General features: G+C 44.0%; 1 protein-coding gene and 1 long non-coding RNA gene across 3 annotated transcripts; one reads left to right on the forward strand and one right to left on the reverse strand.

Moving 5' to 3' along the window:
• Positions 1-4,066: 4,066 nt before the first annotated feature.
• On the reverse strand, positions 4,067-11,275 carry LOC109273177 (uncharacterized). Its single transcript, XR_002082885.2, has 2 exons — positions 11,102-11,275; positions 4,067-4,296 (listed from the first exon to the last, which is right to left on the reverse strand). It is a non-coding gene; the product is annotated as an uncharacterized LOC109273177 (long non-coding RNA).
• Positions 11,276-55,318: 44,043 nt separating this feature from the next.
• Positions 55,319-219,807, forward strand: FER1L6 (fer-1 like family member 6). Of its 2 annotated transcripts, none has more exons than XM_019459903.2 (41): positions 55,319-55,422; positions 92,033-92,115; positions 96,157-96,277; positions 98,983-99,037; positions 99,119-99,250; positions 102,782-102,844; positions 106,335-106,413; positions 107,905-108,061; positions 108,652-108,838; positions 110,501-110,693; positions 118,260-118,612; positions 123,860-123,968; positions 124,729-124,912; positions 129,853-129,973; positions 132,468-132,568; positions 136,437-136,527; positions 139,242-139,361; positions 141,066-141,218; positions 148,329-148,506; positions 152,086-152,210; positions 157,161-157,295; positions 160,609-160,758; positions 170,181-170,291; positions 170,554-170,715; positions 171,887-172,067; positions 174,611-174,837; positions 176,502-176,624; positions 177,835-177,874; positions 179,044-179,156; positions 180,597-180,728; positions 181,622-181,747; positions 185,941-186,068; positions 190,135-190,305; positions 192,727-192,887; positions 194,678-194,820; positions 197,661-197,749; positions 198,236-198,334; positions 200,960-201,201; positions 202,634-202,797; positions 215,597-215,697; positions 217,843-219,807. In XM_019459903.2, exons 1-41 carry the CDS (start codon positions 55,400-55,402, stop codon positions 218,024-218,026), a joined length of 5,610 nt encoding a protein of 1,869 aa, XP_019315448.2. In that variant the 5' UTR covers positions 55,319-55,399; the 3' UTR covers positions 218,027-219,807. The 2 variants fall into 2 exon arrangements, with proteins under 2 accessions (XP_019315448.2, XP_053752168.1); XM_053896193.1 differs by lacking the exon at positions 55,319-55,422 and adding an exon at positions 79,565-79,637.
• Positions 219,808-247,835: the final 28,028 nt, after the last annotated feature.

Here is a 247,835-nt window from a genome sequence, read left to right on the forward strand (position 1 = left end):
ATATATATTATTTAGCATTTTTCTTAAAGAAAATTTGTTCCTCTTTCCTCTTCATTTGATACTTTGTATTAATATGTGATTGTGGCAGTTTATTTTCTACTTTAGGTTAAAATCTAATACCGTTGTAATTTACTGGGTGAATTATTTCAGCTTTGGGACTCTTTGAGGTTGGCTCCTAAATTCTTTTGACATGCCCTTATTTTTCTAAGACCATATTTTTACCTTTTAGCACTGCCAAGTATTATCTGAGTGCCATTCCTAGAATTAGCTATTTCTCCAAGAAGCCCTCGTTTCTTTCATTGGAGAACAGTATTTTTTTTTTTTTTTAATGTTTATCTTTGAGAGAGAGAGACAGAGTGCAAGCTGAGGAGGAGCAGAGAGAGAGAGAGAGAAAGACATAGAATCAGAAGCAGGCTCCAGGCTCTGAGCTGTCAGCACAGACCCCGACGCAGGGCTCGAACCCACAAACTGTGAGATTTTGAACTGAGCTGAAGTCGGTCGCTTAACCAACTGAGCCACCCAGGCATCTCTAGAGAATGGTATTTAGAAACAAAGATCTGGATGTTGGATGTGCTCACTGCTACTGCTGCTGTGGTTTTTCAGTGAAACGTGCTAAGAGATGACAAATACGCATACTGACCAATGTACAGTACACGTCTCTGTAATTCTTTCTAGATCTGTCTGTATATATATTAAACATTCAATTATACTGACTCAGCCAGCACTACAAGGTTTTGCCTCCATGTTTATTTGTAACTTTTTTTTCTGAGAGTGAGAACCCTGACTTCTTTATCTACAATTTATTTGCTCGTTGAACCTTAGAATACTTAAAAAGTGGTTTCAGAATAGTTAAGTTGTACCCCTGTGAGAAAAATGGACCAACAAATGGAATTCGGTGTTCAAGTCCTTGTCTTGTCCTTCGCTTTACGGTGTCTGCTCAAAGTACCACTTTCCGTAGTAACTTAGTTCAGCTCCCTTTATTTCCCACTTTCTTCGTGGAGGTTATGTCATACGTTCGTGAAACACGTTACTTGTCACACTGCGCACCCCACTTGAGGTCTCTTGACATCCCTGTTGGGTTTTTCACACCACAAAGTCCACTCTGCATGAGCTTTGACAAGTTTGTGATTATGGACCCACCGTCTCCGTACTACCCAGAGCAGTCCCATCACCCTAAAAATTCCTCTTTGTACTCAGCCCCCACCCCGCCCCACCCCTCACAACCACTTATCTGGTTTCCATTCCTGTAATTTTGCTTTTTCTGGAATGTCAAGTAAATAGGTTGTACAATTCATAGCTTTTTTAATCTGGCCTCTTACAAGAGCAATGCAGAATGCATTTTAAATTCATGGTGTCATGTGAACCAATAAGTAGCTCGTCCCTTCTGTTGCTGAGAACTTTGCTGGGTGGATGAATCAAGATGTGTTTATCTTCTTCATAATAAACATAATTTGGTTTGCCGGGAGTGGGTTTGTTAACTAACTCATTTGGTAAGTGTACGTTTAATCTTATAAGAAAGACACTGCCACCCTGTCTTCCAAAATGATTGCAGTTTTGCACCCCGCCAGCGGTGAATGAGAGTTTCCGTTGCAGTGGTAGCTCTTTGTGGCCGAAATACTCATTTCCCTGACGAAAAATGATGTTGAGCGTCTCTGTCTCCATATGCTTACTTGCCACCCATATGCCTTCTTTGCTGAAGGGTCTGTGCAGATCAGTTGTCCGTATTTTAAAAATTGGGTTTTGCTGAGTTTTAAGAGTTCAGTATATTATTTTGAGTACAATTCCTTTGTCAGATGTGTTTTGCAAATATTTTCTCCCAGTCTGACTTGTCTTTTCATTCTCTTAATAGTATGTGTTCAAGAACAAAAGTTTTTAATTTTCATGAAGTCTAGCTTTTTTTTTTTTTTTTTTTTTTAAAGGGATTGTGCTTTCTGTGCTGTTACCTAAAAACTCCTCATGAACGCTAGGTCATGCAGATGTTTCCTGTTTTCTTTTGAAAGTTTTATAGTCTTATGTGTAGGTCTTTGACCCCTGTTGAGCTCATTTTAATATATGGGGTGAGGTGTATGTCAAGGTTTGTTTTTGCACATGAACATCCAGTTCATAGAACACCATTTCTTGAGAAGACTTCTTTCCTCATTGACTTGCCATTACACCTTTATCAAAAGTCAGTTGATAGGTCTCTAGATTGGTCGTTGCCACAGATAGAAATGGGGAGTGAGTGCAAATGGGCAGACAGCATCTTCCTGGAGTGCTGGAAATGTTACCAAAAAATAATTGCATTGTACACTTGAGACAAGTGAATTTTACTATATGTAAGTCATACTTCAATAAAGCTGTTTTTAAAAAACCAGTTGACGTTTGTGTGGGTGTGCTTCTGGGCTCTCTGTTCTGCTGCACTGATCAATGTCTGTCCTTCCAATGCCACACTGAAATTGGATAGTAGGAGTCTTCCCCAACTTTGTTCTTTTTTTTTTTTTAATTGATTTTGGCTTTTTTAGTTCTTTGCCTTTCCATATAAATTTTAAACTCAGCTTGTGAGTGTCTACACACAAACTTGCAGGGGTTTATTCAAAGTGTTATTGAATCTATAAATCAAGCTGTGGAGAACTGACACCCTAATCAGTATCTGTCCACTTACTTAGAACTTCTTTTTTGGTCACTGTTTTATAGATTTCGGCAGACATGAACTACATCTTCTGTTAGATTTCTTCATAAGTACTTCATTTTTTTGTGCTGTTGGAAGTTTTTTAATATTTCAATTTGAAATTGTTCATTACTCATGTATAGGAATATGACTGACATGTACATTTTGGTCTTGCCAAGCTCACTTAGTGAATTTTTTAGTAGATTCTCGAAGATTCTCTACATAGATGATTATGTTGTCTATGAATAAAGACATTTTATTCTTTCTAACGTGTATGCCTTTTATTTCTTTTTCTTGCATTATTTCACTGGCTTAAGACTACCAGTGTGATACTGAATAGGAATTGTGAGAACAGACATCCTTACCTTGCTCCCCCATCTTAGGGGAAAGCATTCCATCTCTAGCTATTAAGTATGATGTTAGCTACATATTTTTTTATTTTAAAGTTTTTTTCATGTTTATTTTAGAGAGAATGAGCTTGGGAGGGGCAGACAGAGTGGGGGACAGGATCCAAAGTGGGCTCTGTGGGCAGTAGAGAGCCCGATGAAGGGCTCAGAACTCACAAACTGTGAGATCATGACCTGAGCCAAAGCCAAATGCTTTTAACCCACTGAGCCTCCCAGGCTCCCCTTAGCTATAGATTTTTAAATAGATGACCATTAGGTTAAAGAAGTTCCTTTCTAGTTCTACTTAGGTGTTTGGTTTTTTTTTTTTTTTTTAATCATGAGTAGATGTTGGATTTTATATGTTTTCACTATCATATGATTCGTTTTTATTTAGACTCTATATGGTGAATTCCACAGATTAATTTTTGAATCTTTAATCAGCCTTACATTCTTGGTATGAATTCAACTTGGTCACAATGGATTATCCTTTCTCTCTATTGCTGGATTTGATTGGCTAATATTTTTATATCCATATTCCTGAAGAATGTTGTTTTGTGGTTTTGTAATACCTTAGTCTGATTTTGGTAGAATTTGCTAGTGAAACTACCTGGGCCTAAAGTTCTCTTTTTTGGAAGATTTTGAACTATAAGTTAAATTTCTTTAATAGATATACTCAGGTTAGCTGTTTCTTTCTTTCTTGAGTTTTGGAAGTTTGTGTCTTTCAAGGAATTGGTCTATTTCATCTAAATTATTGAACTTATGGGCATTTATTATACATAGTAGAGGCATACCTCATTTTATTGCTCTCCACTTGATTGTGCTTCACAGATGATTGCATTTTTTACAAAAGGAAGGTTTGTGGCAACTGTGTCGGGAAAGTATCGGCACTATTTTTCCAACAGCATTTGCTCGCTTTGTGTCCCTGTGTCATATTCTGGTAATTGTCTCAGTATTTCAACCTTTTTATTATTATTATGTTTGTAATAGTGATCTGTGATCAGTGGTTACAAGTCACTGAAAGCTCAGATGATGGTTAGCAGTTTTTAGCAATAAAGCATTTTTTAATTAAGATATGTACATTCTTTTAGACAATGCTATTACAGAATTATGTATAATGACATACAGTATAATGTAAACATAACTTACATGCACTAAGAAACCAAAAAGTTCATTTGACTTTATTGCATTCTCTTTGTTGCAGTGGTCTGGAAGCAAACCCGCAGTATCTCTGAAGTATCCCTGCATTCCTATTGTCCTTTTAGTCTGTGGGATCAGATAAGAAAATGAAAAGATGAAGTGAGGTAGATTCCAAAGAGAAAATGTTTGAGAATTGTCCAGAGCAGATGAAAGATAAGAATCTGGAGATACAGGAATCCAATGCATATCAATAATGAATTTAGGAAACAATTCAATCACAAAAATACTTGGAAAAAATGCTAGCCTACAATTGTGAGTCCAGCAAAAATTATCTTTCAACAAGGGTGAAAAAGACCTATGTTTTCAAATATGCATTACCGAGTTTATTATTGGACTCAGCTCAAAAAAAAAAAAAAATTCAAATAAAGGAGAATTATTCTAGAAGGAATTCTTGCAATGTGAGGAAGGCTTCTCTGTGTAAGATGGTGATTAAAATGTTGATTAATCTCAATTTTTTCTGAATAAATATAAAAATGTTTAATTTGGGAAAAGAAACAGGACAATAGTCCCCAAAGATAATAGCATGTGAGTCAGGAGAAGTTTTACGTAGAGTTCACTCTATGCTCACTATACTTTTCAAATAGTAAATAATACTCTTCACTTGCACGCCCAACACTTACTGTACACTTACTAAGTGGCAAAATACTAGTTTTTAGGGATGGATCAGTGCATTAATTCCAGATATCATAGAGCTTACATTCTAGTTAGTGGGGATACACACTAAACAAAATAGGACAGCACATTAGTAGGTGGTAATTGCTATAGGAAAAAAGTCATGGTGAGAAGGATGGGAAACACCAAGGAATGGGAATGTATTTCATCAGTAACTGGTCAGAGAAGACCTCAATGAGAGGGAGACATTTAAATGCAGACTCAATGAGAATATGAGCCATGTGGCCGTCTGAGAAAGAGTCTTGAGGGAGAGGAAACTACCGGTGCAAAGGCTCTCAGGTAAGAGCATGTGTATCGTGTCCAAGGAACTTCAGGAAATGTGATAAGACTGGGTAAGGAAACTAGAGTGGTTGTCGGATAAATCTGGTAGCAGGAGAAGAGGCCAGAAGGTTTGGTATCTTAGTGGCCATTGTAAGCACTTGGACTAAAGTGTGAAATCATTAGGTTTTGAGCAAAAAGGCACACAATTTGGCCTTTTATTGGTAACTCTGGCTAGTTGAGAATAAAAGGGGCAAGTACGAAATTTGAGTATATGCAACAATGTATGTGTGATGTATTGATTGCTTCTGTGAAGATGGTTCATGGAAGTAGCTAGAAATGATTTGGATTCTGCATGATAAAATATGAGTAACACTAAGGGAATAGAGTCTATAACTTTGAAATTGGTAGAAGGGAAATATGGAACAGGGAAATAAGGAAAAAGGTTGTGGGGGGGGGTGGGATAGAGAAGGAAAAGCAGGTCAAATAAAAAGCAGAAATATGGTGAAACAGCCTAAATTCATGGAATCACAGTGCACATAAATTGACTAAGTTTGCAAACTTAAAAAGAAAAAAAAAAAAAAAAACAACCAAATTGTTAGGTTGAATTCTATCCCATATCCCCCAAACCTGTCAACTTGATGTTTATGGGAGACACCCTAAAAACACGAAAGGGTTGAAAGTGAAATAATGGAAAAGATAGACAAGGAAACTAGGTACCAAAAGAAACCTGATATTTACATAAGACAAAGTAGACCTTAAGCTAAAAAGCGTTATTGGGGATGGACAGCTTATCAGTCAGGGCCCCAAATGGAGGCAGATGACACATTAAAATCAGGACCATTTAAGGAGAATTCTTTTATAAAAGGATTAACTGCTGATATATTAATGAGTTAGAAAACAAAAAATACAAACAGGAAGCCCACTGCCAAAAGATAAATTAGATTAATCATAAGAAGAAACCAAAGTAGCATTAGGAATTAAAAAGGGGTCATCACCATAGATCTGGTAGAGTTTAAAAAAGTACCAGAATATATTGGTTCAGATCATGATCTCAGGCTCATGGGTTTGAGCCCCGTGTTGGACTCCACTCTAACAGCATGGAGCTTGCTTGGGATTTTTTCTCTTCCCTACCCTCTCCCTCCCCCCCAACTTGCTCTCTCTGTCTCTCTCAAAATAAATAAAACTTAAAAAAAAAAAAGAGTGTGTGACAGTTTATGCTGGTAAATTTGAAAGCATTGACAACATTATAAAAAGTATAACTTAGTAAAATTGTGATTCAGGAAGAAACCAAAAGTCTGAATAGTCCTGTAACTGTTAAATCAGTAATTTAAAATCTTACGAAGAAAACACCTAATCTAAATAATTTTATAGATATGTTCTACCAAACTTTCAAAGAATAGATAATTTCAACTTAGGCAAATTCTTCTGTTAAGTAAAAAGGAGAAAAGACTCATTCTATGAAGCTAGTATAACTTTCAGGGCAAATTCAGAGAAGCGTGGGCCAAGAAAGGCCAACTACAGTCTAATCTCACCCATGAATGTAGTTGCAAAATTGTAAGCAAAATATTTAGCAAATTGTACCCCTGTGAAATTTACAAAATATAGCAAGTTGAGCATATTCCAGGAATGTAGGGCTCATTTAACAAATCTATTAATACAATTCATGTCACTAAAGTTAAAATATATCTATATGATCATCTCAATAGATGCGGAAAATGATTTTGATAAAATGCAACACCCAATTGAAGAAAAAAAGACAATGATATTTTTAACAAATTAAGAGGAGAAAGGAACTTCCTCAATCTGATGTACTACTAGAAACCTACAACAAACAGCATTTTAATGGTGAAGTGTTAGAAGCATTGCCTTTGAATCCAACTAGATTAGGATACCCATAATTCCTACTTTTATTAAATCATATGTGGGAGGTTCTAACAGTGAAGAAAAAAAAAAAAGATTTGCAAAGAACGAAAGAAAAAGCCATTATCCAGAGATAGTATAATTTTATATAGGAAACAAATTAACCTGGTGGATTATTAGAAATAATAAGTACAACATGGGTAGATGTATAATCACAGATCAAAATTAATTGCATCTCTATTCACCAGGAATAAACAAAAATTAAATATCTTAAAAGATACTATATAGCAAAGGCATAAAAGTTCCTAGCAATGAGGTTGTAAGAATTTATGCAGCACTTCTGTGGAGAATTTCATTTGTCTATCAGAGTTTATTTAGAAAATAGAAGCCACATTAATTATTTTATTTTTATTAAAAAAAAGTTTTTTAATGCTTATTTATTTGGGGCGGGGGGAAGGTCAGAGAGAGATGGAGACAGAATCCGAAGCGGGTGCTAGGCTCCATGCTGTCAGCACTGAGCCCATTGCGGGGCTCCCAACCCACGAACTGTGAAATCATGACCTGAGCCAAAGTCAGACACTTAACCGACTGAGCCACCCAGGTGCCTCAAGAAGCTGCACTAATTACTTTAATAGAGATAAGTAAGATAGAAGGAATCAGTGGAACAGTTTTGGGGGAAAAAAGGAAAACTGACATAACACAGTTAATAACTGCAGGAACTCTAGCACCCCCAGGTCTGAAGTAAACCTGGAAAGAGGTTAGCGTTACCAGAACCTAGACGCATGGAGGAGGAGCCCTCCCTCGGGAGTCAGGAAGCTGACCACTAAGGAGAAGGCACCACCCCCCAGGAGCTGGGAGGAGGTCCCTGGTGATACTAAGACTCAGACTCTTAGGATGGGGCACAGCCTGGCCGAGGGAGAGAAGCTGGAAACTGGAACTTATGTTGCCTGTTGTGTGGTAGTGATTCAGTTTACCCTCGGTGGTTAACCAGAGTTACTTGGCCAGTTCAGTGACCAACGCCACCCCCCCCCCCCCCCCCCCCGCAACCCCAAACCTTTGGTTACCTGTTCTTTCAATGACATGAGAAATCCAACGTGGCCAGGTGGCAGCCTCAACTACCAGTTCAGTGGAGGCTTTGTGGTGCTCCCTGGAGGAAGTATTCCTCCTTGGGGAGCCTAAAATCTGCAAATGGCTTATTAGCCTAGTAGTGAAGGAAGCCATGCCTGTCTCTCCTCCTTGACTCCGGAGACCACCTTCTTTGCAGCTGGACAGCTCTACGAAAGGAGATTGGAGGGCTGCATCTCTGTGCCTGCTGCATTTGCTATACAAAAACCTCTTTTAAGAAAAAAAAAAGGCAAGCTAGAGAAGAAAAATGGGAAAAATGTATGAATAGGCAGTTCATAGGAAAAGAAATAGAATAGCTAACAAAAATTAAAACACATCAATTCCTAATTAAACACAAACTAATACTACTGTGAGGTAGCATTTTGCACCCAACCAACACACGGGCAAAAATGAAAAAGATGGTAATCCCCAGTGTTCGTGAAGGTCTAAGGCAGCATGCATAGTATTAGCTGGAAGGTAAATTATTGTAACTTTCTTTGGAGGGAAATTTGAATATATCAAAATACACTATGCTTTTTGATACATTATGACCCCTGGGCATATTATTTTTAGACATACTTGGACATATGTGTAGGAGGATATGCACTGCAGTTTTGGTTATAGTAGCAAAAAAAAAAAAAAAAAAACTAAAAAAAATGGCGGGTGGCTAGGTGGGTTAAGTGTCTGACTTCCGCTCAGGTCATAGTCTCACCGTTTGTGAGTTTGAGCCCCAGGTCGGGTTCTGCGCTGCCATTGAGAAGCCTGCTTGGGATCCTCTTTCTTCCTCTCTCTCTCTGCCCCTCCCTGCCCCTCTGTCTCAAAGAAAAAAAAAAAAAAAACTTAAAATTTTTTAAAAAAGGGAATATCTGCCATTATCTGAAAAGATTATTAAATTCCTTCCTCTCTTTGCCAAATACGTATTTGTTGTGAGGCAAGATGTTCCTCATGTACTTTAACCAAAATAATGTCTCATGACAGGTGAAATCAGAAGCACATGAGAATCCAGCTGCCTTTAGTAACCAGACATTAAAGAGATTTGCAAGGACATACAGCAATGCTAATTTTCTCACTAAAGTACTTTTTCTTTGGAAAACATAGTTATTTTTCGTTCAATATGTTGTTTATGGAAACATGCAATGGATTTATTTTATTTTTAGCTGAATTTAAAAAATGCTCAGACTTTTTCGGTTTTAATTTCTACTGAATATCAATAGATACAAATATAATCCATTCAAGCAAAAGCTCTTTGCAGGCCTCAATAATTTTTAATATTATAAAGGAGCCCTGAGACCAAAATGATTACAACTGCTGACCTAGACTATTCCAACTGTGGCAGCAATTAGGGATATACACGTATTTTAAAATCGCCATCAGCCATGGCCTATACAATCGCTTAAACTTTTATGTTATTTTTATTTAAAAAATTGTTTTTAATGTTTCTTTTTGAGAGAGAGAGAGAAACAGAGTGTGAGTGGGGGAGGAGCAGAGAGAGAGGGAGTCACAGAATCCGAAGCACAGAATCCGAATCTGAGCTGTCAGCACAGAGCCTGAAGTGGGGCTGGAACTCACGAACTGCGAGATCATGACCTGAGCCAAAGTCAGAGGCTTAACCTACTGGGCCACCCAGGAGCCCCTATATTATTTTTAGAAAGCTTTTTAAGTCACAGGTTTTTTTTTCTAATTAGGACACAATTCGGTTTCACTGTGGTAAATTGGAAAATGCAGGAAAAAATGAAGAAGACAATGTCAACCATAATCTCATTGCGCAGAGTTGAACACTGGGAGATTTGGGCGTGTTTCTTTGCAGGACTTTCCCCCCCACACACGGATACACAGACATAGACATAGGTAGACACCTGGAACTATCTGGAACCATCCTCTCCATTAAGCTTGGTCCCTTGCTTTTTCCATTTCACGTTACGCGGTTAGGATTTTTTCATCTTAAATGTTCTCATCTCAAATGTATACTTTTCATGCCTGATGAGGGAGCATAAGACAAGCTGACAGGTCACAAACACCGCCCCCACCCCCCACTCCACCCCCAGGTGGCATATGTGATATTCCTCAGGCACTCCTGGCTGCCCAAGAACAAAGGAAAGGGGAAAAGCAAATGGATAACTGATAGAGCTCATAGTCCTGCAGGACCTAAGTCTCCATCACCCGTCCACAGCGATGTGGGAAACAAAGGCAGAAGGAAATAGAACTAGATTTCCTTATAACCTGCAGCCCATTGGCAAATACTTGAGGCTGGCCGAGTAAAATGTTTCTCTAGGAACTCCCTACTGTATTAATGCTAATGCTTTGCTAGAGGGAAAAACAACCCTTAGCCTGACAATAGCGAGGCCTCTTATTCTGGGAGTCTTCTTTAGCATATGAAAGTCTTACTGGAAACTTCCCCTGGACTTTACCTCCCCCATCTCCACAGTATAAAACCAGTCTCTCTGCTGGGGCAGCTCTTCCTGCCTACGGGTCCTGTCCCCTGCTTCAATAAAATCACCTTTTTGCACCAAAGACATCTTCAGGAATTCTTTCTTGGTCCTTGTCTCTGGACCTCATGAACCCCACTGTCACCCCCCCAAAGCCTTATTAATGCTCAACTTCCCTCATTGATACATGGCATCTTCAGTTATTTGTCAAAAAAACCCCAAGAAGATCAAAAACTTAAGTGGTCCCTTAAGACCAACTGAATAAAAGTGACACTTATTTAAAATAAAGCCCATGAAAAATTAGCTTGTTTTCTCGATTCAAAAATCTCCCAATGAAAGTATGGTGAACTTCTGTCTTTAGTAAATCTTAAGAGGCCCGTTCTTAGGCCCAAATCATCAGGAGTGTGATTTTTCTCTTGGTGCAGGAGAAAAAGGACAGAACTTTGTAAAATGCCAAGTCTGCTTTAAAATGTTTTGTTGTTTCGTATGTTTCGCCCGAGAGAGAAAACAACAAATGCTTTCCACTCTCCAAGCAGGCACCTACTTACTTCTAAAGCAGGATTGTGCAGTAGAAGTTGTCTTCAGACCATTGTTGCCGTTTTTTGGACACTATTGTAAATCCAGAATGCCAAAAGGGGCACAGTTGCCCGATTAAACTTTTAACTTGATCTCTCAGTGATTTTCTTGCTGGTGTTTGAAAAGTCACCGTCCATGCCCCTGGAGTGCTGATGTTTCGGTTTAAAGTCCAGTAGGATGCTGGGGCCTTGAACGGCTGGAGTACTTTGAATTTCCTCTGCAGGCTTTTTCCATCCAGTGGGTGGCAGTGTTTCACTTTTTATTCCTCCTTGCTCTTAGGGAATTCTCAACTTGAAAGAGGAAGGCACATATTTTCTTTTCACAAGAGTAAACAGGATCCTATTGTTGGCCCCCTCCCCGCCCCCCAGTCCTGTTAACTGTTGTTCACCCGGGGAAATGTTCTGAGAACATCAGGACTTACTGTTCTAGGTTGATTATATTTCCGAGGGAAAGCATCTTGTGCTGGAGTACCTGTGTGTAGGATGGCACAGAAACATTTCAAAAAGCCACTTGAATGTGTTTGGGTGATAATGATTGAGGTGGGTGGTCATGGCCCTTTCTTCCTTCCTTTGTTCTAGGAATCACCCCTCCCCAACACAGCCATGCAGGGGCATCTAATCCAGCCCACCATCACAGATGGGGCAGAGAAGGGTGGGTTTGGAACTCAGAGACAATAGTTTATTCTGAGAGAAAGAGAGAGCTGGGGAGGGGCAGAGAGAGAATCCCAAGCAGGCTCTGCATTGTGAGCGCAGAGCCCAATGCAGGGCTCGAACTCACAAACCGTGAGATCATGACCTGAGCCGAAATCAAGAGTCGGATGCTTAACAGCCTGAGCCACCCAGGCGCCCCCAGGGACAATAGTTCAATAGTCAGCCTGGTGTCTGTGGTGGAGGAATGTTACTGAGTCTGAAAAACTGACACTTGATCGGTTTTTATGCATCTAATAAAATGTTCCATGCGTGTTGGATGTCTATTGCTATGTAATAATTACCACAGACTTTGTGACTTAAAACAACATCCAGTTCCGTGGATCTGAAGTCCGTGCGTGGCATAACTGGGTTCTCTTCGCAGAGTCGTCTAAGGCTAACATCAAGGTGTCCTGACAGCTGCTTGTCATCCAGAGCTGAGCATCTTCTGGGCTCGTGTATTTGTGGCAGAATCCAGACCCTTACGGTCCTGGTTTCCTTGCTGACCGTCTTGCCAGGAGCTCTTCTCGTTCCTAAAGGCTGCCTGCATTCCCCGACATGTGTCCCCTCTATCTCCAAAGTCGTGGAGAATCTTCCTTGTGTTGAATCTGCAGTGTGACTCCCCCTGACTTCTCTGTATCTGGTCTCTAGAGTCAGAGTTAAGGGCTCATGTGCTTAGGTCAGGCCACCCTCATATACTCCTCTTATTTTACCTTAATTAAATCTGCAAAATCCCTTCATGGTGGCACCTACATGTAAGTGTTTGATTGCAGAACTGAGAGAATATATGTGACACCAGGGATGGGAATCTTGGGGGCCGTGTTTGAATTCTGCCCATCACAGCAGGTAACAGTTCAGGTGTTAGAAAGAAGCTCTGCAAGCTCCCTGCTCAGAGCTCCAAGGAGGATGCTGGGCTGGGGACACACAACAAAGGAAGAAAGGCAGTGACAAGATCCCTTCCGGTGGCAATAAGTGCTCATGAAGGAAGTTAACCAGGAGGTGCTGGGAACCACTTTACAAGCGCTCTTTAGCCAAGGCCTCTCCGGGAGAGGTGGTACACGAAGCGATGAGTTGAACCAGCGACACAAAGCTGGAGGAAAAGTCTTCCAGGCGGATGGAACAGTAAAAGCAAAGGCGGGATTATGAGGAATAGAAAGGGAGATCAAGGTGGCAGGTGGGTGACTCATTTTCTTGGTAGGTCTGTGCAGGTGGGCAGGGAAGCCTCCTCAGGCAGACCCAGGTGAGCCCCCGTTTCTACTGGCTCAGCTCTGGTCTATACACAACGGAGGGCTGGTCCTGCAGGTGAGGCCAGTTGGTCTCGTGGAGGAAGAAGCAGAGGGTTTCCGGAAGGCCCTGAAGGCAAGTAAGACCCTCGGTTCCACAGGACCAGAGAGCCCGAGAGCCATGACAGTGTGCTCGCCCAGAAGTCAGTAAGTGTTGCGCGTGATGCTCACTGGTTGGACAGTTCATAGTACCTCCCCACCCCCACCCCGACCCCAAAGACAGCCTTAGAGGAGTTTAAAAGGATCTGAGCAAGTCAGGGGCAATGTATGAAAACTCTGGGGAAAAGAGACTTGAACCTGCATTCCGCACCCCTGCACCCTGGGCTCACCCCACCCCTGGGCTCCCCCTGTGGCACACAGTGGCCCTGGGCTCAGTGTCAGGCACTGAAGGCTGCCCTTCCTCTTGTATTTGAACTTGTGTATTTGTGTGAAGTGAAGCGGTAGTGACATCTCTATTTGATGTCTTGGTTTTTTTTGGTATAAATTAAAGGTGTGTTTTGGGCAGGAGTTACGTCAAAATGAGACAGATTTTGGTGCAAATAGCTTATCTGAGAGCTGATCCCTGGAGTCACATTGGGGGTGGGTGGGGAAGGGAGAAAAGTCATTAAGGGGTCAGTCAATGAGAGGGTTAAGGCTGTGGACAATCAGGGCTCCATTCCAAAGGGGACCCTCTGGGAGATCAGGTAAGACACATCTGAGCAATGTCCCCTGTGGGGCGAGGAGCCTGGGGATGGCTTCTCTGACCGGTCTGGGGCCGCTCCTGTGGGGGTTAACTTCCTGGCGCCTTTGACCTGCCCTGCCAGGGGGCTGAGTATATGTCCCGGGTCAGTGTGATGCTTTAAGGCAGAGAGACACCTGTACGTGGGGCAGGAAGGCAGCAACACATAGGAGCTGAAGATGCAGGTGACCTTTGAGTCACAGCGGGGCTCACAACCCTGGGTAGGTAGCTGGGGAAATGTGTGCTGTGGTCTGGAGCCCCTTTGGCCAAGAGCTTCACGAGATGGGGGTATACTGGGCTATGGCTGCAAGCTGGCTCTCTCCTTGGCCTGCCCTTGGAGGGGTCAGCTGACCCCCATCCCCGTAGTCTAGCCCTGGGGAACTGGCAACTTTCAGCAAAAGTGACAGAAATCCAGGGAGGAAAGGAGAGGAGAGAGGGAGATGGTGTATGCTGACATATCAACAGTGATCCTGGCTACAGGCTCCTGTCGCCGGATGTTCACTGGACTTGACTTCCTAGTCCTTGCAGCCCTTTTTTGATTCTCTGAGATATCCTAGCAGCCTTCTAGGGAGACCCATTTTTGGCATAGGCTTTTTTCCTTTATTTATTTATTTATTTATTTATTTAATCCAAGTTAGTTAACACATGGTGCAACAATGATTTCAGGAGTAGATTCCTTAATGCCCCTTCCCCATTTAGCCCATCCCCCCTCCCACAATCCCTCCAGCAACCCTCTGCTTGTTCTCTATATTTAAGAGTCTCTTACGTTTTGTCCCCCTCCCTGTTTTTATATTATTTTTCCCTTCCCTTATGTTCATCTGTTTTGCCTCTTAAAGGCCTCATATGAGAGAAGTCGTATGATTTTTGTCTTTCTCCAACTAATTTCACTTAGCATAATACCCTCCAGTTCCATCCACGTAGTTGAGAATGGCAAGATTTCATTCTTTCTGATTGCCGAGTAATACTCCAATGTATATATATACCACATCGTCTTTATCCATTCATCCGTCGATGGACATTTGGGCTCTTTCCATAATTTGGCTATTGTTGATAGTGCTGCTATAACCATGGGGTGCATATGTCCCTTCGAAACAGCACACCTGTATCCCTTGGATGAATACGTACTAGTGCAATTGCTGGGTCGTAGGGTAGTTCTATTTTAAGTTTTTTGAGGAACCTCCATCCTGTTTTCCAGAGTGGCTGCACCAGCTTGCATTGCCACCAACAATGCGGAAGAGATCCTCTTTCTCCACATCCTCGCCAACATCTGTTTTTGCCTGAGTTAATGTTAGCCATTCTGACAGGTGTTAGGTGGCATCTCATTGTGGTTTTGATTTGTATTTCCCAGATGATGAGTGATGTTGAGCATTTTTTCATGTGTCATTTTGGCCATCTGGATGTCTTCTTTGGAGGAGTGTCTCTTCATATCTTTTGCCCATTTATTCACTGGATTATTTGTTTTTGGGGTGTTGAGTTTGACAAGTTCTTTATAGATTTTGGATACTAACCCTTCATTTGATATGTCGTCTGCAAGTATCTTCTCCCATTCCGTCGGTTGCCTTTTAATTTTGCTGATAGTTTCCTTCACTGTGCAGAAGCTTTTTATTTTGATGAGGTCCCAGTAGTTCAATTTTGCTTTCGTTTCCCATGCCTCCGGAGACGTATTGAGTAAGAAGTTGCTGTGGCCACTTCACCAGGTCAAAGAGGTTTTTGCCTGCTTTCTCCTCGAGGATTTTGATGGCTTCCTGTCTTACGTTTAGGTCTTTCAACCATTTTGAGTTTGTTTTTATGTATGGTGTAAGAAAGTGGTCCAGGTTCATTTTTCTGCATGCCGCTGTCCAGTTTTCCCAGCACCACTTGCTGAAGAGACTGTCTTTATTCCTTTGGATATTCTTTCCTACTTTGTCAAAGATTAGTTGGCCATATGTTTGTGGGTCCCTTTCTGGGTTCTCTATTCTGTTCCATTGATCTGAGTGTCTGTTTTTGTGCCAGTACCATACTGTCTTGATGATTACAGCTTTGTAGTATAGCTTGAAGTCCAGGATTGTGATACCTCCTGCTTTGGTTTTCTTTTTTCAAGATTGCTTTGGCTGTTTGGGGTCTTTTCTGGTTCCATACAAATTTTAGGATTGTTTGTTCTAGCTCTGTGAAGAATCCTGGTATGATTTTGATAGGTATTGCATTGAATATGTAGATTGTTTGAGGTAGTATTGACATTTTAACAATATTTGTTCTTCCTATCCAGGAGCATGGACTTTTTTTCCTTTTTTGTGTGTCTTCTTCAATCTGTTTCATAAGCTTTCTATATTTTTCAGTGTATAGAATTTTCACCTCTTTGGTTAGATTTATTTCTAGGTATTTTGTGGTTTTTGGTGCAATTGTAAAAGGGATAGATTCCTTGATTTCTCTTTCTGTTGCCTCATTATTGGTGTATAGGAATACAACTGATTTTGTGCATTGATTTTATATCCTGCGACTTTGCTGAATTCATGGATCAGTTCTAGCAGTTTTTGGTGGAATCTTTTGGATTTTCCATATAGAGTAACATGTCATCTGAGAAGAGTGAAAGTTTGACTTCCTGATGGCCGATTTGGATGCCTTTTATTCCTTTGTGCTGTATGATTGCTGAGGCTAAGACTTCCAATACTATGTTGATTAACAGTAGTAAGAATGGACATCCCTGTCGTGTTCCTGGCCTTAGGGGGAAAGCTCTCACTTTTTCCTCATTTAGGATGATATCATTGGTGGGTCTTTCATATATAGCTTTTATGATCTTGAGGTATGATCCTTCTATCCCTACTCTCGAGTTTTGTTTTTTTTTTTTTAATCAAGAAAGGATGCTGTATTTTGTTAAATGCTTTCTCTGAATCTATTGAGAAGAACATGTGGTTTTTGTCCTTTCTTTTATTGACATGATGTATCACATTGATTGTTTTGTGGATATTGAACCAGCCCAGCATCTCAGGCATAAATCCCACTTGGTCGTGGTGAATAATTCTTTTAATGTATTGTTGGATCTGGTTGGCTAGTATCTTGTTGAGGATTTTTGCATCCATGTTCATTAGGGGAATTGGTCTGTGGTTCTCCTTTTTAGTGGGGTCTTTGTCTGGTTTTGGAATCAAAGTAATTCTGGCTTCATAGAAAGAGTTTGGAAGTTTTCCTTATTTTTTGGAACAGTTTCAAGAGAATAGGTGTTAACTCTTCCTTAAATGTTTGGTAGAATTCCCCTGGAAAGCCATCTGGCCCTGGGCTCTTGTTTTGGGGGGGATTTTTGATTACTAATTATATTTCCTTACTGGTTATGGGTCTGTTCAAATTTTCTGTTTCTTCCTGTTTCATTTTTGGTAGTTGATATGTTTCTAGGAATTCGTCCATTTCTTCCAGATTGCCCATTTTATTGGCATGTAATTGTTCATAATATTCTCTTACTGTTGTTTGTATTCTGTGTTGGTTGTGATCTCTCTTTCATTCTTGATATTTTTTTATTTGGTCCTTTCCTTTTTCTTTTTGATCAAACTGGCTAGGGGTTTATCAATTTTGTTAATTCTTTCAAAGAAACAGCTTCTGGTTTCATTGATCTGTCTACTGGTTTGTTTGTTTGTTTGTTTTTGGTTTTAATAACATTGATTTCTGCTGTAATCTTTATTATTTCCTATCTTCTGCTGGTTTGGGGTTTTATTTGTGGTTCTTTTTCCAATTCTTTAAGGTATTATAAGGTTAGGTTGTGTATTTGAGACCTTTCTTCCTTCTTTAGGAAGGCCTGAATTGCTATATACTTCCTGCTTATGACTGCCTTTGCTGTGTCGCAGAGGTTTTGGGCAGTGGTGTTATCATTTTCATTGGCTTCCATGTACTTTTTTTTTTAATGTTTTTATTTATTTTTGAGACAGAGAGAGACAGAGCATGAGCAGGGGAGGGGCAGAGAGAGAGGGAGACACAGAATCTGAAGCAGGCTCCAGGCTCTGAACTGTCAGCACAGAGCCTGATGTGGGGCTCAAACTCACGGAGTGTGAGATCATGACCTGATCTGAAGTCAGACGCTTAACCGACTAAGCCACCCAGAGTGCCCCAGCTTCCATGTACTTTTTAATTTCCTCTTTAACTTCTTCGTTAGCCTATTCATTCTTTAGTAGGATGTTCTTTGGTTATCTTTCCAAATTTTTTCTTGTGGTTGATTTCGAGTTTCACAGCATTGTGGTCTGAAAATATGCATGGTATGATCTCAATCTTTTTGTACTTCTTGAGGGCTGATTTGTGTCCCAGTGTGTGATCTATTCTGGAAAATGTTCCATGTACACTGGAGAAGAATGTGTATTCTGCTGCTTGAGGATGAAATGTTCTGTGTATATCTGTTAAGTCCATCTGGTCCAGCGTGTCCTTCAAAGCCATTGTTTCCTTCTTGATTTTCTGTTTAGATGATCTGTCCATTGTTGTAAGTGTGGTATTGAAGTCCCCTACTATTATGATATTATCAATGAGTTTTTTTATGTTTATGATTAACTGATTTACATATTTGGGTGCATATATTTGGAGCATAAATGTTTACAATTGTTGGATCTTCTTGGTGGATAGACCCCTTAATTATGATATAATGTCCTTCTTCATCTCTTGTTACAGTCTTTATTTTAAAATCTAGATTGTCTGATATAAGTATGGCTACTCTGGCTTTCTTTTGTTGACTGTTAGCATGATAGATGGTTCTCCATCCCCTTACTTTCAATCTGAAGGTGACTTTAGGTCTAAAATGGGTCTCTTGTAAACAGCATATGGATGGACCTTGTTTTCTTATCCATTCTGTTACCCTATGTCTTTTGATTGGAGCATTTAGTCCATTGATGTTTAGAGTGAGTACTGACAGATGTGAGTTTATTGCCATTATGTTGCCTATAGAGTTGGAGTTTCTGGTGGTGTTCACTGGTCCTTTCTAGTCTTTGTTGCTTTTGGTCTTTTTGCTTTTTTTTTTTTTTTGTCTTCCTTCCCTTCAGAGAGTCTCCCTCAAAATTTCTTACAGGGCTGGTTTAGTGGCCATGAACTCCTGTAGTTTTTGTTTGTCTGGGAAACTTTTAATCTCTCCTTCTATTTTGAATGACAGCCTTGCTGGGTAAAGAATTCTTGGCTGCATATTTTTCCAATTCAGCATCTTGAATATATCCTGCCACTTCTTTCTAGCCTACTTCTCTCGTTTCTCTGGATATCGTCCTGTCTGAAATGTGGTATCTGGAACAGTGGTAGCCATCTTGGGATCATGAGGGCCACTAGACTGTGGGACAAAGCTGACATTTTGAGGATGATGGAGCAGAGAATTGGGAAGAACTTCGATCTCTAACAATGTCATTAACTCACTGAAGTAATTAGACCTGAAGACACCTGACCATGGAACTTCTTACCTGATGAGATAATAAAATTGTTTTATCATCTGAGGCATTTTGATTTGAGTTTTCTATTACGTGTAACCCAAAGCATCGTAAATGATAAATTATTTATTAGGTCCCCAAACCGAAGTTCAAATAGGTCAGATAAGTTATTGAAGGTCACCAAATGAGGAATTATGGGGTTGAATTTTCACTCAAGGCTGTCTGGCTTCAATGCTCTCTCTGTTATATCAATTCAACCATTTCCTTACAGTGTGGCCTTGGACAAATTCTGCCCTTCTCTGAACTTTGACTTCCTTATCTTGTAAGGTGGGGATATACTCTTTCTTCACCATGATGTATTAAACATTTAAAGAAACAGTATGAATAGAAACGTCAGCATGAAGATGCCTCATAAGCTCTTCCTTTCTTGCCCACTTTGTGCTTTTATTCTTAGGAATACTCATTCACTCCTTACCGTGAGAGGAGATGAATAGTCCTCTCCTTTTACAAAGGGTTGGCAAAATATAAAGACTAAAAAAGATAACAAAGTTTCCTGTTCTATGGAATTACTCAGACTTATGGGTGTCCCACTGTTGGTCTGACTTAATGAAGTTCATCAGTTCTGTAGACTGTGGAGGTCACTCACAGCTACGTCTTTGTGCGGGAGCATTTTCTTCAGTCTTGTGACTATTCTCCAGGTTGGCCATCCCCTATCTCTGGTTTTCACACTGTGCACGACCGTCATGGAGGGGAACTGCCTGCACCAGCAACCTAGGTATGATGGTTCTCAGATCCATGTTCTCTAAAAACAAGGCAGAGACCGGGGCGCCTGGGTGGCTCAGTGGGTTGAGCGACCGACTTTGACTCAGGTCATGATCTCACAGTTTGAGCCCAGCGTCGTGCTCTGTGCTGACAGCTTGGAGCCTGGACTCTGCCTCGGATTCTGTGTCTCCCTCTCTCTCTGCCCCTCCCCCACTCATGCTCTGTCTCTCTCTGTCTCAGCAATAAATAAACATTAAAAAAAACAAAAACAAGGCAGAGACCTCTGTTTTGAGAATACTGGCTAAGTGACCTTGGGCAGGCTGCATTATCATTCTGAACTTCACTTTCCTTAGCAGGAAAATGGGGACAATAAGACTTACTTCACAGACTGACACAAGCATTAAATAAGGTGAAGTAAGGCCTCCTGATGCATGGAGGGTGAACAGAACATCCTCACCTTCCATAAATCCAGACAAATATGCTCAGCTCAACATCCTGTTAATATCACCCCCGCAGTGGCAGAGTCACCTGCCAAGATGTTCCCTTTTATGGAAAAAAAATACACGAAGAAGGGTTTCAGGCTTTCAGTCACACATCATTTCTCTTTAGCAATTGAGCAGTAATCAGATTTCCAGACCTTGTGGTCCTGCAGGGGCATGAATTGTTCACAGCTCCATCAGAATCCCCAGCGGGTTACTGGCACCCAGCCAGCATCTTGAGTTCGGATATAAGCAGGACAGCCTGTGGGGCTCTTGGAAGGCCCGTGCTGGGGTCTGTGTAACTTGAAATTTGGGCAGATAGTTCCATTCCCTCTGATGCTTCCCTGTAAGTTAACTCATGCCAAAGGACATCACTCGATCCATCCCAAAGGTTAAGAAAAACGATGAAATTAATCTTTTCTTGGGATCAAAATAAAATGTGTTTCTCATGAGAAGTTACAGAGGAGATAGACTAGAAGGAGGCAGGTTGGTCACTCTGTCTATATTGTCCACCTTTAAATCACCGTTCCCACAGGACTGTGTTTATGGACACTCGTATATGCCTCTCAACCCTTCCCTTTCTCTGACCTCGGCATGATATTTTAAGATTCAAACACTGTGTGTGTGTGTGTGTGTGTGTGTGTGCTCACAAATATCTGAAATGAACATTTCCAACACCCCAGGAAACTCTTCCTTAGTAACTCATGCCCCCTCCAGAGATAACTGCTGTCTGACCTCTGTCACCTTACTTTTGAACTTCATGTACTGGAATCATACAGTTTACATTCTTTTGAAGCTGGGCTTCTTTTGCTCATCGATATGTCTATTAGACTGCTTGCTGCTTGGAACAGGAAGCGAAAGTTTTGCTAGTGGCTAATAATGACGGGTGCTACTCCCATTTCTGTTCTTTGATTCCTGTTCCCATGGATCTTCACTAGGGGAGAAAGAGTACCATATGTTGGATGCTGACTCAGAGCACATACAGCCCCCTGAAGAAACTTGCTCCAGCCCTGCAAGGGATTGCCAGCTAGCTGACACTGTGATCTAGTCCTCCACCGTTCTGTATAGCCGGCTGCTTCAGGGTGATGGTGAGACCCGTGAATTCCATAATCATGGGTCCACAGCCTGCACTTCATTTGTTGTGTTAGTTAGGGCACTGCTAGCTCCTGTAACAGAACAGACCCACACTGGAATCTCAGTGCCAACATGCCAGATGCTTCTTTCTTGCAGAGTTACAGTTGGGCCCCAAACTGATGGGCCACTGTGCCATCTTCAACACCTGTTGGCAGATGAGGGAAGAGAGAGAGAAAGCACAGGAACCAGAGTGAATTGTGTGAACACAGGAGCTGATGTAGATCACTTCTCTTCATGTGCTTTGGCCACAACTCTGTTACAATACAACCCAAGAAATACAACCCGGTGCATATCCAGGGCGTGGGGGAGGTAGGCTGAGAAACAGAAGATTTGTCTCTGTCACAGGAGATTTCCACAATAGACCTTCAGAGTTCGGACAGCAGAATGCTAGCTCCGGAAGGGATTGAAGAGGTCATGAAGCCCGCTGGTTTTCAACAAGGGCTGTGCCGCCCTCTTAGGGACCACACGATGGGAAATGCGTGGTGCTATCTAAATTGTGACAATCAGTGACAATCACTGTTGGACGTGGCTAGGAGCCGGGAATGGTAAACTTCCTGCAATGTGCCCTGTGGTCCCGTGCAGGGAACAGCTAGCTCAAACCTGTTCATTTTACAGGGGAGTTAAAGCCTAAGGTGGAAAGATGCCTGTCTGTGGTCACAGTGTGACTTGGGACGATTCAGGTGCCCCACTAAGAGTCAGCATCTGCACTTCTCTAACCCAAGATTCAATGGTTAAAAGTGTAGGCTCTGGGGGCACCCAGGTGGCTCAGTTGATTGAACGTCCAATTCTTGGTTTCAGCTCAGGTCACGATCTCATGGTTTGTGAGTTCAAGCACCTCAACGGGCTATGTACTGACAATGTGGAGCCTGCTTGGGATTCTCTCTCTTTCCCTCTCTTTCTGCCCCTCCTCCACTGATGCTGTCTCTCTCTCTCAAAATAAAAAAATAAACTTAAGAAAAAAGTGTAGACTCAGGAGTCAGACAACCTGGGTTCAGATCCTGACTCCAGTATATTCTATCTGTGTGACACTGGGCAAATGACTTATCTAAGCTTCGTTTTCTTCATCTGTAAAATGGAGACAACTTTAGTACTTGCCTCATAGAGTAGTTTTTTGAGAATAAAAATGAGTTAGTTTTTCACTGAGCAAAGAGCTCAGAACAGTGCCTTGTATGTGGGGACTGCTCCTTAAAGCTAATACTTCCCACAATATTTGCATGTAGTTGTTTTCATAAAGACGCATGCTATTTCCCTTTTTAAAAAGAATTTTAACAAGGTACAATGTATTTATAGAAAAGTTTGCATGCCATAAATGCAGATGAACAAATTCTGCCAACTGGAACTGACCTTCATCATCAACATCCAGATCAATATCCGGAACATCCCCAGGACCCCTAGAGTCCCCCTTTGCCCTCTACCAATCACATTCCCTCACAAAGGGTAAACCATTATTCTAAATTCTAACAGCGTAGACTCTTTAATGCTTGCTTTTGTACTGTGTATACATGGAATCATATAGCACGCACTTTTTGTGTGTCTGGCTGATTTCATTTGACATCATATTTATGAGTTCTATACCTCTCCTCTCCTCCCTTCTCCCCCTCTCCTCGTATGTGGGGAGGGAATAAGGTGCTGGTACAGAGGGAAAATACATGGGTGGTAACTTAACAGGAATTTTTAAAAGGAAAATATGCTACTTAGATTAAGATTTGGCTGGGGTGCCTGGGTGGTGCAGGCAGTTAAGCATCTGACTCTTGATTTCAGCTCAGGTCATTATCTCATGGTTTTGTGAGTTTGAAGCCTGAGTCAGGCTCTGCACTGACAGTGCAGAACTTGCTTGGGATTCTCTCTCTCCCTCTCTCTGCCCCTCCCCTGCATGTGCGTGTGCATGCTCTCTCTCTCTCTCTCTCTCTCTCACACACACACACACACACACAAAATAAATAAATAAACAAAAAAAGAGAGAGGAGGATGTGGTGAGCTTTGCTGTCTTATTTAAAATCTGACACTTAAGAATCCCAAGTGTGGTAAGTTTTGAATTAGTGATTTGGGTTTTGAGGAAGGACACAAAGAATGAGAGTCAGGAAAAAAAATACTTAGCATCTTCTCTAGGCTGTTGCTGGATGAGATGCCAGTTTAACAGAGTTGTTTCATCTCTACAATTTTTTCCTGATAATTTTATGCATCCTAACCGAGGTTCATTCCTTTATGTAACAAAAACACATTCTAAGTACAGCATGTTTTCCATTCCCGGAAAAATGATCCCTGCTGCCTGTGCACACTTTGTGAGTTGGCCCTAAGTGACCCCACTGCTTTTTTCCCAAGCCCAGGTCCCTGCAGGCCAGTGGGTACGGTTGTGTGAACAATAAATAAAAGTCTCTTGACTTGAATGGATATTCATCTTTACTTTTATACTCCAGTAGGAGTCATTGTCTGCTTGATTTCAGGACACAGATGTAATAATTTGTCTCTCTTTTGCCATAGCTGCAAAACCAATTCTGAGCTAATGCATCAATAAGGCAGGAAGTCACCAAAGAGTCGGCAGACATTTCAAGAGGGGTATAATATAAAGAAAATAAAGAGTATAACTCTATAGAGGACTTCATGAGTAACTTAATCAACAATTCAACCAGGGAGGGAGAGTTGAGGGTTGTGACTTATAGCTACAACTGCATCCAGTTTGTGGCTGAATTCGGGATTGCTGCCAGGTGAGATAGAATGGTTGTTCGAGGTGATTTAGAGTAATAGGCAGGAACGTTTTTCCTAAGGAAACAGTGAAGGAAGTTGCTGTTGGATAGGGAAGTGAAGTAGGTAAGATCTGAGGGTAGAAAAGACAACGGACTGGACTAGTTTCTTTTCATCTTCACAAGAGTTAACTTTACTGTCACATGTCATTGTAGAGTTGGCCATTTTGTGAGTTCTTAATAATTGCCCATATATGATCTCCCTGTTTCCTTGTACACGCCCATGGCTTCAACCATTACCTTGCACAGGTGACTCCCAAATTCAAATCTTTTTTTTCTAATTTTTAATTTGTTTTAATGTTTATTTATTTTTGAGAGGGAGAGAGACAGAGCACGAGCAGGGGAGGGGCAGAGAGAGAGGGAGACACAGAAGCAGGCTCCAGGCTCTGAGCTGTCAGCACAGAGCCCCATGCAGGGCTCAAACCCACAAACTGTGAGATCATGACCGAGCTTAAGTCAGATGCTCAATCGACTGAACCACCCAGGCATCCCCCTCCAAATCTAAACCTTGAGCACATCCCATCTCCTGTGCTCTGAATCTATAGAACCAAATGCTGGCTGGGCATCTCCATCTGGATGTCCTGTCATCACCTCCATATGCCGAAAGAAGTAAGTCCAGCATTTCTACTCCTTTGCTGTCAAATCCATTTCATATGGTGTTATCTGACTTGGTAAATGGCACTACCCACTTGTTCAAGCTCAAGGTATAGAACTGGAAGCCAACTTACTCTCCTCTCTCTATTTCTTTTCACATATTCCGTTATTTCTGAATCTTGCCAATTCTAACTTCTAAATACTGCTTGAGTCCAACTGTTCATTCTTTCAAATTCTCATCACCTCTAGGGAATTTGATTCCTTTCTACTTCTTAATCAAATTGTTCTAATAGTCTTCCAATGGATCATCTGGTCTCCACTCTGACCAGATGAGTCTCATCAGTCTACCTTGAACACTGATGCCATAATGATCAATATTGAAAGTGTATCTGAGTCTAACAACGTATACAAAAAACTATACTTAACAACCAAGTGGCATTTATTCCAGATATGCAAAACTGGTTCGGGAATCAAACATCAGTCAATATAACCTACCATATCAACAAGCTAAAAGAAGAAAAATCAGGGGCATCTGGGTGGCTCAGTTGGTTAAGCGTCTGGCTTTGGCTCAGGTCATGACCTCATGGTTTGTCGGTTCGAGCCCCATGTCGGGCTCTGTGCTGACCGCTCAGAGCCTGGAGCCTGCTTTGGATTCTGTGTCTCCCTCTCTCTCTGCCCTTCCCCTGCTCATGCTCTGTCTCTCTCTCAAAAAAAAAAAACATTAAATTTTTTAAAGAAAAATCACATGATTATACCAAATTGATGCAGAAAAGGAATTTGACAAAATTCAACACCCAGTCATGACAAAAACTAAGAATAGAGAGTGACACCTTTAACTTGATACAGGACATCTACAAAAACTCTACAGCTAACATCATACTTAATGATGAGAGACTAGATGCTTCCCTCTAAGATCAGCAGATGCAAGGAATGTCCTCTCTCCCCACTCTTATTCAACATCCCAGTGGAACTCATAGTTAGTGGAATACAAGAAAAAGAAATAATAGCATACAGTTTGGAAAACTTTACTTCATATAATATTGCAAAACTTCTAGAAGAAAATATAGAAGAAAATCTATGTGACTTTGGCTTTGGTGATGAGCTTTTCAATACAACAGAAGTGTGATCTATGAAAGAAAAATTAGTAGGTTGAATTTGATTAAAATTAAAAACCTCTGCCTTGGGAAAGATACAGTTAAGAGAATAAAAATACAAGTGACAGACTGGGAAAAAATATTTGCAAAGCACATGCCCGATAAAAGCCTTGCATCCAAATTATACAAAGAAATTTTAAAAGTCAACAATAAGAAAACAAACCACCCAATTTTAAAACTGAGCAAAAGATCTGCACAGCATCTTGTAGAAGGAGATACATGGATTGCAAGTGAGCATATGAAAAGATGCTCAAAGTCATTTTTCATGAATGAAATGCAAAATAAAAGAAAAATGAGATTCTAGTAGTTATCTATTAGAATGGCTAAAATCTGAAAAACTAGCAAAACCAGTTGCTAACAAAGATGTGGGGCAACAGGAACTCTCATTCATTTCTGGTGGGAATGCAAAATGGTATAGTCATTTTGGAAGACACTTGGGCCATTTCTCACAAAGCTAAACATAGTCTTCATAGATAATCCAACGATCGTGCTTCTAGGTATTTACTCAACAGATGTGAAAACTGAGGTGCGCACAAAAACCAGCACCGGAATGTTTACAGCAGTTTTATTAAATTATCAAAAACTGCGAGCATTTAATGTGTCCTTAAATGGGTGAATGGCTAAACAAAGGTGTGCTACATCCATATAATGGAATTTTATTCAGCAATAAAAAAGAATGGGCTATTGAGCCATGCAAACATGGATCAATCTCAAATGCATTTTTCTTTTTCTCTTTCTTTCTTTCTTTCTTTCTTTCTTTCTTTCTTTCTTTCTTCCTTTCTTTTTTAATAAATATTTTTATGATCTCTGAGGAATGACAGCCATTTTATTTTTTAAAGTTTATTTATTTTGACAGAGAGATAGAGAGCAAGTGGGGGAAGGGCAGAGAGAGAGGGAATCCCAAGCAAGCTCCCTGCTGTCAGTGCAGAGCCAGATGTGGGGCTCGAACTCACAAACTGTGAGATCATGACCTGAGCCAAAATCCAGAGTCGGACGCTTAACCAACTGAGTCACTCAGGCGCCCCTCAAATGCATTTTTCTAAGTAGAAGATGACAGTCTGAAAAAAACTACATACCGTATTATTCCATTGGTGTGAATGGGAACAGCAAAACCATAGGAGTGATAAGCCAATCAGGGTCTGGGCGGGGTAGCATTAACTAGATGAAACACGGGGATTGTTTTAGGGTGCTGAGACTATTCTGTATCCTACTTCAGTGGTGAATACATGATACCACATGTTTGTCAAAACCCGTGAAACTTCACAGCAGAAAGAGTGGACCTTCATATATGCAAATATTAAAAAGTTACTTAAGAGGTTAGAGGATCCCAGGTTGGAATGCAGAACTTGACAAAATAATCTAACTGTATTAACATGTGCAGAACAACCTCACCGAAGGGGTGGGGGTAAAGATGTTGGCCTAAGTAACTTTGGACATGAGTGGAGTCTATAAGACTCAAGTCAAAAGAAGCTACATACACAGTGTACTTTAGGTGAGAATGTTGGTTCCCATCAGGTATGTGTTAGTGCTTCTAAAACCCCTATACATGTATATGAGAGTTTAGCAATTAAGTAAATGAACGGTTGATGGTGGGAGCCATTTTCTCACTTAGGGAGTAAACCTTGGCCATTGGGACCTCTTTCACTTAGATCTTTTTTCCCTATTGACATATCCTTGTGGGTATTTGGGGCAGGGGGTGCACTTCCTAACTTTTTTGCACTACAAAGTGTTCCAGGGTCATCTTGTACAGTTTCTGCATCAGTCCTAAAATCTGCCATTTCCCCCAAAGTGTTCCTCTGCCTCCTCTTATTGGTGGAGATGTGCTTGTTACTACCAGGGTGTTATTGTTTCTACGTCCTTTCTGCAGACAGAGTATATTTATGTACACTACCCCATGTATATGCACATATGTTAAAATATTTCTGCATGGATCCATCTGTATCTGCTTTAAGCTAAACATGAGTCCATTCTGACGTGTCCAGCTTTAGCCCATCATCACATAAGCAACTATCACAGCCAAGAGGAACCTAAGGAGACATGACAACTAAATGTAATGTACCCTGAATGGGAACCTGGAACGGAAGAAAGACACTAGGAAAAACCTAAGGAAGTCAGAATGAAGTGTAGAGACTTTAGTTGATAATAACGATCAGTATTGGTTCGGTAATTGTGACAAGCATAACATAGTATAATAAGATGTTAATAATAAGAGATTTGGGGTATGGAAAATATAGGAACTCTCTGTACTTCCTTTGCAATTTTTCTGTAAGTCTAAAACTATTCTAAAATTTAAAAGAAAATTCCATTTCACAAAACATATCTGATAGGGTCATTCCCTGCCGGAAACTTATTTCACCATTCAAGTCACTGCTTCTCTTATAGCCCCATCAGTGACAGCCTTTTATTACCCTTAGTTTCTTCCGTATCACTAGGCTTTGAAACAGGATATTCTCCTTTCTTCTCACCGATGTTCCACATCACTGTTTCCTTCTCCTTCCTGAAATCTTCCAGCTTGAAACTTATGTCATCAGGTTTAAAGTACCTGCTACACTTGTCACTGAAATCATTTACAGATCATATCCCTAACCCCAGGACACTCCTCTTCATTCCTTGAAGATTTAGATCCGGGCTCAGCATCATTCTCTCCGACCCTGCTTCTCATAATGCCTGGTGATTTCAACGTCTGCATGGATGGTTTCTGCAGTATCCTGAGCTCTCAGCCTCTTACCCTGCTCTCCAGTGACCTTGTTCTCTGCTCGCCCTCAGCTTCCCATTCCCAAGGCCATGCCCTAAACTCATCAATATCTGTACTTGCATCCCCTCTGTGTCTCCTTCCACTCAGACCACAGTCTCTGATCTTTATATTTTTGTCCTCAAATACCCCGAATCCAACAATTATTCAAGCCGCTGGCATCCACAATACCTTGACCTGATCATATTTTCCCTGCTGCCTTTTCCCCTCATGTCATCACTTTCCCTCCTGTCAGTTTCAGTTCTGTACTGACCATCTTATACTTGCTACCGTGCACACAGCCTTGGTGCTTTGCTCTGATTTCCTTTTTATTGAGTTCACGTGGCCAAGTTCCAGCCACGGTTAATTACAACTTTCCATCTTTCTTGCATACCATATCCAGTCTATGAGCAAAGCTTGCAGTCCCAAATACATCCAGGAGCTAACCATGCTCACCACCTCTGTCGCTACCCTTCTGGTCTAAACCACTCTTGTCTTTTGTCTGTGTTAATAGGTTTCATGGCTGTCCCCATACTTTCTCCTCTGCAGTCTATTCTCCACTCAGAATCTAGAGTGATCTTTGAAAAATGTAAGTCAAATCATGTCACTCTGCTCAAAACCCTCCGGTGACTCTCTGTGTCCCTCAAGGGTCTAGTCATATTCCTCCCTTGCTCTTTATTGAACAGACCGAATAAGCTCCTACCTCAGGGCCTTTGCACTTGCTGGTTCCTCTTCCTGGGATATCTTCATTCCTATTTCCTGGATAGCTGTATGGTTTGCTTCTTCCCTTCTTCAGGTTTATTCAAATATCATTCTTTTCTTTTTATTTTCTTTTTAATTTTTTTTAACATTTATTTATTTTTGAGACAGAGAGAGACAGAGCATGAACGGGGGAAGGTCAGAGAGAGAGAAGGAGACACAATCTGAAACAGGCTCCAGGCTCTGAGCTGTCAGCACAGAGCTCGATGCGGGGCTTGAACTCACGGACAGTGAAATCATGACCTGAGCCGAAGCTGGCCGCTTAATCGACTGAGCCACCCAGGCACCCCCAAATATCACTCTTTTAGATAGTCTTTCCTCAACCACCTTACAGAAAATAGTGACCTCTTCTCCATTGTCACTCCATCACTTTCTATTCCCTTTACCCTGTTTTCTTTTTTTTTCATATCCTTGTCAGCATCTGACATAGGATATAGCTATGTATTTTTGATATCTTCCCCCAACTAGAATACAGGCTGCATGAGGGCAGGGACTTTGTTTTGTTTTGTTATGTTTCACTTAAAAAAGCCTTAGAATCTAGAAGAGTCCTTGTCAGTATTTGTGTGGGTAAAAGTTCTTTACCCTTCAAGGCTCAGATTCCATGTCACTTCTTAAGGAAAGCCTTACCTGATCCTAGGTCCCTTAGCCCCCCCCCCCCCCAAATAAGTTAGCCATTCCCTCTCTGTTCCCCGTACCCTGCACTTAGAGCTTTGTAATGGCATGTGGGTCCCTCTGTTCCATCCTTAGTCCCTGCTGGTCTGTAAGACTTTCTTAGACCAGGTCTTCCTTCTCCTCCTCATACCCTGGTACCCAAAGCACTTGGCACCTAGAAATGGTTACTGATAGGGTCAGCTGGCTGGCTCAGTCAGTGGAGCATGTGACTCTTGATCTCAGGGTTGTGAGTTCGAGCCCCACATTGGCTGTAGAGGTTACTTAAAAATAGAAAAATCTTTAAAGAAAAACTATATACTCTATGTGAGAACATTTGACAAACATCCAGTGGTGTCATTCTTTTATTTATTCTTCATAATTTATTTGGTAATGTTTCATCGGGCCTGTCTGGTACTACTAGCCTCTTTTTGGTTCATGGCCATGGTTTTATCCAACCCTTGTCTATTTAGCAGATTTTTCCACGTCCAATTTCCTCTCTGCTCCCAAAATAGCAGTATAATTTTCTCCGATTGATGCTGTTTCACTGTACAAAACAGCGAAGTTCTGGGTTCACACACCTGAGTTCTCTGGGCTCAGGCGGGGTTCAGAAGGACACTTGGGAACTCAGCTGCCCGCAGATGAATGTGCTTGGCATCAGAGGAAGTGTGGGGAGCGGTAGAACACTTTGGAAGGGCAGACATGGTAAGGACCACTGTCCCTCTGCTGCTCTGAACGGCAGTTTCTGGACCTGTTCTGTGAGTACCTTGCTGGCAGCCTCATCTCGTTTGAATTTCCCTCTCTCGGGATTTGAATTAGCATTTTCATAAGATTTCTCCAATGATAGGAAACTCGATCACATGTTATGCAAATAATCCTCTAGAATACACGTGTGAAATAAGCCTCCTTTAATTTTGTTTACCTGACGCTGCAAAGAAAATGAAATCATCATCTCCCATTAGATTGGACATGGAGTCAGAGAGCTGACGGGGGCCAGACTGAGCAGGACCTTGCAGACCATTGGACACACCTCCCATAGATCTTTCCTAACAAAGCTTTTACCATTAGGAAGGATTACCAGGCATCGTGGAGGTTGACAAGTTATTTTGGTTCTTTGCATCAGCAGATTTATCTAGGCAAAGATAGTTTTTGCCTTTTTTTTTTTCTTTTGTGGTTGTATCTTATATTCATTCTAGTTGGGGGAGAGGACGATAAAGGAAGGGAGCAAGTAAGAGAGAGGGAGCTCTACAGAAATCTTTGTATTGTGAAGAATCTAATGCTTATTAGAATCTATTTTATTATTGTTATTTTTGGGAAAATGGAGGGAGTCCTTTAAGAAGTCAGGCTTAATACTGTTGAGCCATCTTGTGTCACTGTCCCAGAGGGAGCAAAAGTCTTTGCGACGATCAAAAACAGCTTGCGGGCTGGGGTCACAGCCACACACCAGCCCAGGAAAGAGGAGAGGCGGGAAGGGCCCTGAGAATTACTGCAGGGAACCTGGGGGGCTCACTGGAAGCATTTTGCACCCAAATGTGCTTCTTGACCCTTTAATGGCCCAGGAGAAGCTGGCATTCATAGAGTCAAAGTCCTAAGTTAAAAGGGGGGTAATGATGGAGACCTGGATCTCTTCATGATAACCTCGACCCACCTCCCCTCCACTGCCAGAGAGCCTCTGTCCTCCGACTGCCTGGCACCAGCTCCGTGACCTTGTCTGAGTTTTGTCATCCATCAGGCTTATCCCCAAGATAGACAAGTTAATGTCTGTGAAGCATTTGGTATAGTGCTTGGCACACGGCAAGAGCTATGTGTACATTAAATAAAATGCTTGTTTTTGGGTTTTTTTGCCTTGTCCAAATACTATTTTTTCTATTACTTTTCCATAAACTTTTCCATTTCACTTTATTTATCTTTTTTTTTTAAATTTTTTTTTTAACGTTTATTTATTTTTGAGACAGAGAGAGACAGAGCATGAACGGGGGGGGGGGGGGGGGGTCAGAGAGAGGGAGACACAGAATCCGAAACAGGCTCCAGGCTCTGAACTGTCAGCACAGAGCCCGACGCGGGGCTCAAACTCATGGACCGCGAGATCATGACCTGAGCTGAAGTCGGCCGCTTTACCGACTGAGCCACCCAGGCGCCCCCCACTTTATTTATCTTAAAAGGAAACTTTGTCATTCTTAAAAATGGATAGCCCTGCTATAAAAAGAAAGTACTTAAAAATAAAAACAATGTTATTAAATGATAGCCATATTCTGTGCCCTGCTTCAGGCTCTGAGCCTGAGGCCTCCTTCTCTTTGTGAGATTAGCTATGCTTGGGCATTAAAGATACAGGAGCACCAAAATGAAACTTTCCCTTTGGTGTAATCACAAGGGTCGAGGGAGACAGTTATGATAATTTGATTGTAAGGTTTAATAATATTTCATATCACCTAAAATATATATATTTTAGACATTTATTTATTTTTGAAAGAGAGAGAGAGGGACCGAGGGGGAGAGAGAGAGGGAGACACAGAATCCAAAGCAGGCTCTACGCTCTGAGCTATTAGCACAGAGCCTGATGTGGGGCTCAAACTCACGAACCGTGAGATCATGACCTAAGCCAAAGTCAGACGCTTAATCAACTGAGCCACCCAGGCGCCCTACATCTCACCTATAATAATCTCAGGAACATCAGTATCCTGTGGCCATGTGTCCACTACTATGGGAAACATTCAAATACACACACACACACACACACACACACACACATTAGTGCCCAGAAAGAGGAAATGGAAAGGCAAACACACAGCACTGTCTCTTTCCTTGCGCTGGTTTGTTTAAAAGCAGGAGATGGTTCTGCTCCTGCCATTGAAATGGGAAAACCTAGATTCCCTGCCTGACAAGTCCGAGGATTAAGTATGATACAGTTCGGGAAGTTTTGCCTAATGCATAAGAGGACCAAGTCAAGGGATTAGAATGCCCTGAGCTCCTACTCCGTGCGTGGAAGCTGGGCTCCATTGCCTGTCATCTGGAGTTTGACTCTAAAACCCTTCCCACAGTTCAACTTCCCACACTGATGGAAGATCTCTTGTGAAGTAATCACATCGAAGTAGCAGTGACAAGTCCCAGGAAATGGGGAATGTTCGTCTCCGGAGTCATTTCAGACAGTTATCCTTTGCTTATTTACTTTCTAGATTATTGTATTAGTGTCCACTTTTAAGAAATACAAATACCAGGGGTGTCCGGGTGGCTCAGTCAGTGAAGCGTCCAACTTCGGCTCAGGTCATGATCCCACGGTTCATGAGTTTGAGCCCCGCGTCAGGCTCTGTGCTGACAGCTCAGAGCCTGGAGCCTGCTTCGGATTCTGTGTCTCCCTCTCTCTCTGTTCCTTCCTCTGCTCATGCTCTCTCTCTCTCTTTCTCTCTCTCAAAAATAAATAAAGATTAAAAAAAAGAAATACAAATAAAATCTTTCTTTACCATTAGGATATTAATGTTTTCTCACAAAGTGCATTAAAATTAAAAAAAAAAACTGGGAATAAGAGAAAGAAGAAAATAAAAGACCACTACCTGTAGAGATTTCCACTCTTCCACTGTCTTCCAGCTGAATCTCGGTGAGAGGTAGGGGGGAGGGGGGAGGGAGGTGGTGGGAAAGGGGGGCAGTGGGGGGAGGTAGGGGGGTGTTGAGGGGAAGGTAGAGGTAAGACCGGGGAGTTGGGGATAAAAGGCAGGAATGCAGAATCAGCCTGATTCACTTAGGGCCCAAAACGGGAATGTGTTCTCTGTATTTTGATGTTACAAATCAATTAGTGTGATTTTCCTTTAAGATTCTGAGTATAGATTTACATGATGTCCGTGTAAAGAGTAAGTTCCTATTTCCGAAGATGAAACCGAGAGAAGAATCTTTCCCTCTAAAGAGTGGCCTTTCATCCAGAGAACACACACTTGCCAGAGGTGCCTAAAAGGGAAAGTGAGCTTTAGGACCACCTCCCAGCCACCACCGGGGCCACGAGGCCCGAGGAAAGGGTTACAGCTGTCAGCCTCCCAGACAGACCCAGCATGGTCCTCCTTGATGCTGGGCCTTCACCCCAGAGTGTGAAGGTCCCCGAGGAGCTGGCTCAGCCTCCTTCCGGGAAAAGGTACAATTCCCCCCAAGGGCCCGGCCGACTTGCCAGCAATGACATGGACTGGGTGTCACTATTGCATCAGAAAGAGAGTCGCCATAGGTCTCCTTCTTTGTTGGCCTGTTGGGCACATTGCTGGATGTCATCTGCAGCTGCCTGGCACTTAGGGGCTTTAAGTGTCACTAGCCTGCCATCTGCCTCACATCATCGCTAAAAGCCAATCATGTTCCACACCTTTTCGATCACTGCTTTTGTATCAAAATTCAAAGGCTCCATTATAACCGAATTGCATCGTCCTTCTTGTATTTTTATGGCCTACAGATGACAACTAATTGAGGCAGTCCTTTGGGGATGAAAGTAAGAAAATCTCATGTGAATGTGATGTTTACTTCAAGGGCATTGGATTCCTGGGGCGCTGGGTGGCTTAGTAAGTTGAGTGTCCGAATTCAGCTCAGGTCATGATCTCACCGTCCGTGGGTTCGGGCCCCGCGTCAGGCTCTGTGCTGACAGCTCCGAGCCTGGAGCCTGTTTCAGATTCTGTCTCCCTCTCTCTCTGCCCGTCCCCCACTCACGCTCTGTCTGTCTCTGAAAAATGAATGCACCTTAAAAAAAAATTAAAGGACATTGGATTCCTAAGGGGATTACCTTAAAACCCCACCCAATATAGCCCATACTGCATTTTGTTTTCAAAGCCTCTAATGACCAAGAGTGGTTTTTTTTAAGACTTTTTTTTTTTTTTTTTTAGAGCAGTTCTAGGCTTTTAGGTTCACAGCAAAATTGAGCGGAAGGTACAGAGACTTCCCATAGGCCTCTGGCCCCCACACTCGCACAGCCTTCCCCATTATCAACATCCCCACGCCCCCGGTACAGTTGTTACAACTGATGTACCTACAGAGACACGTCATTATCATCCGAAGTGCAAGGTTTGTGTGTTCAGAGGGTTTGGGCAAACGTATAAAGACATGAATCTCACATCACAGTATCATACAGGGTAGTATCACCTCCCTAAAAATCCTCTGTGCTTTGCCAAGGGCGTTTTGAAATAGATTCTAGTGTAGATTTGTGTAGTCCCGTTTAGAGCAAAGGAATGAGGCGAGACCCCACCTGCGTGAAAACCCCTCGGCTGCCTGTCTCCCTGATGTCTCCCTTCCAAGCCCTTAAAAGGACAAGTTAGTGCAGTTGGTGAAGAGCAGTTAGGGTCGGGACCAGGTGAAGATATGCTTACATGGCTGGGAGCAGAGGTTCTGATCTCTCCTTGAGAACAGGGCCCATGTCTGTTCGACTCGTTCGTTCATTCGTTCACTCAAATATTTATGGAGCACTGACGATGTGCTAGGGGAGCACAGTCATTAAACAGGGTAGACAAAGTGTCTTCACAGAGCCAGTAAGGTGGGGGTGGTGAGGGTGTCAAACAATAGCTACATAAATAACACAATTTCTGACGGTGCTAAGTGTTACAGAGGAAATAAAATAGTCAAGAGTGACGAGGGGAGAAGAGGGCTATCGTAGATAAGGTGATCAAAGAAGGCCTCTCTGAAAAGACTTTGAAGCTGGGACAGGAACAGAGAGGGGTGAGGTGGGAACCCAGGGTAAGTGCTTTCCTGGCAGAGGATGGGCACGCCCAGGAGGAAGGAGGTGGGAGCCGCCAACGACACTTGTGTTCCTGGGGTCTACTCAGGGCCCTCGCTCTCAGGAGCTGCTCTGTGAATGCTGGACTATGTCCAGCTTTGGAGGATGCCCTGAGGAAGGAATCAGGACGAACAGGCATGGTCATGCGGGTGAGACAGGGCCTCCTGGAGAGTCTGCTGGAACAAATCATGACTTTTAAGTGGCCTCTGAGGCATATAGGAGGAGACATATAAACACTCCATGGTATTTGTTAACACCTGGTGGCACAAAATAATGGTGGTTCAGATTCAGGCTAATGTCTTTCCAGGTCCTCTTACACATTAAGTAGCGTTTTGAACGCACCCTTATCCATCCCCTATGAGAAGTGTGCCCGGGGCAAGACCGGTGCGTGCCCTTGGAGCACATGGTGAGTTACTCGAGCTGCAAATCACAACAGCACTGTTTGATGCTCCGATGTCCCCGCCTCGGTGCTCCCGTGTCATTCACAGAGAACACGTGTGTGCACTGTCCTGGAGGTGAGCAGTGCTGTGCCCCTGGGTGGGTGTCTCAGGGAAGGCAGGACATAATATCCCTGTAAATGGTCCTCCAATCTTGGGATGGAGGTATGATTATCCACTGCAGATTAGGAAACTGAGGCAGCAAGTGGCCTGCTCCTGACCACGGAGATAGTCAGGGACAGATCCAGGATCCACACCCAGGCCCTCTGCCCCAAGGCCAGAGCTCTACCCTGGGCCACACAGCGTGGCTGGGTGGGAGCCGGGGATGGACAGAGAGAAGGGAAGGGCAGAGGCGATCGATCAGCTGTCATCCACAGCGTGGTCTCTGCAGAGTGTTCTGGAATTCCTCCACAGCAGTTTGCTTCAGTTTTTCTTGACCAGGGGATCCTTGATGTTGCAACTATCAGTCAGGGTCCCATTCTGAACAGATGGCATGCTCAGAATGAAGAGAAGTTTAGTAAGGGGACTATTTGTAAAGACACAGGCAGGATCTAGGGAAAACCCAAGGGTTAGACATACCCTCTGGTGCTAGTGAGGGCTCTGGAAGGATCTGGGGAGACAGAGAGGGTCTCCTGACAGGAGCTGTGGCCCTTGGACAAAGATAGGGCAGCCTCTGCTGACCTCACGGGGAGGCGGCTGGCCTGGCCTTTCTCTCCTTCTCCCCACATCTTCTGTTCCACTGCCCCAAATGCTGTGCCCACTTCCCCTGAGTCCCAAGTTTCAAAAATGCAGTGGATTGAATAGCACCCTCTAAAACCTGGTGTCCACCTGGAAGCTCAAGATGTGACCTTATTTGAAAATAGTCTTTGCAGATGTAATTGGGTAAGGTTAGGGTGGTCCCCAAATCCTCTGAGAATCTGCGTATAAGAGACAGAAAAGAACAGAGAGACCCAGAGGAGAAGGCTAGGTGCAAACGGAGAAAGAGATCGGAGTGATGCATCTCAAAGCCAAGGATGACCAAGGATTGCCAGAACCACCGGAAGCTAAGAAGAGGCAAGGAAGGATTCTGCCCTTGAGCCCTTTGGAGAGAGCAGGGCCTTGCTGACACTGATTTTAGGCTTCCAGCCTCCAGAACTGTGAGAGAATACATGTCTGTGGTTTTAAGCCATACATTTTGCTATAAGTTGATACGGCAGCCCCAGGAAACAAACACAGGTAGTGAGGTTTTCTCCTTTCGCTGTCTTCTTGATCCTCTGTTTCTTCCCCAGTAATAGGCAACATGTATATAATTTGGATCTAGTGATAGACCCTGTTATAATTCCTCCATATGTGGGTTAGCTCGTTGTTATTCTCACAACAACTCAATGAGGTAAGTCCTACTATTATACCCTTTTACAGACGAGGGAACTAAGGCACAGAGTGGGTAAGGAGCTTGTCCAAGGCCACACAGCAAGCAGGAGGCAGCAATGGGACAAACTGAAATTGTATGCCACCTGGTAAGGTAAAACGAGAAGATTGCATTATCACTTCTGTGATATTTCTGCCAAAGATGCGTGCAAATTGAATCAGAGGAGACGTCAGACAAACCAAAACTGAGGGACATTCTACAACACTGGTGACCTGCTGTCTTCGAGAATCTATTGAAATACTGACAGCCAAGGAAAAATCGAGGAACGGTTCTGACTGAAGGAGAGCTGAGAGACTTAACAACAAAATGCAGAATGTGATGGTGGCCTGGGTCCTTCGGCTACCAAGGGCAACAGTGGTATTGTCAGTGAGACTTGAATGGGGTCTAAGGGCGAGGTCACGGTGATTCCCTTTGGGTATGTCTTACGCACATTTACTCCTTTAATCTTCATATTCACCCCATGAAGTATTGATTTCACCCCATGAAGATGAGACAGATGAGGCCCAGAGAGGTTAAGTAACTTGCCCAAGGTCACACGAGCTAGGGGGTAGTGGAGTTGGGATTGCCCAGACGGAGTCTGGGATCTTATCACCGCACTAAACTGCCTCTCAGTACAGGAACAAACAATAAACACACAAATAAGCTAAACATACCAAGATGCAGAGGGTGACTGATGCTAACGGAGAAGATTAAAGCAGGGAGTGTGAGGGCTGGCTTTTGACTGAAGCAAGGTGTTCAGGGGTAGACCTCACTCAGCAAGAGAGTGCTAGAGCAGAGACCCGAAGGGGCTGAGGGAGGAGCCTTGGAAAACCATTCATCTGCTCATCAAGTCAAGCTTAGCAAAATTACAGGATGTATTAGCTCTGATGTATGAGCCACTGCTGCGTTCAGTGTAATAAGATACTGAGAATCAAGTTACAAAGAATATATTGATGTTCAGTGCTGGGAAATGGAAATGAGAAGATCGGGACAAACAGGATGGAGAATAAGGATGGTTTCTTAGCCTTCTCGTTGCCTGGTTCCAAGTGAAGGCGGGGGAGGTTATGGTGCACACAGCCCAGGCTGCCTGTGGGGACAGGGCTTCCTGGGGCCCAACAGAGGGCTCAATCTGGAGGCAGCACCTCTAAGATGGATGAGTGAGTGCTGTCCTGGGAGGAGGAGGAGGGGCAGGGTGGTCCCGCAGGAGGTGACAGACAATGAAACCCAGCAGAGGAATGGCAAAGGGCCATGGGGGCTGTGGGTGATGGAGGAGAGCGAACTCAGCTCAAAGCCTTCCCTATTTCAGTGCTAACAACACACTCGCCTTTATGTGTTATTCATTCCAAGTCGAACTGTGAGTCCTTCCCAGAGAAAGGGCACCTGGGTGTCGTATTTGTGACTGGTTTGTACATCAGAGGAAGCCTGGCTTCTTCCTCGCTTCTGCTGGGCAGCTCGGCAAAATCAGGTGGGACACATGGAATTTATTCTCATCATGGTGTTTCATTATGTGTTGTCAGGAGAAACCCGAAACCGACCTGACTTGACTCCTTTGCAAGGGCTCTGCCCTTCTGCTTTGAATCTAGAAAGATTTGGGGGAAGGATGTGTCTTGGCAGTGATGTGTTGCTTTTCTTTTTGCCTGAAAGGTCACGAGTCTCTCATTTTCTCTTTCATCTTGACGTCCCCCTGCCACTGCCCCTATTTTGCTTTTTGAGTATTGCCCTGATTTGTTTGTTTTTCCTTCTTAAAGACTCAGAAACCATGTTCGTAGTTCTCACTGTATAAAAGTAGTGTCTGAACTAGGTAGAAAATAGTGGTTTTAAACACCTGCTTATGCTGATGACCCAGTCGCAGCCTCTCCCTGAACTCCATGCTCATATATCCAACTGGCTGCTCTACCAAGGTGTCCACCATCTTGGAGACTGGCATCTCCAGTCAGTCCATTACTCAGACTGAAAATACACCTGAGCATCCTCGACCGAACTCTGTGTCATACGTCTCAGAGATGATCCATTAACAAATTGCAAAGTCTCCTCCATCAGGTGTATCCCCCACCTTCCCACCACCTTCGCTGCCGCCTGTTTTCTCTTCCCTGGAACAACCCAGTAGCCTCCCTCCCAGGCTTATATTCTACCCTTATCCTCTTCAAATACCAATCAGAATGTTCCTTTCAAAATGTGAGTTCAATCACGCCGTCTCCTGATATTCTAAAGCTCCCAGTATTTCTTCTCGGTTCAGACTGTTGAAGTTTTCCCATCTGTAAAATGGGGCCAACCTTGTCTGCCTCATGGGTCTGTTAATGAAGGGAGGCACTTTGGAAAGTACTAGACCTGCCAGTAATACATGCAGGGCTTGGGATCAGTTGACGAGTGGACCTCCCCATCTCACATGTCTCAAGATTTAAGAGTTATAAGTCAAGCCAAAACCTGGCTTTAGTGAAATATGTTCAATGTTTATATCTTGACACATTTGCCTTCATCCTGATCACAGCAAAATATGTAGGTAAGATGACTGTTTTTATAGGACTGAAATTGGCACAATATCAAGGACAGCTGAATTTAATGGACGATTTTGCATGTCCAAATGGTCTGTTGACAGAGGGTGAGCGATCCATGGAAGAGTAGATAACTCACAGCAAGCTACTTATTTATTCAGCAACAGTTGCTTTTCTTAACCTGGTATCAGCAAACTCACTCGCTTTATTGTTATGATCAAGAGTTTCACATAATTTGTGTTCTGTTGACAGTAAAGCAAGAATTGGCAAACTTTCTGTAAAAGATCAAACGAGAAATATTTTAGGTGATACGGGTTATTTGTCCCCGTCCCAATTACTCAACTCTGCTGTTGGAGCAGGAAAAGACCATGGACAAAACATAAATGAATAGGTTGACTCTGATCTAGTGACACCTTATTTACAAAAACAGGCAGTGGGCTGGATTTTTGCCTGTTCTAAAAGACTAAAAGAATAAAATGCAATTTACTCAAAATATAAAAATTTGAATATATTTTAATCAAAATGTTGCTTAAGGTAAGTGAAAAAATAAAAAAAAACCCTGTGTTTTCTACATGTTTTAATAGTAATTTTCTTTTTTTAAATGTCTACTTACTTTTATTTTGACAGAGAAAGAGCACAGCAGGGGGAGGGGCAGAGAGAGATGGAGAGAGAGAGAGAGAGAGAGAGAGAGAGAGAGAGAGAGAGAGAATCCCAAGCAGGCTCTGCACTGTCAGCACAGAGCCCCACGGGGCTTGAAACTCACCAATCATCAGACCATGACCTGAGCCAAAATCAAGAGTCACTCTGGCACCACTTAACAGTAATTTTCTTCTAAAATATTCAAAACTATTAAAATTACAAAGCAGAATACAAGTACGATTAATGACTACCCAAATTGTAAGTCAAAACTATTTACATAGAGCTGAAAATTTTAATTTAGTGTTTTGAGAACGTAATGATTTCTTATTATTAAATGTATGAAAAGGACACCGTTGGCAAGTTTAGCATTCAAAGTCCAGTTAGCTGCCAATGTGAAGAGTTAGCATAATGTCTCAGTGTATGGAGTCTACACTTAGATATGTGCAAGCTTAAGGCATTTGGATTGTTTCACGTTGCAGAATGTTCTCTAGGATCCATGTGCTGCTGTTGGTAATATTGCACTGAATCAGCAAGTACTCCTGGACGGGCAAATTAGAGCGCAGACAGAAGCCAGACAAGGGATGCTGGGCACCACTGGAAAAGGATACTTAGTGATGCAAGAATCTCACGTTCCCCAGGAGCAGAGATTTGACAACTTAATTAACTTACCTTTTCTCCTACCTAAGCACTGCTGCCACTCAAATGCTCCCCACGCTCCAAAGCGGCAGTTGCGGTCACTTTTGGTTTGAAGAACGTAGGGCAGTAGATGTGTGGAAGTGTTGCCCTGAGGCCTGAAGTGATGTGAGTGGCATGAGAAAGGATATGGTATTTGAGAATATGATTCTTGCTGTGCCAGCACTGGGTGCTGCTCTTGAACGACAGAGGCATCCGTGTAATCTTTAATAAACTCTGTGTGTGTGTGTACACGTGTGTGTGCACATGTGTGTGTGTGTGCACGCGTGTGTGTGTGTGTGTTTTGGGGGCGGGAGGGGGACATGTGGGCTAAGTCATGTCCTTTCTTGCTTGAGTCTACAGGCAAGGTTGGAAAGCACTTAGCACGTGTGTGAAAATATAATGGAGTAGATCCAGCCTACGCTGCATACCCGTGAGCTCCCATGCCTGAAGCCCCTTCCAGTAGGGTGCAGGAGAGTGGAACCGGGGCAAGCAACTGCTTCCAAGAGCCATATTCCACAGGAGGTGTGGACGGAGCACTCGTAGGTTGAGAGCGAAAGGCCACCTGGAGGGCAGCATGCTTTGTAAAACTAGGGCTGTTATTTGGAACAATAGTGACTATTTCAACACAGAACAAGGAACCTTGGAAGGTGGTGAGCTCCCGGAGACCAGAGCGTTGAGCAGAAGACCATGGGGATGGCCTGGAGGGGTCTTCTTGTGAGTAGGTGGTGAAGTCTAAACATCCTCTGAGGTCTCACCCCAGTCTGGGATTCCAAGAATATAAGATAAAGTGTTTGCAGCAGCAAACAACACAGAGAAACAAGAAACAAACAGGACATGGGTGTCCTGGGGTGCTGGAGGCAGCTCATCCTGCCTTGCAAGAGTCAACTATTTATTCAGGAAATTTGAGGAGATGGATAAACCACCGGTAGCTTGAAATCAGCCATGGTGGGAGTATGTGCACCATGGAAACTGGCAGACACTATAGTTCGGGACTTCCTTTTTCTCTGGAGAGCTGGCTTACCTCTTAATGTCCAGGGGTGCCTGGGTGGCTCGGTCAGTTAAGCGTCCTACTCTTGATTTAGGCTCAGGTCATGATCTCACGGTTCATAAGTTCGAGCCCTGCATCAGGCTCTGTGTTGACAGGGTGCAGCCTGCTTGGGATTCTCTCTCTCTTCCTATCTCTCTGTCCTTCTCTCCCTAACCCCTCTCAAAATAAATAAATAAATAAATAAGCTTAAAAAAATGCATAGTTGGTCCAGCTATTCAATTTTATTTTAGCTAGCATCTACAAAACTCAGTCAGTAACACTCCCTCTAGCGTAAGAATACAGGAACTTGGAAGAAGAGTAAAGCGTCAAGCCCCCTGGTTTGGGGCACAGACAGACCTAGTACAAACCAGCCGCGTGGCCTTGGATTACTTGGCCTCTCTAAGCCTTAATTTTTTCATCTATAAAAGGGGGATAATAATGGCATTTAATAGGATTGTTGTGAGAACGACATGTGATAATTCATGAATAATGATTAACATGGTTCCTGTCACATGATAATCTCTTAACAGATTAATAAATAGCTGTTATGATTATTCTTCTAAGCTATCCATTGGTAAAAGCTTCAGAGTCTTGGGTTTAAATGGCGCAAACTATTCCTGTTTACATGAAGCAACAGTTGATTGAGAGGATATGGCGGCTGATAGGCCTGATGGAAACGCAGAAGAGGGAGGGTCAGATAATAAGCAGGAACCAAGAGAAGCAAGGGGGCTGGAAATTCAGGCAGAATGGTGCCGCAGGGACGGGCCTGGGTGATTGGCCTTGCTCTTGGCCCCATGGCTACCACTGTTTCTGCCTCTCCCAGGACCAACTGTAGGAATGCAGCATCTGTCCCTGTTTCTTTGCAGTCTTCAGTGATAAGGGAGCATAGGACAAGCTGATGGTCTGCAAACACTCCCCCCCCCCCCACCCAGGTGGGATGTGTGTGATATTCCTCTGGCACCCCTGGCTGCCCAGGAACAAAGGAAAGGGGAAAAACAAATGGTGAACTGATAGAGATCGTAGTCCTGCAGGACCTAAGTCTCCATCACCCGTCCACAGTGATGTGGGAAACAAAGGCAGAAGGAAACAGATAGAACTAGATTTCCTTATAATCTGCAGCCATTGACAAACACTTGAGGCTGACAGATTGAAATGTTTCTCTAGGAACTCCCTACCGTCTTAATGTTAATACTTTGTTAGAGAGAAGAACAACCCTACCTTGACAATAGCTGGGCCTCCAGTATCCTGGGAGTCTTCTTTAACATATGAAAATCTCACTGGCAACTTCCCCTGGAGTTTACCTACCCCCATAGTATATAACCAGTCTCTCCTCTTGGTCCTGGGGCAACTCTTCCTGCCCACAGGTCCTGTCCCTGTGCTTTAATAAAATCACCTTTTTGCACCAAAGTCGTCTTCAAGAATTCTTTCTTGGTCATTGGCTCCAGACCAAGCTGGACCAAGCCCCAAAAACCTCACCATTAAGTATCAGATTCAAGGTCATGGGCAGATTTGTCCAATTGATCAGTCCTAATCTGGTACCAGTGATTATAAGTTTTGGGGTGATGGTGGGGTTCGTGGGGGTCTTGAGACGTCTTTGGTCCAAAAAGGTGATTTTACTCAAGTTAGGGGGACAGGACGCTGTGGGCAGGAAGAGCTGAGCTGGGGTCCTGAAGAATGACTGGTTATATACTATGGGATTGGAGGAGGTAAAGACAAAAGGGAGGCCTCCAGAGGGACTTTGATGTGCTAAAGAGGACTCCTAAGATAACTGAGGCCTTGCTAGTGTCACGCTAAGGTTGTTTTCCCTCCAGTAAGTATTAACATTATGAAAGGAGGGGGTTCCTGGAGAAATGTTGTAGTCTATATTTGTGCCAAGTATTTGCCAATGGGCTGCAGGTTATAAGATTATAATTTTAATTTTACCTGCCATTTCCTTCTTGCCTTTGTTCCCCATATCACTATGGAGGGGTGATGTTGGGGCTTTAGGAAACGGAGTCTATAGGTTTCTGGAGATTAGGCTATTGATAAGACTGCCTTTTCTTGTAATTTATTGAGATATTTGTAAGCTGATGGAGACTCCTGTGTCACTGTGATCTCTATTAGTTAACCATTTGTTTTCTTTCTTCTCCTTTGTCCTTGGGCAGCCAAGAGTGCCTGAGGAATATTACACATATCCCACTGTGGGGAGGGGCAGAGTGTGATGGTGCTAGCTTGTGCTTTGTCCTCAGCTTGCCTTATGGTCCCATATCATCAGCACCTTAATTTCCAGAGGTATTGAATAAAAGTAAGCATCTGATGTTTTCAGGATCTGTTCTAGAAGGTGGGCTCTATCTCCCACCAAAACTCACATCGTGGCTCATTTCCAAACATAGGAAAAATCTGGGCAAGTGACACATGTCCGATACGGTTGTATCCATTTAGGTACCCTGCAGTCTTCCTCCCGTAGTGTTAAAAAATAACACCAGACTGAACACAAATATAAAAACATTCCTCCATTTAGTGTAATTGACCAAGTGTGTATTCCTTGCACATCTGAAAACACTTTAACCCCTTCTCTAAAGAGAGACCAACGAGTCTCCTGAGTTAATGTCCTGTTCCAAGTCCTAGAGGTCTGATTCAGGCAAATTCTTCCTTTAGTTTTTGGGGCTCCCAACCAAGTAGATCAGGGGTTGGCAAACTTTTCTGTAAAGGACCTTAAGATATATTTTTTAGACTTTGCAATTGTGACATTGTGATTTACAATAAATATTTATTTGGTCTTTGTCCCTGACCCAGACACAGAGGCTCTAAAATCCTTGGAGTCTCCTAAGTGATGAGAGGGAAAAAGGTATCTTTTGTTATGTTAACAAGGTGACTTTGAGGAAGCCCTGGTTGCCATGGGAACCAACTATATGAATAGAAGGTTGGAATAGCCAATGATTTAATCAATTGTGTCTAAGTAATGAAGCCTCCATAGAAACCCAAAAGGATGGGGTTCAGAGAGCCTCCAGACTGGTAAACAAGTAGAGATTCAAGGAGATTAGTGTTGCAGGATCTTTTTACCTCAATGTCCAGGGTTCATTGTCTCACCACTTCAAAGAATGAAGAGGTGGGCAAAGAATAAAATGCGCAGCAGGCAAAAGTTTATTCCAGTGTAAGATCAGAAAGTAAGAATAGTGTGAAAACTCTCTTTACAGAGAGGGGGCATTCGAAAGTGAATACCCACGGACGATAGTCAAGGGACTTTGTTTCTTAGGGTTTTGGTGGGTCCCTTCCCTTCCCCCTTGTTCCTTCTCAGGGGGTAAGCTTATTGGCTAGCGTGAGAAGGGAGATGATTCATTTTCAGAAATGCCAAATAAAAGCTGTGCCATCTAATCAACAATAGGTTTACAACCTATTGGAAATATGTACGAACCGTCCCCCCCTTCCACACACACAATGGAGTCTAAACCCCTTAGACACTTCACTTCCTGCTTCTTCTACCCACTCTCCATTTTTGCAGGCTTATTTTCGTGGGCTTTGCAATGAGGATGTGCCAAACAACAAAGGAGGGACTGAAAGTTTCTGTGTCTCCTCAGGAAATGTACATTTCTACCAATCAGACTACTTTTTGCCTTATATGGGCATAGATGATGTTCCGGTGAGGCTGTAACTTCTGTAGTGCTCAGCCAATGAGGAACCAGGGGAGGGACTTGCACGCTAGGAGATAAATTGTCTGCTGTAACTGCCTGAGAGTGCCTGTCCATCAGACACCCTCTCCTGCAAGAATCTTGATTAAAGCCTCCCTTCAGTGTGCTCCGAGTGTCCGCGTCCCTCCTTTGATTGGGTCTATGGGCTTATTTCTAATACTAGGTAACTCTAAATGCCTAGTCTTTCCTTTGTGGTTGGCTTGTTTCCACTGTGTGAGGGGTCATCTATGGCCATACCATTCCTCGTGGGTCATACGATTTATGGTCCACTACTTATTTTTAGTTAGGTCTTTTGTCAAATTCCTGAGGGAAACCTATGGTGGAGTAGGTGGTGTTTGTTACTTTCTTAAGAGGAACCTTAACCCCCAAAGGGGTTTGCTGTGGTCAGACACTCCCAGCATTGTCCCCAAATATGTGTTTTTCCCCACCCAAGGACCTCAGGTCCTATCCTTTCCCTCTCTGCCTACTGAATCCTATCTTTCCCTATCATAATGGGCACCTCTGATTTACATCCAGTTCGTCGGAAAGACAAGGGACAACATGGACCTGCTATTGGCATCTCAAGTGGGGGACAAGGGCCAGTCTTACAGGACTAAGCTCTTAACCTGCGGAATCAGATGCTATTTCCAAGCAGATAGTGTCAGAATTGAGTTGAATCGTAGGACACCTAGCTGCTGTCTGAAAATCGCTCAGTGGGGTAGAAAAAACAGATACATAGGAACTGGTATCAGAATTGTGGGAATCTGTGCAGCAGGAAAGCAGCCATAGCCGATCTGTAAATGAATGGATGTGGCTGTGTTCTAATACGACTTCATTCATGAAAACCTGCTGTAGGCTAGATTTGGCCTGCAGTCTGTCGTTTACCAGTCCCTGGGCTAGATTATAAAGTTTGCTATCGCCAGCACACTCTGAGTGTAATAATCAGGCAACATAAAGGGAGAGGGGGCTGTTATCTGTTGTTGTATACACAAACACACACCTAGCACTAAATGCGGGAAGGAAGGACGTAGAGGCACAGGGAAGGGCTATAGGCCCCACTTCACCGAGAGACCACAAAGTCATAGCTGCTGATATCCTTTCCTCCCCTTAGGGCCCTTGCTGTGTCCCCTTGTCAGTCAGCAGCTCAACCACTTGTGGCTCATTATCTTACAGAGCGGCCCAAGTCTCTGTATCGTGTCCGAACTTTCGTTAATTCTGCCTGGGTGGGGTTGGAGTGGTCAGCCAATGACTTTCTCGCAGGGCATGATTGTGTGAGAGGCAACCAGGGGAGTTCCTGCGTTTCAACCATATTCTTTGCACTCTGGGAGTGGCAGTCTCTATTTCTCCTTGACACTCAAAGCTTAGGAAAGAAGTTCAAATGGTCGCAGGGTGAACTGGGGAGACCCTGGGTCCTGGGAGGAGTCACTGAAGGTTCTCGGTCTTGTCGCGAGAGTAAATTCAAGGACAGACATGCAGCACGGCAGATGAGTGACATGAGCGGGAAACCTTATTAAAGCGGAAAGTACACTCTTGAGATATGAGAGTGGGAGAGCTGGAGAGCAGAGCTGCGCGCCCTGGGGGTTGGATCTCTATCCGTTATGAACAGCTGTTAACTAGGGGGTGGGATGTTTATTACTTAAGGTGGAAAGCAGGTTTTCTCGCTTTTTCTTCCCAAGTCAGGGGGTTTCCTGGCCTGGTGTCCAGCCGCTGGGTCTGTCTGGTTAGACCCGGCTTCTGGTGGTGAAGTGCTTCCAGGATGGGACTCAGACCTTCCCAATAGCTGGAATGTTCCGGTTGCTGGCCTCCAGGTATCCTGTTAGGACCTAACTAATTGCCTCCTCTAACATGACTGCGGGCTGAGAAGTAGGTTATAAGTGCTCACTACATAAGCTGGATGTCAGAGTGGCAGTACATTTGCAAAGACTGCCTCCCACATGCATGTCATTCACGATGGATGGGGTGGTGAGAGTCTGCTCTGTTTATGGGTGGCATTGACAAAATGTCCCTAAATGATTTGTTTCCCCATTAGGCTGTGATCCTCCCAGGACATGAGAACAACAGCACATACTTATTTTTGCCAGAACAAAGAATATCTGTTTTGCCCAGAACCAAGCACAGTGCCTGGTAAACCGTTAGATGTTTGAAAAATAAATGTTATATGAAAGGGTAATATTAGTTAAAATGTTAACATCCAGAAATATGAGGCAGTAGCTCGTAAAAATGTAACTTGCATGAAATAAGAGGACAACGGTTTTTCATGGACAAATACCGTATGTAAGAAACATGTACTATTTGAGGAAACCGTAGTTCGAGAGTAGACCATGATGTGGGGTGATTGCAGTCCTCACGTGAGGGTGGAGATTGGGGATTACTCTTTCTTCTCTTGAGAAGACCTTGCAAAATACTCTGCCTGTGGGGAGTAGTACTGGCTCAGGGCCAAAGCAAATTTCCTGCTTTTGCTTTTCCTTGGAGGATGATTTATTTAAGAGCTTAAACTTTCCAATCAACAGAACTTGGAAAAATAGTTTGTTTCCTCAGTAGATAAGCAGGGGCGAGAAGCAGGTGGTATTGGGACTAATAAAAGCTCAAGTCTGGTTGAGGAATGGGAAAATATGATTACAGAAGAGTTGGCTTCTGTTGGAAAGTTTAAATGCCGATTGGACTAAATTAAACTAAGTTCATGTCAACAGATATTTTTTGAACATGTCCAAAGAATAAGACATGGTATTAGGCAGTATGAGGGTACGCGCTAAATAAGAGTTTTTGCCCTCAAATCCATTGTAATCTAGTGAAGTCCTTTATGTGGTCAAGCACCGATTAACACGTTTAAGGAAGAAGAAGAGATTAATTTGTATTCAGAGAATCAATATAAGCTTCATGGAAGAATTATTTGAGAAATGACTAATATTTTGAAAGAAGTATATGGGGAAGTACATTTCTGGTGGTGAGCACATAAAGCAAAGGTTGCAAACTCAAATGTCTAAGGGGTCAAGCATAGCACAGTCATGAGTAAGCCAGTTGGATGTAACACAATAGGGAGTAGTGGGGATTGTGGCCAATTGGAGAGGGTGTGCCCCATTTAAAGGGATTAGCCACTTGTCAGGTTCAGTTGGTTGTTAACCTTGATCTCTTACTGGAAGATCAAGAGAAGCTGGAAATTTTCCTAATGTTGCCAATGGATTAGATAAAACAAAAACCACTATAACATCATGTGATCCAAATCCATCTAAATCCAGTGTGCAGACGGTAATTTACATAAAGACGCAGAGGGAGAAATTTTCAAGCCATCCTTGGGAGCTGGCACTGCTGAATGTGTGCGAACACGAGTGGTCATGAGCAGCGGCAATAAGGCAAAGAGGTGTAAGAACCGGATCTCCTAAGACACTGAATTCACCTTGAAGGAGTTCAGATCTTCTTCTGGGGGCAGCAAGAAGCCTGTGATCCTAGAGGTGATTTGTTGAAAACTCTGTCTTTCTAAAGACTTCTCTGGCTGCCTCTGGAGGAAGGAATCGAAAAGGTTGATGAGAGCAGGGAGATGGGGTAAGAGGATGCTGAGGCAATCCAGGGTGAGAATTGATGAGAGTCTGAATCTGGACTGAAGGAGACTGGTGAGATATAGTAACTGCCAAAAACTATTCCTGATTGGATAGAAAAATAAAGGTTGCTTTCTCTTTCTTCAGATGTTGATTTAGGAAACTGAAGTCTAAGTCCCAGACAGACCACTAACTAGTTTTGTGGCCTAAGGCCACTCATTGTTCTTAAACTTTAGCTTTTCCTCCATCAAATGGTGACAATAATAACCGTCTTGTCAACACGGGTGGCAATCGAGACAAGCAGAATACCCGAAAGAGCAGCCACCTCTATAAAAGACTGTATCTGTGGAAGTGACTTTTATTGGTGTTGTTATAGTCAGCTCTGGGATTCCACATCAGTTAGGACTTTGTAAACATATGGAGGCATGAAACGTTATCCAAAAGTGACAATTTTTTTTAAAAGATTTATATGAAATGAAAGCATCTGGAGAGGAAAATTTTACTTTCTTGATATTAGCATGATAATCATGGCACATGCTGTGGCTTACAGCCCCTTCTAAGTAAAATGGATCTACCCACTACCTTAACTGAGGGCCCAACCCAAGGCAGCCATGTTTGACACCTCAAGCTACGCCTGACCCAGCAGCAGTAGATTCATCTGCTGACCGGTGGTCCAAGATGTGCCCCGTATCAAAAAACCTCTTCCAAAGGGGAGTAATTGTAATTAGCTGAGCCAGGAAAGTCGTTTCTGCAGGGAATTTCAGTGGGGAACTAAAGAGTAAGGCACCCAGTCTATGGCATAAGGACAAAGGGAAAGATGAGTAATATGGCAGACTGCTCCATGGTACGATGGTTGATGGAAGATGGCAAGATGGAAGGACCGCTAAAGATCCAGTGCCTTCTGTACTGCTGACACTGCTTGAAGTCAGCAACCACCATTTATTCCCAGTTTCCATGACACCATGTCAACTTTTATAATTTTGTTCAATAAAATCCCATTCAGTGGGAATCCTTAAAATAATCTTCACCCTTCACTTGACTTAGTTCTTTTTTGCAACCAAAACACTCTCCTACAATACTGTCCCTATTCCTTGGAAATTAGAATAACCTTTTCTTAGGTGTTTGACTTTAAAAACAGAGGTCATCTAAAATTTGATCGGACGTCTTCTAGTGGGAAAAAGTGGTTGAATTAGATGGCATGTGACTGGGTAGACTCCAGAGTTAATGTTAAACACTTAAGAAATGCTGCACTTCAAATTCCACATATATGGAAAGATGGTTGCTTTAAAAAAAAAAAAAAGAAAGAAAGAAAGATGTTTTATAACTAGTCCAGGCAATGGCTGGGGGGAAAAAACCAAATTAATTCATGAAGTTGATGGAGTGGAATAATCATGAGCTTCAGAGTCAGAAGCCTTAACCAGAAGTCCAAAACCTGTGACTTCCTGGTTGGATGGATGGACACTGAGATCTCAGGTAAGTTGCTCATTCCTGTAGGATCCCAGGTGTTGATGAATGGAGGCATGATGGTCATGGTGGTAATGATGATGATGATGGCAGTGAAGGAATCCATGAGATAACACATGTGAAATTCCTCATGAACTAAGCTATATGGTTTGCTATCATTAAGGAACTATAGTGTTGGCAATGAAACAGTGACCACATTGAAAAGCAAAAGCAGTTATACATGGGAGAAGGAAATTGACTAATTTCAGACAAGTTACCAGTGAAGAGTTGATATTCTTATCTGACCCCACATGACCGTGATATAGTAGGATGTTTTTGGGTCTTCACCTTTTAAAAGAAAGGTAATATTGGGGCACCTGGGGGGATCAGTCGGTTAAGCCTCTGACTCTTGATTTTGGCTCAGGTCGTGATCTCACAGTTAGCGAGTTCGAGTCCTGAGTTGGGCTCCCACATGACAGTAAAGAGCCCTCTTGGAATTCTCATTCTCTTTCTCTGCCCTGCCCCTGTTCTCTCTCTCTCTCTCTCTCTCAAAACTAATTAACTGACTAAAAAAGGTAATATTAATAATGATGACTGTGATAATGATGCTAATAATAATCACAGCAGGCACCACCTACTAACATTTCCAATGGCCTGGTTCTTGATATTCACTGTCTCCAACCCTCCAATAGCCATGTTATTATCCCCATTCTGCCCATGAGAAAACCAAATCTCAGAGAGATTAAGAAGCTTGATCAGGGTCAACCAGCCAAGGATTCGAACCTGGGTCTTTCTTACTCTGCATCCTGTGCCCATCGTGCTGTTGGCCTAATTAGCTCATTCTAGAACGGTGTAACAGAGGGGCTGCATTGATCCTTGGAGAATGTCTAGCGTAGGCCCTTCTTTTGAGAGAACAGGAAGAGGCCCAGAGAAGTGAAATGGCCTGTCCAAGGGCACACAGCCAGTTACTGGTGAGATCAAATTCTCAGACTCATGGCATCTGACTCTCAGAGCAGTAGGCTGATGTCTACCCTGGGCTGCATCTCTGACGTGCAGCTATTTTGAATACCGTGCACCCTTGCAAACAGTCTGTTTGCTTTATTCCAGAGAATTACAGGGCAAATGTATCCTTCCTGAGGGAACAGCTGGCATGCATGCTGTGGTGTCTTATCACAGCACACCCTGGATTTATGGTGGCTTGCCTCTGGCTTCTGTTGGCTTTAGGGAAGCTATCTGTCATGGAGTGAGCAAATAAGGGAGTTCACGGAAAATCAATCCCTAGATTCTTGTTTATTAGCCACCTCTAGCATAAATGTTACGTGGTGCCTTACTAAGGTGGGAGCGAGGATGACACATTAATATACTTAAAATAGGCAGCCTTTATGAATGTTCATTACCTCCCAAGGTCCTCTGATGCTCATGGTTAAGCTCCAAGTTAATGGATTAAACCCATTTAACAGATGAGAAAATTGAGACCCAGAAATATCAAGAATGTTAAAAAAAAACCCCAAAACCTAGTAAGTCCTGGAGCCAGGTTAGAGCCTTCAACCCCGGGCATGTCTGACACCAAAGATGACATTTGTAATCAACACATGTACCTGCACTGCACGTATAAAGCTTTGCAACTATACGGAATGGGGGTGGTTGGGAAATAAAGGCAGTCTTTGCCTTCACAAAGTTTATAGTCTAACATGGGACATGAGCAAGACTAATTATAATACCCTGTCTCAGAGAGAGCATTAACTTACTCTAAGGCACTCTTTGAAGGGATTGATGAGAATCATCTTTACTTTCTCAGAATGGCTATGTAATGAATTTTTATCCCCATTTTACAGGTAAGAAAACTGAGGCTGACAGAGGTGAAGCAAATACCACACTTTCTGTAGTTAATAAGTATTAGAGTCTGGATTCAGTCCAGGGTCATAGTCACCGTGGTCTAGTTTACAATAAATAAATACATAAAATTCTATGAGAATCCAAAGCGAGAAGCCCATAAAGTTGAAGGCTAATTACACTAAATCCTTAGAACTGACTTAAGTAAATTTTCCTGCCAGCCCCAGTGATCTAGAAAAGCAGAGCAGTGCATGATATTGGATGCAGCATGGTGCAATTAAAATAGAAAGAGGGAGGGGTGCCTGGGTGGCTCAGTCGGTTGAGTGTCCGACTTTGGATTTCGACTCAAGTCATGATTTTGTGGTTTGTGGGTTCGAGCCACATATCGGGCTCTGAGCTGACATGTAGAGCCTGCTTAGGATTCTCACCCTCTCCTCTCTCTCTGTCCTACCCCCCTGCTCTCATGCTCGCTCTCTCTCTCTCTAAAAATCAATAAATAAACTTAAAAAAATAACATAGAAAGAGGGGTGCATGGGTGGCTCAGTTGGTTGAGCATCTGACTCTTGACTTCAGCTGAGGTCATGGTCTCACAGTTTGTGGGTTGGAGCCCTACCTTGGGCTCCAAGCTGACAGCACAGGGCCTGCTTAGGATTCTCTGTCCCTCTCTCTCTGCCCCTCCCCCCACCTCTCAAAAATAAATGAATAAATAAATAAACACACACACGCAGACACACACACATACACAATACAGAATGGGAGTCCGAGCTCTGGGTTTAAGACAGTCTCTTCCTCAGGGTGAACTTGGAGGCCATTGTAACCAAAGAAAACGCCTTGGCTCTTTCTTCTGTGTCCTGCTTCCTGTCACTGATAGGAACTCTCAAACCTGGTTTATTTTTAAGAGGCGATTTTTGTTTTATTGCTTGTCTCTGGAAGGATGCCCTCAGATGTTAATGAAGACTGGGGAACCTATAAAAGATTCAGAAAATTCTCGAAGGTATTGAGTTTCACTGAAACACGAAAAGGGCTAGTTCTATTTTCCTCATAGCTCCTTCACAGGTATAATTATGTAATTTTCATCAGTAAATTTATTTTTTACATTGCAAAAATCCTTTCCTTCTATTCTTTGAAGTTCCCAATAGAAGGAAAAGCAGAGAGGTATTTTCAATTCAGCCAGCTGTGTCTCCCTTGGGATTTTCCAGCTCTGCTTCTTCTCTTTGAGCTTTGTGGCAGAGTGAAAAGAGCATTGATCTGTCAGGCCAACTCCACTGTTCCTTAGCTGTGAGATTTGGACAGGTCTTCTCCTTTCCTGGGCTCCATTTTCTCTCTCTCTCAAATCAAAGGGTTGAACTAAGCCATTGGTTTTCACTCTGAGTTGTGCTCTCTTGCAAAAGACAGTCAGGGGCTGTGGATTATTGGACAGGATCTAAGAATCCATATGTTGAAAAAGTCTGAAGGCTAGATAAAATCATACCTCACACACATCCATTCTATATGTATATGGAGATGCTCTTCTAAGTAATAAAATGCAATTTAAAGGGCTATAATTTTTGTCATTATGCTTTTTGTAATTAAAATGCAATTAAAACTTATTGAATCACTAATTTTGATCATCATGATTTTCCTAATTGAAATGTAATTTCAAATGTTAGTGAAGTTTTGCTAATTTTGGTCATTATGATGTTCTTAATCAACAGATACTAAATATTCCGTTAATATGAGGAAGATCTGAATGTATCTTTGCTAGTAAGAGTGGAACTTAAAAATTGCGCGGGTTGAGAATCACAGGTCCAGATGATTTCTTGGGTTCTTTCTAGGTCTGACATTTTGGGATTCTAAACTAAAGTGTCTAAAACAGTAGACGTGTGGTTTAAAAAATCTATTCAGTTGCACTAGCCACATTTCAAATGCTCAGTAGTCACATGGGTTAGTGCCTACCATATTGATCAGTGTAGATAATGGAACAGTTTCATCATCATGGAAAGTTCTATTAGACAGCCAGATGAACTAAATGATTTTACTACTGTGTTTTCCTTGAGGTGAGAGAGTCTTAACATACAATTCTCAGAAGAATATGAGTTTGAAGCTTGAAGTCGTTCAGCCTTTAGTCCTGTCACTGAAGGGAGTGGGAGAGGGGCATGGTTATGAAACCTGACAGATTGATTCACTCTTCCTGGGCCAGTTTGCCTTTGAACCTTTGAGTGTAATAGGTAACATGATGCTCAGAAGAGCCATGCACACCAAGTGTTGATTCAGCCACACCCCCAAATACTCTCACCCACCAGATTATTCTGAAACTCAGAAGCTTGTATCCAGGATCTGGATATAGCCAGACACCAGGAGTTTGCTGGTTCCTAGCCCAGAGGAGCCACTAAGAAGAGGAAGAATGGAGAAGCCATCCAAAGCCAAGTAACATATTTTCTTCTCCTAACAGGAAGGCTTCTGGGTGTGACTGGAGCCAAAGGGCTGGGAGCTGGGGGCAAGGGTCTCCCTTCAAAAATTCTCAAGGGTTGGGGCACCTGGGTGGCTCAGTTTGTTAAGCGTCCAGCTCTTGGTTTCGGCTCAGGTCATGATCTTGTGGTTCATGAGTTAGAGCCCCGAGTCTGGCTTTGTACTGTCAGTGCAGACCCTGCTTGGGATTCTCTCTCTCTCTCTCTCTCTCTCTGCCCCTCCCCTGCTTTCTCTCTCTCTCTCTCTCTAAAAAAAAAATCCTCAAGGGTTGTTAACTAAGACTTAACACTTAGTAGGCAAAGGCCAGGGGCCAGGAGGCATGATGTTTTTAAGAGACACATTTCTCCTTCTGATGAGAAAATACGTATATACTATTCATTGTAGAAAATTTAGCAGATACAGAAGCTATGAGGATTTTAAAAATCCCTCATAATACAACTGGAAATAGCCATTGTTAACATTTAAGGCTATTTCCTTAATTCATTGAGCTGGACTATAAAGGGTTTATATTTAAAAGCTTTCATTTTCTGAAACCAGGACCTTTCCTTATTTAAATGCACTGACCTATAAGCCAACTTAAACCTGGTTTCTTTTCTCTCTCTAGCCATCTTCTTCTGCTTAAAGGGTCTCTTTTCTCCATTTGTAAGTGACAGGTGAGGTTTTTCAGGTCATTTTGCAAGAATGATGTCCACTGGCCTCACTCATAGACTTGCTGAGGGAGCTCCTCTGGGCTCAAACTGTCCCCTTATGACCATAGTGACCTTGGGGGAGTTAGTCATGTGACTTACAGCAGGCCTTGGCTTTTTATTTGCTTTGGGGCTGGATAAAAGGGGTCTGGGCACATTTGTATTTTTCATCTGCAAAGTAATTTGGTAGAATTACACGGGTATGTCGTCAGCTCAGACTGGGAGTAGCTTTGGGTTTGTGGTATAGAATGTCTGCTGAATCATTAAAAACTTCAATCATTTGATAAATATTTCTCTTATGAAGATAGCGCTTTACTAGGCCCTGGGCTCACAAAAATTCATCTAAACAGATTATTCTCCTAGAGTGCTTATGGATAAGTATTGATCAATAACAACATGGGTGATTATGATTTGGGTGTTATAGGTGTTATGATGGGGGTATGCTCTTGGTACTGTGAAAGCCCAGGTGAGGAGAACTCCATTTGGGGAGCTCAAGGAAGGCTCATTAGAAAAAGTACACCTAAGCTCAGAAGTGAAGGATGTGGAAATAGAAATGAAGGTGAGGAAGAATGTTCCAGACAGAAGAGACAGCACCAGTAAAGAGTGGGACATGAGAAAGCATGATGCATTTGGAAATGACATGTTCAGGAAAGTGTGTACGATGTTCATTTTATATATTTTGCTGGCAAATGTCTTGAACAATAATGTTTGCTTCAAGACTGGCCTATGCTGATATCTGATGACACATTTCCCTTCCTGCACAAGTGTAAATACCACTGGTATTCTGAAGAAGACCCAGGTCAAGGCCACCTTCCTCAGGAAGTCTTCCTCAATTTCCTCTGGTGGAAATAAGCTCTCCCTCCTCTGAATTCCCACAGAGCTCTTGTCCTTTCTGACCTTTATTAAACAGTTTATAAAACACTTTATAAAACAGTTACTTACAGATGCCTCTCCTTCTACCTTAACTATGAACGGATCGGGGTCAGGGAAAGTCTCCTTGCCTTCCAGAATCTTACCTGGTGCCGGAGCAAAAATGCACTTAAATAACATGTGTGTAGTCAGAGAATTCTGGGCTCCTGACTAGAGCTGGTCTTTTGTGCTGTGTCTCATGTCTGTTTTTTTTGTGTTTTTTTTTTTTTTGAGATTTTAGCACATTCTCTCTCTCACCGAAATTATTATTATTATTTTTCCAGGCGCCTTCCCTGATACCCTACCATAGTTAGGCTCAGGATAATTTTCAGAAGAAAATAATGGCATTTGATTTCATTTATTCATGAAGAGTGAATTCATTGGGATGAAGGTTTTAAGTGGCATTACGAATAGTGCCTGGAATAAGGGTTCTGCTGTGAGAGGGCAGAGAGCAGAATTTCTCACGTGGGTAGCAACCGTTCTAAGTGTTGTGGAGGGTTTTTAGCAAGGCTTAGAGGCAACCATTATGTACTTGCATGGCTGCCTTTGTTGTTAAAATAATGAAATGGTTTCATACCAGCAGGTGAGTAGCTCTTGTCTTAAGCCCACTGAGTGCCCTTCTGACACCCAGTACCCACTTATATCCAGCAATGAATGGGTTAATGCCTGGCATAGTGGGAGGTCTCCAGGCTCGTGCACTAGTGACACGATTGGTGGCATTTTGGTAGGTCAATTCCCATGCCCTTGACATTTTGACTATAACTCCTGATGATCAAGTATATGTCTGTCAGTGATTTTGAAGTACTTCCTCCTGAATAAAACAGGTTTTGGGTGCATTTTGGATAAAAGAGAGCTGATTAGGAAACCATTAACAGCGATGATTCCAACCATTGACTCTATCATTTACTAACTATATTACTTTAGGCATGTCACTTCCCCTCTGCTTCTGTTTTCTTGTCTGTAAAAGAGGGAAAAGAATGCATTCTTTTATCCACCCACCCATCCATTCATCCATCCATCCACTCATTTATCCATCCAACAAACAACTGTGCCAACCCTAAGCTGGAAATGTTGCCTGACAGTGACCAGACAGAGATTTAGGGAATTCTCTTTGGGGGACCAGTCACACATCTAGTTTTGAAGGTCAGACAAGATTTAAGATTTCTTTTTTAATGTTCATTTATTTTTGAGAGAGAGAGAGAGAGAGAGAGAGCATAAATGGGGGCAGGAGGCAGAGAGAGAGGGAGGCACAGAATCTGAAGCAGATTCTTGGCTCTGAGCTTTATCACAGAACCTGACGTGGGGCTTGAACTCATGAGCTGTGAGATCATGACCTGAGCTAGTTGGACGCTTAACCGACTGAGCCACCCAGGTGTCCCTAGGTCAGATGAGATTTTCAAAGTGAAAGCCTTTAGAATCTGTACAGGACTTCATTGACACGGGTGTTGTCACATTAATAGCAGCATTAATTCCTTTGTACTTACTTAGAGAACAGTCTACGGCCTTTTTTGTGTGCAGTATAACATTTTAGTAAGGCCCTTTGGCACTTATTCATGACATTTGTATAAATCCTGCATACAATTCCAAAAGGACTGTGAATCAGTTTCCATTTAACTAGTATTTGACGAAAACTTCCTTGTTCCCACTGCTATTTTTTTTTTTCCAAATCAAAAAGAGCTTCACACTTTTGGCTGAATGAAAAATACTGCGCGGCCCTTATAAAAATGTGAAACAATACAGAAAAGGATATAAGTGAAAGTAAAATGAATGCCAAATCCCACCTGCCAATCTTTTTGATGAAAAATGGCCTCAGGAATCTTCCCATGCTCTTTTTTTTTTTTTTTTTTTACATAAACATAAATCATATCGTATGTAGCATTCTGCAGCCTACTTCGCTCTGAATGGTGTCAGCACACACCGGAGGTTCTATTACCAGGTAGACGATTGAAAAAGAAGTGTTTAGCATTAAAAAGTGCTGTGATCCCTGTGACTCCCTTCATCACAGCACTCTAGAGTTCTCTGGGTCGAATCCTTTTCTTGCAGTTTTTTTCCCCTGAACGACCAAAGTTTATGTCTGGGTCTTGTACGGAGGTACTTTCTCAATTCAGTAAATACATAGCTGCACCACCCTTGTCAATGAGCACATGGAATTCTGTGGTATGCACAAAATTATTTAATTAGTCCCCCGGGGACGGGTTTTTGAGTTATTTCCCATTTTCAGCTAATGCAATAATTTTGTAACAAGCATCCTTCTGTATTCAACTTTGCCCAGTTGCAAACTTCTGCCATCCAACCTTCAGGGTAAACTCCTAGAAATGAGAAGACTGAGGTCAAAGGTTTCTAGGCTTTAATTAAGGGACTATTCGGGGACATGAGGGGTGTATGTTGTGGAAGCTGGAGATTCAGCTGGGGTGGTGGGACTTAAAACTCACAGCACACCTTGAGAACAGAGCAGAAAGTGTTTAGCAGAGAGGTAAAGAACGAACGCTGTTGACTGAAGTGGTCACTGAATGTGAAGTGACCTTGCTTTTGAGTCCCTGAAAATAGCCTGGGCCCTCATCCATGAGGGTATCTCTTTTAGAGAGAGTCTTCAAAAAAAATTTTTTTAACATTTATTTATTTTTGAGAGAGAGAGAGACAGAGCGTGAGCAGGGGAGGAGCAGAGAGAGAAGGAGACACAGAATCTTAAGCAGGCTTCAGGCTCCAAGCTGTCAGCACAGAGCCTGACATGGGGCTTGAACCCAAGAACTGTGAGATCATGACCTGAGCTCAAGTTGGATGCTTAACGGACTGAGTCACCCAGGCGTCCCTTATATTCTTTTTAAAGTCAGTTATTGGGGAGCCTGGGTGGCTTGGTTAAGTGTCTGACTTCGGCTCAGGTCAGGAGCTCATGGTTCGTGAGTTTGAGCCCCACATCAGGCTCTGTGCTGACAGCTCAGAGCCTGGAGCCTGCTTTGGATTCTGTGTCTCCCTCTCTCTCTGCCCCTCCTCTGCTCACACTCTGTCTCTCCAAAATGAATAAAACCTTAAAAAAAATAAAGTCAGTTATCTAGGCATAATAATGATGGCGGTGGTGATGATGGTGGTGGTGGTGATGATTATGGTAACGATAGCCGATAACTTATGGAGCACTTAACACATGCCGGGTCCTGTGCTAAGCACTGCCCATGCATTATTTCACTTAACCCTCCCAACTATAAGGCACGAACTAGTGTCATCCTCATGTTACAGACGAGGAAGCTTAAATTTAACAATAAGAAAGTGAAAACACTCAGTTAATCAGAATATCCAATTAATCGCGACCCTCAACCAGACTACCACGAGAAGGTGAAGTCCTGGTGCTCAGAGACGGCCATCACATGTAGAGAATTTTCTCTGCCCTGCATCTAGAATGGTACCCCTGGGAGAACTGAGAAAGAAGCACAGATCATTTTCTGTGCCTCGTGGCTCTGATGAACAACATTGGACAAGAAAGGCTGCTAGATAGTGCAGGCACCTGTTCTTTCCTCTCAGTTCTGTGTTTCATTCTCCTGACTATTCTCTCACAGCCCCTGTCAAAACTGAACGGGCTGTGTGATGTGGTGCTTTTTAGGTTGTTTTTTTTGTTTTGTTTCATTTTGTTTTGTTTTGTATGCCTCTTTGTTCATAGAAGGTAAGCTTTTGACTTTGATCTAAAAGTCAGTGGGATGTCTAAAGTTCAGTTCTCTCCAAGTGAAATCTTTAGGTTGTTTTAGTTATATACTCTGTTACTGTTATTTGTTATTCATAAATTCTATTCTTGTTTTAAGGTATTGATACATTAGTTAGGATATTGGTTTGGCTGCATGTGATAGACACTAAAAACTGTGGCTTAAATTGATAGAAATGGACTTCTCTTTCATAGAATAGTCAGGATGGAGGCGGTCCAGGGTTGAAATGGCAGCTCTGATCCACGAGGGTGCCCAGGGATCCTGTTTCTGTCTCCCCTGTGGTTCTGACATGCTGACAGTGTTTCATTCATCTGCACAGTCTGCTGAATTACTCATGTTCCAAGTGGCAGAATGGGGGAAAAGAAAGGGTACAGCATGACCCCTGTCTTTAAGGATGGAGCTGGGTTACAACATCACATTCATGACCCTCCTACTGGCTGATTCAGCTTCAAGGCACCAGGCTGCAAGGGATGCTGAGAAATATAGTTTTGTAATTTCTGTGGCTATAAGCCTAGCTAAAAATTAGTAATTCTATTACTATGAAATAGAAGGAGAAAAGGATAGCAGGGGACAGTATTCAAAAATAAAGCTGAACAGCAATTAGATAAAAATATATAAATAGAAGTTTTAATATTTCTTTTCTGCACTTCAGTGGATGGTCTTGTCCAGACCCCAGAATGTATCGACTCTTCCTTGGAAACCATTGCCCTACAGGGTTTTCTGATTTTCCAACACATTGGAAGGAGGTCTCTGAAAATAATAGAATGCTATCCTTAGAAACATAAGCTCCAGGACCAGGTACACTATTTGTAATGAAAATACAGGATCCCTCGTTCAAAAATGATTAAGAATTTCAAGATGGAAAAACCAGGAAAAAAAAGTCAGCATGCAGCTTGTCTAAGAGCATGGCACCCAGTGCAATGACATAGGTCATATATCCATCATGAAGCTGGCCCAGCTCAGCTGTCACTGGGGAGTGGCAGAAAAGGTGTTAAAGCTCCCACTGACTTCTTACCGTTGTCACATAAGTTATGGCAGTCCACGCTTATAACACAGTGCGGTGTAAATCAACACCCAGAGTGGACCTCAACAGCTAAGTGGTAGAGTGTTGGGGTGACCACTGGTGGAGGCTTTGGGAATATTCTCAGACTTGGGATGCCAGTCATACATTTCTGCAAGTTAGAGACAATCTGTCTTGTGACTTCATTAAATGTTCTTTGCATGACTTCCCCTGAAGGTAGGTTAGTACTATGTTTAGTAACCTGGATGACCTACTTTTCTCTGGGTTCTGGGACAAAGGCTATGCCCATATGCTTTGGAAATAGTCCGTCCATTCACTTTGCCTGCTTCGGTGCACAGTGACCAGAGTGCACACTGTGGGAATGTTGAGCTGGGGCCAGCTCTGGGAGGTCATCACAAGCAGGGCTAGACTGGTGGGATGTCAGTTCAGGTTATGGTTGAGGAGGGGAGTCTTGCCAACTATTAGGTCAAGGTTTTAAGAAGGCAATATAAACATGGATCAGAAATTCGAGTTCTAGGAGATTGCAGGTAACAGAACAGACAGAGTATAAGCTGGCTCACAATCCTGTACTCACAATTCTTAAGTCCATACAGCTCTGAAATCTGAGAGTTTTCTCTAGGTTTGGTACAGACTCTTTTGTTGTAGAACCTGATATGAGGCTACTTATTATCTTTATCCCAGTTAATAGGAACGGTTATATGTTTTGCTATAGAAATATTAATACATTTGATTATGCAATGCTGGGCCAGACTCTAATGGGAAATTATTTAGCACTCTCTCGTTTTCTAAAATCAGAAACATTTTGAATTTGTAATACACTGGGATCCAAAGATTTGGGGTTATAATATATAGCATTTATTGAACATACATTATGTGACAGACATTATTCGGAGCACTTTACATGTCTTAATTTCTTTAATACTCATGGTACGCTATGAGATAGATACCAATATTTTCCCCACGTGACTGGTAAGAAATCTGGAGCTGAGAAGTTTTGTAATTTGCCTATAGTCATGGATAATCAGTAAATGACAGCGACAAAGGTGAATGTCTTGGGGGCCTACTTTTATATCATGGAGGTGAGTCATCTCAAGAGGCATGAACGCCAATCTCATTTTGGGCAAAAAGGCTTGGCTGAAATGACTGGGAAAATTAGTCATAATAGTGAATCTATTTGTTGGGTGAGATATGAGGCTTAATGAAAAAGTGTTCTTTCTACTATTTCTGTAGTGAAACTATTCAGGAACAGTTAAAACTGTACTAATCCTTTGGGAGAATCAAGTGACCTTTGGGTGCTAAGGATTCATTGATAGAAGTCATACTTCTGGGAGCACCTGGGTGGCTCAGTCGGTTAAGCATCCAACTGCAGCTCAGGTCATGAACTCGCAGTTCGTGAGTTCGAGTCCCGCGTCGGGCTCTGTGCGGACGGCTCAGAGCCTGGAGCCTGCTTCGGATTCTGTGTCTCCCTCTGTCTCTCTACCCCTCCCCTGCTTGTGCTTGCTCTCTCTCAAAAATAAATAAACCCTTAAAAAATAAACAAAACTTCCTTATTTAAAAAAAAAAGTCACACTTCTTTATTTAAATACCCAAAGGGCAACCCAATTTTTATGTGTTAAATTGATTTTTGGCTTCTATTGTAACAGACATACTACATTAAAAACATCTTTACATTAGCTTTTGTGAAAGCACCATTTGTCTTAGTAGAAATCTTACTTTAATGCTTCTCTCAAAAATTGTACTTCTGGATAATAGCTGGGTGGGTCGACTGATAGTATCTTGCTTTATTGAAGCCCACATTATTCAAGGCAGATTCCCAATCCCTGACAAAATAAAAATAGATGACATCTATTGCTTCTTCTAGATGTTCCACACTTGTCTTGGTAAGAGAGATGAATTAGATTAGTTTGACAGGATTTGTTCTTTGTGAGACTTTAGTGACTATCTTATACCTCTGTATATCACTGTGTTTCTACCCACACAGTTTTTGTCTGATAATTTCTTTCCACTGATTTTTTTTCTTTTTGGAAATGGATGCAATGTGTGTATCATGAATAATGGATGGTTTTATTTCTATAATTGCTACAAATGATGATAGGGGTTAGACAGGAGTATTAATTTCTCCATCAACACTTGAATATGAATCAAGAATTTTGTTCATTTGTAAATTACCTTGTAATGAAATTTGGAAAAAAAAACTTTTCTCATCATAGTTTCTCGATAGATTCTTAATACATGCTTACTTTTGCATACAAAAGCATGAATATTCCAACATGAATAAAAGCGTATTTAATTTTTTGGTGCAAAAATGATACTTAGATGAACTCTTATCACAGCAGCCTGGTGGAGATTCATTGAAGCTTTCTATTGCTGGTAGAATGGAATTTTTCTTTTCTTTTTTCTTTTTCTTTTTGAGAGAGAGAGAGAGAGAGAGAGAGAGAGAGAGAGAGCTTGCTAGTGGGAGAGGAGCAGAGAGAGAGGTTGCTGGATGATCCAGGGAGGCTCTGGACTGATAGCAGAGAGCCTGATGCAGGGCTCCAACTCAAGATCGATGAGATCATGATCTGAGCTGAAGTTGGATGCTTAACCGACTGAGCCACCCAGGGGCCCCTGGAACTTTGCTTTTCTTTCTGACTGCTCTGCATCTTTAAACATCCTGTCCCATTTGTAAATTCTTTCCAAGTAAAAGATACAAACTTGCCTTCCCAGCTTCTCTTGTAGCCGGGATGCCAGCATGTGACCAGGCTGCATCACTCAGATGCTTGCATTTGAGGTTCTGGCTTGAAAGCCAGTGATACAAATAAGCAGGAGTGACATAGACTTGACAAAGATACAAACTTGCCTTCCCAGCTTCTCTTGTAGCCGGGATGCCGGCATGTGACCAGGCTGCATCACTCAGATGCTTGCATTTGAGGTTCTGGCTTGAAAGCCAGTGATACAAATAAGCATCAGTGACATCCTGATGAGGAAGAGGGCAAATAGACCCGTTTTCTCAGAGAGGGCAGTTGTAGAAGTTCTGGCAATGCCCTCTTGTTTCCGATGTGGCAGATAAGCTGAAGTGTCTGTGTCCAGAATGGGGTCTATCTAGGGGCCGTCTGTGGTGTGAGATGGGCATAGCTCCTTGCTTTTTCATATTCAAATTTGATTCTCTGGGCCTCTTCCCAAATCTGGAAACTGTCATTCCTTTTCTGTTTAATCTAGTCAGGGAGGGTTTCTGTAATTTGCAATTAAATTTCATTGATGCAGCTGAGATATGAGAATAATGACAAGGAAATAGGATTCTTTTGTGTGTATCTCCTTCCAGCTGTTGAAAGATATGGGTAGAACAAGACTCTTTGCCAGGTCATTCTTACTGTCGTCATCATTTACTTAAACTGATTCACTGTTGAGAACAGCAAGCTGTAAAGAGTGATGCATATGCAGGCAGACTGTTTCTAAGGAAAATGGAAGATGACTTCATGCTTGTGCAATGACTGGCTATGAGTCTGGAATTTACCAGTGGCCTTAGTTAAAAGATGAGTCATGAAGAGGTCCTGGATAGAGATCTGGAAGGTTCCAGGGTCTTAGTTTGAGATGTTGGTTGGAACAAAGAATACATTTCACTAGAGGCCCATGATTTAATTCTTCCATTCACTTATTCAGTACATATTTATTAAGTCCCTTCTCTGCACAATGCACATGCAAAGTATTGGGGAAACAGTGAATCAGCTAGGGCCAGGCAGATCTTTGTTTGGTGCTCTGGGGGTTCCAAGTATTTCCATACAGACATGAGGAAAGATAACGGGTTTTTTTTTTTAATTATTTTTTGTAACTGAAGATACTGAACAGTGGAGACCTTACATGATTTATCCACAATCCCGTTCAGTAAGTAGTAGAACTAAGAATTGAACTCAATTCTTCTGGTTCCAGAATCCTGTAATTTTTCCAGGATACCAGCCACTTCTTACCTGCCATATCAACTCTCATATCAACTCGGAGAGTCAGGTATCAAAATCTTGCCATTTCTCAAATTTCTTCCCATTTCTAGAAAGGAAACCTGAGCCAAGAAGGGGTTAGACTGGTAAATAAAAAGGTGGGTCTCCCCTTTCTATGGCTTGTAGTCCCTTTACTATCCTTCATTTCTGCTACCCCAGGCTGCCTCTGTCATTTATATGTTGATTGGGAACATGGTATTGAGAGCTGTCCTTGTTGGATGATATGAAGGGAAAATATCCACATCAATAGTACATCTCGAGATGAGGGTCAGGTGCCATAGAATATAGTCAAGTGTGAGAACTGGGGGGCAAGGGTACGAGAAAAGGAACTCTACCTACTTGAGCATTTGTTTCCTAGGGTTGTGGTGTTACAAAAGACAAGGTCCCCACCCCTACTTAACGCCAGAATCTAGTGGGCAAGATCAGTATGTACACAGCTGAGTCATCCCTATTATTAGGTCTGTGCCTCTTGTGTTATTTATGCTATTAGAGGACATGGGTTTCTTTCTTTTTTAATTGAACATTTTGTTGAGATCATTGTAGGTTATGGAGACATGTAGATAACACACAGCTGTAAGAAATAATACAAAGATCTCCTGTACCTTTTACCTAATTTCCCCCAATGGTAATAGTTTACAAAACTATAGTACAATATCACAACCAGGATATGGACATTGATACAGTCCACTGATCTTATTCAGATTTCTCAAATATTACTTGTACTCCTTGTACTCGTGTGAATGTGTATATGTATGTGTGTGTATTACTTGTGCGAATGTGTATATGTATGTGTGTGTATTTAGTTTTCTACAGTCTTTTTTTTTTAATTTTTTTTTTACATTTATTTATTTTTGAGAGACAGAGACAGCATGAGCAGAGGAGGGGCAGAGAGAGAGGGAGACACAGAATCAGAAGCAGCCTCCAGGCTCCGAGCTGTCAGCACAGAGCCCGATGCGGGGCTCGAACCCACAATCTGTGAGATCATGACCTGAGCTGAAGTCAGATGCTTAACGAACTGAGCCACCCAGGCGCCCCTCTACAGTCTTATCACCAGTGTTGGTTGGTGAACCCAATACCACTGTCAAGACACAGAATAGTTCCACCATCACAAGGATCTCATGTGTTGTCCTTTTGTATATTTTTAACCACACCTCTTCTCTCCCTGGTTTTATTTATTTTTGTCTCATGTGTCCTTGGTATCTATAAAGTTACTTAATAAATTCCTATTATATGACTAAATCAACTTAACAGTGCCATAAGAGATTAACATATGTAAATAATGTCTTCTGGAGGGCAGGGAGCCATGAAGACAGAGAACGAGGAGAGGCAGAACGTAACAGTGAGTGGGCATTTAGGACTTGGGCTGGACAGCACAATGAATAATCTCGAGAGGAACTTCCTGGGTTGGAAGTCCCTCTCTATCACTTACGTCAGAGGTTGCCTTGGGACAAAGGCAATGGCATGTGTACTACCCCGGCCAGGGCTTGCTACATGGTGAGACTTACCTCAACAAACAGATGCTGCTCTGAATAGTCTTGGTTCTCGTTGTTTGAGAGGAGTGTCCAATGACTTAGAATGGAGATCCTGTCTAAATCTGCCTTTGTGAGGAGGTGTGGACTGAATCTTCTCCTCAAGGCTGCTATGGGGGAGGGGGCACTCAGCTGGTGGCCGAGCATGGCTGATACCCAGCCACCACCCCTCTGTGGTTCGGTCATCCTTGCCCCTGTGGCCACTCCCATTGAGTCTCTGGAGACACTGTTTGCATTTTTCACATCTTTTAGAACTTTCTATGGGGGAAATGACATGCCAATGGGCAGTTGTGAATCTGGGGATTAATGAAGGTTCTGGGAGGTTGCTCTCCTGAATAACCAGAGTCTTGTGTACCAAAGGCCCCACCAAAACTTTGCACGGTCAGTAGATGAGTTTTACCCCAGCCTTGACTTCTTCCTAAGAAGGGTGTACACAATAATTTACAAGAATCAGCTCCCCTTCCTGGCAACTTCCTCTTTGTGAGATTGGGGAGGGGTGTTGACTCAGGATCTGATATGCGTTGTGTCTGGACCTCTCTTGGTTCCACTGAAATTCCCTCACTGTGTACACAGCTGTTGTGAGAAAATAAATCCCTGTGGGTTACAAGGCTAGAGCACAATCCAAGTTAAGAAACCCTTACAAATCTCCCTGCCAACTATCAAGCCCACTGCGATAGGCCACCACAGCAAAGGCCTGTCTGGGTTGCTGCAGAGACCATATTCTTTTCTTTTTCAAGATTGGAATCGAACAGAGCCTGGGAAAGTTCCTTCCATCCACAAATTTCTTTTCAAGTGGTGTCATCAACAAAATTTATTGCTTGCTATCCGATATTACTATCTCCATCTTTCTTTGGAGCTTTTTATGAACTCATCAGGTCAGGGATTTAACACATTAAGTATGCACAGTGCACACTTAAGGGTAGGGTGGATAATGAACTGTTTCCCAATTAACAGACACAAGACTTACACTGCTGTTTTCACAAGCCATAGTTTTACGGGGCATGGGGACATTGACACTAAACAATATTGGATCATGAAGAAATCTGTTCTCTTTAAAATTATCTTCCGTTTCTGCTTTTGTCAGAGAAAACATCTTTAACAGCTCTCTAAGATTTGCCAATTCTTTTTTGAATGAGAACAAGCCTCATACTTAGAATCAGTTACAGCTATGGTGTAGCAATAGTGTTTCCCCCACCCAATTTATTTTTAAAGTCACTTTCTGTGAAGGCATGTGTTACTAGTTTACCATTTAAAATAAAACACACAGTATTATTTCATTATACATTTATTTGGTTAATAAATGGTGAGCTAATTTTTTTATTTTTATTTTTTAAATGTTTATTATTTGAGAAAGAGACGGAGAGCAAGCAGGGGGCCAGAGAGAGAGGGAGACACAGAATCGGAAGCAGGCTCCAGGTTCTGAGCTGCCAGCACAGAGCCCGACGTGGGGCTGGAACCCACAGACCACGAGATCATGACCTGAGCTGAAGTCAGACATTTAACCGGCTGAGCCACCCAGGCACCCCCTGGTGAGCTACTTTTAAAAATTAGGGTCAATGATTAAGGAGAGATGTGGTTTTGGCATTTCCTGAAGGTGGCATTTCAAATAGCTGAAGTGGGAAAGCATTGGTGTAATAATGGAAGGAAGTTTGGACTAGGTGAGAGGAGAACTGGCTTTTTTTTTTTTTAATGTTTATTTACTTATTATGAGAGAGAGTGTGTGTGTGAGTGGGAGAGGAACAGAGAGAAAGTCCCAAGCAGGCTCTGCGTTCTCAGTGCAGAACCTGACGCAGGGCTCAATCTCACAAACATTGAGATCATGACCTGAGCCGAAATCAAGAGTCAGACACTCAACCAACTGAGCCACCCAGGTACCCTGAGCACTGACTTTTAGAATTAGATTCTGCAGCAAGTATAATAGGACCCTGAGCAACTTACAGCTTCACTGGGCTTCTGTTCCTTTATCTGAAATTTCAGTGGGTTTGCCCCTATGAAACCTATTCCTCAAACACCCATTGTCTGCAAAATGTTGTACTTATGAGTGTGATGCTACAGTGATGACCATGGGGTGAATCCTTCTCTAGGGGAGTTTACAGACTAAAGCAGAACACAGCCCAAGTTTGATGTGTTAGAGGAGGAGGCAGATAGCCAGCTACCAAGGAAAGCAGAGTATGGCTGAGTTCCGGCTCTGGCTCTGCCAGTTATGACCTGGTTTTCACCAGTCATTCAACTTCTCTGAGCCCCAGGTTCTTCGTTTTGTTTGTTTGTTTGTTTTTGTTTTTTTGCTTTTGTTCTTTTTTACCTCCATTAGCTGAAGTCTTTTTTTTTGAAACTTTATTTTTTATTTTTTAAAATTTACATCCAAATAAGTTAGCATAGAGTGAAACAATGATTTCAGGAGTAGATTCCTTAGGGCCCCTTCCCCATTTAGCCCATCCCCCTTCCCACAACCCCTCCAGCAACCCTCAGTTTGCTCTCCATATTTATGAGTCTCTTCTGTTTTGTCCCCCTCCCTGTTTTTATATTATTTTTGTTTCCCTTCCCTTATGTTCATCTGTTTTGTCTCTTAAAGGCCTCATATGAGTGAAGTCATCTGGTTTTTGTCTTTCTCTGACTGACTAATTTCACTTAGCATAATACCCTCCAGTTCCATGCATGTCGTTGCAAATGGCAAGATTTCATTCTTTTTGATTGCCGAGTAATACTCCATTGTATATTATATATATATATATATATATATATATATATATATATATATATACACACACACCACATTTTCTTTCTGCATTCATCCATTGATGGACATTTGGGCTCTTTCCATACTTTGGCTATTGTTGATAGTGCTGCTATAAACATACGGGTGCATGTGTCCCTTTGAAACAGCACACCTGTATCTTGTGGATAAATGCCTAGTAGTGCAATTGCTGGGCCGTAGGGTAGTTCTATTTTTAGTTTTTTGAGGAACCTCCATACTGTTTTCCAGAGTGGCTGCACCAGCTTGCATTGCCACCAACAATGCAGAAGAGATCCTCTTTCTCCACATCCTCGCCAACATCTGTTGTTGCCTGAGTTGTCAATGTGAGCCATTCTGACAGGCGTGAGGTAGTATCTCATTGTGGTTTTGATTTGTATTTCCCTGATGATGAGTGATGTTGAGCTTTTTTTCATGTGTCGGTTGGCCATCTGGATGTCTTCCTTGGAGAAGTGTCTATTCATGTCTTTTGCCCATTTCTTCACTGGACCCAGGTTCTTGGTTTTTAAACCAATGGCCCTCCTACCCCTGCTCTGTCAGAGGTTTACTTTTCCCTGGGGAGGAGGAGCATCTTTCAGCAAAAGGTGTAGGTCTGGCTGCCCCAAACTGTTGGCTTGGAGGTCTCTGGACACCTCTGAAGCCGATCACCAAAGGTTGTCCCCAGAGCCATTGATGGATCCTGTAAATGCAGTATTCCAAACTGGAGCAGAAGGTACCTTTTCCTTTTGTCGAAATCCTTTAGTCCTTTAAAACAATGTGAATTTCTGGGACCTCGGAGAAGCATGCTTTCTCCTCTGTGTCCTATTCTGACTACTGGATCACTCCCTTGTGACATGTTATGCTGTATTACAACATATTGCATCGTGTGTATATGTGTGTGTGTGTGTGTGTGTGTGTGTGTGTGTGTGTGTGTGTAAGCCTCACACTGGCCTATGAACTTCCAGAACACAGGGACCAGGTCTGCACTCTTTCTGTCTCTCTAGCACATAACTCAGTATCTGGCACATAGTAGGCAATACCCAGCTCTTACGTGAATGTGTGCACATGTGTGCATGTGTGTGTGTGTGTGTGTGTGTATGTGTGCATGTGCATGAATGTGTTGGTGGTAAAAAACAGTCATAAAATTTGGAAGATAGTTGAATAACGAAGCGTTTTTAAATCAACTTTTTATAAACAGCCTAAGGACAAGTACACAAAACCAAAATAACAACTCAACAAATGATCACAAAGTGAAGTCATGTAAATACCCCTCAGATCTAGAGCTAGAACATTGTGTGCTCTGCCGGCCTTCCTTTCTCTCAATCTTGTCCAAGTGTAACTGCTTTCTTCACTCATCTTTCCTGTAGTTTTTTTTCCTGTGAATTTTTATTTGGAAAAACTTGAAATCTACAGATGAGTTTCAACAACAATGTAACAAACACGGACGCTTTTACCTTGAGAGGGTAATTAACACCTTGCCATCTTTGGCATATCTTTCTCCATATCTTTGTTTTTTGATTGTTGTTGTTTTTGCCTTTTTTCCCCTGGAAACATTTGGGAGTTAGTCATAGGCATCATGATACATAACCATCAAGTATTTGATCATCATCATGTCCCAAGATCAAAGGTATTCTCTTAACTACCATACAACCACTACACTCAGGAAATTGATACAGTACTACTGATATTATGGCTATAATACTATTGTCCAACATGGTACCAGTTCAGATTTCTCCAGTTGTCCCAAAAGTGCCCTTTAAAACCCTTGAAAGAATTGTTTGGGGGACCCAGAATCCAGACAGGGAGTCTCACACATTGTACTTAGTCATGTTTCCAGGCTCCTTTAATATAGGGTGGTTTCCTGACCTTTTGGTTTTGTCTTATGAAATCGATGTTCCTAAAGACCCATTATTTTGCATATTTTTCTCAGCTTATACTTGTTTGATTACTTCTTCATGATCAGATGCAGGCTGAACTTTCTTTTTTCAGAGGAGCAAACAGATAATGTGCCCTCAGTGCATTACTAGGGAAGGCACGTGATATCCATTGACTCATTATTGTTGGTAAGTGCGATTATTTGGTTAAGTGGTGTCCACCAGATTCTTCCCAACAGCCTTTCATCCAATGGTTTTAGCTCCATGGAGATTCTTACCTAATTAATGATTGCTGTAGGGATTGCAAAATGGTGATTTACGATCTTTTTTTTCTATTATTACCTTTATGTATAAAAAGAGATTTCTCACCTGCTTTTCTCTTCTAACCCCCTCCCCCTCTTTAGCATCAGTATGAGTTTATGGGTTATTTATTTAATGAATCATAATCCATTCCTGTGTTATTTATTTTGATATTCAAATTGCCCCATATTTTGCCAGAGGGAGCCCCTTCACGTCGGCTCCTGTGTCCTTTTTACACGTCCCCATGAGCTTTTGAGCACTTTCTTCCTTTCTGGCATAGTAATTTGTTCCAGGTTTATCATAAGAGAGAAACTGAGGGGCTCCTGGGTGGCTCATTCGGTTGAGCGTCTGACTTCAGCTCAGGTCATGATCTCACTGTCCGTGGGTTTGAGCCCCGCATAGGGCTCTGTGCTAACAGCTCAGGGCCTGGAACCTGTTTCAGATTCTGTGTCTCCCTCTCTCTCTGCCCCTCCCCCACTCATGCTGTCTCTCTCTCTCTGTAAAAAATAAATAAACATTAAAAAATAATAAAATAATAAAAAAAGAGAGCAATTGAACTGCCTATTTAACCTCTTATGATTAAAATGTTAGAAAAAACAGGAAGGTGAAAATCAATGCCCAGCTTCCTCACTGGCGAATACAGCCCTGAGCTTTGACAAAACACAGCAGGTTCTAGAGTAGTCTTCCTAATCATTGAAGCCCCAGAAATGGGTTGTGGCAAAGTCACTTGTCTGTGAGAGGCTGTTGGGTACAGACCCTGCTGGTGATGGGCAGGCCCATGGGCTCAGCCGAATGTAATCTCATGAATGCCTGGTCAGCACTGCTCAAGTGTTTCCATGGTAATGGATGACCCAAAGCACATGGTAATTAAAACCACAAGTAGTTTTCAGTCTTGCTTCATGAACAATATGAGAGCATCAAACCAGTTGTGAAATTATGTTTGCTTTGCATCCATTTAAATTTCATCTGCCCTCTCATCCGTAGAGACGAGGATGCTCAGAAAAGGGGCCGATACAAGGAAAATGGAGAAGATGATGAGGTTAAAAATCTCCCAAACTGGTTGATGCAAGGAAAAAAAAAAGTCAAATGTGAAAATGATCCTCCCAAGCAGAGACACTTAGGGTCAGGGACTTCTAGATAGTTTGCATTTCACTTGGCAGATGTCTCTCAAACAATTGTGCAATGCCAGATGAGTATGTGAAAAGAAATAAATATACCTGTGATTTAGGATGGGAAAGAAAGTAACCTCTTGGTCAGAGGTGGCCATTGGCCATGTCACCGGAAACCTGATATCGCAATAGGAAAAATGTTATTATGGGATGTCCCCAGTAAACTGTCCACATGCTTTAAAATTGCTCTGCACCTGCCCAGTTGTTGTAAGCACAGAACCCCAGAAAATAGCCCACACTTCTTACAGGGCAAGTTCAATGAGAAGGCCAGATCCTGGGGAAGATATGAACAGCAGCTGATTTCTATCCCACAGTGCGTTGCCCTACTTTTTCACCAGAGATTTTCCAGGTCCTTCAGTATTATTTACTGAGTTAATTAAGATGTTTGCCCTCCGCGTTTGGAAAGAGCATTGACATTTTTAGATAAAAGATGGTTGCAGGCTGACCTTTTAAATAAACAGCAGTGAATTTTCTAAGGCAAAATAAGAGTACTGGGACCTCTCATCCACTTGGACCCAACCACCCAGCATTTTCTGGTCTTCCTATTAATAAAACAGATATGTAGAATTCAAGCTTTAAAAAGTCAACTTCCGGAGGATGTTCAGGAGTTGAGCCATTAAACACACAACACTCTTCTCTACCTTGCCCGTTACAGACATAGGTAATCTGCCACAGCTTTAAAACCTTCTGAACCACTTCTGCAGGGAGCCACTGACAACTGATGGGAGCTTATGTTTATTGTAACCCAGATCAAGTTAGCTCCAGCTCACTCTCTTACCTTTTCTTATATCTGCCTGTTGCTTGTTGAAATAATGGCCCCAGTGCAAGATTCCTAACTACCAAAGAACATTCGATAATGTTCACTCTATCCTAATTGACTGAACCAAGAAATAATCTAGTCCAAATATCATTAAAAAAAAAACACCAAAAAACAACACCACTGTTTCATTCAAGAAGAAAGGCCACATGCTAAGGCAGAAGGAGTGCTAGATGACTGACAGGCAGAGATCTTGGGTTCCACTCTGAGTTTGACCCATGTTTGACCTGTGTGCCGGCGGGGGGGTCTGATCTGGCCCTCAGTTTTCCTCCAGAGGGAAGGTGTTGGGCTGAATCGCTAAGTTTTCTCCCGTGTACATTCTGCATTTAAAATTTTTGTGAGTGCATGTGCGCTGTATATTATTAATTGGATACACACACTGGACGGGATGCTGAGGGCAAGAAAAGTGAACTGTATCCTGTCTCCATCTCCAGGAGCTTTCTGTCACTTGGTCGTGATGATAATTGCTTGGGGGTCCTCCCTCAGTCTATCCACATGGAATCGAAATCACCCACTTCTTACTGTGTGCAGCAATAGTGGCATGAAGATGCCCTGTTTCTCCTGGATATTTCAGAAGATGATAGTACTTTCCAGAAAGAAACCTGTCCCTTAGCCACTTTTGGTGATGATTCCCCTGTGCGTTTTGGTGTTAAGTATGATTTGGGCTCTTTGAGACTGCACAGAACAAAATAACATGCAGGTTACCCCCAGTAAGGGAAGCTTGTTCTACGGATACATTGAATATGGGAGAATAAAACAAGGAAGTGTAGAAGTTAAGGGCAAAGGCGTCAGAGGCTCGTCTTGGCTCCACCACCTGTAGGGTGGGGGATTCTGGGCAAATCCCTTGGCTTCTCTGTATCTGTTTCTGTATCTGTATCTGTAAAATAGGGATAATAGTAGCGACCTTACAGAGTTGTTCTGAGGATGAAATGAAACAAGAACATAAAAGTGCTACAGCTCCTGGCATGCCATTCACGCTTAAGTATTAACTTGAGTATTAACATAATTGCCATTATGATTATGATTATTTGTTGTTACAAGCAGAATGGATTCCAGCAGGCAGCCTCGTGAAGGAGCGGAAAGCTCCGTACAGGCCCCCTCTTAGGGATGGGAGCACCGCTCAGGAACCGGCAGGCCATTCAGGGCTTACATTGGCTGGGGAGGTCTGATTATCCCGAAGTCCCCAACCACCCCCCCCCCCCCCCCCCGCCCCAGGGCACCAGCCTTCCTTTGATTCTTTCTTGCATGATCACATGTAGATTTCGCTACTCTGTCTCTGTTTTGACTGCTGCTATCACCACCAATTAATTTCTTTCTACCCCTTCCCTAAATTGTGACTTCTGTTGACTCATAGCTTTTGAAGCCATGTTGCTCCTCCCTCCTAGTGGCCTCAGCAGGCTGTCTTTCCCCGCGTGAGTTTGGGCTTCTGCCTTCTGGCCCTGCTCCCAGCATCTCAGCTCTGTCTGACTTGAATTTAAATCTTTTCAGCCATCACTTTTATGACAGGTCACCTCCCAGACTGCTGAGTGACCAGTGATTGACGTCACATGGTTCCGGAATGGCCTGGCCCCTGAGATGGGGCCTATGCGGGTCACAGGCAAGCTCAGCCCAGTCTTTCCAATCCTGTGGACACAAGGGTGAACAGAGACCACCTAAGCTCACAGGGCTCTTCACACTCAAGTTGGGAAAAGGATAGGAAGGAGTTACAATCTAGTATAATAATTATAATATTACATATATAGTATTATGTACATATATATAATGTAGCTTTGTTAATGCCTTTCATTTTCCCTTCTAGAATATTAGCAACTTTAGGAAAGGAATTATTTCTGGTCTTTTGTGTATGCTTGTGGCCTAATACGGACAACTGGTCAGTAATACAAGGCTAATATATTTGCCCTTTATTTATTATTATTATTATTATTATTATTATTATTATTTTTGAGAGAGGGCACAAGTGAGCAAGGGGCAGAGGGTGGGGGGAGAGAGAAGTGGGGCTAACCCAAAACAGAGCTCATGTTTTGTTTTTGTTTTTTTTTTTTACCTGAAGCCAGGCATGGGCTCACCTGAAGGGAGGCTTGAGCTCACCTGAGGTGGGACTTGAACTCATGAACTGTGAGATCATGACCTGAGCTGAAGTTGGATGCTTAGTGACTGAGCCACCCAGGCGCCCTTAGCTGCCCTTTCAACAAATGTTTAGTAAATTTGCTTCACTTTTCCTTTTTAGAAAATGTTTTTCTACTATCAAAGTAATTTAAGGGTCTCGTTGAAAAGTTGCAATACACAGAGAAGTACGGGAGAGAGGAAAAGAACCAAGAGATTACAGATGACAGAATCAGACATAATTCTAAGGGGTGTTAAGAAAGGTCACTTGCAATCTCTACCATCTTGTGCCAGTAGCTTTCCTTCTCGAATCCTCTGTTTCTTTTTTTTTGTTTGTTTGTTTTGTTTTTTTTTCGAATCCTCTGTTTCTTCATCTAAAAAGAAATGGGGCTCACGGTCCTACTTACCTCCTAGATTATGAGGGCTGACTGACACATTTGTAAGGTGCCTGCTATGGTATTTGCCTATTACCTAATGGGCGACAAAAAGAGTGATCGGTTCCCCCATTCCATCTTACCAAGAACATCTTTTCAAGACTGGGCTTCTCAAGGAAGGAGAAAAAGGAAAACCTGTGAAGTGTAAGAAGACCGAACCCCACATAGACTCATTTTTAGGCCTCTTGCCCCTGAAATGACCCTAGATTCCTCTTTCAGGTGCATCTCCTCTAACTGTTTACACAAGGAACGCCTCCTTGGTACACAGAAAGGCATTTGATTTTCCCACCAAGCTTCGAACATGCTGAGCTTTTGCACTGCCAGGGATTTTACAGAAAAGCTGTAGAATAATTTGTGTCACGGATTGTTTCCTTTTCATTCAAGTGTTGAATCATGAAGAGGAGTTGAGGTCCAATCACTGGCTTTTGACACTGAGTGGAACCATTTTAATGTTAATTCGCTGAGAAATGCCTACAATAATAATAGGGTTCAATATTCAAACCTGCAGACAATTTAGAATTCATAGCTTATGGTTGAAAGCTTTTCGGTTTACCCATCTCTTGAAGATGAACCTGTTCTAAATCATCAAAATCAAACCATTTTCTAAAAATAGGAATAAAGCTTTAAGGTAAAGGATAATTAAGTTCCTGTTCTTCCAGGGAAGATTACATTGTTGGAGGGTTGCTTGGGTCACTTGCTTTTTCTGCCCATTTTTTTCACCATATTATGGCCCATACATTTGAGCATAGCAAAAGAAGAAAATATCAAATCATCATTTTGAGGCCCTTTGAGCAATGCCAAGGAAAGAATAGGTGTTTCTTTGTTGGAGAGTGAGGCTTAGCAGCATTTCCCAAATTGTGGTCTGTGAAAAACCAATGTTTCAGTCTCCAATTTGGAAGAACTGAATAAAAGTTGTTGTTGTCAAATCAATCTGGGAACTAGATTCTGTGGTACTTTTGTACTTTGGAGGAGTCAATTACACATTAGCATCTTGTTGAATCCAGGAAGTCCTATGAAACTGGGTTTACCCCAGAATTTTCCAAATGTATTTTAAAATGGAATCTCTTTATTGGTGGAATCCATTTGTGAATGACAAGGTCTGGATTAGAGTTCTTTAGGGTGAGTCCTCCAGAAACCAGATTCCAAGATGGCATTGGCCTGCTCAAGATTTATTGGAGAAACAGCTGGGAAGGATCAAAAGGTAGGAGCAGGAGGAGGTGAGGAGAGTCTTTAGACCGTGATACAGTTCTGACATCTGTGACAGAGGGCAGAAAGGAAGGGGAACTTGGGAAGGAAGAATCTTCTAAGAAAGTGTCCTCCAGGTTGATAGGGATTCTTGTGGCCCAAGTCACCCACTGGAGGAGTTCTAGTCTTGCAGGAAGGGCCTGAATTAGTTCACTCACTGTGCTTAGTCATTAGCTGGGAGTAGTCCACGGGCAGCATGGCCTCAGTGTGGCATAGTAGTGGATTAAAAGGTGTGGGAGCTGGGGCCGTCAGTTAACTGAGTTTCCTGCAGCTGGAGATCTGTGTGGTGCTTTTTCATGACTGCCATATTTTCCAGTTGTGCCCCTTGTTAGCCCTGCAACCTTGAGTAAGTCAGTAGAGGCTTCTGGAACCTAAACAGTCAATCTACTAAATGGGGGCGGGGGTGGGGGTCTGTCCTTCCTGTCTCACATAGCTGCTGTGACACATAGCCACATATGAAAGCTGTTTGTATTCTATGAAGCATTCTAGAAATGGAGAAGATTGTTATTATGGTATTATGGGGAGGTGATAGCCTTTTTCAAGTGCATTAGTTGCTAGAATCCCATTGTAATGCCATCACAGTGCTGAATCTCCCAAGCCTTCTACAGTGCTGGGCATCCAGTAGGTACTGAGTAAATGTTTGTTGAATCATGATAATAAGTGTTGTGAGTTCTCCAAGGAAACAGTCCATGACTATGGCTGTACGTGGGACAATGATTGCAGACATTGCAATGTATGTCCTCTGGCAGGAGACCACATGGTGAAGGCAAAGCACGCAGGAGGGTGGGGGGCGATGCCCGTCGATTCGATCTATACTTGTATCTGTAACCAATATAGCAGCTTCATGGGAAGGGCGCTATTCTTCCCAGAGCGGGGAGGGCTGGAGGAGCGTTGCTCAGCCTTCTCACTTGGCAACATATTCTCTCTTTTGCTTTTCTAAAATAATTCTGAAGCTAATTGAATTGCAAAGACAATTCCCAAACTTCATTCTAGATAATTGTATGGCATCGCTCCCCTGAAGTTCATTTTCCAGAGTTGTTGACCAGTTACATTATTGACTGCTTTGAGTTTTTTCAACTCCTCCTTTGGGGATGAGCCAGAGCTAAATGGTTAAGAGGCAAGCACAGGAAAGAGGGTAAGTGAGGCAGCAGAGGTGATTTCTGACCCCGTCATTTCGTAGCTCATCTATTTGACTCTGCTGTCCTGAGGGGTGGTAGCTTTGTCTATTCCTTCAGCAGCTCAGCATTTTGTTCAATAAATGTTTGTGGAATAAACCAATGAATGAATTACATGTGTATGTGCTGGGTGCTGGGGAGACAACGGTGAATCAGCTAGACAGAGTTCCTGCCCTAATGGAACTTTTTGTCTGATCGTGGTGAACACAACTGAAAAGGAGTCATACAAAAATAAAACTTCGAATTAGGATAAGCAATGAAAAGAAACAGCACCTGCTGGACCTGGGGAAAAGGCCTCTGACAAAGGATGTCGTGACCCCTGGAGGCTGGGACAGCGTGACACTGGCAAAGAGGTGTGCGAAGCTGTGTGCCTTCCAGGCACAGAGAGGAGCATGCGCAGAGACCCGGAGGGCGGGGCAGATTCTGGTTACGCCGCCGCCGAAGGAAGTGGGTGTGGCCGGGGCGGACCGCAGGCAGCAGGAGATGCCGCGGAGAAATGAGGCTTCGAGCGAGCCAGCAGGTTTGTTCATCTGGCATTTCCCTGCAGTGAGCAGTCAACAAACATTTGCTGTAGGGGGACTGCTGTACAGCCAAGTGGTGTGTCCGCCGTTACGATGCGGGCTGGTGTCTGAATCGGACGCAGCAGCCACGTCGGCCACGTCGGCGGGGCAGGGTTTCACTCCGCAGACAAAGCGCTAAGTCCAAATTTTAGCAGGAGGGAAGTGAACTTTAGCAGGAGGATGTTTTGGGTTCAGGGCTGCTGAGCTCTAAGGGTCGCCACGACACTCTTCCTTTGAGAAGAACAGATCAGATGCGAGGAGGAGGTTTGGTTCCTTTGCAAGAATTGGGGGTCTGGAGACAGGTTCCCTTCTGACCGTGCGTGATTCTGCTGTGCCACTTGAGCTTTGTGGTCATTGCTTTCCCCGTCTGGGACACGTGAGGCTGGGGCTCCCTGACTTCCGACGATCTTTACTTCTGATTGGGATCAACTATACCATGATACAAAAACGGGAGGAGGATTGCACAGGAGACCCGCCCTCTTGTGTGTGAAGCCCTGGGCCAAGGCCCATTTCTCTGGGGACAATGAGCAGTCGGCTGGGGATTTTGAATGAGGCCTCCTTGTGGATTACTATTCAACCTGCTCAGTCCTCACCTGCAGAACCTGCTTCCCAGCCTCCTGGCCCACGCTGGGGACCGCCTTCCTCCCTTGGTGTCTGTACCTTGGAGGCACTTATGTCACTGCCTGGCCCACAGGAGCTGACCTCGCGGCCTTCTGCATGAGGCACTCAGTGCAGCGAAGCCGACGTTCTCTCCTTTTCCGTGGTGCCAAGAAGTGCAAGACAGCAGGGTACCAGTTTCCTAGGGCTGCCATAACAAATTACCACAGACTTGGGGGCTGAAAACCCCAGAAATTTACCCTCTTACGGTTCTGGAGGCCAGAGGTCTAAAATCAAGGGGTGGGGGGGCACCTGGGTGGCCCAGTCGGTTAAGCCTCCGACTTCAGCTCAGGTCATGACCTTGCGGTTCCTGAGTTCGAGCTCCTGCATTGGGCTCTATGCTGACAGCTCTGAGCCTGGAGCCTGCTTCAGATTCTCTCTCTCTCTCTTTCTCTCCCTCCCTTTTCCCCTCCCCTGCTCATGCTCTCTCTCCCTCTCTCAAAGAATAAACATTTTAAAAAATTAAAAATAAATAAATAAAATCAAGGTGCTGACAGGACCGTGCTCCGTCTGAAGGCTCTAGGGAAGGCTCCTTCCTTGCTTCTCCCAGCTTCTGGTGGCTCCAGTGTTCCTTGACCTGTGTCCATATCGTTCCAATCTCTGCCTCTGTTTCCACATGGCCTCCTCCGGGTGTCTTCTCCTTTTCTGCTTCTCCTAAGGGCACTCATTGAATTTAGGGACCACTCAGATAATCCAAAATGATCTCTTGAGATCTTTAACTTAATTTGCATCTGTAAAGATTCTTTTTTTTTTTTTTTTTCCAAATAAGGGCATAGTCACATTTTCTAGAACATGGATATATCTTTTGGGGTGCCACCATTCTTTTTTTTTTTTTTTAATTTTTTTTTAACGTTTATTTTTTTGAGACAGAGAGAGACAGAGCATGAGCGGGGGAGGGTCAGAGAGAGGGAGACACAGAATCTGAAACAGGCTCCAGGCTCTGAGCTGTCAGCACAGAGCCCGACGCGGGGCTCGAACTCATGGACCGCGAGATCATGACCTGAGCCGAAGTCGGCCGCCCAACCGACTGAGCCACCCAGGCGCCCCTGGGGTGCCACCATTCAACACACTATAGGCAGAGTTTCTGAGGCGTTTGACATGAAAATTTCTTCTTTTTGTTTTCTTCATTTTTATAAACTTGCCCTCTTTGAAGTAGGATCAGGACACAAGTCCCAATGAAATGCCACAGAGCAGAGACCGCAGGCCAGAGGGCCTGAGGACACAGGCTCTGAAGTCAGGTGGCTTCAGTTCAACCGCCAACTCTGTGGCTGAGTTTTGCCATCCACACATTGAACACAATAACAGTTTCTACCTCTGAGAGCTGTTGTGGGACTTGAATAGGTGAAAGCCCTAAGTTAAGTGCTTAATAAATGTTAATTATTATTAAATGAACAATGGGATGTATTATAAATGAGCAGGGGATGGTGTGAAGGATTAGAAGGGCAGGCTGGATGGCTGGATGGTGGCTGGAAAGCATCCAGGGATTCGATATCATCTGGAGCTAGGGTTCTTCTGAGCCCTGATCTACATGGGGCTCCCTGACTTGGAATGAAACACATCGGTAGCCCCTCCTCTCCAGACCTGCTCTGAGCTGCTGTGTTTGCTGATTGATATCTTGGGATCTGGCACTAAGCCACGTGGAGAAGTTCAGAGATAGGGAGCTGCCGGCAGCCACACACACAGGTGGAAAGTCATTTCCTGGGAGGCACCTGCCCCTTGCAATGGGTCAGCCTTGTGCCTGATACCCATTCCCCTGGGCCGCTGCGTTCCAGAGAGAAGCTTCTCTCTTCCCAAGACTGGCTGGTCGCTGTACCTCCTGCCCTGCTGACCTGACGCGGGTCCAAGAAGTTAGTGAGCGCGAGTGCTTCTGGGCACTGTTAGGAGCCCTCGCTGGTCAAGGTGAGCTTCGGGTTCTAATTGCTGAGCCTCACCCGCACCCTGTGCTGCAGTCTGGGCCGCTGGAAGCCCACGGGGATCCGCTGCTGCTCCTCTGCTTGTTCCTAGAGAGCCGGGCCACCACGGTGAGGCTCCAGAGTGCAGAGCCTGGGCTTCGATGACAGATGGCTGTGTGTCTGTAGGCAAGTTAGCAGACCTCTCTGAGCTGTGGTGTGCAGCATCTGGGAAGTGAGGATTGCACAATACTTGGCTCTAGTTAGGTGCTTGCAAAGCTGCCGTTTGGGAGGTAGCAAAGAGTGGAGTCTGCCAGGCCAGAGTGAGCTTGCAGCTTATGGCTGTGGCATCTTAGGCAGGTTATTTGACCTTCCAGGCTTCGATTTCCACATCCGTAAGGGAGATTGAACACGTCTATCAGATGGTTGTTGGGATGCCTAAGTGAAAAAAACGTCTGTAGAACCTTAACCCAATGCCTGGCTTATCCTACATGCCTAAGGGACGGTAGCTATTATGACTGTTCCAGAACACTTGGAATAACGATAATAAAATGAATTGAGTAAATTGTACATTGTACAATGGATAACTAAATATTGGCTCAATCCCAGTGTGGTCTGGGAAGAAAAGCATTCAGCTAGCTGTGAGGAAACAGTCTTGGAATGGCCTGAACTCCTTTCTTCTAATATGTTACATTTTTGAAGGCAGCCAAAGAACTTCCAGTGAATTCTTATGGAGCTTTCTGTATGTGTGCTCTATCTGTCCATCTGTCCATCCATGTGTCCAACAGTCATTGAGCCCTGCTCTGTGCCAAGCGTTGTGCCAGATCCTGAAGGTACAGACATAAACCAGACATGGTGACTGGCTTCGAAAGCTCGGCATGTGGTAAAAGAGAAGGATCTTTTTCAAGTAATTATTATGAGCCATGTGATTAATGCTCTAATAAGGATAAGAGCAAAGTGCTAGGAATTCAGAAGACCGAGTGGCTTGTTCCTCCTTGCCAAACCGGAGAGCCCATTGTATAAGAGGAGGTAGCTAAGCTGGGCCTGGAAAAATGGTGTTGGCAGGTAGACGTGGGAGAAGTAACCTTCAATGGAGGGCCTGGAGGGAGAAGAGTTTCATGGGCAAGAGTGTGATGAATTCAGGAAGAGCTGCCATTTGGGCTAATCACAGACTTTGGGGGGTGTCAGGTGCTGAGTTGGTGAGCTAAGGGACATTCATAGAATGTTGCATTAAATTAAATTTAATTAGCATGTGTAGGGTACAGCACATTAGTGTTTACCAACAGAGTGTTGCATCTTTTACCTCATTTGATCACGGCAGCTGTAAGACAGACATAACTTACTTTATTTATAAGGGACATTTTACAGATGAAGGAAATGAGGGCAGAAAGGTTAAGGATTTGCTCAAGATGACATAATTAGTAAGTGACTGAGTTGATATTCAAAGCCAGGGTTTGGGATCCCCACATCAATGCTTTTTTTTTTTTTTTTTTAAGTTCATTTACTTATTTGGAGAGGCAGAGAGAGACAGAGAGAGTGAGCGAGCACAGGGGAGGGGCAGAGAGAGAGAGGGAGAGAGAGAGAGAGAATCCCAAGCAGGCTCCACATTGTCAGCACGGAGCCTGAAGCAGGGCTCAGTCTCACAAACTGTGAGATCATGACCTGAGCCAAAACCAAGAGTCAGACACTTACCCAACTGAGCCACCCAGGCGCCCCCAAATTGATGCTTTTTAAAAGTTAAACATTTTGTTGGAGCATGACACATCCAGAGAAAAAACACACACAGATCATAAACATGTAATTTGAAAATTTTCACAAAGAGGAGATAATATAAATAATAATCTTCAAATCAAGCTGGAGAAGTTTGACACCTTCCCAGTATTGCATTTTCCAGTCTATGAGCATGGAATATCCCTTATTTTATTTTATTTTATTTTATTTTATTTTATTTTATTTTAGGTAACTTCCAGTGTAGAGGTCAATGTTTATTTTTATGTAATTAAAATTTAAAAAAAAATTTTATTTTAATTTTTTAAAAAACATACACTGTTCTGTTAGTTTCAGGTGTATAGTATAGTGAGTCACCAATTCCACACAGAGGTCAGTTTTTTAGAATGATTCCTACGTTTTAAATTTTTGATCCTATTATAATTTTTATTTACGGTTTTAGCTTATAATTCTTTGTTTTTGGTACAAAGAAGTACACTTGATTTTGCGTATTGACCTTGTTTCTAGATATCCTGCTAAATCCACTTAGCAACTCAAACAATCAAACTTTATTGACTGGGTAAGTGCCTCCAGCACGGTGTTGAATAGAAGGGGTGTTAGTGAGTATCCTTGTCTCATTTTTTTTTTTTAATCTTAGGGGGAAGTCTTTCAATATTTACTATTTTTTTAAAAGTCTTATTTATTTTGAGAGAGAGAGAGAATCCCAAGCACGTTCCGTGCTGTCATTGCAGAGCCTGACTCTGGACTTGATCTCACAAACTGTGAGATCATGACCAGAGCCAAAATCAAGAGTTGGACACTCAACCACTGAGCCACCCAGGCACCCCTCAATATTACTATTGATATGATATGAACTCTAAAGGTTTTTGTAGATATCCTATCTTAGGAAAGCTCTCTGCTCTTCTATTTTGTGAAGGTGGCTATGGAATGGAGACTAGTTTGCAGGAAGGAGAGAGAATGGAAGCAGGAAAACCAGTTAGGTGTTGCTCTAGAATAGGAGCAGTGTAGATGCAGAGAAGGGATGTCCTGGGCTATTTCCTCAGTGGTTGTCAGTTTTTCTAATTTTTATTTAAATTGTAGTTAACATACAGTGTGATATTGGTTTCAGGAGTAGAATTTAGTGACTCATCACTTACATACAACACACAGTGCTCATCCCAACATGTGCCCCCCTTAATGCCCATCACCCCTCAGTGGTTCTTACTTAATCACTGCTCACCTCATAAAGGTTTCAAAAGAGAAAAGAGCACTAAAGATTGCCAGGGCTCTCTTTCTCTGGGCATTCCACGTAGTGTTCTTTAAGATATTATCAGATGTTTTATGATAAAGGTGTGGTCACGTTAATGTAGAAAAATCTGAATGCTGTGTCATCCCCTTGGAGTGTCACCACAAACATCAGCATTACTAAAGGGTTTGAGACCCTACAGCAAAGGTAGTTATTTAGTTAAGAAAAAAGTTTTTAATGTATATTTATTTTTGAGAGAAAGAGAGAGAGAGTGAGTACAAGCGAGAGAGAGAGAGTGAGAAAGTACAAGCAGGGGAGGGGCAGAGAGAGAGGGAGACACCGAATCTGAAACAGGCTCCAGGCTCTGAGCTGTCAGCACAAAGCTCAACGTGGGGCTTGAACTTGGGAATGGTGAGATCATGACCTGAGCTGAAGTCAGACACTTAACTGACTGAGCCACCCAGGTGTCTCCTTTTTAAAAAAAAAAATTTAAGGTAGTTATTTAATTTAATATAGCACCATCCTTCTGTCTTCAATGTCCATGGCACCAAAAAATGAGGTTCAGAAGGCATTTCCTGTGTCCTTTCCTTACCCATCATGGAGTTAATGACTCTCACTTGTACGTCAGTGTAGTGGCATCCCCGAGGTTATAACCAAGCCCTTCTCTCTCACTGTTATGTTCAAAACCTATTGAGACATAGGCCCACGCATCAAATAGGGATCAAAATATCATGTCTGTTGATGGTAAAGCTAGATTGGAGATTGGAGGAAGGTGTATGGATTGGAATCCAGGTTAGTTTTCAAATAGGTTACTGAGAATCAGATGAAGTGGTCCGCCAAGGTACAGAGGGAAGAAGCCCTGCCTCAGAGACTTCCACTTGACGTTAGGGGCAGAAAGTAGAATACAGATGCGACAAGGTGGACCCACAGAAGGGAAAACCACACGGGAATAGGAACCTTGGACCTTAACACAACCCAAGAGAGGAAAATCACATGATGGATGCCATCTTCTTGCCATTCTGCCAAGATGAAATCAAAGAATATATGATGAGAAGAGGAAGGTTCTGGAAGTAAAGGAAAGGAGAAAGCCTGGAAAGGGAGGGAGTTCGAAGACTCCTTTATACGGAGACACAGGGAGAGAGAACTGCTTGTTTCAAGAGGGAAGCTGCCTGTAGTCTATTTTTGAATTAGAGGTTGGTTCTTTTGTCTTTAAGACAACAGAGATCAGGGCTCTAATTAGCCTGGTTGTAAAGAGGATGGAATAAGAAAAATGAATATTTTCATAGGGGCCCAAGCAAGAGAAAGTTTGGGGCTGGAAAGAATTCAGCAGCCCTATTTATACTGCCTGCCAATATTTATTTCTGTGGTTTCCTTGCGTTCTGACCAACCCGGTCATGTGCCAATCTTAGCTATAGAGGAGAAGGAATAGGACATCAGTGGCCACAGGTTGAAAAAGGCTCCCCCAACCCTTGGAAGATGGCATCAATAGTGGGCCCTGTTGGCATCCTGCGGGATGGGCAAGATGCATGTGAGGGAAAAGTCCCCATTTCCCTGAGGCAGTCCTACAGCAGCACCCTTCTACCTTGCCCTTGAACATTTGGCAAAGCTCTCTGAAGGGCTGTCAGAGGCTGGCTTAACCAGGCTGGCTCTACACAAGGTGGCTCTGAATTATTCCTGAGTCATCCTTGGTTCAGAGAAACCACAGGAGGAGGGATTCAGTAGCATCCTTGGAGGTGCATTTCCTAGACTCAGCTGACTCTTGCAGGTGAAATATCAAGGTTCTCGGTGATTGTCTGTGGAGTTGGTGACGTTTGAATCTCCTTATGATGGCCTCTGAGGCTGGAATGTACAAAATGGGGGCCTAACAGAGAAACATTCATTTACCGCAATGAGGTAGGAGATTGCAAATCACGGTAGAGACAACTGGTTCCCATGAGATTGGGAGTCAGGGCCCAATCTCTTTAGGCCATTGTCTGGGACACTTTGGACCCAAATAGAGGACTGATCCTTCTCTGTCTTAAACTGAAGGACTCAGTTCCTCCAAGAATGGGTTGATCCTGTGCAGAGTAGAGAAGGCAACCAAATTGTGGGCCAGTTGCCAGGATGGGGGTTGAGTGGAAGACGAGCTGGGGTAGGATGATAAAGTCCAGCCCACCAAACAGATTCACCAAGTGCTCTGAACTTCCTGAGTTTCACTGCCCCCCTTTGATTAAAAATTTGCCTTTGAACTTCCTTTAAAAAACATGCACTTTCTCTTTGTGAGGAGAGTTCACTGGCACTAATTACTTAAGTACAGGGATTTGCAACCCTACTTCACATTAGAATGACCTTGGGAACCTAAAAACTACCAAGCCATTGGCCTTGCTGCTGACCAGGGAAATCAGATTCTCCGGGATGGGATCTGGCCTCAGTGTGGGAAACAGTTTTAGAAAGCGCCTCATATGAGTCCGATATACAGACAAAGTTGACCATCATTGCCTAAAGAAATAAGATATAGAGCAGGCAAGTTGCTATAGGAAGATTATGGGGAGAGAGGAAGAAACATTTCGGTCTTGGCAAGGCAGGAAGACACATGGATTTATATTTTAACAATCTTCAGTCAAAAGCCAACATAATGGCTATTTCTATATTTGGTGATTTGCCTTTAATGAATATATCCCAGGCTTAAAAGTAAGATGAGTACACAGATCAGATATTCCCAAGAAGGTATTTCTCCGTAGGCAACTGGGTATTTATCCAAGGCTCTCTGGATGACCTCAGAATGGTGGTAAGGCTTGATTTTGCTTTATTTTTAAGGTAGTCCTGATTCCATACAAAGCCATTCTTTTAATAAGGAATTTTAAAGTTTATAAGAGTTTGCCATATAAATCAATTCATAAATCAAAGTTGTTTTTTCCACACTGGATGTTATGACTCTGTGTTTGGAGGGTGAGGTGCACAGATGACCTGTATCCCGTGACCTTAGGTGGAAGGAGAGCAGGAGGGGCTAGTAACGGACACATAGTTGACTTAGCTTCGTGTTTGGTTGTTGGGTCTGAGCTGCTTCTGTTCCACATTGAAGGTAGAAAAGGTGACTCCGGAAGGGGAATTTTGTGATGCAAGTGGAAAACCACATGGAGACCCTCATTGTGAGTCATTTCCTAATCTGTGTCCAGTGAGCCATGGACATGAGATTAAATTAGTTATTTGTAGAGCTCCTAACCATTCAGCATGAGCACTGAATGGGGTCATAATACATAACATCCTACAAGAAAAGTAGAGTTAATAACTTTATTGCCACTTCCTGCAGAAGAAGAGCCTGAAGCTCAGAGAAGTCCCATGGCCAGCCCCACTGGCGTAGTTAGAAAATGGTAGACGTGAGACCCAAACTCTAGTTGTCCAGCCCCTCTTTCTGTGTGCCAGGCCGGCTGCCTCCCCGCGGGGCCGGCCCTGTGGTTCAACATGGAGTGATGCCCACCTGGAACAGATGTGCTGAAGCCAAAGCCTAACACGTGCACTGTTGAACGCTCTTATTGTTTGGATACAGATATCGGAGTCATGGTAGCTTTCACCCCGAGGAGACCAGGTTGGTATGGGGGTTTCTGTGTGTCTTGACTTACCTTGGGGTGGCCCTGGGAGGAGATTCAATAGTTCTGATACCAGAGAGCCGCATCGCTTTTGTAAAGTGGGAGGGTTCCCTTGCTAGAATCCTCAGCAAGCCGAGAAGGAGAAGGGCGGTTTGATGGCCGTTGCCCTGGGGACTTATTTCCTCATTTACTGTCCGATCCCAACATACTGGCTAGAAACCCCTGACAACCTCTTGTTTGTAAAGATGGATAATAATAGCATCCGTCTCGCGGTCTGTTGGGAGAACCCTAGGAGATGGTGTGTGTAAAATGGTGCTCCTGGCACATAGCGTTAATACATGTTTAAAAAATATTGAACTCAGGGGAATAGTGCAGCACATTTCCGTGTCATCAATGTTGTAATGCAGCATTTTGCAGTGGGTTTTACACTTTCCAAGCCTTGTTTCCTATTTTAACGCCACCCTATGAGTTGGGTAAGAAATGTCCTTGGGTCATGTGGGAATGAACCATGCTCATCTGGGTTAAGTGGCTGGTCCTAAATTCAAGAGGTAACAGGCTATTCAAGCAGGCCCGTGGGCCGTCTTCTGTCACTGGTTCACTCTCTGCTGCCCAATCTGCCCATGGCCGATTATTCTGGGCTACTGAGCCATGCCTTCTCTCTACTGCAGATGTCACAGGGCTGAGGAGGAAAAATCAATTTTCATCAAGAAGCCTTTCATGCTGGGAGTCATGCTGGGAGTGCCCTTGATGACTGACTCAGGGTTTCAGGCAAACAACCTTGTGCGTTTGTGAAACAAACATCAAGCCATCCAGGGGAGCTGAGCTGATAGTAAATCCGTTGGGCATTACTGAAAGGCTCTGCGGCTTCCTTGGTGGCTGGGTCTGAGCTGTGCCTAGAAAAGAGCTTCTCAGCATTGGGTCTTCTACAAAGCAATTACAAATTTCTGAAAGTGGCTCCAGACATTGGTATGTTTTAAACTTCCTGAGGTGCCCCTAGTGGTCAGCTGGGCCAAGAGATCTTGGTTTCAGAGGGGGCAGGGGCATCTGTCTTTCTCTCTTTTTCTGCCCTCGCTAGCAACCTCGGGCATGCTTCAGTGCCTCCGTCACAAGCTGCCTGATGGGAGATGCAGAATGCCAAGGCCATCTGTGATGAGGATGTCAGCTTCCTAAAGGAACATCAAGTCTCCCTGTGGTAGATACTGTCATTTATGAGTAGTGACTTCCTGTTTGCTGATGGAAGAAATTCAGCCTTTTCAAATATGCCTCCATGAAATGATCAAGGCATTGAGTCACTGGGGACCACAATGGCAAGTCAGGGTTTGGAAGGTGCTGGCTTGGGCCCTCTGGTAACTCTCTTTTGAAAACAGGAAAGTTATTGGAAGTTGCCTTTAAGAAATTTCAGAAGAGGGAAATCCTCCTTGTGTATGTTCCTCTGAGATTCTTGGGATACTTAGAATGATTTGCATCACAGATGATGGCAAACCAATGAGGGGGAAATGCTACCTGCAAAAAGGGCACATTCTAGCACTTTCTATATACCAGGCACTGCCTTCAGTGCTTTGATGACTTCACCTCATTTTTAGTCTCACAGGTCTGTGAAGCAGGTACGTTATTATTCCTTTCCATAAATTTGTACCCGTGGGGAAACTGAGGCAAAGAGAAGTATGTGACTTGCCCAATCCATCGATGTCTTGCAGGGTTCCAGAGCCTGTTCTTTCCATTCTACTGTATCTCAGGGTCTTAAAGGACCCCCAAGATCCCATAGACCACTCCCCCTCTTCTGATGTTTGTTCTCTCTACAACATCCTTTTCTGGTGGTCACCAGGCCTTTGCTTGCCCACCTCCAGGAACAGGGAACTCACTGCTACCCAATGCAGTCCATTTCACTGTTCAGACAACACCAATGTGGGGGGCTTCTTAATTTCTCAGTTGAATTAAGGCAGAACATAAAAAGAGTAAATAAATAAATAAGTAAATTAATAAATAAATAGAATGAACATCTGTCACCTAGTAGCTTCCATTCATTGGTCTTAATCCTATCCTTTATGAGAAGAACAAGAATACTAACATTTATTGAGCAACCTGTATGTTCCATGTACTGTGCTAAATGCTTTACTTTTCTTATCTTGTCTCACACGTGAGGGCCCTAAAGTGCAGAGAGGGTCAGCCTGCACAGATAGCACTGGGACTAGAACCCTGACAGTCTGATGTGGAATCCCTGCTCTGAGCTCCTCGCGAGTCCTACCCACATGAGCAGCACACTGGACGTCGTTGATGGCCCTCCACTCTCTTCACATGCAGGACTGCAGGATGTTCCCTGGGAGGCTTTGCTGCTCTCCCCTCCCTTCTCCTTTCTGCCCTTTTTCTTCCTTCTCCGTCCTCTGGGGGGCCAGCTCACCAGCCTGCCTGACTCAGGGCCAGGACTTCCCTCTGAACTGGGTCCATCATTGTACTGTCCTGTGTTCGGTCCCCCTCAACTCCAGAAAGGGCTCTCTCAGGAGGAGTGTCCAGAATGCTTCTGTTGTCTGTCAAGATGGAGAAGCAGGGCTCTTTCCTGGGATAGAGGGAGGCCCCAAGTAGCTTCTGCTCACAGCTAATAATGACAGTAATAATAGGAGCTAATATTCCAGGCACACACCATCAGTGTCAGCTGAGCTGTGCACTTGTGGTGGGACCTCACAGGGTCTCGACCTTGGAAATAGTATGGGAGCGTGGCTCTGGAGAATGTGTTCACTCTGCTCAGGGAAACCTGTTCAGGCCGCCCACTGGCTCTAGTCTGGGTTCTGAAATCAGACAGACCTGGGTTCTGGGTAGCTTTGATGCTCAGAGCTGTGTGACCTTAGAAATACTACCTACCCTCTCTGGGCCTTGGCTCTTCATCTGTAAGATGGGTGAGAGGGGGGTTGCTGTGTTGGCTAAGTGATGTCATTCATTTTGAGTGCCTGGTACAGGGAAGTGAGGAGAAATGGTGAAATACCAGCCGGTGGTGTTAGTATTCATATTCTGCGTCATTTAAGTTCTAGGTGGACCTCATGATTTCTGGTGAGGTTTCATGGTTTCTGCAAATGTAGAGCTGTCTGAAGAGCTTGTTGGTTCTTCCTGACTTGTCTTTTGATCCTCATCCACCAGGGTGAAGGAGGAGGCTGGTCAGCTTCCAGGAAAACTCAGTGTGTGTGTGTGTGTGTGTGTGTGTGTGTGTGTGTGTGTGTGTGTGTGTGTTTTCTCCTAATGTGTCTGAATGACTTGAAGTTACTGTTACAATGTGGTTTAGTTTTTCTTCTTCTTTTCAGAAAGGGGATGTTTGGGCTCAAGCTGAAGAAGAAGAAGAAGAAAGCAGAGAAGGGGTTAACACTAGCCAATAAGGCTGCTCAAGGTGAGGCTTTTGGGGGTGGGGGAAAATGCACTACTCTGGCATTGGGAGCCTACAGGTCTCATAGAGTTGACACCTCCTTGGCTGAGAATGGAGCTGTCCCTCCGTGGAAGCGTGGAAGCCAGGTGGGGGGTGTGCTACCTGCTGGGTCTTCAGGCCCTGCTGGTCACAGGTGCAATCCACCCCAGTGCTGCTGGTCACCTGGTCATTGGGCCCAACAGGGGTGGGGCGGACACCTGCTGGGCCATGGAAGGGGACCCCAAGGAGATGCAGTGACAAGGTCCAAGCTCCTGTTTCTCTTCTCATTTGCTCTGTAGCCCAGGATAAGCCACTGCACAGCTCTGATTCTGTTTCTTCCTTTGTCAAGCGGGTACGATATGGGTTGCTGGGCTGACCTCACACACCATGGGGAGGATCCAGTGAGATTTTAAAAATAAGGGTGAGGACAGCAGCTGCTACGGGGGAGGCTCTGCATTTATTGTCTCATTTGACCCTGCCATCATCTTACCAGTGGGTGTTGTTATCCCAGGTTTACAAATGAGGTTGCAGAGATGCAGAGAGAGTAAGTAAAGTATGGGAAGGACAGCGGCAGAATTTGCAGGGCCTAGTGTATGAAAATAAGAACGCAAAGCCCTTGCTAAGAAATTATTAAGAGTTTGTGGGTGGCAATAGCAGAGTGCTGAGCTCAGTGTGACAAGGTCCTTCGGATCACAGGACCCTGCGTGGAGGCACAGACCCCACAAGCCTCTCAGGCTGGGAGCCCAGAACCAGGAAGCAGTGGCGTTGGGATGCACGTCCTGGCTGTCGGACTTGTCGCCCTCAGAATGGGCAGCTTGCTTCTTCGAAAGAACAAATAAATCCCCAAGTTACAGTGTGAACCGTACGTACCGATGGGGCCAGGCCTGGCATCAGGTAGACACACGTTTGTTGAGTCAAATAGGATTAACTGCTTCCGATGGACAGGTCTGCGGTGGTCTTCCAGAGACTTCTGAGTGGCCCTGACAACAACCAGCATGAGGCTAGCTTTCTGGAACATTTACGAGCCCAAATGGTGCAATGGGTCTGCTGTGTCTTCACCCCTCTCGTCTCCTTGGAGGGACCCATTGGGATGGGATGGGAGAGGCATTTTAAGTGGAGACAGGACTTAAAGCTTAAAGAAATACTTGTCTGTTCAGTCAAATTGAAGGTATCAGGGAGTAGGTAGAAAAGGCTTTTAGGTCTTTCCTGGTGTCTTTGAAACTGTGACCCTACAGTAGGTCCTGGGGCACAAGGTTGAATGAGACAGTCCCTTACTTTCACGGTGTTACGAAAAATAATATTTATGACACATTTAACAAGTCCCTGCTGCTTTTTATTTGACATGCATCATTCATGACTCTGAAATGTAGGTTCTTTTGCCCCTATTTTACAATAGAGGTTCAGAGAGGGTGAGTGCTTGCCCAAAGTCACACAGCTAATAAGTGGAGAAGCCAGCTCCTGAGCCTAGGTCAATCTTATACACGGGCCTGGGTTTTCCTATTCCATGGGTCAGCCTCCAGTTAGGAGCCTATAATGACCACGTAGGGAAGGAAAGAACAAGGTGGTGGAGATTTAGGGCAGTCAACCTCAGGCATTTCAGAGAAGCTGGCTCCTATGGCTCATTCTAATTAGAGTTGTCAGCCCAGAAAGCAAACAGGGCAGAGAGGAATCAGACCCTTCCTAGAAAGTAAATAGCATTCATCCTGCTGACTAGGGGCTTGCCCTGTGGGAGACTGACAAAACAAAGTCCATAGAACTGAGTACACTTTGGTCTTTCCTTTTGGGACTATCCTGGAAAGTTAGGCTCTTCTGGATGTAGCATTTGGAGATTCTCAGAGTCAGTGGGTCTCATGTCTGTGTATTTGAGGCATAGTGGCTATATCTTAATTTCATAAAATTCCAGTGATCCTAACCCATCCTTTAACTAGTTATCCAACAGAGTTTTTGAGTACCTCCCATGATCTTCCATTCATGCGTTTACTCAAGAAAGACTAATGGAAGTTCCAATGAGTGTTGGGTCCTGTGCTAGATTCTATTCTATATGATGGTGAACATCGGATAGATTAGAGAGGGGCTAGCCCTGTGTAGGACTCTTCCGTTTGTCTTTCCAAATCAATTCTCCACCTGTCCTCAGCCCCAGGAGGCTGACCTGTATTGATGCACAGCCCAGGTCCCTTTCCCGATGGGGCGCCCCAGCAGGAAGTTTGAGGGACGGAGGAGTGTGAGCTCAGGATTCATGGTTGGATGTGCCCCTCAACGAAGGGGATGGTTACTGCTCTTTATAGGGAAGCCAGCTGGACCTGACTTCCTCTCCTTCCAGGTTCTGGTAACTGCTCTCCTCATTTTGGGGTCTTCCAAACAGATACAGTGTGGCTGCTCTGAGCCTCAGGTAGCTGCACAACCCTTTGTGATTTTCCTGTACCCACACCCGTGTAAATTACCAAGTCCTCAGATCATTCTGTTCTGGGGGCACCCTCTGTTACCTATTGGGACCTGAGGAGGTACCTGAATTACAAGGTGAGAAAAGTGCTATAAAGAAAATAGAAAAAAAAGCATCTCTGTGGGATGGGTAACATTGGCCTTGCCTCGCTTTATAGATGAGGACAACAGGGCTGAGAGAAGATCCTCAAGTTAGGGTGTGGCAGGGCTGGGATTTCCACCCAACCTTTGGGGCCAGGGTTTTGAACTACACCATGCAGAGTCTCTTAGTGCATGAGAGTATTCCACACTGTCTGTTTTTTACCAAAAACCTGGCTGAGAGGTGGTTCCTCAGCTTTGCTACACATTAGAATCACCTGGGGTCCATGTGGGGCGGTGCACCTGGGTGGCTCAGCTCAGGTCATGATCTCGTTTGTGAATTTGAGCCCTGCTTCAGGCTCCGAAGTGGCAGTGTGGAGCCTGCTTGGGATTCTCTGTCTCTCTCTCTCTCTCTCTCTCAAAATAAATAAACAAACTTTAAAAAGAAAAGGAATCACCTGGGGATTTAAAACATCTTGACATCCAGGTGATATCCCAGATAAATTAAATCAGAATCCCACAGTGGGGGGAGAGATCTAAAGAATATGTTTACTATCTATTCATTTAAATTTTCTAGACACTTGTGCATTCCTTTCCTGTGGCTGCTACAACAAATTACCACAAACTGGGTGGGTTAAAATAACCCACAGTAATTTTCTCATAGTAATGGAGGCTGGAAATCAGTATCACTGGGTGGAAATAAAAATATTGGCAGGGCCCCATCCCCTGGGGAGTATCTGATTCCTGCCTCTAGTGTTCTTCTGATGGTTATGATGGGCATCTGTCCCACCTCTGCCTGTGATTACATTGCATTCTTCTGTTCCCTGCCTCCCTCTTGTAAGGATATATATTATTGCAATTAGGACCCACCTGTATAATCTAGGATAATCTCCTCATTTCAAAATCCTTCATTTAATCACATCTGCAAAGACCCTTTTTCCAAGTAACATTTACAGGTTCTGGAGACTAGGACTCGATATCTTTGGGGACTATGATTCAACCTAGGGCACCTTTCTACTCAAAATTGGCCCTCAGACAGCAGGAACAGATCTACATGGGACATTGCTATTGGAAATGCAGACTCTTGGGCTCCACCCCAGACCTACTGAATCAGAATCTGCATTTTAACAGCTTCCCAGGTGATTCTTATGCACATTAAATTTTACTGATGAGGTTCAGAGGGAATAAATTACTTGTCTGAAATTCCACTGTGGCAAGTGGAATGCCTTGAAAGCATGTCTTTGAATTCATAATCCAGTTTTCTTTCCATAATACCATGCATATAAATCTACTCTTTTTTGGAAATAGAAGACGAATTTACTGTTTAGGAAAGTTAAGGTATGTGCCTGTCTTTTCTGCCAATAAAATGTTAAGTTGCACGCTGGCAGGGACTGTCTGGATGTCTTCACGTACCCCTTATGGTGATTAGCATAGCGCTGGACGGTTGAGGCTCAGATCACCACTGTGGATCATATTTGACAGAGTTTTATTCCTTGTTTGCTTCTCTAGATGGCCAGGATGAAGCAGAAGCGTCACAGGAGGGGCCTTCACACCAGGAAGGACCGGGAGGAGATTTAATTTATGGTCCTGCGTCTGTGACCCCTGTCCCTGCAGCTCCTCCAAAGAGAAGGTACAGTGCTGGTGCAGGCAGTCAGCACACATTTACTGGGCACCTCCATGTGCAGGAACCCCTGCAGGCTCTGGGAAACAGAGAATAATAACTGATCACTGGTCACAAGGCGCCAAAGGTCTAAGGCAGGAAGACAAGAGGTCTGTGTGTATTCAGTTTCCTCCATGGCAGTGCTGGCGTCCTGATAGTGGTCAGCCTTCAGCAAGCCAGGGTCCCACCTTGACCAACTTCTGCTCTTAAATCCCCTGAGTTAAGGTCTCATAATTCAGCAATGACAGCAACAACAGCAGGCAGACTCAGGAGCTGTCCCTCACCTGCTCTTTAATTCATCAAGGTGCCAGGTGTCTTAGCTCTGTGTTTGTCCCAAATGTTTGTACTACCCGACAAAAAGTCAGGACAAACTGGCCTTCGTGCCTGTGATTTGCTCTGTCAGTTAGCAATTGATGTGTAACACTCCCAAACTCAGAGGCTTAGTGAAAAATTTGTTGCTCCTTATGAGTCTGTGGGCTCGTTGGTTAGTTTTACTGGTTCTAGACTGATACACATCCACACTTGTGTGTGCGTGTGGTCATTTGGTAGCTCTGCTGATTTTAGTTTGAGTGTTGGCTGGTAATAGGCTGGTCTCAGATTGCTTCACCTGGGACCACCGAGCTCCCCTCGATACGGCATTAGATCCTCCAACAGGCTAGTCTGATCTTGTTCTAATGGTGGTGATGGCAGAGTTCCGGGAGAAGGAGTATGAGTACATAAGGTCTTTTGAGCCCAGGCTTGGAATTAGCATGAGTCATTTCTGCTGCATTCTATTAGCCAGTGCAAGTCTCGAGTCCAGCCCATGTCAGAATGAGGGACAAGTCATAAGGCAAAGAGCATTGTTCCGAGGAAGCTAATACCTGGGGCTATCAATGCCTTCAGTCTACCATATTTGTTTATGTCTATTTCTTACTCATGGTAATTCCTCATGCCATCCCTTCTTTGTCCACTCAGAATTCTTATTGTCAGTAAAGCAAATTAGTGCTTCCCTGTATGGCAGACTGAGTTGTTATTACTGGGCCCTACAGGATGGCACACAGTAGATATGTGGGTAGAGGGGGTTGGGAAACAGCTGGAAATCAGAGATGGTGACAGCTGAGAGGTTGACTCTTTAAAGGAGACATGAAGTTTGTATGCACATACTCACTGCGGTATCTCCTTCCCCCTTTACTGCACCATGACAACCATGGCCCCCTAAGCTCCCTGACTCAGGATTTCAATTACTTTGAAATATCCTTGAAGGGATCCCTTGCCATTTATCTCACCAGAATAACAGCACCGCATGGAGGAGGGCAGGAGAAAAAGAAATAGGGAGTAGACTTTTTCTTTTTCCTTGGTCAGTGCATTCTCCATCAGTTGAAATTCTACCCACCAGATAATGCTCATTGACATCCAACCTCTGCAGTGAAGTCTTCGTTGCTTACCTGGGCTCTCGGGAACTTCTCTCTTCTCTGAACTCCTATCACGTTTTTTTTTTTTTTTTTTCTACAACACATTTTACACTTAAGAGTTTTTTCTTGCCATGCTTTGGTCCTCTCTCCCTTGGATAGATTGCTAGCTCTGTAACGGCCAGGATGATGGCTCATTCATCTGTTTTTTTCTCTGAGACCAGCACAGAGCTTTCCCACAGTAAATGATCAATGCGAATTTGCCATTTTATTAATGAACATATATACCTTTTGCTATGTACTCTTCCCTACATACATTATCTCCTTTCAGCCTCAGAACAACACTACATGGTAGGAATTATTATGTCCATTTTCAGATGAGGAAATTAAGGGTAACGTCACAAAATTGGGAAAAATAAATATTTTAATTCAGATCAGTCTGAGTCTAAAGCTTTGGGATTTTTACTAGCCTTCTTTGTTCTCTACTGGACTCAGTTGTAATCGGCAGAAATGGAATGAAGTCAAATGCAAGATGGTATTGTTGGAAAGCAGGAGAATAAAATCCAATAGGAACTCAAGCTCAGTTCATTTCCCACCCATTGCTGCCTTGGTGACAACAGGGATCCGTCACCTCTTTCTACCGTTATCCAATTTCTAAATGCCCAGGTGTTGTGCATCTGTTTCTAATTCCTTACGACAGTCCAGATAAATGAAATCCCCTGGAATGTGAAATCTCACTGGCTTGGCATCTGGGTTGCTCCTTCCGATTTTCTCTTTTACCAATTCTTTCAAAAGCAATCACAAAACTCAGGATTGTTTTACCTACTATAAATGGCAAAGGCGTCCTGTGGATAGGATTGGACAGGAAATAAGGGAGATCTTTATGCAGACCCAGCTGTGCTAATGACTTGCTGGGGCATCTGAGTTTCTCATTTTGTAAAACCAAAAATAAATGATTCTGGTGATCATACGCACAATAAGAGTTGACACTTATTCTCACCAAGCACTGGGTTAAACCTTTACATGCATTATATCATTTAATTGTAGCCATTATCTCATGCGGTAAGTACTATTATTAGCTTCATTTTTAAGATGGAGAAACTGAGTCATAGAGAGGTTGAGTCACTTGTTCATTTACATTTTATCTCTTCCAGAGATGGAGAGAGAATATGTGATACAGTATAAATAAAAGCACTTAGAAGTACCTGGGAAAATATTATCAAGGCTTATGGATCCCAAGTATGTTCTTATTTAATGAAACAAATACGTTAAACTTTCTTTTAATAGATCAAAGCTGTCGACTAAGATCCATGATGGGGAGATCAGATCCCAAAGCTATCAAGTAAGTGACAGTCTGTCCTGTGTCTTCTTGTGTGAATGAACAGCAAGGTCCAGAGTGCATATCTGCTACTTTGTGTTGTAGATTGCCATCACCATCATTGAGGCCCGCCAGCTGGTGGGTGAGAACATTGATCCAGTTGTGATCATTGAGGTTGGGGATGAGAAGAAGCAGAGCACCGTGAAGGAAGGAACCAACAGCCCATTTTACAATGAAGTAAGTCACGGAGGTCACCAGTATCCTCTCCACCAACACTCCCTGCACTGCCACCTGGGGTGTTCTTTAGCCAAATAGAAAAACTGTGTCCCTCCTCGCTGCTTCCCACCACTCATCTAAGCCCTGGAAAATTCTCTGAGCTCCTTGCAGACAGTCCCATAGAGTTTCACAAAAAGATAATGGAAAGGAGAGATGAGGAATTCCCACTGATTTTAAATTCATTGCTGTGTTTTCGAAATACCCCATTTTCTTGTCTCTTTTTTTGAAATTTATTCTTATATCTTATATGATGATCTTCATTCACTATAAGGTCTGGTTTTATATTCAATAAATGTATTGAGTGTTGGTTGTAAAGAAGATAAACATTCTTTTTCATGAAAGAGACCCTCGAAATTTAATTATTAATTTTGAAATAGACATGTTGCATCGGAAAGTAAAATAGTCATATTTTTCCAAGCAGTGCAGAAATTGTGGACATCAAAGAGAGGAAAGCATCAAAGAGAGACAGGAGGCTTCTAAGTATTATACACACTGAATTATTTTTTTTTAATAAAAAGATTACACAGTAAAAAAAATGGTAAAAGATACAGAGTATAAAATGATATATGATGAAGAATATGCATCCCTCTGATCTTTGATCCCTTAACCCCCTTCCTCTTGCCCTAGAGGCAGCCAACCTCACCAGGCATTTGTGTACCCTTCCAGAGATATCCCAGGCATGTATGTGAGTACAAATAAATATTATAACCAAATGGTAGCATTCTGTCCACACTGTACTGGACCTTGATCTTTTCACAAAACAATGTATTTTAGATGATATTAGAGGTAATATCAAGACATATAGTTCAGTCTCATTTTCCCCTCATTGGTGTAGTTTCCCATTGCATTGATACACCATAATTTTCTAAACCAGTCAATCTCTCATTGATGGATATTAATTTTTTTCATCTTTCGGCTACTACTTATACTCACATTAATATGGCATAACTGGGGCAAAGAATATGCGTATTAAGAATTTTGAGGGGCGCCTGGGTGGCTCAGTCGGTTAAGCGTCCGACTTCTGCTCAGGTCACGATCTCACGGTCCGTGAGTTCGAGCCCCGCGTCGGGCTCTGTGCTGACAGCTCAGAGCCTGGAGCCTGTTTCAGATTCTGTATCTCCCTCTCTCTCTGCCCCTCCCCTATTCATGCTCTGTCTCTCTCTGTCTCAAAAATAAATAAACGTTAAAAAAAAATTAAAAAAAAAAAGAATTTTGATATCACAAAATGCCCTCAAAGAGGTAATAATTTATACTCCAACTAACAGTGCACAAGAGTGCCTATTTCCCCATAGTCACTTTGACACCACGAATTACGAAAAAAAATGCAGCAAACTCTTAATTATTTCCCTAATGGGAGTAGTAATTGAAAAGGGAGACCGTTGGTAATGAAATCAACAGAAAATGGGCGAATCGGATTTGAGCTGTTAACTGCTTTCCTTGTCATCCATCACTCCTGTCTCTAAGCCTTTTACCATGAGTTGTTTCCTTCCTGTTCTACCCCCAACTCCATAACAACTTTTAGCATGGATGGGACATAAAATAATGTGTATGAAAATGCTTTAAAACTGCAAAGCTCTACAGGTTTGTTAAATGCTGTAATTAGTATTTTCTTTATGCATACAAGTCCTGGATCTAAATTACATTAAGTTGGGACCAAGTGCGATCAGTAGACACTCAAGTAAAAATATAGAAGTTGAAGTAAAAACTTTTGGTACAGTTGCACTAAAAACCTTTGTTACAGCGTTTGCCTCTAATTTTCAAGCCAAAGGCCATCAGATGTTGAAGGAACCAGTTAATAGTGGCTAGGGAATATTTTCCAGCTATGAAAATGTGTGTGGCTCAAAGGTCTAGGGAACCTGTGTGAGGCAATTGAGTTTGAAATGTGAAATGCAGCAGAAAGCAATAAACATTAGAACTAATTTATTGGTCCACGGAACCCACAGCATCTCATACATCAAAATAAGAAATTTCATCTGGGTTTTCCACATAAAAGAAATTCTGAACAATAAAACTCTTTAAAAGTTTGATATATATATATATATATATATATATATATATATATCTTTAAAAGTTTCATAACTTCCTGAAATGTCATATGTATTTTCCCATTTTCTTAAACAGAAGACATGGAATGTAATGTGACCTGTCATTGATATCTAAGGACCGCCATTTTGAAGGTCTCTTATTATGGCGTGTGATGGCATCTTTCATTTTCCACATTTTGGTTTTTCTGTTTTGCCCTGTAAAAGCAGGCTGTGAGCAGAGAGCTCTCCCATTCCTACTACTGTCCTGTTCATCTCTAAGGCCCTTGTGTTATTTCTCCACAACGAAGCTCAAAAACATATAAAAAGCAACTTTCTGGCCCTGCCTCCCTCACCCCAACTAGTCCCCCAAAAGACACAACCCACAATGAGACACCATCCCAGTGTTCTAAATCTTAGGAGAATACAACTTCACATTTGGGAGGTACTCAGTAAAGTTCAAACAGTGAAATATCTAGTACTTGAACCCCTTGTGTGATAACTTCTGGAGAAATAAGCCGAGCTCTCAGGTCCATCAATAACCAGCTGTCTGAATCTAGGCATGTCTTTTAAATCCTTTGGGCTTCAGTCTTCCTTTGTCTGTAGAATATGGAGACTGGTCTAATTTCTTCGACTCTGAAATTTAACCACTTTTTTGGGACGCCTGGGTCGCTCAGTCGGTTAAGCGTCTGACTCTCGATTTTGGCTCAGGTCATGGTCTCACAGTTCGTGAGTTCGAGCCCTGCGTCGAGCTCTGAGGGAGACTGATATGTCTGTCTCCCTCTCTTTCTGCCCCTCTCCTGCTCTCTCCCTCTCTCTCAAATAAATAAACATTAGAAAAAATAAAATTCAAACACTTTCTTAAAATTAGAAGTTTTCCTTGTCCATAATTTCTTTTCATACTCTTCCTGGTCAATCTTGGGAATATCACAGCAATGTTTGAAACTGCAAAATCCTGAGGAAATTAGATTTTAATCAAGTTTACCCATATTAAAACCACATTGAGATATGATTTTTTATCCATCCTTATTAATAGGCAAAAAATTTAAGAGAATTGATGATATAAAGGGTTTACAGGGTTCTGGGGAAATGGTATTTTTGTATGCTGGCAGTGAGAATATAAAATGGCTTGGCCCCTTTGGAAAGAAATTTCACACTATCTATTAGAAATTCACATGCACATAAGCTATGACCCAACAATTCCACTTTTCATGTCCATTTTAGAGGAAAAATCACCTATATCCTGGGCAAGTATGGGGTGAGAGCATTTTTTTTTTTTTTTTGCATTTGAAAACAAAAAGAATTTAGGTGACCTTAAATAGGAGATGACCAATCAACTGATGGTATATTCATGCCACTGAGGACCATGCAGCAATTGGTTAGAATGATAGAAATCTACAACTACTCCAGTAATAAGGTTTTTAGATGCAAGTCTGGAATTTATGGTCAAAATGAATTTTATGTTTTATAGTACTTTGTCTTCGACTTCATTGGACCCCAAGTGCATCTTTTTGACAAGATCATCAAAATCTCAGTAAGTGTATCATTGGTGATGGAGGGGCGGGGTGATGGAAAAGATTGTAGGCATTGGGAACTCTCTAGAACAGCTCAGCCTGTGTAGGGGTGAATAGGTTTGGGAGGGGTGAGTGTGGGTTGGTGAGTTCAAAACCAACAGGATAGAACATGAAATAACTAGTGTGGAGGAATTTGGGAAGGAAAACCTCTTCAAGGAGATCTGTGCTTCCTGGAAACAAGCTATAAGCTACTCTCAAGCCACCATGAATTGAATTGTGGAGTTTACTAATGTGGGAATGTGAAATACATGCTTCAACGGCCATCTTTACGATTGCCATTTTGAATTGATTTCTTTCTTTTTATGAAATGAAATGTGAGTGTCTCTCTCCTGGGATGATATCCACACTAATGATAATTAATCACAGCACTCCCCACTTGTAGTTGGTAATAAATAGAGAAGTAGGAAAAAGCATCAGGAAGGAACCACATATATCAGTGATGCTGGATCAGAGAATGTGATTTGGAGCAAGTGGTTGCCATCAGGCTTCTTCATAGCTGCCTGAGAGTAGACTTTAGGACCTGCTCATGTGGGGTCGTGTCTGCTGCATAGACCCTTCCTCAGCCCTGCGGAGTGAATTCCTGCCTCCACAGATCATGTCTAAACAGCAGAGATAGAGAAGATTCTTGGTCTGGCCAATGATGCCTTACGAAGGTGGTCCACCATACGGAGGGCATGAATGGGAAGGGAAGGTGCCCGTGCTGAAGCCGTACTCGCCCAGATGAGAGAGCATGGGGGCCAGACGGAACTCACGCCAACCTCACGCCACTCACTAAAGAGACAGAGAGACCAGAGGGTGACAGACTGCATCTATCTCACCCCTCTGAGAAATCACTGCTTCTCCCAAGAAGAGGGTAGCATGGTTATGCATCCCTGAGAGAGGCGGGGTGGGTGGTACAAGGGTTAGTGCTCTCCTCCTAATGGTTCTAAAAGGACAGACCCTGTACTTTATGTGACAGTGCAAGAAGCGTGGAGAATGGGGAAATGTTTTCCTCCACAGTGACACCAACTCTAATCAGAATTTTAAGATGGCAAAAATTGTCTCAGGGACTTCCTTGCCTGTCCTTGTCACCCACATATTCTATTCTATTCTGTTCTATTCTATTCTATTCTATTCTATTCGTATCACATCATATATTTGATATTATATGTATGCACAGTATTATATGTATAACATATATAAATACTGCATTAAGTCTTAGGTAATAGTGGAATTATTATATTCTCTTTCTCAGGGGCACTTGAAGAATGTGACTCTTGAAGAATGAAAAGTTGTCAAGAGCCAAACATTCTTAATGTGAATTTCAGGCATGAGGACAAGTGTTGCAGAAGATATTTCAGGACCTGGGGCACAGCCTAAGACTTTGTTACATTGCATAGCTCAGGCGACCATCTGTTTGTGACATGGGCAGTGTAGGTGGGTCCTAAGGAACTGTCTAGATTTCAGACAAACAGTGACTAGCTAGATTTTTATACCGTAGCATAGATAAGGGTCATGACTGTCTGTAGGACAGTGGATTTTTTAGACCGAGGACTAAAGCTGGTATTGCCTATCTTTGTTCCTCTAGCTTGGAAGAAGAGAATACTTTGGGCTCCCTAGATGACCCTTAGGGACAGAAACCAAAGATTTTACAGGGAAAAGTCCCTTGGAAGGGAGTGTTTAATACAAGTTTTTGGCTAGTCCATGGACTAAAAGTCGATGTGCCCCAACAACATTGGACACGGGGGACGAAGGAGGGAGTGCAATAAGCAGGGGCTATTGGGATGGCCAGGCTGTGGCAGACCTTGGTGGTGCTAAAGACCATCTTCCCTTGACAATCGGCCCCTGGCATGCAAGGCCCCAGCAGTCTGTGTGTGCCACTCCCTGAAGTCCTGGTAATCTAATGCTTGACCACACCAGGCTTCCCTGGCCCTAAGACTGGGTGGATGGATGATTTGAAGAGGCCTCCTGTGTTATTTAAAGACACTTTAAACAGGCTCTTGCTTCCCATCATCCCATCAAGCCCACAGGGACCCAGATGCCTTTGACCTGAGAAGAGAGCCTGAGTCAGGCTTGTGTTCTTGCTTGGGCCTTTGGGAAGCCACATTAGCAACTGCAAGCATAGGAGGTTTGGAGTGAGCTTTGTATGTGTGGCCTTAAATAACTCTTCCCCTGGAGCCAAGCTGTCTTCGCTTCCCCTCAGTTATCTTAACTCGCTTGTAAAGTTTGGGCAAGGGAGCAAGGGTGGAAAGGGAGATGGGAAGGGCTGTCATTTCTTCATTTCCTGAAGTCCATTGAATTGATTTATTCTTATTGCCTCTGCCAAAGGGAGCTTAGAAACCACAAAAGTCTTCTATTCATATACATCATTCAGTCAGTGAATCATTCATTAATTCACTGAATGTTTATTGAACACGTATGATGAACAAGGCCATGCATGTGGTGGGTAGGAGAAAGTAGGAAACTGTCTTTGATTTAAGGAACTCAGAATGTCATAGAAGGAAGCCCAGAGGCCATCTAGTCTAACTAGTAGGAATCACTCTCACCACCTCCATGACATGGGGTTTTGGTGCACTGCGTGGTTATAGCCAGTGATGGGAGGTCACTATCTCCAGAAAAACCTATTCATTGCCAGAAAGTTCTGTTATACAAACTGTCCTTATAGTGAGCTGAGTCTCTCCTTCTGTGGCTTGGAAACCACATGGGGAACTTACTCCCTATTATAGATGGCAGGATTTCCAAGATTGGAAAACATTTAAGTTACCATTACCCCTTCTCCACACCCCCGGTTTTCTCTTTTCTGGGTTGAAGGTTAAATTGCTCCTGCTTCTTCAGTAGTTTCCCATTCAGCGTGCCTCCTGGACCCGGTACCAGCTCTGCTGCTTTCCTTTAGAACTTCTGCATCTTGATAGCACTGCATTACAGTGTGTTGCTGTAACCAGCCAGGCACCCTGCTGACTTCTGATCCGATAAAATATTGAGGATGACCACTTCCCTTGTTCTCACTATTGTACTTCTCAAAGCAATATGTGATGAGTTCTCCGAGCAAGCTGTGAGCAGAGTGTTACGAACGTTTAGGGGAGAAAGAGGACTTTCAGCTGAGGGGGATCAGGGAGGGCTGCTTGGAGGAGGGAATATTTGCTCTAGACATTGAAGGATGGGTAGAGTTTCAATAGGCAGAGATGGGTTGTACTAGAGCTTACTTTGGCTTAAAAAATACTTTTCAAGACAGTGAGATTTGTTAGATGTCCTTTGCTAGCTGAAAACCTGCCAGGAGGAACAGGTACAGGTGAGATAACTTCCGGATGCCCTTTTGACTTGATGACCAAATGTCATTGTGCTCCAGATGAGTGAAGGCCAGACAAGCGTCAAGGTCTAGAATCCTCGCTGAGGTATCACGAACCCATTTCACAGATTTATCCTCAAAGAGAAATCTAGTGCGGCCGGACTCACTGCTCCATCTCTCCTCAGGTCTTTCACCACAAGCTGATAGGAAGCATACTGATCGGTTCCTTCAAAGTAGACCTGCGGACTGTGTACAACCAACCTGGTAAGAAAGCATCACTTCCCCATCTCTCCCTTACTCATCTCCAGTTTACCACACCTGGAGGTCAACTCATTCATTTGCCCGTCCACTGACCCATTCATTCAACAGTATGACACTGACCCATTCACTCAACAGTATGACACTGACCCATTCATTCAACAGTATCAACACCAATTACACAATCGGAGCAACACCTGGCTCTTTTCCTCAAAGTTCACAGTCTAATTGCACAATTGTCTTTTATGTCCATATTTCTGAACAGTTCTCCCGCCAACAAATTCGATCTCATTTACTGCTGTGAGGCAGACACAGGAAAGGTGACACACGGGAGTTCCACATTTGGACTCTGGAGCCAGATGACATAGCTTCAACTTTTTTTTTTTAACGTTTATTCATTTTTGGGAGACAGAGACGGAGCGTGAGCAGGGGAGGGACAGAGAGAGAGGAAGAGAGGGAGACACAGAATCTGAAGCAGGCTTCAGGCTCTGAGCTGTCAGCACAGAGCCTGATGCGGGGCTCGAACCCACGAACTGCGAGATCACGATCTGAGCCAAAGTCGGACGCTTAAATGACTGAGCCACGTAGGCACCCCTATGGAGCCAGATGGCTTGGCTTCAAATACCACCCTGCTGTTTCTGGTTGTCCAACCTTGGGCAAATGACTTGACTTCTCTGCACCTCAGTTTCCTCATCCGAGAAAATGAAGATAAAAATAGTGCCTCCTTTCTGGGGTTTGCTATGATAATTCTCATCCCTGATTTATAGAAAGTGAAACTCAGAGAAGGCAGGTAATTTGTCCAGGGTCGGGAGTGGATAAGTAACTGGGCCATCAACAAATACAGATCTTTTCTTACAAGGCCCCTTCTCTTCAAAAGTAGTTGCAACTCACATGAGCCCAGGGGGCCAGGCCTTGGGTAGAGTGCAGTGGGTTAATATGTTAAGGGGTGCTTCAGGCTGTGGGGAACAGGAGGGCTCACAACCCACAGTGGCTACTCAGCTCCTTTACCACCTGCTGACATGTGGAAATGTGCATTCTGTATTGGCAGATCTAACAGTTTTTTTCAGATAAGCCAGAAGTCTAGATTTTGTAAGAGATATTAAAGTTTGGATTGACAGTGTAGGCCAAACAAAAAGATCCACGAGTCACATTTACAGCCTGTGAAATAGTACTGACTTCTCTACTCCATTCATGTCCTGTCATAGCCGTTCATAGCCTGTCAGAGCTAGGAACCTGTCCAGGCAATTAGCACTGGGTTGGAGGCTTTCCAAATACCTGTGGCAGGTTGGAGAGAAAGACAGAGAAGAAGGTGGGAACAAAAGGAGAGGAGGGAAGGAGGGGAGGAGCGGAAGGAGGCAGCACGAGGCTGGGGAATACCCTGATGAGCTGCCCCCTCCAGGGAACAGAGCTTGGGAGGCCTTGCGTGTGGGATGGAACTGGCTGCACCTGCTGGGTCCAGCCGTGCAGGGTATCTGAGCTGTCAGGATGCTTTTACAGGTCATCAGTTCTGTGACAAGTGGGCCCTGCTCACAGACCCTGGCGACATCAGGACGGGCATGAAGGGGTACCTGAAGTGTGACATCAGCGTGACTGGGAGAGGCGACATCTTAAAGACCAACCCCAAAACCTCCGATGCCGAGGAGCAAATAGAAAAGTGAGGCGGGTCTATCCAGGGCCACTCAAGACAAATGAATGATATGCCCGAAGTTGATCTGTCTTTCCCCTCCCTCCCTCCCTTTCCTGGTGGGTACATGAGAATTGCCAAATTCGTGCCTTGTCCACCTGGGATTCTACTCTCTCAGAGGCACCAAGATGTGTCTTATCAGCAGTGTCACTAGCCTTTGGGAGATCAGCTTCTAGGACAAGGACAGCCTGTCTCCCCATAGAGATAAACTGTTCTTGAGTTTATCCTATTTATCTGGATTTGGTTGATTTTTCTTTGAAGGAATTATACTTTCAACCACTGGTTTATGAAATGGGAAGACTTAATGCACTTCTTTTAAGGTGTGGTGTGGAAGATGGTGTTTACTCTATAATTTGAGGACGAATGAGTTTGCTTTCACTGTTTTCATATCCTTTGCTGCCACTTACACCACAAAGAAAACTCATTTTAGTGATGAATCCTGATCTTTTCAGTATTTTCTCCTATATCAGGATCCTTCTTTCTACGTCCAGATTGCTTCCACTTTTTCTGTTCTTTCAAGTGAGAGAGCTTTTTATTTTTTGTTTTTGTTCCCCCTCAAGGAACCTCTTGATCCCTCAAGGGTTTCCATCAGAGAGACCCTGGGCCAGATTCTATGTGAGACTCTACAAAGCAGAGGGGTTGCCTAAAATGAACTCCAGCATCATGGCGAACGTCACCAAAGCATTTGTGGGTGACAATAAGGACCTTGTGGACCCCTTTGTGGAGGTCTCCTTTGCTGGGCAGATGGTAAGGAAACATCGTCACCAACAACGGCAAACCCAGGCCAGAACTCCACTCTTTCCCCAGGACATTTCTAGTCAAATGAAATTAAGTTAAAATAAAAATTAGGAAGTGCCCTGCGAGAGAAAGCTTGTCACAAAAGGCATTGAATCATGTGGCAGGTAAGTGGGAGGGTGACCCACTTACTCTCTATTTGAGATCATAGAGAGGAACTATGGGGTATTATGATTTAGGGCCTAGGCAGACAGACCTCCTTCCTCACCTCTGGCTATTCTTCGAGCTGTTACCCAGGCTCTGTAGCATTGCCATCTGCCTCCCAACCTGCTCCCCAGGCTTCACAAGTAGTCCTTGTCCTCTGTAAGCCTGGACATTTCTGTTCTCTGTTGTTCCCTACTCAAGAGCCATTGGAAGTACCAGGGCCTAAGCACATGGTCACAGCTTAATCCTTGTTGGCTGGACATTGAAGCTTCAGCTGGCACATATGGTGTCTCTATCCTTACAATATATGCTACCCTAACCCTCCTCTTGGCAGGGTGAACACTGGAGTATTTTTTACTTGAACCCCTTGACAGTCCTATAGAACATCACCTCCATTTTTATGATGAGGAAACTGAGGTCCAGATGGGGGAAGTGCACAAAGCCCTTATAAAAGCCTTTTTCTAAGACACAAACTCAGGGTCTAACTATATCTGCTGCATTCCTAGAGATGCATGGAACAAGTTATGTTCATAACATGCATGTTGGCTTGATCTTGTAATCTTGTGATTACAAGGACTTCCAGAGGGCAGGACCCATCATTACTCCCTTTGTCCCTGATGCCTGGCATGGTGTCTGGTGCGGGGTAGGACGTCAGCACAGTATTCCTCCCTTATCTGTGGTTTTGCTTTCTGTGGTTTCAGTTACCCATGGTCTACCATGGCCTGAAATTATTAAATGGAAAATTCCAGAAATAAATGATCAATGAGTTTTAAATTGCACACTGTTCCAAATAGCGTGTTGAAATTTCGCGCTATCCTGCCCCATCCTACCCAGATGTGAATCATCCCTTTGTCCGGTGTATCCACACTGTCTATTGTTGGTCACTTAGTAGCTGGCCACGTTATCAGGTCCACTGTGGTGTTATGGCAGTACTTGAGGTCAAATAGCCTTATATTACTTAATAATGGCCCTTGGATGCAGGAACAGTGATCCTGGCAATTCGGATACACCAAAGAGAAGCTATAAAGTGTTTAAGCGAAAGTTGAAAGTTCTTGACTTAATACTAAAAGGAAAGAAATCATATGCTGAAGTTGCTAAGATCTATGTTAACTTTTATTAGGGTATATTGTTTTAATTGTTCTATTTTATTACCAGTTATTGTTGGTAATCCCTTACCGTGCCTTATTTATAAATTAAACTTTATCATAGGTATGTACATAAAGGAAAAAGAGTGCATCTCAGGTTCTGTCTGTGGGTTCAGGCATCCACTGGTGTCTTGGAATCCATTCCCCTGTGGGTAAGGGGAGGCTACTATAATGTTCCTGGGTACAACATATTTCCATGGGTATCGGGTGGAAGCAGGTTCATTATGTCTGGCAACTTGGTTTGCCAGTTGGCTTGAAGTCAGGTCAGGTCAGGGACATCTTTCATTTCCTTCAACAGCTCACATCCTGCTCGCTTTGTTTTTAGGGGCGAACTACAGTGCAGAAGAACTGTGCTGATCCTGTGTGGCACGAACAGGTGGTCTTCAAGGAAATGTTCCCTCCTTTGTGTCGGAGGGTAAAACTCCAGGTGTGGGATGAAGGCAGCATGAATGATGTCGCATTGGCCACCCATTTCATCGACCTGAAGAAAATCTCCAGTGAACAGGACGGAGATAGAGGTAAAGCCTTATCTGTCTGACTTGGAAATGAGGCCACAAAATAATTGGTTTGAAGCCCTCGTCGTTAAAACAAGAGGATTGGAGCAGGCAGTGTGGTAGGCACTTGTAAGCTCTGTGTGGTTTGTGGTGTGGGTTTAGGGCAGTAGGTCGAGCCGGGCTGTGGGAGCCAGGAGGCTTGGTCCTGGTCCCAGGTCTTCCACGAACATTGCTGTGTGGCCTTGAGGAGTCACTCCCTCTCTTTGGGCCTTAGGTATCTTAAATGAAAAATGAAGGGTTTAGATTAGATCAGATGTTAACAGGCTATGGTCCATGGGCCACATCCAGCCTGCCAAATATCTTTGTATGGGTCACAAGCTAAGAATGTTTTTTTTTTCAACATATGAAGTTTATTGTCAAATTGGTTTCCATACAACACCCAGTGCTCATCCCAAAAGGTGCCCTCCTCAATACCCATCACCCACCCTCCCCTCCGTCCCACCCCCCATCAACCCTCAGTTTGTTCTCAGGTTTTAAGAGTCTCTTATGCTTTGGCTCTCTTCCACTCTAACCTCTTTTTTTTTTTTTCCTTCCCCTCCCCCCATGGGTTTCTGTTAAGTTTCTCAGGATCCACATAAGAGTGAAACCATATGGTATCTGTCTTTCTCTGTATGGCTTATTTCACTTAGCATCACACTCTCCAGTTCCATACATGTTGCTACAAAGGGCCATATTTCATTCTTTCTCATTGCCACGTAGTACTCCATTGTGTATATAAACCACAATTTCTTTATCCATTCATCAGTTGATGGACATTTAGGTTCTTTCCATAATTTGGCTATTGTTGAGAGTGCTGCTATAAACATTGGGGTACAAGTGCCCTTATGCATCAGTACTGCTGTATCCCTTGGGTAAATTCCTAGCAGTGCTATTGCTGGGTCATAGGGTAGGTCTATTTTTAATTTTTTGAGGAACCTCCACACTGTTTTCCAGAGTGGCTGCACCAATTTGCATTCCCACCAACAGTGCAAGAGGGTTCCCATTTCTCCACATCCTCGCCAGCATCTATAGTCTCCTGATTTGTTCATTTTGGCCACTCTGACTGGCGTGAGGTGATATCTGAGTGTGGTTTTGATTTGTATTTCCCTGATGAGGAGCAATGTTGAGCATCTTTTCATGTGCCTGTTGGCCATCTGGATGTCTTCTTTAGACAAGTGTCTATTCATGTTTTTTGCCCATTTCTTCACTGGATTATTTGTTTTTCGGGTGTGGAGTTTGGTGAGCTCTTTATAGATTTTGGATCCTAGCCCTTTGTCCGATATGTCATTTGCAAATATCTTTTCCCATTTCGTTGGTTGCCTTTTAGTTTTGTTGGTTGTTTCCTTTGCTATGCAGAAGCTTTTTATCTTCATAAGGTCCCAGTAGTTCATTTTTGCTTTTAATTCCCTTGCCTTTGGGGATGTGTCAAGTAAGAAATTGCTACGGCTGAGGTCAGAGAGGTCTTTTCCTGCTTTCGCCTCTAGGGTTTTGATGGTTTCCTGTCTCACATTCAGGTCCTTTATCCATTTTGAGTTTATTTTTGTGACTGGTGTGAGAAAGTGGTCTAGTTTCAACCTTCTGCATGTTGCTGTCCAGTTCTCCCAGCACCATTTGTTAAAGAGACTGTCTTTTTTCCATTGGATGTTCTTTCCTGCTTTGTCAAAGATTAGTTGGCCATATGTTTGTGGGTCTAGTTCTGGGGTTTCTATTCTATTCCATTGGCCTATGTGTCTGTTTTTTGCCAATACCGTGCTGTCTTGATGATTATAGCTTTGTAGTAGAGGCTAAAGTCTGGGATTGTGATGCCTCCTGCTTTGGTCTTCTTCTTCAAAATTACTTTGGCTATTCGGGGCCTTTTGTGGTTCCATATGAATTTTAGGATTGCTTGTTCTAGTTTCGAGAAGAATGCTGGTGCAATTTTGATTGGGATTGCACTGAATGTGTAGATAGCTTTGGGTAGTATTGACATTTTGACAATATTTATTCTTCCAATCCATGAGCAGGGAATGTCTTACCATTTCTTTGTATCTTCTTCAATTTCCTTCATAAGCTTTCTATAGTTTTCAGCATACAGATCTTTTACATCTTTGGTTAGATTTATTACTAGGTATTTTATGCTTCTTGGTGCAATTGTGAATGGGATCAGTTTCTTTATTTGTCTTTCTGTTGCTTCATTGTTAGTGTATAAGAATGCAACTGATTTCTGTACATTGATTTTGTATCCTGCAACTTTGCTAAATTCATGTATCAGTTCTAGCAGACTTCTGGTGGAGTCTATCGGATTTTCCATGTATAATATCATGTCATCTGCAAAAAGTGAAAGCTTGACTTCATCTTTGCCAATTTTGATGCCTTTGATTTCCTTTTGTTGTCTGATTGCTGATGCTAGAACTTCCAACACTATGTTAAACAACAGCGGTGAGAATGGACATCCCTGTTGTGTTCCTGATCTCAGGGAAAAAGCTCTCAGTTTTTCCCCATTGAGGATGATGTTACCTGTGGGCTTTTCATAAATGGCTTTTATGATCTTTAAGTATGTTCCTTCTATCCCGACTTTATCGAGGGTTTTTATTAAGAAAGATTGCTGAATTTTATCAAAGGCCTTTTCTGCATCAATTGACAGGATCATATGGTTCTTATCTTTTCTTTTATTAATGTGATGTATCACATTGATTGATTTGTGAATGTTGAACCAGCCCTGCATCCCAGGAATGAATCCCACTTGATCATGGTGAATAATTCTTTTCATATGCTGTTGAATTCGATTTGCTAGTATCTTATTGAGAATTTTTGCATCCATATTCATCAGGGATATTGGCCTGTAGTTCTCTTTTATTGGTGGGTCTCTGTCTGGTTTAGGAATGAAAGTAATACTGGCTTCATAGAATGAGTCTGGAAGTTTTCCTTCCCTTTCTATTTTTTGGAATAGCTTGAGAAGGATAGGTATTATCTCTGCTTTAAACGTCTGGTAGAACTCCCCTGGGAAGCCATCTGGTCCTGGACTCTTATTTGTTGGGAGATTTTTGATGACTGATTCAATTTCTTCGCTGGTTATGGGTCTGTTCAAGCTTTCTATTTCTTCCTGATTGAGTTTTGGAAGAGTGTGGGTGTTTAGGAATTTGTCCATTTCTTCCAGGTTGTCCAGTTTGTTGGCATATAATTTTTCATAGTATTCCCTGATAATTGCTTGTATCTCTGAGGGATTGGTTGTAATAATTCCATTTTCATTCATGATTTTATCTATTTGGGTCATCTCCCTTTTCTTTTTGAGAAGCCTGGCAAGAGGTTTATCAATTTTGTTTATTTTTTCAAAAAACCAACTTTTGGTTTTGTTGATCTGCTCTACAGTTTTTTTAGATTCTATATTGTTTATTTCTGCTCTGATCTTTATTATTTCTCTTCTTCTGCTGGATTTAGGCTGTCTTTGCTGTTCTGCTTCTATTTCCTTTAGGTGTGTTGTTAGATTTTGTATTTGGGATTTTTCTTGTTTCTTGAGATAGGCCTGGATTGCAATGTGTTTTCCTCTCAGGACTGCCTTCGCTGCATCCCAAAGCGTTTGGATTGTTGTATTTTCATTTTTGTTTGTTTCCATATATTTTTAAATTTCTTCTCTAATTGCCTGGTTGACCCATTCATTCTTTAGTAGGGTGTTCTTTAACCTCCATGCTTTTGGAGGTTTTCCAGACCTTTTCCTGTGGTTGATTTCAAGCTTCATAGCATTGTGGTCTGAAAGTATGCATGGTATGATTTCAATTCTTGTATACTTATGAAGGGCTGTTTTGTGACCCAGTATGTGATCTATCTTGGAGAATGTTCCAAGTGCACTCGAGAAAAAAGTATATTCTGTTGCTTTGGGATGCAGAGTTCTAAATATATCTGTCAAGTCCATCGGATCCAATGTATCATTCAGGGCCCTTGTTTCTTTATTGACCGTGTGTCTAGATGATCTATCCATTTCTGTAAGTGGAGTGTTAAAGTCCCCTGCAATTACCACATTCTTATCAATAAGGTTGCTTATGTTTGTGAGTACTTGTTTTATATATTTGGGGGCTCCTGTATTCGGTGCATAGACGTTTATAATTGTTAGCTCTTCCTGAATGGATAGACCCTGTGATTATTATATAATGCCCTTCTTCATCTCTTGTTACAGCATTTAATTTAAAGTCTAGTTTGTCTGATATAAGTATGGCTACTCCAGCTTTCTTTTGACTTCCAGTGGCATGATAAATAATTCTCCATCCCTTCACTCTCAATCTGAAGGTGTCCTCAGGTCTAAAATGAGTCTCTTGTAGACAGCAAATAGATGGGTCTTGTTTTTTTATCCATTCTGATACCCTATGTCTTTTGGTTGGCGCATTTAGTCCATTTACATTCAGTGTTATTATAGAAAGATATGGGTTTAGAGTCATTGTGATGTCCGTAGGTTTCATGCTTGTAGCGATGTCTCTGGTACTTTGTCTCACAGGATCCCCCGTAGGATCTCTTGTAGGGCTGGTTTAGTGGTGACAAATTCCTTCAGTTTTTGTTTGGGAAGACCTTTATCTCTCCTTCTATTCTAAATGACAGACTTGCTGGATAAAGGATTCTCGGCTGCATATTTTTTCTGTTCAACACATTGAAGATCTCCTGCCAATCCTTTCTGGCCTGCCAAGTTTCAGTAGAGAGATCAGTCACGAGTCTTATAGGTCTCCCTTTATATGTTAGAGCACGTTTATCTCTAGCTGCTTTCAGAAATTTCTCTTTATCCTTGTATTTTGCCAGTTTCACTATGATATGTCGTGCAGAAGATCGATTCAAGTTACGTCTGAAGGGAGTTCTCTGTGCCTCTTGGATTTCAATGCCTTTTTCCTTCCCCAGATCAGGGAAGTTCTCAGCTATTATTTCTTCAAGTACACCTTCAGCACCTTTCCCTCTCTCTTCCTCCTCTGGAATACCAATTATGCATAGATTATTTCTCTTTAGTGCATCACTTAGTTCTCTAATTTTCCCCTCATACTCCTGGATTTTTTTATCTCTCTTTTTCTCAGCTTCTTCTTTTTCCATAATTTTATCTTCTAGTTCACCTATTCTCTCCTCTACCTCTTCAATCCAAGCTGTAGTTGTCTCCATTTTATTTTGCAACTCGTTGATAGCATTTTTTAGCTCCTCCTGGCTGTTCCTTAGTCCCTTGATCTCTGTAGCAAGAGATTGTCTGCTGTCCTTTATACAGTTTTCAAGCCCAGTGATTAATTTTATGACTATTATTCTAAACTCACTTTCTGTTATATTGTTTAAATCATTTTTGATCAATTCGTTAGCTGTTGTTATTTCCTGGACGTTTTTCTGAGGGGAATTCTTCCATTTCGTCGTTTTGGCTAGTCCCTGGAGTGGTGCGGGACTGCGGGGCACTTCCCCTGTGCTGTGGTGTATAACTGGAGTTGGTGGGCGGGGCCGCAGTCAGACCTGATGTCTGCCCCCAGCCCACCGCTGGGGCCACAGTCAGACTGGCATGTGCCTTCTCTTCCCCTCTCCTAGGGGCGGGATTCACTGTGGGGTGGCGTGGCCCGTCTGGGCTACTTGCACACTGCCAGGCTTGTGGTGCTGGGGATCTGGGATATTAGCTGGGGTGGATCGGCAAGGTGCACGAGGGTGGGAGGGGCAGACTCAGCTCGCTTTTCCTTTGGAGATCCGCTTCGGGAGGGGCTCTGCGGCCGGGAGGGAGTCAGACCCGCCGGAGGGATGGATCCGCAGAAGCACAACTTTGGGTGTTTGCGTGGTGCAAGCAAGTTCCCTGGCAGGAACTGGTTCCCTTTGGGCTTTTGGCTGAGGGATGGGCGAGGGAGGTGGCGCTGGCGAGCGCCTTTGTTCCCCGACAAGCTGAGCTCTGTCGTCCAGGGGCTCAGCAACTCTCCCTCCCGTTGTCCCCCAGCCCTCCCGTTCTCCGAGCAGAGCTGTTAGCTTATAACCTTCCAGATGTCAAGTCCCGCTTGCTGTCGGAACATACTCCGTCCGGCCCCTCCGCTTTTGCAATCCAAACTCGGGGGCTCTGCTTGGCCGCCACCCCTCCGCCCCGGCTCCCTCCCACCAGTCCGTGTAGCGTGCACCCTCTTCCGTGGGCCTCTCGTCTGCGCTTGGCTCCGGAGACTCCGTTCTGCTAGTCTTCTGGCGGTTCTCTGGGTTATTTAGGCAGGTGTAGGTGGAATCTAAGTGATCAGCAGGACACGTGGTGAGCCCAGCGTCCTCCTACGCCGCCATCTTCCCAGGATTCCAACCTTATGATATTTTAAGATTAGTTATTTTGAGAGAGAGAGAGAGAGAGAGAAGCATGCCCAAGTTGGGGAGGGGTGGCGAACAGGTCGGGGAGAGGAAGAGAGAGAATGCCAAGCTAGCTCCGTGTGGTCAGTATGGAACCCTACGCTAAGAATGGTTTTAACATGTTTAAATGGTCCAAAAATACCGTGCCCCCAGCTCAGTGATAGGAGCGCATGGTCAGGAGTATTGCAAGAAGGTGCTGCTGACTGTGCATTCAGAGAGCCAGGGAGGGAATAGAGAGTCCCAGCTCATTCATCAGTCAGGAGAAAGGACTTCTACTCTTTATTTGCAAAACCTAAATTAGCCGGTGATAACTTTCTAAATATCTCCCCAAACCCCTCCATACTTAAAATCCCAAGGCAATCTTTCTCTGCATTACAAATCTGTGTTAATTGATAAATATACTTATGCACATATATGTCTGTGTATGTGTATATATGCACGTATATACTGAAGGCTTAGCTTAAGCAGAAGACAAGATTTACATGTTTTTTTTTTTGCCAGTCACAGTGTGACACCATAGAAGAGCCTCAATAAATACCCATTGTTTAAGTCTCCATATCCTGGAAGGGTTTGCCACGGGATTGTTTTATGCAGAACACACATCCTGCCCACCTTCAGAATTTCTCAACTCGACGTTAACATGTTTTACTCCAACTTTCCAGGAACATCTTGATGGTATTCAAAGACAGGTATAAAAGTGTTTTCAAAATTAGACATCAGGGGCCATAAAATCTTTTTATCCCTTTTAACACAATATCTCTGCTTCTTAAAATTGACCCTTCTTTGGGATAAAATCTCTCTCTCTGCCTGACTCCTCTCCATGCCTCATCAGCCTGTTTTATTTGTTCTTGAAACACAATGTAAATCTCTTTCTTAGCACTTACAAATATTTACCGTTTAATATTCCTTTTTGCTCTCTTCTCCACTGGGCTGTGTGTTTAGCACCCACACAGTGCCCGGCACATGTTAGGAGTCAATAAATATTAGATGAGTGAATGAACCGACAGCGATGCATGTGGGCATTCATAGTATCATTACAGCTGTGAACACGTGTAAAGATGTGCATGCAAGGACTAGAAAGAAATACAGCAAATATAGCAAAATGGCAATTGTGGCTCTTTTGGGGATGGGATATTCTATAAATATTTTCTCTTGTCTTTTCTGTATATTTTACATTCTACACAGGCATGCACAATGTTCATAAAGCACGAAATAATCAACTTGCTTTACCGGGCAACTAAAGCTTGGTTTTTGTAGGCTTTCTACCGACCTTTGGACCTGCCTGGATTAACCTGTATGGCTCACCCAGGAACCACAGTCTGATGGATGACTACCAGGAACTGAATGAAGGCTTTGGAGAAGGTGTGTCGTTCAGGGGCAGAATCTTGGTGGAAATTGCTGTGGAGATCCTCTCAGGAGGGGCACAGGAATCTAAGTTTTCCAAGGCATTCAAGGAGCTCAAGTCGTCTTCTAAGGACAAAGACTCCAAGTCTTCCAAAGGCTCCAGTAAAGACAAGGATGATAAGACCGATGGTGGAAAATCCCAGCAGGCTTCAGACAAGACCAACTCAACAGAGGTCGAGGTGGAAACTTTCGATGCACCCCCTGAGGTAGGTCTGAGCACTGCCCCTGTGAGGTGAGCCCAGAGTGGAAGCATCACCGGCCAGCTGTTCCCATGGGCCCCCAAAGGCATGCGCAGGTCTCCTTCTGCAATCCGCTGCCTCTTCCTGACACGTCCCAGTCATCTGCTCATGATAAGTTCCTCCAGTGTCCCCCCAACACACAGATTCCAAGGGGAACCAAAGGAAAGGGAAATAAAAGTGTTCTAGGAGACCTGGTGGAAGTAGGTGGTGGGGGGATGGACTGAGCTCCACACATGGCCTCATTTTGTTTAGTTTGTTAGAATAGCATATGCTCTGGTTGTGAGGCATTGTGGGATAGGGAATGAAGAAGAGGAAGAGTGGGTGACAAGTTGGGATACAAGAACTTGAGAAACCTATTGCCCTGCCCAAGCCTGATGGGGGGGGGGGGGCGGGAATCACAATTCAAAGGAATGCTTATTTCTGTGTATTACTCAATATTAAGCATGTTAGCATTTTTTCCAGCCTGCTTCTGTATGATGCGAAAGAGATCTGGGTCACCAAGATGAATACTAACTGTGAATATCCCCTCAACTGTTTAGATTAGTAAGAGTAATTTTTGGTTAAGCAAATGAAGGACCTTGTGTTTTGTCAGTAGCAGAAGTGAGTAGATTCCAGCTCTCAACTTGGATGATCTACCTCTGGGGGTGTATCTCTCAGGTCAACCAGACACTCACTTTGGGTGGGGAAGAGAGGCGATGGCTGGTCTGGGTCGGCTTAGCCCTGGTAGAGCCGCTTATTTTTACTGCTGGGATCCAATACATCTTAAGATACAGTGTGGGGGAGAGGTTGGAGCCCAGGGTTGGAAATCTTGGATATTGGTTCTATTCATGGCTCTGATAGTAGCACCTCTCAATGTTTCAGTTTTCTCATCACCACAATGCGGTAGTAATAGTCTCTCTGTGATAGTCATCTCCTGGGGGTAAATGAGGGAGTGCCTGTAAAATGGTCAGCAGGGTTCTTTGCGCATACATGGTAGGCAGGCAATACATTTGCTGTTGCTGTGACCAGTGTTTCTATGGTTTGTTCCCACTACAAGTGGGCAGCTATTTAGAGCTCTCTACCCTGTTGTTTGGACTTACTTTGGGTATTTCGTGGACCTCTCCTGTTCTCCCTTATGAACTTGTATATTGGGAAATATTCTTTGTAAATGTGTACTGTCAGGTTGTTGTGTTTAAGATTGACATTGCCTTGATGTGATTGTATTTATGTGTATTTTTTCAGAGTATATGGAAACTTTGGAAATGACATTTTTTGGACTTGGCCAGAAACTGTGGGTACCTTAAGTAGCCACCCATGCCAATATCCCCTGTATCTGACTCCGTGGCAGTCTTTCCTACTGTTGAGAGACCGGCCATTCTTTTCTAAATAGAAATTGCCAAGTAGGAAGGGCCTAATAGAAGATTTTCTCAACCCAAGTCAATATCTTGAAGATATTTTGCTAATACCACCTGAAAAAAAATTCTAGCTGAAAGCAAGGGCATCTGGGAATTCTCATAGAGTGTACATTTTCTACAAGGCCAAGGGCCCATCTTGGCTGTTGTGTAGAAGGAGGTAGGGAAGAGAAATTCAAGTCTCATTCAAACCCTTACTTTTCCTTCCTTCTCTTTTCATCTTTGCTTCTTGTTTGTGGTCAGTTTCTTGCTGGGTTTATTAGTTACCTTTCACTATATAACAATCACCCCCAAATTTAGCAACTTAAAACAAACATTTATTTTCTCTGAGGATGAGGAGTTTGGGAATACCTTAACTTGGTGGTTCTGGCTCCGAATTTTTCATGAGGTTTCAATCAAGATGTTGGCAGGGGCTGCAGTCATCTGACAGCTTGACTGGAGCTGCAGGATCTACTTCCAAGATGGCGCACTCACGTGGCTGTTGGCAGGGGGACTTGGTTCCTTGTTGGCTGTTGGCAGGAGGCCTCAGTTCCTCACCACATGGACCCTTCATTAAGTGCTTAGTGTCTTCATGGCAGCTGGCTTCCCCTTGAGTGGAGCAGGTGATCCAAGAGACAGCAAGGCAGAAACTTCAATGTCTTTTATGACAAAATCCATAGAAGCCACACACTGATATGTATGACACATTCTAATTGTTAGAAATGAGTCACTTAAGCCCAGCCCACAGGGGAATTAGGGAGGTGAATTGGGCTCCATCTTTTGAGGGGAGGATTTTCCAAGAATTTGTGGACCTATTTTAAAACTACAATATTGGGTTTCTACCTTCCCCAGAGCCTCAATAGCCCAGAGCTCACCTTACCAACATGGTGAGGTCACCTTCTTATATCATCTTCTTGTTTAGCTCACCAGGGTCCTGAGCTCTTCTCTCCCTTGCTGCAGCCACGCTCTCATTGCGTACCTGGACAAATGAGATCCCATGATTCTGGTTTTTCCAACTTACCCTCATCACTATCATCAAAGCTTATCTCCCTATGCCAAGCTTTCACAGAGCATAGCTAATCTAACAGATGATGTGCTCATTTTTCTAAATTGTGTAAACACGTACTGAGTAGCTTCTTGTTTAAACATCATCCTCAATATTGGTAGGAATACATGTAGAGTCTGACTCCATGGAAATTATGATACAGAAGGGGAGGTAAGATATACAAAATAAATGTACAGGAAATAAAAAGTGATGCGTGCAATAATGAGCTACAGGTAAAGTGCTGTTATTTCCTGGAGTGAGTGAAGTATAATAATTAAAATGCTGGGTTCCCAAGCAAGACAGCTGGATTTTAGATGTGGCCCGAGTGGCGCAACCTCTGGAGAAACATCGCCTCTGAATCTTCGGGCAAGTGACTTAAGCTCCTTCTGCTTATTTCCGATAATAACCTCTACTTCCTAGGCTCAGTGAGGATTTAATGATTTAACATATGCAAAGTTCTAAGAACACAGCCTTGCACGTAGTAAGTGCTCAATAAATATTAGGCATATTTGGTAACTTTGAGCAGATATTTTAACCTTTCAGACTGCATTGTCCTCCTATTTACGCAAGTAGAATAAAAGCATCTCCCTCTTAGGGTGGTTATGAGAATTATATGAGATAGTAGGTAAAAGTCTTAATACCACATTTGACACGTACTAAGAGCTCAGTAAACATGACCGTCATCATTTTTTCCAGCTCAGGAATCAAGGTATGCTTCCAAAAGAAAGGACCGTTTGAGTTAGACCTGGAAGGATGGTTGGATTAAGAGATGAATTCTGGGGGCACCTGGGTGGCTCAGTCGGTTGAGCAGCCAACTTCGGCTCAGGTCATGATCTTGCACTCCGTGAGTTTGAGCCCCGCGTCGGGCTCTGTGCTGATAGCTCAGAGCCTGGAGCCTGTTTCCGATTCTGTGTCTCCCTCTCTCTCTGACCCTCCCCCGTTCATGCTCTGTCTCTCTCTGTCTCAAAAATAAAGAAACGTTAAAAAAAAAAATAAAAAAAAAAAAAGATGAATTCTGTCTGTCGACATACCACGAGTACCATTTTTGTGGCGTTTGTGTGTATAGGCTTTATACAAGGTGCTCCATGTGGATGGTCTCATTTCTGCCTCTGTAGGTCCTATGACAAAGTTGGTTTCACAGACAGGGAAAATGACACCCAGGGAGTGGACATGACTTGCCTGAAGTCAACCAGCTAGGAAGTAGCAGGGTTGGGATTTGAAAAAGGGTTTATCTGGCTAAGGAGGCTGCCATCCCTTTTCCAGTCTACATGGCTTACGTTCCCACCAGGTCTCCAAATCCTTTTTAACCTCCTCCCAGCGGGTAAACTTGGCCCCAGGAAGGTGAGATATGTGGCTCTATCGTAGCCAGTGGATACAGTGGCGGCAGGTGGGAGGGGTGTGTGCTTTGTGACTAAGATCCAACATGGGGCCCCCACCCTGTCCAACATTTTCTGGTCAGTAGAAACATTTCCTCCTAAGCCCAACAGCAAGGAGGCTCCTGTGTGAAGGAAGGATCACCCTTTGAGACCTGTTGGCTCTCTGTGGGACAGGGCTCAGGGCTCTTGACTGAATGGGGCTCTTCAGCTCTAAAGCCACAACTGCTTCTTTTCCTTGGATGAACCTTATTGGTTTTTCCATGGAACGTAACAAATCCAGCTGCGAAACCAGGAAGCCCCGACTGTACGGCACTACATCCAGCCTCTTTGCTCAGAAACGTGATGCTGTGTCTTAGCTACATCTGCTCCCTGAACCATCAGCTTGTTCCACATCAACAGGGGTCCTCTCCAGACAGTGTGGTTACCTTGGCATGGCTCCTGTCTTGTGACCTGTCATGGTCCTCTCTTCCACAGTGTAGGCTCCTTGAGGGCAGTCTTGGTGGAGACCAGACCTCAAATCTTGGCTGGCTTTAACTTGCTGTGTGACCTGGGGAAGCCCCTTAGTCTCTCTGAGCTTTAGTTTATTTGGATAGAAAGCAGTTGGATCAGATGAACTCTAAAGCCCTTTTCAGTGTAAAAGCAGCTGTGATCCCGGGACTGAGCACCCTCATGCCAGGAATTGCAGTGCTTATAGCTCGTCCTGGATGCACTGGATTGGCTGATGCTCGCACAAGTACCTAGCCCTCCTGTCTCTTTCGTTTGGGCTTGTGTTGTTTGGGGAGTAAGGTCTGTCTTTGAGCAGCACCAAGGCGTTGGGTTAGCACATGTCGGAGCCCCAAGCGCATTGGGTCTGTGATCGGAATACTTGGGAAAGTCACTAAACCTAACCTTAAGTTTAGTCTCCTCAGTTTCCTTACCTATAAAATGGGAATGATCCAGATTTTGACCTCTCGAGGTTCTGAAGAGGAAAAAACATAATGTATGTTGTCATCCTGTATAATCCATAAAAAGATGCTCCAATGTGAAGGTCTGATCCTGTGACTCTGTTTGTTTTCTAAACGGCTGTTCACCTGAAGGTGATTTCAGACCTGTGTTTTAACAATAGCACCACAGAAAGATGCACATACCAACCTTTGCCTTTAAAATAAAAAAAAAAAAAGATTTTAATCGCAAGGTAGGAGCTCAGAAGGTTGAGATTACATCATTCTAGATAAATGGCTGGATTTGGATGTGTGATTTGTAGGTCCTGGTTCCTGCCTGTCTGATCAGTAGGGAAATGATGTGCCATTTCAGGCTAACATTGACATTCAGAAAATGCCTGAAATGCCTACAAATCACCCTGGACCAGTTAACATCACTAATTCAGCTTATTGGTAATAAAAAAATAGATCCAGGCCTGTATAATATGTTTTTCTTTCTATAGATTATACCAGAAAAATATGAGGAATTTTTACTCTTTGGAGCATTTTTTGAAGCTACCATGATTGACCGGAGGATTGGAGATAAACCCATTAGCTTTGAAGTTTCTATCGGTAAGTACAGATACATGCGGTGCTTGGCACATGGCATTGACTTTATACCTATTTCTTGAATAAATGAGCTAGTGTCTTACATGGAGATGATAGAATTCTGGTGGAAGTTTGCACCTCAGAAAGAAATGAGTAATTCTTCGTTTACTCTAGCGTCAATATGTAAGGGATGGATTTATTTTCATACTTTAATAAAAGGACTAAGAGTATAGTTTGGATTCAGACAGACTTGGATTACTAATCTTGGTTCCATTACGCCTAGGCTCACTTAATTTCTCTGAGTCTCAGTTTCTTCATCTATAAAATGGGAATAATAATTCCTCATAGAGCTATTGCAAGAGTACAGTGGGTTAATACATGCCAAGTCCTGTGCATATCGTAGTTGCTTTTATTGTAACTCCCAAAGATCTTCCTGGGTTGATGCACATCTGGGAAAACCTTTCCAAGAAAGAGCATTCTATTAGAGAATGGCTTGATTCATATTGGGAGCGTCTCCTTTACAGGAGCAGAAGGAAGTGGAGATGGAATCCAGGTAACTTGTGACTTGAGTAGTTTTTGCAAAAGAGAACATAAGATGGATGAAGGTGATGGCCCATCGTCATTGTCAATCTCATTTGTTTGGTCTGACTGTCATTCTTCCCACCTTCATACTGAGATCTTACTTCTCTGCCCTGCAAGGATATGACCGTGGATCCCCTAGGCCAAGTAGCCTGATTCTGCTTGTTGATACCTGGCCTCTCTCCCCTTGCTGCTGCCTCTATAGGTAATTTTGGGAACCTGCTTGATGGAGGGTCCCATCATGGGAGTAAGAAGAAGTCAGCAGAATCAGCTCAAGAAGACATCCTCCCATTGCTGCATGAAGGAGAAGGGGGTGCAGCCCATAATGGTGCCATCCCTGTGGTCTCCACCACTCACCCAGAGAAGCCACTTGTGACAGAAGGGAACAGGTAGGGGACACAGCAGTGCAGAGCATCCAGGGTTCTGACAGTGGGAGTCCGACCTGTTTCTGGGGCTGTTTGATTCAGTTCTTCCCTAAGATCAGAAACATCATTTTTATTTTATGGGAGCAAGGCACAGGCAAGGGCAACATGGTCAGTCTCACTGTACTGAATCTTTCGTGACATGTTGACAACTCTCCAAATGCCACATCCAGGTAATTCATCTAAGGGCAGGACAATGATGATGATGACTGTCCTATCTATAACTGTGAAGCATAACCAGGTAGGAAGGTCAGAATTTAACATTTCAATCCAAATCCTGTTAACAGTTACTATACTCATCTGAACTCTGTGCTATTATGTATATTTATTTTTGACAGAGAGAGAGAGAGAGAGAGACAGAGCATGAACAGGGGAGGGTCAGAGAGAGAGGGAGACACAGAATCTGAAACAGGCTCCAGGCTCTGAGCTGTCAGCACAGAGCCGGACGCGGGGCTTGAACTCACAGACCGCGAGATCATGACCTGAGCCGAAGTCAGACGCTCAACCGACTGAGTCATCCAGGCGCCCCCATGAGCTCTGTGTTATTATGTAAACTCAACTCAGTGGGATTATTGGATACATCATTTCTTATCTTGTTTCTGCCACAGTCAGACTGAAGAACTCAAAAAACAACTGTCAGCCACCAAAAAAAAAAAGACCATTTCAGAAAGCAGCTGGGGCATCTCCATGCACACTCACTGATCTTTAACCCACATAAACTTTCAGCATGCAAAGAGAAGTAAAATTCTAGAATTCTGTTGGAAGAAAGTGGTGTCAAGCACCAACCAAGTGATTTGTGAGAGGAAGGGGAAGTCACACACAGCGAGAGTCTTCTGTGTTCTGAGCCTTGGGCCATGAGGAAGAGCTTTAGGATCTCATCGGGTTCTCCTGAGAGAACATAGTACCCCCCCCCCCTTTGCCCGTGAGGAGATTGGAACATTGCTGGCGTTCATCACTCTCTCTGCTCTTCCCGACCTAGACACGGCTTTCCGAGCACTGTCAGGATCACAAGGACTCCACGTGCATTTCCCCAGATGGCCCTCTTCCCTGAGCATCAGACCCAGACACCCTCCACTTGGGGGTCCCAAAGTTGTTCACCAGGCTCATGGCCTTCCCAGACAACTTGGCTGCTCTTCCTATCTTTCCCATCTCATGGACTGGTCATCCCGCTCTCTGAGTCCTCTGAACCACCAATCAGAAAGTTACCAGCTGTCCTCTTCCCCTTCCTTCCCGCATCTAGTCAGCAATGAAGTCTGGTAAAGTTTGGCTCTCAAGTATTTCTCGTATCGATTGTCATCTCTTTAATTTTGGCCATTGGCATCTTTGACCCGGATTATCCTAAAAATCTCCAACCTGGCTTGGATCTTCAAGAAATTCACCAGACTCTCTGTCAGAGCCAGTTACTCCCTGAACTGACATCATTCATCGGCTGCCTGTGGCTTTCAGGGTTATTTTCAGAGGCCACAGCTTGTTGCCTCAATCCCCATCTACTTCTCTACCACCGTCTCCAGTCACGCCCCAAACTCCGCCTTTCCTCCGGCCACACTATGTCTCTGATGGTTCTCCAAATGTGTCCTGCTGTTTGCTGCTTCTGGGCCTGTGAGGATGGTCTTCCCTCTGCCAGGCAATAAGCCCTCTCCTCAGAACTGTTGGCTCCCGTTACCCTTCAAGGTGAAGCCCACCTTCCCTTCCCTGAATCCCAAGTCTGATTTGGATTTCTAGACTCCTTCCACCAAGCACCAATCACATTGCATTAAGATGTTTTTACTTGTCTGTCTCCCTATTAGACTGTGGACACTCTGAGGGCAGGGACCGTGTCTTATTTACCTGTGTATCTGCTCCTTTCTAAAGCCTGGAACACAGTAAATCTTCATAAATGTTTTGGAATGAGTTAAGGAATTACTATACCTGGGTTTGCTACAAGGTACTATGGAGGCAGAGAGAGGAGGCAGGTAACTTACTTTCCCTGGGGAGGAGGTGAGGAGTTGAAAAAGGGCACAGAAAAGGTGACATCCTAAAAGGTGAGAAGGGGTTTAAGCAGTGAAAAGAGAGTATTTGGGACAAAAGTAAAAATAATCTTAATTATTCATCCCCTCATTTTTAAGTGTGCCCTATATTTTCTAAATCCTGTCCCTCCCATGGACCACCTTCTTTGGGATGTTTTTTTGCTCTCTGGCAGGCATAGTTAGTTGTAAACCCTCCTTTCCATACAGCAACGAGGATCCCAAACTTGAGATGGCCTTTGATGGCTTCTCTGTCTATTCTCAGAACTGAGGAGATCAATGAGTGGGTCCTATAACTGGATCTGCAACTCAGGGAAACGTTTCTGAAATACTCAGAGGCACTCTGCATCCTTTCACTGGAACCAGGCAGTAAAAACCTCCCCACCTTGTTGAACTAGACCATTGGTGACTATGGGTGAGAATGTCAGGAGATCTAATGTGAGAATGGTTTGGGAGGAGATGAGAAGTCTCAAGGCACCCTTGGATGGACTTTATATTAGTGCTGGCCAGCGGGATCAAGGAGACCCAAATGAATCATGCTGATGTTTCCTGGGCTTTCCGTCTCTCAGAAATATTCCTCAGTCACTATATTGAGGCTCTGCCTACCTAGTGGCAAACCAGGGTGGCAGTAGCTAAATTGAAAGATCCTGTGTCTATACCACACCCATATGTGCGTGCACACACACATGCTTGCACATGCACACGGTCACGCAATTGATTTGTGTGTTGCCTTCATTAAAGTAAATTAAACTCCTTGTGTTTGGTCTGGGCTTTCCAGTTTTAGAAAGCACATGCATTCACCTACAATTTATGTATTAGGCTGGAGTTCAGGAATGAGACGAGAGCACAGGACATCCCATGGCAGTTCATCATCTCCTTCTCAGGGCTCTAAGGCTACCCTTGCCCAAAGTCACAAGCCTGGTCTGGTGTCAGAGCAGCCATTCAAACTGGCAGCCTTCTCTTTCCACTGGCAGCACGGTGCCCTCATGGTGCCCTTCCATCTGCTGTGCTCCATCTGTACTGTTTGCCAGAGACCACAGCATCGCAGTCCCAGACCCAGTAAGACTAGGAGGACTCTGGGAATCAAAGAGGAGAAGGCCCTGAACATCATTAGCACAAAATAATCTGAGCCACAGAAACCTTGGAACAAAGGACAAAATCTGGGTGAGAATGTATTTTGTAGGATTCTCGGTGTAGTAATTTTAAAGGAGATGAAAGCATTTTAATTTCTAACTTTTTAATTAATTTATTTTTTGTTCTCCTGCTGTAATAACAACCCCAGTCTCAGCCAAGAACTAATTTGGCTTCTCTTCTAAATGGACACCTGCTGGTTTATCTTCTACAGAAGAGACACCGGACACCTTTGCTACTTTTATGGTCTGCAGAGGAAATTTGGGTTGGAGAGCTAAAAAGAACAACCATCCATTCTTTCAGGCTGGAGTCCTCTTCAGCTTTTTGGGATGGAAACAGCTTTCTCTCCCTTGGTCTCTCCTCTGTCTGCCTCTATGGGTGTGTGACTCCAAACCCTGTCCATGTTTATCAGGCCACATGTCTCACCCTGCCCATTTTGAGAACTTTGCCTTGGCCTTCCTGTCACATTTCTCTTTTTGCGGTCCCAGATGTTTCTGGGAAAATTAGAGGGGCTTGGGGAAAACCTAGTCAAGAATATAGCTGCTGTGGGGCGCCTGGGTGCCTCGGTTGTTAAGGGTCCGACTTCGGCTCAGGTCATGATCTTGCAGACTGTGGGTTTGGGCTCTGCGTCAGGCTCTGTGCTGACAGCTCGGAGCCTGGAACCTGCTTCGGATTCTGTGTGTTCTCTCTCTTCCCCTCCCCCACTAATGCTCTCTCTGTCTCAAAAGTAAATAAACATTAAAAAAATTAAAAAAAAAAAAAAAGAATATAGCTGCCCTTAGGGAACATCAACTTTTTGCCACACTTCTCCCACCTTACCTGCCTTACCCCATCCCTTTCCTCCCTGGGAGCCAAAACCGACAAATTAGTTCCTTGTTTTGTGTCTTCGATCTCCCACTGTTAGCTGTCTTATTCTCATCAGCATTTAAGCATATCCAACTGCCACCCTTAAACACTTCCTTTGGCTCCACATCTCCCCATCTGGCTACTTTGCTATCCCTCTTATCCCTTCTTAGCCAAGTAGGTAACCTGCATTATCAGCACCATGGCCTGGAAATAGTACATATTTGATTCATGGATGGATGGATGGATGACGGGTGGATGGATGCATGAATGCATAGATGCATGCATGGATGGATGGGTGGATGCATGGGTAGATGAATGCATGAATACATGCATGCATGGATGGATGGACAGATGGATGCATGGATGGATGGATGGATGGCCATATGGTTGCTGCAGTTTAGATTCTTCATCCTAATTAATAATATATTATGCTCTTACAGTTTTATAGCAATTTCATTCACGTCTGTTATCTCAATTTATTTTCACACAGTGGATAGCTTACAGACATTAAAATGAAAATGTTGGTTTTTCTCTCTCCTCTCCTCTCCTCTCCTCCCCTCCCCTCCCCTCCCCCCCCTCTCCTCTCCTCCCCCCCCCCCCCCTCCCTTCCTCTCCTCTCCTCTAATCTGGAAAGAGAAGTTCCTCCTTGAAGAAGGCTTGCTTGATAAACCCTGCCCCCTGGTGCTCAGCTCTAGGCTTTGTCCTGCGTCTGATGGCGGTAGCTGTTAGTACCTTTCCATTGTAGCCATATATCTGTTCATTGTTTATTGTTCATGGGTCCCCAATTAGAACACAGTGAATAATTTGATTGTTTTGTCACCACCCTTCCCCACCCCACAAAGACCATACAAAACATGAACATGTGGCTGGAATTGCCTGAAAAATACCAATTGCCAACTAACTTCAAGACCTAACCTGTTTTCACAGGAATTACAACTATTTGCCTTTTGACGCCAAGAAGCCCTGTGTCTACTTTATCAGTTCTTGGGGAGACCAGACGTTTAGGCTGCATTGGTCCAACATGCTGGAGAAAATGGCGGACCTGCTGGTAGGTGACTCTCACAGGTGATGGATTTGAACATTGGGCAGCTGGAGGCAAAAGGGACCTTTTCATTCACACAGTAGAGGGTCTTGACCTTAATTCAAATGCAAATAAATTGTGGCTGCTGCACGAGGGCACATAGTTTCTACCTTCTGGACCTAAGGGAATGAGAATACGTTTTGACTTTAAATAAAACTGTCCGGATTAGAATCTCTGTTCTGCTTCTTAACATTAATGGACCTAAGGATAGACTGTTTTCCTAATCAGGATATTAGGGCAGGAGATAGACAACTTTCTCACAGAACTGATGGAGCCTGGCTTCAACTGATAGAAAATCCTACACCCTTCCCATGGCAGAGAATTGCCTATACGGTGAAGTCCTGCCACTTCTCCAGTCCTGCCTCTCACATACTTTCTCCCTTGTTCCCAGCGCACTGGACTTTTTGTTTCTCGAAGAAACCAAATTCCTTTATGCCTCATAGCCACCTCCATGATGTTCTGTCTGCCTGAGCTACTTTTCCCTCCACGCTTTGCCTATGTAACCCCTTAACCTCCACAGCACAGTTTCAACTACTTCCTCAGAGAGGCCTTCTGACTTCTCCCCCTTACTCTCTCCTGTAATACCCTGTGCTGTACCTTCAGGGCTCTCCGGATTTTACAATTGATTGGTGTGTTTATTTGGTCAATAACCATTTCCTACTGTTCTGTGGCATCTGGCATAGTACCCGGCACCTGAAAGGGGCCAATAGTTATTTGAGGGATTGAAGGGAAGTGTTTATAACAGGGCCAATATACAACGGCTGCCAGATTGTTCCACCCTGCCCTTCGTGGTTTCTTTGTGCCTGCTCTCATATTTCTCTTCTCACACCACACAGCTCATTGGGGCGCCCTCTACTTTCTGTCCTGCCATGCCTCACCAGGTGACCCTCTCATTCCATGAAAGCCTATGCTAAGGAAAGAACAAATTTCTCTCTCTGTTTTGCTTTATAATTCTGTCTCTAGTTGTGTGAAACAAAGCATTGCCTCTGGTCTTGGGGATTCCAGGCATCATGGAGATAAGAGTCTGAGGGCGATTTGGTGTCACATTATGTGGAGGCCACAGACTTGCTTTGTAAGGCTGGTTTTGCTTCTCCTTCAGGCAAAATATCTTAGACAGTGTATTTATAGAATTAATCCAAGCAATACAGCAGCGCTGGCCTGGAGGAGGGGTCCCTCTGGTTCTACAGGGTCTATCCCACTCCAGTAGGTAAACGCAGTTACCCGGCGCGGAGGGGCGTGGTTTGCTGTAGGCTGGTCCCGCCTCTACTGTGGGCCCAGCGGACCAATCCTCGAGGCCCCACCTTGGTGGTGGTGGGGAGAAAAATGGCGTCTCCCCAGTCTCTTCTCCACCACCCGGTGTTCCAAATCACTCCTTTGGAGCCATCCTCATTGTGTCACGGTCGCAGACGAGACTCCTGTGCCCCGGCGCTTGACAAACCAAAGCAGAATGCCTCCCTAGAGGCCATAGCTGCCTTTACCATTCATTTCCAATTCCTTTCTCAGTGCCACATCCCTGCCATGCTTGGTGTATCATGCCTAACATGACTGAATGTTTGTTTACTAAGCACTAGGCACCGTCTGAAGAAGTCCACACCTCTCTATGGTGGTGCTATAGGTGGGCGCTCTTATCAACTGACTTTGCACAAAAATGGGCATGCGGGGGTTAGTTCAGTCATAAGGATAGAGTCTGGATTTGAACAGAGGTTGCTTGACCCTACACCTATATTTTTAACCACTCCACAATTTGCCTGTTCTTATAGTGAAGGGGGAAGAGGGAAACATATGTCCCCAGACATCAGACTTTGATGTGTAATACAATTTTTATAGATTCTGGCAAAGCAGTGATAACATGCCTTTTGAGTGCCGTATCCCTCCATTGAGTGCCACTGAATGGAATACTAGAATTTAGGCCTAAAAAGAAAAGTATGATTATTAAATACGCAAGCATAAAGCCATTGTCATATGCAACCTGTCCTCTTCTCCTATACCACCTCACCCGCTGCCCCAAACTCCTATAATCAGAAGAATTGATGCCCTTTAAATCAGGATTATTCAGTATTACTATATTCCCATATAATCAATTGACTTGAACGTTGCTTTTGAAGTTTTTTATGCCATATCTAATTTGATCTCCTTTGTTAGGTATTTCCTGACATGAGTTTCCCCCCACGGTAGACGCCAAATAAAGGATTCCCTGTTAGGAAATGATCTGGAATAGGAATGATGGGTTTGAGCAAGGCAGGAGAAGACTTGTCTTTGGACTGATTCCAATGAAGAAAAGGAAGTTTCAAAGTTAGAATGCAGCAGCATTTCCCAGTTCAGACACAAGAAAATGAGGGAAACCTTCCTTCATTTCTAAAACACAAAATCAGCAAAATATGTCTGAGATACTTCAATCAGGGTCTCCACTACAGGGTCTCCTTCTGCCCCTCAGCCCTCTACCCGTATGGTTCGTTTCCAGGAAGAAAGTATAGAAGAAGTGAGAGAATTGATCAAGATTTCAGAGAAAGCATCAGAAGATAAAATGAAGATGGTGCTCAGTGACTTCATCAGTCAAAGCAGGTACCGGGAGAACAGCTGGCATGTGGGTTGCTGAGCTTATATGGAATCAGCTTTTAATTACCTTAGAAAATAGTTGATTTCACATGCATTCAGAGAGGCATTTTATAGTGTTCTATCCATCTTTATTTCGTTCAGTAATTTAGCCGGCACTTGTGGGCTCACGGTTGCTTCCTGACACTTAACTAAAGCATAAAACAAAGGAAAAAAAAAAAGAAGAGGGAGAAAAGAAAGACTCACTGCAGAGACTTTTTAATGAAGCAAGAAAAATGCTAGTAATGTTATGCCAAGCACGCGTCTACATCTGGTAGATACTCAGCAACTATTTGACAATTAGATTGGATAATAAATCAAATACTATTTAGTAGAATTTTTTCAGATAACATAGCAAACACCAATTAAGGACTCTGATTCCAGGTGGCAAACAATAATAATAAAAGATTTAAAAATAGAGCATATTAGTTACCTATTATGGAGTAACAACTCCCAAATTTAGTGACTAGACAGTATGTATGATCTCTGTTTCTGTGGGTCAGGAGTCCAGCTGTGGCTTAGCCACAGTTTAGAGCCTCTCAGAGACGCCAATCAAGGCATGGGCTGGGGCTGCAGTTACTGAAGGCCCGGTGGGCAGGCTTCACCGCCAAGCCCACTCACATGGTTTTTTGCGAATTCGGTTCTTCACGGGCTGGTGGATTGAGGACTTCAGTTCCCTGACTGCTTGTTGGCAGTCAGCCTCAGTTCCTCACCACGTGGGCTACTCCAGGCTCCTCACGACATGGCGGCTGACTTCATCAGAATGAACAAGCAAGAAGAGTCAGAGCATGCCAGCAAGATGGAAGTCATGGTCTTTTATAACCTAATCTTGGAAGTGACCCCCCATCACTCTTGACATACTCTACTATGAGCAAGTCACTAGGTCCAGTGCACGTTCAAAGGGAGGGAATTACACAACGGCAAGAAAAGCAGGAGAAGGTCACTGGGGGGGCCATTGTAGGGGCTTGTCTACTACAGAAGGAAACAACCTGGATTAACTCTTGAAATTAATTAGGTGAAGAGTTGGGCAAAAATGAGAATTTATCATAATAACGGGCGCCTGGGTGGCTCAGTCAGTTAGGCATCGCTTGATTTCGGCTCAGGTCATGATCTCAGTGTGGTGAGATTGAGCCCTGTGTTGGGCCCCACACTGGGCATGGAGCCTGCTTAAGATTCTCTCTCTCTCTCTCTCTCTCTCTCTCTCCCTCCCTCCCTCCCTTTCCCCCTCCTCCCTTGCTCATGCTGTCTCTAAATAAAAAAATGAAAGAAAGAAAAGAAAAGAAAAAAGATTAAGTCGTAATGGAAGCAATGAGAAGGGGTGGAGATTCATTTGATGGAAGGCAAAATCTAATAGATAGGGGGTAGCTAAATAGCTAAATTCTGGTGTTTTGCTTTATAAGTTCTGTCTTTGCTAATCTCTCAGTTACCCATCATTTTTGCTTTATAAAAGGAAAGCAAACAAAACCTGCAATTCTCTTTGAGCATCTTTAAAAAGCTTCATGATCTCATATTTCTAGAAACTGCGTGTGGGCAAATTATAGCTCAATAATTTTCTATATTAGGGGGCTACTTGGGGTGATGATCATTCCCCTTTCCCTACAAGTTTACAAGCAGCTGAAAACATATTTATGAGGGTCAGACAGAGATCAAAATGTTAGTTTTGTATTTGGTAAACTTGGATTTGAGAAAGCGGCTTGGACCTGAGGTCAAGGTGGGGTTCCTGTTTCCTCCCCGCTGCGACCCCTTCATGGTGAGGCAGCTGGACTCCTGGGGCTTCTCCCCAGGAAGGGACAGGTCACTTGCCACAAGAAGGTGAGGAGGCCGTCCACAGGTCGCAGCAGGCTGGGTATGAAAGATGAAGGATGAACACAAACAGGTGCCGTGGTCATTTACTCCAATTTGATTGAGGGAATCAATGATTTTTCCCCCTGTGAGAAAGGGAGAGAGAGATCAGAAGTCAGAAGTGTCCACCGTGTCTCATTAAGCTGGTCCGTTCGGGAGTGGAATGGAGTTTCTTGTGTGTCTCAGAAGGTAGACGTGTGGCAACAAGATGCCTTCTTCAAAATATAATTCTTCATATTCTTTTTAAACATTAAGGGAAAATGGGGTGCCTGGGTGGCTCAGTCAGTTAAGCATCCGACTTCGGCTCACGTCATGATGTGGTTCGTGGGCTCGGGCCCCCTGTCGGGTTCTGTGCTAACATCTCAGAGCCTGGAGCCTGCTTCGGATTCTGTGTCTGCCTCTCTCTCTGCCCCGCCCCTGCTTGCACTCTCTCTCTCTCTCTCTCTCTCTCTGTCTCAAAAATAAACATTAAAAATTGTTTTGTTTTAATTAAAAAATAAATAAATAAAAATTAAGAGAAAATGTCACTTGACTAGTATGTCCAAAGAGAATTGCTGGTGAGGTTTCCGACTCTGACGTAGGACCAGGGAGTGTGGTGTTTTCCCCTTTTGTTTCCTTTGTTGTTGATCTTTTTCTTCACAGTATTACATGCTCATCTTACCAAAAGAAAAAAAAAAAAAAAGGTAGGAATGTATGAAGAAAAAGTGTTCTCAATTCTCTCTCCAATCCCATTTTGCAGAGACAAGTTGATTTGTCCTCCTGGATTTTTTTTCCTGTGCATTTGCAGACCCACACATTCATGAAAACACTATATTTTTCCACAAATGTCACACACTTTGTTCAGCAGGTTGCTTTTTCACTCCACCAACTAGCACTGGAATCTTTCTACAGTTGTATGTGATGGTCCCCAGTAGTTAATTGTGTGATATGTGTCACTTACTTAACTGGTCTCTGATATATTAGTTGCTTCTAATTATTTTGCTACTATAAACGATGCTACAGTAAGCATTACTGTGTAAACATATTCTTGCAAAATTTTTCAGTTGTTTTTGAAGGACAGAATTCTAACCTAATTTTTGGATCAAATTATATAGACGTTTAATTTTTGGCAAGTGCTGTCAAATCGTCTCTTAAACAATTGGTGGAGGAGAGTGACTATTTCCCCACCTTAACTATTATCCAATAGGTGAAAATGGTATTGATTTTAATTTGCATTTAACTTTTCACTAATGAGGGCAGTATCTTATTTCCCTATGTTTTAAAGCCTCTTATATTTCTTCTTCAATTACATGCATAACCTCTACCACTTTCTTATTGACCACGTTTTTAACATCATCCCTCCAAGTGTTACTACTCGTCATTGGTAGGGTTTTTAACATGGGAGGACGTACTCCAGTATGGAGTCTAAAATATTTTTTACATACAACTTTTCAGGAAACTCTTGGTGTGTGTTAAATGTGTAAGATGATGGAAAACTGCATTATTTTACGTGTGGTGTTACGACCTTGGATAGCAATCACAATAGATATGTATATGAAACCAAGTAGGAAAACAAACCTCTATTCCCCAAAATTAATGTGGGGTCTGGGGATCATTTCCAATCCTCACTTTGTCTCTTAGAAAAGTTAGTGCACCATTGCTTAATTCTTTGGTTTTTTTTTTTTTAATGTTTATTTGATTTTGAGCTAGAAAGAGAGCGAGTAGGGGAGGGGCAGAGAGAGAGAGAGAGATCTGAAGCACTGACAGCAGAGAGCCAGGCCTGATGCGGGGCTCACACTCACCAACAGTGAGATCATGACCTGAGCCAAAGTCCCACACTTAACTGACTGAGCCACCCAGGTGCCCCCACCACTGCTTAATTCTAAATGAGAAATCTTGGTTCCGTGGCTCCATCAACTTTCCCATTGTATTGCAGGAAGTGTATGTGCAAATCTCTGGAAGTACATAAATGGATTTTCACTAAGTAGGTTTCCAAATTGTTATTCTTCTCTTATAGTGCCTTTATCTCTGAAGCAGAAAAGAAGCCCAAGATGTTGAACCAAACCACTTTAGATAAGAAACGACTTACGCTCTGTTGGCAGGAGCTGGTATGTGAAAATCTATTTATACTTTGAACAGAATTAAAACATGTGCTTTAAAAATAAACCTCATGGATGAGGCATAGGTCATAGACCAGATGAGGATAATGTTCTAAAGGTTCTACATCTGCGTGATGTAGAAGCATGAGTGAGAAGGGGATATATGGGTAAGTTGGAAAGGAATGAGCATTTACTGAATGTTTATAAAATGATCTAGAAGCCCACCAGTCCTATATCCTATTCTGATGGATTTCCTCTTTGACCGTTTTCTCGACATTTATATTTTGTCAAAGGCATAGACTTCTTTGCCTCACAAATGGAGAGACCAAACAATAACTGTTGTTCCCCTGCTCAGTTTTCTTCCATTAAAAATTGTGAAGAGGTGTAAGCTTTCTTGACATCAGGGCAGGAGCTGATACCTCTCTGTGCCCTGGAGAACCCGCACAGCTCTGCATGCCTCACAGATCCTCAGTCCCTGTCGAATGAGTGATGGTTGAGAAATGCCAGACCAGGTTAGACCCTGGCTTATCTCACCTCGAAAATTCAGCTCCAGCAGTGGCACCAAGGGACATTTTGTAGGAGGCCGTGATAATTCTGCAAAGAAAAATGACTCGATGTTTGACTGGTCAGGGGCATTTTGAAGATGCAAGTGGGGCTCAGCGAGATTAAAGGATTTTTTTTAAAGGTCACAGTTAATTAATCATCGTCTAGACACTAAGACCCAAGTGTCGAAACTGGTTCACCTTTCTTTCCAGGATAATAAACAAGGGTTTATGTACTCCTCCTCTGTACTCCAAGGGAGGCCAGATTTTCACTGTATAGATCTTCCTCCTGCCCCATTTCTTCTTTAGCCCCTCCGGCTGCCTTTCCCTGTCTCTGCAACATCCATCCACTGCATATTGCCCACAGAGCTCTGTATTGAGAAATACAGAGTTTTCTCGACATCCAACAGTCCTTGACCCACACGAGTCCACGCATTCAATATCTTGTAGTGGCCCAGCAGTCCCTCCTCATCTCTGGACCTGTATTTCCACCCTCCCAGTGGACACATCACTGCTTGTCTCACAGCGCCTCCAACTCAACCCATCCTATTAAACCCATCGGCTTCCAATCTGACTTTGTTCCACGTCCTCTGTTGGCACGACCAGCTGCACTTGTTGCTCCAACCAGAAGCCTAGACTCAACTTTAAATCTTTACTCCTAACCCTCCATAGTTGATCTGACCACAGGCCCTGTTGCTTCCTCCCCTTAAAGACTCTGGAACTTGTTCCACTTCTTCATCCTCAGGGTTGCTGCCTAAACTGAGTTCCTTAGCACCCACTAGGCCCAGACCGTGGCTTCCTCCAACCCAGACCACAACCAGAATGGTCTTCCCAAAGCACAAACCTGATTAGATCGCCATTGCTTCAAAAATCACTGGCATTTGTCAGTCCTACATACCTTCTATCTGTAATTGGTTCCTCTGTCTGGACTTTCCTTTCTCTTCTTATCACCTGATGAATTCCATTCCTTTTTAAAGACCCAGTGTAAATGTCATGGCATCTATAAAACCGAGCTCTGCCTTTCCCTGGTCCCCTGATGTTTTGCACATATATTGCTTTTAGCTCACCAAACTGTCAAGTCTCAGGGAAGGAAGCCTGTGTCTTCCCCTGTCCTAGGCCTTGGTTCCTAGGACAGTACCTGATACAAAGCAAGTATTTAGTCCTCCTGGCAAGCATGTACCTAAGGCTTCCTATGTGCCAGGCCCTGTGCTAGGTGCTGGGAACACAGCGCTGTAAGTACTTGGCACTCGCCCCTGAGGAATTGATTGATTGATTGACTTAGTCATTCTGCAAACACGTATTTAACACCTGCTATGTGTCAGGAACTCTGCCAGACACTGAGAATAAGTAAGAACAAGGTAAGAACAAACCAGAGGAGGTCCCTGCCCTAGTGAAGTTTATGTTTGAGGGGAGTAGACGGAAGATAGAAAGGTAAGCAACAAATAAACAAAATGATTACAGGTTATGGTTATGAAGGAAATTTTGTAAGGCCGTGGTGATCAGGAAAATGTGGGGGACGGGACGCAGTGGTGACATTGAGGCTGAGGCTTGGGAAGGAACGAGCCGTGCAGAGTCCAGGAGGAGCATCTGAACAAGAGGAAAGCCCACGCACACCGGTCTTGAGGTCGGACTGAGCTTGATGTGTTCTGGGCCTTCTTGAGGACCAGTGTGCCTGGGGCCCAGTGTATGAAGCGATACAAGATGAAGCAAAGAGTAGGCAAGGCCCACTCACGCAGGGTCTCAGAAATCACTATAAATGTTTGGGATTTCCTCTGTACAAAAACACGGCTGAATGGATGTTCCAAACTCTCAGACGGCTGTGAGGAGCAATGAGGATTAATTCAGCAGGTAGGGCTTTGCCTGGCACAGGGTAAGAACTCAATACGTTTTAGTTACTGGATTTGGGTCCTGGCTAACAGAGCCTTGGGACCTTGACAAACCTTTGACTTTTCCAGGCCCTGGCTTCTCATCTAGCAAACAAAGGTGAGATGATATTCACTGCCTCCGTATGTCTATGACATTTCTATTAAATGGGCAGTGTGCACACTGGCAGACCCTGAAACAGCCCCATGAATGGCTTGGTGTGGAACTTGACAAGCACCTTCAGGATTCTCCAGCGACAGGACAGTACTTATGTCCAGATATCTAGAAAAACCCACATGGACTCCTGTCTTGTTTCAGGAAACAATGGCCAAGGAAGCCAAGGCAATCATTCAGCAGCAGAAGAAAAAATTATCTCTTGATGAAATGATCCATGAAGCCGAAATCTTTGTGGAAAAAATCCGCTTCCTTGTTGATGAGGTAATCAACTCTAAAGGCAAACTTCCTTTGGGAGATTAGAACAGATATATTCCTAGTGAAGTTTGAATGTTTGATAAGGACAAAAGGCAGAGAGCAATGCTTTCTTCTGAGCCCTGCAGAGCTGAGCAGTCACTATTAGTTTAGGCATGAGAATGGAGATTTTTAAATTAAGCCAAACATGTACAGCTTTATTGATTTTTTAATGAAGCCTGAGTATTCAGCAGAAATAAAAAGCTTGTTGCTTAATGGAATCAAGAAAAGTCAAAATAAGTATGGGACCTTTGATTAGTTTTCAACTGTAAGTGGACTTAAACTCATATCCAGTAAAAGTCAGAACAGCTTCTCCTTTAAAGTCAGTTGTAAACAGTATCTTTTGTGACTTCTAGAATGTTCTAAAAAGGTCCACATATTTGCTTCTGTCAGATGCTGGGTTTTTTATGGGAAGGTTTCAAGGAGAGGTACAGAACATTACTGCTTCTGTCAATCTCAAAAGTTGTATATCTTGTTGCAAATCCATCATTCCCTGGGGACATAATAAACAGTGAGACAGGAAGTCATTTTAACAGATTCAGGAATTTTAATAAGCACCCAGAAGGTTCAAACCAAGCATCAGGACTTTAGGTCTGTGAAGGACCAACCCTCTGGCTAGGGAAACCTCCTCACTGATGTTTCTGTTTCCGTATAAGGAGAGAAGGGATGCCTCTTGGAGAACAAATTATGCCAGAGGATTATGGGGTTAGAGAGGCAGAGCACCCACTTCGAGCCCAGGAAAATAAAAGCGTACTTTGTGACAATGTACCTCCCTTTTGATTGGGTAGCTATGTTGGCTCAGAAATATGCATTTCAAACACAACATAATGGGCCTCTTGGCAGGGAATTCTGTAATTCCTATCTTGATTAGCTCGATTTTAAAGTAGAATTTAATGTGCAAGTTAGTCAAATTTCTCCTGAATAACAACCTAAAATAGAGCTAAAATACTTGGCAACCATATTTTAGGTCTAAAGTCCCTTGTAGAATTGTTTTTCCTTCCTTAAGAGCGAATAGAGGGGTGCCTAGGTAGCTCAGTCAGTTAAGCATCCGACTTTGGCTCAGATCATGATCTCACGGTCCGTGAGTTTGAGCCCCGCGCCAGGCTCTGTACTGACAGCTCAGAGCCTGGAGCCTGCTTCAGATTCTGTCTCCCTCTCTCTCTGTCCTTCCCCCACTCCCACTGTCTCTCTCTCTCTCTCTCAAAAGTAAATAAACATTAAAAAAAAAAGAGCAAATAGAAAGACATTCATGGATTTTTGTTTTTGCTTTTTTTAAAAATATTCTGGAAAGCTACCTGGCTCTTAGGAGAACCAATGTTTGAGGCTAAATCATTACATGATTACAAAAAAACAACAACAAAGGGGAAGATGTTTGTTCCATAGATGGAGAAAAGCAGGTCACCAAAGATGCCAAATCATGGGTCCAACTTGTGTCTCCTCAAAGCACAATAGCCAAGTTGGACATATGGGGTTTGTATGTACTTAGCAGTCATGACACAAGGCTTTCTCAAAGAAGCTACACTTAACGTGCTTGACTGCATAGATGTTTAAGTGCCTTGATGGTTTAAGTCACAGAATGTATTTTTCAGACAGGGACTGTTTCCGGGAGGAGAGTTCTGGAAGGGTACTTGTTAAGCACCAACCCATCAAATCCATTCCCCTCTGTTGCCACAGCCACAGCACACCATCCCCGATGTCTTCATCTGGATGCTCAGCAACAACAAGAAGGTGGCATATGCCCGCATCGCCTCCAAAGACGTGCTCTATTCCCCTGTCGGTGAGCAGATGGGCAAACACTGTGGGAAGATCAAAACTCATTTCCTCAAAGTAAGTCTGCACTATTTTTGACTCAACGATAGGAAATCTCTGCTTTTCCTGAGTCTCTCAGCATTCTTCATGTGTGTCCATGTCCCTGACTTTTCCCCCAAACTTTCAAAGGTCTGAGGACAGACAGCTGAAACACCTTGTCTCCTCTTGATTCAAATTGTGATTTAGTAGACCGTCTTGAGGCTGAGTATTCCCCAGTTTTCCAATTACCATGTCAACAGACATAAAGTTGTGTTTTTTTTTTTTAATGTAGCAGATGTACCTCAAGGTTGCTTTAATTTTTATTTCTTTGGTCACTAGGAAAACCAACCATTTTTCTATTAGTTTTCTCTCTACCTTTTCTCTTGTGTGATTTGTCCATGGCATCTCTTCACATGAGTTCATCTATGTTTAAAAAAAGAAAAATTTCAAGGAAAATGACAAGAGAAAAGGTTTGTATTTCACAGAACTGGCAGTTCAGGATTCCTGGTGGCTTCCAATTGTGAAATTTCATCTAGGTTCCCTGTACCCTTCATGAAGACCGGTCACCTGATGCCTCCCCTGAGGCCTCACAAGTGGACAATCATAGGTAGAATCTCTGGATGGATCCTACTGTTTCTTAGTCAAAATTGGAACCTTTCTTGGAGACCCTGGGTATTCTACCTATACTATAAATTTCTATCCCAGAAATAGACTTGAGAAAATATGGAGAAAGAGTGGTCCAGGGGCTTGACACACACCAGTGACTGACAAGAATGTATAATTTGACTGACTAACTCTTCCCAACTTAGAGTAGATTTTCCTGGAAATTGTAGTTCTGATTTCTTGCTACAACATAATTATCTTCCACTGCCTGAGGGGGAGGGTGAGAAGGCTTATTAACCATGCTGTACGAAGAACGGTGAAGAGATAACAGTGTTTAACTGAGAAGAGAAGATTTGATGTCTTGATAGAGATTTTTAGTGTTTGTAGGGCTACCACATGGATGATGAGTTGAGTGTGTGTGTGTGTGAGTGTGTTTCCAGAGGACATAACCAGGCCACATGATAGCTGTTACAGGGAAATGGTTTCCTATATGGAGGTCCATATTTGGTCTTAGTCCCTTTGATATAAATATGGCAATGGGCAGCTAGACTGGGTAGCCTCTAAGTGCCATCCAAATGTTAGAGTCTCCCTTAGATGTGATTATCAAATGTTGCAGACAGAAGAGGCAGCAGGGGATAATGGCTTAATCCTTAGGCTCTGAAATGAGGTGAATCTGGGTTGGAATTTGTACTAGTTTATCAGGGCGGCTGTAACGAAGTACCACTAAGCGGCTTAAACAACAGAAACGTATTATCTCACAATTCTGAGGGTTGGAAATCTTAGATAAAGGTATTGGCGGAACCATGCTCCCTCTGAAAACACTGTTCTAACTCCTGGCAGTTCTTGGCTCATAGGAGCATAACTCCAGTCTCTACACTGTGCTCTCCCTGTGGGTGTCTCTCTTCATGCGATGTCCTTTTTGTAAGAATCACACTCCAGTTTAGGTTCGTGTTAACTGTATCTTCCATGACCCCATTTCCAAATAAGGTCTTATTCTAAGCTACTGGGTGTGAGGACTTCAACGTCTGAAGTTTAGGGGAATACAGTTTTTAACCCACTACAGAATTCTGGGGCTAATATTTACGAGCTGCATGACCTTGGGCAAGTTACTTAACATCTCTGTGTCTCCTATTCCTCATCCGTCAAATGGAGGTGATGCTGAGGGTTAAGTGGATAATTGCCCATGAAGAACACAGAGTGTGTATCATCCAGAGTAATCGCTCAATCAGTGTTGGTGTTCAAACAGATGGGCATCCAACATCTAGAGGATGTTTCTGGAATTGTATGCCCCTTCATATCTGGTGAAGTATTTGTGGCTCGTCATGTATGTTATTTTCTGTCATGTGGGTAACATGATTTTTAAACCGATCCCTGTGAAACTGTAACCGGAAAAAAAAATGTTCACTCTAGTTATTTACTGCAAATGTCAGGGCTTCTCTTCAACTTTCTCCATCCAAGGGATTCTGGGGTCACGAGAAACATTTGTCCTAAAAAAAGCAAATTGTTTCAGAAAATGCTAGAAAATCAGTGTAAATTTACTTCCTCCCAAATATTTTGATGTATGCTGGATTTATTTAAAATTAGAACAAAGAACAACTGTCAAATAAAACCAGAGGATGGACATAACTGAGAGTTCAGAACCTTCACCCTGTGGCCCTGGCTGACGTCTTTGTCTGTTATTTTCTTTCTGCCGTTGGGATTACTTTGGGGGATAGCTTTTTAAATGTCGTTGAATTCACTTGCACTGACTTGATGAAACATCTTGATAAGATGATTCAGCAAAACTGTTTCCATTCCTGATTTGATTGTCACTGTTGCTATTCATTCCCTTTCTCCACCTCTCTTTATGCCCTTTTCTCTTCACCCAAATGGTAAATCTGAAGAAAGAAAGAACAGCATCAGGGAGGCAAAGTGTTTACCCTCCTGCCACTCACTCTGGTTTCTTAGCTGAGAATTAAAAGTGCAGGAAGACAGAGCATAGAACGCAAACATCCAAAATCTCTAGGCCAGAGTTTCCTCAGAGTTTATGCTGTGGAACAGCCCTCAGCTCTGTGAACTTCCATGTTCAAACCCATTTGGGGGGTTGCAGGTGCACCCTCTCGTGGGGTCTCATGGTGCCCATTAGCTGGTAGAAGGCTTCCAGAAGTTCTGCAGTCAGGAAGCATCTTTATCTTTTACAGCCCACGCTTGCCAACCTTATTCATCTAGAATAGTTATTTACAAATGTTGGGAAACTACTTTTACTAGGGGTCCAGTTCAGAGAATGTTAATCTAGAGGAAACTAAAATGCGTTATCTTAAGTCACAGAGCCAAATAAATAGTAAATAGTAATGGTAAATCATAGTTCCTGGTTCCATGATCTTTCTCTTTAAAAATTTTTTTAAAAAATGTTTATTCATTTTTGAGAGAGAGAGAGAGACAGAGACAGAGCACGAGCAGCGGAGGGGCAGAGAGAGAGAGAGAGAGGGAAACACAGAATCTGAAGCAGGCTTCAGGCTCTGAACTGTCAGCACGGAGCCTGACACGGGGCTCGAACCCACCACGAGATCATGACCTGAGCGAAAGTCAGAGGCTTAACTGAGCCACCCAGGCGCCCTATCTTTTTCTTTTTTTCTAACTTAAATATATTCATAATGCTATAGTGGACAGGGTGGAGTCACTGGAACAAAATTTGCTAAGCTCAGCTCAATCCACCATCCAAAAGAGCAGAGCTCTCCCACTTGGGTCTCATCCGCACCTTACCCGTAGTGGCCATCGGGTGGAAAAGCACATCCGTGTCCAAAAGCAAACTCCCTGTACGAGGAGCTGGATGTGCTCAGAGTCCAACAAGAGGGTGACGTTCCACTTTCCTTTTCTCTTTGCCTGGAATCATGGCTCCATGTGAGTCCTGCCCGCTGGACTCCAGAGAGCCCCTCCTTGGTCTTGCCTCCATCTTTATCCTGTCTCCTGAGTCTAGTCACTTCTCAGGAGTCCCGCTTTCAATCCACTTTCCCCTAGGATGCAGCACAAAGTGATGACTGGGTCCTGCCACACACAAACATCAACAAAGCAAGCAAAACCTCTCTTTCTGATACTGGTTGACCAACTTCAGCACAATTTGTGTGAGTTCCCATCTCTTGCTCCATTTTCTGACTTGCCAAGACTTCCCCTGTTTTTAAAAGCCAGCCGGCATTCACCAGGACCTCTGGAGGAGGTGGGTGGGGCTTGGGAGAGGCTAAGACTGTAGCATTCTGTCTCATGCAGTTGGTATACATTGGTGACCGTAGTTTTTCAATGCAAGTTTGCTTTCTTTAATTATTTTGTTTCCTCTCCCCGCCCCACCCCCCCACCACCTTACCATGCTATTCTCAAAAGGAAAGACACTGCAGTGGTTGGTCAGGCTTTAGGAGCACACAAGAGAGAAAAGCAACTGGAGAAGTGAGGGAGCCAGGGGAAGACACCCCAGGCTAAACATGCACATGCAGTTGAACAGGAGATACTCTTTCTGAAAGCACTTAGGAGCATGCTCAGTCATGTTGCGGGGGTTCCAGCTGGGATTCCCACGTGAGATATCCTGCAACGTCTTGCAAGCAATTTCAGTTTGTGTGTTTTTTAAACGACGGGTAAACTGCAAACTCTAGGAGTCCATTAGTGGTCCTTACGTAACATTTCCCAAGATGTTAGCTGAGTTATTGGTCCTAAACGCGAATTCACACACCCGTGTTGTTTTCACAGCAGCAGAATTGAATGATGCTTTTGCTGTTGTTTTACTTTAAGAGTAAAGCAAAGGATATCAGACCTGCTTGGGGCAACGCAGATAGGAAGTTAAGTCTTGTTCAAGTACTTACCACTGTGGTCATTGACCAGCAGGATCAGCACCATCAGGGAGAAATGCAGAATCACAAGACCTACTGAATCAGAATTTACATTTTAGCCAGACGCCCAGGCAGTTCACGCAGATAGATCAGTGTGTGAGGAGCCCTGGCTAAGAGTATGGGCTCTGGAGCCGGGTAGAGCAGGGTTGAGTCTTGGGTCATTCTTGCCTCACTCTGTGATGGTAGACACTCATCTTAACCTCTCCGAACCTCCATTTCTACATCTTCAAAGTACACATAATAAAGATATTTACTCTTCCTTCACCATGAAGATGAATGATAACCTGTGGCTTGTTAACAGTATGTAAGTACTAAGACACGGTGCGTGCAGGGAGAAACATGAGAGAGACCTAGGACTGTGTAAGCGCTCAACATGCGTGAAGCAGGATTGTTATTAGGAAAATAAATTAATGAGCTGACAAATATTTATTGAGTACTTCATGAATGCCAAGCAGTCTTTTGGGGACGTCACTGCGAACTGACAGATAAAAATCCCTGCCTTTGTGAATCGATATCCTAGTGATATCTACAAATGGCAAAGGGATTACTTTTTATTACAATAGAATAACCGTAGGCTCTCATAAATATTTGTTTTATTGAACAATGCTCAATGCATTTTAGCTATTATTGTTATGGTTATTACAGAAGTGATGAGTTGAGGATAATTTCTTATAATTTTTAAAATTATGAGTTGCAGAGCGGTTATCTTTACCAACAACAAAATGACCTTTTTTTTTTTTTTAAGCTGAGTAAATAATGGCATCCCACTCCCTAAAGAATAAAATCTGAACTCATCCACATAACGAGCAGGATTCCTCATCCTCGTCTGTGTCATTCTTTGCCCCATCTCTTTCTTTTCTAAAAACTTTTAGCAAATCCCCTCCTGACACGGAGTGAGCACTCACTAAACATTAGCCTGTATCACCACTGTTAGTTCCCACCCCTGTGTCTTTGTTCATGCCTTCCCTCTTCCTGGGATGCTTTCTCTACTGGTCCAGCTCCTGAAGTACCCACTAAAGCCCAGTAAAATGTTTGACTCCTAAAAAAAAATAGAAACACCTGCTCCTACTTTTCTGTTCCCTTTGTTTCTCTCTTACCCTTGACCTTGCATTGGAATAAAGGACTGCAAGTCGGTTTCCTTGTGAGCCAATGAAGGGAGGCCCGGGGTGGGGGGGGGGGGTGTCTTGATCATTCTGATGCCTTCCTGACCCCGCCGCTTTAGTGAGGCCTAATGGCCCTTCAGGTAGTTGCTGAACTGAGTTGCTGAAAATCCATTTAAGGGACCTGCAGAGCGAAGAGAAAGGTAAACAGCCATGCTCAATTTTGGATTCAGATGCTCTCCACGGGTGCCTTGGAAATTGTCAGAGCATGCTGTGGCCTCTCATGTAGGATTTTGTGATTCCTTCTGGAAAAAAGGTGGTGCCGAAGAAAGTGGACAATATCGATAGGAAATCCTAAGAAACGCTAAGTGACACTTAGAAAAGTCAACGAAATCTGGAGAGGTAGCTACTCTAAGAATGAAGATCTAGGCAGCAGTTCTGAACACAGCCACGTCTGGGGTTGGGAACCCCCTCAGTGGGGAAGGAACCCCCTACTCCTGGTGACTGAGGAATAAAGAAGCTACGCTACACTGAGTTGTATCCTCCACATCTTGAGAACACGTTCACCCACACACATTCATCTGTACGTGCACAGATTCAGACCGCCTACACGAATACACACGTGAACACGCAGATGCAAACACACATAAATATAAATCCAGATCCGAGTACAGTCAAAGGGGAGCATGCAGGGTGGAAAAGGAATTTGAAACCACGCTGCATGAGGGGGGGATGAAGGGACTAGAGATGGTTAGGCAGGAAGAAGGATATGGTAGGGCGGGTAGGTCCCTTCAAGCACATGGGGGCCTGGCCTATGGAAGAAGCAGCACATGAGTCCCTCTGAACGAAGGAAAAATGTAGATGCTGTGGTTGGGATTCGAGGTGCTTGGAAGTTCTGGGAAGGGATATTTCTTTCTTTCTTTTTTTTTGGGGGGGGGGAAGGATATTTCAGCTCAGTGTGGGAAGAGGCAAGCTTTGGGGGTAGAGTCCGGCATCTAGATATGGAATTACCTCCTCTGGGTTTTGGTCCTGGTTCTGTCACTTGAAAGCTGAGTGATCTAAGGGAACTTCGTTAACCTCTCTGAGCCCGAGTTTCCTCATATATACAAACAGGGGCAATAATCATACCTTCCTGGTAGATTTAAATGATCCAAGGCTCAGAAGTGCCTTTTTTAGCTTCAGGCCCACTAGACCTGGATCCTCCTCTGGGACTGTGCATGGTGGCAACTGGGGTCATCAGTCTCATTTTGATACAAGATTACGGGGCGCCTGGGTGGCTCAGTCGGTTAAGCGTCTGACTTCAACTCAGGTCATGATCTCGCAATTTGTGAGTTCGAGCCCCGCATCCAACTGTCTGCTGTCATTGTAGAGTCTGCTTGGGATCCTCTGTCCCCTTCTCTCTGCCCTCCCCAGCTGTGCCCTCTCTTTTTTCACAAATAAATAAACATTGAAAGAAAAAAAAAAAAAGATTATGTCCTGAGAACTGCTCTCTGAATACCTGCCCTGGGTGTGTCCCCAGATCCACAGGACCTCTTTTCTCAAAGAGTGAGCCTCCTCCTAACAAAGTGGTCTTCCTCGTAACCTTTCCCCAGCTTCCTGGAAAACGGCCGGCTGGTTGGTCAGTGCAAGCGAAGGTCGACCTGTACCTGTGGCTGGGCTCCACCAGACATTCCGGTGCCATTTTGGACAACTTGCCAGCAGGCTATGAAGCAGAGATGTCCTCCAAAGTGTCTGGCACGCATCAACCCCCGGCCAGCCTGCTCTACCCAGGTATGATGCCCACCTGACAAAGAGGGTCAGTAGGTGTCTCCAGTGGGCTTCTGAGAAAACAATGAGAAGGACGGCATGCATGGGCTGTTTGCACATTATTTTAGGATCAACTCATTTCCCTCTTAAAATATAGTTTCTAAATTTTCTTCCTTACCTTCCAATTGTCCCATCTCAAAAGAATAAAGTGAAATCGTTAAATACATCTGGAGTAAAAGTTATAGTTTTCTGCTAATGGAGGGCATTGCAACTTGAGTTTCTTGGTAGGCAGATCATGTGGACTGAGTTTGCATTTGAAGCAGAAGATGCCTTTTAAAACACATCAGTAAGTTCTTATGCTGATATGACCTGTGCAATTCCTTTTACATGGCACTAGGGTTTTGACCTGTAAACAGCGGGCGTTTGCATTTGCCAGTAATGACCCAAGGGGAACTGGTATCACTGGGGTCCCTTGTGTTTCTTCAGCTTGGTTCCTGATGTGGTCACTTTGAGAAATTCAGCGTGCTTTATATAAACCTTTCTTCTATGCAGATAGTTTCTATGAGTGCCATTATGTTTACATTTTCATGTCATTTTGGATTTTGTTATAAGTATTAATGTCTTACAGTAGCAATTTGCTTTCTCTTTCCAAATTGCTTCAATTTACAGGATCTTTGCTGCTGAATTCAGACAGAATAGATGACAGTTTTGCCTTAACTTCAATTGAAGTTAAGTTTTGAATCGAGCCATTGTTGGAAACACAGGAGAATTGTCCACAAATCCAGGCTTTCTTTGTTACCCAAGACTCGTTTGATGTTGGTTGACCTTAACTGCCAATGGAATCCAAGTGGTTCCGTAGTTAGAAGGCTCTGGAGATATTTATCCAGAGGTTCAGCTCATGATTTCTGTGCCCGGTGTCAATGTATAAGAATAAGGAAAGCTGAGCCCTATTTGGAAAATGCATGGCCCATACAATGTACCAAGCATTGTTCCATCTACTTTATGAATTATATTGAATTTACTTGTCACATAAACCCTGGGCAGTTTCTTCATTTTACAGAGGGAGAAAGGATGTATCAGAAATGCTTGGAATTGTCCAAGATCACACAGCTAGTAAATGACGAAGTCAGCTTCTCCAAACTCTGCTTTATTTCCATTGCTTTCCATCCTGTCTTTAAAGAGGTCTCATCTTGGGGCATCTGGGTGGCTTAGCTGGTTAAGCATCTGACTTCAGCTCAGATCATGATCTCGCAGTTCACGAGTTCAAGCCCATGTTGGGCTCTGTGCTGACAGCTCAGAGCCTGGAGCCTGCTTTGGATTCTGTGTCTTCCTCTCTGCCTCTCTCTCTCTCTCTCTCTCTCTCTCAAAAATAAATAAACCTTTAAAAAATAAAAAAAAAAAAGAGGTTTTATCTTTGGGTGAAAGACACTCATATCAAATTACCTTCTAATTTCTATAGATTCTATCTCTGGAGATTGAAGGTACCCAGACATATTGCTGTCCCAGCTGCTAACAATTCAAAGGAGAAGAAAGACTTTTTCAAGAGCTTTCTGATCCTCTGCAGTGTGTTATTTTCATGGAGTGACCTAATAAACTTTCTCCGCTGTGCACTGACATTGATGGCTTTGGCTGCCTTCCAAATCCACTGGAGAATTTTGTTTCTTCACTCACTTGGTGCTTCAGAAAATATCCATCCAGCCAATAATTAGCTTGTACCTACATATGGCAGGCATGGTGGGAAAATTAGTGGGGGATGTAGAGATGAGAGAGGGGTCATCTGGCCCTCGAGTGGGGGCAATCAGACACATCTCTACCAACCGCAAGTAGAAAATGAACTACCACACAAAAGATGGATCACCAAATTGGGAGAGCGAAGAGGAAACTGACTTTATCAGTCTAAGGGACAGAGCTGATAAGAGGTTTCAGAAAAACAAAAACTTTAACCAAATAAATGGTTCCCCCTAGCGTTGTGCAGCATACTGCCTACGTGGCTGCAGCTGGGGGCTCTGAGGGACACCCAGGTGGCCCCAGCTGCCACCGTCACAGGTCACATTACAATGAACAATAGTAACAGCCACACCAGCATCTTTATACCACTTTTAAAGTTCTTGCCATGTGTCAGGCACCTAGTCCTTTGATCTCCTACATTAACCCTCTGAAGAAATATTATTACCCCCATTTTATAGGTGGGAAACAAAGGCACAGAGAGGGTTAGTAACTTCGTGTGAGTCCATATACAGACTTGTGTGACATAAGCCTAGGAGTGGCATGGGAGGGAAGAAGAGGGGGCATCTGTACCCTTAATTTAACAAAGTAATGCTAGTCAAACTGGTATGGAAGAGTTCCTGCCTCCCAGTTCCCACATCAATGCAAAACACTGATATCCTGAACACAGTATAGTATTGCCTTTGGGGGAGACAGGGAACAGGATTGGGTAAGGGGGTAAAAAGGAGCAAGTGAACATAAAAAACAAGAGGGGCTTTACAAAGCCCCATAAACCCAGGAATATGACAAGTCAGCTCTTACTTGGGATGCCCCCACTGAACCCTCATCTGCCCTCACCTGCAGCCCCCTCTCTGCTCCCATCCTGTCATCAGATATGCTCACTCCTGCCTTTAATTAACCTCCGTGCCCTCTGCCTGTATCTCTCACAGGACGCTAGTTCCTGGCCTCCTGTCACTGGGATGTGGATGCTGGTCTTATATTCTGCCCTCTTCCTGGAGCTCCCCGAGGGCAGAGGGCAAGGGCTGTCTTAGCCACTTCACAATCCTTAGACCAGACCGTACCTGGTACACAGTAGGCGCTCAAGATGACATTGGCTGGCTGAATGGAAGAATGGATGAGTGGTTGACTCGAGTTTATGGAAGCACAAGCTATTAGTGGAGCAGCCCCTTTCTTACACACACGTGCACATGAGGGCCAGTGGAAACAGGAGAATTACTAAAACACAAAACGTGGTCTTTTAGAGGGGCGCCCGGGTGGCTCAGTTGGTTAAGCGTCCAACTTTGGCTCAAGTCATGAACTCACCATCCGTGAGTTCGAACCCTGCGTTGGGCTCTGTGCCGACAGCTCAGAGCCTGGAACCTGCTTTGGATTCTGTGTGTGTGTGTGTGTGTGTGTGTGTCTCCGCCCCTTCCCTGCTTGCACTCTGTCTCTCTCTCAAAACTAAATAATAAACATAAGAAAAAAATGTGGTCTTTTAGAAAGAGAAGGTGAATTTGGAATCTGACAGAAATGAAATCCAGGCTCTGGCATTTGATAGCTCTGCAAACCTGGAAAACTTGTGTAGCGTATTTTGTGAGCCATTTCCTTTATACATGTACGGGGATGATTATGATGATTATCTATGTAATCACAGGGCTCTTATGAAGATCAAAACCCATGATGTGGTGAGGGGGCCAAGGAGAATGCCTGGCTCCAAAGTTCCCCGTAGATACCCCCTCTCCCCCTTTCTTCACTGCTTCTGTTTCAGTCTAGAGGCGGGTGGTGCTCCCAGTCTTGGCCTCTGGACACACTCACAGACGCACACGGCACACAGACACCTGTTCGTACTCGCTGTTGGGGAGCGCCCACTGATGCCCGCCCGTTTCCATTTGTCCACAGCCCGGCATGTCTTTCAGCTGAGAGCGCACATGTATCAAGCTCGGGGCCTCATCGCAGCGGACAGCAGTGGACTCTCGGACCCCTTTGCCAAGGTCACATTCCTTTCCCACTGCCAGACCACAAAGGTAACCAGGGAAGCCCGCCTGCCTTCTCATGGCCCACAGCTGATCCGCAGCAGAGCCCAGCAAAGAAAACAGCAGGGGCATGTTGCAAATACCTGTGTCTCTGGGTATGTTGATTTCAGACGCCAAAGCACACGTGCAAGGAAGGATTGCCGTGCAGAAGGTCTCTTGTTCCAGTGTGACCCATTGTCCTGCAGCCGAGATAGCAGACACCCGTAGTGAAGGAAGGGGGCTGGGGAAAAGGGATGAAGAGGAGAAGGGCACATCTAGCCCACCTGCCCAAGTGCTGGGCACAAGGCCAAGTTCAGTGGGGGAACAAACACGTGAGAAAACAGCACACAGACATGGCTGCATGAGGCTTATGAACCAACGTTTATTGAAGGTTCATGGTGGGGAGGAGCGTTTTCCAGTTTTGTAGTCAGGAATCCCTAGACTTTGCACTGTTTTCTTTCTACTCACCAGCTGGGGGATTTGGGACACTTTCAAATTGTGCAATGTGGTGTCTCCCTCTGGAAAACACTACTTCCTAATGGATGGTGTGAGAATTAAAGGAAGTGGGTCTACACTGCTTTGCTCTGGGCTCTCTCCCTTTCCTATACACTGAGTGCTGAAAAGTGAAAGTGTTCCTAATCAGTGGACATCCAGTTGGACGCTTTTCCCATTAGATCATATTCTCCAAGGACTGACTCTGTTCTTTGAGGATTCTGTGTTCTGAGAGAGGAGAGTTCACAAAGGATTTGCTCATCTCTGGGAGTTAAGACAAACACCAAGGGCCCAAAGAGACCTGAGGTTATGTTCTAGGTCATCTACTCTCTGGCCACATTTACTCACTAAACCTCCATCTGTCGTCTTAAAATATGACTGTTGTCAAGAAGCCCAGAGTTAAGTGTATAAAGTGATTGATGAATGGAGGCCGTTGTATTGGCTAATGTTACACGGGCTGACATTTCTCTCCAAAGTGAGGCCTGTAACCTGGGAGATTGCGTTTGATTTGTGACCTGCAGACTGAGATCATCTTGTCCATTTCTCTATCAGCTGCGGAGTTTTTGCTCTGTGACAGGTCCTTGCTGGGCTCGGGGGCTGCACCATGAAATACGTCATAACGTGGGGCTATAGAAAGACTTCCAAGAGCCACGGGAGAGGGATTCGTTCTGTGGGGGTGGGAATCGAGAGAGACCCCAGAAGGAAGGTGACCCCATCCTCACTTAGTGAAGGAGCATGAGAACACATGAAGCATGAGGGCTCCAGACTACTTTCTCTTCTCTGTGTTTTCAAGGGTAGTGCATAGCTCAGTGATGACAGTATAGACTCTGGAGCCACATTGTTTGGGTTCAGGTCTAAGCTCTTTCATTTGCTTGTTGTGTGACCTTAAGCAAAGCTCTCACGATGATGACATTGTATCTATTTCCCAGAGGGTAAACCACCCAGGACAATGCCTTGCTTGTAATCTTTATGTGACTCCTTGTTATTGTCACTGAGGCTTCCCACCAGAAGCAAGGAGGATTCTCAAAGGGTGGACCCCTGGGGCCTTCCTCCATCTGCCACAAAACTGTGGGGTTCCAGGCCCTGGTGATCTCGGGGCCCTGGACGGGGAGGGGGTTTGAGTGAACTCATTGGGCTGCTATGTGATTATCTTCCTATTTTGCCTCTCTATACAGTAGCTTTATTTGATTCAGACATATCTCAAAGGAACAAATGGCATTTATCAAATGATCGTTTGAAAGGGAAAACAGCTTCTGTTGAGGCCTGGACTTTGCCTCTATACTTTTGAACCAAGTACCTAATTTTTGTCAGTAATAATAGCTGCCATTTATCAAGAGCTCCCTACATGCCAGGCATAAAGCCAAGCATCTTATATGCATAGTTCACTACATCTCATGGCAGCCTAAAGGTGGATGTTATTAGTGTCCCCATTCTGCAGGTGAGAAGGGAAGGCTTAGGGACTATATAGGTGGAAGGTGGTAAAGCCAAGATAGAAACCCACGTTGGTCCAGTTCCAAAGCCACTTTGCTTTCCATTTGGGTAAGAAAGGGATCTGGATTCCCTCTGCTGTTTCAGTGCCATGCTGCCTCGGAGCCTGTGTGTGACATGCCCCACTCTCGCACCCTTCATGATGGAGAAAGCTGACCCTGTGGTCCTAGCTGAGCTCCACCGTTCACCCGGTAGCCCGTGCCTGAACTGACCACACAGAGCTCAGGGGGAGCAGTCTCAGCAGGCCTGGTCCCACAACCAGTCCTCTCTAAAATGACGTGACGATCTGAAATATTTCAGAAGGGACACCCAGTTATTCCAGAGGTCACTGAGGATGTGGGATTTAGAAATCTCATGGCGACCAAAGTATAAAGGGAAAGGGAGACAGCTCCCCAAAGAGAAAGGCTTCGGAGCCAGAAGGGGAGAGGGACTAAGTGGCTTAAGAGGAGCCTCAGAGGACAGGAGAGGACATGGCAGAGGGTGGGGAGTGTGGAGCCTGAGATTTCAAGCGATCAGAGTCCTGAGGACACAAACAGTCTCTTGTTAGACGTGAGTACCCAGTGCACCAAGACCGGCATGTGGCAGGTGTTCAGTAACTGCTTACCCATTCATAAATACTGTGGTGGGGTCGAGTCGGGTGGGGAACAAGCACTTAGTGAGCACCTACTGTGTGCCAGGCATTTAATACACTTTACCTCAGACAGTGGTCATAACAACTCTACAAGGTAGGTGCTAACCATTTACATGAGGGAAACTATGGTTCACGGGAGTGAAATCGCCTGCCCAGTTGGACAGAGGCAGGTGATGAAACTAGGGTTCCATTCCAAAGGTATCTGATTCTAGAGCCATGCTACATCTGTAGTCTCTGACTCCTTCTTCAAAGTGTTAGCTAGTTGCTACCAAAGTCTCCCAAACATCATCAAATACGGTCACAATGCAGAGCTCCTTAAGGAAGATCTGAAGAGGTGGAGCTTAGTCATGGGCACCTTGGCAGAGAAGTGGGACAATGTACTTTTGTTTGGGTGAGCTTTTGGGGGACCTTTGGAAGGTGGCCACATTGTCCTTGTACTCATGGGAACAACTCTGAGGATAGGCCAATATCCATGCATTTATTCATGCGAAGAGCTCTTGAGCACCTGTTATACGCAGGATGCCATATTGGTGCCCAGTACTGTGCCTAGCACATTGTATGCTGAATGTATTAATAGATACATGTTGAATGAATGAATGCTGGCCTCTGTAATCTTATCAGGTGGTATTTATAGCCCCAAGTGCCAAGGAAGCCGTCAAAATATTTCTACAGGAAAGATGCTGTGAGGATCATAAATTGCTTTGGTATTACATTTTTGTATGTGTACTGCGAAAGAGTTTGCATTTCTATTTTTAAAAGCAACATAAAAACCCAGGTTTCTTTGTGATGTCAGATAGCCATACAGGATAATCTTGCATCGCAACTGTAAAACTCCTGTTCATAGGTTAGACGAAGCCATTTTTCTCCTGTCCAAAAAGTTAAGGTTTTCTCTGAGATGTTATGTCAGAAACATCACTGTGTCTGAGGCATAGACGCAAAAAGCGAGCGAGGAAGGAAATTGTGGAATGCATATTTTTATGACTCACATAAAGAAGACGAATAAACAATTCTCTCCTGACCACAGTGCCAATGGTTTAATGTCTTGGCTAGAGATGACTCCTGATGTAAAAGTCTGAGATGACAGATTTATTCTTTGGAGTCCAGGAAGTTAGCTGGGGCTAGGTCTCTCTCTCTCTGGCCCGCCTGGCATGCGCAGTGAGAAGTAAGGGTGTGGTTCAGAGGGAGTGTGGAAATTCCCCAGGACCCAGCAGCCATTGTGCTGTGTTCACCTGTGAAATGACCTGTTTGTCTGCACATCCTGGGAAAGGGGGAAATGTTCCAAGACTAGCCTCACACATTAACAGCCTAGTTTCTGCCCAGATGCAGAATCTACCCATACTGCAGACAGCCCTGGTCTTCAGCTCTGTGAAACTGGCAGGTGTACAAGTATCCACATAACTAGAGTAGAGGATACAAGACCAATGACACCCCTCTGAGGGTAGCAGTTGAATGGCCTGGAATGGGGGGCTGTGAACCACTTTTGGGTGAGGCACTCACAGCTCCCAACCAATAATGCAGACTGTTGTCTTCTGTCCTTTGGTATCTCCATCTGTGTGATGGACACAGCCAATTACCAATGTCACAGTTTGCCATCTTAGAAAAAAAGATGTCATGCAAAATGGTGAAGGTCATTTTGAAGACGCTGGTTCGTTCAATGCAAATGTCCACAAAACAGTACAATTCCATGCAAGGAATATTAGAGTTAACCCCCACTTTGAGTATTTGAGGACAAAATTTTATTTGCTCGTAAGTGAAGCATCACTAGATCTCCTTCATCCTCAATTTGCCCTCCCATAAAACAGAGATAATATTAGCATCTACTTGGTGAGGGTGGATGAGGCTAGCAGCCTGGGCTTTGGTACCAGATGAGTCGGGTTGAATCCCAGTTCTGCCACTTCCTGGCTCCAGACAAGTGAGCCTTGGCTTCCTGATCTGTAAGATGTGAGGAGGTAACTGTATCCACCTCCCAGGACAGTTGTGAAGTTTGAACGAGGCTGTGCATGTAAAGGGCAACAGCTGGTACCCAGTACTCAACACAGGGGAGCTGGTGTCGCCAGCACAGCGCTACTGGGAGGATTGAGTTGAAGTTATGTATGCAAATAAGGTGGTAATCATTGCAGGGGCTGTACTCATGAACTTCTGTAAGCTCTCTGGGGCAGGGAATCTGCGTCCCCTAGCATCTAGTCCCCAGTGGTAGTACATCGGTTTGTGTCATCACTTGGTTGTTAAAGGACTGAGCGAGGATGACGAGGTTCTCTTTGCCCTTCACAAGTAACTGTCGAAGGAATGCACCTCGCCCCCTACAACCCTATCGAATGAGCTTTTGCTTTTCTTTTGGCCCCACCTTCCAGGTCATTTCCCAAACCCTCTCCCCAACCTGGAACCAGATGCTGCTGTTCAATGACTTGGTGCTGCACGGAGACCAGAAGGAGCTGGCGGAGTCCCCGCCTTTGGTGGTGGTGGAGCTGTATGACAGCGACGCGGTGGTGAGTGTCCCGGGCAGTGCCGACTGGGCACTTTATCTAACCAGCCTGCGACTGCTCAGGGCTCTAGAGGTGCCCGGAGGCCATTCTGGGAAAATGATGATTTACAGAACCAGCAATGTTGGTGATGATCATTTGCTGTGCTAAAGGGCTTTTCACTCAGGTTTCCCATTAGTTTGCAAGTAGAATAGGATCCGGGTCACAAAACTTTAGTGGACACACTCTTCTTCAGGAATAAGATACTTGTATAGAGTCACCTGCACGTGTACCCAGCCCCCAGGTGTCCTATTGCTACTCAATAGAAACGCTGAGTAAAAATGTCCAGGCATCTAGAAAACCAGAGGTGTTTACTGACCTTGCTTGGCTGGGGGGACCTGGGTGGGTGTTGTTACCAAGTCAGCCTTTGTAGCTGGGTCATCTTTCTCTTGGTTTTGCTTCCAAGCCCTGCAACAACACATTCATCCCTATCCCATTTCTGTTACGATGTTAACCAGACTTCTTCCTCTCCAAAGATGTCTGTGTTCTCCACTGAGTAGATTCAAAAGCTTACTGGAGGATTTTTTTTTAATTACTATGACAAAAGTTCTTTTTTATTTTATCATTTTTTTCTTCTTTTTAAAAAAAATTTTTTTTTAACGTTTATTTATTTTTGAGACAGAGAGAGACAGAGCATGAACGGGGGAGGGTCAGAGAGAGGGAGACACAGAATCTGAAACAGGCTCCAGGCTCTGAGCTGTCAGCACAGAGCCCGACGCAGGGCTCGAACCCACGGACAGTGAGATCGTGACCTGAGCCGAAGTCGGACGCTTAGCCGACTGAGCCACCCAGGCGCCCCTTTTTCTTCTTTTTTAAATTAAAAAGTCTAAAGGCAAAGGCTTATTTATTTTCTTTGATGTCTTTACCTCCTTGGGAAGTTGCAGAAGCACAATATATCAAGTACAACAGTCGTTCCAAGAAGCCTTCCTAAAGCCCCGTCACGTCCTCAAGCATGCTGGCAGCTCTGACCTTGATTCAAGGTCAGAAGAGATTAGGATGGGAGAATTATAGAAGGTGAGCGGGGATTTCGGAGAGCACGAACCCCCTCTTGCTTCCTGGAGGAGGAAACAGAGACCCAGGAAGGTCAAAGGCCTTGTTCAAGGTCACAGGTAGCTGGAGGTAGAGTCAGAACTTGAACCTAGCCTCCTGTGTCCGAACTTTCTTGCATATGTGGGACTATCTGTAGCTGTATCCCTTCAGACACACATATTCTGCTTTTCCAGAATCACTCTCTCTGTACCCTGTTCCTCCAGCTATAAATTGGAGCTGTCAATTGTATATATTTAGGGAATATGAGTTCCACTGTTGGGCATATAGTACAAATTTTCTGTAGAGATAGTCACAAGATAAATACCTTTTAAATTTTGTTGCTAACGACATGGTTCCATTCCTAACTACTTTTTATTTGAAAACCAGGAAAAATAATCAAGCATCTTTGCAAACTCTTAAACCAACCCGCGTGGCTACATGGATTTCCCTTTGCTTTTCAGACCTCTTCCAGAGCCCCGTTCTACAGTTACCTTCCTGAGCCCCACCCAAGCCAGTCCCTTCATAGAAACACAAGCCTACATTCTCACATTGAAATGAAAAGGAAAAGTAGGAGAGAAAAAAGATATGAAAACTTTGCCTCCTCTTCCTGGAGAGATACATGTAGGTGCCCAGAAGGTTCTGTTTACACCTGCAGCTACGCCGAGCCCACAGCCCTATGGTGATGATCAGATGATTACATTCTGACTCTGCCAGAATGTGGCTCCAATCTAGAGCTTTCTCTCACTCTCCAGTGGCTTGTGCCCTCATTAGGGCCTGCTGCCTCTCTAAGCAATGCGTTTATATTTGGCAAATTAGTTACTTGGGTTTAGCTTTGCTCCTTTGTTTCCAGGGCAGTTGTACTTAATTATTCCCAGCTAGGATCATGACAAAACAGTTCGACAGCAGACCGCTTGTGTCTTGACCTGTGTCATGCCATAGCTCCACCACGAACTGTCCACGAGGGACAGTTCTGACCCCACCTGTGGATACCAGCAGGCAGCTTTGTTTGTTTTAAAGTCAAAAATAATCACAAAATCATCAAATAATCATTAGTTGAAACTAAACACCATTTCCGCCTCAACCAAGGCTCTCTCTACAGCCGGGAATGCAGGTGCTGGTTTATGAGTCTAAAGGCAGTGGAGCAGGGCAGCTGCTAAACCCAGCGTCAGCCAGAAGAGAATGTGGGCGCTGGCCTTGTACTTTGGAAGTCATTAACCCAACAGCTTTCACTCAATAAGTAGGCAATGAGTGCCTGCCCTGTGCTAGGGGTCACAGCAGTATGTAAAACGGGCAATGCCGCCACATGGAGTTTACATTCCAGCCACCCCTGAGATAAATGGGGAAGCAGCCCCAACCTCCAGCCCCATGCTGCTCCTGGGGGAAGCCAGCCCCAGGTTCTTGGGAGCAGGTATGGGAAGAGACAGGAGATGGTGCTATCTCATAGTGTTTTTTTGTTTTGTTTTGTTTTTTGTTTTTTGTGGTTTTTTTGGTGCTCGTAGTTCTTAAAGAAACTTGCGGTCCGTATATATACATACATACAAAACTGTCCTAATGGCCTCTTTTATTACCAAGAAAAATAGAGCAGAACTTCTCTATCACCTGAATATACTGACCTTCATCATTATCATCATCATCATCATCATGGCCATAGTCATCATATTACCGTGTATTGAGCGCTCGATGTATACCAGTCACTGTGCAAAGCACCTACATCATTAAGTCAAACCTCATGGCCCCATTAACAAGTAGTATTTTTAATTCCTTTTAAGGCATGAGGCTCAAAAAAGTTGACTAAATGGCCCAAGGCCACAGAGCTGGAAAGTAGCAGATTTGGGAACACAGACTCAGGTGTGCCTGGACTTCAAAGCTCACGTTCCTGACCACGATGGTGTCCTGCCCTGGAGAGCTTTGGGAAGGCTTGCTGCCACCTTATTTCTTCTTTTCCCTTTCAAGTCTACCCTAGATGATCATCTTAACTTTCTTCCACTGAGCTCTGTATGCTGAGAAGAGAGAACCCGTAATAGCCTTGGGCCCAGAAGTTTTCCCTGGGAGCCCACATGGAATTTCCTGACCCCCAAGCCTTGGTAAGGGGTAAGAGGCATTTGGCAGAAGAAGAGAGTGAGATAGTAGCAAGAGGGAGACACTGAGGCTAATGGCTTTGTCAAGATTATTTTTTAAAGTGCACTGATGCAGGTCAGAACCAGGTAGCTAACCATCGGGGACAAATTCCTTTCTTTTCTTTCTGCCTTAGGGGAAGCCAGAATATTTGGGGGCCACAGTGGCTGCTCCTGTTGTGAAGCTAGCTGACGAGGACTATGAGCCACCCAGGCTGTGCTATCACCCTATCTTTTGTGGGAGCCTCTCTGGAGGGGACCTCCTTGCTGTATTTGAACTGCTGCAGGTAAGTGAGCCAGAGGTCATTGGCCCCAGTCATCTACCTCGTCTTCCCGGCCAGAGCATTTCCATGAAGCTGTGCTTGGCCACTCTCTGCTGTCCTGTGTCTAGAGGGGTCTCCTTCTCAGGATCTGGGAGCCGCCACTCGAGAATTCAGGTGACACGGGCTATTTCTAGAGCCCTTGTGCTGTATAGGTCAGAGTCCCAGGATGAAAACTCCTTCTGGGTTTGGCCAGCAATGCTTGAGCAGCCCTATATGCAAATCATGGAGTTCATACAGACCGTGGGAGGATATGAGGGAGGAAGGGAGCAAACTCGTGGGCACTTACCATGTGGGATGTTCAGTGCCTCACGTAACTTTCATCACATAGACCTCCCTCAAGCCTTTTGAGATAGGTGTTAGGATTCCCATTTTCCACATTGTAAACCGAGAATTAGTGCAATTGTTTGCCCTACTTCATCATTCAGCTAAGACCTGAAATGAGACCTTTTTTTTTAAGAGAGAGAGAGAGGCAGGCAGAGAGAGAGGGAGAGAGAATCCCAAGCAGGCTCCACGCTCAGTGCAGAGTCTGACATGGGGCTCAATCTCACAACCCTGAGATCATGACCTGAGCTGAAATCAAGAGTCAGATGCTTCACTGACTGAGCCACCCAGCAGCGCCTGAACTGAGACCTTTCAAGCCTTTTGCTCCTTACACTGCATCACATAGTTTCCTGAAGACAGGGAGCTCTTAATCAGTCCCACTAAGGCATAGGGGAATTTATGAATATGTGCCTTAGAAGCCTTTTCCAGAAAGTAGAGGCAGGATACTGGGGCGGGAAGCTGAGACTCTCAGGTCTGACTGTCCAGTGGAAAACCAAATGGGACACGGAGAAGACGTGGAGAAGAAGTGATGGGGCCCGGGGGGCTGTTTTAGAGACCATTGCATTCACTGAGGCAGGTGGCACTATCCCTTTGGGTCAGACCAGTTCCTCTATAGGTAAGCCTATTTTTCAGAAATCCCATTTTAAAAAGTTCACTTGGTAGAGAACCTAGAAGGCCAGCACTCCTAACACAGAGAGATAAGGGAGAAGGAAGGGTAAGAGAGTCGGATCCCATGGGTGTGGATCTCATTTCCACCACTTAGGTAGTACGTGACCTTGGGTAAGCTACTTAATCTCTCTGTTTCACTTGCAAAATGAGGATGATGATCAGTGTCCTGAAAGTGCCTGGCATGGAATAAACACTCAACTAAAACCACGTATTTTATTATTAGTAGTAATAGGTCATGTAATATTAAAGCAAAATGTCTAGTCCCACCTGCTTATTTCAGGTGAAGAAATTGAGCTGGGTAGAGAGGTAACAACTTGCTCAACACGGCAGGTCAGGGCCTAGAATCTAGGTATACTGATTGATCCCCCTGATTGCTGGGGAGCCTGGAAAGCATGATGGAGCAGGGATAGCCGAGAGGCTAGGCACCCTTGCATTCAAATCCAAAGTGCCCTCACCTGCAGCTGGGGCTTGAGTATGGCTACAGGGGTGAGTTCAAAGAATCACCCCACTTTGTGGTCTGGTTTTTGCTTCAGTTAAGGCAGAATTTTTTATTTTTTTCCATTTTTTTTTTTTTTAGGGAGAGAGAAAGAGAGGGGGAGAGAGGGAGAGAGAGAAGGAGAGAGAATCCTAAGCAGGCTCCATGCTCAGCACTGAGCCAGATGTGGGGCTCAATCCCATGACCCTGGGATCCTGACCTGAGCAGAAATCAAGAGTCAGATGCTCAACCAACTGAGCCCCTCACGTACCCCAGAGAAGCACTTTTTAAGGATAGAATGGTTGCCTTAGAGAAAGACTGAGCTCTCTGTCTGGGGAACTGAAGCTAGTGAACCCTAGGAGGACAGAGTAGTAGGAATTCAGGCATTGGCTCCAGCCCTACAACGGCTGCAGCCTCGGAAGGTAGGAGTGAGGACTAGAAAAGTGTTTGTCTTACAAGTCGTAGGTTCTAGGATCCCAGGATGACAAACCAAGAGAGATTCTAATAAAACCAGCTCCCACCAGATGGATGCGTGTTACACAGAAACATTTGCTGTTAGAACTGAAAATGACCTTCGAAACCAGCTGGTCCCATCTTTCCTCAAGTGAAAGTCCTGGCAATTGTCGGCTTTCAACGACCGATTTTAGGTTGAAAGCAGGTAGAGCATGATAAATAATACTGTCAAACCAGTATGGAGGGAGTTTTGCCCTCCCCCTCACCCCCAGGTTTACTGAGATATAGTTGACATGTAACGTTGTATACGTGTAAGGTGTACAACATGATTATTTCATATAGCACGTATTATGACATGATGACCACGATGGAAGTTAGTTACCAAATCCATCTCACATAGCTATCGAACCTCACATAAAATTACCTTTTCGTGTGTGTCTTAGCAACTTTCAAGTATCCAAGTTAACTGTAATCACCATGCTGTGCACTGGATCCCCAGAACTTATTCATCTTATAATTGGAAGTCTGTACCCTCCAACCAGCAGCTCCCAATTTCCCCCACCCCGTCTCCCACCCCCTGTCCGTGACAACCACCAGCCTACATGCTGTTTCTGGGAGTTCAGCTTTTTTAGATTCCACATGACAGTGAAATCATACGGCATTTGTCTCTTTCTCTGTTGACTTATCTCACTTAGCCTGACGCCCTCAAGGTCCATCCATATCGTGGCAAATGGAGTTTTGATCCTTGTATCTACTTCCAGCAGAAATTCCAGTTTGATGCCTGTCCATCTAGAAGATCTCTCTCTTCACTTGCAACCTTCCTTTTTAAGAAAGAGCACAGGCTTCAGGCTCAGAGCCTTTAAAAAAGATCGACGTTACCAATAGGAACATTTCCCAAAGTCTCTGCTTCTTGGGACACCAGTCCAAATATAGAGAAAAGAAAGTATAAGAGATGTTTCACGGCACATAGTCCAATAACCTGTTTTGTTTTCATTGGTTTTATCTTTAAAGCTGCTTTTCATTTACAGCAAGTGGTACTTTTTTACTTAGCATCAGAAAGTTCCCTTTTTAAAAACAAAATATGCCTAACAAACATGTTCACTGGATGAAAGTACAGGCGATAAAAGAAGCAGTAGAGGAATGGCCAGCTTGGGAAAACCAGATCTGAGGCTCAGGGCTTAACCAGGCTGAGGCTCAGGGTCAACGGACTGGGATTCAGTCAGCTGCTCTTTTCAGGACAGGAAGCTGCCTGACGAGCTCTGAGACTGAGTCCCCTAGTCCCTCAGTGAAGGGCTGGGTGACTGATCCCTACAGGCCCCCTGAGGGCTTGGCACCCTGGGTTTCATGGTCCTTCCTCCCTCCCTCCCTCCATGCTGAGGACCCCCCTCGCCCTTCCTCCCTCCCTCCCTTCACGCTGAGGGCCCACTCCCCACCTTCCTCCCCCCTTCCCTTCATGCTGAAGGTCCCCCCTCAAAGATGAGGGCCCCCCTTCCCCCTCCTTCCCTCCCTCCCTCCCTTCATGCTGAGGGTCCTCCTTCCCCCTTCCTCCCTCTCTCCCTTCATGCTGAGGGCCCAACTTCCCACCTTCCTCCCCCTTCCCTTCATGCTGAAGGCCCCCCCTCAAAGATGAGGGCCCCCTTTCCCCCTCCCTCCTTTCCTCCCTTCATGCTGAGAGCCCAACTTCCCACCTTCCTCCCCCCTTCCCTTCATGCTGAGGGCCCCCCTTCCCCCTTCCTCCCTCCCTTCCTCCATGCTGAGGGCCCCCCTTCCCCCTTCCTCCCTCCCTCCCTTTATACTGAGGGCCCACTCCCCACCTTCCTCCCCCCTTCCCTTCATGATGAAGGTCCCCCCTCAAAGATGAGGGCCCCCCTCTCCCTTCATCCCTTCCTACCGCCCTTCATGCTGAGGGTCCCCATTCAAAGATGGGGGTCTCCCCCCTACCCCCTTCCTTCCCTTCATGCTGAGGGCCCCCCTCCCCCTTCCTTCCTCCCTCCCTTCATGCTTGGGGTCCCTCCCCAAAGATGAGGGCCCCCTTCCCCTCCCTCCCTCCCTCTCTTCATGTTGAGGGTTCCCACTCAAAGATGAGGGTCTACCCCCTTCCCCTTCCCTCCCTCCACTGCTGAGGGTGCCAGGGAAGATCCTGCTGCTTCCTGACAGCTGCATTAATTGTCAGAGGTGAGCAGCCTGGGAGATACAATTCATTAAGGTTTCATTAGGACTTCTCATTTCATTGCTTGTTCAAAAAGTAATTTGATCAGCGCGACTGTCTTAGTATGTGGATCCGGTACGTGCTGAGAAGGAAGAGCTGGAAAATGCCTTCATTTGTCACCAGCTGCTCTCAGTTTTCATCTGTGGGTGGTTTGCTTCAGCCTCTCCACCTCCATTACTGAAACACTTCCCTGTCTCAGAAGGATTTGGTAACCTGGCTCTTCCATGTCCAGACTGAATTAAGTGTTTCCATTTCCTTCCCCTACCCAAGCCCGCAGCCCCCTGTCCGTCCGTCCAGTGCTGGCTCATTGACCCCACTGTTCGCCACTGTTCTCTGCCTGGAAAACTCAGACTCTGCTTTCATTCTTCCCTTTGTGTGTGCACCCTTAGCCAGGCCAAGCCCGTCCTCGAATGGTTTCCATCTTCCCTGCTGCCATATTCCTCATCAGGAACGTGGCATTGGCCTCTTTCCTGGTCTTCTAGCTTCTTACCCCTTTCTTGTTCATTTCATCCTCCACATTCCTTCCAGAAGACAAGTTAACCCATTTCACTGTTGTCTTCAGAAATCGTCAGTGGCTCCCTGCTTCTTACCTCCAGAAACATTTCTTAAAGTCTATTTTGTGGAATACCAAATACAGTCCCTCTACACACAGTGAGGAGACACTTAGGAAAATGCTTCATAGTATATCCCTCTTGGGGATTTGGAATATTTGGAATCCTATTACCATGGTAAACACTCAGAAGATCCAAACGTTTCTAAATGTTGTGACTATGAAACTCTGTGTGTGTGTGTGTGTGTGTGTGTGTGTGTGTGTGTGCGTGTGTGTGTGATAAGTCTTCATATCTCATGGAAAGGAAGGAGAATAGGAGAATGTCAGATCTCTGTAGCTTGGCATTCAAGCTCTCCCAAAACTTGTCTTCAAACTGCTTCTTCAGCCTCACACTTCCTCATATTACTCTGCATATCTATGGCCTCTTGATGCCAGGCCACTCCGAGTTCCCTGGCCTCACCTCACAGGTGCGTTCCTCTGTTTGTGGCCCTGCTGTTAGCCCATCCAGAAAGGTCTTCCCTCTGCCCACACCGGCTTCTGCACTGCGCTCTTCCATTTAAGATAATGGTCATCACCAAAGTTCAGAACAAGAGATGCCTCCTCCGGGAAGCTCTCCCCATCCTCACCTCAGTCAAATCAAATGTTTTCTACCATTCTACAGCACATTGCCTCTTTTTAAAATTCAGGCTATGGTAAGGCCAATTGTTTGCAGGCTTATATCCACTAATCTATAAGTGTTTTGAAGGCAGGACTATTTCAATCATTCATTCATGCAAACACATGTTATTGAGTGTTCGTTATGTGTCAGGCATGTTCTTAAGAATAGGGGTACCTGGGTGGCTCAGTCAGTTTAGTGTCCGGCTCTTTATTTCGGCTCAGGTCATGATCTCATGGTTCGTGAGGTGGAGCCTGTGTTGGGCTCTGTGCGGACAGCGTGAAGCCTGCTTGGGATTCCCTCTCTCCCTCACTCTCTGCCCCTCCCCCACTCATGCTCACGCACGCCCTCTCTCTCTCTCAAAAATAAATAAACATTAAAAAAAATGCATCAGTGAATAAAACAGAAAACTCCCGCCCTCATGGGACATATATTCTAGTGAGGGGAAGACAATAGAGGATACTATGTAAATTGTAAGGTAACAACAGTGTGATAAATGCTAAGAAGAGAAGGTAACGCACTGTGAGATGTGGAGTGGAATGTGTGTTGGGGGAGAGGGCAGGGTCAACATTTTAGGCATCCAGGGAAGCCTCACTGAGAGAGTGGTATTTAAGTCAAGACCTGGAAGGTCCTGGTGAGTAGGCCATGCAGGTGTATGGGCAAAGAGCGTTAGATGCAGAGGGAACAGCAAATGGCAGCCCCTGAAGCCTGAGTACGCCTGGCATCTTCAAGGCCCAGCAAGGACATCAGTGTGGCTGCAGTGGAGTGTAGACGAAGTCAGAGGAGGAAGATCACATGGAGTGCTGTAAGCAGTTTGGCTTTTATTCCATAAAAGACGGGGAGCCAAGAGAGGATTTTGAGCATCTGACTTATGTTGAAAACTATGGATGCTGGATTGAGTATATGTTGAAGGGGCCCAGGGGAAACAAGGAGGGCGACTGGGAGGCTCTTCAGGTAATCCATACTGGAGGACTGAAGAACTTGGATCAAGAGTGTAGCCATGAGGGGCACCTGGGCGGCTCAGTCGGTTAGCGTCCAGCTTCGGCCCAGGTCATGATTTTGTGTTCGTGGGTTCAAGCCCCCTGTCAGGCTCTGTGCTGACAGCTCAGAGCCTGGAGCCTGCTTCAGGTTCTGTGTCTCCCTCTCTCTACCTCTCCCCCACTCATGCTCTGTCTCTTTCTCTCTCTCGAGAAATGAATAAACATTTAAAAAAAATTAAAAATAGTTTTTAAAAAGTGTAGCCATGAAAAAAGAGGATTCTGTGCAGTCCACAGGATTGACTGATGAATTGGCAGTAGAATGGATGAGAGTCCTCTCCACATCACACGTGGAAGCCAACACTAATGTTTCTCTCATAGGAGACCCTCGATACAATATTTTCAAACATGTTTCACTTGCTCACAAAAATATGTAGAGAAAATTGGAGCCTAGGACGATATTGTTTTCCTTGCACAAGGATTGAAATTCGCTTTTGAGGTCATTTGGGGCACTAGGAATCCTAGATCGCCTGAATCCAGCTGAAGAGTAAGATGGTGTGCATTTGAGCTTCCGCCTTTGCCGTTTCCGGTTGACGCTTGCTTCTCGGGAACTCGCACGTGCCTGAGTGTGCTAAGTGCCCTGCATGCTGTCCCCGACGTTCTTCACAGCAACCCACGAGTTAGATATCGTGATCTTCGCTTCACAAAGATGACGGAACTCAGAGACACTGAGCAACTTTGCCAAGTTCACACAGCTAGCAATCAATGGAGGTCTAGACTGTACTGCCCACGGCACCAAAGGAGAGGGCTAATGCAAGTATAAATGATGGGCTGAGGGACCCGGAGGATGCAGAAGGGCTTCTGAGCAGCAGTGACTTTTCAGTCACTGATGAGCAGGGCTGGGACTAGGGCCCTGAGAGTGGCACCTCCCTAAATTTTGCTACCCTAGGTCTTTGTCCTGGCCCTGCATCTGGACCTCCTTTGAGGTCCTGAGATTTTGTCTCCACTGGGAAATTAGAGCTGGGATATCAGCTTTTGGACCAGCCTATTCAACCCACCTCCAGTGCCTACATCTTGCCTTCGTAAGGGTTCTTTTCCTCTCTTTAAGTTTATTTATTTATTTTGAGAGAGAGTGTGTGTGTGTGAACAGGGGACGAGCAGAGAGAGAATCCCAATCCCAATCCCAGTTCAGGGCTCGAACTCACAAACTGCTAGATCACGACCTCAGCTGAAACCGAGAGTCAGACGCTTGACCTACTGAGCCACCCAAGTGCCCCGTAACGATTCTTTCTCTTCCTCTGGGCCCAATTATAAGCCAGCAGCTGACCCATTTCCCTGTGAAAATGTCTAATCTTGGCTGGGAGCAGAGTCATTCAGTCTACACCGCAGTGTGGAGCCCTTCAAGGTCCGTGTTGAGCTCAAGGGCATCTGTCAGGCACCGTGGGACAGACCTTCTTCAGGACATTTTCCAGGGGCCCCGGATGAGGAAACATGTGGTACTTTTACAAAAGCCCAGCCAGGGGCCCCATCGATGCCACCACCACAGCTGTTTTGGGGCTTTCCCCCCACAGCTAGAGGAGCAGTTAGCTCTCTTGGGGAGGCCAGGTTTTGCAGGCTGAGTCGCTCACGGCCGGGCAGTACTGGGCGCGCGTCCTCGTGGCTTCCAGCACCTGTATGTCATCTGCTTCCGCAGCTTCATTGTCCTCGGCCTGTTTGGCCTCCACGGTGTCTTCTGTCATCTTTGTCAGAGCTTTCTTATAATTACCTCAACCACATCTGCCGTTGCCAACTAGACTGTGTCTGTGAAAAAATGGTGATATGTTGTGCTTTGCAGGTTTTGATGAGCAGTTAAGCTTTTCCAAGCATATGGAGCTAACGTGTCAGTCAGCCAATAAACATTTATCAGGAACCCACTGGATGTGGAGTTATGCTCCAGGGGCTTAGAGATGAAATGAAGTAAACAGAGGCTTCCTCTTGACCAGGTCAGATAAGCATGCCCCATGCGTCTGACCCTCAGGGGGCTTGAAGGGTCATCTGGCCTGATATCTGAGGCCCAGAGAAGGGAAGGGACTCACACAGGGTCACACAGCAGGGCCCGGTGTCCAGGCTCAGTCCACTGCTTTCGGCACTAAGCTTCCACTGAAGACACGCTGTATTCCAAGGACTGAAGGGTAGGTAGGAGAATGGCCACAGAGACCGGGGTCAAATCAGGGACGGATTTGGGGAAGATGTAGGCGTTAGGCCAGGTCTTAAGGGCAGTGTGGCATGCTCACAGGAGACTTGCCAAGCCCTTTGTGTGAGATTTCAGTGGGACACAGCAATGATCCTTCCTGTAGTTTCCTTTTTTTAAAGTTTATGTATTTATTTTGAGGGAGACACAGAGTGTGCGTGGGAAGGAGCAGAGAGAGAGAGGGAGTCAGAGAATCCCAAGTAGGCTCCACGCTATCGGCGCAGAGCCTGACGAGGGGTTTGAACTCACGAACTGTGAGATCGTGACCTGAGCGGAAACCAAGAGTTGGACACTCAGTCAGCTCAGCCAGTCAGGGGCCCCCCTCCTGTGGTTTCTGTACGGCCAAGTGCATACCACATGGCACCTTTCCCTCCTGGAGGTCTGTCTTCAGAAGACTTCATTTCTGTTTCACTGATGAAGACGTAGTCTCTCCTTGACTAACTGTGAATCTCTTTTGTAGTAGTGCGTTGTGGGGGTGTGCTTAAGTCTCAGAGCTCAGAACCGGATCAGAGCCCTTTTCCGCCCCCAACCCCTGTCATTCGGTGACATGCCATCCTCTTGTGAGGACCTCCTCTATATTGTGGGCTTATCGAACGCTAAGCCTGTTAACTTTGTGGCACGTCGTAAGTGCTCACTAAATGTTGGTCACCTGGTGAAGGTATCGATGAATAAACATTGGTTAATGAATAAATAATCAAGTGTGGTAAAATGCCCTGTCTTGTCTCTACTTGACCCTGGAATCACTACTTTTGCCGAGTGAGTGTCGTGTGGGTGAGGCGGTGGCGTAGCGGCTGGTCTTCCTTGCCTCTCCCCGACCTTCTGACCAGCCCTTTGCTCTGTGTGGTAGGTCCCATCATCCGGGCTGCAAGGACTTCCTCCCGTGGACCCGCCAGATGTCACCCACATCTACCCAGTTCCTGCCAGCATTCGGCCAGTGCTGAGTAAATACCGAGTTGAGGTATGGTGCAGGGGGAGACTGACTCGTTCTTTGGGGCTAAGGAGGGCAGTGGTGCGTTGGTCTACACGCCTGCATTGTCTGAGGGGAGTGCGGGGTGGAAATGAGGCGTGGGTGATGGGACACGGCCTTCAGGGAGCTGTCCAGCCCGTCCCAGAACATACCGTAGTTCCCGGGGCAGCGGGTCTGACTTCCTACAGGCCGGTGCCGCGAGCTGGCTCCTCCCTGGGTCCCCGAGTGACAGCTCTGTGGGTCCTCCCGCCAGGTTCTCTTCTGGGGAGTCCGAGAAATGAAGAAGGTGCAGCTGCTCTCGGTGGATCGCCCTCAGGTCCTCATCGAATGTGCGGGCCGGGGAGTCAAGTCCTGTGTGATCCAGAGCTACAAGAACAACCCGAACTTCAGCATCCAGGCAGACGCTTTCGAAGTGGTACAGCCTCCCCTTCTCCTGCCCACTCGTTTCCTTCATTTCCACAGAGGGAACCCCCGCTCCTTCACTTACTTGGCTTGGGGAGATGCTTTGCAGTTTGGGGGTGTCCACTACCTACGAGGCACAATGGTCTAATTTAGTGAAAAGCGGGGCTCTCAGGATGGGATGAGACAGACTTTTATTACTGCTGCTGTGTCGTTTTGTTTTTAAAGGTTCGGTAGATCAAGGCAGGTGACGGTGGTTCCCAGAGTGTGGCCCCCAATTCCTCAGCATCGGCATCCCCTGGGAACTTGTTAGAAATGCAGATTCCCAGGCCCCGCCCCAGTACTGCTGAATCAAAACTGCCGGGGGCTGCGGCCCAGAGCCCCCTGGCTTAACGAGTTCTCTGGGTGATTCTGATGCGTGCTAAAGTTGGCGAACCACTGGCCTAGAAGCTTCCTTAATGAGACTTATTTTAGCAGTTGGATTTTTAAAAAATTATTTGTACGTAGCGTATCAGTGGCTTACATGCAAACTTCTGTTTCTAAAGTGACGTTTTCTGACCCCTGCGCTTCTGTTTATGTCAATATTTCAACACACATTTTTGGGCTCTGATCTGGAACTAACTGTGAAGGTTTGCTTTGTGCGACCCAGTTAAGCTCCAACGGATGCATCTTCTAAATTAGTGGAGACTGGAATTGTGGAATGTGCACGGTGTTCACAAACCTTTCACTGTCAGGCCTCTGGGACCCCCAGGGGGGACAGAAGAGGGAGGGTGCTGGCCCGTCACCCTCAGCTCCATTTGTCATGCATCCACTTCTGTCTGTTTTCTTGGGCCTGGGTCAGTATTCACTTGAGTTGAGAGTTCTGCTGGTAAATAATGACCAAACAGGCTTGAAAACTATTGCCATAAAGAGTTTGACAGCCTGTGAATTTTGTAATTTACACCTGGAATGACTTGTTAGTGCCACATCCCTCTTATTATGGGTAATGATTCCCTGGCTTGGAAGGCAATGCTCTAGACTTCTGACTAGCTGCAGCGGTGACCTAGGGGGACAGAATGACAAGACAGGGACAGAGGGAAGATGGGTGCCTGGGTTGCTTTGGTTCGGTCCCTAAACAGGTCAGCAGGGTACCAACCGCTGGGCTCAGTGAAGCAGTGTCCCCACTTCACCCTGGCCTCTCCTCCCAGGAGCTGCCTGAGAATGAACTTCTGCACCCGCCCCTCAGCATCTGCGTGGTGGACTGGAGGGCTTTCGGGAGGAGCACCCTGGTGGGCACCTACACCATCAACTGCTTGAAGCAGTTTTTGTGTAAATCCAAGGAGCCCCTGGCCCTCACCTCACAGGTGGACGGAACCCAAGCTGAGCAAGGTAGGAAGTGCCTTCTAGATTTTCTGGAGCTTCAGACTCCAAAGCCGTAGTGCCTGCAGGGTTCTGCTATGGGACCCCGCACGAAGAGGATGCCCCACGGTCAAGTCAAGCGGAGCTTTCTGAAGACTTTGCTCCCACAGTGCCCTCAGCTCCTTTAGCCGCCAGATTCCAACTCTAAGAATGACACCAGGGTCAGCTCCTCTAAGAGGGCTTCCACGAATATCACTCCAGCTCCCTCCCGCCTCTGCTCCCTGACATTTTTCTTTGCTTGCTGTTACTTTGATTTGTTCCATTTTGGATCTCAGGGGCAGAGTTGAGTTAACTGCACTTCTCTGTTCATGCTGTGCAGTCATCATTGGTCTGGTCCAAGCTTCTGTTTCTCTGTTTCATACCACTGCCCCCCTGTGCCTTATTCCACATCCCTTCTCCCAACCCCCTGCCCACCACAGGCCCCACACTGCCCCTCTTTGTAAAATTCCAGTCCATTTAATCGACGTATATAATATGATGCTATAATCTTCATTGGGTTTCGTACTCTTTTTGCTCAAAGCTATGCTTTAAAACCTATTCATGTTGCTGCGTGTACATTAGCTTGTTACCCCCACCTGCTGATCTACCCCACACTGCTTTTCCTTTCCCCTGAGATTGGACCCCTAGGCTACCTCCACCTCCCAACTTCCACCAATGATGCTGTTGTGAATAGTGAGTGCTGCCCAAGGGAGGATCCTGCGGGGGATTTTCTTTGGAATATACATCCAGGAGTGAGATTACAGACTCACAGGGAATGTGCAGATGTAATTCCACCAAGTACTGCTAGAGGGCGCTCTAGAGAGCTGTGCTGGTCTACACCAGTCTACATTGCTACCATTCTGCACCTGGAGTACCATTTTCTTCTTCCCCAATACCACCTGCCGTTATCCAAATTTCTGAGTTTTTGTTTTGGTTTGGTTTGGTTTTTGCCCCTCTGCTGGGTATAAAGTAGTATCTCATTTTTATTTTAGCCTGATTGTCTCTGATTACTACTGAATTTTACACATCTCTTCACATGCTTTTGCCGTCTTGATCTCCCTCCTGTGACTTGCGTGCTCACATCCCTGGCTCATGTTTTATGTGTTTTAAAAAACATTTGATTTTTTTGTATATTCTAGATGTTAATATCCTGTCGATTATATCTTCTCCTAGTCTGATAACTGCTAACCTGCCTGTGGTCTCCATCTTTGAACAGAAATTCTTAATTTTAGTGTAATCCTATCCGTCTGAATTTTTAACTTTATGTCTTGCTCTTTCAGAATTTTGTTAGAAAACGCTTTCTTAATTCTTGGTCACAAAAATGTTGTTTTGTATTTTCTTCTATTAGTGTTATGTTTTTAACTTTCACATTAGATCTTCAGTTATTTGTGTTTGTATATGGTTTAAGATAGGGATCCTGCTACAGTTCCCTCCATAGGAACATCATCCCCCCACCCCACCCCCAAGAGTATCCTGACTTTCCCCATTGTTTTGTGCTGTCAGCTTTTTCATGAATCAAGTAGCCATACATCCCTAGTCTATTTTTGAGCTTTCTATTCTGTCCCACTGATCTTTCCAACTCTGTGCCCAGCACAGAGTAGATGCCCATTAAGTGTTTGTGGAATTGCATCTGCATTGAAAAGTTAGCAACTGGGGAAGAGAAACTCTGAAGGCCACGCAGCCATGGAGGAGCCCAGCTGGGAAATATTTCTAAGTACTGGATTCTACGGCACAAAATGGAGACAAGAGGACCCTTGGCAAGAAAGGACAGTGTTATGACCTTTGTATTGGATTGACAGTCCAGTTAAAAATCTCACAAAGTCCAGGAACCTACCCCTATGTCTTGACAAGCACATGTTCTCATGTGCCCAGAGTCAAGCTTGCAGTTAGGAGTTCACAGACCTCTGGAGCCTCCAAAGTTTCTTGGAGTTAACTGGCACTGGGAAAAAACAATCCGTACAGAGGGTCTGTGTCCTAAACCTTGATATGTATTTTCCTTATGACCACAGTTATTTAAAATTAGTCTGAAGGATCAATAGTAAGTACAGCCATAATCGATTCCTGATGCCTTACATCATGATCTCACTTATCCCCCAGTGAGATGGGTTGGGGTTTTTTTTCATCTTTTCTTTTTCATTTTTATTTATTTTTGAGAGAGAGAGAGAGAGAGAGACAGAGTGAGAGTAGGGGAGGGGCAAAGAGAGAGGGAGGCACAGAATCGGAAGCAGGCTCCAGGCTCTGCGTTGTTAGCACAGAGCCTGATGTGGGACTTGAACTCACAAACCCGTGAGATCATGACCTGAGCCGATGTCAGATGCTTAACTGACTGAGCCCCCTAGGTGCCCCGGGTTGTTTTTTTTGTTTTTTTTGTTTTTTGTTTTACTGTCATTTTATAAATAAGGAAAATGAGATTCAGAGATGTTACGAACTTGCCGTATTTGAATCTAGATCTGTTTGATTCCCAGGAATGGGTCTCTGAAATGGCCACCCTGTTTAGCAGCCCAGTTTCCTGACCTGATGTATTTCCATTTCAGCTGCTTCAGATTCGCTGGTAGCCGCTGAGCCCTCTGGATCCCTCAGCTCCTCCCAGGAGCCGCCAACAGATCAGATCTATGTGGATGTTGAGCCTCCTCCCACCGTGGTACCTGACTCTGCCCAGATTCAACCAACCAGCATGGTTGACATCCCTGACTCATCTCCTATGCTTGAGCCTGAACCCAAACCTGCAGACGAGGAAGCACCAAAAGATGGCAAAGCTAAGGTCAGAACATAACCCCTCTTCGTATTTACAAGGCTTTGCACCGGAGACTTGATACGAATCCTCCCACCTGCCAGCTGTGTGACCAGGAGCAAGGAACTTCGTGTTTCTGAGCCTCAGTTTCCTCATCCGCAAAATGAGTATACTGATACCTACTTCACAGCATTGCTGTAGAGTCAGAGAAGTCAGTGTATATGAAATTCAAGTGCTAGTCAACTGTGGCAGTCATATTTAATTGAACAGAAACTGCTCTCAATTCATTACATGGAAAGACAATAGTTTCCTTCCTTATCTAGGCCTATTCCGCAAATATTTAGAACCTACTTTGTACAAGGACAAGCAAGACCAGAAAAAAAAAAAGCTAAAGTCTCTGGAATCTAAAGAGAAATGAGACTCCTCATCCTCAGCTGAGTTTCTGGAAAGCAAGATTAAGAAATACACAAAGAGCCATAAAACAAGAATGTGATGAATCTTTCTAAGTCCTAAGTTTGAGTGCAAAATCCGGGTGTATCAACCAAATGAAGAAGGCAGTGGGTTTTTTTTTAAGTTTTTAACATTTATTTAATTTTTGAGAGAGAGAGACAGACAGAGTGTGAGTAGGGGAGGGACTCAGAGAGAGAGGGAGACACAGAATCCAAAGCAGGCTCCAGGCTCTGAGCTGTCAGCACAGAGCCTGATGTGGGGCTCAAACCCATGAACCTTGAGATCATGACCTGAGCTAACGTCAGACACTTAACTGACTAAGTCACCCAGGATCCCCAAGAAGGAGGCAGTTTTAAGAAAGCTGAGGGATTGCCTGCCCAGCAAATGGTAAAGGCTGAAATGAAAAGCAGAGTAAGACAGATTCATGGATATTTGCTCAGGCTGTTCCTATCTTACCTATGTTCATTGTGACCCTCCAGGGAACCTCAAGGGGTTCTCTGCACCCCACCAGCATTGCACCTGCCACTTTATGTTGGAATCCCAGTTTAAGTGTGCGTTGCCACCATAAAAGTGTGGGCCCTGCCAGGTCACAGATAATTTTTTAAAAAATCCTTGTGCCTCCTGTACTCGATAAAGTGCCTGGCACATTGAAGGTCCTCAAGAGATGTCTGAGAGCAAACAGATGATGAGCATGTGATGAGTCTGTCGTAGGACCACTGTCTTCTCCCCAAATGCCTCCTTTCTGCTGTTTACGTATCGTTGTCTCTCCTACACTGCCTTACTTATGTTGTTGGTATCACTGATTTGCACCATTCGAATTAGAAATCATGCTAAAGGGAAATTGTCTACATGATGTCACTTAATCCTCACAACAGTGAAGGAAGCAGGTATGAATGCCCCCTAGTTGAGGACACTGAGAATCTGAAAATTCATATTAACTGCTCGGCAGCTAATGCCTTTTCTGCCATAGCACACTATTAAGATCCCCAAATGTGGGGATAGTTTCTCACTCCCCTTGGGTCCCCAGAGCCAAGCACAATATCTCACATTTCTGTGTTTAAATAATAATAAATGTTTGCCGAATAAATGAGTGAATGTATGGGTGGGTGATGAAAGGGTCATTTACTGAAGTGGTACAGAGAGCTTCAGCCACAAAATCCGCCCATGCCTCCATCTGTTCTGTTCTTCAGGAAACCAGCCAGCCACCAGGCCTAACTAATAATCCATCCCTCATTCCTTGCCAGAATGTCAGGAAACCTACCCGAAGGTCAACCAAAAGGAGAAAGAGGACCATAGCGGATGAATCTGCTGAAAACGTCATTGACTGGTGGTCCAAATATTATGCCTCCCTGAAGAAAGCACAGAAGGTAGGGTCTCCCCTGGCTGTGACAGTCAAGGGATTTGATAAGAAAACACAGCACCCTCCACCCCCCTCAATTCCACATTATCCCCTTTTAGATTCCGCTATAGGTAGGGCCTTCTCAGGTGTGATGCTGTTAATTGCGGAAAGCTTCAAAGCCTGGAAGGACCAGGGATCCCGAATTGCAAAGTCTTCACCCTCTGGCCGGGGCTGACCCTCGGATGCAGGCTCTGTTGTCAGTGCTGGAAGGATGTTCAGTCTGGCATAGCATCTGGAGATCTTCCCCCACGTCAGACTCATAAAGATCCAGCCACAAGCAAGGGGGTCTCTAGATAGATGGGCATAGCAATGGGGGCTTCAGGTGCATCCGGAGATACCCGGATCAGGGGGCCCCCCAGTCTCCAGCAGGATTCTAACGTCATATGGGAAGTTATCAAGAAGAGGCAGAGGACCTGGCCTTAGCGAATGGGAATAATCAGCAGGTTGCCAAAGCAGGGCCTCGTGCACGTGGAACAAGAAAGGGATTGAGTTATAAAGCAGGAGAACCACTGGAAAGTGGGTCAAGAGATTCAAGGGAAAGCCCAGTGGCCGAATTTGGTAAAACTTCTCATCCTCGAGTCAACAAGGAAAGGAAAATTAGTCACATGTATCATCACATTCAATTGAATAGAAACTCTTCTGATTCTTGCATTTGGAAAGCCCGTAGTGCCTTCAACTAGGACCTCCCATGAATACTGACGTGTAGTTAAATAAACAAACCAAATGGTGGTCCCTGCCTCCCAACTCCCTCCTGCTGCTGCACGACCACCTCTAGGGAGGGCTCAGCCCTCTCCCCTTGCTCTGCTAACCTCCCCTACCCCTGGGACAACCCCATGGCCTGGCATGACAGCAGGTAAGATCCACGGTGCAGACTGGATGATATTCCAGAGAGGTAGAAAAATAGGGGGAGAGAGGTAGTAGCTGAGAAGGGGCTGGGCACAGAAGACAAGAAAGTGTGCAGCTTTCTGGCTCTTTTCTTGGACATGGGGGCACCTCTTCCGTAGGGCCGGCCATCTCGCTGTAGTCAGGTTCCAGGTCTGTCAGCGAGACTTCACTTGGGGACAGTGTGCATAGTCTTTTAGGATGGCATCTCTCAGAATGCAGAGGGGCTGTTTGCAGTCAGGATCCACACATGAGGCATGGCAGTGTCATAATCTTGTCTCCTTCTTCTCTCAAAGGAGAAGGAGAGCAATCCCACGGAGAAAAGAGGCAATGCAGGTAAGGTGCTGTCCTGCAGGTATGTGAGTGTGGAATCTCCCACTGGGGAGAGAAAATTTCTAAAAGGAAGCAGTGAGAAGCATGGTAGTTCTCTGCTCCCTCGTTTCCCAAGTGAGTAACAATCTCTGTATAAAGAACAATACCGTATAAAGGTCACGTAGCTAATTTGAGCTGGACTGGGACCAGGTCCCAGGGCTCCTGAACTCAGTTCAGTGCTGGAACCGCCCCTCTGGCTCCTGTCTTGATGTAGAAACAGCAGGGCAAAAGCAGGAGGAAGCTGGCGTGACGGGCCAGCACCGGTGTGGTGAGCTTTCATAGAGGCGACCTGGATTTTAGGTTCCCAACCCAGTTTACGAGGATCGGGTAGATCTGGCTTGGTAGAAATTCGGATGAAAGAGGCCGGGATTTGAAATGACCTACAAGGGTAGGCCTTGGCCTAAAATCAGTAGTGACAGCAAGTGGCCGGTGCTGTTTCAGGTGAGCTTGAGAGAAATAGGAAAACCAGAACCAGGCTCACTCGGTTCCTTGGGCCACTCCTAATTGGCAGATTTAATCCCAAGACCAGCCTCATGACATTAGCAATAGTATCTTCACTTTGCAGATGATGAACCAGAGGTTCAAAGAGGTTGAGGAGCCCGCTCAAGATTACATGGCTGGGAAATAGCAGAGCCAGGGGTCTGCTTCAGGCGGTCTTTTCCTTAGAGACTGCTCCTGGAAGATTCCTGAGTAATCTCTCTAACTACATTTGTGACTTGCTGCAAGACCCTTAGCATATCGAGCCTCAGGTTGCTGAACTAGTTGAATCTCAAGTCCCTAAGCAGATCTAAGAGGAAATACAACTAAAAGCTTTGGAGGCTGTCCAACTTGAGTCTGTTCTTAGCTAGTTGGATGACTGGGCAGCTTACTTACTTCCCTCTCTGTGCCTAGTTTAATGAATTCCTACATATACCAGGACAGGCCAGCACATTGCCTGGCCCCGGGGGGGATCTGATGTCATTGCATTGCTATGTGAGTGACATCTCCTCCCAATCCTGCAGCGAAATGTTGCTATTTCTTTTTGGAAACAAAAGTCATGACATACATGCCAGAACAAAGGGAAAGAGGGAGTTTGACTTTGTTCCTTCTCAACAGCCCTGAGAAGCCTAACAATTTCCATTAAATACCCACAGGGGTGAAACCAGACGAGGTGGTGGTGAATATAGAAGATGGGCCAAAGAAGAAGAAAGACAAAATGCTCAAGAAGAAACTCAAAGAAGAAATCCCCAACCTGGCGGTCTTGCAAGTGTGTGGACACAGCCCTCTTGGCCATGGATGGGGTGGGAGGCTCTGGAGGCGGGTTCTGTTATTGCGTCAGTCAACCCTAGTAATGCCTTTGTCTGAACTAACTTCCTTTGTCTTCATTATAATCATGGATGCAGAGAAATGAACCTTAACAAGCATGCAAGCCCAAACAGTGGAGCTTGCTAATTTTCTGTTTTCAATGTCCTCATATTAAGAAGGGGCATAACTTATATTGGTTAACTTGGATCCAGCAAGGTAATTTGCAGTGGATGAGTTCCCCTTGGCTCAGCTCTCAGAGATGGACATTATCATGCTCAAAATATGATCAAAATAGCACGACTTTTACTCTCCCTACAGTCAGCTCTGTCAGACCAATCTTAACATTAGTCAGAGGCTATTAGCTAGAGGCATATTTATGAATATGAAAATTGGGAGCATTGAGGCTCCTGGTTGGCTCAGTCAGTTAAGCATCCAACTCTTGATTTTGGCTCAGGTCATGATCTCATGGTTCTTGGGGTCGAGCCCTGAATTGGACTCTTCACTGACAGCATGGAGCCTGCTTGGGATTCTCTCTCTCTCCCTCTTTCTCTGCTTTCCCCCTGCTCATGTGCATGTACACTCTCTCCCTCTTTATCTCAAAATACATAAGTAAACTTTAAAAAAAAAGAAAAAAAATTGGGAGTATGAAAATTACATATAACAAATTTGGATAAGTAATTTTGATAGGAAATTTGACTATGTGATTCAATTATATTACCAAACCTAAAACTCAACTTGATTTTGCATTTCTAAAGTGTATATACATAAGTTCACACTTGAAAAATCCATGACTGTATGTATGGTAACAAAAACAAATATTCTGTCACCTTATGTGTAAAGAATTAGGTGCTTAATGATCATTTACTGATTTGAATGTCTTCAGAATATTATTCCATGTCCAACAACCAAATGACATCAATTCACTATAAAAAAGTTTCTCATATTTATAGCCATATAAATTTTTTTTAATTTTGGTATAGCCACACTTGTTAGAACTTCAAAGTTTATCCAAAAGGTTTTATAAATTTGCAAATATAAATTATAAGATTTATAATTTATAAAATTAAAAATTTAAAAATTTTTTTTAATTTTGGTGTAGCCACACTGTTGGAACTTCAAAGTTTATCCAAAAGGTTTTATAAATTTCAGAGTGGTAGTTAGTTCTAGGAGTGCTGACTCAATCATATTCCTTATCTTGCTAACAATAAATTAACAGTGGCTTGTTAGATTTTTCCAGTGGGTGTATATCAAGGCTGGTTTTGGAGAATCTTGGCATTTCTCATTTAATCAGTCCTGGGCCTGCCTTCCTCTGATCTCACTCTTCTCCCTTCTCCCTAAAGATATATGATGGTGACCTTGAGAGTCCTTCCTCTGATCTCACTCTTCTCCCTTCTCCCTAAAGATATATGATGGTGACCTTGAGAGTGAATTCAACCATTTTGAAGACTGGGTGAAAACCTTTGAACTCTTCAGAGGCAAATCTACAGAGGATGACCATGGCCTCGATGGGGACCGGGTCATAGGGAAGTTTAAGGCAAGTTCCAAAGTTAACTCTTTTATTTGGGTCTCCTGTCTGTAAAATGTCAGATATGACTCAGTTCTGTTAATGAGACTGCGGTGTGGGAAGTGTGTTAGAAAATCCCTTAGTCTTTACACAAGACTCTTTCTGGAACTCAATAAGGCTTAGCCCTGTCTTTTGAGATATTTGGTTTGTGGCCAGGGAGGTGAGTTGGAACTCAGTCTGATGGGATATAAGGAGATAGAGTTGTTACCTAAAAGGATCACTGAATGTTATTTTGCTTCTTCCACCCCTGACCTACCCAATATATGATCTATACAGATCTACCAATTGGATAATTAAACCATCAAACAACACTAGCCCTTCATTCTGGCAGACTCCTGGTGGCAGTACCACAAAGGGGTCGGCACTTACTCTGAACTGCAGTGTGCTGGGCCATGTGATGCAGGGCAGCACGTTGGAAATAGTGTAGGTACCGCAGTTCACCACTCTTCATAATCCTAGCTAGCTTCATGATCTTATACCTGACCTCCCTGAGCCTCAGTGGTGGCATCTGAAAATAGGAAATACTGCAGTCAGGCTTGAAGGAGGTGGTGGGAGAAAGTACGAGCTCAGTGCCCCTTTGTATAAGGTACTCAGCATCCTATCTGATGCTCCTGTTTATGTTCCTCACCTGACAATGTGAGGGGGGTGTCACTGCACCAATACCAATTCCCTGATGTCCCGTGAAGAAGCTCAGATACAAGCAGGTTACATGAGTTGCCTGAGGACACCCAGAGGCAAGGGTAATGCCAGCCCAGGTCATGCTGGGTCCCAGGCGATGCTCATTTTCCCAGCACTATGCCCTCGATGGCTTTTGATGGCCACATGACCGTCTTGTTTCACTGAGTCATGCTTTGCGGTTCCAGGGCTCCTTCTGCATCTACAAGAGCCCCACGGATTCCAGCATTGAGGACTGTGGGCAGCTGAGAATCCAGCAAGGGGTTCCTCCCAACCACCCGGTCAAAGTCCTGATCAGGGTGTACATTGTCGCGGTAAGCCACCCTTGTTTACTCTGAGGGACTGTCTTAATCTGCTCCAGCTGCCGTAACAAAATAGCACAGACTGGGTAACTTAAACAACAGACATTTGTTTCCTCATGGATCTGGAGGCTGGAAGTCCATGATCAAGGTTGTCCATGATCAAGCCATAAGAGTTGGTTTCTGGTAAGGTGTCCCTTCCTGGCTCGTAAATGGCCACCTCCTTACTGTGTCCTCACATGGGTTTTCTTCTGTGCGCATGTATGCGCGCACACACACACACACACACACATGCACACACAGCAAGGGTGAGTGAGTGAGCAAGAGAGTGTGAGAGAGAGAGAGAGACAGACAGACAGACAGACAGGGAAGGGGAGACCTGGTATCTCTTCCTCTTCTTATAAGGGCACTAGTCCTGTTGGATTTGGGCACCACCCTTATAACCTCATAGATCCTTAATTAGCTCCCTAAAGGCCCTATCTCCAAATACAGTCACATTAAGGGTTAGGGCTTCAACACAGCATTTTGAGAACACACACTGCAAACCATAACAGGGGTATGAAGTTTGGTTGGTAACATGCACATTTGCTGGCTTTTCACTTACAGAAGATACTTCCCGGGCAGGTAAGACAGCTCTGGGTGGCTTCATTTGCTCTCTGTGGTTGCCTGATAGCTGGAGAGAAAACCAAATTAAGGCTGGAACAGGAAGCTCACAGGCAAGAGAGCAGAACCAGGGCCGACCAGGGCAGCCGTCACTGTGAAGTCCTCCCCCGTGGCGATGCCTCTCCACTGTTGCAGTGAGAAATTTCATTTCAAGTGTATTTGCAAGAAAAATATTGCTTCTGCTCTAGGCTTCTTGCTTTCTGATAATGAGAGCACTACACTTTTTTTTCTTTTTGTAAGTTTTTGTTTAAAGTCCAGTTAGTTAACAGTGTAATATTGTTTCAGGTGTACAATTTGGTGATTCAACACTTCCATACATCACGCGGTGCTCATCAGGACAAGTGCCCTCCTTAATCCCCATCCCCTCTTTCCCCCGTCCCCCCACCCGCCTCCCCTCTGGCAACCAGCAGTTTCGTCTCTACAGTTAAGAGTCTGTTTCTTGGTTGAGAGCACTACACTTTGATTATGAAACTTTTTGACCTGATTGCCTGGAAGCTTGGGGCCAGATCTAATGTTCCATCAAAGCAAATCTCTGCTGAGCCTTTGTGGCTCATGTATTTGTTTTCATCTCCTGCCCTTGGAGTTGATTTTCATAATCTTATTTGATTGCAGTAGTCTTATTTTATACCAAGTCCTTGCTTAAATTGCCTACACCCTTTTTTAGAAACATAAATGAAGCATAAAACAAAGATAAATTATTTGCTAATACTCAGGGAAAATGAAAATGTTGCCTTTCCGTGATGCGGTCTCCATGTGTCCTCTGCAGCACCATGTGTCTGGCATGTTCTAATCATCAAGGATGTGGTGATCAAAACAAAACAAAACAAAACAAAACAAAACAAAACAGGGTCTCTGCCCTCAAGGAAGTGACAATCTAGTTGGAAAGATTAGAAGTACTTATAAAGAATCATTGGCAGTTCTGGGTCATCTATATTAAACACCCACCCATAGGATAGTTTAGACTACCTTTTCAACATTTTGTTCAGGAGGTCACTTATGGCATGGGAGAGATCATTAATATGCATTCCTCAGGAAACAGACCCTGTGTTCAAATAACTTTGAGAAATAGTGCACATAATAATTTTTCCCTTTCCCAACCCCTGAGATTTCCCATAATAATTTTTTCCTTCCCCAGCAAAGCCCATTAGCACATTCAAGGTATGAGAGAATTCCAGAAGGAAAGAAGCCTATTTAACTATTGAATATTTAGCAGCATTTCCTAAACTTCTTGCCCCACACCTTTATTCCCCCGTCTGCAGAAAATCCCATAGAACTATGGTTCTCTGGAACGTATTTTGGGGAATCCAGAAATAGAGGGTAGGAACAGTAGGAAGGAGAGGGAGAAATATCTTGGACCACAGAGATTGGAGAGGATTATTATTTATTTGCTCATTCGGCAAATATCCACAGCACGCATTTCATGTGTCTGGTATCCTATAGACAAAGGCCAGGAGTACGGATGAGGCTTCTGCTCAGGAAGCAGCATGGGTGTGGGAGGGTGTGGGCTGGAACTGGAGGACGGGCGGGGCTTGGACAAATGGAGAGTAAGTCGGTGGTGGCCCTGGTTGCAGAGAAGATAGATTCCCTGCAATTAGGGACAGTCAGTGAGTTTCACTGGCAGTGCTAGTAACAGTGATTGTGTGATTTGCTCTCTCACGCTAAGATTTAATCAACGAACTAAATAATAAGTTAATTTCGTTTAATAAAACATCCAAAAATGTAAAAAATAATACGACTTAAAAGTTATGTCGAAAAAGAAATCAAATCTCCTCACCTCTGCAATTCTATGCCCAGAAATAACTTACTTTTCTTATGAATATGTAAACACATCCAGATCTATAGTTGACCCTTGAACAACATAGTGGTGAGGGGTGTCAACCCCTCTTAGTGGAAAATCCATGTATAACTTTTGACCCCCCCAAACTTACCTCCTAATAGCCCACTGTTGACCGGAAGCCTTCCTGATTACATAGACAGTCAATTAACATGTATTGTGTATATCATTTGTATTATATACTGTATTCTTACAGTAAAGTAGGTGAAGTGTCTCACTCTTGATTTCAGCTCAGGTCATGGTCTCACGGTTCGTGAGTTCGAGCCCCGCGTCGGGCTCTGTGCTGACAGTGTGGAGCCTGCTTGGGATTCTCTCACTCCCTCTCTCTCTGCCCTCCCCCACTCGTGCTGTCTCTCTCTCTCTCTAAAATAAATAAATAAACATTTAAAAAAATCATAAGGAATAGAAAATACATTTACAGTATTATGCTGTATTTATTGAAAAAAAAAACCTATGTGTAAGTGGACCTGCACAGTTTAAACCCATGTTTTTAAGAATCAACTGTATTTATACTAGCCTATAGCTACATCCAAGTATTTACTTAACAGAGTCTTGCTTCATGCATTACATACTAATCTCTCTCTTTTTGTTTTAAGTATCACCTGGATATTTTCCAGATCAGTACATACAGGTGTTCCTCTTTTTTGTAGTAACCACCTAGTGTTTTCTTGAATTAATGTAGTATCCGTTTATTCATCCTTTCAACAAATCCTAAGACCCTGTTCTAGGTCCTGGAGATAATATAATGAATGCGATAGACCGTGCTCTTGCCCTGATGGAGATTACATACCAGCCAGGGGTGGTGTGGGGATGAAGACAGCATAAAAAATCAACAGAGGAACGGATAAATGAGATGAATGTCGGAGATAACTGCTACATAAAGAATTAAAATTCGGTGATGTGACGAGAGCAAGTGAGGGAAGGGGTGTTTTGGATTGAGTTTCTCCCTAAGTAATTGACACACGGGTTGTTTACAAATGTGGCTCTTAAACAGTGCCCAAATGAACATCCTGGAAAATAGAGCTTTGTGTGCTTATACATTCCATCTGTAGGCCAGAGTCCTAAAAATAGGATCGTTTCTCACTCAGCTCTCATCTCTGCAGAATTTCTCCATTTTATCACTCCTCTCCAGCCCCCTCGCCGGGTCTTCCCTTACAAAGCATTTCCCTGTGGTGAGTTAAGGCCCAGCTTGTCTGGAAGCAGACCTCACTCTGAGCAACAGACCATTACTCACCTGGCCAGTGCTAAATGCAGGCCTGATGGAGTCATGGATTCAGAGCCCATCAGTTGTGGGGTGAGCCTTTAGGTGCCCCCTTCCCCATGATTTTACGGATAGATGCCCAAGATCACATAAGACATGGGATCAGAACTCAAAGTCATGCCTTCTGGCTCCTGTCCAGCTTGGTGCTCGTTACTCTGTCAAGTGCTACTTTCCACTGGGCAGATGACTCTAGGGAAAGTTCGACTTGAGAAAAGCTGGTAAGTTTTCTTTCAGCGGCAGAATGGAGAGGCTAAAGCGGTGGCTCTTAACCTTGGCTGCACACTAGAATCATCTAGAGAGCTTCTAAAAGTCCCAAAGCTCAAGGCCGATTAAATTAGAATCTGCGGATGGAACGCGGGCATCCATATTTTTTAAAACTCCCAGGTGATCTGAGTGTACAGGCAATGTTGAGAACCACTGGGCCACAAGGGTTCTCTTTCTCCTCTTCAGGCATTTAATCTCAGCCCAGCTGATCCAGACGGCAAAGCAGATCCCTACATTGTGATCAAGCTTGGCCAAACAGAAATCAAAGACCGGGACAAATACATCCCCAAACAACTGAACCCAGTATTTGGAAGGTCAGTGGCTATCTGGGTCGTGATGTGTCGTCCTGTGTGCATTTGCTCCTGCTGTGTTTCTGTGGGGGGACTGGTGTGTGTGTTGTGTGTCTGAGTGAATGTGGCAAGAGGTTAAGAGCTGACCTCTGCCTTTGGTAACAGCCAATCAAACCTAACCTTAGTGGAGAAGGGCCAGATTCTTTCCTTGGTCCCTTTAGGAATTTGGTTATGTCCACAGTTTTCCAAGAATGGTTTTCCTAGATCTCAAATTTAAGAGGCACCTTGAATGGTCATCAGATTCAGCCTCCTTCCTTTGGACAGAGAGATTTCCTTTTTACAAAAGGCAAGTGCAGCCCAGAAAGGTTTAGAAACTTATTCAAGTTCACACAGCTCATGAGTAGGGGAGAAGGGGCCACACCTTTGGTCTTTTGTCTCCTATCAAAGGGATTTTCCATCCTATAATTTTGCAGCTCGTTTGAGGTGACCCCTGAAGTAAACCAATTGGACTGTGTCCTCTGCTTGTGTTTTGCTTTCCTGCGAAGTGTTACAACAGGCGTTGCATTTGTGCACGTTCAGGTGGATGAGGTGTTCTCCGGTTCACAGCAACCCTACTGCCCCTGTTTGTCTTCTAACAGGAGGCGGCACATGTTTGTGTTCCCTCCTTGGGTTTGTGGACCTGCTACCTATGGAGTCAGGTAGATGTGGGTTACGTTCTGCCACGTATAGGCTGTGTAACTTTATGCAGGAGACTTAACCTCTCTGATCCCAGATTTTCGATCAAACACTAATAATGACACTTGACTCCCAGTGACCTTTAAATGATTAAACATACAGCACGTTGTCCCCACTAGCACATAGTTGATACTCAGAACACATTTGCTTCCTTCCTCTCCCCCGTGATAATCATTTTAGCAATGGATTCGTCCTAACTTTATTCAATTTCTCTTTTTCTTGCATAACAAGGAGTGTGAGATGAACTCTCCATCAGCCTCATTTAGGTTCATTTACACTTTGGTGATCACAGTGGGCCCTCTGACATTTGATCAGAACCAACCTTTTAACACTTTATTGCTCTGGAGGAAATGAAGCAATAAATGATCTTGCCTGTTCCCATTAATGAGAATGAGTAAAACAGTGGTGCCAGGGAAACTTGCCCTTGCTTCCCTGATGCAGAGATGACCTTTATTATTGCCTTCCTTTTCTGTAACTAGCACTTCATTTCCCAGGTCCTTTGTAGTCACTTTTTATTAGCTGCTTCAGTGCCATGAATTAGACTGGTTTCATGACCCCCGTTTATGGCTGTGGTAAACAAAAGAAGAGGATGATGGAATATTCCCTCCAGCCTCTGGCACGGTGGTACCTCTTCTGGAAGCCCTCCATGCATAGATGTTTTGTTGGATGCGTTTCTCATTGTTACTCAGGGACAGAATTTGCTGGCTCAGTCCTGCGTGTTCCAGCAGGCAAAGTAGAGGGCCCCTGTGCCTGACCTGGGGTCTGGGGAATCCCTCTTTGCGACCTCACTGAATGAGGATGTCACAGGCTCCACCCCGTGATGCCCCCAGCACCTTGCCTGCTTTCCTTTCCTTCATAGTCTCTGACATACCTTGATATGCTTCTGTGTTTTTTGGCTGTCGCTCATTTCCCCACAAGAGGGTAAGCTCCATGTGAGCAGGGACTTGGTCTAGTCTTTTCAATGCTGCATCCCTAGGACCTACAACAGAGCAGATAAATGCTCAGCAAGTATTTGTAGAAAGAATGCATGAATGAATGAACAGATGGATGGATGAACCTTCAGTTTCCAGTCGGATTTAATGGGCCCTGCCACTCTGCATCATCCTGAGGTGGTGCATGTCCACAGACTTTGGCATTTCCTCATTTTCTTAACTCACAGTGCCTGGCACACAGTGAGTGCATAATAAACGTCAAATGAACAAATGAATACATAAAAGAATGGATGAATGGGACATCTTTCCTCTGAAGCTTAGAGGTACTGAAATGTTTCAATAAGGCTCCATTTTTACCCATTTCATGATGCTTTCCCTCTCTCTTTTTTTTTTAAGTCATTTCTATACCCAACGTGGGTCTCAAACTCACAACCCTGAGATCAAGAGTCGCATGCTCCTCTGACTGAGCCAGCCAGGTGTCCCAAGGCCTCCTCATTTCTCAACCGCCGTTATATTTAGAGGTAGTATCTCATTGACACACAAGTTGATATAAGCCTAGCTTTTCCCCCAGTGACTGGAAGTCCAACCATGGTGAGCTATTTTGGGTAGCTCTTTTAATGACACTCCAGTGAAAAGTCAGGAGAGGTTAATCTATGAACACTCCACTTGGGAAGACGGACCAAAGCAACTGGGTCTTCTGTCATGGTTGCCAGGGTAGTTAAGCACTTAACAAGTCTTCCTTGCTGGTAGCAGCTGTGTGACAGCCAGCCCCAGAGATAGTGGCTGGAGACTTCCCTGTGAGACACGTCCAGAATATCAAGTATAGTTGGGAATCGACATCTTGGAGCCCCAGGCAATGCTGTGCCTTCCAGTGGAAGACATGTGGGTTTCTTCCCCGCACAGCCCTATCTCTAGACCTGCCGAGTCTGTTACAGTCAGTGGAGCTGTGGTGTTTTTGCTTCTTTCTCTTGGGAGAGGGTTAATTGGCTCAGGGCTGTGCTAGGATTGCAGTGGCTGCCACAGTGGAGGGTGAAAGCCAGGGCTAAGTGGGTCTGACCGCAAGGCAGCAGCCCAGACAGGCCTGCGGACGTGGAAGGAAGTAACGGGGCCTTCCGTTCTCCCTTCCTCCCCTTCTCCTCTTGGCCCCTCGCTCACAGACCAGCCCACCCTACCTGTCCCAGGGCAACCAGAGTTAGAAACAGCTGGAGAACACTGGTGCGTCCTTGACTGTGCTTTCAAGAAGACACTTCGCCAAATCCACTCAAAACGTATTTCTTAATTATCTCCTCTAATGCTCAGCAGCATGGATAACACATTGTCCCAGGAGACCCCACAGCACTGTTTTTCCTTTCAGCACCTTGCATTGGTGTGGCATCAGGGAATGAGCTTAGAGCTAGGGGTCAGGGAGCTGGCACTGATCCTAGTTTGACCTGATTAATGGTCAGGTGCAGGCAAGTCACTTATGTTCTCTGGGTGTCAATTTCCTTATCTGTTAAGTGAAGAGGTTGGATATGCTGATCCCTGAGATCCCTTCCAGTTCAGAGGAACATTCAATTGTGTGCTCTCTGCAGGAAAAGCAAGGGCTTCAGCAGTGCAGCTGAAGGAGGCAGGTAGGTCTCTGTTGTCGAGGGGCTCAGAATTTTCCAGAGATGGCTTTGTAGTCCTGCAATTCTGTTTTTGGGATTTTCCATCTTCAGAGGGGTTTTCATTTAAAACAAACTCAGCTGACGTTCCCTGACAAAGGAACAATGAAGGGGAAAGGGAATGGCAATGATTGGGGACCAGTTGAATACCTGGACGCTAAATGTGTGGTTTGTGTGAACAATATCACATGTAACGACCATGCTATATTGCAAAGAAGACATATTGATCCCCACTTACACGTAAGGAGGCTGAGAGGGATGAAATAACTTTCCCAAAGTTTTAAACCTGAGAAGTTGCAGATTCAAATCCAGAGTTAGAAGTTAGGGGACACCTGGGTGGCTCAGTCGTTTGAACTTCTAACTCTTGATCTCCATTCGGGTCTTGATCTCAGGTTTGTGAGTTCAAGCCCCACGATGGGCTCCCCGCTGGGCATGGAGCCTACTTTAAAAAAAAAAAAAGAAAAAAAACCATTGGAAGCCCGTTCTGTTCAAGAGCAAACACTCCAGATTTCTCACACCCATCTTGCCGTCACCCTGGATGATTGCAGGGTGCAGCCCATGGAAGGGGAGACTATGGGCTACTGGAAACTGACCACAGAATTGGAAATTGATCGAATCTCAATGAAACGCTAAACCAAATAAATACCTGCTAAGTATTCGTTGAGTTGCTGAGTGTTGAGCGAGTTCTTATGAACCACAGGCTAGCTAAAAGCAGAGCTGGCAGATGCTCCCTGTGTTGCCAGATGCTGTTGACTCCTAATGCCTTTACTTGGACCACAGGTCATTTGAGATCCAGGCCACGTTCCCAAAGGAGTCCCTGCTCTCCATCCTCATCTACGACCATGACATGATCGGGACAGATGACCTCATTGGCGAGACCCGGATCGACCTGGAGAACCGCTTCTACAGCAGACATCGAGCCATCTGTGGCTTGCAGAGCCAGTACGAGATGTAGGTTCTTCCTGCGGGGAGCTGGGAGGTGGGGGCGTGGGGGGGGCACTGCTGGCGTTCAGCAGCCGTGCCTCACACCGGCCTGCTCTGGGAAGGCCAGCTGGAATGTGCCAGAGGGGTTCCATGTCAGCAGGGCTGGTTGGGGAAATCGTTCACTGAACTCCAGGGTTGGGGCTGGGGAGGCAGTGCTGATTTAGAACCCAGGGCAGGGTCTTCAAGAGTCAAGAGCTAAATTATACACGTTCACTCAATTGGCCGGGCCCAGTGGGCAGACTTCCCTGGCGAAGGCTGATGTTAGGAGAATTATTAGCAGAATACAAATACCCAAATCCCAGTTAATTATAATGAACTCTCCTGAGTTTTAGGAGATGGCAGACACTACACCTCATTCAGTTCTCTCAAGCCCGTGAGGTGCTATCCCTGCCTTACAAAGAGGGAGGAGTGGACCCAGCTCTCACTCTTTACGATGATTTTGAATTCTGCTTCATTTCAAAGTATAAGCTATCAGCTCTATATTTCTTTAAGTGTGTTTTATCTGTTATCTCCAGAAAAAATAAAAATCTTACGAATGTCAGCCAGGAAAATATAAAAACATTCATTAGATTTCCGTGGCGTAATTTTAGAAATAGTTTTCTTGAATGTAAAATAACATGTACTCATTGCAGAAAATCGAGGAAATACAGAAAAGTACAAAGTTATGCTCAAACGATTCCACCCAGACATAACTTATATAAAAAAAAGTCTGCAGTATTTCCTTTCAGGATTTTTCCTATGCCATTTTCCCCCAAAGTTGGCCTCATACTATCTATCCGTGTCATTTTGTAAGCTGCTTGTTGTCACCTACTCTTGTGAGCATTAGTGACACTAATTTAGTGTCATTAAGTATTTTTTGAAATCATTATTTTGATAGCCTAGAAATCCAGGTGAGTTTTGGGGACTTGGGTGAATGTATAACACACACACCCCCGCCCCTGCCCCGGGGTGTTTACACATCCAAAGTACCTGAGAAGGTGCCGTTCAGAGAATGGTTGGCTCTTCTCGCTCTGAAGTCAGGGGAGGAAGCCACAGGCCAGTGTGGTGTCTTTTCTGTTCAGAAGAATTTCCTGATGGCAGAACTAACAGAGAGCAGGGTAGTTTAGTCAAGGGAGTTACAACCTTCGTTCAGTACATTTTTAAAAATAGGGGCGCCTGGGTGGCTCATTCAGTTGAGCATCTAACTCTTGATTTCGGCTCAGGTCATGAGCTCAGGATTTGTGGGTTGGAGCTCCACATGGGGCTCTGTGCTGGCAGCATGGAGCCTGCTTAGGATTCTTTCTCTCCCTCTCTCTGCCCCTTCCCCACTCATGCCTGTGCTCTCTTTCTCAGAAGAAATAAACTTACCACAAATAGATGAGAGCCCCCCCAAGAGCACCCCCAAACAAAAACAAACAAGAGCACCTGTTTCTGGGGAGGCCTGTATGTATGGCTCTGGGCATGGCTTGGATGAAGTTTTCAGGATCCTTATGCCTCTGGCACAATGTAGGAAAACTGCTTTATAGTTATGTTTTGATTTATTTAAATACTTAAGTTTCATTCTGATGGATCCTGTGTCCCAATGAGCAGAGAAGTCAAGCTCGTCTTGGTCATGGCTCATAGGGAGCATTTCATTGTGAGTTAATATTTTTTAACCAAACAGCTGGTGTTTAAGGGAAGAAGGGGTTGGGAAGATTGAGAAACTAACCACCAGGAAAATCCCTGATTAGAGAAACAGCACATCGACTCGCTACCTGTGACATGAGCCTCCACTAGGATTTTGGTGGGGGAAGAGGGGGAGAAAGGAGCAAAGAAATTGAAGGGATGAGCTAGGCTTTCCTCTTAGAAGAAGTAGTCAAATGGCACTTCTGCAAGGGACAGGACGAAAGCAGAACTGCATGCCAAGAAACCCATAGGGACAGAGAACAGATGGCTGGCTGCCAATGGCTGAGGAGAGGCAGGGATTAAGGAGCAACCACTTAGTGGGTACAGGTGTTCTTTTGGGGTGATGAAAAGTTTTTGAAACTGGACAGTGGTTGCACAACATTATGAATGTACTGATGCCACTGAGTTGGTCAATTTTATGTTATGTGAATTTCCCCTCAATTTTTTTAAGGTACATTGCTAAAACAAAAACAAAAACAAAACCAAAATCAAGAACTACCTTAGTGGACTTTTATGTCAAGCTACTCAGAAGTCCTGCCTTTCATACAAGCATGCAGATGCTGAGGTATTGACCACCAAAGAGAGAAAACAAAACAAAACACATTAGCCCCAAGTGTATGGAGCAGCAAGAAATCGGAAGGAAACCACGGATCCTACTTCGGTAGTCCTTTTACTGGATACCTTGAGGGTATCCTCCCAGGGGAAGGCAGGCCTCACCCTATCCATCCTTCCTCCTCTTTTCAGAGAAGGATACAATGCCTGGAGAGACACCTCCAAACCCACCGAGATCCTCACGAAGCTCTGCAAAGACAATAAACTGGATGGACCCTACTTTCGCCCTGGGAAAATACAGATAGGAAACCAGGTCTTTTCTGGAAAAACAGTCTTCACGGAGGAGGACACTGGTAACTCCCACGGTGTAGCCTGCTGATGTTGCTTTTCTTTTAAAAAGCCTGCTCCGGTGGTATTTCTGGCTGGGGACTGCAGTCATCTATTGTAAAGTAATTCATGCTCGTGGTAGAAAATCACTCCTAACCCTCAAATTCAGAAATAAGCATGCTGCATGCTGGTGTTATGACAATTCTCCTTCGTTCCTTGAACTATTATTTATAATATTCCCTTTTAAGGCTGTGTCCTTTATTTACATTGTGTCCATTTTTTTTGGGGGGGGGCAATGCTACCATGAACTTCCTCATACATATTTTTGCACACTTCTGATATTTTTATAGCACGTATCACCTAAATAGGAGTGTTGCGTTGGAAGGTTAGGCAGTAACCTCAAAATAAATATTATATAAGGTAAATCATTGGACACGATCCAAATTACCCTCACACATATTATACCAGCAACTCTCTTATTTCGCTACCAAGAAGCAGATTTTCCGTATAACATAGTGGGACATACCAGGAAGATCCCAGGGAGGCTTTCTTAAATTTTGGACGAGAAAAGAAAAGCCACGTTTACTTTAACGACGCAGAACAATTCTTGTAATGCCGTTCCAGTCCATTTGATGCAAATCCATAGGTGCCAGGCTACATACCTGCAAAACCTAGGTTCAGAGCGTCCGATGCAGAGAACCCAATTAAGGACGTATTTCCGGATCTTTTCACACTGTTATGTTGATCCCACCACTTTGATGCCAACATTTCTTTTCACCTTGTTATTTTGACTTCAGAAACTTCTGGAAAGTTTTTGCAGGCAGAGTACTTGACATTTGAATAGTGTGTTAATAACATATTAATGAATTTTTGTTGAGAAAAATATTTTTTCACAATATACTCTATTAAAGCCAATTTCGTTCCTTGGTCCATATTCTACATTTCACGATGAAACCATGTTTTTGCCTGCCAGAAATCTGAAAGGATGTTCATCAAATCTGTACTCGGCTGATTAAACTTTATGACAAAAGATTTAGTTCATTGATTATGTGTTCATTCCCATCAACTTTTACTGATTGTAATTATTGCTGTTATGAGATCTGCCTGTGTGTGTGGCCTTTTTCTAAAACCAAGCTCAACTTCCAGATGTCAAGTTAGGCCATTCTGAACTTTACCAAAACAATTTGATTTTTTTCCAACAATTTTTGTGTTATTTTTGCAAGTACCTTTTCTACCAGTAGTTTTTATTACGTATTGCCTTCTTTGATAAGACGACAGAGCAGAGAACCTTTCCTATGAGCAGGTGTGTTGCTAGAAAGGAGCAACAATGAGGAAAGACAAGACCTCCATGCACACATATTGTGTGATTTCACCGCCTTGTACAGGGTCACCCTGATTCACCAGGCCCTCTCACACTATGGCATTAGCAAACAATCTTAAATCTCCAGGAAATATACCCTTTCCAGTGTCTTGAAGCCAAGCTTGTAGTTCATAGACTCTAGAGAAATCTGATTCAAGGGGCAAATGGAGCCCCGGACTCTGAGACCTTGACTGCTCTCTGGTCTTCTCAACCCATCTCACTTCCCATTCTCTAAACCTCCTGTCTCTTTCCCTTCCCTTCCCTTCACTCCACCCCTACCTCTTTCCATTCTCTTTTTGTCCTTGTTCTCTTTTGCTCGTTTGCTCTCTCCCTGTGCCTCAATATATTTATTTAACCTTTAAGGAAGAGTTTAAAAGTGCACCCGACAGCCCATCACTGTTCCATTGCAAGCACTTATGGCTGACAACTGTCTTTATTTCTTTTTCTTCCATGCAGATGAGACGGTGGAGTCTTACGAGCACCTGGCCCTCAGCGTTTTACATTCTTGGGAGGATATACCAGAGGTTGGGTGTAGGCTGGTTCCTGAGCACATAGAAACTCGGCCGCTGTACCACAAGGATAAGCCAGGAATGGAGCAGGTAGTGGCCAAGGCAGTTCTGGCCCCAACTGGAGTGTTCATCCCCAAGGGATAGGGCTTCATCCCTAAAAGTTAATCTTATGTGCCCTAGAATAATGGTTCTCAACCAGGGACAATTTTGCCTCCCTGCCCTAAACATTTAGCAATGTCTGGAAATATTTTTGGTTGTCTCATGTGGGTGGGGGTACTATTGGCATCTAGTGGGTAGAGGTCAGAGATGCGACTAGACATCCCATGGTGCACGGACGGCCTTCTGCAACAAAGAATTATTCAGCCCAAAATGTCAATAATGTTGAGGGTGAGAAGTTCTGCCCTAAAGCCAGAGTTGGATTTTAGTGCTTTTTGCTTTTTTAATGGATTTGATTATCAAACTCTGGAAAGAACGCTGATATTTGAGAAGCCAAAACCCGTCTGATACACCCAAGACCTTGTCCAGAATCTATCGGTAACTTCACAGTTCACTAGTTTTCCCAGAGAAGCAATAGCTGGTGACTTGTTTTGAAGAACTGGCAAGAGGAAGTGTGTGGAAAAAATAACCAGAGATCTGGGTTATGAGTGAGAAGGGAAGAGAAGATCAACTTTATTAAGAGCCTTCTTAATATGTACATATTAATCATAGGTACATAATTAATATGTACTTATGTACTAAGCCCTTTACATAAAATCTCACCTAATTAGGATGACCATAGAATTGTTTATCCAAATGATGACCATTTTCAGAGTGAAAGAGGCCACCAGGGACACCACCAGGATTTTCCTAGACAAGTAGGGGCATGTGGACCACCTTACTCTTACTCCTTAAGCAGCCTCATGATGTACTTATTATGATCCTTACTTTTAAGATGAAGACATTGAGGTTCAGAGAGTTTAAGTAACTTGCTCAAGGTTAATCGGCAGCTAAGTAGTAGAGCTGGGGTTTTACCCAGGCAGTTTGAGTTATAGTCCTGTCCCAGCCCTGGACTCACTCACCGTGTCACTTGGTCAAAACATACAGGCTTGACTCTAATGGAGCAGGAACACCCACACTGCTATTTCAGTGGTGTTGGGGTGTAGCACTAGTGACAGCACGTGTGGGAGAGTGCCTTGAAAAGATAAGCTCTTATCACATGTGGAAGCCTATGATTGTTTCCTGAAATTTACTACCAGATATTTAAAATCTTTTGGTTACTGGTATCTTTCATTTTCCTATGTGGCTTTTTGGTTACAAGTGAATGTTGATATCTCTTTAGGATTGTAATCCTTCGTTAATTGGTCCTTCTCTTCCCAAATGCTCTTTGCTGACATTGTCCCTTCCCCAGGAAAGCTCTTGTCTTTTCTAGCCAAAGCCTCTCCTTCACCTAAATCCTACAAATCCTCCCTGCTCTGTTGGAAGCCTGCCTTCCTTTCTTCCTTCCCTTCCTTTCTTCCTTCTTTCCTTCCTTCCCTCCCTCTCTCCCTCCTTCTTCATTCCTTCCTTCCTTCCTTCCTTCCTTCCTTCCTTCCTTCCTTCCTTCCTTTCTTTCCTTTCCTTCCTTCCTTCCTTCTTTCCTTCCTTCCCTCCCTCTCTCCCTCCTTCTTCCTTCCTTCCTTCCTTCTTTCTTTCCTTTATTCTTTCTTTCTTTCTTTCTTTTTTTCTTTCTTTCTTTCCTTCCTTCCTTCCTTCCTTCCTTCCTTCCTTCCTTCCTTCCCCTTCCTTCCTTCCTTCCCTCTCCTCCTCCTTTCTTCCTTCCTTCCTTCCTTCCATCCTTCCTTCCCCTTCCTTCCTTCCCTCTCCCCCTCCTCCTTCCTTCCTTCCTTCCTTCCTTCCTTCCTTCCTTCCTTTCCTTCCTTCCTTCTTTCCTTCCTTCCCTCCCTCTCTCCCTCCTTCTTCCTTCCTTCCTTCCTTCCTTCCTTCCTTCTTTCTTTCCTTTATTCTCTTTCTTTCTTTCCTTCCTTCCTTCCTTCCTTCCCTTCCTTCCTTCCTTCCTTCCTTCCTTCCTTCCTTCCTTCCTAACTTCCCTTCTTTCTTTCCCTTCTTTCCCTTCCTTTTTTCTTATAAAATCTCCCCTGACCATCCCAGTCCTTATTGGTCACTCACCTTCTTGCCTGAGCTGATGGAGTACTTAGAATGTATACAACAGAACTGAGCATTGAATCCACTGCACCTTCTCCACACATGGGCTCTCGGATCCCTTGCAACAGGGTAAATTCTGACGCATGGAGTCCAAAGCAAGGGATGGGAGGCCTTATTCTGCCACCAGTTAGCCACAGGATTCATATCATTTGACTTCCCTGAGTCTTAGTTGTTTTGTTTTAATGTGTCACACGGGCATGTGGCAGGGTAAGCAGTAATGGAGATAATGATGTTAAGGCACATTGGAAACAATGAAGCATGATCCTTCTGACAGATAGTATTATCTTTTTAGTCCTTAGGAGTTTATAGAAAAAGCAGAGTCTCTGGAGTCAACAGACAAAGGTTGAATCCAGACTCTGCTACATATTGTCTGTGTAAGTATGGGCACGATGTGTTCTCATCTGCCAAGTAGGAATAATATCTACCCACTGAGGATATTGGGAGAATTGATGTAATGTTTATCAAATACACAGCACTGTGTCTACCACATTGTAGGTGCTCAATAAGGGTTAGCTTATCCTTTACCTTCTTCTTAACACATGCTCTAATTCTTAATAGAAATGTAAGTTCTGTCTTTGTCAACAAATATTCTAAACATATATAATATGAATAATATCCATATGACATGATAAGATATGATATGATATATAGCTAATATCCATTTCTAGTAAAGGGATATGTTAAAACCATGAAGTCAGTTGCCCATGCAGTATCCCCACCAGAGTTAAAGGAGATCTTTTCTTAAAAAGGGCCGCCTGCAGATGTGGGTGGACATGTTTCCCAAAGATATGCCTCAACCTGGACCTCCAGTTGACATCTCGCCAAGGCAACCGAAAGGGTAAGTCATCTGCAGCCCTACATTCAGGGGAAGAGACCATGGTGGCAGACTAAAAGACCATGACATTTGATCAATTACATTGATTCTTGCATTGTAACATCGGTTACATTGATCAGTTGGCACCTGATAATCACATCTCATTCCCATCTGGCCATTTACAGCAGGGGCAAGTGATAGTAATGGTAACAGTGGTGATGATTAAAATGGTGGCCCCTGTTTTACGTAGGGGCTACGGAGCTTCAATATTCTGCAACATTCTGAAAAACATCAGCTAATGGAAGGAATTTCTGCTCAGAGAACTTCATGTCCTTGGTGATTCAAGCTGGGACACTTGGTTTTGATGGAACCAAGACCTTAAGTGTTGATATTTTTGAACTTGGTAATGTTGAGGAAGCCTATAGACTCACAGGAATTCCAGAATCCCATAGACACCAGCTGGTTCAGCTTTCAAGGTCTTCAGCCTAATGCTGCCTTCCCTTATCCCAGGTATGAATTGAGGGTAACCATCTGGAACACTGAAGATGTCATTTTAGAGGATGAGAATATCTTCACAGGACAAAAGTCAAGTGATATTTATGTTAAAGGGTAAGGTCATCAACAAACTCCATGCCCCCTTTTCTTCCCCTCCTTCCTCCTTTAACCCCTAACTGAACCTATGCCTCCTGGAAGATACTCCTCCCACCTCCCATAGAAGGAGTTCATCTTACTCACCTTCTTAGATAAGGTCACTTCCTTTGTCAAATATTCTTTGGTCACTTTGCTAAGAATTATTATCTTATAAAAATATTTTGTGAGGAAATCTTATATAAACATCTCTTTTCAGTTAAATGTTGGATACCTAAGCTTTTTGAGTGACATTCAAAATACCTTTACACCTGAAACAAGTAGAGAGATGTGGCACAAATGATGAGAGATTCAGTGTTAAGGACATTGTAAGACTAATACAGAAGCTAAAAGTCACACCTTACTCTTCGCTAGTTCTACCAAAAGGAAAGATGCCAACCTAGAACTCAGGAAACCACATTTTCCCCCTCTCCCTCCCTCCCTCCCTCCCTCCCTCTCTCTCTCTCACTCTCTCTCATATTGGCTATGACACAAACACCTTGGTAGGCTTCCTTTAAGCCCTTAATCATGGAGGGAAATGAGATGGTAAAGTGATTCAAACATGTCCCCTTAGATAAAACCCATCTCAGAAGTAGTGAACTCATCTCACCTCGTTTTGGTATCTCTTTGCCTTCTCCAAACAAGAAACGTTTTTCTTTGTTGACTCCATTTCTAGTATGCCATTGAATCTTGTCCATTTTGCTTTACAAATAGTCACCAGCACTGTCCATTCTCCCCATCTTCACCACACCACAACCATTTCCCTCCATCATTTCTTGCTGGGGCCACCGAAGTACCAATACCATGTGGCTTGGTCTCTCCGTATTCACTCTTGACTCTGATAATATGTTCTCTGTGTTGAACCATGGGTTATCTTTTCAAAGCATAATCTGATCAAGTCAACCCTATACTTTAGGCTCTTTGATGACATTCTATTTTCTCTGGATAAAGATTTAGATCCCTAATATGTCCTAAAGTATCCTGTACGACTAGCCCCTCCTATCTCTACAGCCCCATCTTGTTTTCTGCTCTTTAGTGATGCTGAACTTCTTTCCCTTGTTATATGCACATCTCTCAGTGGTGACTTCTGCCACCCCCTCCATCCCTCTGTCCCCTTCCCTCTATGGCTACAGCTCTATGAAGGCAAAGGCCATCTCTGTGTGCTCCCATCACTCCTCTAACAGCTAGCACACTCCTTGGCTCATAATGGATACCACATATAGATTGGCTGAGGGAGCACAATCTTTACCTAAATAATTGCATCCATACTCTGAGTGGTACCACTCCTCTGGGATGTGGAAGTTCTTTATCTTTCCCTGACTTGTGGGGAAGGGATGTCTGCTTTCAGAAAGCAAATGGTTTGGAATTATCAATTAGTTTGAATTAAAAGCACCTATTTGCCCGGTAATTCACCATGGATAAAGCACTAGGGGAAAATGTATTAATCGCAGCTTACTCTTAACTGAGGAGGGAGAGCAGATGACACTCAGAGGAAATAACATTATATAATTTGGAGGACACAAAGCACTTTACAGCTATTACCTCATATAATTCTTCAGAGCAACCCTATGAACTAGGTGCTGTCATTGCTGCTACTTTCCAAATGAAATAGAGTCACAGAAGGGTTGGGTAACTTATCCATGGCTTTCCGGGTAGTAATGGCACAGCCAGGATTAGAATTCAGGTGGGTGCAGACAGGCTTCTACCCTCCGTGCCACATTGATCCAGACCTCTGGGTTTTTGACGCCCAGAACCAGAGAGGAGGGGGCCAATCATAGGGCTGACACCAGGGGTCTAAACCAGACCAATTAGAGAGGCCCCAGGGCAATGGGTGCAGAGGTGGTACCCTCACTAAGAGTGCCCAGAGGGAGAGGAAACTCAGATTACACTTTCCCTTCACATTTCCTGAGTTTTCCCTCTTTTTTTTTTTTTTTTTTAAACGTTTATTTATTTTTGAGACAGAGAGAGCATGAACGGGGGAGTGTCTGAGAGAGAGGGAGACACGGAATCTGAAACAAGCTCCAGGCTCTGAGCTGTCAGCACAAAGCCCGACGCGGGGCTCGAACTCACCGACCGTGAGATCATGACCTGAGCCGAAGTCGGACGCTTAACCGACTGAGCCACCCAGGCGCCCCTTTCCTCTTTTTTTTTTTAATGTTTATTTGTTTTGAGAGAGAGAGAGAGAGAGAGAGAGAGAGAGAATCTCAAGCAGACTCCACCCTGTCAGCACAGAGCCCAATGTGGGGCTTGAACTCATGAACCATGAGATCATGACCTGAGCTGAAACCAAGAGTCAGCTTAACTGGCTGAGCCACCCAGGTGCCCCTGAGTTTTCCTTCTTTATTGCATGGGGCTTCAAGGCTATCCCAGAGCAATTGAAGACATTTCCCAAATCTAGCTTAGAATGAGAATCTTGTTTCTGTTTCAGACCCTTTGACTCCTATTTGTCTCTTTCAGATTCGATGGAAACTTCCATCTGAATCTAACTATATCATAATTTGAAAACTATGAGCTGTGGCCACATTAAACTAGCTAAATCACTCTTGATTATACTGATGCCTGAATAATGGACTCAGAGTGTGTAATTCTTTTTCTGTGTTCACTCAGGTGGATAAAGGGTTTGGAAGATGACAAGCAGGAGACAGACGTGCATTACAACTCCTTGACTGGCGAGGGGAACTTCAACTGGCGCTTCCTGTTTCCATTTCAGTACCTCCCAGCTGAGAAGCAAATGGTCATTACGAAGAGGGAGAACATCTTTTCCTTAGAGAAGATGGAGTGTAAGACACCAGCCGTGTTGGTGCTTCAGGTTTGGGATTTTGAAACACTGTCCTCAGATGACTTTCTGGGTAAGCCAGTGACTTCGTAAAGCTCGTATTAATATTAAGGGTTTTGTCCCAGTTTGGGGAGAGTTCGGTCTGATTTAGCTACAAGGATAATTTCGGTGCAATTTATGATAGCAAAAAATTTAGAAACACTCCAAATAGCCATTCGTAGGGGATTGGCTGAATAAGTTACAGGGCATCCTTATGGTGGAAGATTATTTATTTATTTATTTATTTAGCGCAAGTGGAGGAGGGGGAGCGAGAGAGGGAGACACAGCATCTGAGGCAGGTTCCAGGCCCTGAGCTGTCAGCACAGAGCCCGATGTGGGGCTTGAACTCACAAACCGTGAGATCATGACCTGAGCCGAAGTCGGAAGTTTAACTGCCTGAGCCACCCAGGTGTCCCAGAAGATACATTTCAATCAGACTTAAAATCATCTTTGCTCTACCACTAAGAAGCCTGTTAAATTTTGAGCTAGTTACTAGTCCCCTCTGTACCTCAGTTTTCTGCAGTTGTAAAATGGAGATAGTAATATTACATACCTCAGAGTGTGTTTGGAGCTGTACATGTGATAATATAATTTAAAAACTCATACATAATAAGCACCCAAAAAGTGATAATCCTGCAGCCATTAAAAATATTCATTTAGTGAGTTGGAAGTTATACAGGATGCACTAAGTGAACAAAGAGTGTAGAAAAAAATCCCCTTTCTGTAAAATATATTTTTATATGTATCAGAGACAGAGGTAATCAGGGACAGGCAAAGAAACAATGACTGTCATAGGATAAGAACTAACGAGCAGCGGTCAACTTTGGGGGGATGGCATTTTATGAAACATTTTTCTATTAATTTTTTGCTTATGTGTATGCTCTAAATGCTTATAATTAACAAATATTATTTCTGTACTAGGGAAAGGTTATTTAAGAGAGAGAGAGAAAATACTCTCATGTCATTATCTTCCCCTCTGTAATATTCACTCATCGCAAATACTTTGAGGGAGCCCACTAAGTCTTGGAGAGTAGCTACAGAGATGATAAGACTTGGTCCCCCACCTGGAGGGGGTTAGTGGGACTCAGAGGAAAGTGAGCTGGGGGAGGAGGTTCTTATAGGTGGATCCACATTAAGGCAGAGGAGAGCTCAGAGGATAGGCACGTAATCCCCACATACTCGGAGTAGATAAGACACCCAGCAGCGATGACACCTGACACTGAAGCTTGAAAGTTATATACTGTAGCTCTGCCCCTGTCTACTACCTGCTACATTTGGTACATGTCTTGGTCATATTTGTATTCCCAAAACCTAGCACATGCTAGTGACCCCATGTGTACTAGTTGAATGACCAGTGAGTGAATGGATGGATGGATGAATGAATGAATGAACGAACGGGTGGGTGAATAATTGGTGGTGATGGATTCTAAAGCCCTTCTGTAACTGTTAAGGGCATCTCTTCACAGGCTCCCTGGAAATGAACCTCAATAGCTTCCCCCAAGCCGCCAAGACTGCCAAAGCCTGCGATCTCGCCAAGTTTGAAAATGCAAGCGAGGAGAGCAAGATCTCCATATTCCAGCAAAAGCGTGTGCGGGGCTGGTGGCCTTTTGCTAAAAGCAAAGAACTCACAGTAAGTGGCAGCTGTAGGAGAGGGGGTTGGGAGGCAGACAGGGGACACCATGCTCTTTAAGTGAGTCATTTTGTAAACTTCAATTGGAGTGCCTTAAAGTGGCACAGAGTGCTTTAGGGCAAAGGTTCCGCTGAGAAGCAAGAATTTTGAAAATTTTATAAATGCATTAAGCTTCTGTATTTCAGCATACTTGATTTAATAGCTATGTGAGGGTGGTTTTCTAACTTCTTGGCTTGAATGTATGCCCCTGGCATTATTTTTTTCCCCAACATTTCTTGAAATTATGCATGAAGTCTTGACTAATATACAGTTTTAATGGAATGACCTCATCCCTTCACCCTTAAATGCAGAGACTCCATTTTAAGAGTGATCCAGACTTTTAAAATTACCTTGAGAGGGTAGCAGCAGGGAGAGCCATTTCCCCTTTCCCTGCGTTGCCAGCCCAGTCTGGACTGTACATGGTGCAGGGGCTCAGCCCATTCACAAATATTGTGAAGGGAGTTCTTGCAGCCTTCTTGGTCTTCCGAAAGGGAGAGTGGATGACCCACTTGAGAAAAGGGACTGCATTGGTGGCCCCTTTCTGTGCTGCCTTCTCCTCCTGGAGAGAACACATTCTCCCCTCCTCTCCTGTACCTAGTGGCGAAAGCACACCTGGGTTGTATCCCTTGTGGCCACACTTGGTTTTCTCTCGCTGCTCTAGCGGCCCAGTGAGGATGAGGCAAGGATTCCCTTTGCACCTGACTCAGTAAATGGCTGGTGCTGGCCTTACTCTGTGGCATCTAGTCTTACTGTGTTTTGGAGGAGGTTTTCTCTTCCTGCCATTCTCAGTTGAACCGCCTCTGATTGGTGAGGTTGGGTCAAGAGAATGAGGCTGTAGGCAGGCTCATTCTTCCCCCTCTGGCCAAGTACACGTTGAGGGTTTATTGCATGGCCGCTTCTGTACTCTGTTCCAGGCCCCATGGCTTAGCACATTACAGATGTTCAGTCAATGAATTGGTTGATGAATGGGTGAATTCAGAAATAGAGGAAGCATGGCCACTGTGTTCAACCAGCTCAGAGTCTAGCGAGAGGGACGGATGCGTTAACAACCCCATCGTGCATGACGTAGTCAAAGCGTGTATGACCCAGGGAAGGAAAAGAGAGGAGGAAGGGAACCTGATTCTCTTTGAGGATGTCGAGGGTCAAGCAGAGCATCAGTTTTTCAAGAACAAAGGATGATGGCAGGTACTTTCTTGATGAAGAAGAGGGTAGATAACTACTTCAAGTAGAGGAACCAGGAGGGGTGCAACATGGAGGCACCAAGTCTCCCCACATGGAAGGCTACCTGCCCACCAGTCAGAGTTGCCAGAGTGCGGTGTGAGTTTGGGAAATGGGATTGCCAAGTCCCCAAATCCAAATTCGTGTGTTTTGACATAATTGCTGCTTCTATAAAATAATTGACAGTAATTATGTATGCATGATTACATAATGGCAGTCATTTATTCCATTTTTATAGCCCTTTAGAGTTTGCCAAGTATGTTCAGATCCCTTCTGTTATTTCATTTGACCCTAGTTGACTCTCTGTTAGTTTCTGTGTCACTTACTTCTTTCATTTCATGCAACACATATTTATTGAGCATCTATGAAGTGATAGGCCCTGGGAATAAAATATGAGTAATAACAGACATAGCCTCTGCCAGCATGGAGCTTACAGTCCAGCATCAAAGACTGACACACACAAATGCAGTCACTCACAGGCACACCAAGAAAGCAGATACTTAACAAGGACTGGGGAGGAAACAACATGCTGAATTAAAGCATATCCACTGCAGGTATTTGCACTCCCTATGGTGGTTGGAGGCCTTTCCGTGACTGTGAAACTTTTAGGTTGAGGTCTGAAGAAGGAAAAGTAGTAGTTTTCCGTCAGAAAAACACAGAAGGAAATGTGTTACCAAGTAGACACCACAGGCAGAGGCCCTGAGGTGAGAATAAGTTTGGTGAGAGGGAGAAACTAAAATAAAACAAACCAACCCTCCTCCCTCCCCTGACCCCGCCATGAGCAGAGCATGGGGAGGAGTGAGGGTGCAGCAGAGGGGAGACCAGAGCCGGATCATGCAGACCACGGCGCCATATTGAAAAGTTTGGGTTTTATTCTCAGAGCAATGGGAAGCCACAGAATGGTCAGGGAGGTGAGAGGATCTGAATGGCAAAGGAAACACACATCCTCACTGTTTATATGGACAGTGAGTGGGAGAGGGTCACAATTGGAGAAGGAGAAGAAGTAGGCAGAAATGTAGGAAGACAATGATAAAAATGTACCTGAAACATAAACCCGGAGAAGAGACTCTTTGGAGAAGGACAGTTGGGTTACTGTGTCAGATGCCCTTGAATGGTCATATAAAAAGCAGAGAGTTGTCCATTGGATTTAGCAACCTGGAGGTCATGGCGACCTTTTGAAAGGGACCGTTGTAAAGGCTCATAGCAGCACTATTCACAATAGCCCAAGAGTGGAAATGTCCAAAGGTCCCTCAACTCATAAATGGATAAACAAAAGGTGATACAGCCATACAATGGAACATAATTCGGCCATAAAAAGAAAGAAAGTGCTGATACAGCCTCCAACATGGATGGACCTGGAAAACATGCTCAGTGAAAGAAGGCAGTCCCGAAAAACCACATACAATATGATTCCATTTATAGGAAATGTCCAGAATAGGTAACCCATAGAAAGTAGATTGGTGGTTGCCAGGGGCTGAAGGGAAGGGGAATGCAGAGTGGCTGCTAACCGGCACAGATTTCTTTTGGGGGGTGATAAAAATGTTCTGGAATTAGTGCTGATGGCTGTACAGCTTTGTGATTATACTAAGATCTACTTTATTGTGCACTGCAAAAGGGTGAACTGTATGGCATGGGAATTATATCTCAATATTTAAAAAGCAAGACCCGGGTCGCCTGGGTGGCTTAGTTGGTCGAGTGTCTGACTTTGGCTCAGGTCATGATCTCAGGGTTCATGAGTTTGAGCCCCGCATCGGGCTTGCTGCTGCCATTGCAGAACCTGCCTCAGATCCTCTGTCCCCCCCGTCCCACCTTTCCCCTGCTTGCTCTCTCTCTCTCTCAAATATATAAATAAAAGGTGGTGTTGGCAGAATGGTGAGGACTGACACAGGTTAGCACGCAGTGTGGAGCGAGTGGGGATAAGCTAGTGGAGACAGCATGTGTAGACTCTGGAAGCCTTCATAATTCCACCTTCACTCCTACCCTCAAACTGCGCCAGCCACCCTCAGCTACCCTCGTTCCCCAGCCGCTCCCTGTTCGGTCCCATACCCTTGCTCTTGTGTCAGCTGGTGCTTCTGCCTGGAATGCCTTGGCTCCCTTCTTCTCGGGGAAAACTCCTCCTCCTTACGTATTTTGAGACTCCTTTGAGCAGTCACCCCCCCTCTGGGAAGCCTCCACGGTACCCTGGCTGGGAACAGGCTTGCCCGCCTTCATGCTTCCAGAGCTCTGGTCACACAGATTTGCAATTGTCTGTATGTGTCTCGGTTCCTCTGCTGGGAGCAACCTGAGTCCAGAGACTGTGCTTTCTCTTTTTGTTCCTTTTCAGAAGTTTTAGGGTCTAACGTGGTTTCTGGCGCATAGTACATGCTCAGTAAATTTTTACTGAACGAATCAATCAATTCAGAAACAATTACAACACTGACCCAACAATCAAAGAGATTATATGATTTCCTTCTCTTTTTATTCAGCGTACTGAGCACATAGAAAGTGTTCAACAAATCCTCTTGGAGAATAAATACATCAGCACACATTACTTGTAAGGCTAAGTGTCACTGTAGAAACCAGAGGATAATGTGCCAAAGAAACAAGGGAAAAGAGAGGAAGGCTTTAATGGTGGGAGGTTCAGAGGATACAGATAGGTTGTTTGAGGACATACAGAGAATGGATGAAGGGGTGTTTAGGTTGTGAGAGTCTGTTTTTCTAGACTGCATTAAGTATTATGCAGTGGTTAAGACCAAAGATTGTAAAAACAGACAGCTTAGGTGTGAATCCTGTCCTCTCCTAACTAGCTGTGTGACATGAGGCAACTTACTTAATCTCTCTGTGCCTCAGCTTCCATATCTCTAAAGTGGGGATTCATAATATGTACGTATCTCATGGGGTTTTAGCAGATAAATGAGTCCATATACATTAAGTGTTTAGAACCGTGAGAAGAAACGAAGACCTACTGAATGAGAACAGGCTCTTTATTTAGAGCTTTGCTATGACAAGAGTCAGCTACCATCATCCAGGTTTGATGGAGATTCCGAGACAGGGGAGTAGGGAAGCTTTCTGATGGAAAAAAGAGAAGGCTTCAGGTTTGCTCTGTTTGGAGGTTGTTGGCAGGCGGAGTAACTGAAGTGGGGCATCCTATGTGACCGGATAAGGGAGGATATTGAGGGGGGCCCAAAACTAGGGAATCAGCCTCAAACAGGCAACTTGGAGACGGGCACCCACAGAAACTGGGTGGGAGGGGTGCTGTGCCCCTTGATGTGTAATTTTCAAAGAGATGGCTCCCAGGTCTTCGGGAAAGGCAGTTCCTGGGTGTTAAAGACAAAGAGCCTATCTAATATTTAAGAGGATTTATATCCACTTCAAAGAGAGGTGAAAGGGCTTACAATTAGTTTCTACAGTGATGCTCTTAGAAAAAGGAGAGGGAAATCTCTTCCTTTACTTTCCACAGGGAATGGTAAGCCTTTTATTTTTAATTTTTAATTTGGTTTTGTCCTTATACATCCTAAAGGGAAAATGAGAATTGACTTCATCCCCACCCACCCGGAAGCCCGCAATCCCGGGTATAACCCAGCTGCCCCTCATCCTCTCTCTCCCTAAAGGAACCAGTAACCACACTGAGGAAGCTAAACCAGTAGCCCCCTCCCTGTGTGGCAGGGAGCTGGACCAGCTGGGAGTAAAGTGGCGAAATGGAAAACCTCTGTTGGGGTCCACCACGTCCTGAGGTCCTTCTGTCTCCGAGTCTCAGTTCCCACGTCTGTAAAAGGAGTGGGTTGAACTGGGTGCCTGCAAGGTGCCTTTCTAGCATGGACACCCTCTGCTTCCGAACTCCCCCACCCCCCCCCCCTTCCTGAAGGCAGCAGTCAGGAGGTCACCGTTCCATTCCAGTCACCAGCTGCCCAGCAGGGATTTGCTTACAGCCCCTGCCACCTGCCAGGCTTATTTTTAAAGCTGCTTATCTGTACACTCAGGCAGTGTAATTTAGACATTTGGATCACAAAGCTCCTAGTGTGGAATTTGGCTGTCCTTATAGTAAGAAGAACATCTCCAGGTGGGATTTCCAAAGAATGGGTGCCCTTGGGACGAGGGGAATGTGTATTGAACAGGTGCTTCATGAGACACATTGTACTGTTGCATTTTATGTGTTATCCTACTAAAAGCAACCTTTGAAGAAATCACTTCTTTAGAAGATGAAGATCAAGAAGTTTCTTTTACAGGTTAATCCTGTAAATTGACTGCTAAATAGCCCAGCTAAGTCTCAAGAACACCGACAACTAAAACTAAAAGGATCCACATAAAGACAGATACCATATGTTTTCACTCTTATGTGGATCCTGAGAAACTTAACAGAAGACCATGGGGGAGGGGAAGGAAAAAAAAAAAAAAAGAGGTTAGAGAGGGAGGGAGCCAAAACATAAGAGACTCTTAAAAACTAAGAACAAACTGAGGGTTGATGGGGGGTGGGAGGCAGGGGAGAGTGGGTGATGGGCATTGAGGAGGGCACCTGTTGGGATGAGCACTGGGTGTTGTATGGAAACCAATTTGACAATAAATTTCGTATATTGAAAAAAATTAAAAGGGAGGTTTCTGTGTTTCTAGTTTAGCGTGAAAACAATTGTCAGTAGCTACGATAGCCACACGCTCATTCACTAGACGGTAAAGGTTCAACAATGAATAAGACAAATTCCTGGCATCCAGAAGTTCACAGCTTAGCCGAGGAGGTGGTAGACACACAGATCATCTAAATAGTATGTAACCAATTCAGATTCTCTAGGAACAGAGTGGATATTTTCATGTGAAGATTATTTTAAGACAGAGTAGGTAATATGCATTTATAGGAAATTTAAAAGACACAAGAATGTAGAAGGGAAGAAATAGTACCCACATGCACACAACCCAAAGAAAGCTATTGCCAATGGCTTGGTTATTCCCAATTTGTGTGGATTTTCGTCAATATTACATAGTAGTGATCATTCCATATTAAAAATAGTGTCTTTGTGGGGGGCTTGATGTCCTATTGAGCATTCCCCTACATTGTATTATCAGTGTTATTATCAACTCTGTATTCTCAAAATAGAAGTGCTCAAAGTAGTTGAATCTTTGTGTTTTTCTTCAGCATTTATTCATTTAAAAAAAGTTAAGCATGTGGAAACGTTGAAAGAATAGGACAGTGATCGACCATATATCCACCACCTAGATTCAACACTTGTTAATACTTTGCTGTACCGATTTTGTCTATATATGTGAGTATATAGTCTCGCCTTCTCTCCTCTCCGCACACACATGTACTTATTGGCTGAACCATTTGAGAGTAAATTGTAGACATTCCAACACTATACCTTGTTAAAAAAGATACTCAAACAGATAAATATAACGATCTAATTGGCTTTATTAAACAATTCATGAATAGGGTCGCGTCCATCTAACAAGTAGGGGAACTCCCCCAACTTAAAAGGAAGGTTTTTAAAGGCAAAGAGAGGGCATAAAGAAAGGAATTGATTAGCAGGAAATGCATTATTTGGGCAAGGTGCCCTCCTAAGAGGAACCAAAGGGGGTCTATCAATAAATTTCCAGATTGAAATTCCATATTAGCTGATTGAAGGTTAAATTCCTGGGTTGGGGAGGGGACTATAGTGAGGGACATATTAAGTCTTGATTTGTTGACATGGGTCTTAACCTATGGGCCTGTGGTTTTCTTTTTAACCATTCCTGAATACTTCAGCATGCATCGCCTAAGAATATGGTCATTCTTGTCCATAACCACGGTGCCATCATCACATATAAGAAGTTAATAATGATTACCTAATCTGATATCCATACCGTATTCATTTTTCCAGCTATAAGGAGGATACCCTGTTACCCTCAAAATGCATTTTATAGCTCTTTCTTTTTTCAAAACAGATCCAGTCATAATTCATGTGTTGCTTTGGTCTATTTTGCCTTAGAACAGTCTCCCACCATTTTTGTCCCCGTGACATTACCTATTTGATGAAAATAGGCCTGACTTGCCCCGTTGTTTTCTCATGATGAAGCTTATCTTATTCTCTGACCCTACATTTCTTATGAACTAGAAGTTAGGTATAATGGCATTATCAGGTTCAGGTTAAACATTTTTGGTAATACTTAAGACCTGATGCTGTTTATTTCATATTGAATCATGCCAGGAGGCACATGCCCTCAGATGGCCTCACTAGTGGTGATGCTGCGTTTGCTCACTTGGTCACGTTGGTAACCATGAGATCTCTTCATTGTAAAGGTACATTTTCCTCTTTGCAATTAGCAAGTAACCAGTGGGTGACACTTTAGTACTGTGGGAAATTACTGTCCTGCCACCACCTTTCACCCAATGGTGATCTTGATTATTTCATTAGTGTTGCACAATGATTTCTCTAATCCTTCCTTCCTTCTTTACCCATTCCTTCTTTCTTTCCTTCCTTCCTTTCATCCATCCATCCATCCATCTCTATTTACCTATCTGTCTGTCATCTAGTTATCTAGGTATCCACCCACCCAGCCAGCCATCTATCAATATATCCCTATCATCTTTCTATGTGTCTAATTCTATCATTCTTTTTCCATTTATTAGTAAGAATTCTGAGGAGGGCACTTGTTGGGATGAGCGCTGGGTGTTGTATGTAAGCCAATTTGACAATAAATTATATTCATAAAAAAAGAATTCATCTGTTAAGAAGAGCTTTCTCTCAACAAATGGAAATAAATTATAGTCACCACCTCTTCGAGAAAAAAAAAAAGACAGGATAAATGTTTAATTCTCTTCATCAATTACCACATTTTAGAATCAAGGATCGGTTCAAGAAAAACCAAAAAATGAGATTTTTTTTCCCCCTTGCATCTTTTCCCCCTGGTATCACTATGGACTTACGTATTTAAAAATATTTTTTCTAGTTCTGCAAAGGACCTAGAAATGAAATCACCGAGTAGTAAGAAGACTTCTAGCAATTGGATCCTGGTTTCTAAATACCCATCTCTACTGACAGAACCAGGTATCTTTGGCTGACTCCAGGTCTAGGACAGATAGAACACAAGATGAGCCTGGGACGTATCCTTGTGACAAATAGGACAGTTTGAACATCCAACAGAATAATGACTGTGCTTTGCATATTAAGCTTTTTCTGAGTTTTGAATTATTTTCTTAATTTATCTGCCCACAAATGGCATTTCTAGAGTATGATTATTTAAGGTAACATACACACACTTACATGGACATTACATGTATGCATGCATATATGTGTGCATATACATGTATGTATACATGTGTGTGTTCCTCTCCCTAAAGGACTTTGCCACACACATCCCCACCATTAAAGTATGAAAATGCTTTATCTCATACCAGTGAAAGTCGTGGTTTAAAAAAAAAAATGTTTATTTATTTTGAGAAAAAGAGTGCAAGTGGGGTGGGGGAGGGACAGAGAAAGAGGGAGGGAGGGAATCCCAAACAAGCTCCAGGCTCGGCACAGAGCCTGACGTGGGGCTCGATCTCACGACCGTGAGATCATGACCTGAACTGAAATCAAGAGTCTGACCATTAACCCACTGAGCCACCCAGGTGGCCCAAGAGTTGTGCTTTAATAAGCAATCATTATTGGTGAAGAAGGCATGTCTGACCTAAAGGACCCCACCCCTCCCAGGGCATCCACTCTCTGAGCTCGGTGAAGTTTGAAGTCCATAAATAACACACTCAGTACAACCAATCCAGTCTTTTCAGGACCTTTCCTTATCATTTTCTTCCATCCATAGATGTCATTAGGTTAACAGATAGTCTCTCAAGCTGTCCATTTTTTTTCTAGCTCTGATTGAAAATTACATTTGGAGGCTATTATTAGCTTAAGACCTCTCCTTGGTGCTTGGTTGAATGTCAATAATTAAAATAAAACTGGGAACCCTGTGTGTGGAGAGATATGGAATGAGGAGTGGCATTTAGCAGAATATGTCAGTAAACACTTTCTTCCTGCTGCCTGTGTGATATCAGAAAAAATGCTCTGTGACCACTCGAGCAGGGCGGGGAAGTGGGGGCAAGGCTCTTCGTGATAATAACCAATGACTTCTGTGCCTAGGGCAGAATCAATTTCATATTCTCTGCTTCAATTTTCTTTGCATCTTTCCCTCTGTGGGAATCTGGATTTTCTCTGGGTGTTTTCTATGGGGGAGAAGATGTTTCCTGTCAAATTATGTGTTTCCATCCATGAAATAGTGTTGAAGGTAGCAACTATAATTTTTTAAGAGTTTACTATTTACCAGGCACTAGGTTGAACACTCTATACGTGTTATTTCATTCATTTTTCAAAGCAAGTCTGTGGGTAACATCTCAGGACAGTGAGTTGGAAGGCCGTAACTCACCCAAGGGAGCACAGCTAGCAAATGACAGAGCCGAGTGTCAAATGCCGATCTGTCTGTCCCAAATCCTATTTCACTCAGCTTTTACACTATGCTATGCTATGCTACACTGTAATAATCCTTATGCTACCCAAGGTCATCCCTTAGATGGAAGCCAAAAACATGTTACAATGCCTGGGCCACGGCAGTGACAATGGAGCTTCTCTTGAACATTTCAAAAAAAGACACATTTATTCAGTGTTATAAATAGCTTGTTTCTTTTCTTCCACAAAAAAGGGACTCTTGGACACATTAAATAGCAGAGGATACGATTTGGTGTCATAGCACCTTGGTGCACATCCTGGCTTTGTAACACAAGTTAGCAAACATCGTCTTGGTTTCCTCAGCTATAGAATGGGAATAAAAATGTTGTCTACTTTGCCAGTTGTCAGAAGGTTTAAATGGAATAATGTACATGTGAAGCACCATGCAAGTTATACAGCACAGTGGCTGGCCTGATTATTAAACAGTGCACAACGAAGAGGCAGCTGTGACCCTCTTACCCTCTTACTCTGGTCCTAACTTATCCACGGTTGACTTTTGTCCTCTCTACCAAAATTCTGGAGCCCAGCAATTGGCTAGCAACTCTTAAGCTGACTCTCAAATATAGAGGATTTGGATGAGGTTCCTAGCATATAAATATAATGCTCAGTAGAGCTTATTAGGTCACCTCTGAAAGACCTCTGGAAATAAGCCCTTTCTGCGTATTGGAAACCTCTCTGCCATGAGTGGTAGGCTGGCCTCTTAGGTTTCTTCCAGCCGTCAAGCCTTGCAGGGGCTCCTGTCTTTCATGAAAACTAGAATTTGCATTAAAGCACATCTGGCCATTTGACAGGTATGGAATCTGAGGCCCAAGAAGACAAATGCCTTTAAGTGACAATTGTGAAGCCATGAGCCAATCATCTTATGTTAGAGTTAGGAAAGTCCTTGTAAAACTTTGAGTCCAATTATCGGGCAAATCCATGAAGAAGGTGGGAGGCAGCCTGCTCTCATGAAAAGAACATGAGGTTTGGCATCATACAGACCTCGGTTCAAGTTCCAGTTGGTTGGCTTATTGCCTGTGTGACTTTGGGAAAGTCATTTGATCTCCATTGCTTCATTTCTCCATCGATAAAAAGGAGACCTACTTTGCTTGTTGCTGAGATGGGTTGATGGATCAATTGAAAGGACGTAGGCAAAGTGGGCATCCAATAAAGCATTGCAATCACAGTTAGAGTTATAGTATTATCACTCTACTGTTGATACAGGCAGAGTGGTGTGGGGTGACTAGAATGGACAGAAGCTTTATATTCCTTCTTCCTTGGTTTGCAAATGTTTCCTGAGTAGCTATGTGTGCAAGTCATTACGTATGGGGGTCAAGGTATGTCAACAGAAATGAGAGACTACATATACACATACTTTTAAGGAAAATTTCCGGATCATAGGACATGTAATGTGGTCTGAGTTGGGCCAGGGTTGTAGTCTAAAGAATGGATGAGACCACCTAGATTTGAACTCATGACTTCACTTGTAATAAGCCCATTGCATTTCTTGACTAATTCAGACATCCATGCCACTGCCTCTTCTCTGGGTTATCTTCTCTGGCTTCAACCCCACCCCAGATACAGTACTCCTCTCTAATTTCTCCCATGATTACATTTTTGTGGTTGCCAGCAACCATCCTGCTTGTTAAGGAGTCCTGATATTTTGGGGGTGAATAGGTAAGTTAACATAGGCCCATTGGTTCATCAGAACCTTAAATATTTTTACTGGGATAGGAAATCAGGTTATGCCCCATCCATATGTAATTCCAAAAGACAAACTTTAATGACAAGCGTGGGTCTAAAATACTTCCATGATGTTCCAGTCCCCTACCAATTCTGTGTCCCTCCTATTACCTTGAATTTCAATCCACAAAACCGAAGGAGAAGAGATAAGTTCTCCTTCACCAAGAACAGGAGCTCCAGGAGATCAAGGATCCTATTTTTCTTTAAAAAAATTTTTTTAGCTTATTTGTTTTTTGACAGAGAGAGAGCAAGGGAGGGTAGAGAGAGAGGGAGAGAGAGAATTTCAAGCAGGTTCTGCACTGTCAGCACAGAGCCCAACACAGGGCTCAAACTCACGAATCATGAGATCATGACCTAAGCCAAAATCAAGAGTCGGATGCTTAGCTGACTGAGCCACCCAGGGGCCCCAAGGATCCTGTTTTTCTTAATCATTAAGTTCCCATTGTCTAGAACAGTGCCTGACATTCAGGGGGTTCCCAAAAGTAGTGAATGACTGAATGAACAAGAAAGAATGGCCCTTCCCTTTTGCAGTGGTCCTGTCTCACCCTTTGATAACCCAAGACTTAGATCAGTGCCAGTAACTGGCACAGCACTCTGAAGAAGGACATGACAATTTTCAAACCAGAAGGGCTGATTCTTACTGAAGGAGAAGGAAAGAGGAAGTGCAAGAATAGAAGGATAATTCTGGAACAATTTGTGGAGACAACAGAAACAATGAAGGATGACAGAAAGCCATTTGGCAAATGTAGGGCCACACCCACCAATTTCCTCTGGAGAGCTGACAGAGAAGAAAGATTGTAGCAGATTCAAAAGGGTTCTGTCACTTAAGTAATTAGTCCCCTTTCTAATTGCTACTGGGTTTTTCTTAAGTTTATTTTTTGAGAGAGACAGAAACAGCGTGAGTGGGTGAGGGGCAGAGAGAGAGGGAGAGAGCGAGAGAATCTCAAGCAAGCTCCATGCTGTCAGCGCTGAGCCCGACACGGGGCTTGAACTCACGAAACTGAGATCATGACCTGAGCTGAAACCAAGAGTCAGATGCTTAACCAGTGGAGCCACCCAGGCATCCCTAATTGCTACTGGGTTTCTATAGTCAGATATTGATTGAACGATTACAAATGAAATAGCACGTTCAACCAAGTATATATGTGTCTTATGTGTACAGGTGGGACCTCTCCCTTCACAAAACTCAACAGCATCATCATTTCAGAGCTTTCACTGTTCATCATAAAAATAGCTTCTCCCAGAACCAGAAAGGTAACAATTTTTCTCAAACTAAGGCAGCAGGATAGTCAAAATACTCCCTGGCATTCTCCCACACTGTACACTTCTAGAAGGTTGGCATTGCTCCCAGCAGCTCTTTGTGACTAGAAACTGAAACTTTTGTCTTTGTGCAGGGCAAGGTTGAAGCAGAGTTCCACCTAGTTACGGCAGAAGAAGCTGAGAAAAATCCTGTCGGAAAAGCCCGGAAGGAGCCAGAGCCCCTGGCCAAGCCCAAGTGAGTGGGGTCCTGTGTAAGAGCATCAGAAATGGGAAAGGCCCTTTGCAGTCCCCATAGCCGAGGGTGGGGCAATTCTCTAGAGGGTCCCTCTGGCAGGACTGAGCCTCAAGAAGGCAGCTAATCCACGTAGGTTTTTGTTGCGATAATTGAGAAATACTCTAACAACAATACAGGCTGTTTGGAAAATGGAGAGGGTGCCTTTCTGTAATAATGGATAAGCGTTTCTAGAATAATTTCGTATATTTTTTCTACTCTTTTTTATGTGAATATGAATTCTACATGTATTTTTTTCTACTTGTTCTCAAGTTACACATACACAATTGTCCTAATGTTTCATTTATCCTTGCTGCAAAGTTTTGCTTTGTTGCCATAGTGGTCATGATTAGGATTTTTTAATACCTATGGAATACTCTATAGATTTGATGCCCATAACTGACTTGGTTACCACCCCATAATTGGATAAATTTACTTCTTTCTTTTTCCATTATTGTAATATGATGAAAATATTTCCCTTTTATAAGTTACTACTTTAAAATGAATTCCCAAAAGTAGAATTACTAGAAGAAAGGGTTACCCTATTCAATTTAATCCGTGGTTACATATCAATTAAAAAGTAAATACACACACACACACACACACAGTAAATATAGGGGCATCTGGGTAGCTCAGTCGGTTGAGCATCCAGCTTCAGCTCAGGTTATTATCTCATGGTTTGTGAGTTCAAACCCTGCATTGGGCTCGTTGTTGTCAGCACAGAGCCTGCTTCGGATCCTCTGTCCCCCTTTCTCACTGCCCCTCCCCTGCTCAAGTGCTCTCTCTCAAAAATAAAATTAAACAAAAAAACATTAAAAAATTTTTGTATTTAAAAAAAATTTTTTTTAATGTTTATTGTTGAGAGACAGAGAGACACAGAGCATGAGCAGGGGAGGGGTAGAGAGAGGGGGAGACATAGAATCTGAAGTAGGCTCCAGGCTCTGAGCTGTCAGCACAGAGCCCGACGCAGGGCTTGAACTCACAAACTGTGAGATCATGACCTCAGCTGAAGTCGGTCTCTTAACCAACTGAGTCACCCAGGTGCCCCTCAAATTTTTTTTAAAGTAAATATATGGGGTGCCTGGGTGACTCAGTTAAACATCCAACTCTTGATTTTGGCTCAGGTCATGATCCCAGGATTGTGGGATGGAGCCCCGTATTGGGTTCCATGCTGAATGTGGAGCCTCCTTAAGATTCTCTCTCTCTCTCTCTCTCTCTCTCTCTCTCTCTCTCTCTCTCTCCCCCCCCCCCCCACTCTTCTCCCCCACTCGCACATGCTCTCTCTCTCTCTGTGTCTAAAAATTTTTTAAAAACACTGAATACATGTTGGGGCACCTGGCTGGCTCAATCAGTACAGCATCTGACCCTTGATCTCAGGGTCATGAGTTCAAGCCCCACGTCGGGTGTGGAGCCCACTTTAAAAAGTAAACATATGTAGATATGAAATACGTATACAAAATACTCTTTCAAGTTGTATTTTCCCTACCCTTCCTGAGACCCCAAGCATCCGAAGACAAGTGGTCCCTTCTCTGTCCCTACTTTTGATCTATCATAGTGTTAGAAACATAATGAGTACTTATTCATTAATTCAAAATTATTTGTTGAGCTCCTACAATGTATACCTACTAAAAAAACACTTTGAAGAATACTGAAGAAATGTAAGACCTAAGCTCTGTCTTCTAAGAGCTTCCAATCTGTTTAGGGAGATTCTGTTCTGTTTAGAACAGAAGACCGGTATGCTAGGTTCAAAAAGGAGCTACGTCGAGTGATAGATGAGATAGGGATTTGGAAGGAGGGGGATCTTCAGGGACCAAAGTGGTCAAGGAGGGCCTCTTGGGAGAGGTAGGGCTTGAACTGGTCAGGGTTGGACAGACGGAGGGTAGTCAGACTCTTCCCTCCTCCAGACCAAGCTCTGAAATGATGCAGGAATCATTATCACCCAGAATGTTGGATTGCTCCTGCTTCAAGGCAACATGGACTTCTCCCGTTCCCAGGCATCTCCTTGTGGGCCTCTAGAAAGTGAGAGTCAGAAATACTTCCCGAGGTCTGGAGAATCCTCTGTGTTGACGTCATGGCCTCTTTCCTGATTTTCTCTTGCTTCCCTTGCAGCCGCCCAAACACCTCCTTCTCCTGGTTTGTGAGCCCCTTCAAGTGCCTGTACCACCTCATCTGGAAGAATTACAAAAAGTACATCATCATCGGTTTCATTCTGATTGTCCTCATCATCTTCCTGGTCCTCTTCATTTATACCTTGCCCGGAGCCATCAGCCGAAGGATCGTCGTGGGCTCCTAGAGAATCTTGGAGGACCCAGACCCTCCCATTCTACTTACTCTCTCTTCTTCCTCATTTCTAAATGTGTGAGAGCATGTGCTCTGTGCAGGCACCCATGCTGGGTGCTGAAGGAATGAACCCAAAGGCCCAAGAACCAGTCCCTCTTTCTAAGCACAGATCAGCCCTTCTTGGAGAACATGGGAAAGGAGCCCCTCCTCCCTGCCTCAACCCCTGCCACCACCTTTTAAACTCACGAGCCTTAAGCCATGTTTCCACCCATGGGCAGCATGAAATTATGACTCCTTTGCCTCAGAGTAATCAATGGTGACCTCAAATTGACTTAGGTGAATGTTTTTTATGCAATTGGTTTTATTCTGAGAGATCTGATTCTGGGTCTGAGATTTATTGAAATTCCTTTTTTTTTTTTAAATAAAATTTTTACAGCAAATAAACTGAAAACATTTTAGCAAATTACTAGACCTTTAACCCGTCCCATATATCTTAACCTCGTTTAATCCTTATAGTTTATAGAACACATTCACTTACTCAGGCCATGAAACTGGCTTGGAGAAAACTTTGTATCACCTAAAATACTTTGTTACTGAAGTTCCCATCTAGAGATGAGGTGTTGCTGGTTTTCCATCAAAGTCAACACTGAAAAGAATATTTTCAATAGTAATGAGTTCTCGAGAAACCCATTTGGATTTATGCTCTATGGCGATTTCCAAGTGGGGAATTTTATGAATATGAAATATAATTTTGTGTGAGTATGCATTGGGGGAGGGGAGTGGCCCTCCACGATAGCAGTAGAAATTCTCTTTAGCCAGATATCTAAGTGCCACCAAATGTGATATTCCCAAAGACCATGATATGAATGACCATCCTGGGCACAATTTAGCACTTAGTCTAACCACCATATGTAGTAGGTACCATTATGCCACTCAAGCACAAATTAATTTCAAAAGCAGTCCCAGAAATTAATATCCTACACACTCGTCAGATGGAGCCAAGTTTTTTGAAAGGAAACGTCTGATTTTTCGAAGTACACCATGTAGATCTGCTACCCCCTGTAAAGCAGTGGAAGTGAGGGGCTGGTGTTCTCAGTTAAAATAAGGAAACAAAGGGATTGGAGTGTTTGGCCTCGTATGCAAATACATATGGCAGCCATTTCTTCTTGTGAACCTGAGGGGCCATTTGGCAGTATTGAAGAGGCTGGATTGGGGTTCCTGCTCCACACCATAACCACCAGGGCTACTGTTTTCTTCAGATAGTCATGCACCTGTGTCACTCTTATAAAATGTAGGATATTAACTGCCACATGGAAAGTCGTTCTAGAATGTTCCTGGTTGGTCAAAATAAGATTGAAGCATATTCTGCATGATTTTAGACTTAGTGTCGTTCATTAAATTCTGGCCCTAGGTGCTCACTGTCTGGTAACTAAAATGCCCTATTTTCCTGAAGGGATGAAAAATAGAGCATTTATGGCACCGGCAGCATTTCCTAGAACATGCTTATTCTTACTATGGAATAACACAGGCACCAGCAACGGTGTAGTCAAAAATACTTGATGGCATGGAATGTATACACTGAGTACATTGTAAGTAAAAAAATATGTAAGTTACAAACCCACGTACAGCATGATATAAAAAGAAAATATGAAAACAGGCATAGATAAAGCCTGGGGGAATATGCCAAAATGTTAACAGTGATTAGGCAGCGGTATCTTCCTAAAACTTCTAAAATAAGTATGCATTATTTTTAATATGAAAATTTTAATAAATATAGATTTAAATGTGGCCATTTAAAAATAGTTGTTGAGTGTCTTTTGTGTGCTGGGCAGTGGGGATGTGGTAGAAATAAGACAGACCTAGCCCCTTCTCCGTGGATCTTACATTCCAGTACCTCAAGATATGGTTTTATCTTCAAATTATGGGGCATCCAATAAACACTGAGTAAGGAATGTGCTTCACGGATGAGGTTCAAGAAGAAGGACAACATACAGCTGCGGTGTTGTTTGAAAGGAAAAGAACACCATTATTTTAGGACAGAACTAGAAATAACGTATGATACTTTCTGCTGGATTCTGGGCAGTAAAATGATAAGTCAGCTTTTGACAAAGTAATGCACATCGTTCAAACACACACACACACACACACACACACGCTAAAAATTGAAAATCCTTCAAAGTTAAATAGAGTTCATCAACTTTGCTTTGATGCCCAAAGATGTCTGAATGCTGAAAAGCCTTTAGCAGAAGTATTTGAAACACTTGCAGATCAGATGGCATCATAAGAAATGCGTGAGAAGTGGCAGGCAAGGATAATTTTGGAGTCGGCTGTGTCTGGTGCTCTATACATAGGTTATCACTTATAGCCCGTCCTGTCCTGTGTGTAAAAAAACAAATAAAATATAATGTTCGAGGCCTAATTTTGCGGCCCTGGACCTAAAGATATTACCGTTTAAAAATAAAAATTAACAGGGAAAAAAACCCATTTCCCAAGAAGTTGCCCTGAGTCCCTATTTACGTTCTCAAAAAAGATGAAATGTATTCATTTGACAGATCAGAGTTTTTCAGCTTAAGTCCATTTCAGAGCAGTTTTATTTGTGTGTTTGTGTTTTCTTTTTTACAACATGTGAATCCTTTCCCCCAACCAAGCAAAACGAGATCGATACCAGCAACACCACCACCAAACAACGCACAGGATAAGATCTCCAATTCTGTGTCCCCAGTAGTTGAAACGTGTGGTACCTTCCTTGCTCTTTCCCTTAAAACACACGGAAGTGGGAAATTACAGGACTGACTTCACAGCTGGGGCCGGTTGGTGTTTATTCATGCAAAAGGTAACTATTGAGCTCCGTCCTCGCTCCTGATGCTATGATCAAAACTGGGCATGCAAAAGTACACAATCATATAAAGTAAGTCTCTGCTCTTGAGGACCACAGAATTTGATGGAGAGAAGACATTAATCAAATAGTCGCACGCATGGATAATCACAGACTGAAGGACTGACCGGGGCAAAATAATTGGGAATGGAAAGACGCAGATCTCACTGAACTAAAATCCAGGTGATGGCAGACCTGCCTTCCGTCCTGGAGGCTCTAGGGGACCATCTGTCTCCTTGCCTTTTCCAGCTTCTAGAGGCTGCCTGCATTCCTTGGCTCGTGGCTCCTTCCTGCACCTTCAAATCACTGATGTAACACCTCTCTGTGCCTTTCTCCCGTACTCACGTCCCCCTCTGACTATAGCTGGATAAGTTCTTGCTTTTAAGAATGCATGTGATTACATTGGACTCACCCAAGTAATCAGGGAAATCTCCCCATCTCAAGGCTTAAGGTCCTTAGTCACATCTGCAAAGACCCTTTCACCTTGTAAAGTAACAGTCACAGATTCTGGGGATGAGGACTTGGACTGTGTTTTGGGAGGAGTTCTTATTTTGTTTACCACATGGAGCATCACACAGGCATTGTGATGCATTCGAATTTGGAAGTTATTTCAGCAGAGGCTGGAGAGTCAGAATGATTATGGTGCATGAAAGAAGGAGGCTCCGGAGACGCTTTCTCTCTTAATAAGATGTTTCCATTTGTCGTTCAGCCTCTCAAGTGACAATTGTCTCAGGAAAAAGGAACAACTGCTTCCCGACTCATTAAAATCCTCTCAAGCACAGTGGATGAGGCACCTTCGGAGCTGGGAGGGGAAGGACTCGAATTTCCGCCCCCACCCCTGCCCCAGGAGTTTCCAGACCAGCCTGGAAAGTTCAGCTTTTCTTTAATGCAGCAGCACCTCCTCACATGTCAAGAGCTAACACGTGTCTCTACTCTCCCTCATTTACGAAGGGCCATTTGAGAAAAGAGCACTCTCGTTTCTTCTGAGTTTACCGGGAGAAAGAAAATGGGCTTTGGAGGCTGAGATAATTGTGTGGAAACCAGAGCACAGGCTGTGTGACCTTGGGCAAGTTACTCAACACTCCGAATCTGATACATAAAATGCAGACAATGTCTATCTTGTAGGATTGTGGGAGTTTGGGCATGTGGGGTGGGGGGTGGGGTGGTTCTCTACTGTGGATGGAAGTGGAAAAACACTTTTTACCTGTTGTCTTCCATATCATAGTATCCAAACGAATGATCGAATGATCGCTATTTAAGTAACAGACAACTAATGTTTGCTGAGTGCTATTACAGTTTACAAAGTGATGCATGTATTTTCTCACTCATTCTCCCAAAGGTCCCATTGCATAGACAAGGAGACAGCTCCTGGGGTTTCCAAGATTACCAAGCTCATGTGTAGCAGATCTAAACTCCAAGCCCACACCTCTCCCTCCTGCCCCCCTGCTCTGTGCTCTCCAAGAGGCTGCGTGATGATTGGTGTAAGTGGGTGAGGCTGCCTCCAGTCAGAACACTCCTCAATGACTTTTTACGGTTCATCCATGCCTGGGGGGTTCAGCCACAATCCCTGAAATATTTCAAGTGTGTTCAATGCAGCATCACGGATGCATGTTGGAGCCGTTTTTTTACTTGAACCGCTGCGTTTGATGGTAAGGGAATGTAAACGCATCTTTCATTCATGCTACCGCAGATCTTTTCCACCTTCTTTTCTCGTTTTGCCACTTCTGGTAGTGAGAAACCCCAATGCAGAAAACAATGCAGACACTTAACTGAGCTCTTTACAGGCATTGATCTTAGATTTGGAAGTTAAGGATGTGAAGAAACAGACATGGTAGAAGGAACTTAATCATACCAGAAACTGCTAGCTGCATACCAAATATCATTTTCTCCTTCTTTCTTGGTAACAGAAGGCCAGCTGTACTGGGGCAGCAATGTGCTAAGCTCAAGCAGGACGTCTGTCTGTCTGTGTCTTGCTGTTGGGGGTAGCTGAGGCTACGTGAGCATAGCTCAGTGGGTGGGGTCACAGGAAACCTCACTAAAGGGGGTTGACTCAGCTGGCAGACCCTTTGTGCCTCTTCCTCCTTCATCGCACCTGCACTGTGGGCGTGATGGCTGGGGCTCTATCAGGTATCTTGGATCATGAGGCAACCTTGACTATGGAAGCTACCATGAATAGTGGGGCAGAAAGGTAGAAGAGGTGCAAATCCCTGCTGATTGTGGGCTCACCAAACCATTCCTATATGGACTATGTCCGGACTTTTATACATGAAAGCAAAACCAAGCCTCTCTCTTCCTAAAGCCACAGTTATTTGGGGGTAGTCGTTGTTTTTATTGTTACATGCAGCTGAACCAAATCCTAACTGATACAGAGAAGCTTTTCTTGACCTTACAGAATTGGCAACAGTTTATTCCAGGACCTTGTCTGAATCACTTCACCACTGAGCAGTGAAGAACCAGGCACCCACTGTCCCTTGTGAAGACATATTATCTTCTTTCCAAGTTGGAGCTGAGCCCCAGGGAGAGTTTCATGCCATGAAACTCCGCATTTTAGAACCAAATTGAGCAGTTAGAATCTCCAAGTGAAAGTTCCTTCCTTTCCTTCCTGAGCTTCTCTTAAATCTCACCTTTAAAAAAAATTTACTTATTTTTCATTTTAGTAAAATATATGTAACATAAAATTTACCATATTAACCATTAATTTTTTTTTTTATATTTGTTTATTTTGAGAGAGAGAGCACATGCACGTCCATGAGCAGGGAAGGGGCAGAGAGAAAGAGGGAGACAGAGAATCCCAAACAGGCTCTGTGTTCTCAGTGCAGAGCCCCAGGCGGGGCCGAGTCTCACCAACCATGAGATCATGACCTGAGCTGAAATCAAGAGTTGGATGCTTAACCAACTGAGCCACCCAGGCGCCCTGCATTTTAACCATTAAAAAAAATTTTTTTTTTTTACATTTATTTATTTTTGAGAGGGACAGAGAGAGACAGAGTGCGAGCGGGGGAGGGGCAGAGAGCGAGGGAGACACAGAATCCGAAGCAGGCTCCAGGCTCCGAGCTGTCAGCACAGAGCCCGAGGCGGGGCTCGAACTCACAAACTGTAAGATCATGACCTGAGCCGAAGTCGGACACTTAACCCACTGAGCCACCCAGGTGCCCTGTAACCATTTTTAAGTATACAGTTCTGTGGCATTGAATACATTCACGTTGTACTACAGCCATCACCATCACCTACCTTCAGAACATTCTTCATCTTGCAAAATTAAAACTCTGTTCCCATTACACAGTGACTTCCCGTGCTCCCCCCCCCCACCCCCAGCCCCTGGCAACCACCGTTCTACTTTCTGTCTCTATGAGTTTGAAGAGTCTAACTACCTCATGTAAATGAAATCATACATAATTGGCCTTTTGTGACGGGTGTATTTCACTTAATATAAAGCCTAGAGGTCCATCCATGTTGTACTATGTGTCAGGATCCCCTTTCTCTGTAAGGCTGAATAATATGGACCTTTTGGCCATATGGACAATATGGACATGGACCTTTTGGCCATTGTGAACAATTGCTACTATAAAACGAGTATACAAATATCTCTTTGAGACCCTACTTTCAGTTCTTTTTGGAAGGGGAGCAGGATATGCCCAGTAGTGGAATTGCTGGAACATATAACAATACTCTGTTTAATTTTTTGAGGAATTACATTTCTGTTTTCCATAAGGACGGCCCCCTTTTATGTTCCCACCAGCTATGTACAAAAGCTCTAATTTCTTTACATCCTCAACAATACTTGTTATTTTTCTGAGTTTCTTTTTTCATAATAGCCATCCTAGCAGGTGCAAAGTGATATCTCACAGTTTGGATTTGCAATTCCTCAATGAGTAGTGATATTCAGTATCTTTTTGATGCTGGCAGGCCAGGTCCAAGGACCCAGAGTGGGATCCTGCAGGACCAGCCAAGAGGGTCCTCGGTTGCACGCAGGATAGAAACCAAACACGAGCCAGAGAAAGTGAAAACAGAGTTTATCAAAAAGTGTGACAGAAAATACCAGACAGAATGTCTGGGAGACTCGGAAAGGAAAGGAGAATGAGTCCTGTCGTCACTTGGGGCTGGGGGTTTATTTGGAAGAGGGTCCAGGGAACGTGTTCCTCCAGGAATCTTGACTGAGGTTTGTTTGAAGCTAATGTCCTAGAACATGTTTGGGATCTGGCTCTTCTTAGATGTTATCGGGTGTTTGGGGGCCTAGGAGAAACTCAGAGAATGACGAACGCTCTTCCTTCCCCCTTGGAGCAGGAACGTAGATTCTTTGGCTTTTACTTGGATGAAAAATATAGGACATGGGTACATGGAACCTAGCGGAAAAACATCAGAGACAGAGCCTTTCTAAAATGGAATCCCTCTAGCTTCCCTACCTTGTTTTCATGTGGTTATTGGTCGTTTGTGTATCTCCTTTGGAGAAATGTCTGTTCACATCCTGTGCTCATTTTTAAGCTGGGTTGATTTCTGTTGTTGAGTTTTAGAAGCTCTCTCTACGTTCCGGGACACCTGGGTGGCTGAATCAGTTAAACTGCCAACTCTTGGCTTCAGCTCAGGTCATGATCTCACAGTTCATGAGTTTGAGTCCCGTGTCGGGCTCTACGCTGACCGCAAGGACAGCAAGGACAGCGCGGACGGTGTGGAGCCTGCTTGGGATTCTCGCTCTCGCTCTCTTTGCCCCTCCCCCACTCCTGCTCGCGCTCTCTCTCTCTCTCTCTCTCTCGGTGTCTCAAAATAAATAAGTAAATGAACCTTTAAAAAACTAAAAGAAAAAAAGAGGTTCTTTCGACATTCCGGGTATTACTCCTTTATCAGATATGTGATTTGCAAATATTTTCTCTCATTCTATGACCTGCCTTGTCACTCTGTCCATGGTGTCCTTTGACATACATTTTTAAAAATTCTGATGGAGCCCAAGTTGCCTTGTTTTTCTTTTGTTGCCTATGCCTTTGGTGTCCTATCCAAGAAATCACGATCAAATCCAGTGTTCTGCAGCTCTCCCTCTGTGTTTTCTTCTAAGAGGTTTAGAGTTATAGCTCTTATATTTGGGGCTGTGATACATGCGATGTTAATTTTTGTATGTGGTGTTAAGTAAGCACCCAATGTCATTCTTTTGCACGTGGATATCCAGTTTTCCCAGCACCAGGTGTTGGGAACCTCACCTATGAAGTGTTTTCTGTGCTTCATTCATATGTAGCACCCCTGGTAGCCGATCTTTATTGCAGCAAGTGTGCTAGATATTTTCATAGTCTTCTTGAATCCTGGTGATGACTCCGTGAAGAGTCTATGGTCAGGATAGGCCGGAATGTATTGTGGTAACACACACTCTCAAATCTCAGAGTTTTACCTGAATAGTTTTTCTCACTCACAGACTTGGCTTTGGGTCTGAGCAACAACCCACACGTTGGCCCAGGATTCCATAGGGACCCTCCATGTCAACATTGATTCCACGATTTCTGGGTCAGGGAAAACAGTGTGACGAGACCCCAACATTGACCAGTCAATGCTTCCACTCGGAAATAACACAGGATACTTTCACCCAGGGCTCATTGACCAAGACAAGTCACGTGGGCAAACCCGACTTCAAGAGAGCAGAGAACTACAGCCCCCTCGCGTGTTCAGAAGTAGAGAACCAGATATTGGGGAATAATAGTAACGCTTTCTACATGCAGGTATGACTATTCCCAATTCACCGATCAGAAATTAGGGAGTCATAGCTAATTACGAGGCAGTTCTGTTCGGTTTTAAAACCACATTCTCTTCCTGTTCCCAACACAATAGCTATTACATTAGAATATACTGGATTATAGATTATTTTCTCCCTAGAGAATGATGAATTTTCTGCCTGCACCAGCCTTTGTGATGTCTATGATGATTTAATGAAGCTGCTTGCTAACTGTATGCAACATATTTTCAATAAAACAACAAAATTCAGATTGTGGTGAATCATTGCTGTGGTTTTCCTGAGCTCCTTCACCAGAACCATTTACAACTCCTAAGAGTCCACCCCCGGCTCTTAGGAGATAGCCAAGGGCCCTTTTCTCCCTCTGGCATATTCCGGAAGTTCAGCTGGGTCAGTTTAGGATTCGGGCACATATAGGCACAGTGGTGGCCACTAAATGGAAGTATATTTGCGTTGATGCCAAAGGTCAATATGCACTGATGTCAGTTTTAAAAATACGCATCAGGAGTACGCGACCCTCAGCCCCTCCACCCTCCCCTCCCTTCCTGCAATCACGAGGTTGCTCTCTGTATTTACGAGGCTGTTTCGGTCTTTATTCTTTTTTCTTTCGTTCTGTTTTTCAGATTCCACAAATATGTGAACTCAAATGGTATTTGTCTGAACTGATTTCCCTTAGTGTAATACCCTCTAGGCCCATCCGCATTGTCATGAAATAGGTGAAGGGGATTAAGAGGTACAGACCTCCAGTTATAAAATAAATAAGTCACAGAAATGAAAAGGAAAGCATAGAGAACGGAGTTCATATTGTAATAAAGTATGGTGACAGATAGTAACTATACTCATTGTCGTGAGCACTGAGAAATGTGTAGAATTGTCAGATCACTGACACTGTAAACCCGAAACTCATATATGTTGTGTGTCAACTATACTTACGAGAATAAAAACAAAAACAAAAACAAAAACAAAAACAAAACAAGAGGTACATGTCCTTTGTTCACATCTCTCCCATGACTCAGATGCATTTTCTCTGGCTCTAGAATCAATATGTACTTGTCACCATGCCTTATTTACCCCTGAATACTGAATGTCCTCAGGTCCTATCGACCGGATGGGCAGTAACGGTAATAAGGCCGAAGTCATGACTCTCCTGATCCACTTGATCTATAGAAACTCAGCCTCCTCAAAAGTCTTATTCCCTCACTCAGCCCCAGAAACTTTAAAAAAAAAAAACTTAAACAAGGCCTGGGACAGGTCACCCACCATCATTTCTAGCTACAGGGGTAGGAACAGATAAGAAGGCAGAGACAGAAACGGGTGACCACGTGACAAATGTTGGCCAATGACAGATAGTAAGAAGTCTACTGGCTGGCACTTTTGAAATGCTCTGGTTTACCCGCCAGAAAGAATGGCACAGCTTTTTCCTTTATCCTCTCCCCTGATTCCTTCTTGGAATGTAAATGTGATCACTGGAGCTACAGCAGCCTTCTCTCCACATGAGGACAGAAGCCAAGGCCAATCCGATGACGGCCGCAAGAAGCCCTCACTCTGCTCTGCTCCCCTTCAGGATTCCTGCCACATGGGAGAAAACAAACCCCGGATCTGTTAGGTTTTCTGTAGCTTGCAGTCAACAGCAATCCTAACTGGTACAGAGTGGCAAGGCACGTGTCTCCAAAACTACAGATGACATTAAATTGCCTTTAAGAGAGGGGCGCCTGGGTGGCTCAGTCAGTTAAGCGTCCGACTTCGGCTCAGGTCACGATCTCACAGTCCGTGAGTTCGAGTCCTGCATCGGGCTCTGTGCTGACAGCCCAGAGCCTGGAGCCTGCTTCGGATTCTGTGTCTCCCTCTCTCTCTGGCCCTCCCCTGCTCACGCTCTGTCTCACTCTCTCTCTTAAAAATAAATAAACATTAAAAAAATTTTTTTAAATTGCTTTTAAGGGAAAACACACCCCTTTGAGTGAAGATGGGGGAGGAAGGGGCAGGGCAAGAGGCAGGGACTGGCCAGATTCTACTGCTGAGTAGAGTCAGCACAAAAATATAGACCGCGGTGGCCCATGTTCTTGAATCTCCCCGTCCCCGCCACTGGCACCACTCACGTATAAACAGAGGCCAGGGCAGGGGCAGGAGCAAGGGAGAAGCTAAAACCATAAAAACTCAGGAATTCAGTGACTTGGTCATTTGGTGAATTGGCTTTTAGTAAATTAGCTTTCAGAGATTTGACTGCCAGCAAAGTGACTTAAAGCCTGTGTTTTTGGTTGGAACTACTGCCATTCCCAGAACTGCCCCGCCTCCCACACTAGCCAGAGCAGGGCTGCGGCCCGGCTGAGAGGGATGAACCCTCCCCGGCTCACTGTATGCTCGGGAAGGGCCTGGGGGGGGGCTGCGCTATCCCAGAGCCCTCCGGGGATCTCAGCCCAGTGGCTCCTTTACCTCCCCACTCTCTCTGGAGCATTCAGGCATCAGCCCCAGAGTGGGGCACAGAGGCAAACCCATGGGGAGGCCTGGGATTCCTGCACACCGGCCTCCCCTCAGGGGGCTGGGGTTTTGATGTGGGCCAAGCTCTTCGGTACTTGCCCCTCCCCGTCCAGGGCTTATTCTCTTTCAGGAGGCTCCTAAGTTCTCATAGGAAGAACCCTGGTCAGGTGTGTGAACCACAATTTTCCAGACAGGCCTTGTATGGCTGACCCCCAGCTGAGGCTCGAGCTGAGAATGCACATCCCAAGTTCCCAGGGCTGGTCTGGCATATGACAGGAGGTCAGTAGACACTTGTTCAATAACTGATTATAATAATCACTGTCCTCTGTGGAGGGCCTACTGTGTGTCTTGCGCTGAGCCAGATTCTTCATTTTCATATACCTCAGTTCCCTGAGGCTACCGTGACCCCTCTTCTAGAATAAAGAGGAACAAGGGAAATAAAATTGATCTTCCAGAACTGGGAGACCATCCACTGGAGGAAACTGGTCAGCCTAAGAGGCAGGTCAGCCTCAGCTAAAACTTAAAAATAGGTAGGATCTCTGGGCTGAAACAAAATAAAGTCACTCTTTATCCAAAGCATGGGGTAACATGGTCATAATCGCCTGGTAGTGTTTCATGTTTCCGAATTGCTTGCTTTTGGGGAACCATCTCTTTCCCACCTTCAGTCCGTCTGGTTTTAGGTGAAAGTAACTTTACCTCCCTGCCCTCAGACCTTGGACATGTATCCTGGACTTAGCCTGTGAGTGTTAAAGCCCAAGGGCGCAGTGATTCAGAGAGTCATTCAGGGTTGTCCATGTGACCCCAAAGCAAGTGATTTAGAGTCATTCCTGGGACTATCACTGACCCTCACTTTTGTGTGGAGAGTGGGGAGGGAAATTTATGCTAAGTGCTTACCGGAGGATAAAATCAGCCCAGAGGAAAGCATCTCAGAGGAGAGAGAGCAAGAGGGAGAGAAAAAAACCAAACTGGATCCAGCCATGCCTGAAGCACATACCTACCCCTGAGCTTCCCAGCTACTTCAGCCAAGATATTTTGTGTTAAGCTAGTTTGAGTTGGGTGGGTCTAAGACCTGGTCTGAGTACCCCGAGAGCTCTTCAGGGGGAAGACTTGCTCATGCTTTCACATACTCTGGTCCCGCTGGCAAAGTCATCTCTATGCTTAATGGACATCATATAGCACCTCCAGTTTTCTCGTTCTCCACCCCAGATCTATCCATCTCCTAGGATCCTCAGCTAGATAAATGACACTTCCATGTACATATCTGCCGAAATCCCGAGAGGTGTCATTGGTTTTACTCTTATGCATACCCTCCAACTTCCATTTATCAGAGCCTGTCAATAGGGGGCAGACCCCAAACATATCCATATCCTTCCGCGGTTCCTCGGTTCTTCTGCCACCATCATGGCTGGCCTGACGGTTACAAAGACCTCTCAACAGGTATCCCTGGGGCAGCCAAGGTGATCTCCAAACGTGTAGATCAGGTTTGGTTGCTGCCCGGCTTCCAACAATTCATTGCTCCGAGGAAGAAGGTTAAGTCTGTCCACTGGCCCGTGAGCTCTGTGCACTCTGGCCCTGCAGCCTCGGTGACCTTTCCCAGGCCCCTTGCCCCCCTGCTCATTTGCCCCAGCTTGCCTGCGTCCTTCCTGTTCCCTGGCCTTGCCCGGGGCCTTTACAGCCCCTTGCGACTCTGTCCTCCTGGAACATTTGTCTCCAGGGCTCCCCATGCAAGGTTCATCCTTATTTCTCTGGTCTCACCTCATGAGTCATGTGTCTCCTCGGAGAGAGACTCTTTGGCTTATGTGCTTTAGGCTCATGTCTCCCTGGTGGGGATGGCAGCTCCGGGAGGTAAATGTTACCCCATCCCCACAGTAGAGACTGTGAGACCAGCGTCCAGCATTGTTATTAGTCAACTTCAGCTCCAGGACAGATCGTGCAGATTGGGGGGCTAAACACCGGGAATTAATTTCTCAGAGTTCTAGAGGCTGGATGTCTGAGAGCGAGATGTCAGCAGGCTGGCAGGGCTGGCTTCTTCTGAGCCTCTCTCCTCGGCTTGCAGATGGCCGTCTTTTTCCCTGTGTCCTCACACGGCCTTCCGTCCACGTCCATCTGTGTCCAAATCTCCTCATGGGGACACAAGCCACATTGGATGAGGCCCACCCTAATGGCCCCATATGAACTTAATTACCTCTGTAAGGGGTCTGCCTCCAAATACAGTCCCACTCTTGGGTCCTGGGGGTTAGGACTTCAACATAAGAATTTGGGGGGAAAACAATTCAGCCCATAACAGGCATAAAGTAGGCCCTCAAACACATTTGTGAAATTAGCGCAGTGATCTTCTCCCCACATTAGCCAAGGTTTGCCTTCTCCTCCCTGCACCGGCCCCAGTAACCTCCTGTTGGAGATCTGGCCTCCTGGGTGACTAGTCGATCCGGCTAATGCTAGACGTGACACACGTACTTTTCGTTGTAAACGAATATGGCAGAATTCTGCTGTTTGTCACCATCTGTGGTGCTCTCTAATCAGCATGGACAGTTTCTAACGCCTATCTTACCCCTGCACAGACTGCTCCAGCCCCAACCTTCAAAAGCAACAACGGTCAGGTCCTGGGATGCAGTAGATGAGGGTGGGTGGGGGCGGGGAGCGGGTACCGCTGGTGTGGTCTTCCCTGGCTTCAGCACCCCCTCTCCTGATTATTCCTATTTTACAGCTGATCAGAGAGGTTAGGCAGATTGTACAAAGTCACCCAGCCAGTAAATGATGGGAGAATCAGAATTCACATCTGGTTTTCTCTGGCAGCAAAACCCCTGCGTTGTCATTGTTCTACAGTTCTTGCTTCTGCAGATGGATATGGAAAAACAAGTGGCAAATGACCCCCCCCCCCCCCCCCCCCGCCAATTCCCCGGGGGCGCTGATGTCATTCCTCAACGGGGAAACGCTGCTTTGAAAAAACGTGAGCATGGCAACAGCGAAACCTGAGCAGCCTGACAGAAGCAAGGAGCAGATGGAAGTATCTGGTGAGGCTTCAACTCAGACGCCCCCTCCTCACATCTGGAGCCTGAGCCGCAGGGCCCGAGCCTTGGCAGCCACATTTTGGCACTTTCCCCGGGCCTGGATCTTGTCAACCAGGATTCCAGAAAAGACTGAATAAAGAACGAGTAAACGTCAGGAGTGCGTCCTCCCCAGGGTCAACTCCTTCCAAAGCAGCGCTGCCCGTTCACCCTGGCCTCTGGTGCCACCGCTGGACTAGGTTTCTTTTTGTACCATAAGCCCCGCCAGGTCTAGAGCCGAGCCCGTGAGGAGACGCCACGCAGCCTGGTGATTAAGAACAAACGTGGGCGTTGACGTAACAGAAATCTGATCTCAATCCAGGTTCAAACACTTAACCTTCCTTGTGAGATGTAAATGGGGATAATAGTCCCAATCGTGTTCAGCTATGAAGAAAAATGTGATAAGAAAGTCAAATTCTTAGCACAGAGTCTCAACAAAGAATATTAGAACCTTGGGGTGCCTGGCTGGCTCGGTTGGTTGAGTGTCTAACTCTTGATTTTGGCTTGGGTCATGATCCTAAGGTCATGTGATCGAGCCCCGCATTGGGCTTCTCACTGGGCGTCCAGCCTGCTTGGGATTCTCTCTCCTCCTTTCTCTCTCTCTCTCTCTTTCTTTCTCTCTCCCTCTCCCCCGACCTCAAGAAAAAAATAAAAAATAAACATAAAAGAATCTTAGAACCTAGACTTGTGGCTTGGGTCTTGCATAGTGATCTTCTGGATATTGAAGTTATTTTCAGGAGTTTAACAGCCATTTCTTCACTACTTTTTCCTTCCTTCCTTCTTTCCCTTATTTCTTTTTTAAGAATGTAAGACACTCATAGACAAGGGTTTGAATTCCAGCTTAGCTGCCAGTCGGCTGTGTGACCTTGGACAATTGACTTCACCACTTAAAAAGGCAATTTCTTTTTTCTGAAAAATAATAGTAATGGCTGTTATTTAATGGGCCACACACTCTGCTACAGGGCGTTAATACATTATGTAATTTAATCTTCTTAACCCAGTGAGGAAGGCATTTTCCCTAATTTAGACACGAGAGGCTTAGTAACTGGTCAAGGTTACTCAGCTAGTGCAGAGCTCAGTCAGGATTTGAATCCTGAACTTCTAGGCTTTAAAACTAATGCTCTTTTGGGGTGCCTGGTTGGTTAAACATCTGACTTTGGCTCAGGTCATGATCTCACGGTTTGTGAGTTCGAGCCCTGTGCTGACAGTGGGGAGCCTGCCTGGGATTCTCTCTCTCTTCCTCCCTCTCTGCCCCTCCCCCACTTTTGTGAGCATATGCGTGCGTGCGTTCTCTCTCTCTCTCTCTCTCAAAATAAAAAAAGAAATATTTAAAACTGATGCTCTTTCACCTGCCCCCCCCTTCCCCATGAGGATGACCATACTCTCCCTCCCACAGGGCTTGGTGTGAACACAGAGACAGGGGAGGCGAAACTGCTTTCTGCATTGTAGAAAGGCAAAGAAAATGTCAGTTGTTATTTGATCTCGCATGCTGGCTCCACATCTGTCCTCCCTTTGGGACCTGTCTCTCAACCCACAGCATCTCCGGGGGGAGGAAAGCGTCAGCCAACCTACAGCTCTGTCCCTCAACAACCTCCTCCTCTGGACCTGGGGATGGTTGCCTTGGGAACTGAGTGATTTCCTTGCCGGCTGCCCCGAAGACAGGCACACTGGGAAAGCTGCCAGAGACGGGCTCCTGGTGGATTATCTGGTGCCCAGGCCGTTGGCTTTGGTGGTCTAAGACACCTGCTGCTTGGGAAGAAGCCAGGAGGTATGGGGTGGAAGAAAGAACACATAGAAATCTGAGTGGAGACCAAAACTGAAGTCAGGAAGACCATCCAACCGAACCCTGAATCTGAAGTGTCCCAGACAGAAAAGAAGAGGATGGAATACAGAAAGAAGACGGGCCAAAGTGTAGGGTAGAATCCAGAGAAACTCCCACTACTCAGAAAATGTCAGGGCCAAGCCTCTTCGAGGAGGGTGGGAACCCTGGCTACAGCCAGGAGCTGCGGCCAACATGCTGAACCTACCCAAATGAGCAGGTTCAGTCCACCCTTGCCTTTTGTCTCACAGCCCCGGGGGAAGGAACTTCAGGATGGGTCAGTTTTGTTCTTTATAGACTTTATTTTTTCATGGCAGTTTTATTTCATGGCACAGTCAAGTGGGAAATACAGGATTCCCATGTACCTCTGACTCCACACATGTACAGCCTCCTCCTCCTATCAGCATCCCCCACCACAATTATTACAACCAATGAACCTTTGCTGACACATCGTTATCGCTCAGAGTCCATAGTTAACATTAGGGTTCATTCTTGGTGTTGCACACGCTATGCGTTTGGACAAATATATAGTGACATATACGTCATATATGTCAAATATATGCCTCCACCCATCATTACAGTATCAGATGGAATAATTTCACTCTCCTGAAAACGCTCTGTGTCGCCACTTGGTCATCCCATAGAACCGCAGCTCTTTTTACTGTCCCCATGGTTTTGCCTTTGCTTGAGTATCATAGGGCTGGAATTATATAGCATGTAGCCTTTTCAGCCTTTCCCCTCACTTAGTAACATGTTTTTAAGGTTCCTCCACGTCTCTTCATGGCTTAATAGTTTGCTTCTCTTTAGCACTGAATAATATTCCATTATCTGGATGTATCATAACTTATCTATTCACCTACCGAAGGACTTCTTGGTTGCTTCCAAGCTTTGGCCATTACAAATAGAGCTGCTATAAACATCTGTGTGTAGGTTTTTGTGTGGACAGTAGGAAATACCAAGTAACGCGACCGCTGAATCACATGGTAAGGGTATGTTTAGTTTGGCTAAAAAAGAAAACGGCCAGAAATGAGTCAATTTTGATGGTAAGGGTTGTTCAGACACGAGAGAGCTCCTCCAAAGACGGTGTCTAGATAAAGAGTAGGGTACCACGATGGTGGAAGCAGAGATGCAGACGAAGGGCAAGTAGAAGGCAAAAATGGTGAAGACTGACCCACCCCCTTCACGACCGCCAAGGCCAGGGCCAGAGACCTCATCTTTGCTTGACCTTCATTCAGCCTTCGCTGAGCCAGAGCTGCCAGCTCGAGTCACACTTGCCCTTAGGAATCACCAACTGGTTGTAAGAATCACGAGTCATTAATCCAATTCACTAATTATCCAATTGGCCCCTGGACTTTTCAGTACTTTAAAGGGGTCCTCCTGCCAAGGCACTGGTGTGTTGGAGACTGGAACTATAAATTACTCGTTTGTCTTCCTTCCGGACTATAACCAGTTGACAGTAGACACAAGGAGCCAAACAGGGACCAGGGACTCAGTTTTATCAATGGCAGCAATGTCCCCTTGCGTTAAGTCATGGCTTTCGACCGCACAATCCCCTGCCCGTGCCCTGCACGGAAGGTGATGGGCCAGCAGAGCAGGACGAATTTACAATCTACCACTTTGGTTTTTTTGCTTTAGGTTCTGCTAAGGAAGATGGAGAATGATGAGATCACGAGGCTCACTGTGCCTGGGCACAGATCCCACAAGAAGCAAGAGCCCTGCCATGAATGAGCAGTGACTGGAACACACTCACCTTGCCCAACAGAGCGATGCACTGCTGGGAGTCAGTCTCTTGCTGGCTCTCCAGTGGATGAGTCGGTGCTCTTACTCTCTGCTACTGGGGTGGGAGAGAGAAACCTACCATCCCTGTTTGCCTGGCACTGAAGTGTTGCTGTGATACAGGATTTGTAATGCTAAAACCAGGAAGTCTCTGGCAAATCGGGACAAGTGGGTTAACTTACATCCTCCTCGAGCCTTAGCACATGTGTTCTTTCTAATGAGGGACAACAATGTGGAGAGATGAAGAGGAGGGTTTCTCCCTACAGTGACTCCAGCAGCACCCCAAGGCTGATGAGAACTGGGGTAATTAGGGGATTGGCATGGGTGTGGGGATAATATTTGGGATGTGATACCAATTACATCCGGCGTTGCTCTCTGTGTGGTGAGACGATGTGTGATTTTTATGTTCTTTATACTTTTCTATTTTTCCCCCAAACTTTCTGCAATAAACATGGGTAGCATGGTTATCAGAAAAAAGAACTCAATTATAATTAAGCAATAGGAATACAAAGAGAAAACCAGTAATTTAAAAAATAAACCCATTTTTATTTTATTTTTATTTATTTATTTATTTTTTTAATATATGAAATTTATTGTCAAATTGGTTTCCATACAACACCCAGTGCTCATCCCAAAAGGTGCCCTCCTCAATACCCATCACCCACCCTCCCCTCCCTCCCACCCCCTATCAACTCTCAGTTTGTTCCCAGTTTTTAACAGTCTCTTATGCTTTGGCTCTCTCCCACTCTAACCTCTTTTTTTTTTTTTTCTTCCCCTCCCCCATGGGTTTCTGTTAAGTTTCTCAGGATCCACATAAGAGTGAAACCATATGGTATCTGTCTTTCTCTGTATGGCTTATTTCACTTAGCATCACACTCTCCAGTTCCATCCACGTTGCTACAAAAGGCCATATTTCATTCTTTCTCATTGCCACGTAGTATTCAAAACTAAAAGGCAACCAACGGAATGGGAAAAGATATTTGCAAATGACATATCGGACAAAGGGCTAGTATCCAAAATCTATAAAGAGCTCACCAAACTCCACACCCAAAAAACAAATAACCCAGTGAAGAAATGGGCAGAAAACATGAATAGACACTTCTCTAAAGAAGACATCCGGATGGCCAACAGGCACATGAAAAGATGTTCAACGTCGCTCCTTATCAGGGAAATACAAATCAAAACCACACTCAGATATCACCTCACGCCAGTCAGAGTGGCCAAAATGAACAAATCAGGAGACTATAGATGCTGGAGAGGATGTGGAGAAACGGGAACCCTCTTGCACTGTTGGTGGGAATGCAAATTGGTGCAGCCGCTCTGGAAAGCAGTGTGGAGGTTCCTCAGAAAATTAAAAATAGACCTACCCTATGACCCAGCAATAGCACTGCTAGGAATTTACCCAAGGGATACAGGAGTGCTGATGCATAGGGGCACTTGAACCCCAATGTTTATAGCAGCACTCTCAACAATAGCCAAATTATGGAAAGGGCCTAAATGTCCATCAACTGATGAATGGATAAACCCATTTTTAAAATGTGATCTTTTGGTCATTTTCTCCTGTACCCAGATGGGGTGTGTTCTGAGAGGCAAAGTTACATTGATCAAATGGTCCAGAACAACGAGTAAGGAAAATGAGAAATGTGCTCCAAATTTTCCCTGGATGACCTTAGATTATCCAGTGGTCATACTGCAATTTTTAAGAAGTCTCTGTTCCCCTACTCTTCCCTTCCCAATCATAATCTACTCTAAGTACTTATCTGGATTCTCCCAAAACACAAACTATATTATCCTATTCTTCCCCAAATACCTTCTCTGAATTGAGGTTGTAATTTAATGGTATGCCCTCCATTTAAGGAGCATTTCCCATCTTTCGAGCAAGGATGGCCAAAGATATAAATTTGTTCTATTACCTGCTTAACTGAGAGGAAAATCTGAAGAGATGGATTTTTGGTCTCAATTCAGCTACTTTCTAAATGCATGGCCTTCCATGCTACCCAGACTCAGGCTCTTCATCCAAAGAGTGGAGCTGGGAGGCACTTTTCTCCCAAGCTGGAGTGGCCCTGGGGGACTCCATCAAAATCAGTGAGCATGGAACTCTCTACACACTGCAGAATTTTGTCCAAAGATTCACAACTCCATATCAAGGGACTGGCCTTTTGGCCTTAGGGGCCAGGAAACATAGAAACAAATTCAAATGGAAAATAAAGCCATTCATTCATTCATTCATCCATTTATTTATCCAAAAACCGTTCCTAATCACCTCTGTGCTTAGAGCTGGAGACCCGTAGATGAATAAGGTCATCTCTAACCCGGGACCGAATCTGTGAGGTATAGTTTTCAGTGGTATTGCCAGCTCCCAGACCACTTTCCACCCACTCCTCTTAGTTCTGGGATCTGGGACCATAAGGAGACAAATCTTATTGAAAAGCAAAGCTTCCAAACACTTTTCCCCTGGTGACTGATAGAAATTCGCATTTTCTTTCCTTTTACCCACAGAGAAAAATAAGCACTGTAAAAATGATGAAAGCCCTTCAGTCAGGAAACTGGACTCAGACCTAGAAAAACCAGACCGTAAACACTTGAAATAGTAGAGAGAAAAGATCTTCTCTAAAGAGCTTCCGTGGGGCATCCAGTGGAGAGGCTGAAAATAAACCTTTTGAAAAACAGAACAGGTGGGTCTCAGCCCCTTCATAACAGTTTATTGCAAACTCTATTTCAAGCTCTATCTTGGAGCAAAGAAGTAATTAAACACACAAAGGCAGACATGCTCAGACAGAGGAACACCCACTCCCGGAGGACTGAGGCAAAGGGAAGACAGAGATGGCTTGCTTTCCCCAGGACCAGATCTTCTGCAGAGGTAGGCAACACTCCATGTAATATGCTGGCTGCTGGAAGCCACCCAGCTCCCTAAATACCACGTCCCACTCCAACCTGCCTTATGGGTGTCTGAAACTCAACCCCACTGTAATTGCATTCTTTTAGGTTAAGATAGTATCCCTGTTACATAAACCACACCAGGTGTTGGTAAGAGTGGGCAAAATCGGGCAAATCAAGTTCCATGTATTTGCAGGAAGTAAGGAGGTTAGCAGTGGACAAGCTTTCTCCAGGATGTCTATCAGGAAAATGCTCAAGCCTGGGGCTTCTCAAACTTCAGTGTGCCTCAGAACCACCTGGAAAGACTGTTAAAACAGATTGACCCCCCCCCACCCCTATGTATCCTTGGCTAGATAAAGAATTCCAAGTTCAAAGGCATATATCCCTAACACTTTGAGGCTGACCCTCTCTTGTCTGCTGGCATCTGATGTGGCTAAGATTTCTCCATCTTATTGTAGTATGCTGTTACATAACTTAACTTTTTTATTTTTATTAATTCTATGTGACTGTGACTATTTTTAAAGTATTTTTTATTATTTCTATGTCTTGAAATGAGGGCATTTTTTTTCTCCCCCATGCTCAATCTATTATCTTGAGTGAGAAGTCTGAGCACACACTCTCAATGCTTTTCAATTCCAGGAAACCAGCCTCAGGACATCTCCAAAAGCCCAGAGATCAACTTATAAAACTCACATTGTTAATTTTCAGAGAAATCCCACAGTTACCATTTCTGTTATGTCTCTGTATTCAGGAAGCATCGTGTATATATGGCTTGTCTAGATGCTTCTTTATTCCCTTAATTCAATTTAATATTTAAAGAAGAAAAGAAGGGGAAACAAAGCCATGTGTTCAGGCTCTGATCTGAGGTGAATAATAGCATATATTTCCTACTTCTCAACGTTACTGTGGCATATTTATCCCAGGAAAATCAAATCCATAGCTTACCAACTAGTCTGTTGTTCCATGGGAGCAGGGTGTCAGGGTCATTCACAACCATAACCCTTGTACCTAGCACAGTGCCTAATATGTAGGGTTATGTATGATCTGTTTATTAACTGAATGAATAACTATAACGAGTAAGTAGGATGTATTTGACTAAAGCTACATCTCACTTGAGGAAACCAGGGGCCAAAGTCACATCCAGTCACCAGAGTTAGGACTAGAACCCTGAATTTCTGGCATGAGCCCAATTCAAAACACCCCAGAAGAAACAACACAACTATGCTGATGATTTACTGACCAAACATTTCTCCAAAATGTGTCTTATTCATCTATGTGCTCATATGAACACATAAAAGATACTCAATAAGATGTTTGTTGATTATTACGGTGAAATGAAAGTTTAAATAAACTATTCATTTGTTCCTTAATATTTTTGCAGTCATGGAACATCCTAGAATTAAATAATAGTGGGAAGAACCCTCTCCCTGGAAAAATACACATCTGTATACATGCACACAAACACATGAAATTTTGCATCAACTTCAAAAGGTTCCCAGAGCTCCTAAAGCTGAGTTAAGCCTTAAAAATCCCTTTCAAAGTCATGAAATATTAGGGCTTAGAAGGAGCCTCACCAATGATTGATTTCCATGTCCTCACTTCTCAAATACAGAACTGAAGACTAGAGACAGGGAGCTACCAGTAGATTGACTTTAGAGTGCCCTCAAAGAAGGCATGGGGTGTCTGCTTTGTGGACGTCCCCCACTCCCCCCTCCACCCCAAGAGTCAGCTGGGGAAAGAGATGCCACCTGGAGGCAGAAGTGAGCCCAGCTTCATAGCTCCTTAGGAGAAGCCCTCGGACCAGAATTTCCAGCCCATTGCCCTTTCCATGACCAATGTGGTCCCACAGACTCTCTTGTTTTTTCCTCTTTTTCTTTTAATTGAGGTATAATTGACAACATTATATTAGTTTCAGGGGCGTAATAGAATGATTCAGTATTTGTACATACTGCGGAGTGATCACCGTGAAATCTAGCTAACATTTGTCACCATACGTCAGATGAGAACCTTTATGAAGTATTATCTTAGCAACAGCAAAGTCCCTTCAAACCTCCCCCCTCCACCCTCCCAGCCAGTTGTTCTCTCATCCTTCCCTCTGGGCCTATTTTCATGGACTGCTTTCTCATATTACATTCTTTTTTTTTTTTTTTTAATTAAAAAGGAATCACAATTTCAGCCTATAAAAGTGATAAATAGTTAGATTAGGGTGATTGAAACCAAAAATTACTTGTCTATGTCCAGTGTGAGTTTCCCCAACCAAACTCTTTAAAACTCAATTAACTAATCAATCAGTCATGACTGTCATTCCTTCCAACACTGGGAAAACAACATGTAAATATAACGAGCTAATGGGACAAGATAAAAGGTGACATTTAAAATCATGCCCTGAAATGTCATGAGAGGTTTGAGTAAATCTTTGTTATGCTAAAATAAATAAAAATAAAAATAGATGAAAAAAAATAACGTATCTGTGGAAAGAGATGGGCACTGAGCAGAATTGAATTCTGCTGTTACCACACTGTGATTAAACCAAATGAATTGACCCTTTCAGATAATAAAAATTGTTAACTGCTTCAGAAATTTAATTACATAATGACTGATGAAACAGGTTCATCTCACAGAATTGGAAAAAAATCAGACAAATGACAACAAAAACTCTTGTGGTTAACCCTGCAAAGCTCCCTGCCCCCCATATATATATATATATATATATATATATATATATGTAGTTTTGAGAGTTGGGCCAGTGGCAGAACCCTGATCTCAGGGCAGGGCAATAACTAATCAAATTATACATCACTAAGTTACACAGGCTAGATTTCCAGATAAGGTACCATGTCTCTTTTGGCTTTTCTGTAAATATTATTGGTGAGTTTTGTTTTCAGCAATGACTGACTGGGTTGTGTTGGACCAACCATCCTGCTGAGAGCCATAAGAGAAGCCAGACAAAATATAAAGAACACCTGTTCAAAGGCATCAGGAAACCACCAAGGCACAGAGAATTTAGGGCTAAGGTCTGGCCAAACCAAAGGGAGTGCGGTCAGGAAATAGAGCTCCTTCACTACTCAATTCAACTGTTGATTCCAAAAAAAAAAAAAGCTGAGCCTAAGAGCCTGAATAGAATTTTTGGGATTCTCATAGGACTAGAGGGAAATAAAATGGCGTTCACAGTGCTTCAAAAAGGTGGGGCTTTGAAAAACATGCAAGGTTTTTCATTGGACAATAGGAAGGGCTGTGTCCTAGGAGTAATGGTAAATGGGAATTAGAATATCCCAGGGACTGAGGCTTCTCATAATCTCAATCCCTGATTTGATGAGGTGATCTGCCCTTAGTTTAGCTCAGTTTAGGAAAGTTCTGAGGAACAAAACACAAATGTGACAAGAAGAAAACAAAGAGCAAAATGTCCGACTTAAACCCAGCCATATAAATAATTATATTCAATAAAAATAGATTGAACTCTGCAATTAAAAGGCAGATATAGTCAAATTGGATTAAAAGGCAAGCTCCAATTTATGCTGTCTATGAGAGATGTATCTTAAATACAAAGGCACGGACAAGTTAAAGCAAAACAATAGAAAAAATACATCATAAAAAAACTAAGAGGGCTGGTATGGTTATACTAACATCAAAGTAGATGTCAAGACAAGGAACCTTGCCAGACATAAAAGAGGACACTTCTAAATAATGAAAGTATTAATTCATTAAGACATAACAATCCTAAATGAATATGTACCTAATCATAAAGGCTTAAGATACCTGAAGGAAAAATTAATCAAAACTAAAAGAAAAAAAACTAATCCAGAGTTACACCAAGATTGTCCATATTCTTTTCTATAATGTCTTAATACATATTAAAAGATTAAGATGTTATATAGTATATTTTTGGCCAAATTGAAATCAAAATTGAAATTGATAACAATGTCTTCTAGAAAATCTAGAAATATTTTAGAAAATCACCCAAGTACTTCACAAAAAGAACACACTTTTTAATTAAAAAATTGTTTTAATGTTTATTTATTTTTGAGAGAGAGAGAGAGAGAGAGAAAGAGAGAGACAAGAGTATGAGCAGGGGAGGGGCAGAGAGCAGGAGACACAGAATTCGAAGCAGGCTCCAGGCTCTGAGCTGTCAGCACAGAGCCCGATGCGGGGCTCGAACCCACGAACCGTGAGATCATGACCTGAGCAGAAGTCAGACGGACGCTTAACCAACTAAGCCACCCAGGCACCCAAGAACACACTTTTTTAAAAACAAAGTTGGCTACATTGTTGAAAAATATGAATGTGTGATGTAATCACAAGTTTACAAATACTTCTAGAAGTCAGTAACTTGACACTTCAATTGACCAGTTTATATCTTTCTCAAAAGTAAAGTTAACATTCATTCTTTCAAAGTGTAACAATAGACAGACTTCTCAGAAGGGAGGAATCATTACAGGAGCCCTAGCATTGACATTTCAGTTTAGGATTATCTATAGGGCATATTGTATATATGCACATATAGGATATAGATATTTATGATATAGATATATATGATATCTATGATACAGATAATATATATCAGATATGTCAAATTAGCATCTTTTTTTACTCTTAAAATATATATGTCAAAGTTGAAATTTTATACATATAAATTGTATATGTATAAAACATATTTAGGGGCGCCTGGGTGGCTCAATCGGTTAAGCGTCTGACTTCGACTCAGGTCATGATCTCGCAGTTCGTGAGTTCAAGCCCCGCGTCGGGCTCTGTGCTGACAGCTCACAGCCTGGAGCCTGTTTCTGATTCTGTGTCTCCCTCTCTCTCTGACCCTCCCCCGTTCATGCTCTGTCTCTCTCTGTCTCAAAAATAAATAAACGTTAGAAAAAATTAAAAAAAACCATATTTATATATACATACATTATACATGTATATGTATGTATAAAATTTCAACTTTGACATGCAATTTTTTTCTGTTTTATTTTATTTTTTAATTCATGTATAATTAACATACAGTGTTATATTGGTTTCAGGTGTATATTATAAGGATTCAACAATTCTATACATTATTCAGTATAATAAGAACACACTTATAAATGATAAAAAATACAACATATAAAAATGTGTGAAATGCAGCTAAAACGGTATCTAGGAGGAAATGTACAGATTTAAACACTTATATTAGGAAAAAGAAGCAAATTAACTCAAAATGGATTACAGATGTAAGCCTAAGACCTGATACATAAAAATCCTAGAAAAATACAGGGAAGAAGCTCCTTGACATCAGTCTTGGCAATGATTTTTTTGGATGTGACACCAAAAACACAAATAATAGAAGCAAAAATCAACAAGGTGGACTACATCAATCTAAAAACCTTCTGCACAACAAAAGAAAAGCACAAAATGAGAAAGCAATCTACAAAATGGAAGAAAATGTTTGAAAACATAAAATGGGTAAGGGGATAATATCTAAACATTAAGGACCTCCTGCAACTCCGTAACAAGAACAACAAAAACACACAACTGTAAGTAAATCTACAAGCATCTCAAAATAAATATAAATTTTTTTTAATGTTTATGTATTTTTGAGAGAGAGAGAGAGAGAGAAGGTGCAGAGAGAGAGAGAGGGGTACACAGAATCTGAAGCAGGCTCCAGGCTCTGAGCTGCCAGCACAGAGCCTGATGCGGAGCTCGAACCCACACACCGTGAGATCATAACCTGAGCTGATGTCGGACGCTTAACCTACTGAGCCACCCAGGCACCCCAAAATAAATTTTAATTTAAAAAATAAAAAAATCTGATTAAAAAATGGGCAGAGGAACAAATAGACACTTTTCCAAAAACGACATTCAAATAGCCAACAGGTATGTGAAAAGATGCTCAACGTCACACAGCATCAGGGAAATGCAAACCAAAACTGCAAAGAGGTATCACCTTGCCCCTGTCAGAATGGCTATCGTTAAGTAGACAAGAGACAAGGGTTGGTAAGGATGTGGAAAAGAGGGACCCCAGTACATTGATGGTGGAAATGTACCTGGGTTCTGCCACTATGGGAAACCGTATGGAAGATATCTGCATTCTTGTGTTTATTGCAGCATTATTAGCAATAGCCGAGATATCAGCACTACCTAAGTGTCCATCAACAGAAAGATAGATAGTAGAGATAGACAGAGATAGAGATAGAGAGATAGAATGAGATAGAGATAGAGGCATGCCACAGGATATTATTTAACCGTGAAAAAAAAAAAAAGGAAATCCTGCAGTTTGTGACAACGTGGATGGCCGTTGAGGGCTTTATTCTAAGTGAACTAAGCCAGACAAAGACAAATACTGTATGGTATCACTTAGAGGTGGAATGTAAAAAATCCGAAGTTGTGAAAACAACCACAATGGTGATTGCCAGGGGCTGGAGCAATGAAAGAATTGGAGAGATATTGTTTAAGAGTACGAACTTGTAACTAGGAGATAAATAAGTCTTCGAGATCTTATTCACAATAACTGTATTATAATAACTTCAAAGTTTCCGAGAGTCTAGAACTTAATCATTCACATAAAAAATAATAATTACGTACTGTGATAGAAGTGTTAGCTAATGCTATGGTGGTAATTATATTGCAATACATACACGTATCAAATCGAAATGTTGTATACCTTAAACTTACAACATGTTATGTGTCCATTATATCTCAATTTTAAAAAGAAAGATTTAAAATAAGTCATCCCATTTCCACCTCAAAAAGTAAAAGAAAAAAAAAAGCAGTTCAACCCAATGTACAAGAAAAAAAAATAAAGATCCGAAATCAATGAAATAGTTAACAAGGAAAACAAATCGAAAAGTTCACAAAGCCAAAAATAGTAAAGAAAAAACAGGGAGAACAAAATTGTTAATATTAGGAATAAAGGAGGGGACATAACTATATATCCTACAGATATTAAGAGGATTATAAGGAAATATCATAAACAACTTTGCCAATAACTTTGGCAACTGGACAAATTCTTTGGGCAACACAGCTGATGGAAACTAACAAGAAGAAATGAAGGACTCCAATACTGCTACATCTATTTAAAAAATTGAATTCATAATAAACATTGTCTCCACAGAGCCAGATGGAGCCACTGGTAAATTCCATCAGACACTTACGTAAGAAACAGCAGCAGAGTGTGTCAACGGTTTAAGAGTCTCAGTAGTAGATCGCTGGTCTTCCTCGCTGGTGCTACCACGCACGTGAATCCCAGTCTCCGTCCCCTTCTTCCAAATTCCGGATTCCAGGGAAGAAATTTAATCACCTCGGCGTGGGTCAGGTAGACACCTCTAGAAAGCTTGAATCATCCATGGCCATTAGGGTGGGGAGCACGGGCACTTACACAGTACTGACCGGGGCACTGGGACCGACTCTACGATCTGACATGCTCCTGGAGAAGAGGGGGTCACCCCAGGCAATCACCCCAGAACACCTACACACTGCACCTACTGGAGCCTAGCTTGAGAAACACTGCCTGCATCTGACCTCGGAGAGAACAACTAGCATCCAAACTGTATACACTGGTGCAGTCTTGTCATCTGAAAACCGGTCCCAGGCACCATGAGGTTTCAGGCACAGTGAAAAAGACAGAGTTGATCTAGTAACACATGAGAAGATCAACCAACGAACAAGCCCATGGAGTACAACCCATAAGAGAACCCATCGGGTTTTCTTAACCAGTCCCCAAGCTTACAGGACCCTAAAGGAAGCAAACGCTCCCCCCTCCCCACTCCCACTCCACCAAAAACAAAAACAAAACACACACACACACACACACACACGCAATGATCCTTTGAGAGCACTACAGCAGGTTCTGTATTATAATCCCCATTTTCCAGATGGGAAAGGTCACAGTTAGATAGGGGCAAAGGAGCCTGACTCATCTCACTCTAGGATCCTCACATCTTTATGATTCCTGCCTCCATAGTTTTACTTCTTAAAAGAGAATTTTGGGCCCTTTTTGATTTCTGTTGGTCTAACCTGGGTACCACCTGGATGAGGAAGCAGTGGGGGTGCAGCCAGTGACAGGAAGGGTTCCTGCTTTTTTTCTGTGCCCTTGCATTTCCAGATCCCTCAAACCTTCCTGCTTTGCCTACCTCCCCATTTTGTTGAGATTTGTTGTGTCTACTAAGGTGGAAACGAGAACAGAGATCATAAACTAGAACTGCCATTTGGTTTGCAGAAGGTGACAGAAAAGGGCAAAAATACATATTTAAAGAGGCTCACTTTTTAAAAAGCTGAGTGATTATTTCCTCTCAGAATAAAATTATGTAAAATCATTCTCTGCAAGGAGGGGGAAAGATGGCCTTTGGAGGATGAAGCTAAACTAATTTTAGCTCAATTTGCATTTCTAGTACATTAACAACTTCAATCTGGAGTGTGGAGGGGAGAAGAGAGGCTGACCCAATTACGCGTCTTAAGAGGGGGCAGGACAGAGACAGAGCGATGCCGGCAAATGCTTACTCGGGCCAGACAGGTATGCTTTGCTCACACAGCTTGTAGGCAGGTGACATTCCTCCCTCCTCTTCACCCCTCAACTCTGGAGCCAGCCAACCTTCCACCTGAATGCTGTGTAGACTCCCAGGGGCAGCATGATTCAGCGGACGGAGGGAGGGTGGATTCCTTGGGCAAGTCACATAGCCTCTTTGCTTCCTGTTCTTATCTGTGAAATGGGAACGATTTGTGGTTCCCACGAGGATTCCAGGTAATCATGTATGTAAAGCACCTGGCACAAGAAAGGTAGTATGAGATCATAGAAAATACGTATTGATCTCTGCCCCCCGTTTCACAGAGCTCCTGAAACGCTTGTCATTTCCTAAGTGTTAGGAGCACTGGGAAAATCTATTGTTCTGGTATTTGATCTTTGACTCGGGTTGCTGACACAGGGCTCCTGAAACCCTTACCATTTACTGGGTAATAGGAGTGTCTTTTGTTCTATGGGGTAACTCTAGGTGGGCTCCTGGATGGGAGGAGGAAGACAAAGCCATGATAAGAAGCTTGGAATTTTCAGCCCTGGCCCCCATTCTCTTGAGAAGGGACAGGGGCTGAAAATGGAATTAATGATCTATCATGCCAATGTGATGAAACCTCCATAAAAATCTTGAAAGCATGGGGGTTCAGAGAGCTTCCAGGTCGGTGAAAACATCCACGTACTGGGAGGTGACGCACCCCAACTGCACAGAGACAAAAGCGCCTGTGTTCAGGACCCTCCCGGGTCTTGCCCTGTGTATCCTCTTGTCTGGC

The sequence above is a fragment of the Panthera pardus genome, unplaced genomic scaffold (assembly GCF_024362965.1).
Source record: "Panthera pardus isolate Hobbes unplaced genomic scaffold, ASM2436296v1 HiC_scaffold_7, whole genome shotgun sequence".
Taxonomy (NCBI): Eukaryota; Metazoa; Chordata; class Mammalia; order Carnivora; family Felidae; genus Panthera; species Panthera pardus.

Bases quoted from the DNA above. Each gene is read 5' to 3' on its own strand.
- FER1L6 (XM_019459903.2), top strand. From the start codon at position 55,400: ATGGAGAAGCCATCCAAAGCCAA. The intron at 118,613-123,859 runs GTAGGTCTGAGC...TTCTTTCTATAG, and splicing joins CTTTCGATGCACCCCCTGAG to ATTATACCAGAAAAATATGA. The intron at 141,219-148,328 runs GTAAGTCTGCAC...ACCTTTCCCCAG, and splicing joins TCAAAACTCATTTCCTCAAA to CTTCCTGGAAAACGGCCGGC.